Genomic DNA, 258051 nt, shown 5'->3' with positions numbered 1-258051 from the left:
TGGAGTTGGGAGGTTGTGAACTCCACCCACAGGTGACCTACATTTTGGCTGCTTAGTCAACCTCCTCGCGAGAACTGCTTACCACAAGATGCCACTAGCAAATTACTGAGCTAGCATCCAGCACTCCTAACCACACACAAAACAGTTCAGTTTAGGAGAGTCTAGCCAAAATAAGCACATCGTCACCCACATTGGACTGTCTGTCTGAAAGCAGAGTTAAATATTTTGCTGGAAGATGGTTTTTCTTGCTGGAAGGTAAAAGGTCCTCGTTTCCATGTTGATGTACTTCCAAACTCTGACAACACTTTTCATGCAGAAATCCCTGTTCTGTGTTACGCATTGAAAAGCTTGGCCTTAGGATTTGTTCTTTTCCTTACCCAGAACTGTGTGAAGTGAAGGCATCTTAGAAGGAACAGGACGTGTGGAAAACCAAGTTCAGCAGGTCTGAATTAAAGCAAAACAAAGCCCAGGGGACTCCCTAATCTGGACTTTGGTGTACCCTGCTTGCTTCTCATCTACATTGAACTTCACTCCTACCTGATGTCTATGTCTAGCGGTGGGGGGTTGACCTTGGCTACTTGCTCAATGCCCACCCAGCTGCTCTCTCACTCCCCCATCTCAGCAGAACAGGGGGGGAAAATATGACGAAAAAGACTTGTGGGTCAAGATAAGAACAGAAAGATCATACATTAATTACTATCATGGGCAAGACAAACTCAACTTGGAGAAGATTAATTTATTAATTTATTAATTTATTGCCAATTAAAAACAGACTAGGAAGGAGAAAAACGAAGACAAAAATAAAAGTAAGCCCTTCCCCCCCATTCCTCCTTCTTCTCAGGCTCAACTTCACTCATAACTCTTCAACTTCCTCCCCCTGAGCACTTCAGGGGGATGGGGAATGGGAGTTGTGGTCAGTTCACCTCTGAAGCTTCTTCTTCTCTCTCTCTGCCCCTGCTCCACGTGGGGTCCCTCCCACGGGATGCTGTCCTTCCCGAACTGAGCCTCTGGGGGCTGCCCACAGAGCAGCTCTTCAAAAACTGCTCCCACACGGCTCCGTACCACGGGGTCCATCCCCCAGGAGCAAACTGCTCCAGCACGGGTCCCCCACGGGCGGCAGCTCCCCCCAGACCCCCTGGTCCTGCGTGGGCTCCTCTCCACGGGCTGCATCTCCGGCCCGGGGCCTGCTCCTGCGGGGGCTCTCCATGGGCCGCAGCCTCCTCCAGGCCACATCCACCTGCTCCACCGGGGGCTCCTCCACGGGCTGCAGCGTGGAGATCTGCTCCGTGTGGGACCCATGGGCTGCAGGGGGACAGCCTGCTCCACCAGGGGCCTCTCCACAGGCTGCAGGGGAACTGCTGCTGCGTGCCTGGAGCACCTCCTGCCCTCCTTCTGCACTGACCTTGGGGTCTGCAGGGCTGGTTCTCACTCCTCTCCCCCTGATGCTGTTGTTCAGTGATTTTTTTACGCTTTCTTAAATATGCTCTCACAGAGGTGCCACCAATGTTGTTTACTGTCGTGCATTGGGGTCTGTTTTGGATCTAGCTGGACCTTTCTCTGCCTGACATGTGGGCAACTCCTCATTTCTTCTCACAGAGGCCACCACTGCAGCCCCCCTGCCACCAAAGCACTGCCACACAAACCCAAAATACTATCCCTGAGGAGGCAGCTGGTTTCAGAGTGAAGGTGGCCGGAGCAGTCCACTCACAGCTATTGCTCCAGCTGGCTGCAGAGGTGGGCTGATGTCAGGTATTGGGCTTCTAAATTCTTCACATCTCCACATGTGACATCTTACGCTCACTTTTGAATGAACTCATGTGCAGATTTGCAAATAATTTATATAAACATATGTCTCTGCTTACAGTAAATATATCGTTTCAGAGCCATGGTAGGCAACTTTCTGCCTGAAGTCATGTAGTTTGGACAAGCAGTGTGAATGGGTTTCAGTTGGGTATTCGGAGTGAAAGGTGGGTTAATGGGGGTGCAGGAGAAGGTGCAATGTCTGGACTTTCTCTGTATGTTTTCCATTTGCTGCCTAAGGGCTGGGTGAGGATAGCCAGGGCTTGTCAGTAATGTCTAGGGTGCTGGGTGTAAGTGGAGTGGGAGGGTGGAAGGCCTGGTGCCACCAGGTCTCGGGAGGATGTGCGGAGGGACAAGTATTTTGGGGGAGAAGAGGTAAGATGTCCTGGATGCTGGGAGATAGGGACTGTAGCTGGATCACTCTGGAGGACAGAGAGAGAGTCAACCTGAGCTTATTTTAGGAGAGACAGAGAGCTGAAGGAAACTTTTCTAAGAGGAGACTAGGGTTCCTCTGATGAGAGGAGCCCCAGTGATGAGAGGTGAGCGGATTTTCAGGTCCACATGGGCTCAGTTCTTCATAAAGTGTCAGCCTCCCTCTCTCTGACTGCTCAGGAGGCAGCAGGGGAGCAGATGGAGGCACGTGGCCTTCTTCTGTGTTCATATCTACCAGAGGTAAGGAAAACATCATGATGAGGTGAGGCAGGTCTGATCCTTCCACAAGACAAACGAAGGAAAAGAAAAAGTAAAGTCTTAAGGGGAAACAAACAAACACCAGAGTTCAAAAATACCACTAAGAATCACTGTTTTCATTGTCTGCCATTATAAGTACTTTTCCCTGCTTTGAAAGAGCCCCAGTTGTTTAATTGACCCCAATACAAAAGTGGAATTTCTATTCCTTGTAAAAAATTGACATGCTGATACTTTCTGACCTGAATGAGAACTAAAATGGAGCCATAGTAAGGAAACTTCAGGTATAATTTGTGTTGGTGACTGTTGATACAGTACAAGACCATGGATTAATGTTGAATAGCCACATTTTGAATAGCCAGGAGAACAGGTTTCTTGCATGCATCAGTTAATTAAAGGACAAGTTATAAAGGTAACTGAGCATGAATTACTTTAAGCCTAAGTTCCTGTAGTCTGAGTCACCCTCAGAAGGAAGAATTCAAAGAGTCCTTGTGCATTGCAGAACTTACAGTTAGTCAATGGCTGGAGTGCTGCCTGACATGAAATAAGGCAGCCGGGACTTGTCAAGGCATAAGGACACTTAAAAAGCCACCTCTCTTTACCCTGAGGTGGCCTCAGAGGCTCTGTCAGCTGAAATGCCACGAGACCTGTCGGCCAGTAAAAGCGTTACCTCTCAGATTATCAGATTGTAATATTATCAAAAATTTCTCATGAATCGATGACTTGCAGAAATACTCAGTAAATGACTTCATAGGAATGAATTCATGGAGGAAATATGCAAAATCTTCACAGGTCATTTTTTTCTTTTTCCCCTCAAGTGTCAGTTCTTACAGGTTTACTTTTTATGGAAGGCAATCAGAAATGAAACTGGTCTTGAGCAAGGAAAAAAGGAGGAGAGCAATAAATAACAATCAGAACCTAAAATATTTTGAGCATTTCAAAGTGATTTTATTCCTTTAAAACGTCTGCAAAGAGTAAAGGAAGAACTATGCAAAGTTCCCACTGCACTTTGGACATTTATTGGTATTTTAAAACTAATCAGACATTGTGAAGAGGAGAAGCTTGAAAATGTAATCTAAGAAAATAAAAACTACTGTACCAACAGTAATTAATTGAACCCCTCAGCTCTACTGTAAGAGTATACTGTACAGTATATGTAAAAGTATTAAAGAACTAGCATGTACCATTTAGTGAATTTGTGAATTGTTAATTTCTATAGGGAATTTGTGTATTTGTATGTGTGCATTTTTATGTGTATGTTTACATACAAATGTGTATATGCATGTGTTTGCAAATGGATGGAAAAGTTGTTTAAAAGGGATAAACACTGAGTGCAAATAAGACAGAAGGAAATTATTCTGAGAAAATTTCTGTTTATATATTGCTTCTTACAGCCAAACCAGTCCACACAGAACTAAAGAAAAGCAGTTGGTGGAGGAAAGCTCTTATCTTGAGTAAAAAATGTAAGACAAACATCACAGCCTTAGTCATACAGGTTAACAAAGCACATTGCTGTCCTGTTTCTGTAAAATTTCTCCTTCTCACATATTATCGCAGAGAAACCCAGGGCTACTGCAGGGGGTTTGGAGGTCTTGGGAACAGCAAGTGTCTGTGTCCTGGCTCATAATATCCATGGTATTTACGGTCTCCGTGCTATGGCTGGCTGTATGTGCTAGTGTGCATACATCAGTTACACACAGCCAGCCAACAGGACCCCCTTTCAGACCAGAGGTTTGAGTCCAAGTCCTGTGGGCCACACACCAAGATGGAGCAGTGAAATGTCTGAATCTGCCTTTTCATCTGGCTTCTAAGCTCAGTCTTGAGAAAGGCTGAATATATCTGCTTCGAGCTTTCCAGCAAATTGTATCTGGATCTTACAGCAAGTTCATAACCAGATCTGTAGCCATTCTACCTAATGCTGACCTTCCACTGTCAAGGGCTTTAAACACCCAATCTGCCAGACACAGCAGCCAACTTTATGTTTGCATTTTTAATAATAACTAGACTGTCCCACCAGGGCATGAGCTGCAGGAGGACAGGCTGAAGGTTTCCTGCCTCCTGTGGATCTGAGGTGGCTTCCTGTGGTGTGTGCGATACCACCACAGGAACTGACTTCCTGAAGCATCTTCTAAACATCGGCACTGTGTAGGATTTCTGTATGTAACGCAACCTGCCTGTGGTCCCTGAGCTTGTATGTTACTGCGGTTGCACACTCATCTGAATGTAGCCAATGCACAGAGATACCCCTAACCGGTTAGGTTGTTCCTAATGGCATTTTCTGCCTGTGTATGTGTGTGCTTCCATATGTGCTTTCTCATCTGTTTTGAGCCTAGTATGTCAGCCAGGTGGATGTGGTGTCAGGCATATGGTACAGTTTACCTTTGGCATCTGTTGGCAGAATGAATTTCCTAAGGGTATCACAGAGGGGGAGTTGCAGTGGATGTATATTTCCCTTGGACACCATGGCCCCTCCCCTCTAAGAGTCATTTTTCCATTAAATCTTTGGCATGAGGAAAAAATAAAGCCCAGTGGAGTTGCAGAAATTCATTGTTCACTCAAGGTTTACTTTAAAAAGCAGCAAAAAAGGTAAACAGAAGACATTTTAGGAGGGCTGAGGGTTGGGATTTTTTTTTTCTTTTTCTTCATAGCGCTCTTTGATCACTTTACGAATGAGATCAGTGTAAACTGAGGCATGAAATGCAACATCCCCTGCAGTGAGTGTGCCGTGCTAACCAGTGACAGTTTGTCATGTTTTAAGACCCGCTCCACCTTATGACTGAAAAACAGTCCAGCAGCTATATTAAAAATAGCTGTGGCTTCAGGCAAAACTCAAACGTCTTTTTCTCCCCAAACACCACCTCTCCCATCAGAGGGCAAGGAGCTTTTTCTCTCCAGACAGCCCCCATGGCTGTTTATAGGTTGGGCTGTCCTTGCCCAGGGCCCAAGGAGGAGGAATAGGAAGCTCCCTCATCCCACACACCCGCTGGTGGCCCCTGCTATCTGCCCATCTTCTGTCCCCAAGCCGCGCCGCAGCATTCCTCGCTTCCTCCCTGCCCACGCAGGCAGTGAGGGCGGCACAGCCGGCTCCCTGCTCCTTGGACGAGCTCTTGCTTGGAGCTCTGAGGGCTGTGGATGAGGGCTGGGGCTCAGCGCCGCTCCTTCGCTGGCCTACCGCCAGCTGGATGCACAGCACCAGCAAAACACCATGCTGAGGCTTTCCCTCACCACAGTCAAACACAACATAACAAGTCAGGCATGGTTTTTTTTTTGTTTGTTTTGTTTTGTTTTGTTTTTTAAAGTCTACGCAGTGAAGAAATGCAACAATTAATGAATAATTTCAGTGTGATTTGCCCCAGAGGTTACTTCATTGGTTATGCCCCACTTCTTAAGACTTTTCCGCTTTATGGAGATGAGGGATGTAAACCTGTCTGGGAGAAGTCTAGCGTACATGAGCTTCTCACTTCCTCCTGCATCAGAAGGTTTTGCTTTTTTCAGTTTCTTAATATTTTGCTTAAGTAAGGGGGGTATTAATAGAACTAGAGACTGCTTCGTTGTTAAGGGGTGACCCTTAAGTGAGACAAGGTTTCTCATTTCTCTCATTTCTCAACATTTTCTGCTGTTAAAACCAACAATTAAAAATGCTGAGATGAATCAGTGAGCAAATGAGAAAGCAATATAGAGGAAGGTGTTACTGGTCACATCATGAGGGTGAAGGAACTTACACTCTACCTTAAATACATCTGTGCAGCAGGAAACACCGAACCACAAAGTCATCTTTTTTCATCTCCCACTTTGTATGCTTTGTTGTTTATTCTAAGGGGATAATTATGGTCACGACCTGGGGTACGTTCTGAACTGGCCTGAGATCATCCTTACTTGCCTATTTCAACTGGTTGGTGTCACTGGGGAGCAAGCCCTGGCATCTCCTGACCTGTCAGGAAGGCTTCTGTGGAGCTGAAACTGGAAAAGCCAACCTCGAATTTTGGCTAGTGAGATCCAGGGAAATGCTGAGGTCTATTGCCAATGGGCCACTATACACGAGGAAAATCAAACTTCTGCTCTCTTTTTAGCTCAGGAGCTTAAATATATGGTTACTTGGAATTTTCCTGAGATCCCAGCTCAAGTGATGGACATCATGGACCTGTTCTGGAGATAGGTCAGGTTTATTCAGTGTAGGAAGCTGTTGGACCTGGCTCTATTAGTTGAAGGAGCTGAAAGAGGCACAGCAAGGAAACAGATGTTGCAGTGCAGAACTCTGCTCTACCCTTGGCTCACAGAAATCTTGCACAAGCTGCTAAAATCAGACTTTTCAGAAGTTGCTACTGCTGGTGTTTCTCCCTTGCAGGCTGCCTGCTTGAGATCTGGCTGCTTGATTTATGAAAATATTGTGGGCATTGCTAATTATGTTTCAGCTGTCAGCTGTGAAGTGAGAAATTCACAGCAATTCTCTTCTTCCCAGAGAGGCACTGTGAAAAAATAAATTAATTTGTTGGGTGCTTGGATAATAAGATGGCACTTCTGCAAGACAACCTGGGAAGAAATTAATAATTGTGCCTTCGGATCAAGGCTTCAGTAGTGTGTCGTGGGTAGGAGAAGGGGGATTGGAAAGTATAGGTAGACTAAATACTCATGGACTGTCCTCACCATCCCATTCCCAGTTAGGCAACAATTCCACTCAAACAGTAAGTTCCTGTGTGACTAACAACTAGACCATTGTGTAAATGTGCTCTCCCACTTTAATCATTATGGTCTGGGCTAATTTTTGTAAATATTTGGCTTTGCAGCCTTTAACGTTCTTTTTAACCATCTCTTTTTTAATGGTAGCTAGTGCTAAAACTTTCCAAATACACCAAAACGAAACAAACTTCCATTTTCATTAAGGAAATAGCAATGCTACCAGTACTGGTGTCATCAGCAAATAAAATCAAGAGGAAATAAAATGAAAAAGGTAGGAATGGACACTCTTTCTTGCTGGTTGGTATTACTCACTCTCTTCTGCAAAGGGAGCCTGTTTCATTTCATTTAGATATCCCCATCGCCTGCCCCCACTTCCAGGAGGTACACGTGGCCAGGGCAGAGCAGTGCCGGGGAGGAGGAAGTGAAATAGGGCAGTACAGCTTACAAGTGCTTTATGGTTGTAACTCATTAACGAGGGACTTGGTCTCCAGTGAGTGGAACAGCTTTAATGTTCATTTCGCCCTTGACATTTTTCTTACGCTGACACAAGCTTAGGGCAATGCCTACTGTGAATTTCATTGCGAGCCCATTTTTGATTTTTTTCCCCTTTCTGTGAAGCAAGATGTCTAGTAATCCAGTCAGTAGCAACAAATGGCTTAAAGATTCATCAGCTGTAAATCATTATCCAGTTGAGTTTTTGTCCAGTGAATGAGCAAAAGTAATTAATTTCTGTACAGCTGTGTACTCTCTCCACACTCGCTAATACTCACAAAGAACTTACCTAACCATCAGTGAGTAGAACCACGTCTGTTCAGAAGATGCTTTAGCAAAAATGATGCGTCTACTCAGTTTGGAAGAGCTTAAGCTGCCTAAGCCAAAAGCGGATCTGTTTGGCTTGTTGGTAATGCTTTATCTACATTATCTCAGGTGGATGGTGAGAACTGAAAAAATAAGCAAATGCTATGCAAATAACCACCTAACTCCTTTTTTTGTTAAATACTGAGGAAGGTACATAAAAGGGAGGAATAATAAAAAAAAAAAAGTCACAAAGAAATGCATTTTAAATCACCTGGGGGCTCTTGCATCTAGTTATTCGCTTCCTTTTTTTAGGAAGTAAACTGGATTACAAAACATCGGTATTTATGAAAGAAAAGGAACTGGAAACAAATATTTGCCCACAAACTGTGGCCTAAATGACACTTTAGGTTTCTAAAGAGGAAATGTGAGAAAGCAATCTTCAAGAAAGAAGCCGCATCTGGTAAATATTTTATGAAAAAAAATGAAACACTAGTAAGATAAAACAGCAATTAGAGATGTAATTCTAAGCATTTTTCTTCTTCTTCTAGTACAAACTATTATTATTTTTTTTTTGTAGTGGAAAAACATTAGGTTCATCTGTTTCTGACATGAAGAAAATGGAGGGCAGCGGGCTGTACAGCAGGATAAGCCAATAACAAGCCACTGTAAGGTGCACCTGAGGTTCCTGGGGAATTTCATGGGTAATTCTGGGCGTTCTCAGGTAACGCGACAGTTACCCACTAATAAATGCTGTGCTGTGATAGTCTGTTACAGTGAATGTGGTTTTGCCAGCAGCAGAGAACGACCCGTAAGGGTTTTCCTCCTCTTTCCAGGCAGATGCAACCGCTTATCTGCTTGGGACGTGTGAGTGGTTACCTGGCCAGACGGTGATTTAAGTAAGGCAGCCCGGCTGGTAGGACATCGCGGGGGCTTTACTGTCACCGTTGTGCAGAAGACACGCTGTCCAGCATTATCTTTGCATTAAATGGAAAGCACCTGGCTAAGACAGAGATACGGACGACTAACAACCACAAGTGACCCAAAGAACATGAAGGGGGAGTCATGTAACGAACCTGATCCTATCTGAAATGTCTTTCAAAGGCATATATGAGATTACCCTTGAAACAGATCACAGCTAATGGCTCCTGTTGAATCTATTGTGATCACTTGAACCTGCTACGTTGGGTCAAGGTGTTGAAGTGGCCTCCTGTAAGGCGAGCTTTACTGCATTCAGCCACAGTGTAGTTCTCCACAGGTCTATAATATCTTCAAATGCTATAATACCTTCAACTTTGAGCTGTTATTGAAGTCCACCTTAAAATGAGGTCTGGTACAAACTACTTTTCCCTTCCCAGCTATGGTAATACAATTTAGGATGACTACATAATATTGGGGCTTGGATTTCTGCTCTGCTGGCAGGAGTAATTCTAGAGGTTAGTAATGATCTTTAAAGCACGAGATGAATAATGAGCTGATTGCTATCAAGTTTGTCAGAAGGATCTGAGAAATACCTAGACATTAAAGAAAACAACAAACTATGCCCAACAGCAAAACTGTTTTGCTGTTGTTGTTTTGTTTTGTTCTTAATAACTGAATAACTGGAGGCAGAGCTTCTTAAACTGAAGGCTTTGTTTTTCCCGTGGTAAAGTCCTAGATTGCAAATCTGGGGATGTTGAGGATATGTGAGAGGTAATGAAGAAACAAGTAACTCGAAGGGTCCACCTGGGTCATTGGATCTAACCCCCTGAGTCACAGGCAGCCCCATCACGCGGTCATGCAGAAAGTTTTCTCCCCCACATGAGGAGCTGATACCCTTTGTTGAGTCTCTGCCTTACAGCTGGGCAATGGCACAAGCAGCACCATCAGGCCGTGCAACATTGCCATACACCAGGAGTCACACTCAGCCCAAAGTAGAGGCCTCTCCTCAACTTTCTGTTCTCCGAGTCTTATTGCCACGCTGGTCCCCTTGCACGATGAAGGTCTCTTCACCATTTGGGTGTCCTGCTTCCCAGCTGAGAACAAGGCCTGAGAGTGGGAGGGACATGCTGAGAGTAGGAGGTGAAGATGAGGAGCATTGGCTGGAGGGGAGAGCACTCAGTGGGGAGGTCTGAGGGGAAGGGAGAGGACAAGAGATGACAGTGGAACAACAAATGAGAAAATGAGGAAAAGCAGTAGATGATAAAGAGCAGGAGAAGTGATCTCACATGGCCTGGCTCTTCACATTGTGATTTAAGGGTTTATTTTGCTTGAAGCTAGAGTTTCTACTACCATGCCTGAAGAGTTACAGTCTCTCCTCTCTTCATGTGTCCTAGTTTAAAATCATGTTCTGTGTGTGCAAGTGAAAGGAGTCGCTATCAAGATTTCAGAGGTTGCCTAAGCAAAATCTTGCAGTATGGTATTCGTGCCCCCTTTTTCTCCTGGGAATACCCTAACAGGTGCATCCTGTGATCATGTTTGTCCATTTCCATTGTTGTTTCACAGATGTACCTCATTGTCATTCTGTGGCTGACCTCTACGTACACATAGGTACACTCCACTATTCCCAGCTTCCAAGGTGGCAGGTTGCAGTTCTCAGTTTTCAAGTTTTACAAGCTTTTGGCAGTCCCTAGCTATTGCATTTACTGTCACTGCTGGAGCGTGCAAAAGGAGGAAAAGTGGATCTTTTCCAATGGAAGGAATTTCAGTATTTTTCAGAAAACGTGTCTGAAGTGCCATTACAGTCTCTGCCATTGGACTAGACTAGACAGTGTGCCATTTTCAGTTTGATGTAGATAGCAAGACCTTAAGAAGGATGGCTGTGCTGATGCCATGAGAAGGACTCTGAGGCTTCTCACTCAGTCCATGCTACCTGGTTTAAACGCCCTGTTTTTTTGATAATCTTCTGCCTGCAGAGGCAGACTAAGGTATATCTTTAATCACACAGAGCATATGAAGAAAAAAAGTAATCAGAGTACATGCAGTAATAGATTCATGGAGTCGTAGAAAGGTTTGGGTTGAAAGGGACCTTAAAGATCATCTGGTCAACCCTTTAGCAGGTATAGACAACAGTAATAAATGTAATGTAAAGAGGTTGCGTGTTCTGCTGGACTGTGGTCACATCCAGGGTGAGGCAAAATCCGCTGGTGTGAGGCAAACAGAAGGGCAGGCTGATAACTCTGGGCTACTTTTCCCCTTTTATATCTTTCCTATCAGTATCACTGTCTCAGCCAGTAAACAAGACAACGCGTGAAGAGCCGTGAAAACAACCGTATAATTAACCACCTTTTAATGACTTCTATTGAATCCCCGATCATTAGTGCACTTTACACTAGTGCCACTCCTACAAACATGGGATGGGAACCTCGGAGCAGCTGGGGCATGCCCCAAGGTCTGTGCTAAGATAAGATCATGCCTGACTGCGTGGCCACCAGCCTGTGGCCAAGGGTAGTCATGGTTTTGTTGCCTTCCTGTGGTGACACATGCACTGGGAGCCGGCACACTGCTGGGGGACATCCACGAAGCAGCACTGTAATGGAGTTCATTGTCTGCCCTGCTTTCGTGGGAGATAAACAGGACTGGCATTAAAAAACTACACTATTTCCAAAATGCCCCACTGAGTGGCTTGCTGAACAGGAAAATTTGCAGTGCTTTCCACGGTGGTAGGTAGTGATGAATGCGCTGGTTATGGTGTTTTAGCCTGCTCTGCTGAAGAGCCTGGCATCCCAGGGGCTTTGGGTGGTGAGCACGGGGATGCTGGGGCAATGCTCAGGCAACACCAGGGCTGCCCAGGGGCTGTGGCTGGGCTGGGAGAGACAAGCAGATGTGGGAGGGAGCTGGGGGGAAGGGTGTTGGTGTCGTGGGAGTCTGTCGAGGGTGAGAAGCTTGGCTCTCAGGATGCAAAGCTGCAGGAAAAGCAGGATTCGGTAGGTTGCTGCTTGCAGAAACCTTTCTGATGTTCTCACAGAATTTGCTGGTCTTCAGTGGAGGCTGATTTTTTGAGAGGAAAATGTAGCAAAGATACTAAAAAAGCTTGGGGCTAGGAGCCAGTAATGTGTCTGTTCCTAGCCACAGCCAAGACTTTTTTTTTTTTTTTTTAGCCCTGAACACATCACTTCATTTTTCCATGCCTCAGTTACCTCAGTTATCAAATGGGAATAAGGATACCTTTTATCCCCAATTACCTTTGGTAGCTATAAATGAAATCTGCTTAATGAATGCCCAGTGAATGGTATCTGAAAAGCTTCTGATTACATCTTTTCCCAGGCTTGGCATCAGCTCCCTACTTTTGGAAAATCAATTTGCCTTTATGCACACGTATTTAAAAGAACGGCACCTAACTCGCTGTGATTGGGATAACGGCATTTCAGAGGGCAGCAATAAATAGAAGCAGCTCCTGACAGAGATAGATTAGTCCAGACCATAGGATCAAAGCCAAGCCTTGTTTTTATTCTGAGAAAGACCCACTCCCTGCTGAGACCTGGGTGATAACGCCCTCCCGCCGCCTGTGATGGCCAGGGCCCACCTGGGCCCAGCCTCCCCTCCGGCAGAGCTTTACCTGAGGGCTGCTTAGAGCTGATTCAGCCTCTCACAGCACCACACGCACCTCGTGTGTCTCTAGAGAAGCTCAGGAGATCAGCTCCCCCAGCCTCTCAGCTCTTCCTTTTCCCTTTCCTGGTTCAGAGCTTTCTCTGGAGCATTGTTCCTCGCAGAGGTTATGGTTATTTTGCAATTTCTAGGCCGTACTCGAGATACACCATGGTTTTGGCGAAGGCTCTGTCTGTCCTGTCCTTGTCTGTCCATGTCCATATTGAACACTGCTGGAGGTACGTCCATAAGCAGGTGACCTGTCTGACTGTGTATTCATTTTGCCACAGGTGACTACCAGATTTCAACTCCTTGTTTCTGGGTAACACCCTGCGCAGTGGCTTTGCTATCTTCCAGTGTGGCAGATAGGGAAACACCCTTTTATTTTTTCCTCTCCCTCAGCTTCCCTACCAGTCCTGCCTGGTTCCTCTTTCAGAATTAAAGCCCTGCATTTGGGGGAGCACACGGCGGGGCACTTCCATGTTCTGGAGATTCTCCTTTTCCTTCCAGCCCTTTGCAGCTCATTTGCAAAAGCTGAGGCAAAGTTCAAAATGGACTGACGTGGTCAGGGTCAGTGTGGAGAAATGCACTCCCAGATAAAACCCGCCTGTGTCTGGGAGGCCCCAGATCCAGCGAGAGACCTTTACCTCCCCGGCTAAGCCATGCCTCCAGGCTGGCTCCGTGCACCTGTAGGGAAGGAAAGGGCCAGGGCCAGGAAGGTCTGTAGCTGCGAGGGGCAAGGCCATGCCCATGGGCACCATGGCAAGGTGGCAGGGTGGCAGAAATCCCTTGCAAAGGCTGCCGAGGGGAGGTGCCTTCACTTCCCAGAAGGGTGACCCTCTCTGTTCACCTTTCAACATCCTCAGCCAGCACATGTGGCTGCTTGGGGCTGCAGGGTATGCTCTGCTGGGATCCCCTCATCTTTCAGGTTTGGCAGCATTTCGGAGGCGGTTCTGCTCGCCTTGCCCCAGTAAAGCTCTGCCTCCCTGCCTCTAGCCCTGAGCCCCCAAGGGCAGGGGCTCGTGCTGTGCCATAATTCAGCGCTTTCTGCCCACAGCTTTTGTTATTAGAGCTCTGAAAGAAAAAGCTATCAAACTCCTTGGATTTGGGAGAAAGACGTCCTCATGAATATGCTTGCTAAGATAAGGGAAAGTGAATACACATCCTTTGTCTCCCTCAAACCCCGTGCCAGCCTCCTTCCACGTACTGGCTTTTCTCGTGGCCACGCAGCAGGGATTTTGGTGGACTGAAACACGGAGAGCACATGGCCCTTGTCCCCATGTCCTGCCCTGGGTAACCTTAGGACGTGCAAACAGGGCTTGGATTTTGTGGTGGTGCTCACAGGATAATGACTGCAGTGCAGCGTTAAGCTTCTCAATGCTCAAGGAACACTAAGCCCACTATAACTTGCATGGTGAAATGCTGTTTATGCAGAGGATTAGCAGATCCTTCGTTTGATAAATGCGTTTGTTTTGATTGCTTATTTGCCCTGGGGAGGGTAGAGGAACAACCCACATGCTTCTGCTTTGAACTGAAGCAGCCTTTTCAGAGAAGACTTCATAGCATGTCTGGAGTTAAACTCTAAATCTCCTATTGCTGTTCAATCCATTTATCCACGACATTTTCCTACTAAGCTTATACTTTTTTTATTTTTTTTTCCTTGCCCATAATATGTTTGTTGGGTTTGGTTTTATTTTCTACTCTTTGGTTAACTACACTGAGAGTTACCCACCTGCATGTGCTGAGCATGTAATTTTTGTCAATCTTTGGTGACAGGAGAGGAAATAATAAATTCTAGGAGTCAGATGAGGATTTCAGCATCGTACATGACACCGAGTTTTGTTACTCTTGTTTTTGAATAAGGAGTCAGGCTACATCTGCCAAGGACACCTGGCTGTCTGAGGCTGGCAAAGTGGGTAGCTGCAGTCCCTGGCTCCCTGCAAGTGCTTGTTTTGCTTGTGTTTGGAGATAAACCTGCTTAATGTAAGCCTGATTTATCCAGGTTCTCAGTCCCCTTGAATCTTCTGTGTGGTACCACAGTTCCTGAGGATTTATCCCAAGTTATCCAGTGCCAAACAAAGCAGCTGCTCTGCAGCCTGCTGAGGTACCTTGCCTTCCTCCCGCTGGCAGAGGGTGCCACTCCTTGCCCTCTAACACATTTGCTGCTTTGCCACTGCACGATCCCGCTCAGCCTCGAGTGTCGGAGGAGCGACCAAGCAGAGATGTCAGCGCACTCATTCACGGTAAACAGGCAGGGGCAGCTGTTGGGAAAACCCTACAGAGCCGCGCATCCCTGTGCTGGTGAAGGACAGGGAGCCACGAGGAGACAGACAGGGCAGCTGTGGAGGCAGAGGTGGCAGACCCGGACAATGCCACAGCTGTTGCCTTCCTCCTACGTCCTTCTGAAGCGAAAACCAGCCAGTGGAGACACTTTGTGCACATGGGATAGCCACGAGGGATGCCAGAACTGCTGCCCGATGGCTGACATCTCCATGGATGGCAGCTCCCGGGTGTTGGAGCACATGGCTGAAGCAACACGCACCTGAGCTGCACGTGAGCAGTTTATTTTATACAGCCCGTTTAATTTTATTCAGTCAAGACCGTGGATTGATCCTGCACCAACAGCTTCTGGTTCTTTTTGTTTAAAAATGGGACATGAAATGGGAATTTATTGAGTGTGGCCACTACTGTTTATTTTAACCATGGTCTGGTAAATCTATAAATAATCGCTTTGTTGTTTTAAACACCAAGAGACATTTAAATGGCTGAAACTTCACGGTAGCTCACGCATGACATGCTTTTTATCTGAAAAAAGTGCTTTTGGTGGTGAGCACCTACACTAACAGCATCTGCTTTAAAGCTCATCAGAATATGATGGCAATTGTGCTTTAAATGTACAAGAGATACTGATGGCAGGACAGTCTGACTCTGTGCCCACTGTACGGAGTCTGGGTGTACGTGCTCCGGCTGACACAACGCGGGATCCCTTCCTGAATGTGCCGCTTGCTCCTGCTTTCCTCCCGTATGTCAGGAGCTGTGGTCTCGTAAACAGGATTAAACAGATGAAGAAACAGGTATATGTGTGTGTGTTTATGTTCATAATACATGCTGTAACCACTGCAGCAGTTTTCAAGTGTAACTTTTTGTCTTGCAATTTGGTAACTCCATCCCTCCCCACAGGCATGTATAGGCTTTGTTCTTGCCCTGGAGGAATAAGGGAAGGAGGCAACAAAAAAATGAGGTGAGTGAGTACCTAGCTCCTGCCTGTCCCTTCCTCCTGTGAGCCAACAGCTGCCACCACGCAGAAGTCTGTGGTCGCAGTTATCCCAGTCTGGGAGGTGGCCATTAGGACACTGAAGAGAGGCAAGATCCTTTTCTTGCAGCTTTCAGTACCGAAAGGGAAAGGTCCTGGCTGCTTCTGCAGAGGCAGCAGCTGGGCGCAGGCACTAACTGTGACAAGGTGCCGCCAGCTCTGTCCGCCACATCTCTGCCTCGTACTCATCTGGCTTCAGCCGCACAGAGCTCAGTGTGACAGTGTGAGATACCCCAGCAGCAGGGCTCCTATGGCAAGGGTGTGCTGAGCCCTGAGGAACACTTGCGCTGCCTCTGATGCGTGGAGGCTCTGTGGCCAGCACTGGCGGAGGTGTCAGTGCCTGCGACGCCTGCCCAGAATGACAGGAGATGCCATTTCCAGGCTGCTCATGTGTGTACAGCCACAGCAGTCGGTGCAGAGCCACACTGGAGCACCGTCTGCACGCCAGCACTTTGTCCTCCACCTCCGGATGAGGCTCTGTGATCGGGCCTGGCCTTGCTGTGAGGCAGGACTGACGTGAGACTGCTCCCTCGAGGTGTTCAGAGCCCCCAGGACCTCTGGCAACGTGCAGGCACCACGATCCTCTCTGAGAGTCATGGCAAGGGGATTTGTGAAGGGGATTTATAAGCTAGACTGCTTCACCTCCTGGGTGGGCAGGGGGCTTCAAAGCTCTGAGGTTGTGACAGCCAAATGAGGGGGAGAGGGGCATAAAGGGGTGTCACCTTCTCGCCTAGATAAGGACACAAATAACCGAGCTGGCCTGCAGGTGAGGGGCTGAGCTGGTCTTTGTTCCTGGAGCTGTGCGGGGCTCACCACCTTTGAGCTTCACAGGTTTTTATATTCACAGCTCAGATGACAACTGGGAAGACCAGATGCCTGCTTCTATCCCCCCATTTCCCTCCCCCCTTAGTAGATGAGGCCAACCAGTGCGGGAGGCTCTACTGTTTTCCATTTCAGCTTTTTTTTTTTTCTTTACTTTTTTTTTTTTTTTTTTCTCCCTGTAGTACATTCAAACGGAGAAGCAGGTTGACGTTTTCATTTGCAGGCTTCCCCCCCCTCCAGGCAAACAGAGAGAAATACAAGAGCTTGCTCTCCTTCCCAGCAGAGCGTGCAGGTTCCCAGCCTCGCTGGGGTTTGGGCTCTGCATGGGCTGGCAGCAAATCCCAGTAACCTGTCAGGAGAGGTCTGGTGCTACTGGAGGTGATGTTCACAAGCACCAGAACTTATCTCATGTATGTTGGGCTGCTCTAGAGACACTCTGTAACAGCCGTGCTAAGTCTCAATTTCAGTATTTGCACCATCTTCAGACCTGGGCATGAGTTACCGAGGCCCATGCTGCACTCAAGGTTAGTTTTTGGCTTCACTGATGCCAGACAATATGACAGCATATAACAGTTGCTGTAGCCATCAGTACAGGAATAAATCTGTGGCATGGTGACAGAGCACTTCCAACTGATCATTACATCCAGCTGTGCAAATTCCAGGCCTTGCTGTAGGCTTGTGTAAAAGACCACCTATATATAAGGTGTAGTCATTATATGGCCCAGGTATGTGGAGCAGGAGGTCATAAACCATCAAGAGCAAGTGCTAAACACATGGCACCCCTGTGTGGTGTTGGCTGTTGAATTTACTGGTCCTCAGCTTTGGGGTCCCAGTTTGCTCCGAATCACACATTTTTTAACTTGTTCTTGGGCGTTTTGGAAGAATCCATAACAGCAGGTTATCAACTGCCCTTGTATATAAACCTTCATAAGGTTTGATTCCCTAGGCCTTATCTGGTATAGAAACTTCTGCTTTAGATGTAATGTAGCTTATCAGTTTAATTGTATTAGGCAACAGTCCTGCCGTAATAAATACAGCTGATAACAGCAAAAAGGCACAAGTATATATATGCTGATTGCTGGGTTTGTTTTTAGAGTTGCAATAATCCAGCAGAATTTCCTTCTGGAGGTACAAACTGCATCCATAAATTGCCTGTCTGTCTGCCTAGCCTCTCGGGAGGAGGAAGGGAGGCTGCGGAGCCTCCCTGAGGAGCAGGAGCTGGGGCTTCTCCCTCCCTCCTGTAGGGCCCCATGGCGCTGCGGTTGGAAGAGGCTCCAAGCTGATTAGTCACACCACAACTTGGGCTTCTTCCATGCGAGCACTTAATTAGATTGAACTCTGCTAATTTAAGAGATAACAAGATAAGGGGAGCTCAGTTAAGTTTATGTGGCGGTTTTATCTTTTATCAGCAGTAGGCTTGTCTTTTTTTCCCTTACAAGCGTTTAGCTGGCGGTTCCTGACAAGGCATTATCAGCGCTCCCCTGAAATGAAAGGATGGAGCTCTCACCCTGCAGCATGGGCGAGTGAATTTAGCGCCTTGCAGCCCTTCCGAGGGTGACAATGGCCGTTGTTCAAAGCCGGGTGGGGGCTCGTTGCCATGTAAATTGTGCATACAGTGTCTAGCTAGGCTCGGTGCTGCACTCCCTACGGATACTTGTGGAGGGCTTGTAGCTACTGCCGTACAAAATACACTAATTGTAAAATTATGGTTAAGCCTGCGCTGTCTGAGATGGTGGTGACTGGTTTCAATGGAAGTGACTTTCCAGGAAAAACTATACACACATTCATTCATACATACACGTCTATGTATATACATATGCACATAGCCTCAAGACACGTGTGCCTAACCTGGAGAAGTTTCTCTGCACAAGTTTTTCAGTAATTACAGGTACTGTAGTTGTTTGACTTGAAAGGCTTTTTGCTTTCATAATTTCTAACCTCAACCACCCCCAAATAATGAATCAGACCTCAAAACTGTTACTTAAGCTCTTAAAGACATAAGGAACTTTTGGGGTTATTTGTTCTCATTTCTTTGAGCCTTTGGTGCTGTTTCAAAGTCTTTCAGGGAAGAGGAAGATAAAATGACTGAATGAAAGCTGAGATTTCCATCTAATCAGTTATTTCCAGGAGCTGGAAAATTAAGCTAACTGTAAAAACAAACAAACAAACCACACACACACACACACACAAAAAACACAACTGGGACCTCTTATCTGTTTTTCCAAGATGGTGTTGTGATGAATGATACAGCACTCAAGAAATCAAGGCAAACAGTAAGTGCTTGTGACTACTGGCTATGATCTCATCGAGTCTGCCTGGACCTGTAGCAGAGCTGTAGTAGGAAGAGCAGCATTGCCATAAGATCTGTTGGCATTTTAAAAGAGCTGACTTCAACCTGCTCCATGGTTTGAAGGCGGAAGCAAATAAGGACACACAACACAGGCGATGCTGTTCCTGTGTCTTGTTCAATAAAATAGGGAAGGAATCGGTATAGATGGCACAAAAGCTATTCTTACTTTGCTGATGTTGTTATATTTATTATATCTATAGCTACTATTATTAGTATTAGTATAAGTAGGATGCAGGAAAAACATGTCTGAAAAAATTCCACTCCCAGGAACGGCCATTTCAGGTCCAAGTACAGTGAGAAATGCAAACGATATGCAGATAAAATGCCCTTGTCATGCCCTGTCTTGTAACAATATTTTTGGGCTTCAGACATGGCATATAGCCTCCCTTCATCTTGGCACTAAATAAATGCTAAACAGAAACAGTCTTACCCCAGAAGTACCTATAACTTGGGTATAAAGCACCCATCCTGCACAGAGAGGACATCGTTATGAAAAGCTAACAGTATGGCTTTATTAGAAGCACGACACTCAGCTACATACTTGCATTTTATTCTGTTACAGTTTTGGAATAAGTTCAGGTTAACCTTTCCAGTCTCTCACCATGCTATGTTTCACACAAGTCTCCCAGCTCATTTAGAAATTAGTCCTATCTGTGGTCACCTAGGTACAAAATTAGTTACCTGGCAAATGTTGGCACCTCAGCTGTTACACATAACCTTCTTTTGCAGATCACTAATGTATATATAGCACCTCCAATCTCATTTCTTCATGCCGAAGCTCACTACTCATTTCTAATTTGCTCTGTCTGTCTGAGATTATGATGTGTGTAAATACATGTACAGCGTAACAATTCGTTCTTCTCACCTTTGTAGTTTCTTGAAGCTCTCATCCTCATAGGCTTTTTTGATGTGGCACACTGAGGCCTCGATTCGCAAGATGTCCACTTGTCACCAGCTGCTGTGCCTGATCTTTAGACATGCTTCCCCCTTCCCCTTAAAATAGAAGGACTGAACTCTGCTTTACATGTATTTAAAAGGCTTTCGTTTTTACCATACACAGATACAGTGATGTGGTTAGTCACTGACTATGCACATTTTGGGGGCTGCTTCAGCAAATGGCAGCAGCATGGGACAGCTTATGTGTATAACACTTTGTCACAATCACACTTCTCTAGCAATAACCAGATATCTGTAATTCTGTGCTCATTAATTTGTTGGTAACTGAAGCTGTACTGCCAGACAGCATCCTCTTTTTTTGGCAACAGAGCAGCTTAAAGGGGTCATGAGGTCCACATTTGGCATCAAGTTGTTTTAGTTTTGGAGAAAAATGCCAGTGTTATAAACTGGCAGTACTGGCAGAAAGTCATGCTCCTCTGTCATGTATTTGTGTGCTCCAAATGGCACCACCACAGACACAGCATCTGGGGAGCACTGAGGAACAGCCACAGCCTCTCCGAACATGCAGCGACATGCTGTGCCGACAGCAAGCCCTTGTCGTGTCCTGCAGGTCTCACTGAGCTGCGGACGAGTAGAAAGTGAGTCTGGTTTCAGGCAACAAAGAAATTAGTACTACTAGTAGTCTGTCCCGTATTTATGTGCCGTATCTCCATATAATTTTATGAAAGCTTCCAGCATGTTCCCCTGGTACATGAGAACAGGGGTCAATAGGTATTAAATATTAACAAAGGAGCTGAGTACTAGTGCTTGGCCTTATTACAGGTCTAAACTTGGATATTTAATAAACTTCATGGGACAGGGAAATCTCTTCTAATAGCATCAGGAATCTTTTAAGTGCAGCTTCCCCCTGCTCCATTTTGTGCAATCAGCTCTCACTATGGCCTCTGTTGATATTTTTCTCACCAGTTTTCTTGAATTTTTTCAATATTGTTTGTAGCACAGCTTTCAGTGCACTGCTCTCTTTAGGTCCTCCTTGGTGTCTCCTTATTTCTTCTCTTACCGTTTCTCAGTTCTTCGTGCCTTCTCCAGTTCTTCTCCTTCATTTTCCTGCAGGGCTAAGAAGACCTTGCCCATAGTCACTCAGGATATATTTATATTTCCTGGCCCATACACCAGGAGCAAGCTGATACAGAGCTTGCTCACTGCTGTGTAATCTACGTGGCCACACTGCTCACTATGGGATGTCTGTAGCTCAGTCCCCTACAGCCACGCTTGGTGAGGGCAACCCAGCCTCGGGCTGCCTACATATACAGGGACCCTCCTGATGTGCCACACTGGCCCTTTTATAAAATACTTCACAGCTTGTCTGCCAGGTGTTGGGCTCATGACAGTGTTGCAAAGGATCAGGTGAAGGGAAAATATGTTGTTATACTGGCACTGGGCACAGTGGCTGCTGCAGCAATAGAAAAATAAGTTGCTGGGCCCTGGAGTGTTTCGGCACTATCGGACTGGCAACGCGGTGAGGCCTGGTGTATGCACAGAGCTTTTGCAAAAAGATATTCTCATCAAGTGGTTTGGCCTGTGTTGTGCACCAAAGCCTAGGTAGTGCTGTTGTGGATTTTACAATATTAATGCAGCATGCCTGGAAAAAGCACGAATTGTCATTGCTTCCTCCCTAATGAAAAAGGCCTGACTTTGCTAGCATGGCAAAAAAACTAGGATAAGGAGCACCAGCTAACTGTGCCTTATTCCGAGCAAACCTGTTTACCTTCCCTTAACCTGCATGATGAAAGCTTTTGCTAAAGATTTTATTAAATTTCAATAGAAAATGACTGCTTAGCTATGGGATGACAGCAGAGACTGAAAAATGTATGCTTGCTACTAAATGGAAGGCTTGAAGTGAATATTGTGTGTGTGTGTGACCCACGTCAATAAATCCAGTCCATCCCAGAATATAGGCTATACAATAAGTAATTTTCTCTTCAGGTTTCCAAGTCCTCTTTGTAGCTTTGGGTTATTGCTTGACTGATCTCTTCAGTACTTCTCTCAAAACCGCCTGCTGCCGTAGCTGGGATCACACAGCTCCCCAGGTCACCTCCTTTTCTGAGGCCTCTGAGTGGCTCTGGGAGGAAACACAACGCAGAAACACGGGGCAAGAGGGAAGACGAGGCCCGGTGTGCTGGTTCCTGAGGCAGGAGCATGCCTGTGTGCCTGTGTTGGGGTTTGTATTGACGTCTGTCTGCACAGAGCCCAGCAGGACTGCAGGCAGGGCAGGCCGGCAGCAGGTCACCTGCAGTGCAAAGGCCGTGAGGGAAGGGCAACAGGAGAACCACTACAGTAGACAAGACCCCAGGAGGATTACTGCAGCATGAAACCTTTGTGGCTGATTTTAAGAGGGGAAGACCACAAGAGTGCTCTGGTTACATGCCAGGATGGAAGCAGGTCGTGTGCCTGCAGATCCTTACACATGGAGGCCACTGGCTCCGAGTGGGTAATGCAGGCATGTCACTCCTTAAAACCCAGCCTGGTGCAGTTCCACCTGGTCATCTATCTTGAAAAAGCTCAGGAAGTAGTTCTGAAAATGCCACATGCAGCTGCTGTGGGATAAACCGAAGTTAAAACTATCATTGTGCTGCTGTAAATGGACCCCATGTTCGTGAGATGAGCAACAGCCCGCAAACAGAAAGAAAATCCTTTCTTTGCTCCCAAGGCTGGAAAAGAAAGACTGAGGGCATGTTCACACATCCTAGTATTCAAAATAGAACCGTACACAAACTGTGGGGTGTGAGTAAGGGAAATGAGATCAGTAGCAGTTGTCAAGCGTGAGTCATCCCCTCGCAGTTTTTTGGACCACGGGAGGGAGCAGCCTGTTCCAAGCAATATGCTCGCTGGAGTAAAAATTTCAGTCACCACAACCTATTTGCATCAAGCAATATTATTGTGGCTACAGCCTCCAGGGAAAAACTGAGCTGAATCCATAATGGAACTTTTGATAGCAAATAGAAGTAAAGAGTGGAAGAAAAACTAATTCAATGAATACAGTTTATTTGAATATTTATAGAATAAATCTTGCCTTGGTATGCATTCAGAGTAACTGAAAGCAAAATGTTGCTCTCCCCTGTTTGAAATATGAGCTGAGTAATGTTTAATTTAAAGCAAAATTGCTTACTATTAGATACTGCAAGGTTGCACTGCAATATCCTACTTCTGGATGGCTGGCTTCTTTAGTGAAGTCCAGAGTGCAGAGCTAAGCACCCAAGCTTCCTTTGTGGTCTACCAGGAAAGAAGCAGAGGCATGCAGAAAGAAGAAACTGCAAACTGCTTGTTGTTGTTGTTGTTTCCATCAGCTGCAATTTATTGTGAACCCGTACCTTTGTTCTTCTTATACAGGGATAACTTTGCTTCTCTGAGTATTTCAAGCATTCTTTTGCCATATATACATTAGCGTTTTAGGTGAGGAATGTGCTTTTGAAACAAATTGTCCAGTTGTCCCCTACACTTGGTGTAGCAGACTTGGAGCCTAGATTTTTTCTCAGATTAATTAAGCTGCAAGTCAGAATCCAGTCAAGAACTCATCTTAAGCAACCCCCTGAAAGGCACAGAGTGTGGATGCCGGGTTTTCAGCACGAGCTGTCTCACTCTGCAGATCTGCTCCTATCAAGCTGCATTACTCATGACGTAGGCAGAGCTCTTTCCTCAGGTCACTGCTGGCTGCTTGGACTGAAATTTTTTCCCACCTCCCACTTACCTGGCCTACAGCTAGCTCTCACCTTCAGCTGCCTCTTCAGAAATCATCAAATGACTGCACACACATACACACACAAGTCTCTGTAAGGGGCTGGCTGCACAAAACAAAACAAAACAAAACAAAAAAGCCCCACAAAACAACCAACCAACTAAAAAACTCTGTAAAGTGTAAATCCTGTATTAGTAGGTAGCTGAGAATTAATGAATAACAAATCTCCTGATTATGGAAAAGACGGTGATAATCAGCACTTTATTGACTGGCAAGAAAAACATCTTAAAATGTTTAATAAGTGTCTGCCTCACTTCCCCGTAGCTGCATAATCACTAACACACTGAACTCTCAGCAATCTGTTAATGCAGGAATGCATGGAAGGACATATTTCTGGCAAATCCATGCTACCCTGCATCAGGCCTGTAGTAGATACTTGTATATGATTAGTAATATAATACCCTACATTGCTAAAAGTCTCTGATAATTCAGAAAACCAGAGTTATGAAGGCAATTTAGGTCTCAAAGTGCTTCTATCACCTAACTTGGTCAGTGGCTCCTTCTCTCCCAGGCCCAGCTGCCATCACCTGCACAGAGAAGTGCGCTCAGGGAGAGGGAGCAGGAATGCCTTTGTGCAGAGCTGTCCTGTGGGCGTGAGGCGTGCTCGCAGCAGATGGTGTCCCTGGTGTGGGTATGGGCGTGAAGGACCTGGTTTCCCAAACTCAGGCACCTCAGCCTTGGGTAGGTGCTGAGCTCCACCGTCAAGGCTGGGCTTTGCCACAGCATGCTCAGAGGTAGCACTTTATGTTTTTGTGGCAGGATGAAATGCAGAAGGAAATGGAAACAAGTCCTGAAATTAGGAAATTCTTGGCTGAGGTGGAGCTATGGAAGTTGAACAGGTTGCAATGAATACCATTTTAGGCACCTGAAGGTCCAAAATGGAATAAACCTCTCTGAACCCACAGCATGTTAAGAGCAATGGAGGAGGAAGTACAGAATAATTAGTATGCAGCACTACATACTTCTGCTTATTTCACAATAATTTTTCACTGCAAACTTTCTCCTGAGTCCTGTTGGATCTGGCCTTTACTACTTACCATCCATGCAAAGTGATTAAAAGTGTATCTTACTACTCAAACAGGGGCCAGTTCAAGCTGAAATTAAATAGCCTTCTCTAGATAGATAACATAGATGTCATTAAAAACAGTGGAAAATCTGTGTACGGTTTCTCCGTGTTAGATGGAAAGCCTCTAAGGCTGTGATAGCTAAAAATGGTATGAACTTACAAAATACATGGCCTGAAAAATCATCAGGAACTAAAACATGGCCTGACGGAATGGGTTGCAAGTGCTGGGGAAATCAGGTTGGCTGTTGAAGTATATTAGGGGCTGGAAGCCAGGAAAATTAAGAAAAAAGTAATGGAGAGAGTTGCCCTGAGACAGATCTCCTGAAGACAAAAAATTTGGGCAAGGAGAGCTGAGATGAAAAGCAGCCTCGGAAAGAGTGAGCAACACAACTGCAGACTGTTCAAGTCCAGGTTGTTTTGGGGACATAAACATGTATGCACTTCCCTGTAAACAAACATGACTGAACAGCCAAGGACCACCTTACTCATATGATTATTTTCTGCTCCTGCTAGGAATAAACCCGCAGTGCCATTGAATACAGCCTGTCCAAAACAGAACAGTCATACAACAGGAGTATGTTGGAAAGCTGGCTCCTGTTGCATCAGCCCTAAGCTGTGTCTGACCCTCACACACGGGAATCCAGGTGGAGCAGGGTCCTGGAGCAGACACATCTGGGAAGTCACCAGCCCACCTCCTGGCTTCTGCTTGCATATCCAGGTCTGGGTTTGTCTTCAGAGAGTAGGAAGCAGCCAAGCAGCAATGTCTGAGACAGCTCTACTACTGTTAGAGTCAACAAGTGAACACTCTGTCCATTGCTTCTCCCAAATTCTGCTACCTTGCAAGCCAAGTGTGTTTCTACTGAGTGTCTTTGATGTAAATGAAGATCTTAGCCTTAAAGGCTTAGAGCAAAGCCAAGAGGGTAATATTCTGTGACAATGATCCTCCCTGTAGCTCCTTGGAAATGACATATTTCCCTGGGCAGGCAGGATGCTGGAGGTGTCGTCCTTCCTTCTAAAAATTGCACTCTGCAAAATATAGGAGATGCACAGACTTTCCTGCTGCTCAGTTTGCCTGAGTTTGTTTGCTAGAGTGCATGACTTCTAACATATTTTCCAACAGCCTTTTACAACAGAAGGGTGGGAGCAGAAATCCAGCTCATTTAAGAGTAAGCTTGCTGAATTTGTGCAGGCTCTCACATGGTGTGGTTGCTACCATGGCAGATGGCTGTACTCAGCCTGTTTCTAGCACCCCCACGATCCTCCCGCTGCAGTACCTTTGAGGCTAAGTCCTCTGACAGTCTGCATGGTCTGGACCTTTAATATCTCTTGAAGGTCCTTGTTTTCAGGCGCACAGTGCACCTCTTGCTCCTCATGGCGCAGGCAGGAAGGCAGGCATGTACCCACAGAGTTAACCGCATTGCTCCACTGGCAGTGGCATACACTGGCACTAGGGTGCCTGCCCCAGGAGGGCTCCTTGCGTATCAGAGGGGAACCTCACACCATCATGGAAAAGCTGTAAGATGTGGTTTCCACTGAAGCCACCTCTGTACCCACTGAGTTTACTTCAGTCCAGAGCACTGATGAGCAGAACAGTGAGCAGCACACTCAGTTGTCTGTAGCTCATGCCTCCTCTAAGACTATCAAACACTATGCCTTTTCTTGCTTAAAAATTCCAGTACTGGTGTCTGAACTCCAAAGTATCAGTTACCTGGTAAATGGCTGCTAGACGGATTCAGGCTGTGTTAGTGCTTGGCGTTGACACCAAGCAGCTAGCTCACCTCGATGACTTGCATAGGCTTATTGCCATTCTGTTCTTCTGCATCTACCCGACATGACAAGGCTTGTGCCTGTTCAGCCATTCCCCTAGCTTCTCTTCCCATTCCCTGCCCAGCATGGGAGGCAGGCTTGCCCCTTTTCTTTGTGTCTTTGCCCAGCACAACCATGAACCAACATTCCCAAGTGCACTGTGCACAGGCAAAAGAAACCTCAGCAAAAGAGCCCTTTTACTTGCGTTCATTTGGTATGCCAAGTTACTGCTCTGAAGAACTATGAAGATCTTGGCACTCAGAAAACGTGAAAAAAAATATAAAATAAAATAAAGCTTTGTTTAAAAATGTTTAAAACCAGCCCAAAACCTGGTTTGGGTTATACATGGTAGATAGTCACCCAGGTCAGGTTGTTTCAGGGGTGACTGTACAAACCACATACTGGGTGACAGCCCTCTTGATGATCTCCAGCAAAATATGTGGATATTTTAGTTTCTGATTCAGCAAGCCGTTACTGATGCATTTTAGTCATAATATAACATGCTCTAAAGGAATATCATTGCCTATCCACTTTCCGTTTAACACTAAATATAACTCTTGTGATTTGGCCATGAGTGGGTTATCTTGGGAAAACACCAGCTGCTTCAAAGAAAATTAAAAAAAGTCATAACCGCTTGATATAATACCTTTAAGTGAGATAAATCAGGTTTAACCTGGGAGGTTTTGCCTGGGTCTAGCTCGTCCTTCTCTAGACCAGATGCTCATTTTCCCACAGATGTCTCAAGGCTGGTCTTTCTAGACTTTTCTCAACTGTATTCAGTCCTCTTATGGCCAGACCTCGGTGTAGTGATTTTATGCTTTGTGCTTTTCTCACCTAGCCAGTGTGAGCCCAGCAGGGAAGAGCAGTTGGTAACAAATGAATGTCTGCCAGGTGTGAGGTGGGACTCCAGTGGCAAAACACAGACCAAATCTGCTCGCCTCCTGGAGGGAGGACAAAGGACATGGGATCTTGGAGAATGAGGGAGGACACTCCTATGTCCACATGAGCATCCATGGAGGATGTTTCTCTTTCATGTAAACAAACTTTGAGGAAACAATTTGTTTTGAGAACATATGATGGAGATCCTGTTCCCTACAGGGTCCTCTGTGAAGACCCACCAACCCTTCAGATTGTTTCTGCAAGGAAAATGGTTGTGTTGTTCACTGCTCCATAAAGGTCTCAGTATGTGCAGCAATAAATCTTCTGTTTATAACATAAATTAAGTCTATTTTTAATACCTTGCCTAATGGTACACTTATGGCAAAATGAATGACTGTGGCAGAGGATATAAAATGCTGTATTAGTGACAGACTTGCCTGTCAGTTGAAGGTCTTTGGGTAATGAAGCTGTCACCTTTAGACTCTCATCCCTCAGGTGAATGGGCATTTGTATCAGACTTGCAGACAACGAGTGGTGACAAGCCTGGCTCTTGGTGGGCAGGCCTGGAGGGAGAGTCTCTTCACATCTCTGCCCTAGGAATGAGGGAGGAGGAGGAGAGGGGGAACTCAGCCCTTCCTGGCAGAAAGTGGCATGACCACAGCTGTGACACCATTCGCTTCAAAAACTGGTAGAAAGCAAAGCCATAGGGACCTCTGAGGCTGTGAATTGAACACCCTTACTTGGTTGGTGATCATTATGTCACAGTATCAAAGAGTTACGGACTTAACCCGAAGTCCAGAGAAGTCACAGATTGTGATCATTTGCACTGGAGGAAAAGCCCTTCTTGAGTAGTTGCTTGCAACTTGCATATTTCAATAAGTAAAGACAGAAAAAGGAACAATATACTGTGGGTAATGCTGATATTTCCATTAATAAGAGAGATACGTAAGCTTAAAATGCACTTTCTTTGCAAAAGAAAAATCTTGATTCTCAGTTTCGTAGGTAGCCAGTCTGAGTGACAACAATGGCATGAGAGATATGTTGAATATAAATGGAACGTAACAGGTAGCAACATTTGAAATTACTTCTAAAAGTGAGAACAGGAAGTGTAGAAGGTCAAGGAAGAAAGCTCCGTAGTCTCCTGATGATATATCACTGCCATGTAAAATGGGGTTTAGCCACAAAAAATGTCAAGCATGTAAAGCACCGGCAAGCCTTGTGCTGGACTGTCAGCTGAAACAAAGGTCTCATTTAGGCTGAAAGAACCTCTGCCAAAACAAATGTCAACAGTGTAAAGCTTTACCTACCTTTCTGGGCGTCTTTAATGGCCACACACTCCCAAACATAGGCCATGAGCCTGTGTATAACACAAGGGAAACTGCATTCACCCGGAAGAAAAATGAAGCAACAATTTGGCAAACCTAGTGCCACTCTGAAGGCACGAGGGAGAAGATGCCTTCTCCTCCTGTAACTTCAGAGGTATCCCATTGACTGAGTAACCCAGCTACAAGTCCAGCTACTGCACAACCAGCAGGGATGGTGAATGATCTTCACTGCTCAGGTCACCACTTTGGTATCAGAGGAGAGAGTCATCCTACAGGGTCGTCTAGACCAAGCTGGTGGAAACTGCCTCCTTCTCTTCTGAAGCTTTATGTAGCTCAGCTCCAGATATTTCAGCTTTATTCAAAGGTGAATAGGAGGAGCTGCATCAGGGGTAACTCAGCTCTGCTGCAGGCATCTGCACTTCCTGCCTCGCTGCCAACAGAAGGCCCCACGCCATGCTGAAGGCCCAAGCGCTGATCCTTGCCACCTTGTCACAGGACATTGTCACTGGTACAAAAGTCTCATTTCTTACACACCTATGACAGGTGTGGAAGTGTGTCATGGGAATTCTGGGCAGAAAGTCCCAAGAAAAGGGGTGTTTTGGGGGCTGGTCTGCCTGTCCCCAGGTATGTGCACAGAGCTCTGTGCTGCTGTGGTCACTTTTCCCTCTCCTCACCTGCAGCAGGACCTGAGGTCATCTCTAAGGTGTAACTCACACTGAAAATACTAACAAGAATGAAACACTTAAACTAAAACTGAGTGGAAGAAAATGCAGGTCATCTAGCACTATCTTTACCTGTTGTCGAAAAGCTGTTGAATCTGAGAATCCTTAATACCCAAGAAGCATGGAAAGCACAAGCACTGAATAATGAACTATTTTCAAAACATTTTGACACATATTCAATAAATGTCAGCTGTAAAATGAAGAGGCACTGTGCTATGTATTTGTAGCCAGGATGGAAGTGAAGTAAAATCTAATTATTATTACCTCAGAGAGGGGAGTTACATACTCTCTGTGACTTTACATGAGGACTGGAAAATGGAAAGATAACAGGAGTGCCCAGGAAACCCTCCAGATACAGTGCAGTTGAAACATGTTCTTTAGGCATAGCATTTCAACTGATATTTAATCTATTTTTTATTTACTTATTTATTTTTAAACTGTGAGCAATAAAATGTACAGCTGGGCTCAAAACCAAAGATCAAGAAGAACCTTGGAACAATAATATGATGATAAATACGGTAGAAATGGAAAACGAATCAGAATGGATTAACAGCAAGAATAATGTTTGGGACCTAGCGATTATCAAATTATATAAAGTCATTTGCTGTGAAGATATTGCCTTCCACAGTATTTCTAATTATCGAGTAAGTGGCAAGCTCTGTTGATTCAAGATACGTCTGTAATGTCAGGAGCTAAAAAAAAAAAAAGTATTTCCATGGTCTGGGAATGTAAATTCTGTTAATGCATTACTAGCAAATATCACTGTGGAATATGGGACAAAGCAGCAAGAACCTTGACAAATGCCAGGGTCAGGGTTACTACAACACTGCTGCATTGTACAATGATGCTGAAGAATATGTGGACCCCCCTGTTTAATTTATTTCCTGTTGTTGCCATATGTTTAGTCTTAGGCTTACTACACTCTTTAGCTGAATGCTTTTCACTTGTTCTCATTCAGGTAGAAATTTTAGAGTGGGATCTCTGCACTCCTATATTTGCTTAACATTAATGCATGCTAAAAAGATGAGCGTATTCTTGTAAGAAGTTGCAATTAAGCAATTATTTGTCAAAAGGAAAAAGGATTGGAGTGAATTCACAGCATTACTCTTACCAATGAAAAATATTACAAGTTACCTGGTTGTGTGACAGTATTCACTAGCAGCTCTCAGCGAAGTAAAGGATTAATTTTTTCTTCTTACTTGCTCATTTTGCTGTTCTGTGGTCTACTTTATGCATTGTGTGCATTCAGAAATATTACTGGTTCTTCAAGGAGTTGTGGGAATAGTGCAAAAATATTTTCAGCATTTTCCTTCAGTAATACAAATTACTGTGGATAGCAAGATACATGAGCAAAGTCCATATATCCGAGTCAAGCTTCCAGTGCAATGCTGACTGACTCACAGGCTTTGTTGAAAGAGAGAGAGAAAGAGAGAGAGAAAGAGAAGGAAGGAAGGAAGGAAGGAAGGAAGGAAGGAAGGAAGGAAGGAAGGAAGGAAGGAAAAAAAGAAAGAAAGAAAGAAAGAAAGAAAGAAAGAAAGAAAGAGAAAGAGAAACAAAGAAAGAAAGAAAGAAAAAGAAAGAAAGAAAGAAAGAAAGAAAGAGAAAGAAAGAAAGAAAGAGAAACAAAGAAACAAAGAAAGAAAGAAAAAGAAAGAAAGAAAGAAAGAAAAAAAAAGAAAGAAAGAGAGAAAGAGAGAAAGAAAGAAAGAAAGAAAGAAAGAGAAAAAAGAAAGAGAAAGAGAAAAAGAAAGAAAGAAAGAAAGAAAGAAAGAAAGAAAGAAAGAAAGAAAGAAAAAGAAAGAAAGAAAGAAAGAAAGAAAGAAAGACAGAGAAAGAAAGTTAGTTGCAGGCATTCTGTTAGATGCAGCAAGACTTGCCTGAAATCTGGGTCTGAGACGGTTATCACTATTATGGCTCTGTTAGGGATGGAGGGAAATAATATAACTGAAAAATGTAATGAGGCTAGGAACTTTGAAATTTTTGAGATTACATTGGCCAAAAATAGTACTTTTATTGGTGCAACTCATTTTGTTCGGAGAACTGGTAGCAGCTATGTTAACGAGATAACTCTTTGATTAATCCCTTGCTTACATGAAGGCGGATTTGCCTAGTCTAGACAAAGTAACAGTATTAGCTCAGCAAGCTTTTTTACATGGGAGGCCTTAAAAAGCATGAGGCATGGAAGATCTCCTTGGAGCTGGGCCTGTGAGGTGGAACTGCGCACAATTTACCTTGAATCTCTTCAAAACTAACCACAATAGCTGAAGTCACCTAGCACTGGGTTTCCTCTCCTTTAGTCCCAGCTCTGGCAAGCAAGACACAGTGGTGTCAGGTCAGCCTGGGATACTGCTGAAGAAGAATATTTCTAGCAAAAAATCAGCAGCTTGAAGCTGCTTAGCATTTGTCATTAATACTGGGTCATTGCACAGTCCCTGGTCCAGCTCCCGCTTTGCAGGCTTCAGGGAAAGGCTGAAGCTGAGGCTGGGGAATTGTACAGTGATGACAGGGATGAGCTGCAGGGTTCATGGTATAGGGACTTGCAAGCAAAGAAGCAGGCTGTAAAGCTTGGGTGTTCTCACCCTTTACAAAGCAGGTGCACTGGTGGTCACATAATGTGCCCTGACATAGGAGCTAGGCACCTAGAGGGATGTTACTGGGGTTTTATGTGGGCCCTCAAAGGCATAATTCGGACCCAAACAGAAAGTGTGTGACCCGTACTCTTGTTTTGATGCATATAGAAGGAAACACACTGGATGTACATTTCAGTTGCTGGTACCAGAAATCAGCAGCTGGAAAGGGCTGAAGGAGAAAGCAAATTGGTAAGACTTTCTAATAAAAATGTTATTGTACCCATCTGTTGCAGCACTTTAGGCACTTGAAAAGTCCAAGCCATTAAAAAATTGCACAAACAAACAGAAGATAAAACCCACACTGGGAAATAAAGTTAAATCATTGTGCCAAGCCAAAAGCCTCTGCAAATACAGACTTCTGAGAGGATTTATTCAGCTTCAGAAAACTGGAAGTGGTAGGGAGGTTCTCATGGAAAATACAGCTCAAATTCAACTGCAGCTCTCTTGTTGCTTGGAAGCCCTGGGGCCTAGCGAGTCAGCCTTTAAACTACATCCTACATCAAAAATGATCGTTTTAAAACCCAAGTACTCTGTGGCTTAGCAAGGTATGGACTGTAACTTACCTCTGCTTTAACCTCTGCCTCTGATTTCTGCAGGGAACCCACTGCTCTATATAGGATGACTTCTAAAGGATTCTCTTCCCACAAGTGCCAGCTTTGAAATGGAGCACAGGGAGATGGGAAGGGAAAAGCAGAGAGAAACACGATGGAAACGTGCTCGACTGTACTTGCAGAGCTAGAAGCTAAAAGAGCTGCCGGCAACAGAGCATTGTGAAGCTGCAGCTGTGTTGAGATATTGCCTGTGGCGTGAAACCACGTACAGCCAAGTTCCTGAGAAAGCTGGCCAGCAGGCACTGATTAAGACTACGTCTCTGTTAATGCCTGCAGTTGGCCATATAGCTGGAGCTCTTCAGAGCTTGGGCACTGCAGGGAACAGGTATAACATCTCAACTGTAGACCAGATCTACGCATGGGCAAAGGAAACGGATTGAAGTTAGTCCTAAAGGTACTGTGGACTTACACAAGGATAATGAAAATTATCTTGCCAGTATAGTTGAGTAGGGAAACTGGAAACAGCTACACTAATGAAATAACACTTTTGATAATTTAAGCTGCATCTTTACTAATTTTTCCCAGAGAAGCTAAGGGGTTTTGTTCACAAAGGTCTTACATTGTGGTTTTAGAAAAAAACGCCTGAGGAAAGGGCATTGTTAAGAAGAAAAATAGTTGGAGTTGAGATGCTGCTGATGGAAGAGAGAAAGAAATCAGGCAAGCAAGAGGAGCTAGAAAGGAGCAGATTTCTCATGCGCTCTTTTAGCAACCTCTTCCGAGACTTACAGACTCCCAATTGAGAAGGAGTTTGTACTCACTCTGAGACTTCTGCTCTTTGATCCTCCATCAGACTTCAGTGCAGCACTTCCCGAGCCTCTCAGGCGTGCTCTGTTGTGTCAACTTTGATAGAATAAATGGGCCACAGAGTCCAAGGTGGAAACATGATCTTGCTATGTTGGAAGTATTTATTAGGAATTTGGACTACAGGGGTGACAGCCTGCTTATTCCTAGGGTGAGGACCATCATTATAAATCCCTAACCTGTTATTAAAAATCCTGTAAACAAAGAAAAGGTAGTTAGTTAGAACAGGTAATCTGCATCATTTTTAGCAATGTCATTTTAACAAAACATCATATAATTTCTTTCAAGATGAAAAGAATATTAAAAGCCACTTTGGAAGGGCCTACAGGATGGTTAGTGATGGAAGGGAGCATTGTTTTGGGTTAATAAGGAGGAAAAGAGAAAAAGAAAACATCTAGGGCTTCACTGCTGTAGCTAGGGTGCAATTCTGTTTCCAGAAGAGAAAAAAAAACAGAACAGACCAAAAAGGAAAAGCACAGCTGTATGCTCAAGTGCCTTTGAATCCAAGTTCGTTACCAGATGCGCCATCATCTTTTTAGCACCTCTTTGCAGGGAGAGGCAGGAACCTAGCCCCAGGGAACGGTCTGGATGCCAGTTGCTTTTCCTTCTAGCCTTGCAAATCCTGCAATAAATATGATTACTTTTTACAAAATGTAGGTAGGGAAGTCACTGTCAGGTTGGAAGCATTGGCAGATTTAGGATGAAAGGAGGCACAAACAGGACGCTGGAAGGACACCTGCTGCCTTCCAGTGCGCACACTCCTCCTCATGGCACCTTCCCCTCCGATGCCTTCATGCATTTGGACTTGCTGCCATTCCCCATCCCCTCTCTTCACCGCCTTGCCCTGCACTGCAGCCGGGCAGTGCTGGGGGTCCCTGCGCTGCTGGGGCTGGGACGCGCCCCGTGCCGGGAGGAGGGTTTTATGGCCGGGTATGGAAATCTGACATTGTGCTGGTTTACATGGGAAGGGCGGGTTAATTAGCTCACTAAATACTTTCTTATCTCTGGCAGGCAAAATTAGGGAGTCACCTTTACTGGAAGTATTTCAAAGGAAAAGAATCTCAGTTCTGTTTTCTCCTTATTTTCCTTTCATGTGAAGGCCAGCGTTTTAAAGCACTGATTGTTTGGAGCTGTAAAGCAGCTTGTGTTACTTTTGGTCTATCTTGTGGTTGATCATACCAGTTCTGCCTCAGCATTTTGGAACAAAAATAATTTCCTTCTTTACTCCTCTGCTACTGCATATGCAATCAGGAGTGCATAATCATCATTTTGGTTCCTTTTGGCTATTTTACAAAACAAGAGGTCTTTACCCATGCAATGCAACCAATTCAGTTTGAACAATTACAACAAAACAAAACAAAACCTTAAATGAAACCCCCGCCATAATTTTAAGACTTTTATTCCAAGTAACCTTTTTTGGGAAAATGATGGTGACTGAAGCCAGAAATGATTGGGTGTCTTTTCCCAAAAAGGGCAGAGCAATGCTGAGACAGTAGTGTGCAGGACTGAGCTGAAACTGCTAAAAAGACTTTCCAAACAATGTCTGATTAAAAAACTCAGAATATCATCCCCTACAATGAGTTTTTATTGCTTTTGGACATCATTCAGCACTTAGGAATACACATCATGGACTCCATAGCATACATTTAAGTGGTCTGTATGTTTTCCTTCATTATTTCGCGAACGTGCTTCCTATTTTTATTATTTTAATTAAATCACTTCATTGGAAAAGTGTGAAATCATTTTCAAACAGAATTAGTAGAGTTTTAAGTTCAAGTACACTATGGCTGAACCCCCAAACCGGTAAGTTTTGCTCCTGAAGATCAGTCTATATATTTTGACATATAAAAGGAGATACCAGGTCTTTATCTGACAATGGATATATATATATATATATATTTTTAACTCTAGTGGCTGAGACTTCACATTTTCAGGCTTTCTCAAATATGAAGGAGAATTTTCTCTAAAATCTTACTGAAAAGCAAAAGTTTAAATTCCTCAAAACCAAATAATTCTTGGAAGCTGAGCTTTAAGGAAAACATTGGATGTTGGAACACGTTCTACAGAATTCAAAAAATGCAAAACAAATATCATTGGCTTGAATGAGTTACTTAGAGTAAAAACCATCTTTATCTACATCTGCTCTTTGAGAAAACAATATGGTCCTGGAAATATACCAGACTTCTCAGACAACGCTAATGTTCTTCTAATGCAGTTATTGATCTGGGAGTATTTCAAAGTCTGGGTGTTGTGAGGTGGCCTGCATCAGATTCTTTGAAGTTGCTCCCCTGCTGTGTTTTGGTTATAAATTGTGATTTATGACTGTGGTATTGCTAACCTCAGAATATTCATTATCCTCCGTTCTGTTATTTTGGTATCTTATACATAAGTTCATCACCAAATTAGACTGAAAAAAGTAGTCCCTTATATAAAAATAGACTTCTGAGGAGCTCTGTAGGGTTTTATTTGCTCGCTTGTTTGTTTGCTTCGGGGGCAGTCTTCAGCTGGAGCTGCCAAACCCTCTTCTGTTGTAATTAAACGGTACATTTGGAAAAAAAGGAAAATATGTAGCGGTTTGTTTATTCAGGAGGAAATGTTTGATTTAATTTAACAGATTATATTCTTGAAAAAGAACGGGAGCAAAAATAGACCCTGTGCCAAGTTCTGCCTTTCGCTGCATCTGGGAATCTCAAGTGCCTGCAGAGGCTCCGAAACTGGAAGGGGAATTACGGACCTTCATCGGGCGGCTGGAAAAGCTGCTGTGGGTCTGCCCACCCTGCAGCTGAAACTGGTAAGGGACTGGGTCTGTGGCAACGGAGACGGTGGCTGAAACAACTGGTCTGTTAAAATGCACAGTGGATTTTGCAGCCTGAACTAAGCATGGGAAGGTCGGGCATCCCTTTCTTCAGTGCTGGTTTGAATGCTGAAAGCCTAGCGTTGCTGTTGGAGATACCTGTCTGAACGATGGCCTGAAGTAACAGGCTACATGTTGTCTTGAAATGTAGCCTGTGAGCTCCTGGGATCTGGATTTGGTACAGTAAGGGCCCATTCTTGCTGGGGTCGGGATGCCTCTGCAGTGCAGACAAGATACCCGAGCTCGCCCTGCAGCCAGGAGCATGCTGGCAGCTGGCAGGGAGCGCGGCTCTGCTCTGCAAAACAAACAAGGACGAGCCTTGGAAAGGGCATAAGGTTCATGAAGAGTAATAAAATTTTAAAGACTTGCAGTTAGGGCGATTCTTTTTAAAGAGACAGACAAAACGTCCTGCAAGTGTTACAACATCCCGGCCCTAGCTACCTTAGCTCTCAACGCCAGGGCTCAGTGAAGCCAGGGAGGGGTGGGGATGGGGTGTGAGCTGACCATGCGGGTGAACCTCGTTCTCTCTTCCAAGAAACGCAAACCACAATTAAGGAATTTAAATTACGGGGAGTCATAGCTTCATATTTCAGGGATTAGGAAATTTCAGTCAGCCAGGAAATAAAAAAGGGGAAGGAAAATCAAAGAATTCCTAGCGTTTGTAATCTACTAAGCGTCACCATGATTCATCTTTTCCCATATTGGGTGGAATGACATAAGAGGACAGCTTTTAATTTTATTCAGGCTGGCATCCAACAAGAGGAAGCCGATAACAGTGGCCAGTACATCAGCAGGTAGCTTCAGAAACTCTCTGGATGCTGTCGGGGAGCAATGGCCACTGTTGAGGATGCTCACGTTCATGCTCTGCACTTCTAACATTTTAAACGCATCATCTTTTGAGCATCATCTCCATCTCTTCTTCAAGAAAAGCAAACGTGTCTACTGAGCAATAGCAGGTACCTTGATTTGTACCAAACAGTATATAATTTTTTTTTCCTTTTTCCTCCGATAACTCCTCTAATCATGCACAGAATGCTCCACAATTAATGCTGTCTTACGCTGAGAAGCATTTTCCATGCTGTTACCTGTTGTTAACAGAACAACTGTTCTGCTGTTGTTAACTGTTTTGTTCCATGCCTCTTCATTTTGGTGTTGTAAGAGGAGGTTGCTGGCTGTTTTTCTTTGCTGCATCAACCATGATCCTATCAACCTCTGCCATAAGTCCCCTGTACCATTCTTTTTTTTTTTTTTTTTTTTTTGTGAGGGACGTGAACTGTAAGACAGAAGGGTACCAAATCCTTGCAGGTGCATTTAACAAGACACGGAGTCACAAAGTGTCTTACTCATAAAAGCAAAAGCCAGAGGCTTATTCTGCACCAGAGTTTTCTCTCTTGAAGGAATGTCTTTGTGCAGGATAACACACAAATCCGAGCCCTGAAAGCCAGACCTTGACCTTCTGCCAGCCAAGCTGAACCAGCTCTGCAAGCAATGTAAAGCTGGGGCTGGTTCAGAGGGTTTGACCCACCACACACAATTTTGAATTGCAAGGAGGAGCAAAGCCTTGCTGTTACATTCCTGTGACTCCTTCAGTGGTGGTTTTGAACTTCGGAGAATTAAAATGTTACTTTCAAGGCTTTTACATAAAGAATCTATTTCAGGAAAGTATTTTTAATACTTGCAGCTGGTGTTTCTCTTCATTGACTCTTCTTTCTTTAGTATCAATTGTACCATGTTCCCTACCAAAGTGCAGCTGCCCTCTAGTTTCAGAGGGCTGTGTTCTGCAGCTGTATTTATTGTGTACAGGAATGTGAAGGTGTTAGGAGCTTCTGATGCTACCATGCAATGGCCCCAGTGCTCCACCTGCAGGCCTGGGGCTTATCTTTCCATGCACTTTGCACCGGGCCAAAGACGTTTGCATTTTAGAGGAGGAGGCAGGTTCAGTGTGCGTGTCCTCGCATTTGTGGGATTGAACACCTGGCAAAGGGGTTTTATTGCTGCTCTGTTTGGGAATAATTTTCCATCGGAGAAAGTGAAAACATTTATCTGGCACCCATACACCACGGTATTCTCTTTGAGTGCGAGTGTTTTCAGGTGTGCTGCCAGCCAAAGCCAGCGCCGGCCGCCCTGGAGAGGGACTTTGGCGTGAGGCAGCAGAGAGGAATCACACTTTATCGCAGACATAGCTGGGAAACTCAAGGACAGAAAGGAGGATGGGGCCAGCTGGGAAACGCTGAACAGATCAGCCCGAACGCCCACACCTCATTCTGCTCAAATGGCCTTGAAACATGTTTACAGACCAAAGAAGTGTGAGTTGTGCTGGCTGACGGCGCTGGGAGCTGGTGCAGGAAATCAGCGGAGGAAGTCAGGGTTAATTTGCCGTCCTCGCGAATCTTAGGAATTTATTTTGCTTTCTGTTGAAAACATGTTGTGCTAAAAAACAGTCTCGGGTTGCTCCAGGAGGGGTTTAGACAGGACATTGGGATGAATTTCTTCACAGACAGGGTGCTCGAGCATCGGAACAGGCGGCCCAGGGAGGTGGTGGAGGCTCCACGTGGGGATGGATGCGGCACTGAGGGACATGGGTTAGTGGTGGGACTCACCAGGTCACGTTGATGGATGGATTTTGTGACCTTGAAGGCCTTTCCCAACCTAGATGGTTCTTCAAAAAAGCTTTTGATAGCAGAGCCTTTCCTATGTTGCATTAAGTTCACTGTGGGCCTTGTTTTGGTAGCAAGCAAAGTACAAGCGAGGAGCACGTCGCACAGCACGGACACCACGAACCCCTCCGGCTCCGGAGCTCCTTGCAGGATGGGAACCTGATGGTGGCCACAGGGGAGGAGAGGTGGTGTTTCAGATTCAGAGAGGGCTCTAGCAAGGTACAGGTGAGAGGCAGCACGCCGCCTCAGAAATGCCTGCTCCTGGTGGCTGTCAATAAGCACACTTTCTTGTCTGTTTGTTACCTGGTTCAGAACATGGTGTCTAATGGGCAAGAAAGCCCTCAGAGCATCAACACTTAACATCTGCTGGCCTGCCTTCATGAGCAGCTCTCACCCAGAGGATCTCCTAGACCTCCCTGGCTTACCCTGCTAATCAGACCTCCAGTCGCATTGCCCCAGAACCGCCACAGCTGCAGCCGGGAAGAATGGCAAGGCAACGCAGCAGGCGGCTCGTACGCAGCCCGGCTTGCACCAGATGCTTGTGCCAGGGTACTTTGTGTATCAGTGTACCAAGGAGCCTGAGAGAAATATCTGAGCAAGGCTCCCAGCCTCCAGGGCCTTGCAAATCTGTGCAGTGGCCTTGGGAGATGGCTTTGCAGAGCGGGATGTGACATGAGTTTTATCATCATTACCGTGGAAACTAAGCAACCTGGAATGAGCCAGCTCTCGTTATCTTCAGACCTCTGCTGTTATGGCCACAAGATCCCTGCACAGTCCCAAGGAGATAAAGCTGCTCTCAGCAGCTCTGAGACCTCTCCCAAGCATCCATCATCGTGGTGTAAGTCACTTCTGTCCATTAACTGAAACCTCTCTGCTTCCACAGCTGCATGTGTCACCAGTGCGTGCACACTTAGTGCTGTCTGCTCTTTTAGGAGGTGATCTTCGGTGGTACAGAAGTTGCATTTTGTTTAAGAACAGCAATGTGTTCAACCAATTCGTTTGTGAACAATTTGGGCTTCCCATGCTGGATCCACAAAGCTTTTGCAGAACAGCCTTTGTATGAATAAGCCTACCTTGGCCTCGCACCCCAATGTTTAGTGCTCATAATTCATATACATGGCCAAATGACACTCACCAAGGGATATATGCATCCCATATCATGTGTCCCATGTGGTCAGTTTTTCACAAGGGACATGAAAACCTCTGAAAAGCCGCTGAGCCTTCATGTCCCCGCTGTGGCAAAGCCTCCTCCTGTACTTTTCCAGATACTGTGCAGAATGCAGCACATGAATGTGATGTGAAACAGGCTTTGCTCTGCTGCCTTCATCTTCCTGTTAACAGCTACCAGGTGTTCCTCATTTTCCCATAAACTTTCAGGCTCAGCTTCGGAGAGGACAGGTAAACAAGTTTTGCTCTGTGATACAGTAGGAGGTGGCACTGCTTGCTGCGGGTGAGGAGGGGGTGCTCAGGATAGGAGCACGAGGGCTGATACTGCTCACCTGCATCATCAGCAGAAGAGGTTAGGGGCTTTAGGCTCCCATGCAAGCAGGGGGATGTGTCAGAGGTTTGTGTGGCCCTGGGGCAATGTCGGTACCTCTGGCTGCCGCGTGCTGTTGGTTCTCACTTCCCCCACTGGAGAAAACACCTGACACATCTTGTGACACAAGCAGAGGCATTTACTGCCCTAGCAGCGTCACAGCATGCGGGCCTGCCTTGCCCATAGCTGCCTGCTGGGGGAATGAAAACGTCCCAGAGGAAGATGAAGGAAATAATTTCAAAAGCTAATAGGAATCTGAACAGCATACCTGCCCTTGGTATCTTCCTGCAGATGTCTTGGTGTCTGACCACTTCATGGTACTTTTGGGGGAGGCACACACGGCAGGAAGGATGGTGAGGGACAACTTCTCTCTCTGGCATTTTGGGCAAGCAAAGTTCCACATGAAAGCTGCAAGATTTCTGCCTCGATGCCCTGTTAGAAAAGGAGGAGGGAAGAGCAAGTGAGGCAGCTCTCATTGCAGGTTCCCCTCTACCTCAGCTAATGTTTGCACGGGAGCACAGAGACGTTAGCAGGGTTCGGAGAACCATTAACCACCAGCTTTTGTGGCCTCGAGGTCATGGAGCAGCAGCGCAAGGCTGCAGGCAGGCAGCAAGGCTGGCGGTGCTGGGGGGACCACGGCACCTTGCCCACAAAGGGCAGAGCACTGCCTGCAGCCAGGTGCCTGTAGAGCTGCAACCAGGATTGACTCTTCCTCTCTGATGCTGGAACAGCACAAAGATGTGAAATTTAGACTTCCTAAAAGCTGTTTCTTTCCCCTGCCCTTTTTCTTTTTATCTTTTTTTTTCTTTATCTCTCTTTTTTTTTTTTTTCATAGCTTTGCTGCAGTTCCAGCGGTCAAAAAAAACAGCCCTAGATATTTGACTGTGGTTACCATCTGCTAAATTTTAAACATCCTGGTCTAGTTGCCTTGTCTTCCTGTTTTCTTGGCCGGCCAAGGTGTGCCTTGCTCCCTCGTGAGCACCCATGCTGCTGGGAGGATTAAAGGCAGCTGTAAGAGTGGAATCCACCTGTGCCCCACCGCAGTGGGGCAACATCCTGCTGTTTCCAGCCCCAGCTTTGAGCTGTGTCTGGTGCGTGAGGTCCCCAGGCTGGGGACGGGTCACAGCACTGCAGCACAGGCACCACGCAGTGTCCTGTGCTCACAGCTTCATCCCCAGATGTCAGCCCAAGGACACCGGACCTCCCTCCCATCCCCACGCCTTCCCATTTTCTGGTAACGCAGCCCTGTGCTCTGACATCCAGCCGGAGCAAAAGGCTCAGCCTTCGTGTTTGCAAACTTAAATCAGGCACAATGGATTATTCTACTCGCACCTGGCACGGACAGGAAAAAAACACACCAACCTTTAAGGAAGACTCCTGTGTTAATATTACCACCTGCAAGTTTAGTTTTGTGCAATCCTCAGTGTTCAAGGCTTGCTCTCACCCACTTCTTTACGGTGGGAAGATGCTGCCCGCATGCAGAGCCCTCACGTCGTGTAATTAACAGTCTGACCGCTGGATGCTACTGTTGCTCCAAACATCTGCGAGCGCAGGCAGGGGGACGCCTGGCAGTGCCACCTTTGCATTTTTCGGCCCAGCTGAGTCGGTGACCTCTGGCTGGCCGGGCCGTCCCCTTGCTGCCTGCACCAGGTCCGGAGGGACGGCTGGAAGCTGTTGTTCGGACACGAGGCGATGCCCGCTTCCAGCAGCACGCAAGCAAATTATTAAGTTAACGGCACCGGACTGAGATTTTAGTAATGATGAAGTCATCGATTTCTAAACCATTAGGCTTGGGAATTCTAGCATATTGCTCAGGACAGTCAAACCGTTGTGTAGGTAGCACACTAGCAGTGCACAAAGCCCAGAAACTACAGTTTTCAGGTACCTTTGAGCATTTATGCTGCAGTCTACTCATTATACTGTAGCCTACTCACCCACCTCCCACAGAACGATTAGTTAGACTTAGGTGTAAGCACTCTTTTTATTATTATCATCACCACCACCATCGTCATCACCAGATGCAAAAATCGATCCTTTTTTCTTTCAAAAGCAATGATTATCACCACAGCCTGGCACTAGACAAACATTGTATCCCGTCACGCACCAGCAAAAAATCTCTGAGCTAACTGCATCTATCCTTTAAGAACGGACCAGAGCAATCCCAAACTTAGGTTGTTTTGTCTTATTTTTCTCTCACCAGCAGCCTCCCCTTATTCCTGTGAGAGCCATTCTAGGGGATGCCCCGTATCGTGCCTGCTTCCCTCTGTTTTAATTTTTACTTAATCCCTGTTATTCTCAGATTTTGTCTCCCTTTTGGAATACTTCCCAGACCTGTAACCACTGTTACTCTCTACTTATCTCCCCCCAGCCTCCTTTCTGTACGGATCCCGTACACTTTGTGCACACAGCTTTCACTGACGTACCCTGAAGCAAAATCTTCCTATCAGAGGAGCAGGGTTGGTATGATTGAGACACGCCCAGAGCAATTCATCACTTATTGATGGGCACCTCTGCGGAGTATTTCCTTTGTGCAAACTGGGTTACGGGCGCTCCCTTTTTCATCTTCCCCAAACAAGGCAGAGAGCCTTGTAGATGTGCAGGGTGATGTCCCCATGGGAACACAAAATCTCTGCTACAAAGCTGACAAATTCAGGAAATTTCTGCTCACCAGTTGTCCACAAAGATGGTTTTGCCAGTTTGAGCTTTTCCTTTGGATTCTTCACACACTGGAGGAAGCATCCAGGAACTGTTCCCCCAGCAAGGCAGCATTTTGTGATAACAACCTCCTATCTGTAGACCCAGTAACTTATTCACGCACTGCCTCACTATTCCACAGTTTCAGTAGCTCCAAGCAGAAATGTCAAAGAATGATTTTAGCAGTTTTCTGAGACCTCCAAGTGATTTCTGAGCCTGTTTGTCCTGTCTCAAGATCCACCTGGCTTGAAATCAGAAGCAAAGCTCCTGCCTGAGACGTGAGAAGTATGGAGGCTCACAGATACTGCTCTGTCAAACAGGGAGCTGCTCTCAGGGAATTCACATAACTGTTTCAGCTGCTTAATGTAAATGATTAATGCTTTAATTTGTCTCATTTGGCTTTAGACCTAGTTTTGGTCATAAATTTGACAATCGGGCTCTTTGTCAGCGAGAAGAAAGAGACACCTCCAAGGCGGAGTGCCAGCGGATCTATGGCAGAAACCTAACTCAGGAGGATTCATAACTCAGGATGGAGATGCCGGCTTCTGCCCATTTGTGCATGGAATAGCAAAGGAAAAGCTTCATCACCGTGCTACCGATACAGCACGGAACTATTCAAATAAAAAGAGAGAAAAGCTTTCTCTTTTTGACCTGATGTTTTTGCTTAAAAAGTGGCCATCCAAATCCTTTCTTTTGATTCTGAACTATTTTTTTAAATCTCACCCTAAGAAATTATCAGAGATATGATACTGAAAACGGTTTACTTATCAAAATTGCCCTCTCTACATTTTGTATACAGGACTTTCTGCCCTGTTGCTGAAAGACTGCTGTTGGGCTGATGGGACATTTTAACATAGAAAATGTGGGAGTGTTTTAAACTGGCATGTAAGGGTTTCTTCATAGTTGAACCTCCTATTGTAACTCTGCTTGCTTGCCAGGGCAGAGCAGTCTACACCTTTTGCTACGTGCTTGCCTGCTGTCATGATTTACGTGCAGGATTAAAGTGGGGGCGATAAATTAACCAAGTGTAGCTCCATACTGCATAACTCCCGGCGCTTTAAATGAAAAGCTGTGTGCTGTGGGCAGAGGAGTGCTTGGTGCAGAGCTTTGCCCTGCAGGCACATTTTTCACCGCCCCCTCTGTGGCCCCAGACGCTAGCGGTAGAAATGCCCATTTTACTCGTTTTTCTTTTAGGGGATCATCCTTTCCCCTTTATTTTATTATTATTATTATTATTTTTACATTATCGTTCTTGAGACTGTTACCAACTACACATGAAATCAAGCATTCAACCCAAGGCACAGAAACGCAATGCATGCTACAAGCTAGCGCAGCATAAAATATTCAAAGAATGAACACGCATGTATTTAGGTCAAGGAAAATGAGGGATCCCTGCAGTCGCTTCCTTTCTGTGCCCCGAACACACTGTTACTTGTTGGTATTTATGTGCCCGGGATGTCTCCTTCTTTCAGCTCCCCTCAGCTGAAGAGCTGGTGGCCTGGCATTGGGTCCCTGGAGTCTTTTCCATGCCATCTGCCTCCATCCCAGCTCAGTCCCCTTTCCACCAGCGGCATCTACAACAGCTTTGCCTATGATAGCTTTGCTTTCCCTTCTCCCTTTCTTCTCTCTTCAGCACCCTTATTTGCTGCCATGGGCTGGAATAGCAGCTGCTGTGGGAAAAGATGGAAACTCGGGACACAGATTTTGCTAATTATTTATCTTTTGTTAAACCTCGATCTTCCATTCTGGCATATGTAGGGCTGACGCAGTCTCTGTGAAGATTACACGATTGTGCAAAATTCCCTCCATGGACATTTTTGCCTGTTGTCCCTTCACATACTCTCCCTGTGAGATTTCATTCATAAGGGTCTTTTTGCCACACCCGAGTCTTGCTCAGCGACCAATATATGGGAGTCGAGATGAGAAAAGCTCAACTGCTCCTTTCCCACAGCAATTTGCCCAGTCATGGAATGAAAGCTGTTAGATCAATAAATAGATGTGGGCATTTTCTTTCTTTATTTTTTCTTTATTTTTTTTTAAGTCTGCCCCTGAAAATACAGGTCTAACTAAGTGAATGCCTGAAAGCTGAATGGCTGGGCACTCTCACTGACTATTTCGTGTAACTTTTCAGACATATATTTCTGAAATATGTTGGGGCTGTATTACTTCACAGCTAAAACTTTGTTGTTCCCTCCTACCTCCTGTAAAAATCCACTGTGGGACGGATACCCACCCAGACTCTCATGGCTGTGGGGTGCCTGGGGGATGGGAAGGAGCCGGCCGTGGGCGCCCCTTGTCAGGTCTCAGGAATGTGTGGAATGAGAGTGGGGAAAAACATCCCCGGTTCTCCTTATCTCCAGCATTAGCCACGTCCACCACTACGTGGTTCAGAGAGCTCATTCGACCCTTTCAGGTTCAATGCTCCGATAGTGGTCGCCGGAACCTCTCCCGTGGGCAGCCTGCCCCACACACCCCCATGGCCCTGCCCGCTGTCCCCTGCAGAAGCCCCCAAATCCCTCCAGGACACCACAACTGAGAGTCTGCTCTCTAGGGGGTCCAGGTCCCTGTAAGTGTCCCTCAGATAAGGGACAGCAGATCCCTTCTGGCTCAGGACGGAGCAGCTGGCCTCCACATCTGAGCGGGCTGCTCCCACTTCCCAAGCAGTCGCTGGAAGAAAGCAGGAGGTGGCCCCTCTGCAGCGAGGAGCCCTGCGAAACATCAGCCTTAACCTTGGGGTCAGGATTTTCCTGGCTGGTTCTGCACACTCCGTAATTTTTCTCCAGAACTAACAGGCTCCATCTCATTTACAGCACATAACCACTTCCCTCCGAGTTGCCAGTATTTCAATAATAAGATAAGCACTGGAAAATTAGCATGGTTAGTGCTCTAATTGGGCCATCTGTCCCCTCTCTGGCTCTCTGTGTGTTTGTTGCCTTTTTGATTGCTGTTTCTTATCTCCACCAGAATCCAGCCTTGAAAAACAGGTTTTGGGGCCAGAGAGCATCTTTCTCCCCACCACACATATTTATGCCAGCACATAGCATAAAATGAACAAAATGAAAGCAACTGCAACAGTCGGAGGCTTTCTACCATTTGTGTAGACAAAAGGGGAAGGAGATCCTGCTCCATGTGCATTTCCATCACAACGCAATCCAGGGCTGCTCAGGTTGCCCAGAGAAGCTGTGGATGCCCCATCCCTGGAGGTGCTCAAGGCCAGGCTGGATGGGGCTTTGGGCAACCTGGTCTGGTGGGAGGTGTCCCTGCCCATGGCAGGGTGTTGGAGCTGGGTGGTCTTAAAGGTCCCCTCCAACCCAAACCATTCTGTGATTCTGTGATTCTACAATCCAGCCCCAGCATCATTGTGCTCAGCCATTACTCAGCCCCTCCACACAGTCCAGGTAAGACGACAATGAGTTTAGTAATGGGAGTAATAGATGCATTAACATTTATTTTGTGATTTCCTTTATTATTTTTTTTCCCAAGCACAGACCAGCTTCTCTAAATGGATTTCTTCAGTCCATAAGAATAACCCCTTTTGCTTTTACATTCCCTGTAAGGAAGAATGAGCAGTATGTTAAAAAGTTCTTCCTGCTGACTTATTTAAACCTGTCTTCTCCTAATCTTTCTGTTTTAGTCTGGAAATTAAAATACATTTTCTTTCTCCTTTTATCACAAACTCACCCAGCAATTAGACTGCTGAAGATTTGGAAAAATTCTAAGTCGTACTAATGAGATACAGTTCTCTTTTGAGTACTATCTATCCAAGGAGATTAGAAGAAGGTGGCAAAAATAATGTTTCGTTTTGGAGATGGAAAAACGGAGCCAAGGCCAGCTCCCTGGTTAGGAAGCACTGCCGGGAAGCTCACACCATGCTGGCCCCCACCTGGCCCCCAGCAAAGCCCCCAGCCTGCCCTTTCACTCATGTGAGCCCATGGCAATACCTGACCCCCTCACTGCCCCGGGCCTGATCCTGAGCTGGGCTGGCTGCTCAGCATCCCGGCTCCCAGCCAGGGAGGTCTCTGCCCTCCACACAAAGCCTCAGCAAGATGGCATTGGCCTCGTGCAGCCACAGGATGAATCTGGTTCTCCCCAGCTCATTATTTCCAATGAGTAACAGCAGATTTGCCAATATTTATGCTGCACCCGCAGGAAAAGACAGCTTGTTTAAGCTGATGTCAACATAAACCGTGCTATTCGCTCTGGCTGAAAAGCTGTCCGTGTTTCCTAAACCATTCAGTTAAGGTAAAAACCCTCACACCTTTATAACCGTCTTCATATGCATTCATGCTCTGTATTAATATTCCCCATTACGGAGATCAGAGAGCAGGGAAATGACATTGGCACCTTCCTCCGGCACCGCTGACAGCCTTTGGCAGCTTCCCGACAGCACTGAGTGCGCTGTAAACAGCAGGGTCAGCAGGCTGAAGACAGGGTTATATTTTTATTAGAAGTATATTTCAGCTGTGGCACAATGTCACATCCTCGGGAGCTTCTAGTACACGTATACAAATGTTCTCTGCCTACACGACTGCCTTCGTGGGGGTCCTAAGGACGCGAGGCCAGCAGTGGGGTGAGAACGGGGACCCTGCATCTCAAACCCACCCCTCCGCTTCGTGGGGGACCTTGAGCTCGAGGAGGACTTACAAATTCCCAGTCTGTGTGAGAGCAGTGTTACCTTCCAGGTGGGAATAGCAAGTGCTAAACAAATATTTAGAGTTACTGGTTTCACCCCATTTCTCATGTGAAGAAATGCTCTCAGTTTGATCTGCTTTATTGAAGCCAGTTCTGCCTGAACTCAGTTGTGATATTACGTGGACATTACTTGGACATCGATGGCCGTGTGCACCTCGCAGAAAACAAAGAATGTTCTCTTTCCTATGAGAGAGCACATGGTACTGGAATCCTTGCCCAAGCTCTGCCTCACGTTGGCATACCCAGACTAGTTGAGGGGCTGAGGATGTGAAGCTGTGGAAGCAGGGGGCTCGTGCGGGGCTCCACATTTGTGCTGCCGTGTTCTGGCCTGACATGGGGCAAGAGGGGCAGCAGCAGAGACACAGAATCACAGAATGGCTTGGGTTGGAAGGGACCTTAAAGGTCACCTAGTTCCAACCCCATCGGATGCCACCCACTGGCACAGATGCCAAGGTCCCATCCAGCCTGGCCTTGAACACCTCCAGGGATGGGGAATCCATAACTAAGAACAAACTTTTTTTTTTTTCTTTTTTCTTTTCTTTTTTTTTTTTCTGTATGGGTTAGAGTCAGTTAAACTGTTCTGGTTGCAATGTGGACACGCTCTAGATGAGGACAGCACAGCGTCATTAAAACTTGCCAGGAAGCAGAGAGAGGTCTGAGGACATGACCAGATTGTTCCCTTGAGCTTCTGTATCTGAAAATGAAGTGAAAAGAATCAAAATTACATCAAACACCCTTTTAAAATCATTTGCATGATATTGGAGATTCTATCCTGTCTGCAACAGTGACAAGAAGGAGGCTATTTGGGGAGAGCATGTGAGGCTGGCCTCTGTGCTGTTCTCTTCTCCAGCACACGCAGTTATATTAAGGCTGCAGAAGGGTACATTCTTCCCAATTCCCTTTATTATTTATAGTTCTGAAGAAGAATATACAAGATAAGTGTTTTATAAGAAGCCTTGCAAGGAAGGAAGCCTGCTGGAGCTTTCTCCCCGTTTTCTCCCCACCAGAGCCACCTAAGCATGCCCTCCTCTGGCTGCTGGCCTCATGACTGTTGACTGCTCTGCTGTCCCCTCCTCCTGCTCTGCTCCGCATCTGGCTCCATGCAGCCTTCAGGGACACGGAGGGGGTGTATTGGGTTTATGTGGCAAGGTTTTGGTAGCGGGGGCCTGCAGGGGTGGCTTCAGTGAGTAGAGACCAGAAGCTGCCCCATGTTAGATAAGGGCCAGTCTATGCCAGATAAGGGCATCTCAAAAGCCAAGCGAATCATTCACGTGTAATCACACCTCATAAATGTGCACACCTCCTCTTGCATTCACTAGTGTAGGAGAGTGTAAATAGGTGGAGTATTTATTATTATCAGCCAGTGTAAGATGTTGTCTTTTTCTTTTTTTTTTTTTTTTTTTGAAGGGGGGGGTTGGGGGAGGGTTGGAGGAAGGGTGGGGTGGGGAGAGAAGTGTGCATGCTGTTTAAATATGAAATAAAAGACCACTTAAGGACAGAGGAAGCTTTACTAAAAGGTCTGTCTTCCCCTGGCCTTATTTATTATTTAGGTCTTCAGCTGGCATATTTAATACTGCCAGGCACACGGAGACTGCAGTATGAAAGAAACGTGCTGCACAACATCAAGCTTCCTCACAGGAGCAGGGAATGCATCTTCAAAAGTTAATTGCTCTTTCACAATTAAATAAACCTCTTTATTGCTGCTCTGTTCGGTAAGGAGAACAACTGTGCAGCATGCCTTCAATTTCTTCAAGACACATCTTATATGGGCAGCTTGATCCTCCTCCCTTTTTCTGTTTTGATAGCAGTGAAAGCTTCACACCAGTCAGTTGACTCTGACTTTATCTTGCATAGACACGAGGAGAATTATGTGTGTTATCTGTGATATTTTTTCTTAATGCTGAATTGGCTAGAGACACAGAGACACATACTGATTTATTTCATAAATGCTGGAGGATAAAGCATAGAAGAGCTGAAAAGAAAACATGGACTTTGTCCCAGGCTGTTTTAAGCCGACAGCAGCAGATAATATATTAAGTGGAGAGCACACTAGAGACACCAGTGTGTGCTGTTATAACAAGGGAAATAAAAACACAGATATCAGAGAGAACAGCTGCAAATATCAGCTCTTCACCATGGTAGGAAGGTAGAGGCCACCACCTGAGCAACAGAGCTGTTCAGATGCCTCTCTCCTCCAGAGCAAACCAAAATACGGTTCATAAAGCTGCTGCAAAGACCTCGATTAAATAGCCAACGATCCTATAACTAAACCTAACAACCAGAGCTGTCAGGGCTCTGCACAACAGATGAACATTGCCCCCTGGCAGTGGTCCCTTACCGAAGTGCAAAATGGGTGGCAGGAGGTGCAACGTGTGCTGCTGGGAGCCCAGGGCACGATGTAACCACCTGGCAGAGGTTTGGCCCAGGGTCTGGTTTCAGAGGCAAGCTGAGGAAGCGCGGCCTAGGTGAAGTGACAGTGGGGTGGATTGATAACTGGCTGCATGGCAGAGCTCAGGGGGTTGTGCTCAGGGGTTGAGTCTAGTTGGAGGCCTGTAGCTAGCGGTGTCCCCCAGGGGTCAGTGCTGGGTCCAGTCTTGTTTAATTTATTCGTCAGTGATGATGAAACAGCGCACCCTCAGCGAGCCTGCTGATGACACAAAGCTGGGAGGAGTGGCTGGTACCCCAGAGGGCTGTGCTGCCATTCGGAGGGGCCTCGACAGGCTGAGGGTTGGGCCCAGAGGAACCTCGTGAAGTTCAACAAAGGTAAGTGCAGGGTCCTGCGCCTAGGGAGGAATAACCCCAAGCACCAGTACAGGCTGGGGGGTAACCTGCTGGAGAGCAGCTCCGAAGAGAGACCTGGGAGTCCTGGAGGACAGCAGGCTGACCATAAGTCAGCAATGTGCCCTTGTGGCCGAGAAGGCCAACGGGATCCTGGGCTGCATTCGGAAGAGTGTTGCCAGCAGGTCAAGGGAGGTGATCCTCCCCCTCTTCTCAGCCCTGGGGAGGCCACACCTGGAGTGCTGTGTCCAGTTCTGGGCTCCCCAGTACAAGGGGGACACGGGGCTACTGGAGCGAGTCCAGAGGAGGGCTGCTTAGGTGATTAGGGGACTGGATTATCTGTCATACGAGGACAGGCTGAGAGAGCTGGGCCTGTTTAGCCTGGAAAAGAGAAGACTGAGGGGAGACCTCATCAATGTGTATACATATCTGAGGGGAGGGTGTCAAGAGGATGGAGCTGGTCTCTTCTCAGTTGTGCCCAGTGAAAGGACGAGAGGGAACGGGCACAAACTGAAGCACAGGAGGTTCTGGCTGAATATGAAGGGGCATTTCTCTACTGTGAGGGTGACAGATTACTGGGACAGGTTGCCCAGAGAGGTTGTGGAGTCTCCTCTGGAGATACTCAAAACCTGCCTGGATGCCATCCTGAGCAATGATCTTCATAGGTCCCTTCCAACCTCGGCCATTCTTTGATTCTGCGGTTTGCGGTGCTGGGTCCTGCCACTGGACACCTGACCCAGATCCCAGAGATGCTGTCTTTGAGGATGAGGGAAATGAGAATAACTGTGGGTTGGAGCGATCAAGTGGCGATGCTTGTGGCTGCATGAAGGAGAAACGGAAAGGCTGGGACTTGATGGATGTGCAAAAGAGAGGGCAAACAAGCGTGCACACGGGGCCAGATGCATGTGTGAACGGCTGCATTACAGAGGGAAACACAGTCTTTCGGCACTTCCAGTGAGCATCCTGCAGTGTGGGTACACCAACACACTGCAATGACTTTCATGCAAAATTGCATAAGAAAGTTACCTTGTGACAGTTAACTTCTGCAGCCATACAGGGAACAGGATCTTTAGTGACACCAAGTCTGACTATTAGTTGGATTCATACTTGAAACTTAAGATCGCTTATTTAGTGAAGTAATGGAAATGATAAATAGGCAACACAAAAATACTGTTCCAGGGGAGTAGGGGCATGTTTCAGGCTCTGAGGTTTCTCAGCTGTTCACCCAGTTTGCATTTATTTGTGGATCCAGAGAGCTGCTGCTGTGGTGAGGACTGATTTTGCAAGGCTCTCAAAGCATGCAGCAAGCTTCATTACATGCATGCAGCCTCAGCAAATGCATGAGCAAATAAGAACACCCTCATATTTGCATTTAGCACATGCACGGATGTGTAACTCGGGCACAAAGTACACAGTCTCTTGCAAACACAGCAACTGCAGAGATTTCTCTTTGGTGGGAGAAAAAAAGAAAAGATGAAAGCCATTCAGGCAGGGGATGCCAGGTGGCTCACTTTGCACAACCACACTTGCACCTCGTTTGCTTCTGAACGGGGAGATGGGTGACCCATTTTCTGAGGCTTTCTGGTGGAAGTTTAGGTTCACTGAGAAATCAGGTGATTTCCATGCTGGTTTTGAACACAGAGGTAAATGGTGGGAAAGGAAGGAAGGAAGGGAGGAGGTCTGATTGATCCGTTTTGTTCTTTCTGAAATCAGAAGTACAGCCTGTCTGCCTAGGGGGAAGTTTCAAGAGTAGAGTTTCAAAATGAGCTTTGTGAGATCAGGTAGGAGCTAGAAGGTATCATTAGGAGGTGTAGTGTGGTTGCCTTCACTGCAGTCTGAAGAAAAAACTAACATACAAATCATAGCTGTTGTGCATCTTGTGTTGGAAGCATATTTCTAAGTGAGACTGTGGTGGAAGCACCTCCTGACTGGGTGATGGTGGCAGGAAGTAGGCAGCGCTGCTGGTAAAACATTCATGAGATGAATGAATCTTTAATCGTGGTGTTTATGGTCTGATTTGTTGCTCGTCTTTTCACTTCATGTTGGCTGGCTCAGTGAAATGTCTTATCAGTGAGAACAGCCATATGCTTAGAATCTCAAGAAATGTCTCTCTTAAAAGACTAGAAGCTATGCTATTGGGGAATTGTAAGGGATGACTTTATTTGCCAAGTAAGGAAAAAATGTTTAGTGAATGAATGTAAAGGCTGAAATTCTATGGCTTACATTATGAAAGTGAGCGGGCTTTTGAAATAGTCTTTATCTTGTTATAAAAACAAACTTGCAGCAGTTCTAGTTAATTGGGTCATCTTTTTTTTTTCTTTTCTTTTTTTTTTTTTTTCCCCTTCCTCGTAAGCTTTTAATGGTATTCCAGTGTTAGGAACCAAATCTTTTGTTTCTGTTTTCTTGTCTGTTTCTAGCAAATTATAAAGAAGCCTCTGTGCTTTGGTTTGTCGGTAATGAAGTGGACCTGGTATTACCTAGTTATCTCACAGGAATACACTGGAAGTTAACTACAGTTTGAAAAGCAACCCCAGGTCCCCTGCTTCTTAATTACGGTGCAGTAACTGTACAGCACTGCAGCCTTAGAAATAGCTTAATAATGAGTTTAATAATGAGAAGATGTGACCTCCTTTTATCCCTAGTATCAGTGTTTTGAAGGTGAAAATGTTCCAGTTAGCCCTTGTTCTGGAATCGAATATTTATGACTAATTAGCAGCGGTTAGTTGACACAGATATAATTTAGCTAAAGCTTTGGCTACAGTATATTTACTGCACCAATAAAGATGCTTGTTGCAGATAGTAATGCGTGCGGTGAAGAAAAGAGTGTGCTTCCCTGATCAGTATAGTTGTTGTAACTGGAAACAGCTCGGAGGCTTGAGGATTCAGAATTGCTGGAGCTGTGGTTGAACCAACACTACCAGAGGAAGCTGCACTACCAAGTTAGAAATGCTTTCTTCTGTTTCCGTGAGGAATTCAAGAGTGGGGGCGGGAAGGTTATTCCTAGATAGGTGTGAGGTTTAGTAACTTTGGCAAAGGGGATTAAAAAGTGACGTTAACATCAAATGAATAGTTACAGATCATTCTTTGATGCGGTAAAGCTTATAGCATTCGTGGATCTGTGCGTACATCTATGCCGAGTCTTTTGCGTGCAAAATACTCCTTGTCAGGAGTTCTGGGGTCCTCACTAAGAGAAGCACACAGGTACCATCCCTTCACTGGGAAATCACGGAATAACCAGCGGGCAGACTCCGCACCCGCGGGGTGCTCCAGCGCTCCCTCTAGCGACTCTGCACCACAGGTACCACAAACTTCTGATTTTTTTTTTTTTTAATTTTTCTGATGAACTCCCCTAATGTCTATTTATCACACGCTTGCTGGCAGCTGTACAGAGTGGGTGTCACATCCTGCTACGGAGGAGAGGTATGAGTTCTCGGCTAACACCTTTTTGCATGCACCAAGCAGGTTTAGTTAGAAGAAACGAGTTTCATGCAGGGGGGTGCCATGAAGCCTGGTCCTCTGAAAGATTTAGTTCCCCTAAGTATTTCAGGTGTTGTTCCAGGACAGATAACTGTACTACACCTAAATGACCACGCTGCAGTGCTGCAAGTGCAATGTAAAGCTCCACTATGGTGGGTTTTCAGAGCTAATCGGAGATGCCTCCTGACTTGGAGGTCTTCAGCTAAGAGCCCCATGAAAATTGTATCAACGTCCAAATGATTAGGACTGCAAGGAAAGCTTCTTATCAAGCATCTAAGCAGTTCAGAGTTTAACTCTGAGTTGCAAAAGTGACCTTGGACTTGAAGACACTCAGGCACTTACAGGTAAAAGTCACCTGCAGATATTTTCAGCAATGTACAGCACTTCTGGTGAGACGGCAGCCTGTGGCATTACTGAATTCCACCAGGAGCCTGCTTATCTACCCCGGTATGTACATGTAGATATGATCCTTAAGTCGATCTGTAGACACTTAAAGGTGTGAAAGATTAATTTTTTACTAAAGGGTTTCAGCAGGACAAGTTGAAAGTATAGATTCTCTTACTTGCTAGCCAGCTGCTACCTGACCCTGAAAAGGCACTTGCATGTGAAGTGTCTATTTTTGATGGTAAAGCTAACTGGCAAGGTGGAATTCTGCTTTTGAGGATTTCTAACACTGCCTCAGGTGGGACATACTGCACAGGATTTCTGTCCCAATGTATGGCCCTCGTTGGTTGCCAGGACTTTGATGTAGTAAGTGCTTTCAGGGTATGTCTGATAAACCAGGCCAAAAAAAAAAAAAAAGCCTATTTACTTGCTTGTCTGTTTTTCCTACCCTTAATAACAGGGGATAACCACCTAGGATATGGCAAGTACACGTTCATTGAGTATCTAGTTTTGATTTGCCCATGATACTGATGGTTCAGTATGCACTTGTCTCCCCTTTTCAGTTAGGTTAACAAAATCCTGTGGTTTAGGTCATTTAAATCCTTGTAGACATTGCCTTACAAAGGAGCCAAGCTGACTGTGCTCTTCTGCTGCGTTTGGAAATAAAAACATTGGACGTGTTCCTTAAGACAGATTGCTTCCAGCGGATGACTCAAGGCTCTGAATGAACGGAGGGCTCTTCTGGTGCCAAGTGAAGTACATAGCCTTGGAAAGAAAAGGCATTCAGGACAGCTCTCTAGCACTTTCCATTGCTTAGGCTAGGTGTCCTGTGTGGTTTGAGGAGCTTTCGTGGGTCCCTCTAACTGGCACCGAACTCTCAGTCTGGCAACCGAAGGTGTCATGTGAACTCTGCAAGCTGCAGCAGATGACTTGCTGCGCTGCGTTGCCCAACTATGTCCACAGACATAGGTCTAAAATGCGTTAGCCCTCTCAGTAGCCGTGGCCAGCTCAGCACTGAGTTGCACAACCGTGTCTGTTTATGGCTGTACACGAGCATAACAGCCTCCCTGAACGAGTACAGCTCATCACTGGACTCAGCTCTTTGTACGCAGGAAGATGGGTTCTCTGGAGGTAATTGCATCTGTGACTACAGCGGAGGAGACAAAGTGCAGAGTGAGTCTGAAAAATAATTGCTTGTCTTAAGTCTGGATCCGTGAATGAACATGGAAGCATTAATTCTCTAAAACCTTGACCTTTACTTCTGGCTGCTTTGCCTGTTACTTGTGATAACATCTGATCTAGGGGGAATATTAAAGCTGGGATCTGACTCCACAGCAGGTGGTGCAGCCTGTTTGTTGCCCCAGTTCTGTGGCTGTGCAATGAAACCCAGCGTACAGCTGCCACAGGAGCTGCCTCTGGCACTCTACTTGCATTCCCATGCAAGCAACACTTGCATGGGACGGGCGCTATCCTACTCAGGACAAAGAATTTTGAAATCCCATATTTAAATGGATAGTTCCAGGCTGGCCTTATATATGTGTGTGTATTTGGTACTTTTATAACCACCTGGAGGAATGAGAAGTCACTGCACAAAGCACAGTAGCTCAGCGTGCTGCTGGTCCCACTGCCTTTCTGTCTTGTCCTTCTTCATAAAGACAATAAAGCCTTCAGGGCAGGCCCAGTCTTCTCTTCTGAGTTTGTGTTTATAACCTGTGATTGTAACTTTGCCTTTAGGCAAAATCATACTGATCTATTTAATAGGTGCTACTTACAGATGCTTGTTACAATGATTCAGTCTCCTCACTGTGTAAAAAGGAATATGTCATTGTCTTTGGAGATGGCCTGTGGCTTTTGAGCGTCTTTTTTGCAACTAAAACCCTTCTGGAAAAGACAGATGGGAATTCGATTTGGCCAATACCCTACAGGTAGCCCTATCTTCACTTTGAATGGCCTGCAGCTGCTAAGGAAACCAAATTGCAGGGTGAGCTGGAAAGCAGGGATTTCTGAACTTGTAGTTCCTCAAAATTGCTGTGGGACTGCACACATTAGAGCTGCACCTAAGCCGCAGAGGGTTTTCTTCATTGTGACAGCCGTGGGTGAGACACTGATGGAGTGCCAGTGACTCCTGCAAGCTGTACCAAGGGCACAGAGTCATCTCTCGGGTTAGTACTGCTGTCCTCACTACTAGCTTTTGCACTTTGGGATGTGTTGGCTAAATAATCCTGGCCGCTAAAGCAGCGGAGAAACGCTGACAGCTTCCCTGCTCTGCAGGTTGGCTCCTGGCAGATGCTTCAGCGCTGCCAGAGTAAAGCAGCTGTACTTAAAGGGATGCAAATTGTAGTGCTGTTGGTGGTCTTTCACTGTGACTACAGCTCAATAGGAAATAGCAGCTGATCAGTGGGGAAGCTCAGGGCTTCACATGGAGTACCATGGAAAAATATATTTTTTTTAGGGGGGAAAAATACGTTTTCAAGTATCTGGCTTTTTTTGAAACAGTCATAACTGAGATGTGCAGGATCACCTTGTTCTGGTGAGAATCATATATGTCTGAATTGCTGTGCTATGAGGTAAGAATACATCCCTGTGTTCTCATTTTATCTACTTGCTGTCCTTTATGGCACCACTGTAAATGCCTCGTGCTTCAGCTGTGCATAACCTAGAATTTAAGCTAGTGCTCCTTTACCCAGCAAAAGCTTGTGTCCTCAGCGGCCTCATAGGCTGAAAAATACCTGGATTTGATGCTGTTGTTTGTTATCTGAAGCAAGGACATCCCTGAATTGGCACCTCCTGACTCTCTATTGTGCTCTGCTTCACCATGTGACTGTGCATACTGCCTGTCAGTGACAATTTGGCTATTCAGAAAGAGCCATGCCATGCATGCCTTGCTGCTCATTCTCTGCACACATCGATCTTTTGAACAAACACATCCATCGATGTCAAGGCCAGGGATTTGAAAAGGGTGCAGCAAGAGATGTATTCGGTAGCTTAATATTCTTGATAGTCTCTTAAAGCAGTTGACTTGTGAGACTACATAATGAAAACTCGCTGTGCTTGATGTTATATTAGTAGGAAGAGCTCAGATTGTAGGTAGGACAGTTGGTGGTCTGTTTTCTCTTCAGCTGTTTAATTCTCTATAACGTAGCCACAAGGCACTTGCTTGCCTGTTTTTAAGTGCTAGCAAGTCTCACGGGGGAATCTCTGAAGCTAAAACAAAATTACAGCTTAATTTCAGTAACGTGGTGTTATCTGTGAGTGTGCCTATGCTTTGCTGGCAAATGTATTATAAATAGAAGGTGGAAGCACCGAGGACGGCAGCTTCCACAGCAGCACAAGGCGCTATGTTCAGTTACGATGCTCATGAAGCCTGTTCATGCTAATGGTGTTAGAGAGCAAGTTTTTCTTGCCCTGTTACCCTGTGTAAAGTTATGTCAAGGAACAGAAGTCCTGGTGTTGCATTACATGCATACCAGCCAAGGTGTGGAAGTACGTACAGACAGCGAGACACCACACTGGGGAGAAAAATCCTATATAAGGACTTGAATGAAGGGAAAAGGATTTGCGGCTGGAGGAACTTGGGCTGGGTTTGACAAGCCAGTAAATCCAGCCTTTAGGCTCCCAGTGCTGGATTAAAAATGCTAAGGGATGTGAAGAACTGACCCCGTATGTGTTCACTGTGAAGATCTGAGTCTCTCCGAAGCGTGGCTGAGGTCTCTGAAGCCTTATTTCAGCTGAAGCCTTCGCTAAGCGTGGCTGTGTGCCGGGGGCAGCGGCGGGGCCATAAAATGGCGCCCCCAGCCCCCATCCGGAGGCCCCGGGGCCGCGTCCCGCCGGCACCCCCGGGCTGCGAGCGGCGCCCGTGTCCCCGGAACCCCCGCGCTGCCCCTGCTTAACCTCTACAGCCCGCTCCCAGGCGCTGATCGCGGCTCTTTTCCCCTCAGGGCCTGCTCCCAGCGGCGGCTTGGGGCCGCCCTCACCTGCGCGGGGCCGGCCCTGACGCGTCCCGCCCCGCCTGGCAGCGCGGGCGGCGCCTCCGCGGCACCGGCAGCGGGGAGCGGCGGAGCCGGGCCGCCATGGAGCCCCGCAGGGAGCCAGGTAGGGCCGGGCAGGGCGCTGCCCCTCGCCCGGTTAAACCCCCGGGGGAGCGGGGCTGGTTATTTTTTATGGGGGGGCGGCCGCCGGCCGGGGAAACGCGGAACCGGAGGTGGGGAGGGAGGCGCCCGGCCGGCGGCTGCCACGTCCCGCTGGGGCCGGCACCCCCCCGGGGGCAGCGGGGGGAAAGGGACCGCGGTGCCCGGCTTGTGCCGGGCCCCAGCGGGGAGCTGCCTGCCCCCGAGGGGCTGCTGCCCCTGTGGGTCGCCGTTAGTGTGGGGAAGGTCCGTAAAACCTTCCTAATAGTTTGATTTTTAACAAGCAAAGCGAGCTCCCGAGGACATAGGTGGTGTGTCCCGGGGTGCCAGCCTGTGTGCGGGTCTGGACCCGAAAGCTTCCCCCGCAGAGGTACGCGCGGACTGGTAGGATGTACATACACCACGTTGTGCCCAGCCCCTTCCCACTGGGCCAGCACAGACACGGGTCAGTGCCCAGCTTCGTTAGAGCAAGGTGATTGTGCTGCCTGGGGTGTCCGTGCCCTTGGGACCGTGCCACTCATTTTTCATCCTGAGGAGCTGGACACGCTCGTGGCGAGCACAGCCACCCGCTGCGTGGCCGAGCCGCTTGTCCTGCCGGGTGAGGGACTCGGGCACCGGCCTTGATCGGTCCGAGCCTGTTCTGATGTTTTCAGGCCGCTGCTGTGTGCTTGTAAATGAGGAATGGCTGATTACTTGGCATAGAGAGAGAGGGGTGAGCTGGCTTTCCTGGAGCAGAAGGTAACGTGTAAGGGGCTGAAGCTTTCCTCAGGGAGGTTCTTCTAACTGTTCCCGAGTCCTGCACCGATCTTTAGTATGTGCTTAAACCCCACCTCAAAGCCGTGTTCTTGGGGACTGGCAAACAGAGCCATTCAGCCAGGAAGCAGTGTAAGTGTTGATCTGAATCTAATTCCAATTGCATGTATGTTAACACAGATTTCAGTGATTGTCCTGAAGCTTTCTCAGGTTTAGTTATTGCACTTACAGAGACTTGGACAGCTTCTAGGGGAAAAAGCTAAATATTGAGCTTTCCTCAAGAGCTCTAGTGACAGTGCTGGCTCTTCCTGGAGGCTTGTCCTGTTACTGAACTCATTTTTGCTTGAAATCCAGCTCTGAATAAGGAGGGTGCTGCACCCCAGACTGCGTAACAAAGCAGTGTATCTGGTGTGACGAAACTGATTGCCATGAAGCTTGCATAGTATAACACCCTCCTCTGCTACCTTCACTTTAGGGGGTGAGTATGCTATTTTGTCTTTCAGGCAAGGTGAAGACCTGCAGGTACAGGGAGAAAAACCTACAGAAGGCAACGCACTTGTGCCTGTTCAGTTTGTGGCTTGTAGCATGCTGCTGGCTAGCCCTCAGAGGCTTTTCTCTGGCAAACTGGAGTGCTTGTACTGGAAATCCCATCTGATGATGCAGCGTTACTCACCAATGACATGCATTTTGCTAAACCCCAGGCTGTCAAGTCCTGTCCCTGGGGCTGGTGTGAACATCCTGGGTTGCTTCTGTTAACCAGAAATGAGTTTAAAACTGCATGTGTTTCCCCTCCCACCCACCATCTGTATGTGTCAAGAAGCAGTCTCTGCTTAGCTTGTGCACTGAGCCCTTATGTTGGAGAAGAGTGGAAAGGAAGGTACTAGCCTATGACCAGCAGCAGCAGAATCACTGAGTGATTTTTTTTTTATTTTTTTGTCAGTTGGAGAGGCTTCATTTTCAGCGAAGGGATGTTTGGCATTCCTTTAAATGATGCTCAGTGCACACTCCTTTGCCAATCACTCTGGAAAGCTGGGGCTTTGAGTGCTTGGAGTCTCTTGCTCTGTGATTACAGGCACCAAAGCAGTGCTGCCAGTTCAGGCTGAAGGGATGTAGTATTCTGAGCTGAGGAGACCCTTCTTCTATTGCTTTGTGTCGAGGTGCCATGCATAAAAATCCTGTCTTTGTGTGGGCTAAGTTGCTGAATGGGCTACTAACTGAAGTTGCGTGGTCCTTTTTTAATAAAAAAAAAAAAAATAAAATGTACTTGGTTTTGCTTGCAAAAGAGTATCTCTGTGGCTTGCCCCTGATACCGTTAGTGCAGGTCCCATGCACCACTGGGAAACAGGGATGGAGCAGCCCCAGCAGTACAGAAGCAGCACATTGTGGTGCTCTGAATGAGGAGACTGCTTCTGAGCAGTCCAGTGACCGCACACAGCACAAACCATGATCTGGCGATACAGAAATTGTGATTTTTGTGATATAAGGTGGTTGTATGTTCAGCAGCTCTTCACTTGCATATACCAGTGCCTTTCAAAATGTCCTGTTCGTGGGGGACTTAGGAGTCCTGAAATACTGCATGGGATTTTTTAAGAGCGTGTAAGTCTTTCTTTTCCTAGAGCCTTGACTTGCATTTCTGGGGCTGATAAAGTGGACTTTAACGTTCCTTATATGTCAAGGGAACTCTTTGCTGGCAGTAGGACAAAGCTTACCTCATTGTCCAACCGAACAAAGGAGCACCTCTTTCTTCTGCTTTGTTTGCTTTCTTTATCACAAAGTACTTGCAGGGCTGGCGGTAAGATTTTTCTTAATGTGCTGTTGTAAAAAATCAAACGCTTTATAAGTAAATAAGACAGCTGTTGTCAGAACTGCAAAGGAGGAGCTAGCTCACAGAGCTGAGCATCTGTAGCAGTGCCCTCAGGATGAAGGAGGGAGAAATAGAAGACCTGTTAGATCAGTGGGTCCCTCGAACAGGAGCAGATCTGCCTGAAATCTCTGGGAGGGGGAAGTCTTGTTCTGACCTGCACTGAGGGTCCTGGGTGTTGTTACATGAATTACTTAACGATGTTTCTGTCCTTTCCTCCTCAGCGGGTGCCTGGATGAGGCGCTGAGCTGCTGGGGATCAGTGCACGGCGTCGGAGGGGCCCTTCAGCAGCTGACATGTGCAGCTGCCTGTGTTTTGGCACAGCGTGGGTGGCTGGAGCAGCATCAGCTGTTCTTGCTAGGCCAAAGATTTGGGAGTTGGAGGGTAACGGGAAGTTGTCATTTGTAATCACCCCCTTTTCAGGAGGAGGAGCAGGTGGGGTGGTGATGAGGCTGTTGCTTGTGGTGTGCACAGATCTTCTGTCCATCTTCCCTAAAGCACGCGCTGTGGCTTGCACATATCCTGTCAGGAAAACCCTCCACCCAGCTACAGCTCCGAGAAAAAAGCCTGTTCGTGGACCACTTGACGTGGGGAAGGCTCAGCTTAAGGGTCTGCTTCCTCTGATCATCCGTGAGGCTAAGCTGTAACTGCTTGCAGCTTTTAAAATCCCAGCAATGCGAAATTCCAGCAGGTCTTCTCTTCCAGTTTCCCACACCTCAAAGCCCTGCCAAACAGCCCGTGGGCTCCCCTTTCTCCTTCTAAAAACGCACATCTACGCAACGAGAGACCTCGGAGGCTCGGTCTGGCCCTGCCAGTTCAAAACAAACCGGGACTGTGGTGGTGTGAATTCGGTGAGTGCCTTGCTCTGCTTGATTTATGTGCCTTGTGGTAGAGTGGTACAGCTGACTTACGCTGTCAGATGCCCTGTAAGGGCCATAGGGGACAGAGGGGGAAAAAAGCCTTAGTCATGGTTGTCTTCCTTCCTTCCTCCTCTCTTTGCTGCCCTCACCGTGAGTGCAATCATCAGATGACCTTGCCTCAAGCCTCTGTCAGGTTCCTCTTTTGGCAAGAGCAGCGGCGCAGGGCTGAAGCGGACTCCTTCCTCCTGCCATCGCTCTGCTGCTTCACGAGCAGGTCTGGGGGCTGTCCGCCCTTCCTCTGCTTGCTCTTTTAACAGGAAGGGGCCCAGATGATTTTCATGGGGAAGGAGCTCCCCAGCCAGTACAAAGAAGCCTTGCGTGAAGTCAAGGGATGAGATTCACCACGTACCATCAGTGAGTTGTGTGCGGATTGCTGTTTCTAGAGAGCGCTGGACGCTGGTGCAGGTGAGGGAGGATGTCAGCTGTACAAAAGAAGTGATGTTTCCATGGCAGCAGAAACAGGGAGTCGTCTTGAGAGCCAAGGTCTTGATGACCAGCTCTCAAAAGGAGGGTGAAAAAAACCCACAACCACTCCATTCGCTTAGTAGGGGAAGAAACAACGGTGTTGGTTGTTGAACCCTGTGCACCAAATGTCTGATAGTTGTGGGGTTTTTTTGCTTCTTTAAGGAAACCTCACCTGCAGGTAGACTGGTGGCAACTCCACTGTGAGCTCTGCTGGAGTCCTGGTGACGTGGGCACTTTATATGGAGGCTCTCGCATCAGAAGAGGGGAGGTGTTTACCCTTGTCCTTTTAATATCCTGCAGTGAGTAAGCAGAAAAATGTCAAACAAAGGATGACTGAAAGGGAAAGCGAGCATTAAGTGAGATTAAGCACTAAATTGAAATGCTGTTGTTCAGCCAAAATTGTTCCTCTGTCAGCTTCAATTTAGGGCTGCAGAGGGACCACTTACGTTCCTGTTAAAGGTAGCGAGCGTCTTCAGAGTCCCTCGTATCTGGGTTTGTATTAGCATTAGCCAGAGAGGCTGGAGCCTTTGATCAAAAACCTGTCGTGGAGGCAGCACTTCCCAGCACAGGTCTTCTCCTCTGAAGGTCTGCAGGAGCAGACAGGCTGCCCGTAACTGTCTCATCTGGCTCTCTCCTGCAGGTGCAGTGTCACTCCTGCCGCTTTATTTCTCTTCTTCTTCCTTTCCCTGTGGCTAAGGGAGCTGAACGGACACGTAGCTGTGTGCCAGCCTTGGCAGCAAAGTGTGACGTGAGCTATCGCTGGTGTAGAACGTGGCTGCCCTGCTACGGAAACATCTGTGCCTGGCAGAGGTAGAGGTGGCCGTGTGAACTTCTCAGCTGTGGCTACAAGTGGTGGCCGTCAGCTGCCTGAGGCTGCGGCTGGTTGCCCTTCGGAGAGGGGAAATGCAGCGAAGAGCATGCTGGCTGGCACGTTGTGCTGTTGTCTGCCCCTTTCCTTGTTGTCTGCCCCTTTCCTTGTTGTCTGCCCCTTTCCGATGGGGAGCAAGCTCTCTCTCTCTCTGTCAGAAACCAGCACTGGTACGAATGCCGTCGCTGAGTGGTGCAGCTCTCCTGTTTCACCAGCTGATCTCTCCGTTGCAGAACCAGAGAGCAGGCAGCGAGTGTCCTCGGGTGCTGACAGGCAGCGGAGTGCCCCGACAGCGGGTGTGCTGCCTTGGTGAGCCTGAGGTGCTCCAGTAACTCCTGCCCAGCTGAGCTCCTCTGTGGGAAGGAAGGTGCTGAGCCGCAGCCGGCAGCGGGCTCTGAGCTGTCCCTCTGCTTCGAGCCGAGTGTGCTGTGCTTAAAACCTCCGTGGGCGCTTTGCATGTGCGTGTAGTGTGTGAGTGTCAAGAATCGTTACTGTAATCGGAGCTTTAGCTCAAGAACGATTATTAATTTAGATCGAATTATTGCAGGAAGATTACTTACACAGATGAAGTCTCGTTGATAGTAATACAGCTAACATTCTTCCATGCACGCAGTTTCTGCACCTTCTCCTGGTGTTATTCTCATCCTTCTAAGGCTGCTAACGTCACGGTGGTGGTGGCAGGGGTGTTGAGAGCAAGTTGGCAGTATTGTGACCCCTTTTTGGGGAGGAATGTGCTGTTGGTGGCTTCTTCATCTCTTTAGGATCTTTAGGATCCTCTTCATGTGTTTGCTGACATGCTTTTTACCCCTTTGCCTTTTCTTTCATTGGTCTGCAAGCTCCATGTTACACTCAAATTCACTATATTTAGCACCTTTATGTGTGTTAGTTCCAATTTCTGTGTTCTGTTACCTCTGAAATGCAGTTTGGTCCCGCTGTGGGTCTCTGCTGATTGACTTCCTCATAGCTGTGGGGTCTCGGCTCGGAGCAGTGGCAATACCCTACCGCAGGATCACAGAGGCTGGGGAGCAGCTTGCTGTGGGTGGTGGGAGAGGTTAGAAGAGGCAGAAAGCAGACGTCTTTTCCTGTTTTGCTTTCCCTTCCGTAGCAGCTAGAGGGAGTGGAGCTTTGTCAGAGCCTTCCAAGCTGAACGATGCACAAAGGGATGTGACCCGGGCTGGATTTGGTGTTTTGGTCAGATGCTTCCCCTGTGATTCTCTGGGATCAGAGCCCACGCTGGTCTCACTTCATGAGGAAAAACCTTGAAAACCTTGAGAGAGAAAATTTGTAGGTAACGCCTCTTAGCTGTAATTTAGCACAGCACAGCAGCGTGTTTCAGCTCCGCCTCAGAGGCGTTGTTCATGTCTGTTTTGCTTTAACTTTCTCTAAGGTACTTAAATTAAGCTAATAGCGGGAGTCCGAAGCCGAGCAAAATTTAAACCGACTCATCCAGCTCCTCAGCTGTTCTCAGCCCAAACACATCGTGGTGTTTGAACGGCTGGCGTAACCCGATGTAGTTGAGCACACCTCGAAAGCTTTGCCGTGTCGTCAGGAGCATCAGAAAGAGGCTGAAGGAGAAAGCAGCGACGACGATTCCCCTGCCCGCGGACTAACAGCTGTTGTTGACCAACCTGCTGGCTCTTCTGTGCGCTCTGATAGCTGTGTACAGCCGAGCTTTGTCTGAACACAGGCTTCAGTGGGCGGGAGCAGATCAGGACCTGCTGTCTCCGCAGCACCGCCCAGACCTGGGCGAGGTGGTCCCTGAGGATCATCCCCGAGCGGCTGAGTGCTGCCGGGCTGAGGAGCTTTGAGAGCCTGCTTCCCAGGGCTGGGGAAGGAGCCTTGTTGAAATATCGACTTCCCTGCTGCCGGATGTCACCCTCGTGGCAGAAGACAGACAGGCTGTTTTACTGCAGCGTGCTCTGCTTTGAGCCTTGAGCTTTTAAAGCACCTGTCCTGCTGCGCTGCATCTCCTCACGAGCCGATTGCAGTGTTGTGCTCTGCGACTTTGTTTTAGAGGGGATTTGATCTTGAGGAAGAGGATAGACCCTTGATCTGCTCTTTGAAAGTGTATTTTCTGCAAGGAAGCCGGGACTTCTGTCTCAGGCTCGATATCCCGAATGCAGTGCAGATGCTTTTGGTATTTCCTTCAGATCCTCCTGCGTCCCGCTCTGTGGTTCTGGCTTGGGGATGGTGACGTGAAGGGAATGGATTGGCAAACAGCAGCGCTGTGGCCAAGCTCCTTATTTTAGCTCACTTTCCTCCCCACCTCTCAGCACGGTGGTTTCTTGAATTCTAGCTTTCTCCCGAAGATCGCTTTGGACAACACTGGGAGCCTTGAGCAAGGTGGGGAGAGTTCAGGGCTAGGACTGAGGGGTCTCCCGGGAGCTCTGTTACAGCCTGGGGTGCTGCCCCTCCGATACAGCCAGCCCCAACACAGTGACCTGGACTGAGTTCCTGGCTCTTCTTCTTCCAGGACGACTTGAGCGCCTGCCTGGCGGGTACCTGTTTGTTCTTGTTCTTCAAGGGTTTGTCCTCTGGCTTATGACAGCCAACAGACCAGGCTGGTTCTTCAGGTGCCCCAAGCAGCTGTAGCACAGTTCCCCAGCTACAGTGTGTGCAGACTGACAGCTGGGAGCAAGCCCCTTGAGGGCTGGAGGGAAGGGATGTCATCCGGGGACCTGGGCAGGCCTGGGAGGTGGGCCTGTGTGAACCTCATGAGGTTCAGCAAGGCCAAGTGCAAGGTCCTGCGTCTGGGCTGGGACAATCCCAAACACGAATACAGGCTGGGTGGAGAACAGATTGAGAGCAGCCCTGAGGAGAAGGACATGGGGTTGGTGGTTGCTGGCTCATGTTGAGCTTCTCATCAATGCATGCTTGCAGCCCAGAAAGCCAACTGTGTCCTGGGCTGCATCAAAAGCAGCATGGCCAGCAGGGCGAGGGAGGGGATTGTCCTCCTCTGCTCTGCCTCTTGTGAGGCCCCACCTGGAGCCCTGCGTTCAGCTCTGGGGCTCAGAGCAAAGGAAGGACACAAGTATTAGAGTGAGTCCAGTCGAGGGCCATGAGGACGATCAGAGGGCTGGAGCACCTCTCCTGTGAAGACAGGCTGAGGGAGTTGGGGCTGTGCAGCCTGGAGAAGAGAAGGCTCTGGGGAGACCTTACAGCGGCCTTCCAGTGCCTAAAGGGGGCCTGCAGGAAAGCTGGGGAGGGACTCTGTGTCAGGGGTGCAGTGATAGGACAAGGGGGAGTGGCTTTTAACTAAAAGAGGGTAAGATTGGATATAAGGAAGAAATCCTTTACTCAAAGGGTGGTGAGGCTGCCCAGAAGCTGTGGATGCCCCATCCCTGGAGGTGCTCAGGGCCAGGCTGGATGGGGCTTTGGGCAACCTGGTCTGGTGGGAGGTGTCCCTGCCCATGGCAGGGGGTTGGAGCTGGGTGGTCTTAAAGGTCCCCTCCAACCCATGTGATTCTACAATATGCAAGTGCTTGAACTTGCCTCTCTTCAGTACCCGGACCCAGTTTTTACCTGTCAATGCAGAATGAAAAATTGTGAGTTGCATTATTAATAGTTAGCTAGATTCTGAGCACTTTCTGTGCCCATGGCAGAGCTACCAAACCTGGTGTAACAGTGATGTGCAGGGTATTATTAGCAAGACCACTCCTCAAGCATACAGGTTGGACGGTGTACCAGGCTAATCCATTAAGACGACAACTCATTACGTGGACTGGAGCATGACCGTATTTTGGGTGGGTCAGAATAGATGTGTTTTTTATGTTTACAGTTGTGAAATGGGGCATGTGATGGGTGAGCTTGTGCAATAGGAAGTGATGCTAAATGCAGACTTCACTGCAAACCCTAAGAGTAAAGCTTTTCACTGCTCCTTGATGTTGAGATCCAGCTCAAATACTGTGAGGCTCTCGTGTTTCAGTAAAATAAATGGTTTGACTTGCTCTACTTACTTCCCTTTAGAAATATACGTGAGGATACTGGAGATCAGCTTATCCAAGTATGTTGATGTTTAGGAAAACTTGCCTTTAAATGGCGTAGACTGGGACAGAATTATCATGTGTAAATACACGACTACTGCTTGGAAATCTTGGCTTGAGATCAATACTCTTCTCATCTAAAGGAATTTCCCATTTAGGTTGTGAAAAGGCAAATATAAATTGCCTGCAATGTCACCCAGAGACAGAAAGTGGTGTCTTGTCCAAAGGCAGATCTGATGGAAGGGGGGATGCTCGAGTTCTCCCAGGATCTAGAAATCCTTAAAAGCTTTTCCCCCCTTGGCATGAAATCATCTCTGGACAAGGTTTCGTGACCCTCTTCTTCACCACCTTCTGCTGTTGGAATGATTGGTGTTTTATGGCTGTCTGTTGATTCATGTGCCAGCAACATCTCCGTGGGCTAACCATTCCGTTTGATTTACTGTCCTAGTCTGACTTGGAGTAAGAGCAAATGTCTCTTAACAGGATTTACTCAGCTCAAGCAGCATTAAAAGTCATTCAAGGACATATCAATCAGATAAAGTCTCAGAATACTTATTAACATAATGGCAACCTCAGTGGTCGTATTACTTTACGGGCAGGCGCATTACCTGCGTTATATTTAACACAAACAAACCCCCCTGCACTGGCTGGTTTTTGTTAGCAAATCGCTCCTGGCTTGTTGCACGCACAGCTGCAGGATCGTCTCGTCTCTTTAATGAGATTAAGAGCAGTGCGGAAACACTCGAGCCCCGCATCTTGACCAGTCTGCAGCAGTGGCAGAACACGTCACAGCGTCTCTTTGCCAGTAGCAGCTGCTGCTGTGAAGCAGTTAGGAAGCACTGCAGGAATCCCTGCTGCCCAGCTGGGCATGCCATGTGGCGGTGGGGGCAGGTGGCAGCCAAAGCCCCGCTGGAGCGGGACGCTGCAAGCACTGCGTGTTTGTATGGGTGGCAGGTAAAATTCGGGACTTGTGAAGGGGGTTGGTCATGTCCCGGGTTTGCTGCTGCGGAGAGAAAGCACAACTTACTCTGTGCTCTCAAAGGAGAGGTGCCCAGGACCAGGGAACTGCTGCGTCGGTGGTGCTGCTGTGCAAAAGCATGGAGATGGTTCTGGTAGCCTCGTGGGGCGATGTTGGCATGCCTGTGTTAGCTCCTCTTTCCTTAAGTTTGTGTGGGCTCACCAGAACTCTGCACCGGGTAAGAAAGGTAGATGAATAATACGGGCTTGGCTTCCCTACAGGCTCTTCTGCATGGATAAGCTGCGGTAACTGGCTCCGTGTCCGTTGTCTGCCTCTAGGTACCTCGTGGAAGGGCTGGTTCCCTGGAGCGTTTGTGGCAAAAAGCATTGCTGGGCTGGAGACGGGATTTGACTGCTGGGTGACAGAGATGGCGAGACCTGGTGCATGTTCTTAAAGCCTGGAGGTTCCTGGAGTTGGTGTGTGATAGATATATGGGGTATATTGTACCACTGCACTTCTCCTGCTGGCTAGGTGGGGTTTTACAATTAAAAGAGTGCTTAACAGTATCACCTCAGATAAACTGACACCGAAATTGTCAATAGAATTTCTACACAGCTTGCTGATTGCTGTTATGTGTGTTGTAGACATTAAACTTCAAGCGTTATGCAGTAATAATAGCAACTAGATTTCACTTGTTTGACAGCACTAATCTAAATCTTAAGTTTGGTTAGGCAAGGCCTGAGAAGGGAAGAGACAATGGGGAAGTGTATCAGCTTGGTGTTTGCTATCGTATTGGCTGACTTGGCAAAACATTTATCTTTGTAGTGGGTAACTGAGTAAGGAGACGGTGCAGCAGGAGAGAAGCTTAACTGTGCAAGCAGTAACTTCTGTGTGGAAGTTCTGGCAAAAAATGTACGCTTTAACAACTTTGTGGTCTTCAAGAGCGTGGTGTGACTGAAAGGAGCCATAAGACTTGAGAAATTAGAAAGGTTTGTGCTTCTCAAGGGGAGCCACTTGAAAGTAACTGATGTCCTAGGAACCTGAGAGTAGCTTTAGTTTGTTGAGAGTGTGTACAATAAGGGCTAGATTTGGCTGTAAATCTTAAAATTCACTTCCACGTCTTAATACATATTTATTGGAGGTGTGCAGTGAGCTTAAGCCTGGGCTCTGGGAAGAAAGGCTAATAAAAGCCTGGGTTCTTGTTCACTTTTGTAGCTTCTAGAGGTTCTGGGTTACTCTGCAACATGGGTGTGTGGTGTCTCCTGTCTTGTTTCTTTGTCCTCACGGAAGGCTCTTTAGCCAAGCGTTAAGTCATGGTCTTGCAACAATGTCCTGTTTCAAGTACCTTCAGCTGAATTCCGGATATATTGTTAGGGTATGTTTTAACCCAGGTGGCTGCGTGAGCCTGGAGGAGGGCAGGGTGGGATTTGTTAGGGCTCATTAAATGCCTGCCCGTTGCAGGAGCCCACCTGCATGTTGCTGTGCTCTGACTGTTTCTGGGCAGCTCGGCCTGGGTTGTTAACGATGGCCATGTCCTCAGCACGGAAGGGACTTTGCAGCCCTCTGGAAGGGCGTGCTAACACCTCCTGCTGGATGGGCGTGTGTTGGAGGTTCTTGGTCCAGCTTTGGTCTGGACCAAGGCAATCTGCTAGGAGACCGTGATGGCAAGAGCTAGGGGAAGTTGCTGGAGGAATAAAGGACGCTGCAGCGAGGTAGGTGGAGAACAAACTGGAGTTGAGATGGGAACTCAGAAACTCAGCTTCAGTCTGGTTTTCTGAGGCTCTGTTTAATCAGTGGATAAAGGAGGAGAGGCTTCTGCTTCAAACAGCGCGAGGCAGCTTTAGCATAGTGGTACTGACAGGTAACTTGTCTTCCAGCTTTCCTGCGTTATAAGAGTACCCTCTTCCTGCCAAAGAGGTGGACGCTCACTTGCCTGCTGGGGAATGGGGCTCAGGGAGACGCGAATGGCTTTCTGACACGCTGGCCAGGAGCTACTTCTGTGTTAAAGGTCTGAAATCAGGTATCGTGCCCAACAAGCTGCCCGCTCGTTCATTTTTGTGAACAGAATGGAAGGCAGCTCTTTTTGTGTAAATGCAGGCTGCTTTTTCCAGAATCTGTCTCGGTTAGACTGCTCAGGTACCTGTTGTCTGCAGGCTCCTCACTGAAATCAGAAGTCTCTGCCGCTGTGAGGTACCTGGCTTGTCTGAAGGTGCTTCCAAGCAAATAGCTCCCTACCGCGGTACAGCACGCACCCGATGGCTGCCAGCAGGGATCTCCAAGCACTTCTGGCACGTTCCCGGAGGTCAGCAGAGAAAGTATTCCCCTGCCACCCTCGCGGTCAGGCCGTGCGAGGGAGCTGCACCTGGTTACAGCAGTGCCCCAGGGATGCTGTGGGAGCTGTGTGGGGTGCCACCAGGGAAGGTCTCCGTGCCTGGAGCTGTGGATGTGCAGTGTGAAACTGTTTGACACGAAGCTCAGAACTGAGGAGCTCACTTGTGACCGTGCTTGGCGGAGTGCTTGTGAGCCCTCTTTGTGGCCAGTTGTGCGCTGCTTGGTTGCAGAGGTGCTTCTGGTACTGCCGCCTGCTGCGCTTCTGTCCCTCATAGCACGTTTACGCCCTTTGCTGTGCCAAATCCAGGTGCAAACTCGGTAACTACATGGTGGGAGTTAGTCCGTACCTCGAGCGCTGACAGTGTTTGCTGGCATTACTGAACAGTCTGGCTAAGGCTACAGATGTCGCTTTTTTTGTGCCCTGCCTTTTAAGTTTCATAACGCATGACTCACCTAATCAGTAACTCAGTCTGCTTTGTTTCTATCACTTCCAGCACCGTTTTGTGGTAGGACCTGATGCCGTGAGGTTAGCACGGTGGGCTTCCCAGAGCTGCTTTCCAGAGACAGAAGTGCCCGTGTGCAGCTGGAAGAGGCAGGCCGAAGAGCACAGAAGAGCAGAGCTGCCTTCTGGGGGAAGCTGGGAGTCGTTCCAATCAAACGCACTCTAGTAAAGCTTTTAATTAGATTGCAAAGTTACATGCTCAAACTTTAAAACAGTGCTGTTGCACACCACAGCCTTCTTTCTCCCTAATCTCTTCCAGCTGCCATCTAGCTGCAGCTCAGCAATATTTTTCTCGCATTTTTCCCTGTTTGTCTCTGAACGGGGGATCAGAGTCTCCAGAGAATGGCAGCGGAGCTGGGATAAGCAGCTGAAATCAAATAACTAAACACAAATTCCTCTAAAACCTACCTGGCAGGGTTTTGACTTGGTTAATCTTGTTTGGAAATGTTCCTCTGTGTTTTCATTTTGGCCTGGCTTCTGCAAAGGTCGTGCAGTGCCTACCTGGTGACTCGCTCAGGGCGCTGGTTACAGCATCCTTTGGCCTGGGCTCTTGGTGTGGGCTGGAAACATTTTTCACCTGTTATTGCTGGAATGGACAAACATAATTGTTCTGGCCTCTGAGACACAGAACTTTGCGTTGAGGCAGGGATTTCTCCCTAACAAAAACCTTAAATGCTAGAGGAGATGGCTTCAAAAGGTAGTGGAGAAGCTGTGCGAATGCAAAGGCTCTTATCGGACGTAAACAGGCTGCGGATCTTACCATGGTATCATCTTGTCTAGCTGCACAATATGCTGGAGCGTGGATCCAATGGATCTAATCCTTCGCAACATGTCAGGAAATTAGTCTGTAATTGGATTGGGAGGAGGAAAGATGAGAACTGCTGCCTCAGCTGTCTGAAATGCTGCAGGCTGAGACTCTGGTCTTAAAAAAGGAGCAGTGCCGGTAACCTGGTAATCGTGATCTCAAAAGCATCCGTGTTACAGGACAAGACACCTTGGGAGGTTCTGATCTAGTCATTCTAACAGATTTGCTTTTTAATGTGGGTGAATGAAGACAGTTTAGCGTGAGAAAATGTTGCAGGAGCTATCTCGATACAGAGAACCCTCCTAGGCAGTGTTGTCACATGCGGATTTGGTCTAGAGGAAGTCCTGGGGGGAGGCTGAAGTATTGGAATGAGGATGGTGGCCGTGAGTTGGATGCTGCTAGAAGACGGCAGACACCTAAACCTCCACGTCCAGGTCTGCTGGCTGTTACTAACAGGAGTGTAGAAGCCTGAACTGTTTCTGTTCGATAACTGCTAGATCTCCACAGCTCCACTTGCCCCATGAGCAAATCTTGTGGGCTGAAAGAACTTCCCCTTTTTAAAGGAAGGGGGACAGAGCCCGGCATGGAAATTAGAGCATAAATGCACCAATTTAAGGCTTGCTGAGTGTCTGGCATTGTCCTATTGCTTCATGGCATCGCATCTTTGCTTCTTAGTGCAGTCTGAAGGCCTCGGATCAGGCGCTGAAACGCTTTACTTGTCCGTAAGGTGGCAAGGCTTTGAAGATCAAACTGATGCTACAGAGCCTACGCTGGCTTAAGATGCTGAAGTGGCTTTTTAGCTCTTGTGATGGCTGATGTCCTGTGAAACTCTGTTGGAGTGGAGACAGGAGCCTCACTGTTGCTGCCTGGTTGGGACGAACCTGTGCGAGCTGGGGGTGAGGGACGACCCAGCTGGAAGTCCTTGCCCTGTTTGCTGTTACTAGAAAGCCTCTTCTGCACTCTTACTCGCTTTTTCTCTGCTCCCCAAAAGCCAACTCCCTTTTCCATTCTTTGGTAGAGCTCTTTGTCCCTTCACCCCACCCTCTCCTGCTTGCTGAATGAAGTGCTGAAGTCATGGCAGGCTTGCCTGAAGGATGGGCTGTGGTTGGTGCACATTTGGCATCTGTGTGCTTGCACAGGAAATGCAGGATGCTGCAGGTGCCCGTGCACTGGCAGAGCTCATTTGGTTACGCGCAGATTTTGGGGACTGATTACTTACATGGCTTCATCCACAGTACTGTTGGGATCCTGATCTAGAGTAGCCTCTGTGCTCCTCCAAACCCAAGGCACTGGTGGTAGCCTTTGCATTTTGGATTTCACTCTGTGTGAAACACTACTGAGCGTGCAACTTAACTTCTTCAAAGCCTGGAGATGGCTTTCAGTCGTACTGTAGCTGGGTTTCCTTCCTTTAGAGAAAGGGGGATGTAACTCTTTCGGGTATAAACTGTTCTCCTGCGAGACCTCCCATGTGAAAAGCCGCATCTCTGAAAGGCTGCCCTAACGGCTTAGCTACCACCAAGGCAGAAGTGCTTTAACAGCACTGCTTTATTTAAATCGGTGCTGGCCAGCATCAGGCTGGGGAGGCAGCTATAGAGCGGGGTAGCAGATGGTACCTGAGGAAAGACCAGTGCCTGACAATGAGCAGGCAAATGTCTGGTTAACGGTGTTTGCTCAATCTTTATGGCTTTTTTAGCTGTGCAGAAGGTTCCCTCCCATACAACTCATGTGCACAATCTGTGCTACCTGGTAATGCTAAATAGTTACCTGGGAAAGCTTCGAACACTCAAGCCTTAACAGAGTAGATTATGGTGTGATTAATGGGGGGAAATGTGGTGGTAATGCCTTGCTGAGCCTTTCTGAGCCACTATGTGATATTCACTTGAACTCGTCAGTAATTGGTTCAAGCATCCTTGACAGAAGTAATCTACCTTCATGTCAGTCTTCTAAACACCAGCTCCTAACACGGTGTAGGTGCCTGAAGTGCCAACCTATTTGTCCTTGACGTGTCAGGATAACAAAGAAGCACAAGTTGTGGAACAGCAGAAGCATCCACAGCAAAATCTTCCGTTTAAATCTCACGTGTAGTGAGCAAAACCCCACTGCTACCTGTCTCTGGAGCAAGTAAGTGCTTAGACTTTAACATCTATTGAGGAGGGCAAGGTACATCTAATAGGGCATGGCTTTGCAGCCTCAAATTGTCTTGAGCCAGCTATATGTGCTCTGAATTCCTCTGGAGAGTGGGGAGGGAGGCAGGTTGTGCCGTGGCATGTTTTGTTTGTGGGATGGCCCTTAACAAAGAACAAAGCTGTTCCCATAGCTTAGGGGAATCCTGATTCCTGCTGTTGTCTAGCAGTGTTCGGACCGTGGAGGGCTAGAGGTGACCTGGCTGAGGTGACCGAGGAAGAGCCTCGTTTGGGGGGACATCTTCCTCCGTAACCAGCTAGGGGGAGAACGAGAGGGGGGAGAGGCTCCCATCAGCCTCCCGCTGTCACCCACAGGCGCCTTTGTGAACTGTTTAGGTGGCTTGGTGGGGAGGTGCTATAGCAACCTGTGGCCACTCTGAGCTAATTAACCTGAGCAAAGAGGCTGTGCATAAGCCCAGGTAGAAGAAGAATTCAGTCTTTGACCTGGAGGCTTAGGTCTGTAACCCGACAAACCTTCCCTGTAAGCTGAAGTTGTGTCCCGGCGGTGGGCAGTGCCCTGTACTCATCTCTCAGGCTGCAGTGAGGATGCGTGGTGCACGCGTGTGCCCGTGCTGCAGCAGGTGGCCGGGTTAGTAATCTCAGACCGGCAAGCCAGGTGCCGGTAGGGATGTGAGGCTGACTTTTGCATAGCAAAGATACAGGAAGAGTCCCAGATTGAGTTTCGCCCCCATGCCATCTATTGAAAAAACAGTACAGGGCGTTTCCTGTGAGCGACAGGAACATAAATGTTGACTCTCATACGTGCCCTCATCCAGGAAATGGTATTCCTGCTCGTTAGCAGGCATGAATGGATCATAAGATTTTTTTCCTCTAACAGCACGTTAGGACAGCTACGAGTAGCTCGCATCGATTAGCTTGCCGCGAGCGATTCTCTGGGGCTGTTAAGTTGCTGGCGGTAAACTCACCTTCGTGCTTTTCCATGTCAGGAGAGTGGCGTCCAGAGAAAACATTCAGCTTTCCAGTACGCCGCATCTAATAGCTTGTCCTCGTGTCTAATCCAGTTAGCGCAGCGGCTCCTGAGCTGTTGTACAGAGCGCAGGCTGCGTCTGCTGAGCTGCACGAGGAGAGGCTGCAGGGCACCACTGGCGGCGCTTCGCATCGGTGTGCTGGGTTAACAGATGCTGCCCGACTGCTGCGGCTCTGTTGTGCTTCTCTGCTCTTCCTGGGCGCTTTAACTAGAGCCCGCGACCAAAGCTTTGACCTTTTTTGGGTGAACTTTGCAATATTTCTGGCCGCTGCTGCAGTCACATGTCAGCAATGCAGAGGGACATTGTATTTTCTTCTTTTGAGTGGTTTCAGGAAATAGCAGAGCTGTATTTCGGGCTTCTGTGCTCTCATTGTTAGCAGCCTGCAGGTAGCCTGCACCAGAAACCAAAGTAGGTCTGCAGCCTAAAGGAGCTGCTCTTTAATTAGCCCAAAGGCCTGCTCCTGCAGTGGAAATGAGAAGCTAAAACTCGAGTGGTACACCTTCTTCTGGTACCCCTGGGGAATTCGTTGACGTGGCTGTGCTGCAAGGCTCCTTCACTTCTGTGGCTCTGAGCGGAGAGAGGCCTCACGTCTCTGATCAGCGTTGTTTTAAAACGTCGCTCCTGTGGTGGAGGAAAAGGTTAACTTCCATTTGGTTATTCTGCGTGCAGGCTGTGGCTCAGAGCCCAGGTGAAGGCGTGGAGATGGGAGAGCTCAGTTAAGGAAATCATTGCCTGGCTGTGGAAGTGATCTGTCTTGTTAGTAAATTGTTTGCTCTTCATTGAAAAGAGCTGATCCTGTGTGTGTGGGGGGGATCTGTGAAGTGCTGCAAAACTGTGCTGAGTGCCCCTCTTAGGTGAGAAGAAGGCCTGCTTCCCAGGGCTAAATACTAAATGCATAACGTGAGGTCAGATGGCTTGTGCAAGTTGATTTCTTCATAGTACACGTGTCAAAATATCAGTACATCTCATCAGGGCCGTGCGTTCCAGCGGTACCGGTTCCTGGCGTAAGGCTGGCTGCTCCGAGCGGCTCTCTGGCTGACGCACCACGGGCACGGGGCAGTGCACTTCAGCAATGCCTTTTTTAAAGAAAAGGGGGGAAAAAAGCTCCAAACACAGCTTCGTAGGTAGGTGTGAAGCCCTCGTGGGCAAATACCGTAGAGCACATCTTCACCTCCGTGAAGCTGGGTAGTGTCTCTAGCGTAGCCTTTGAGACGAGCGCTGCTCTGTCACCTCCTGAGCTCGCAGTGTGGGGCAGCAGAGCCTGGCTTCTGGCACCGGCCCCTCACAGCTGGAGTTACACAGTTACACAGGCAGAATTTTCCATTAATCAGAGGAAAAAGTCCTACACAGATGGTATATAGGATAGATTACGGCTAGTAATCCTTTTGTGTCCTAGAAGATTAAGGATATCCTGGTGTGGCTGCTGTCAGCTGACCTTTTTTTATTTAAATGATTGAAAATTCTTGATGCTGTTCTTGCAGTAAGGGCGAAGGTTTCTCCATTCCCAGCGCACGGCTCCTGGGCTTCTGTTTGTTAAAGGCACGGTCTGTTTAAGTCCAGCCCCAGTTATAAATTTACAGGAACTCAACTTTGTGCCATGTAAACAGCAGAAGCTGCGGCGTGGTTAAGAAATTACTTGCTGGACGGCTCTATCAAACACGGGAGAGGTGTCGGCTGAGTTTTGTGAGGAGGTTCGGTGAGTGCCAGGTGAGGAAACGAGGGCTGAAGAAAGTCTTGTGGCTGCCGAAAGCCAAGATGCCTCCTTCGGCAGCAGCAGAGGGCGGCTACGTGCTCTGAGCTTTCTGACATGGATCTGTCCGAGGATTACAAATCGCCCTTCGATTTCAACTCGGGAGTGGACAGGAACTACCTTTACCTCTCACCCGGCATAAACCTTTCTCCGCCTGGCTCGCCGACACTGACGAAGTCTGGTAACTTCCTGCTCTTTCTTTATTACAACTTCGTGTGGGAAGCTTAGTGGCTAGTGTCTGTAGAAAGGATCTACTCATTAAGAATCTGTGACTGGGCTGAAAGGCAAGCGTAAGTAAAGTTAAGTACTGCTGTTATCTGTGGTGGTCTGTGGGCTTTGGGATCTCATCTAGGTAATATCTTGTGTGCATCTACCACCTTTATCTTATTTCTTAACTCTGTAGAAAGGCAGTTCGTGGGGAAACAAAGCGAAAAATCAGGAACTTCTCCAAGATTGATGTAGCCAGACTAGTTTGACTATTAGATTTTAGTTTTTTTTTTGGAGGGGGGAAGTGTAGGAACTGCATACTTAGACTATCTGGAGCTCTGAAATTACACTACCTGTTGCTCCCTGAGTATTAAAAAAAAACTTCGCTGGTTGACAAAACCGTCCTGTAAAACCTCAACTCTCCTCACTTAGCATGCTCTGGAGGAAGCAGCTGTTACGTGCTGCGCTGTGGCAGCAGGTGCCTAGTGCTGAACCTGAGCAGCTCCCAGCTGGTGACCTGGTGTGCAGAGTGCCAGCAGCCATGCCTCCTGACACAGCCCTGCCTGCTTCTTACCTCCTTTGTTTCTTGCTGCTGGACACGATCGATTCTCTGGAGTAATGAAAGACACTGAAGGCTTAGCCCTCCTTCCAGCATGACAAAGCAAAACTAAGCTACAGGCGATGGCTTTGCTTTTTTTTTTGTGGGCTTGTTCTTGCACCCCTGGGGAGTGTCTGCGTGAACTGAACCAAACCTCTGCGTGACCTAGATGAGCTGCAGGGCGCTGAGGAGCAGTGGTCAGCTCTGGCTCTGCACCTTGCCCTTCTTTGAAAGGGGGAGCACCAGTCCTCAGTATCTAGTGGTGATGCATCACAGTAAGTGGCAACCTTTTTGCTGTTTTCTTTTTCGTTCACTTTGGTTATATGATTGGTGTTTGGGAGAAGCCAAAGAATTCTCTTCCCTGAGGCTGAAAAAATGGGACTGGCCTTTTTACTGAAAGGGAAAGCACTTCAAATTTGATCTTTCTTATATATTGTGAAATAAATCCCCTCTGTAGCCACATCATATTCAAGTCTTATAAACTTCAGATTATTCCGGCAGCTTGTTCTTCTGAGCTCTAACAAGTACCTTTAGCTTTTTCTTTCACTTTCCCAACTATATAGTGATCATCAGACACTGGGAATGAGTGTTTTGACACAGAAGGTCTGTCTAAAGATAAGGCTTTGTAAAGGCTAACCCTTCCCCAGCCAAAAGGTTGCTCATCTGAAGTGACCAGCGCTTCCTTAAGCGGCTCGTGTTTGTTGCTAATCTCTGACTTCAGGCCAGGAAGTGGTAGGTCAAGATGGGTAACAAACTTGGGTTGAAAACTGCAAAGCACAGACCAAAACGTGAGTGTAAACCGAATGCTTCTTCTACCCTGTAAGAGGAACGTGGGCTTAAGTCTTGTTTCTTTGACAGCTCGTGATCTGCAGAGACCTAACAAACGAAGTTCTTAATGTCTTTATTTGATTCCTTTAACTAGATCTAATAAACTGTTGGGATAACTTGTCAGTCTTAGAAAAGCAGACATCTAAAAACTGACCTTAAAATTAGGTAACTTTTCCCACTACAGGCTAATTACTTCCAGCTACTGGATTCTCTCTACAGAATTTTCCCTCTGCTTAAGAGATTTGAAATGCTCACACTAAACTTGGTTATAGCAGGATATCCAATGACTGAGTTTTAAGTGCTTTGCAGCTCTAAAGATGTAAGAAATGAGGCACTGTGAAGTAAGAGCAGAAGCCAAGCACTGCCTTGCACTAGTGCAGACGCCCCGTGTCCTGCAAGTACTGAGTGAGAGGGGGAATAATGCCAGGGCAGAGGTGAACAGTAATGGGGTGAGAGTGGAGGTGGCAGGTGTCTGCATGCTTCGAATGGAACTAAAGGAGGAGTAATATGTGGGAGTGGGACAGAAAGCAAGAAGGGGAAGGTGTGACGAGATGAACTAGGTGAGGTGTGAAGGCATCTGATTAGCAGTGACTTCCTATCTTCCTAAACCATCTGTAAATGGGGAGGTGAGGTGAGATCTTTCCCATGCTTCTTAGCATTGAACCTCAAGTTCGACTTTGTGCTGCAAGAAGCAGCAGAAACTGCCTTGAAGCACCAATTTTCCAAAGGTAAAGTATATTCCCCAGTATACTGGTTCACGCTGGAGGCAATCCAGCCTGTTTTCCTGCCTCTGAGTTCGCTTGATCTATTTTTGGTGAGATAATCCAGATGACCCTTCATAACCAGATTGAGCAGCCTCTCAGCAGGATGTGCTAATGCTCTGTAGGCAGTGTGCTCTTTGGTGCTTGACAAGCGTCTGAAATTTGGTTTTGAAATGGTGAGTTCTGTAGCCCTTAAAGGGGTTGCTAACCGAACTCTAAATCTGCCGTCAGAAAGAGAACAGTTTGCTGAGGGTGACAGTGCATCAAGGAAAAGTGCAATTTAAATTTCTTCCTTCTGTTGGGCATATATAATAGCATAAATAGCAGTCAAAGTTATGGCATTCTTAATGGCTTGATGTTACAAAAAGGAAATGTGTTGATGTACAAATAAATGGTCTGGTTGTGGGACGTGAGCTGTAATCCTATAGTGTTTTGGGCTGTAATGCTGTGTTTTGTTTGGGCATTAGACTTGAACCCTCTGTCCCCCCCCTTTAGATTTCTGCCAGAAAATAATTGGGAAACCTGTAAGCACTGTTATGTTTAAGACACACACAATTCTCTGGGGGAAATGTGGTACTGATTTCATAAATTCAGGGTTCAGTATGCTTCCTGATCGCTGTGCTCCCCAGCGGGCTCAACATTTACACGTGTCCTGTCCATGTAGCAGGGTGCTTCTAGAGGAGAATTGTTCTGGGCACAAATACAGGTGGAAAACATACTGTTATGGAGAGAATTTGTGGAAATCGAGCTTTGCTGTAGTTTAGTAACTTGATCAAGAAGAAGACGTCTCCTTTTATAGGCTTGACAGCTGCTAGGAGCATGTTTTACAGAATTACAGCCTTGCAGAATCTTTTTTTCCCCAGGCTTTTTCAGTGTATTGTGATGTAGCTGTTTGATACCAAGTCTCACAAGGAAATTACAGTGGTGGTCCCATTGCTCGTTAATGGGCTGTTGAATTCTCAAGCCAAATACTGTCACTGTAAGGCCCTCAAAAGCTGCTGAAACCAGGGTGGGATTGATCTGGTTAATTACTGGAGTGACTAGCAAGGGAACGTTAATGTGTCCTCAACTTGTCTGAATGAATGTATGCTTCCAACCCTATGAAAGGATAGAGAAGGCAATTGTTCTCCTGTTACCCCTTAAACGCTTCAGTGCCAGGCTGTTGTTAACAGAATAACTAGCTAATAGCTGCAAAAGATCCTTGCATAACTGTTCTTTTCCTGATTTATTGGTTTTGTCACTCTCCACTATCGTATTAAAAAAAAAAATCTCCTTGGTTTAATTTGTTAGACTCTTCATTTTACCCTGTTTTACTACTTATAAAGCTGTTTTACCTCTTGATTAGTGTTAGTTCTGGGATCCTGTAACCGTTCCAGCATTCAATCTCTCTGCAAATTGGTCTCTTTGCAAATTATTGTAGGATTCCCTCGTTTTGGTGAACTGTGTTTAAGTATTGGCTACAAAGATACAAAATGGGAAATCTTTTGCTGTTTGTTGCGTTACATGGTTTGCTCAGCCCAGAGCAGAGCAGGCTGAGGGGAGGCCTCATGGCGGCCTGCAGCTCCCTCACGAGGGGAGCGGAGGGGCAGGCGCTGAGCTCTGCTCTCTGGGGACAGCGACAGGACCCGAGGGAACGGCATGGAGCTGGGACAGGGGAGGGTCAGGCTGGCTGTTAGGGAAAGGTTCTGCACCCAGAGGGTGGTCGGGCACTGGGACAGGCTCCCCAGGGAAGTGGTCACGGCACCAGGAAGCCTTTGGGCATCCTGTTAGGCCATGTGGTTTAACTCCTCCGTTGCCCTGCGAAGTCCTTTGTTCGACTGGATGGTCCTTGTTGCCCACCTTCCAACACAAAATCATAGAATATCCTGAGAATCCTGCAAGCAGAGGACTAGTTAGGATTAGGAATAACTAAACTTTTAAAAACTGAGCACACCATAGGAGAACAGTGTTCTTTGTATCACTTCCTTTGCGTGAAGCTGTGAAAACAAAAGCTGAGGAGGACCATAGGGATGTTTCGGATTAATATAGAGGGGCTTGGCAGCGTTTTGGCTTCTGGATTTGGAAGGGGAAGTGGGGAAGAGCTGACTGACATCCTCATCAGTCCCTTCTCAGCACTCCACCAGTTTGTCTGCAGCGGAGGCCTTTTGGTCCTAAGCTCTTTCTCTGGGCTTCTGTCTTAACATCCAAGCACAAAAGAGCAACTTGTAGTTCCATGCTATCTGTGACTTCCTAGCCACGGTGGTCCCAGTTACAAGGGGCAGAAAGGTTGAGCACAGCATATTGGGAAGAGCGCCCACTTGCAGTGCACCCCTTTTCTCCGCTGCTGGACGTGTTTGTGGCTGTGGCAGTTCCCAGTTTGCTGAGAGGAGGCATTTTTCTCTGATCCAGAGAGCAGAGAGGGAGGGAGCGAGCCTTCTTTGCTGGTTCCAAGCACCTCTGACATCTCCAGAGTTTGTGCTGCATGAGCAATTCAGAGCAGCGATCATATGAAGTCCTGGGCAGAGGTTATGTATGAACCACTCTGTGGTTGAGATGTGCTCTGTGCCTTGGTTTTCATCAGAGTAGTGGGCCAGGTTGTTCTCAACAAGTTTCTAGTCTCTTCCCGTAGCAGAAGTTGAAATTATATTGAGTTTTATTGCAACTTGATAGAGTGAAACAGTCAGTAAGATGTCTTCTGGTCTCCTGTATGCCATAGTACTTGGAGTGTGACTCTGGTATCCTGTCGTAAGTCTTACAGCCCTTTCATGCCAGTGTATAAGTATATTAACATGCAGTTGTTGTCTGGCAAATGCACAATGATCTGACTTTTAATGGTTTGTTCACCTCTAGGGCTGCTGAGAACTGACTCCATACCTGAGGTTGGAGAGGATGCTGCTGCTACAGTTGGCATGGCAGAAACACTCTCAGAAGAAGAACAGGATGAGCTAAGAAGAGAGCTTGCTAAGGTAAATCTCTTAAATAGTTCTTAAGTTGTTTTTGAGAATTAAAATCCATGTCTTTGAACACACAACTAATGCTATGTGTACTCATTCTGAGTGAAGCTGGGTACAGCACTCTTCTGTATTGAGGGGTGTGAGAAGAAAGGGAACATGTCAGGAAGAAACTCCAGTTATAACTACAGGGAATTAGTTAAGCTAAAAGTGCTTAGTAAACAGAGCTTAAACCAGAATTTATAGATGTCTAACTTCGTTTACCCCTCTCTCACTTAAGGGTGGGAAAAAGAAAAGCTGTCAGAACACAGTTAGAAGCCAATACCAAGTGTTATCTCTATTGGTGTGGTGTGATTAAAGTTGTTTTCATGAAGGATGCTTTGTAGTAAATTCCATGTGTACACTGCTTTGCTAATAGCTAACTGTGTAACTATTCTTGTTTATACTTGACAGTAGCAGAAAAATTAAGAGCAATTAAAGTAGCACTTGTTGAAGGACAGTCAAATATTCAAGCGTGGTGTATATATTTCGTAAGTCATCAAAGTCTTTGAGTGGACTCTTCCTTTGTAGCTCCCTGTGACTTTAGGACCCTAAAGGGAATAAAAGAAACTAGCTTAAGCTTAAAACTTTGGCACACCGAGGTTAGCCGTGAAATAAACACACAGCTTTTCAGTCAGGCTTTGTTTTTAGTAGTCCTGAGTATTGTTCCGTGTTGAAATGGTCAATTGAAGGTGGTAGGGGAATCTGGTCCTGCTCAGCTGTCATGCTGATCTTCATACAGGTATCCAAACCCAAGGTGCATTAAGGATAAGGTGCATTGAAGTAGTCACTGCACCAAGCCTGTCAGAGTTCGAGAAGCGTTGTGGCTGTGCACTTAGTCACATGGTCTAAACTTTTGGGTAGACCTGTGTGGTGCCAGGAGTTGGACTCGATGATCCGTATGGGTCCCTTCCAGCTCGGGATATTCTATGATACTGGTACTCCCTCAAGGGAGCTTAAATGAGTAGGCAGCCTGACATCCTAAAGTAGGGTGGTCCAGTCCGGATGAAGAAGGTAGGGTTGGATTGTACATGTTTGTACATGTGCATGCCTTTGTACATGTTGCCTTAGTGCCTCTGTCACGCCTGTCAAGCAGTTTTACAATGCTTTTCTGTAGGCTGTATGCCTCTGACCGTGACCTGGTCCATGTTTTTGACTATCCACGTAATGGGTACACATACGTACGTGTGGGTACACATACGTACATAATGATGTATGTGTAATTGACTATCCGTGTAAATAAGAAAGTACACGGACATCATAGTTTCTTTTAGTTGTAGAACAGGTTACATTTTTTTAAACCACTCAGTCTGCCACTATTCCCACCCCTCCAACTCCTTTCCAGCATGCTCTGGGTAGGACGTTCCTGTAGCTGAATTCAGCTCACAGAAGAACCTTTATGGTCAAGAAAGGAGACGAAACTTGTGTGTGGAACAGACGCTCTGAGCTTCCTCATGTTGTTTGTAAGCTAGCATCTCTTCTGATGTGGAAAGAGCATGCAGGCTTGGTGGTTGTCCCAGGTTTGACTAATCTTCAAGCTCAACGTAGGCCAGTGGAGTCTAAAGGTAATAATTTCTAACGATACCATCTTTCAGAGCTACCCAGTTCCTTATTCCTGCTATACTAACAGAGCTAGCTGCAAGTAGGCTTCTTTTTGACTAACTGGTTATTGTTGTAGACTACATTGGCTTTCCCCTTTAGTAGTTAGAAACAACTGTGAGGCGATGCTTAAAAAAAACAAAAAACAAACAAACAAACAAAAGTTATCCCTTCCATTGCTGATGTCTAGTAGATGTTTTTCTCCTACGTATGGAGTTAAATGGCTCTGTAGAACACTTGTTAACTTAATTCTCTCATCTTTGCTGCAATAGGTGGAAGAAGAAATCCAGACACTCTCACAAGTGCTAGCTGCCAAAGAGAAGCACCTAGCAGAAATCAAGAGAAAGCTGGGAATTAACTCCTTACAGGAACTAAAGCAGAACATTACCAAAAGTTGGCAAGATGTTACATCAACCGCAGCGTATGTACCTCTTCGTGATGGTAGTCTGAGATGAAGACTATGACATTCTTATGTCTAAATCCACTATTTTTGTGAAATAAGATGTGTAGATAACACAAAGTTAGGTTGCGCTAAGATTTGTGTGAATAATTCATAGATTTCTCTCGTTAAGGCCACTACTAGTCATATCATCTCATGCAAAATAAGAATGAACCACAATATGGGAGATTCTAATATGTGTGAGTAACAGAACTGAGATACCATTACCAAGATATCAAGGTGTACCAAGTCAACAGAGTATCCTTTTCTAATGTGAAAAACTTTGTAAACTGAGCTCATGCAGGAGGAGTACAAAGTCACAGTTAATATTCTAGCCAAACAAAAACTTTTACTTTGAGGCATAGAGTGAACTTCATTTTCTGCAGTCAATGACTTTCCAGAATATGTGAGGATGTACCTCTAAATACAGAATCTTGTATTGTGAAGTTTATTGACAAAACCATTATGGATAAGACTTTAGACACTTGGTACCGGAAATAAGCTCTTTTTTTCAATATGTATTCATGCTGGTTTTTTTCTTTGAAAGTCCTGAAGTATCAGATTGCATCTGTTCTGGGGCTGGAGTAGTAAATATATGTTGGTGAATCTGATCTGAAATCTGAGGTGGCAAAGATGCTGTAGCCAGAAGGGATGGCAGTGATTCAAAATAGTCTCTTAAGTAGCTTGTCCACTCTTCCCAAAAGCTGAAGTATACTTCTGGGTTTGATACAGACTTAACATACATACACTAAAAGTTTCACTAAGTTTCTCATGTGTTCTGTTAAAATAACTATAGACTTAATTTTGTTTGAACACAGATACAAGAGAACATCAGAAACCCTGTCTCAGGCTGGTCAGAAGGCCTCTGCTGCTTTTTCAACTGTTGGTTCAGTCATAACCAAGAAGTTTGAAGATGTCAAGTAGGTTTCTTTAGCTTCTTAACAAGAAATTGCACTTCTTTATTTAAGCAGAAGATTACTAAAACAAATTTATTCTGTTAACATACTTAGCACTTCTAAAAGTTTATCTATCAAGAACCCTTGGCATGCCTTAGTCTTAGCAGTGCTGAGTGACTTGCTGCAAAATGTGCCTGTATGTCCTCCCTGAAGTGGAAGAGTTCTGTGGGGTGTGTTTTATATATGCAAGAGAAATGACACGTGCTATTACCTCCACTGCCACTCCAATTTTCCTGGTAGGATTGCAGATAGCAGCATCCCTGTCTGCCTCTGTGTGCCCAATGCAAGTAGCATCATCGCTTCTGTTCCCTGACTTTCTCAGCTTGTGGAATGCCACACTTAAAAGACAGTTAAAGATTGTTTTTGTATTTTGTGTGTGTGAATTCCTTTTACAATGTCTTACTACTTTGTAAGCTGTTCTACCTCATAGCAGTGCTTGATTTTATTACCTTTTAATAGACTATTTTAATTCCTAAATATTGGTATACAACAGCATATTTTGACTGTGTGAAATGACACGGCCTTTTCATACAAATTAGGTAAGTTTGATGGTAACTTTTAGCACTACATGTACTGTTAACTGCGTGCAAACTAAACTCTTCCTGAATGCAATCTAATCATATGCTTACAATTCTTTGATTATATAATTTTTACTACTGGAACATATAAAACTTATGTCCACTTGTAACTTGTTATGAATAGTGGATCAAACTTATTTTTCAATTATTGGGCAAGTAAAACATATTCTAACAGAATATTGCTGCATTGGAGAGCAATGTAATAAAATCAACCATTGATTTTTGAAGTGCTGCCATTAACCTCTTTCTTGCTTTTTGAAGTCTAGTGAGAAAAACTTTGAGGTGCAGCTTCAGTCACTTATTTTGCTTCAGATTTATCAGAACTTCCTTTCTCTCTTTAATGCTTACTCTGGCATTGTGCAGACTACAGGCATTTTCACATTCCTTTAGGTAAGGTGGGCGCAAGAACTGTTTCTAAAACTAAGCATGTAGTCAGACTGTCTCCATTAAAAGCTTTAAATGAGTTGTGTCTGTAAAAGGTAACTTTTTTTCTCCAGTGTTAGTTGTTGTAAAGCTGCAGTTCTTATAATGTCAGAAGACATTTCTTCAAGTTCATCTGGTAACTATCCCAGAACATGAAATCTTGATAACATGTAATAATTAGTCTCTCTTTCATGTAAGAAAGAAACCTGTTAAAATGAGTCCGGATTTCTCTCTTTTTAAAGAGGCAGAATATGGTTTTGAGGTCAATGGCATGCAGAGTTCCTCCTCTGTCTGTACAGTGTTTGTGCCTTGAGAGAGTAAAATTTTTCCCTTTCTGGTGTCTATTATAGTGGTTGTTTAGCATTGTGACACTAATGAAATTACTACAGGTGGAGTGTGAGGTAGCTTGTGCATTCACTGCTCATGGTTTTGCCAGTGAAACAGTCCTTATCTCTGCCTGATTACTTTAGCAGCTCTGGACTTGGGGCATTTTAATTACCTTTTCTGCAGTGCCTTTTATCTGCTTACTCTAAGCAAATATTCAGTGTAAAGTTTTCAGTAGATAACTTTCCTGTGTAGCAGCTTCTGTCTATTGCCTCATCCTCTCGTGCACCTCTGTCTGGCTTCATGTTTGTACTCTCCTATTATGTAATCATTTAGATGGGAATAGGATCTCTAGAGATGTAGGTATCCGGCTGCTAGAACGCTAGCTAGGAGCTCTAGTCCCTTCTGCTGTGCGTGCAGAGGAGGCAGGCAGTGAGCCCGGTTTGTTCAAGGGTAAGAATGTCTGCAGTCTCTCATCTTTGTCCATCAGCAGGACAGGGAGACTGGAAAATGCCTTTTGGATGCAGGCCTCAGCTGCTTGCTTAACAGGGTTCACTTTCCTTCCATCAGGCTGTGGTGTTCTCATGCAGGTATTGGACTAGCCTATTTGACAGAGATAAGCACAGACTCCTAGCTCTCTTCTGGCCTCAAGAATTTAATACCTCAACATCCAACCCAACAGGAGTGTCCTGATTGCTCAAGTTAGAGAGTATTCAACAGCGACCTGGCCACTATCAGAAATGAGGCCACTGGGAGGGAGAGTGACAGGGCCAGAGGAGTCACACTGTCGGTGTGCTTCTCTGGGGAAAGGAGGCAATGGAAATTCGAGGTAGGGATATAAATTCAGGAGCAGTTGGATTTTAAAAAAGGGGCGGGTGGGGGGGGTTCGAATTAGTGCTGTTCTAGATCTTAATTGCACTTAGGAGATTAAAAACACTTTTTATTTTTTGCTTTCACGAGGATCAAGTTCAACTGGGATTCAACCAGTGAATTCAGGTCCCGTGGTTATGTAACCCTTAAATTGGTGTCTACTTTTAAGATGGCACAAGTCTGAATTTCAGGAAGTTTTAGATGTCAAAGTCTCTTCCTGGAACTGAGAATTTATGGGTCTGATACTTGAACTAGTACTGAATATTGGGGTGCATTTTTCTTAAGTGGTTTCTTTATTGTGACTTTCTCTTGTGCTGTTTTAACTTAGGGGTTTTTTATCTGCAGTGACATGATTGGGTTATTTCCATGTATTCCATGCAGCAAACCTATGCAGGTGTTCATTGTTGCAAAGTGACTGGAGAGAGTTGTAGAAGGGAATAAGGCAGCTAGCTAATGGAGCTGTGAACTTGAAAAGTATTGAAATAGAGAAGGAGGACTGGTATTGCGAAGTCAGGCAGCTGTTGCTTTCTTTATCTGTTTCTTCTGCTTTTTGTTGTGCTGTAAGCAAATTCTGTCCCTTCTCAGGTTTTTCTTAATACCTTTATTCTCCTTTATATGAATGTCTTGATTAGCTAGCCATCCTCACGTAGGCAACATGAGTATTATGTGCCAAATAGCAGTAGTACCAAGCTGCAGCTCTCACCAAACTTCCTGAGCAATCATAACTCTGCACTTAGCTCCTCTTGCACTGTGTCCATACCATGGAGCAGAAACCCTCATCTTTCCTCCTTCTGAGGTTGTAGAATAACTTCTTTGCTTGCTTTGGAAATGTGATATGATCATGGACTTCAAAATGTCATTTGTCAGCATATCAACTGGAAACCTAACTATTAACAGAAGGCACTAGTGCTTATGAGCTCTTCAGCATATTTTCCAGACAGGGACTCTGGCATGGCTCTGTGTGCTCTCAAAATGTGAGGCAATGTAGTAATTTTACAAATTATTATTTTTACAGGACCAGAAGCCTTTTAATGTAATACAAACTATATGGAAGATTAGGAAGCAACTTACTCTGTCTTTTTTGCTTTCATACGTAAACTAGTCTTGACTTGTGAGTGTTGTGTAAAAAAAAAAAAAAAAAAAAAGAAAAAAAAAAAGAAAAAGGGCTTCTCATCTTCAAACTGCCCTGCTTCTGGGTCTAGCCGAGTGAGTGCTTTGTGGCATTCCGTCAATTGTGAAAAGAAAAATTGACTCATCTTTGTAAAGCTTCTCAAGACTTAATCTTGCTTCCTAGAAAGCACTACTTGAACAAGTGATTTGATGTTTAAGAGAAACTGCACTTACCCAGTGCTCCTGTGAACTAAATCATTTTGTGCCAAAACTATATATTATGGTGACACTTCACAAAACATTCTGAGTATGTGCAAGTGTATCATATGAGAAGTAAACTCAAGTATGCAAATAGTTCTTCTATTCAGTGATCTCTGAGTTCTTAGATAAAGTTCTCTAGGCACCTGTTAAAAGATCTGCAATAGCTTGTTGCTTCTCTGTTGCAAGCAGGTTTGCAGATTGCAAACAGGAAAAAAAAAAGGTAACTTTCACCCTCTTTAGCCTTAAACTTCCTCAGCTAGTGAGGCACTTCTTGCAGGCTAAGGGGAAGTGGCTCAGCGTGACTGCACGAAGAATTATGTAGTATCAGCCTAGTTCTGTGACGAAACTTGGCGCAGAGCAGTAAAACCAGAATTACTAGAAATCCACATCAGAGAAAGGAATATGAAGTCATCTTCTGTGTGCTCTGAAAAAACTTTGTGGAAACCAAACCATCAGCGAAGATGAAAAACAGCAGAAAGGGGTTTAGGATAAAGGAATGAAACATGGCCACGTGTTACTGACGTGTAGCAAGACAGCAGCTGGCCTCAAAGAATCTGATAGCCAGTACATTGTACCTACAAAACCTTGAGCTGTACATCAGCTTTAAGGGATTCCAACCTTAAGGCAACTTCTCTTACATGTGTGTTTTTCTTCCTATTGCTGTGTTCTGCCAATGAGCCTTTTGCTTCTGTGAATACGTATTCCGTTGTGCTGAGGTACGAATTTGAGCTTCGGAGGTGCATCAAATGTGAGGTTTTTTGTTATTCCTCCCCACACCAGCAATCACGTGGACGGGATTCTCTTGAAAGACATTGTCAAGCCCTATCAAAAATCAATATTCCAAACAATTACGAAAAATCATCATTTTTTCTAATTTACTGTGGTAGTTGACAAGAAACATTTAACACGAAGACTACTTTGTATCAAGAGTAAATAAGGATTTCCCAGAGTATGAAACTGATGGTATTGAAGTTATTTGGGAGCTCCTTAATCTACCTCCAGGAACCTTCTAGGAGTAGGTATGTGTTCTCACCAAACCATAACAGTATAGCAACACTGGTAGGTTACAGAAATCCTCCCTGAATTTCAGAAGTGTTGAAACTAGGACTCTTTCCCTGCCCCCGCCATAAACCTGAAGTTGGATATAGGTTGATGTAACCGCTCTCTCTAGATAAAACTTATATACTTATCAATATAAATTATACCAGATTGAAGTGGAAGCCCTCTGACCTTTGGACTAATTCTTTGAGTAGGAAGATCTGTTGGTTGATAACTCTCTGGATTGTTTGCTTTCTACTTGATATTGTCAAAACTGTAAATGCAGCATGTCTCATTTGAAAAAACTTACCAGCAGACAGACTTCAGCTAAAAATATGTACTTACTAATGAGCATGGCACTTTATTTTTAAAGAGGAAAAAAGTTGTTGCAGCTTTTGCTCTGTTGTACTTGTATGCGTGCATGGCTAAGCAATTAAAAAAAGCAAAACGAAGCAGTTCTTATTTAAGATTGTATAAAACTGGCTGTTTACCAAAGATGGTGTCTGGAAATCAGACACTTTCTAAGCCAATTTCTTCTGTCTATCATTTCAACTGATTTCTTGCTTTCTTTTTTCTTAATGCTGGCAACTTAGTATACGCTCCATACAACATTCAATTAGCATGCCTATTATGAGGTAACGTATGCATAATCCAGCTGTTGCGTATATTTATTGTCATGTGTGGAATTAAGTAAAATCAAACATAACTAACAGATTAAAAAAATAAAACGAAACAAACCAAAGAAAGTACACAACTTTATATTGGTGCAGGAAATCGATTATGTAGGATATCTTTATTTCTACTTAACAGTGATGGTTATCAGACATCTGGAATGGGACTAAGTGCACTTTCCTGATGTTTGGAGAACTATAACACTTTACCTTCCTGTTAGAAATGTAACTGACAAGTTTAAAAGACAATAGTTCACCATCTGATTTAGGATTGTCTTTGGAACTGAAGAGAAAATGTGGCTTCATAAAAAGTCTCTTGTTGACTTGTGCTTGCTTGCTTTTCTCTTGGCATTCTTTTTTTTGGCACTGTGTCCCTCCATCTCCTGAGGGAATCTGGTTTGATATATAGATGTCGCTCTTTTCCTAAATGAAAGAGTGCTGCTAAGTGTGGGTGACTGACCCAAATAACAAGGGGGGGGAGCTTAACCTGTTTACAAAGACTTTCATTTTTATGTAACTTATTTTTTAGTCTTGATTAGTCTTGGTCCATGGAAGGCAAGCATTTTCCATTCTGCATAAAGGCAGAACAGGTGTACAAGCTACTGCGTAGGTTTGCAAGTGTCAGTGACAGCTAATCGGAGCACAAAGGCACTCTTTTGACCCTAGTAGTAAAAATACAGTGGCCCTCGGCACTGAACATTGTGAGCTGTCCTGCTCTGCATGTGCAGAACGTACCGTTTGTAATCACAGCTGTCTCCAGCACTTAAACAAGGGGGAGTCTCTCAAACGTATATTAGCAGAAAATGTCACTGTGAACTATTTTGTTATTTAAACACAGCCTGTTAAATTAAAGTTGTTTTCCTCCAACAAGTAAAAAAAAAAAAAAAAATATCTGACAAGCTTTATTCAGCAGCAATGCAGTAGGCTATCCAAAAGGGATGACAAAGCTTTTCTGGACAAAGCTTTTCTGAACAAACCCTTTAAGCCAGAAACCTGTTTGAAATCACTGTGTGTGGAGGGGTGGGGGAGTGTGGGGGGAAATTGCTAGATTTCCCTTCCTTCTTGTAATGAAAGATCCTATAGCTGAGACTGGCAATGGCTAATTGATGTGAATAAGTTGCAGCTTGAGTGTTCTTGAATTTTTACAAATAGAGATCCAGATGTAAACTATTCTAAGCTGCAATTAAAAACAAGGAAGAAGCCCCAAATAAACAAAATGCATGTTGACATTGGAAAAAGCAACTGCTTGCTTGTTTTCTGATATTTATACACTAACTAGATACATTTTTAATTTTGTGGTTCCTTTTTGTCCCTAGAAATTCTCCTACTTTCAAATCTTTTGAGGAAAAAGTCGAGAACTTAAAGGTAAGCATTACTAAGAAGTCTTGGTGACTGTGGAGCTGTGTATGTGGAGAAGAGACTTCAGTGGGCTCTGGGTAACCTGTGTGTTTTTTGGTTACTTGTAAGTTGTTGAAGGTGCTTAGATGATGTCTTTAGAAATACTGTGTAAATGGTTTCTCTGCCTAATGATTTCAGAATAAAAACAGGAGGATGCTCATAACTAGATGGATCAACAGCTATCTAACCTGTACAAGTGGATAGTAATACACCTAGTATTATATCAAAAACAGTCTAGGCTTTTACTTCTGTGCCTTCCTAAGGACTAGTATCGTATGTAGGAGTGCAGATTGGGTTGTTTATTTTTAAACTATGTAAGGTCTTTGTAGTTTAGTTCTGCAGAAAATATTTGTAAAAATAAATTTACTCACAAAAGCCTTAATACCAGAAAGAGACATTAGTAAGCTCTTTCCTACTCCCCCCCTCCCCGCCCCCCCAAAAAAAAACAAAAAACAAAAAAACCCTAAAAACTACACCAGCTTCAGAAATAACTAATACGTGTAACTAGATCCAGACTCCAGTGTTCTCAGGGACACACTGGGCTGGATGAGAAGCACGCAAGCAATAGTATTAGAGAATCATTAGATCTCTGCAAACTAATTGTCACTAATGGCCATGCCATACCACAAAATATCTTCTGTAGAGAAGTGGAAAGGTGAACACACTGCCTGGAGAAAGTAGCATAGCTGCAAGGCTCCACTAAAGAACTCAAGATGTGCTCTTGAGACTGAAAACCGTTCAAAGCTCCTTATTGAACAACACAGCAGCTAGTTTTAACTCTGAATCTTTCAAAGCCTAACTGGCTTAAAAGGCAGCATACCTGTACAGTTTTTAACTGAGGGTGTCTGTGTCAACCTTTAGACTCCCTAGAATTAGGTCTGCTTCATTATTCGTGTCTTGAAGTCACAGGGAGCCTGGTGTGTCCGTGATATTTAAGGGTTTTCTAAGTAATATAAAGACTATCGTGGGGATAGCTCAGTCCTGGAAAAGCTGCTCTGCTGAGAAGAGTTGTTAAGCCTCTTTGTGCAGAGGTACTGGTTTTATGTAGATAACTTTATGTTGAGGCTCTCTTTATGTTCTAGTCTAAAGTTGGAGGAAACAAACCTGCCGGGGGAGACTTCGGAGAAGTTTTGAACTCTGCTGCTAATGCCAGTGCCACAGAAACAATTGCAGAACAGACAGAGGAGGAGACCCACTGAGATTCCTGCCTCTGTCCTGCTACCCACTGCCAGATGCTGCAAGCAAGAACTAAGCACACTTCTAACATTCTTTGCGCTCTTTCCACCAGATGTGCGTTTATTTAGCACGTAGCTATTCTACCAGATTAACTGATAGCAAGCTTGTTCGTGGGTTCAAATTATTTTTGAAACTAAAATACATTGTTTGGGGTTTTGTGTGGGAAGGGGAATTTTTATGCCTTTCAAACATTTAAAGGACTTATCTCTAATTTGAAGGCAACCTTTAAAGTATAGCAATGAAAACTCTTCTGAGAAGTTAATTATACTGTACATATACTGTGGATACATAATTCCTTTTGAATCTGTAACTACTGTTCAACTTGATCATTTTGAATCTACTTCTGCTACCAAACTTTACTCCCTTGCGATTATTTCACGTAATTGTTACCTGCATGGGAACCAGACTAGGACGATCATTCCCAGCTAAAGAAAGGACTTGTACTTTAACAGGCTTTAAGCAAGTTACTTGTAGCACAGTTACAGATGTGTAGCAATGTACTGTATTAAGAGCTTCTTTTTTGTACAAAAGATACTGGTAGTATAACACATGACATCTAAAACTTATTGATTTGTCTTTGGCTTATCTAACTAGAAGGACTCTGGAAGCAAGATGCCTATTAGTGCTGGTTTAGTTCAGTTACCGTAACGTGATCACAATCACATTTTGTTCTGAACTTTTGATCAGTTGTGAATTTGTCTTAATTCACAGTTGGAGGTGTCACACACTAACAGAGTATGGATGGTAAGAATGAAAGTGGTTCTTCTGTTAGGCAGTAAGAGAGCTGCTGTCAACTGCTAATGTTCATTCCCATGTAGACTGACTGGAAAAGATCTACTACATACTACATAGTTGTGTTTTTCTGTACATCTTAAGGGCCTGAACCCCTTAAGATGTATCACTACTCCCATTTCCTCTGCTGCGCAGAGTGTTACCTTGCAGCATAGCACTCTGGCAAGGTCTGTTCCTCTACCTGTTGCTTTATCTGATTGTTGTCTTCAAATTGCTTGTCTTTTCTATGTTTCTGGCACCTGGTGTGGGTAAGATTAGAGCTTTTGGCGTGTGTTTTATCACCATGGCTAGGACTGGAAACACGTTTGAAACAAGTCTGTGAAGTCTGAAACTTCCCCCTGCCACGGTGGGGTCTGGAAGAAAAAAAGTTCCTGATGACTTTATTAGCATGCCAGCTGTCATGTATATATGCTCAATTCCTTGTGAGAAGCTTAATAAAAAAATAATTAAAAAGTGTGAGGAATGTATTGTCCTGTTACTATAGAGGATTATACTTAAAAAAAAAAAATAAATAAATGTACTTCCACTTGGAAATGGTTCTTAAACTTCAGTTGTGGAGTGTTGACACATACTAGTGCACCAGCCCCTACCAGCCTGGCATTACTAGAGAAGACTACTCATGCTACATTGAGGACGTAAGAAATGGGGCTGTGGGTATATACCCTTGTCCTTTGGCAGCTGTGCCTCAACAAAAGGGGGAATGGGGTGATAGGGTAAGAACTGAGCTCTTCTACGGCATTGGTACCATCTAAGGAACGTGATCTGTATTGTATCGGTTCCTTCTCCGTCTATTTAATCGCCCGACTGCAGGAGACTTCATCTAGTCCACCGTGGGGCTTTCTGCTTGTGAAGGACCCCGGGCCCCCTCAGCCGGCCGTGGGGCGGGGCCGGGCGCCCCCCTGCGGCCGCTCCCCGCCCTAAGATGGCGGCCGCCCCGCCTCACCGCGCCCCGCGCGCATGCGCCCGCCGGGGAGGGCAGCGGCGGCGTCCCGCCCAGCACGCGGCCCAAGATGGCGGCGCCGGGCTGGTGGCAGTGGCGGGCGGCGCGGCGGTGGCTGCTGACGGCGGCCGGGCGGGGCGGCGGCGGCCTCAGGCAGGACGGCCCCCGGCAGTACCCCCCCGGGCAGGACCCTCCTCGGCAGGAGGCGGGGAAGCGGCCGGGAGGCACCGCGGCGACGGGAGGGCGGCAGGTGAGGGCGGGGAGGGACCTCCCCTGGGCGGCAGGGCGGGACCGGGGCGGTGTTGGCGTGGCCGGGGCAGTTGGCTGGGGGCGGGTAAAGCTCCAGGCGCCTCGGGCGGCGGTTTTGTGGTGTGGGCGCATTGTTGTGCCGGCTGTTGGTTTTGTGTTTTAAATCTTAAATGTCAGTTCTGCTCGTAGCTGTCCTGCCGAGGTCACAGCTGTCCCATCAGGAATGGTGCAGCCAGCAGGAGCAGGGAGGTGATCGTCCCCCTGTGCTCTGCTCTGGTGAGGCCGCACCTTGAGTGCTGGGTTCAGCTTTGGGCCCCTCACTACAAGAAGGACATCAGGGCCCTGGAGCATGTCCAGAGAAGGGCTACGAAGCTGGTGAAGGGCCTGGAACACAAGTCCTGTGAGGAGCAGCTGAGGAAACTGGGATTGTTTAGTCTGGGGAAGAGGAGGCTCAGGGGACACCTTACTGCTCTCTACAACTACCTGAAAGGAAGGTGTGGGGAGCTGGGGGTCGGCCTCTTCTTCCAGATAACTAGTGACAGGACTAGAGGGAATGGCCTCAAGTTGTGCCAGGGGAGGTTCAGGTTGGAAATGAGGAGACATTTCTTCTCAGAAAGAGCAGTCAGGCATTGGAATGGGTTGCCCAGGGAGGTGGTGGAGTCACCATCCCTGGGGGTGTTCAAGGAAAGGCTGGACGTGGTGCTTAGGGACATGGTTTAGTGGGTGACATTGGTAGTAGGGTGATGGTTGGACCAGATGATCTTGGAGGTCTTTTCCAACCTTAATGATTCTGTGATCTACCTGTCTGCATTTGCCTATCTCACCTCTCATCCCTTCACTTTCTGTAGTAAATAGCCTACAGGAAGTTCTCATGTTTTTTTAAAAATACTCCTACAAAAATGCGTCCTGTTTCTGTAGGAAACATGTGGGTTTAAAATAGGAGGTGCAGGTTTGTAGCAAAGTTATGTGCAGGCTTTTACTGGCAGGTAGAGGGAAGGTGGAAAGTGTGATGAAACGTCAGTGGGTGGGATCAAAGACCTGTGAGGCTGGTACTCTAGTGGCTTACAGCATAAATATTAAGGCAGGAATGAGAGAAATAAGTGGAAATGCTCACCTGTGAAAGCAGCAGAAGTAGTAGCACAGGGGTTAAACGCATAGTTATGAGTGAGGACAGCCACAGTTCCCTGGGTGCTGGTCCTCTGGGTGCTGTCACAGTGGTGACATGGGGACAATGATGTTCTAGGCAAGACCCAGCAACACAGAGGACTGACAGAGAGCAGACACCACGTCCCAACAACAGGAGGATGGCAATCAGCTGGCATCCTCTTACCTGTTGGGTGTTCTCGTACCCCACCACGAAGCAGAAGTGCTTTTGACAGGCATGGTGAGACCCACGGTGAGCAGCAGCTAAGTCACCCTCTGTGGCCATTGCCGTGAATTTTGTCACGTTGATTTTCCCACAGTACCAGTTGTGACAGTGGCCAGTTACAGGCACCTAGTCACAGGAAGAAGCAGTAGATGTGTATTAACATATCCCAGAATATCTCCTCCAGGCTGAAAAATCCCAATATCTTTGATTTTTCCTTACACAGAAGTGATTCCATACTGCTGTTCACCCTTGTTGCTCTTCATTTTGTAATTTTTCCAGTTCTGTGTGGCTGCGATTATGTTAGAGTGTGCCCAGTAGGATATGGGGCTAATGCTGTTTGTTAATATTGCAGGACTGACACAGTACGGGTAATGCAGAAATGCCAGTTACTGGATCCAGGACCTGATATCCCAAATTACTTCGTAATCTTTAACATTCTGCTTTCCATTGAATATCCCTACTAATGAGGCTGGCTGTGCTAGGATGAAGCTGTGAGCTGGCTCGGGTGGTGTCCAAGGGAGAAGTCCACAAAAGATTTGAAGAACGGATCCAGTTGACCTGGATGTAGAATATACTGAGCTTTGCTTAGATTTTTTTTTTCCTGTTAAAGTAACAAGTTAGGAACACAATCTTTTCTGCTTCTATATACTTATAAATTGTCATCAAGTTTTAAAGGTTGTGTAGGTATGCTGAACTAACTGAAATGTTATGTGGTATTCACAGCATCATTTCTAAGTGTAGTTATGTGTAGAAATATAAACACCTAATACAATATGGACTTCAGCCTAGGAATGCAAAATGAAGAGCTGGACCACGACTCCGGATTTTTCTATGCTCTGCTGAATTAGCCTGACCTGAACAAGAGGAAGGGCAGCGCCTTGCTGTGTGGTGTCACAGTGATGTTAAGCGCGTAACAATGAGATGAAGTGAGACTGCCACAAGTCTACTTCTGTGCTGTTCATGGCCCAGTTAGCAAAGCGCTCAGAGAGCCCGAGTGTGACTGGTGGTTGTTCACGGCTCTTCTCTTTTTAAGCGGATGCAGAAGAGGGAGCGTGCTTGATGAGAGTGAGCGAGCTGTGCAAGGTGGGATACTGGAACAAGAGGAGAACACAAGGGGTCTGACTTCCAGTGTTATCTGCTGTCTCTTTCCAGGTTTCTTGAGATCTCCATTTCACCAACTGTAACGTATTTTTGATTGCTAGGAAGCATGTTTTGGGGGAAATAAAATTTCCACAGGTATGAGCAACCCTGATGGTAATGCAGCATAAAGTTGTGTGATACTCCTGGGAGATACTCAAAGCATTTGAAGTCCTTTTAGGAAAATCCTTTCAAGGGGAGCAACATGCTCCTCCCTGACAAAAGTGTGCAGTGGCTTCGGCTGCAGTCCTTTTCCAGGGTGCCATGCATCCATGGGATCTGCTCTTGCAAGACACAGCAGCTGTAACAGCATAGAGATGTAATTTGGGTCCTCAGTGATTCTGTTTCAGTAGAGGAAAGAAAAAATACACAGAGATTCAATGGTATTCCTGCGCTGGTTTCATATATAGGGATTTTCTTCTCATTTTTGAAGCTGCACAGGTGCTGTGGTGTTTGGGGTGCTGCAGTGTTTGGGAGGCAAAGGTTTATTTTGTATGCATGGCAGAAGACTTGGCAAATGGACATTGTTGATTTGCATTTGTTTTAGGTAACTATAAAAGCATGATGATATTTTCCCTGGGTAGCTTCTTAACTTTTTTGGGCACAGCAGCAAATGCGTGATGCTGACCTTGCTTCATAGCTGCCTGCTGTTGTTCTCTGCTGTGCTGGTAACGTATCAGAGTAACGTGAAAGCAGTGAAATCTACAGAGCAGATGCTTAAATGTTGGTTTAAGTCGTTAAAAGTTAGCAGCACGGTAAGCAAAATATTCTGGGAACCCTGTGTGACGGTTAACCTTGCCTGCAGCGGGTGGCTTACCTCTCACTGCTTTCTCCTTCTGCATTCCCGTAACGTCATAGTGCCGAGCCTAGAATACCAAACCAAAAGACAAGCCTGGAGCTCTCCTCTACGTGGAGTCACGTAAGGAAATCGTTCAGAAGCAGGGGAGATGCTTTGGGTGTTACCTGCGCAGCAAGGTAGGGAGCCCGGCTTTTGGGAAGGACGGAGGGGCCGTGTGACAGGGAGCCCGGCTTTTGGGAAGGACGGAGGGGCCGTGTGACAGGGAGCCCGGCTTTTGGGAAGGACGGAGGGGCCGTGAGAGGACCAAGCCGCATGTTTGGGCCGGGGCGCGGCGCTGGGCCCCCTGCCCCTGCTTCTCCTGCGGCGGCCGGCAGGGGGGGGCGGCGTCGCGCACAGGCAGCAGCAGCGGGCTCCCAGGGGAGGCGCTTGGTCAGAGGAAACCTAACCTTTTATTTTTGTTTTTTTAAAGTTGGCCTCGGAGGGACAGGCTCCGTTCAGAAGCTGGCCTGCGTCTGAACTGAGCGGCGCTGAAAATGGCACCTTGCAGCGTTCGGGCTTTATTTCCGTATTTTCACCTTGGCGGAAGCGTACAGATTTCATACTGCTTCTCCTCAGCGTCACAGCTCTCACGCACAAAGTTTAGCATGTGCATCGTGCCGCCTTTTTCTGTTTAAATTCTTACACGTTATGCATCTGTACATACTAAAGAGAGCCGATTGTATCCTCATTGTGGATGTGTTTCAATTTAAAGTTCACTTATGTGATCATAATCCTCATTTTGCAACCTTAGAGGCAATAGTGTATAATAACGTGTATTCCTAAACACTTGGGATCGTTGAGAGAAAAGTATTTAGTTTAATCTCCAGACCACAGATTGAACTCCATAGCAATTTTTGAGCTCTGCAAAGGAAAAGCATCAGAAATCTACAAAACGGTGACTTTTCAATTGATTGGTATCAGTACGTAATCATAACTAATTTCTGAAATAGATTAGAAATTATTCCATCAAAAATGTTTGTATTTTTAATTTTTTTTTTGTCCAGTCAGATGCTCTTTTCCAAAAGGATTTGGGAATTTGAGGGCGTCTAAGTATTTAAATTTCTTGTTGCTGTTTTCAAAAATGAGGTATCAGTGGTCATAAAGAGAAGACAAGTGTTGTAACAGATGATATAAAGAGCTGTCTTAGCTATTTATATTTAAGGTGAGAGACTAAAAACTGAGACACAAAAGCGATACTTTTAAACGAATGTACTACCCTGTTACGAAACGCACATGGATATCCTTTACAAAGGACGCATACCTGCCTTACTTATGCAGTACCTTGTCAACCTCAGTTTGGAATAATGTCTAACAGGGACGTTTTGAAAAAAAAAAAAACAATTATTTATAGTGTAATTGTTGGTGGGAAATAGTTTTCTTAATCTATCTTTCCACCTGGGATATTGTCTAGAAGATGATTTTACTGAAGTTGCAGTTACTTGAGAACAAAAATACTTACTCTGTGCATTTTTCACTTCCGTACAATATTTCTTAGAGCCCCTAGAAACTCTCTGTGGGTGGAGTGCTCTTTCAGTCTTAACAAATAACTTAAAAACATTTTTGTTTTGATTGCAAATGCAATACCACTTTACAAAAAATACAGAGGTTACTCTTTCAGGCAGATGACCTTCTGGCCAGCATTCAAGTACTTGACACAGCTGACTAGCGGAGAGCACGAGTTGCCCCATGTGGAATTTGTAGGACCTGGAACGAGTTTTCTTTACCTGCAAGTTTCTCCTGACTTGCGCTGTCTGTGTGTGCATTTGAGAGGCTTGGGTTATGCCTGCTTCTGCTACACCATGAACGCTTCCTGAGGCTGAATGCAGGACAAGAACTACATCACAGAGTTCTCAGCATCCTCTCAGCTGTGTCTGCTCTAAATGCTGATTTGCTTTATAGTCCTTTGCAGAGCACAGGGGTGTGGTGCTTGCTGCCCTTTTGGAGGACCCTTTGTGCACGGCTGCGACGGGCTGCAGTGACTGAGGAGCACAGACTTGTGTGGCAAGGCCCTTAACGCCTTGCAGAGCTCTGTGCTCAGCATGAAGATGACCACAGCACTTAGGGAACGGGTTGCAGTTGTCTTCTGCAACTTCTTTAGGTAGCTCCGAGTCTGCGAGTGATGACTGCATTGCTGGAGGTCGGTGAGTGGTAGGTACCTGTGATATACCGTGGGTAACTGGCTGTCGGAGTGGAATCCCAACGTGCAGTCTGTCTGGGGACTACCAGTGGAGTGGTATCACAGTGTGGTGACCTCTCTAGAAAAGCAAGCGAGTCCAGCTCCTCGTTTAGCAGTTCTTGGTCAGCTGCCTGTGAGGTATCTGGAGGAAGGTGCTGCCTGGAACCGTAATATAAAGGTTGGGTAGAAACTGCAATCCTTCCTAGTTACCAGCAGGATTTTACACCCACTGCTGCTGTGGGAGATCCCAGTTGCTCTCTTACTGTGGCTGTTGAAACTACCTCCTGCCCTCGAGGAGCCTGGAAAACAGCAGGTAGCCTACTTGGAAGGGCAGGGCGGCGATGAATGGAGAAACAGTCAGCCTGAAGACAAGACCGTGCTGTTGTGCGGGGTTGCCACTGACCCGTGGCAACCTGAAATGCAAGGATGGAGACGTGTGATGGCTCCGAAGGATAGCTCCGAGTTGTGCTGCAGCAGCCTAGCTGCAGGTGCTGGGCTCAGGCACCACGGGCTTCTCTTAGCACCGCGCGCGCTGGTCTGGTACGACTTTCTTTGTGATGTGACCCATGGAGTGGGCTCACCCTGGTTTAGACGTTTCCCTTCCTCAGAGATGAGAATTTCTTTTCAGAAGTAAACGGAAGAGTGGGATGTTTTGGGTGCCCTCAGCACGTGGGTGGGTGGGAATCTTGCTGTTGAGAGCTGATCCCAGCTCGTTTAGGAGTGGGTGCAGGCACAAGGGAGGAGTATATGTGAGCTGGGGGAGAGCTGGGAGGAATGTGAAAAGCTGTGGACACGCAGGGTCAGGGCCTTGTAGGAATCGCCTCTGAGTTCTTAATGTTTTCTTCCCATCTCTTCCCATATATTACAAAATGTAGTAAAAATATTTAGGTAACAAACTCAAATCACTTACAGTTTCTTTTCCTATGACTGATAAAGATACTGCGATAAGACTTGTCTCTCCTTTTGCAGATCATCAGTGAACTTTCACCTGTGCTATGATCTTCACCTCTCTTCACCTATTCGTTCGTTCTCTAATGGCTTCATGTTTTAATCTTACATTGACACAACTGCAATGTACTATAACTTTTTGCTATAAAATAATCCTGGAAGAAAAATATAGATATACTTTGTTTAAATTGTATACAGATATTATTTACATTCAAGAAAAATAGGCAGGTTTATTGTGAACAAATTATATATTATTTTATGTTATCAGATACATTCTTTGCTCAACACTGTTAGTACGTGATCCTTCCAGCTAGTAAACAGGATATTTTCTAAGTTGCGTTTGAAACCCTTTATGGAAGTCTTGTTTTCCAGTTTCTGCACTGTGTACCTAATGAAAATGTGAAGATAACTGGAGAACCTTCTTTTTACAACAAAGTTGCTATGGAGTTGACAGCAGATTTATATGTACATTTATAAGATTTTGGAGGTAAACCTTGGAGGTTTTGGTAGCATCGTAGTGTGTTAGCAATGTGTCTTTGCTGCGTTCCGGTATTACAAATGGACAATTGATTTGCCTCACTAGAAGTTTCAAAAAAGGGACTAAAAGCAGCTGTAGACGCTTAATTTCCTTGTGAAATACAGCTGTGATGTCTTTCCCCTCCCCAGATGTACTCTATTGTTTTATGCTGTTCCTCCTCAACATGGTTGCTTAAAGTCACAGAAAAAAAGTGTAAATACAAATTTTGGTCCTGTGCATCTCTGTATATAATACCAAAGAAATCCAGATTCAAACAAAACAGACCTTACCTTTGGCACTTTTGGAAAGGGGCAGGTATAGCCATAATGGAGTCAGAAGGCTCCACTTTTTTTACTCGCTATGCTAGTGCATGCAGCATTTCTTACAAGACACACAAGGGTAGTTTGAATTACAACATTTGCATTTGTTTTATGAACAGTGTTACTACATTTGATTTAGCAGCATAGAGTAAGACATCAGTAATGAGTCATTTTACAAAAGAAGTAATTAGTGTGTTGCATGCGTTTAAAGAACTGGTCTCATACTACATCTAGATGATAAGTCTAAGAAATACCCATCTTCAAACAGATGAAAGCTTCAGAAAGCAATGTAAAGAGCTTAGTAGACAACAGAGAAGTTTTGATTTTTAAAGCCCAGTTCAGGAAAACCTGTTGCATGTTATGCACAGTGTACAAATCATATTCCTGTGATCTTGGTTTTTTTTTTGATGTCTGCATGATCCTACTTGAAAAGTGTAATTATGAGAGACAGAAGGATAGTTTTCACCGTGGTATTTTCCTGTTCAAGTGCTACATGTATTTGGTTAATTGTTATTTGCATCTCTTTTAAAAATGTGCTTAGTTCACAATATTACATTGTTCATTATTATGAGGACAATATATATACAAATATATTTTGACATACAAATGTAATGCATGCTTTCTGCACAGTTGAAAAGCTTTTAATTAGAAGTTATTCTTTATGCAAAAATAAAATTATATTCTTCAGTCAGCGTTGCAATGAGTACCAAAATGTGGAGCTTGATGGAAAGATAAGCAGAAGGTAAAGACTGAACATTAAACGCGAATGTCAACTGCTTTCAAATAGTGTGTGATGAATCTCTCATTATTTTAAAAATACAAGTGTAATCCTTTCCCAATCGCCAATCAAAATACAATTTTAAAACATTTTTTTCAAGTGCAATTTCAGCATGTGGGATTTGGCTTAAAATTGTGTGTGCAGTGAATTGTAAAGCAAAATCTTCCAGAGAGCTTTGCCAAGTATGACAGCAAATAACTTGTAACTTCCTATGACCATGTTTGGTCCCTTTCGGATAATGCTACAAAATGTGACTGTACTGTTCTTAGTATAACTGATGTTAGGTCCTTTTGGTATTCTTTTTTTTTTCTTTTGGGGATGAAAAAGGTTGGCAAATAGAAACTGTAACTTGTACTAAGTGAAGATATTCTTCAATGCAAATCAGTTATTTCCTCATAGCATGCATTTCAAATTAGCTTTGTAAATGTTTTTGTGTGTTCGCCTGTTTCTTAGTCACAACTCTTCCTAGGTGGGAGTCACTGAAGCAGCTACAGCTCTTGCAGATCTTCTTTGGAGTTACGTGCCAGGAGATCTTGTTGCTTGCATGAGTGATTGGAAAAATGGTACCTGCATTGTTGAAAGTGTAGTGGGTATTTGCATAACTGAAGATTAAACAAGTGTTTTTTAGGCTAGAAAGGATCACCGTGACCATCTAGGCTAACTCCGACATAGCACTGAAGTTTCAGCCAGACTCTTGGACTTTTTGGAAAAAAAAAAAAAAAAAGTATCAACCATAATGCTTGCATGTAAGAACGCAACCTCAGAGTTTGTTCCAGTATTTCTTGTAGTGTTTTGTGCCTTATGAAGGCAGCTTGGATATCCACGTAAAGTAGTCTTCCAAATGGCATTACCTAGAGGCTTTTTTTTCAGTATTATTATGGTTTACGTAGGACTAGATTGAAAAATAAAATAAGACATACTTTATTTTCCAGGGCTTATAGCTCAGCCAGTTTCAAATGGATTGGTGAGAGCAGTTCTGAGTTCTCCAGCTTACAGCTGAGGTGTAAAACATTGCCAGAATGTTTTGCCCAGGCCACTCAGAAATCTTAGCAAGCACGTGATGCTTTCTCAGAAGTTCCTTGGGGGGTTGAGGGTCTTCTCAGAGACTTCTGTTCATGCGCGCTCCCAGCGCACACAGGGGGCTCTGAGACTTCTCCTAGCACGTTGTGTGTGGCAAGATCACTGCCTGGTTTTACTGTCAAGTTAGTGGTGAATATGGAGACACCTCTGCTTCCATAGCTGTGCTACTTAAAGCCTGATCCTGTAGTATTAAAAAAAAAAAAAAGAAGTTAGTTTTAATGTAGAGTTCCTTCCGAAATAGTATTAGACTTGCACACTGAATTAGTTGCCAAAAATCGTAGTATCTTCAGCAAAATTTAAATGACTCTTTGCCAAAACAGTTAGTCACCGCTTCTCACCAAGGGATGCTTAAATGTCTAATTTCAGCTTTTTGCTTCCAGGCTTTTTGGCTGAAGAGGTTTGTTTGTTTTGCTTTCTGAAATTAAACCACATTTATTTTCTATACTGAGGAGAATGTATGGATATTCCCCTTTTGGTTGGAACAACTGCAGGAGGTTTGCTCTTTGGCGGTTCTTTAGGGATGCTTGTAGTTTTAAGTTTGTGATGGGAAATACCTCTGGACAATTAAAACACTAAATATGTGAGTTTTTGAAAGTTAATAAAGATTTAATAAAGATAAGAATGAAAACATAGCAGTCAATTTCCTTTATCCTGTTCTAGGCAAAAAAAAAAAAAAAAGCTGTTCTCCTTTGCTTTTTTTTTTTTTTGGTCATAAAATCTGAGATGTATTTCCTCTGAATTGTAAAGTTTTGGAGGAAAAGCCTTCAGCACTCACTGCTCTCTTCTTGAATACGAGTTTTGTAGTACCATATTTTATTGAAAAATGATTGTGTTTTCTTCTCCACTCTCCTGTTTTCTTCAAAAACTTGCCTTTAAAAAATGGATACAGACACTGTGCTTGTTTGTTCTAAAACTAATCGGGGTTTTGCAACCATTGAGGGTAAATTCAAGTCCGTACGCAGGTATGGACAGAGCTTGGTGGATATGGTGTCTGCAGGAATTTCTCGGCTTTTGTCTTAGCGCTTTTTGAACTACTGCTGTTCCCTTATCTGCAAGTCCCCCTGTCTCCAGAGCATATTTCCATGTTCAGAAGAACAAAGGAGACTTTTAAGCTGGAATGAAGAATGTTTGGCATCTAATCTGTTGTGATCCCAGATAGTGCTTTTTAGTTACGCTGATACGTCTTGAGCTTGGCTGTAGATTTTAAATGATGAATACTAGAATATATTAAAATCCTTACAGCTAAAACACTTCCCTTAAAGAACTCAGGTTGTCATAGCATAAGCTGATGTGCAAGTTTTGTGTTTTCGTAAATTGGACGTTGAAACAGTCTTTGCAAGAAAAGCAAATCATACGAAGCTTTTTATTAGTGTCTCTTTGCTTTCAAGCAAGGAAGTTTCCAGTTTTCTCCTTGATTGCTTTCAGAGCTGTCCTTTGTGACTTCGCAGTCATTAATCTTAGATTTTTCCCTGAATCACTGCTTTTATTTCTGCTTTGAATCATGGGTCCTTCTTTTATGCTTTGCATTGTTGGCCTTCAGTGGCTTTATTAAATAACACAAATCTTGCTTTTGTTTGTTTTCTACAGTAGTTGCTAATAAAGGGTTTTGAGAATCAAGAACTATATGCTAGCTGCTCGCTGTTATCTGTTTTCATGGAATAAAATGGAAAAATCTATTGTTTTGAGGAAACTGAAGAGATCTTCCACGTCTTTGTGGTTGCCCAGTTTGGGTTGTAAGTTGGATCTGTTGGCAAACAGCATGAACTTCAATTGTTTTGTTTGTTTGATTGTTTTAAATAGGAGAAAACCTCTGACCACTAATAGGAGAGGAAATCCAGTTATGTTATGATGGGAAAAAAATACAAAACACACAGTGGAATTTAAAAGAGCAAACTCTGGAATTTGTGCTATCTTCGGTAATGCTATCAGTGGGACTTTGCTGAGCTTTGAGTCCTACTTAACTGCTCATAAACTTTACTAGGTGAATTTTGCTGGCAGTTGCATTTAATTACTTGCATATTTGCTAAAACTTGTGACCTCGTTTGCTTTATGCAGGGCTGTGTGAAGAATAAGCATACTTTGTGTGTGTGTGTGTGTGTGTGTGTGTGTGTGTGTGTGTGTAGTTTCATGTTTTAATGGGTGACATTGGTAGTTGGGTGATGGTTGGACCAGATGATCTTGGAGGTCTTTCCCAACCCTTACGATTCTATGTCTGCTGTGTCCATGAAGTGTTTTGTTAATAATAGCTAATATTTTAATATTTGTCTTGTTGAATGTTGCAGAATTAAACATCAGGTTTCAAAACAGGCTGGAAACAGTAGTCAGACGTGTTGGTGGAGCATCAGGCTGATGGGTATGGTATGTGTTCTCCACGTGCGAGTACTGTATAGTAGCTGGCAATATGCGAAACGTCTTCTTTAATACTGCTTGAAACTAGTGCTGGAATTAAGAGGATAGCAACTAACTTGGTATATTTTTTTTCAAATGGCATACTGCAGATGGCAAAGATGAGTGTTACACTGGAGGATAATTCCTGACTTTGCATTGCTGTTCACGAAAAAGCCCGAGTGATGCTCTGGAGTCATATTTGTGATTTCTTCCAGTGCTGCAAAACATGAGCGAGTCGTGTATTGCATATGACAAGTATAAGTATTTTTAAGATTTTGCTCCTACTTTCTGATAATATATGTGCTGATAACAAGCCTGTGAACCCCTGCTATGCAGGGCTATAGGTCGTGCCATCTAAAAAAGGGAAAGTAGGCACCAACCTCCCTCGAGGGAGTGGGATGCATAATAATTCAGGGACTGTTGTATACTGAGGTGATTGCTGGTGGTGTTTTCTGCACCTCTAGAGGTATTTTGCCAAGTGCTGAGCTACTTCGGAGCAGGAGACAAAAAGGCTGGGGAGGGAGGAGGCCGGGAGGACCCTGCAGGCTGAGTGCGGATGCTGTCTTGGTGGAAGATAGCTCTGCGGTGGCATGAGCCTGAAAGTGCAAGACTGAGTTAGTGTTTAAGAAATCTACATTGGGCACTTACTTATTTTAAAGTAAAGAAACAGTAAGTATTAGTGGCAGCTATAACTTTTAAAATGTTTTTTTCTAAGCTTTTCTTTCTGCTAATGCAAGTAGCAGAGCTTTTGCTTTAAAAAGCTCTAAAATCATGGCTTACTGCTGGGCACAATGTCGTGAACATGCTCAGGGTTGGAGGTACGGAAGGTACTTGAACTATTTGGTTGAGAGGAGACAGAGCTGCACGTCTTTGTTTTGACATGAGTGAAAGGCATGAGGCCAAAAGCCTGGAGGATTATGTTCGGAGACCAGAATAAAAAGCATTGAACTTCTCAGTAATGAACCGTAAGCATTAGGCCCAAAGAGTTTAGTGTATAAAAAGAAGGCGACAGCCAGAGGAATGGGTAGTACAACTTCGAGCTGTGATTGCTTGTATGTTGAGATTTCAGTCGCTGTTACCATACGTCAGTCCTCGCAGTGTTCCTCTCGAGTCTTTACCCTCGTTTCTCAGAAAAGCTTCAGTGTGTAGGGGAAAAAGTGGTGAAAACAAAATGTGTTCTTTGATGGGTTTAGGAGAACTCTTGAGTTTTGCTTGCTAATGCTGCTTATGTATTTCTGGGTGGAAGGCCATTAACCGCTTGATGTAAGATTTGGCAGTACGTTGTCGGTTTGAGTTAGTCCTGTTGGCTTCGGGATGATATTTTTGTGCAAAATGAAGTTTTGACTTAGTGTCTAAGCCAGAAGTCTTGTATGACTGTAGGCTGCAATTACTGTTCATATTGTCTGAATACTTTAACAACTGCAGACTGATAATTTTTGAATGAATGTTTAGTTGTACCTTGTTTACAGGGCAGAGTTGATTTCAAAGGGATGTTGTTTTAGCAAAAAATAGAAATTGTTATTCATTTGATTTAAAAAATAGTAAAAGAACACTGGAGAGGAATTCAGTAAATTAACTGTGAATCGCTGTGATCTGTTGCCCCAGTAATCCCTTCAAAACTGTTAAACAATTCCTGGGATTTAGGCTTATGTCTAATTAACGCAGCACACTTGCAGTAGTTACTATGTATGGAAATGTAAAGTTTGCTGGGCTAGTAGATAGCAGCGGATTTGTTTAGGTTGCTGATTAAAATATGTGCCTTTTCAATATGTACCTGATCAGAGGGAAGCTTAATAAATTTTAATATTCTTTATAGCAGAATCTCAGTCTCCTCTGTTTCTTGAATGAAATAGTATGTGTTGGAAGAGATCTCGGGAGGCTGTCTGTCTGTTCAGGCCCCTAGCTCCAAGCAGCACAAACTTGGGGCAGATTACTCAGGACCTTTTCCAGTCAAGTTTGGGTATCTCCAAGCCGTTGTGCCTTTAGCTATTGTGGCATCACGCTAGCTTCCTGTTCCAAATTATTTTTTTCCATTTTGTTGTGTCTTGTGTAACTAATATTGGGCAGAAAAACCTTTCCGGCTATGGGTGACAGTGCTGAGGAGACAAACTTGATGGTTCTGGAGGGTTGCATTCTTCGCATGCTGCTGGATGCTAATCTGTCATTCACCCTCTAATTGAAGCCCTCTGATTACCAATCTCCCATCTCACTCCTTCATGTTTCATCCATATCTCTCACATTCCAACACACGTGCTACTTGTCTTTGCAAGCAAACATAAAACATATAGCTAGGGTTTTAAAGATGTCTTGCTCAGTGGGTGGGATAGGACCACCCTGCTCGTATAGTCATAGGCTTCCCTCCATTGGAGTTGCTTCTTTCATTTGGATCTTATTGGGGTTTAAATCTATGGCTTTTTCAACTTGCAGAATATTCTGTTATTTAAAGAGCTACATTTTCCTATTATTATTATTTCACTAAGTGCAGAGAGAGTGGAAGGCATCCAAATATTTGTGAATAACTTTTGACCCTAGAAAATTAGAAGGAAAATCCAACAGGCTAGGCATTTAAGAAAAAAAGAAGTCTTTGCACTTCAGGTATTTGAAAAGAATTTTCCCTTTGTGCTTCTGGACTTTTTTAATGGCCTCCAACTTCTGCTACTGGGTGAGTTATCAATGCATTGAATATATCACAGCTGTATGGCCAACACTCCTTGAGAATCAAAAAAGAGCACTTAAATATGTTGTCCTGTTACCTTACTGTCTTACTATTTTTTTTTTTTTTTTTTGCAGTGGGACTGTGAGGAATGCAGTGAAGGAGATTTGGAAATGGTAGAGGAAAGTACTCCTCCAAATGTCATTAAATCTCTTCAAACATTTTAGATAAATTACTCCTTTAGGAGAGCTCCTTTAGGTTATGCGAAGGAAAGGATGCTGTATTTTAGCTCACCCTGTTTCTAGGCTGTCCACAGTCGTGTTCTTGATGGCAGTAACCAGTGGAGTCTTTTGAAGATTCCTGTGTACTTGGATTAGATATTCATACTCTTGAGGAGTTTCTCTCCAGGAAGCTGAATGGAAAAAACCTGCAGACTTGTAGACCAGTGATATAATTCAAATCAAATCCTGGTGCCTTCTTGGAAAACTGTCCGCAATGAAGAATGGCCAAGGGATTCTTGGTACATTAACATTCGGGTCTCACTGACGTTAATCTATGTTCTAGTAAGAAATGTGCACATCTATCAGTGTATAAAGATAGTACTTGGGTGTTGTGTACAGAGATTACTTCCCAGGCAGGCTTTCAGGTGGAAGAACTCCGTGCCTAATTTTTTTCCTGCCAGGGAGATAAAGGAGAGGGATGTTATTATCTAGAATGGGCCATTTGTAGGTGATAAAAACAGGAAATCCATACAACGTTCATGTACCCGTCTTCACAACATAGAGGTAAAAATGTCACAAGCAACAGCTTTAGGGTAGCTTTAGCTACTGCATGTGTCATCGCATGAAAGCAGCAAGAATGAGGTGAATATGATTGATCAGTGGCACAAAGCAGGGTCAGTGCTCGGTCCAGTCCTGCTAAACTTCTCCATCAGTGACCTCCACGATGGACCAGAGGGCTTCTTCAGCAAGTGTGCAGGCGACACACAGCTGGGGGGAGCAGCGAGTACACCGGAGGTGGTGCTGCCATCCAGAGGGACCTGGACAGGCTGGAGGACTGGGCTGACAGGAACCTCATGAAGTTTCAACAAGGGGAAGCGCAAAGTCCTGCACTGGGGAGGAACCACCCCATTGAAAAAGACCTGATGGGGGCCAACCTTCTGGAAAGGGCACTTCTGTGGGCACTTTCACACTCTTGTGGATCCTGACACTCACGCGGTCCTTAGGTGATACAGTTTGGGAACTAGACCAACTGAAAACTATCCTTACAAGAAAGTGCACAGCTTTTGTTTGATACATTCCTTAGGTAGGCGTACTCCAGTTTAGGACAAGTTTTGGAGGTGTCATAAGAGGACAGGAATTTTGTCTGGGAGAGAGCGGAGAGGGCAGGGTGAAACATGGCAGTGCCAGCTTGGTTGGTTTAAACATTATGGAGCGGTATCCTAAATTAATAAGACTGAAGGGAATTTTTGGAGGACCCTAGAGAGATGTTCGTCAGGTGTTCAATCTCAGAGCCTGTAAAGTATTTGGAATGGAAGGATGATCTCCAAAACACCATGTTCTGAAAAGCCAGCATCTCTACCAGTTCATGATCCTGCATTTGTGTCTCTATCTTCAACATCATTTAGTCTGGAGAAGGGGAGGCTCAGGGGAGACCTTATTGCTCTCTACAGCTACCTGAAAGGAAGGTGTGGGGAGCTGGGGGTCGGCCTCTTCTCACAGATAACCAGTGATAGGACTAGGAGTGGCCTCAAGTTGTGCCAGGGGAGGTTCAGGTTGGAAATGAGGAGACATTTCTTCTCAGAAAGAGCAGTCAGGTGTTGGGATGGGTTGCCCAGTGCGGTGGTGGTGTCACCGTCCCTGGGGGTGTTCAAGGAAAGGTTGGACGTGGTGCTTAGGGACATGGTTTAGTGGGTGACATTGCTGGCAGGGGTATGGTTGGACCAGATGATCTTGGAGGTCTCTTCCAACCTTAATGATTCTATGATCCCTTTTAAATATTTCCTCTTGCTGCTTCCAGTGTTTTGCATTTGTTCTTGCAGCACTTAGAAATGCATCCTGTGCAATTAATTTTTGTGTATTTGAATTTAGAGTGCATTATGAATGGCTGTGCTTGAAACTTTATCTGATATTAGTTCTCCAGTATGAAATCCTACTGCTCTGTTTGTGGTTTACCATCACCAGCAGCTTTACTTTTGTGAAGTGTGCGTGCACGTGCATATGCATGTGTTAGAAGGCGTTTTATTCGGTCCTTGTCCTTGGGATGTGACATTTAAACTTCCCCAGTTCTGAAGCATCACATTGACCAGGTGTCAGATCTCCAGCTTTTAATTCCTGAGGTTATGTCATGTCAGAACAACCCATGTTGTTTGTGCATTCCAGCGAATCTGGAATTCAAAACTGTTCCTTGTTTTGACTTCCCGAAGAGTAAAAGTTTCCAAATGTGCAAACGGAAAATGATGGCATTAGTCCCTGCTGGTACAAAATCCAGATGGCTTTCCTGCATCTGCTTGCAGTAGTCAATGGGGATGTGTGTCCCCCCCCAGTTCTGTCATGTTTGGTAAATAGTTGGTTTGCAGATATGAGACATCTTTCTTCTGTGGTCTAGGAAGATGTGGTTTTGATACTTTCATTTAAACGATTTGAAATTATGTTATTTAAATCAGAAAGAAAAAAAAAATCCTGGTGCGATTTCCACGATCCTGGTGTGAGATCCACAATGCGATTGCTTCCCACGGCTCTGTTCATCAGTGTCATGGAAAACCAGGGAGAGACAGTCAATGCTAGCCTCTATTCTGAGGACATGGTAACTATAAAAGGAATCTATCATGTATTGTTTACACATTTTAGAGTTTGGTTGCTTTCTTAAAGATGAGCGGAGTGTAATTTAGTTCAATTTCGTGCTGTGAATCAAGCCCCAAGTTCCCGTGCACTGAGCAGAGCCTTGCAAGGTCACAAACTCTGGATATAAAATCCAGAGTGCCCGTTTATCCTTACCACACTCGCATGCTGTGCTGAACATCCTTAGTCACTGGATTATTGTAACGGAATAGTAATTCACCGTGAGAATCCTTAGCAATAGTATTTCTCTCTACTTCGAGACTTTCTGGTGAAGTGGAGTGAATTTTCAGATGAGCCTTTTACTTTGAAGCCAATGTATCTCTAAATTGTTAATTACTTGATTGTGTTGTTCTGTTTAGTTCTTGTGTTGGCATGAAAATAGTCTGAAATTTTGCATGAAGTAATTGTTCTCTCCAGCTAATTGCTGCTAAAGGTGCGGGAAAAATTAATAGGCTCTCATTTTGTGTATTTGTGCTCTCTTTTTTGTGAATTTGTTTATCCATCCATCAAATAATTCACTTTGTTTCACTTTTGGATTTCAGGTACGTATTACTTCCAAAACACGTGTCCCCTTTCAAAGGTGGTAATCTTAAAAAGTGGTCAAATTTAGTGTATCAGAGGAAGCATGTATGAGAATGAGTCTCACTTTGATGTAACTGGGTATGTTTGTCTATTGTATAATGGGAAGCATTTGGTAGTCTCTTAGATCACAAATCAGAGATGTCTCCGTGAAGAAGAGCAGGAGAAAATACGTTCTTACGTTTTCCTAAAGCTCTATGGAAAAGAACTGTCATTAGATTTATTTAGTTACTGAATTAAAATATCATTAGACATCATAGAGTAAATAGAAGTGGTAATTCAATTTTTTCTTAATATATTAGATTAATCCTGTGTGTGCTTTCTACTTTTGCTGCTTTGGCAAAATAGTTTTGTTCTTTAAAATGAAGATTTAACTATTATTCGTTTTTAAATATTTGCATGCATCAGTGCAAGGTACTAATTCTGCTTCATTTTTCACCAAGGATAACAAGATACGGGATATGTCCTTTGCAGGACTAATACTGGGAATATATTTTTAAGTCAACTTAGCAAACCAATGATAGAAGATGTTTTCATGAGACTCTGAAGATGCAAAATGTCACATTTTTGTGTGACCGAGTTAATGAAGCGTTTGTCTTCAGTGTGTAAAATGTTTTGGGTTGGAGAATAGAGCAAATGACTCCATAGAAGTATTACTAAAAATGTGCAAAAGACATTAACTCTTTATACTTGTAATAATCCTTTTTGTATGTTACAAGTTTAATGTATTTCCTCCTCCAAATGGTATATTTTGTGAAATGAGTACTTTTATTTATCTGTAGGTTCCTTCAGAGAAATCGGAATCCTTTGCATCCATGCTGAGACGTTCACCTTTGATTCAGATGGGACCTGCCAAAGATAAAATTGCCATTGGTCAAATATTCCACATTGTAGAAGACGACCTTTACATAGATTTTGGTGGCAAGTTTCACTGTGTGTGCAAAAGACCAGAAGTAGATGGAAAGTAAGTAATAAAGTTATGGTAAGCAATTAAAATAGGGGAATGAAGAACTGAAGTGCCTAAGTAATTTGACTTGATTTTCTGGACTGAACTTTCATAGTTTGTGTGAATTATGTGGTTTAAACTAGGGAAGTTAATACTTTCATTCTGCACAATATTTTATCACAGACAGATCTGTCTAGCTCAGAAATCATTCTTTTGTATGCAAATTCCTTTGTAAACTTGCTTTATTGATATCTACATTATTCATGAAGACCAAAGGAAATTACTTTTCTTTGAGATGTGGGTTGTTCACAGAACACCGGTTATGGTTCTGAAGTAATTTGCTGGCATTTTCTGTTTTGTGTTAATTTGAATATACAAGTTAACAGATTTTTTCTTCTACTGAAATGCATGTTGGCAGCAAATTGATAATGGACTGAATGGTTTTGTGATAGAATGATGTTACGTGTGTGTATGATTTCACTTTTGTCCATGTTTCGTTCAACAAAGCTAACATGTTCTTCAGTTTGTTTTGTGAAAGTAACTAGATCGTTATAATTTCAGTTAAAGAAACTTAGTTATGATATTGCTTCAATTACAGATAAGGAAATCTGAGTTTAAGAAGTTGTTACTGTAAGAGAAGCATCAGCTTTTCATAGTAAAGGTAGTAAACCTAATCCATCTACTTCTGTAAAATGAACTTAGTATTTATTTCATGGGAGAAACCTCTGCTCTTTATGAGAGAGCATAGCACGTGTGAATGGAAAGCAGACTGATCGAGTCTTGTTTTCTTCAGTTCTGAGTTGCTTTGCAGCAGCTGCAGGTGAGAAGGAGCTTTCCTTTTTTGTTTTGTATTTCCCTAGAGGGAGAGCCCTGTCTCTTGTCTCATTTCCACTTGTGCAGTAGGTTTCACCTTCTGATCGGTGGGGCTTTTGTCACTAGGAACAGGGAAATTGTTATTATCTGAGTTGGTAAAACAAGCATTATTTATTGAAATACTTGGAAGCTTTGTGAACATGGAACTTTAGTGCTGTATAGACAGTAAGCCTTCTTGCGCAGGAGCTATCTATTCTAAATACACGAACGTGAGGTGACATACTGGGGAGTTTGCACGTTATTTGGCTCCTGGTTGTCTGAAGGAGGTTTCAGCCACTGCCTCTTCCTGATCAGACAGTCCATGGCAGATACCCACCGTGGCTCTGTCTGTCTTGGTCTTCTCTCTGATTCTGACCCGTAACTCTCAGCTCCCTCTGCCTGTAGGATAGCACGGTTGCATGCATTCCTGCTGCTCCTTGCTTAGGGTGCAGCTCCCATTATCTTGTCCCAGGTTTGCTTGCCTGCTTTGTCCCAGGTTTGGGGAGCAGGCAACTTCTCGTATTGTCTTTAAGTCCCTAACTCAATTCATTTACCTGGTGAGTGCTCAGCCCACCTCTCGCTGCTTCCTTCTGTGTATCTCGCTTTGCCCTGGTGCTCTGTAATAGTGGGGTGACGAGATGAAGTGTGGGAAAGAAAGGTATTTCAGTGAAATGTGTCTTCCTGAAAAACTTCACAGGTAGACAGGTGTTTGGTCTGGCCATGGTTGTCTTTTAACTCCTTTCCTCTCTTTTTGCTCCTAATGCTGTGTTTCTGTTCTGTCAGTGCAGGCTGTAGTGGTGTTGTAGGAAGTGAGACCCAAGGAAATGTGTAGGAGCGGGCGCTTCAGAGTTCTCTGTTGAACACTGGGAGCATAAACCTGGTGCTGAGAGCACCTAGGCCAATAATACTTTTTGGCTCTGTGTACTAAGGATAAAAACAAGTAGATCCACATAAGGCTTGGTCATGCCTGTCCCCTGCCTTTGAGTGGCAGTAGAGAGAGGGACATAAAGAGTCTGGGCATTTTTAATGAAATACAGTTTGGAGCTAAAGTCGGTAGGTACTTCACCTGATGGCATAGGCAATGTCCACAACACCAAGTATGTGGTGGCAGTGGGAGAAGTAGCGTTGGTACCGATAGACCCATAGACCCCCAGCATTCATTGAGATGTAGGAGATTGATTCAACTCCTGTTTCTCATCAGTTCAGTCTTAGAACCTGAGTTTGTTGATGATCTCTTAAATGTTTAAATGCCATACAGACTTAATCCTCTAAATAAAAATATTTGTATCAGAAAATAAATAATTGAAATAAATCTCACCCTTTTTCCAATTCATTATGTTTCTGTAATTGGAATTCCTAAAATTTATCTGGATTTTTCAAAGAACACAGTTGTGGGCAATCTTTTGTTCTGTTGTTTGTTGTTAGCTTGTCATAAGATGCTGAGTCATGTAACATATTTGTTCCAGTCCATTTCTGGGGGGATTTATAATGTGAAACTTGCGGAATACTTGTGGAATCAAAAATAAACCCAGCAAACTTCTATCTTAGCTGCATATATCATCGATAGTACTGAGGTGCTGCTGAGTTTGGATCTCATGACTTATTAAAATGTAGTGGGAAGAATATGCAAGCAAATGTCTTTGCTTGTACAATTGCTTTGATCTGTGTACTTAGTAAAGACAGTAGTTCATTGATTTACTGAGTAAAGTTTGCCTTACCAAAACAAATACAGTCTTTTCATATACTGGCCTCTTAGTAAGTGTAAAGGCTTAGTGTCTTTTGCTGTTAATGCACCTTAAAATGAGATGTTATTCCCTTTGGAAGGGTATAGCTGTTTTAGATCATCAGAAAAAGGGGCAAAACAGTGCTGTAGTACCTTCTTCCAAAACTTGAAAGGAACTCAATAGAATTTGCAGTGTGTATTTAGGTCTGTGCTTACTTTGGTGACTGCCATAAGACTTTGATACTGTTATTTCTGTTAATTCCCTTGCTGACAGAAGTGACATTATCTCTGTGTCTTACTGGCATGTTATCAGTAGGACTGTTTACTGTTTTGTTCACAAAATGTTTATTGTTTGTGCCAAGGAGAAAGAAGTGCACATTAATCTACAGAAAACAGATGATTTCTTGAAGGCCATCAGTTCAGGACAGAAGAATCAGATTTAATCTTCAAATGTGGAAATACATAATACAAGTTTTATGAAGTCTGCCTTGTGAGCATGGCTATTCTAGTACCTGTATTCTAATGCTGATCTCTGCTTTTACTGTCTTGTCTCTTCAGGCATTCAGTAACTTATCCAAAATGTTAGTTTAGAATCTCTACGGGGGGAAACCCTTTCTATTGCCATTTCTGTAACGAGGCATCTTCATGAGGACATGTGCTGTTGGTATTTTCTTAGTTGTTACACTCTTTTTGAGTTCTCACCAGAAGTCGACTATTTGCTTTGATACTATAATATAGTTTGCTTTACCTCATGTCATGTCCTTTGACCTTTGAAAGTGCTAGAAGTTACTTGAAAAATCAAAATCCTACTTGAGGTTCTTCTCCGAAAATCTGGTTCTCTTAACCTGCTAAGTCCTGATCCTGACAGCTGTGATTTCTTGGGACGTGCAAGTGAAAGACCCTGCAGGTCTACTGCCCCATGGCAATCAGGATTTCATCCTCAAGACTGTCTTGGCTGAAGGAGTAACTACAGAAACAGACGTCCTTAGCTTGGCAAATTTGAAACAACTTCCTGAATATATTTTTGTGTCAGCTCTTCTAAAGTAATTTTTCAACCTTAAAAAAAAAAAAGTAAACTAGTAAGTAAAAGAAATCTTAAAACAGCAGTGATATGGAATTTAAACTGAATGAACATTTGAATTACTTTTTTGCTGCTTGTTTTCTTTCTTCCCACCGTCTTTGCAAAAGCTGTTTCATAGGTTTGCAAAAAGCATATTTTATTAGTATTGATTGTTTTGAGATTGTAAGCATAATTCAGCTTAGAAACCAAAGGTATTGTTGGAGAAACGTCACAGGGCTCAGGCAGGGAGGTATTTGGTTATAAATATCAACAGCGGATTGCTGTCTGGGGTTTACTTCATGTGACAAAAGTATTTATTACCGTTATGATTTCAAGGTCTTACTTAATATGTGTTGTACTTCTTTAATATAGACTGTGATTAATAAATATATTTCTTGTTATGCTTTGATTTAAATTCTGTATTAATTTTGAGTTTTATGACAACAGTATGTGGAACTCTGTAAAGCATGCAGAGACTGTACGAATGGCAGAAAGGGTCTGTAGGAAAGCCAGGGTAAACTGGCTAACTACTGGGTAACTTTTCAGCTATAGGAAGAATATTATGTTTTTTCCCCATTCTTTCTTTTAACATGCAGAGGAAACGAAGTGTCATTCTTAGATCTCCAAATGAGCAACACTTTAATCCATGGTGAAAAGTTGCTGTTATAACCTGCTTCTGCCATTATCAGATGGAATTCTTAAGAACCAGAAAATGTGGGAAGGGGTTGTGCTGACACTGCCTGATACATGGTCTGCACCTGTACTGTTAATGACCAATTCCCATTCAAAGCACAATGGCTTTCAGCAATTTTCTGAAATGTAGGATTGTAGGACCAGCTTCCAGAGAGGATTAAGCTGCACCTTTCCATGCCAGTGTAATGAAGCTTTATTTTCAAAGCCTGCTTTAACCCTCCAGCAACTGCAGTATTATCAGGCTATAGGATCAGAAAGACACTTCCTTTAGGTTTGGGTGTGCAGCTGGTGCAGGGATTTCCAGTATATCCTGTGGCAATTTTACTTGACACCTTTTATACTGTGCATATTTGCCAAACTTAAATAGTAGAGAAGGGAAGAAAATCATTTGACGCCGGCTGCGATTTAGATCATGACAGCTTAATGAGCATCCTAAAACATTACCTAATGTTGTTTCGGTAAACTGTATCAAAATGTTCATGCTGTTTGAATGGTTGCCAGAGTGAATTTTATTTGGGAAACATTTTAAATTCTTCCCTTTTTGTTCTATTTTTAAAATATTTTACAGATAAGGGCAGAGTGGAATCCAATTAAAAATACTGTATCTTTTTAGTCTGGGTAATGAGAGTAAGTCTGGGTGTTTTATAGCAAATTCGTTTACTAAGGCTGTTTTAAGTTAGGCAAAACTTTAAAAGATCTGCTAAAAATTACAAAAAAAAAAAAAAAAAAAGAAAACGAGTTCTCCACAAAAAGGTGCACAGAAGAATCTGCAGGGAGAAGAATTTCAATAAGACAACATTTGGTTTAGTTCCAGTTTGTGTGTTCAGCTAAGTTACTGTGCATTAAGCTAGGGGTGAGTCTGGAGTTATCTACTCCACTGCCATTCCATGTGAATATGCTTCTTGAGCAATTACTGCCCCTTTCAGCCAGAACCAGCGACCTGACATAAAGCAAAGTACAGAGCAATCTGCCTTGCTCTCAGTGTGCGGCAGGTACTCGCATAAGGAAAGGTGCCACTGTATAGTAAATTCACCCTGTGCTTGCTGAGCCTTTGTTTCCCTGACTGTTGTGTATGTAGTGGTGCAAGATTACTGTGGCAAGGTTCAGAGAGGCAGTGGTAAAGACATAATCTTTCCAACTCTTTTCTTTAAAATTAAATAAAGACCAGAAAACTGGCAGGAGTTAGCATTTTCATAGCTGAGTTCTGCTAACGTTTGTAGATACTCCCGTTGACATAATTTCATTAATCTATTTAATGCCTTGTGGCTTTTCTTTCATTAGGGGCTTTTTTAAAATTAAAATAGTTGCTTTCCTTCTGATCAGTGCTAGCTGCTTGAGTCATTGGTTCCCTTATAAAAAGTCAGTGTGCATTTAGGCCAAAAAGTGAAGAGATTTTTATGAAAGTAAAGATTTGTTTCAGATGTCTGGAGTGCTGCTTTAAACATTGTAAATAAAGCATGGTGATGCTGTCTGTCCTTTTTAAGTGCACCTTTCTTTTGCTGTAAGTGTTCATTTTAACCCTTACAGTACTATGCATATAAAGAGGTACAAGATGCTTTACAGCTTTTATAGTAGCTGATGCTGTCAAGTAGATCTTGTCTTTGGGGCTAGTTAAGCAGGAGGAGCGTAGGGGCAGCTGGGCAGGATCCTCTCCTGCAGTGAGTGACAGGCCAGCAAATACACGTATCGCTGCCCCTGTGCCCAAGGGACGAGCACCGAGATCACTGAAATTCATCAGTTATCTCTTTGTAGTGCTGGTCATAACGCAGGCAAACCAAGCAACGTCTGCCACTGAAAAACCAGACTCCAACAGAACATATCCAGAAGCATCCTGTAGAAACTTGGCATAACTAACAGCAGGAGGAGGGACACTTGCCTTTTGCCAGAGATGAGGAGCCTTCCCCCCCCGTCATCATGGCCTTTGGGGTAGAAAGCATCTTTCCAGTGACATTAACCAGCTCGCTTGAGTGCATCCCACCTGGTCACGTGCACTTGTCTGAATTGAATTGGTTTAAATGATCTCTAACTTTATTCTCCTCCATTGCAAATGCTGCTTCGCTCCTTCACACTCTGCACATGGGTCAAGAAGCTTGAGAGTAGGCCTCTGGGTGAAAACCTGGGCAAAAAAGAGGTGTTGAATACCTGAGCCTTTTCCATGCACCTTGTCTCAAGGTTCCCTGTCTCAATGAGCATGGATGATCATGTATCCTCTTCTGCTTCAAAACAGTGATGTTAGACTTCCCTCTTTTCTGTCTGGAAGGTAAGAATGCTATGGGGAGAGGAAAGGAGAGGGTTTGTACTGCAGCCCTTCGTAAGGGGAGAAGAAAGAGGATGAGATAGGTTTCAACGTGAGAGAAGGGGTGAACTTGTTGGAGATCATTAAGTGCACAATCACAGAGGTGCTCTATGAATATGTGGATAGGGGAGAGAGAAGCTAAAAATGTCCTGGCCTTTGGGAAAAATAAATGGAGAAGAGGAAAGGTAAGGGTTGGGAGTCTCCAGTGAAATCCTTGCATAGATAGCTATGAAGGTGATGCACAGAGGTGTGCTCCAGAGGAAAAGGAGGTTAGAGAGCCAGGTCAGCATCATTTAAAGAGACCCAGAAAATTCATGACCTTCTGGCAGCCTGGCAAATCATACAGCTTTCACGTCAAAGTTTTAATGTTGATGGTACTACTACTGCTTTTTTTTTTTTAAAGCGTAGTAACGTGATGTATAAAGGAAGCAAGTCTTGCTGCAGCAATGCTGATTTTAGTTTTACACGTTTGTTTTCACAGTAGTCTATTTCCTTTTTACTATCTGTTGCCAGCTAAATATCACCTATGTGTGGTGTGTAATTCTCGAGGGGAAAGAGGGAAATTGCTAACGAGCAGTATGAGGGCTACAATAAGAGTGATGCTTTTGCAAGTACAATTTTCAAATTCCTGCAGATGCAGAAAATACGGGTCATTTGAAAGGGACTGAAAACCCATAGAAACATAGTACTGTTTTTTCAGTATTAATATATATTGAAGGTACTGAAAAAATGCACACCTTACTGAATCAATGTGCAAAACTCCTTTTTATTTCCATGGTGTAACTTTGGCATAGAAAAGGCTGTAGGACTGCTGAGGAAGATTTTAAACTCCCACTTGTGTTAAGTGAGGAAAATGACAACAGCAACTACACTAGCAGCATTTTCTCATTCTATTTGTGCATTTGATTTATTGCTGATAGTTCATTGGTGTTGGTATCTTCCTCCTTTGCTGCCTCCCTCCTTCAGTTGTAGTTTTCATTCTCAACAAATCGGTCTTTTCCTCACAAGCCTTTCTAGTAGTAAGCACACTGTAAGAAAATTATAATAAGATGAAGTAAATGCGCAGCCATTTTCTTATATGAACTAAATTATCTTCTGTCCTTCCTTAATCTTTTGATGCCATTTCCTTGTTCATGTGGTCTGGTAATGCTATTTGTATTGGTATGTTGAGCCCCTTCCAGTCTTGTTTTCTGTATTCTTTTTTCCAATGCTGATTTTTAATGCATATTATAAATATACAGTGTGGTTGCATTTATCATTAGTTACAGTTTTATATCATTATATTCAGTATTATATGTTAGTAAGCCTTTTTAGTTCATACATTATTGCTCACCTCTTTACCAGTGAGTTTTCCAAATGAACTATTAGAATTTGCGGTTTTATTGTGTGCTTTTAAGCAGTTACCATGTTTTAGGGGTGACTGTATTGTAGCAGTACATGTATTCCTTCCAATAATGCTTTTGGAAAAATTAATAAATCATTTTTGCTCTTTTATATATAATTAAAGCAGACATTGCGTGATTTACTAACATATGTATTAACATCATCTTCTGTAATCAGCAAGAACTCACCATTCAGACAAATTGCTCTATTCTTTTGTCGTCAGCTCTGATTTTTTGAAAATATTTCTTGCCTATTAAAAACAATGTCAACAAAACCAATAAACCTATAGTGGCATAAGTAAACAGCCATGGAGAATTTGGTAAGATTGGAGAACTATGATTTCTTTTGCAACTATAACTTCAAATGGTGTAAGTCCATAAGCCCATCAGTGCCATGTTGCTCGTAAATTTGTAATACCAAGTAGGTCCCTGAAGTCAAAGAAGTCTTTGTACTTGCCTGCTCCACCCTCACCTTCTTCAGCCTCAGAGTTGTGCTGCCCATCAAGTAAGCACTTATTTATTGCAGGGACAAATTCCTCTGCACTTTGAAGGATCTTAGACCATCTTATTTTTGACTTGTTGAATAATTGTGACCTGGTCAAACTTGCTGAAGTATAAAATGAAGTTCACACACGCTTTCCTGAATCTTTTCCAAGTTGTATCTTTTATGGAAAACATCATCAGACAGCCAGACTCCACGCTGTGAAAACCAGTCTCTAGCTGTGATTAAAAGTACCAGAATGTCATGTTGAAATTCTCTTAGGACCAAGGTGGTTGGCACCAGTCATCAGCAAACTTGGCTTTTGGCACTCCAGTCAGCCTTCGGTCACAAACTTTGCCCAAATTCCAGGGAGAAATGGTAAGCAGGACTGCTCTTGTCCTGTTCCCACATACCACTACTGCAACTTGAAAAGGAAGCCTTATTGTTTATGTTTTAAGACAGCTAATCTCAAGGAGGTGGCACGAACTCCCTTTCCTACAAAGCTTCCATATAGTGCAATTCGCTGTTGCTCCTAGCCCAAACAATGCATGCGGTGCCACTGTGTCTGCTGGTGAACAATTTCAGCTTTCTTTTCAAAAGCATGCTCACAGAGTAGCCATGTGATTGCAAACTCAGGCTGTGTACTTCAGCAAATAACCTCTAACTTATTTATAGCAGTGTGCATTGCTGAAATTACAGCATTTTTATCCCCTATGGACATAGCTTATTATTTGCTTGGTTGCTTTACAATTGTGCCTGTTTTTGCCACCCACTGTAGATCGTTCTTCAGTGGTTATTCTCAACCACAAATTGAGGTGTTGGCTTTTTGTGGTTCTGTAATACACAAAGACACTGCTTCCAGAGTTCCTGGAGCCCAAAGTGTGTAACCATTTTTTGGACTGTAAATTTTTCATCACAGATAGATACTCTGGGGTTTGGTTAATGTAATAATAGCATGGGACAGGTGTTGGTTATCAAAAGTACAATTCATCAGCATAGACCTAGGATTACTGCCACAGCAGTGCATGCTATCCTGCAGATCCCTTTTTTGTCTTCGTTTTTCATTTCTGTCATCAGTTTGGAGTAGCAGAGGGTTATGAGATTTGATGGCCTTTGGAGGAAACAAACAAACAAAAAAAACCAAAGCAACCCTCAAAAAAAACTAGCAGCATTTACTGGTGAAAACTTTGTGCCAGCCCTGTCTTCTCAGGGCATCATGATAAATGGAGATGGAATATGCTGTATAAAATGTCTTGGGAGAACAAAGCAGTCTATAGGTGGCCTGGGGCTCTTTTGGCAGTGTCAAGGACTGTAAATACTAGTTAAGCCACACATTTTCTCATATGTGGACGTGCACACACACACGATAGAAAACAAAGCTTGGGAAACTTACTACTGCATTGGAAGGCTTGAGTGCTGTCTGTAGGAGATGAGGTAGGTTAACTCTCTCTTTTGCCCTAATTCAGATATTGGATGTGAAGAACTATAGAAACTAGAATTATACACTCATCATTAAGGTTGTTTCTAGTATTTTGTTTTAAAACCCGTGGGAATAGGTGACTTAAATCTTTGTATGCAATCTATTTGGAAATTATTTTTCCACGCTACGATAAAGCCTTGCTGTTGGCACGTGGGGAGGAGCTGCCTTACTGAAATACTTGTAGTACAGTAAATTACCCCAACAGCCAGATAAGGCTCTAGGAATGTCAGCCATCCCAGATGCAGAAGATTGCGATTCCTGGTGCAAGCCCTGGCCCCCCCCATCGCGTCTGACTGAGGGTCTCAGGCTGACAGCTGGCGAGGTAGCAGTGTGCTGGTACGTAGGTGTTGTGTACTCCTTAGGGGTGCAGGGAGCTGGGCTTTGCTCCACCACACAGCAGAGCAAGGTCCAGATGTTCCTGGCTTAATTTCTGCTCACATTGACGCATTCCTGTAGCACAGGCAAGGGAAAACTAGCCCAGGTTGCTGAAGCAGTGTAACTGGTCAGGTGTAGCTGTGGCCTCGACCCTCTCCTTAGCATAACAAATTCAGCTGCAGTGCTGCCCTGCTGCAGCCTTTGATTTCAATTCGGGAGCTAGCTTCGCCTCAACTAGCTCATGGTCTCTGTGCTGCAGTCCAGTGAGAGGTGCAGACTTGCCCAAAGACAGAAGCTGTTTAGTTGCTAGGTTGAGAAATTGAATTAATTACTGTTAGGACCAAATGTGAATTGCAGAGCTTCATATAATATGGATCCCACTCTGCAAAATTAATGCTATCATATAACTCTAAACCAAGGAGTGGTAATTATTCATCCCTTTGGAGTAGAGAGTCTGAGAAGGGGATTAGCACAGCTAGAGGAACGTTCTGCAGCTGATATACGAACCTCTTGGTGTTCAGAAAGCATTAGTTAAGCCTTCCACAGATCATGATATTAAAGTTGGGCTTCTTGTTTTTTGTTTGTTTGTTTGGTTGTTTTTTTTTGGCTTCTTTAGTCTTTGGGTTCATATCACTTTTTTTTAAAAAAAAAAAACACTATAGGAATTTCTACTTAAACCAACATTTTTAAAAAGGCAATAGAGCATCTTTTACCTCTCCTGTGAAGACAGGCTGAGGGAGTTGGGGTTGTGCAGCCTGGAGAAGAGAAGGCTCTGGGGAGACCTTACAGCGGCCTTCCAGTACCTAAAGGGGGCCTGCAGGAAAGCTGGGGAGGGACTCTGTGTCAGGGGGTGTCGTGATAGGACAAGGGGGAATGGCTTTAAACTAAAAGAGGGGGGACTTAGACTAGATATAGGGAAGAAATTCTTCATTCAGGAGGTGGTGAGGCACTGGCACAGGCTGCCCAGAAGCTGTGGATGCCCCATCCCTGGAGGTGCTCAAGGCCAGGCTGGATGGGGCTTTGGGCAACCTGGTCTGGTGGGAGGTGTCCCTGCCCGTGGCAGAGGGTTGGAACTGGGTGGTCTTAAAGGTCCCCTCCAACCCAAACCATTCTGTGATCTTGTGTAACAATGCAACTGCAAGAACCAAGGCTTTAAGACTTGGTCATGCTGCCATCCAGAGGGACCTGGACAGGCTGGAGAAATGGGCTGACAGGAACCTCATGAAGTTCAACAAGGGAAAGTGCAAAGTCCTGCACCTGGGGAGGCACCACCCCATTGAAAAAGACCTGATGGGGGCCAACCTTCTGGAAAGCAGCGTGGCAGAAAAGGACATGGGGTTCCTGGTGGACACCAGAGTTGAAGAAGAGCCGGCAGAGTGCCCTTGAGGCCAAGAAGACTGATGGCATCCCACGCTGTGTTAGGAGGAGTGTTGCCAGCAGGTCGAGTGAGGTGATCCCCTCAGCACTGGTGAGGCCACATGAACTCCTGGCTCCAGCTCTGGGCTCCTCAGTAGCTTAGAGACCCGGGCATTCTGGACAGAGCCCTGTGAAGGGCCACGAAGATGCTGAAGGGACGGGAGCCCCTCTCTGGTGAGGGAAGGCTGAGAGAGCTGGGACTGTTCAATGTGGAGACGAGAAGGCCGAGGGGGATCTTATCAATGGTATCGATACCTGAAGGGAGGCTGCAGAGAGGCTGGCGCCGGGATCTTGTCAGTGGTGCCTGAGGATAAGACAAGAGGCGATGGGCAGAAACGGGATCACAGGAGGATCTGTCTGAGCACTAGGAAGCCCTTCTGTGCTGTGAGGATGACGGAGCGCTGGCACAGGTTGCCCAGGAGGCTGTGGAGTGTCCTCCTTGGAGATGTTAGGAAGGTGCCTGGACGTGGTCCTGGGCAAGCAGCGGTAGGTGTCCCTGCTTGAGTGGGGGTAGGACCAGCCAATATTCAGAGGTGTCTTCCAATCTAAGCTGTTCTGCAGCTCTAAGATAATAACTTCATAGAAAATCTGTCTGCAAGACCGAAAGCAGGCAGGCCATAGGTGCTTTAGTCATGCGTTTGTATTTGCTGTCAACTGCACTGAGGGGGATGTTGCATCAAAGCGAGCAGTGGGTGTTGACTGCCATTAGGAATAAGCTGAAAAGTCTGATAAAATTAACTTTGTCAGCTACTCCTACGCATGGAATCCCTGAAAAATGCTTTTCATCCCCTGACACATCATGTAACTCCTTTACAGCCTATTTAGTTGCCATTATCCAACCTGGACACAAAAGCAGGTAAATTCCTAATAGGATAGGTAAATCTTTTAAGGTTGAGTGTTTCGAAGCTGTGTATGGGATTCAACTTCTTTGCTAATATTGGATAGGTCTGGAAGTCCGATTAGAAAGAAAAAAAAAACACATTATTTAGAGGCAAAAATAATGTATCTGTGTGGGACTAGAATAGGAATAGAAATCGACTATAATTTTTTTATCAAATGTTTTGGTGGAAGAAGCAGAGGTAATAGAAGTACTAAAGCAACACTCAACTTGTATGCAATTGCCCTTACTGGGTAAAGAGCTTCTGACAGAGCATTGCTACTATTGTTTTTGCCTACCTGATTTTCCTAAATATTCAAGATGAAATTTCAAGTCTTAGGCAGGTATTGCTGCTGTGCTGGAAGATATGCAGTATAAGACTCATTTATTAAAGAGGAGAAAAAGTATTACTATTCTGCGAGTACTCCGTAGCTGTTAAAACTTGCCTTCATAAATTTTGGAGTCTGTGTGTGGTCACTGCTGCCGTGGTTCTGTCGGCAGTCTGGGAACGGCAGCAGCCAAGCAGAGATGCGAGTTTCTGTTGCTTTGCGGACTTGCTGAACATGTCTGTGATTTGTGGACACTGAAGTATGATAGTCGTGCAACTTTTTTTCCTAACAAAAATGAAGCTTTTTCCTTTTGTCAAAATGGAATTTATGGAATTTTTCCATTTTCCTTACTTAGCATTTCACAACTGTTCATTTTTATCGAAAGAACTGAATATCCAGCCACCCAGCATGGGTAAGAAATAGTAACTAGCCCCCCCACAAACATATACCAAGTCCTCCATGTCCTGAAGGAATTGTTCTGAAAAATCCTGGAGATGTTGTTTAAATGAACCTGCGTTGAGACTTGGCAGCCTCTGATAACATGGAGAAGTGCACATAATTTGGTCACAGTGCATGATCATCTACCTGCCTAACCAAGAAATTGAGATGTGTCTCTAAAGGTAGAGAAAGAACCATTGGATAAAATTAAAAATGCATCTCACTTATTAAGGTTTGTTAGGTCTTGTTAGTAGTGTAAGGTCTAAGGTTAGTAGTTGTAAGGTCTTGTTAGTAGTGTATATGGAAAAGAGCTTAAGCAATTTTTCTTTTATTAATTATAAGAAGGAATGAAGGAGGAATGAAGGATTGCTTGTTTGTTCTTTATGAAACCTCATGTTCTAGTCTTTATTGTCATAGTAATTAGTGGGCTCTTCCAAAGATAATGAGATCTTATTAACCAGTTTCACAGTTGGTATAAATCTATGTAGAGGATGCCTTTATTGAAATGCACAGTGTACGTATCTGACACTTCTGAAGTCTTCTAGGACTAATGGAGTATCAGTTTTAAAAATTAAAATACTTAAACCATAATCCTCTACAACATTAAATCCCAATCAGACTACATAGGTCTTTTCCATACATTGTAAGGAAATATGTGTAGCTATATGAATTTAATAGCGTATGAATTTAATTTATTTGTAATTTGTACTCATTAACTTAAAATATTTATGTAGAGATCTTAATCTGAAGAGTAATTATAAGTTGATTGCTGATCTGACCTCCACCTACAGAGTTCATGGCCTTTTTTCCTATGACTTTATACATTTGAAATTACCTAAAAGCATTCAAACCTTTCAGATAGGATAGTGCCTGCTCCCTCTCACTCCTCTTCAGGCGCCCAGCACCAGTCTGGTCTATTTAGTGACTAACTACTAGAGTTTTCTCCCCCTGAAGCCTTTCAAGACTGTTCTTGGCAGCTGTCTTGAAAGGGTTCCTGTAGAGGAGAATGAAATGCTCTCTGCTTCCTCCAGACAGAGCTCTGTAAACAAATGGTGAGCCTCTGCTTGGCAGGGCATTGCCTGGCCGCGGCTGCCAGCGTTGTGGGGGACACAAAGCCGCAGTGATGCATGGCAGAAAACACAATATCCCTTTTGGGGTCTTTCCGTCGCTTGAGTTACACATTGCTGTAAGGCAAAGGTTCTTGAAATATTCCTCTGCTTCTGCACGATGTATTAACAGTATGCTAAGCTTTGGCCTGGTGTGCATGCCAATTTTCACTGATGCGTTTAGCTAAGTCTGTGGATTATAGAAAGCCGGTGGGAAGGACTAGGCTAGGCTAGGTCTAACTTGCTCAGCAGTGATTTCAGCTAAAGGCAAAAAAAGGAGTTTTGCAGCAAATTAGAATCACTCTGTTGAAAAAAAAATGATGGAGCAGTTTATTTCTCCATTTTTTTCTTCTCATCATAGGGCAATCTTAGATTTGAAGGTCTGTCTTTGCTGAGAATCTCCAGTTCATTACAAAAATTGTGCTGTATGTTCCTGCCTTGTTTACCAGCCCTTAGATCTGTGAGCATGTCTGTGCTAGGGTATGCAGTAACGCTAATAGTAGTTGAAAGGTGAGGATTTTCCTCCTTTGAAGTGAACTAAAAATTGCCCATTCAGGGTTGTGATTGATCAGGTTCTTGGTAGGCTCGCAGGCATACTTTGGCACTTGCACAAACGTTTGCCTACTTTATATACTCAGTGCCAGTATACTCAAATGCAGTCACATGTCTTACATTTAGTGTTCAAAGCAGGCGTGTCTACTTTAAATAAAGCCATATGTAAATATAAAACGTAAAAATTCTTGTGCTATTTTAAAATAAAATGTTTGAAAATATGGTGATTGTCTTCACATATCTTTCAGGTTACTCGTTCACAACTCATATGCCAAGAGCAAAAGTCATGGATTCAGACTTAAAAAAATCTTGAGCTCACACATAATGAAACTTTCAGTTTGTAGGATTTAATTATTTTCTGGTATTAAAGACACCATTTTTTTAATATTTTGGGTCTTTCTTCTGTAACCGTTTATTTGTTTCTTACTGGGTAATAATGAGAGTCCAGTATTTTGAGCTTAAAAAATAAAATTGAAAAAGCAGTAGAAAAAGTACTTGTGCTATCTTCTTGGCTATTAATGCTAAAATGAACCAAGTTCTTGGTATTCCATTCATGGAAGTCCAGGGATTTGTTTAATTTAAAATGCTTTTTTTTTAATTTTAAAACCAATTCACAGTCTTAAAACATGCTGAACAATACTTTCACTCTGACTATATCATGAATGACTTTATCTATACCATGGTCAGCATGAGTTAGAGCCTTTGCTCATATCCTTATTAAATCTGAAGCTTGGTGCTAATCATTCCAAAGTGGAAATACTTTTTGCAAGCAATGACTTCAGTCCTGCATATTTGGTTCTGTACTTGTATATATGAAGCAGATGAATCTAACAGCATTGCCTGCAGTACTGTGCTCAGCTCTGGGGCCTGCAGCATAAAAAAGACACGGACCTCTTAGCGGGGGTCCAGAGGAGGGCCACGAGGTTGATCAGAGGGCTGGAGCACCTCTCCTGTGAAGACAGGCTGAGGGAGTTGGGGCTGTGCAGCCTGGAGAAGAGAAGGCTCTGGGGAGACCTTACAGCGGCCTTCCAGTGCCTAAAAAGGGCCTACAGGAAAGCTGGGGAGGGACTCTGTGTCAGGGGTGCAGTGATAGGATAAGGGGGAGTGGATTTGAACTAAAACGGGTAGATTTAGATTAAAGGAAGAAATTGTATGCTGTCAGGGTGGTGGGGCACTGGCCCAGGTTGCCCAGAGAAGCTGTGGATGCCCCATCCCTGGGGGTGCTCAAGGCCAGGCTGGATGGGGCTTTGGGCAACCTGGTCTGGCGGGAGGTGTCCCTGCCCATGGCAGGCAGTTGTAAGTAGGTGGTCTTAAAGGTCGCCTCCAACCCAAACCATTCTGTGATTCCATGACTTTGTGCCACAGGGCTGTTCTTAAACATGCTTATAAGGTCAGTGGTACTGGGTGGCCATGCAGCTGTGGTGCTGGGCACAGCTCGCTTGCAGCCTCCCGCTCCCGTTGGGCCAGGAGCAGTGGCAGGGCAGGCAATTCCATGGTCACAGCTGGCATCGGCGTGCCGCCCCAGGGAGACACGCTCTGGGCTCCCCAGCACTGAACATTGATATCACCTAGAAGCAGACGGTGGATTGGCAAGGCTGACAGGGCACCACAGCAGACACTTACCCACGTAGGCTGGCAGAAGCCCAGTCTCCGTTGCTGGTGTGTTCCTGCAGCCTTCCACATCTCTCCATGCAGTTTCACGTCAGGAGTCTGCAAAATACTTCAGTAGTCCCCTTTTCCAGAGCGCCTGTGCTGAACAGCCCTGCAAACACCAACCACGGTAACGAATTGATTTATTTTTACCAAGATGTTCACAATGGCTGTGGCCTTTAAAGGCCAGGTTGCCAGGATTTCCGGATAACAAGCCTTTTTTATCACTAGCCAACATTTCAAAACCCAGCAGTAAGGCATACAAAGGTAATAATACATCGCTGGCCATATTTTAGGGCAACTGCTTTCTTTTAATGCGCTTTGGAGCGGATGCGTAGTAGTATTTGCATGTAAATTGGTCTGACACATCCTCTTCTCCCCTCTGCCCCCCTTCTGCTGGGAGGGAAGAGCTCCGTACATAACGCACGAAAGAAATTACGGGAAAAGGGTATTCCTCAGTGGCACGTCCAAGCTGCAAGCAGAGGCAGTGCCCTGGCTGCAGGGCAGTCGATAAGTCCCCACTTTGAGCACTCTCCTGCAGGAATGGCTGATTTGCTGCTTCTGTTTGCATTCGCATCCTACTGCAGGTCCTTAGCAGCCGATTGCTCAGAAACGCTGTTGCAGTGTGGAATGTAATGCGCTGGGGAGGGCAGGTGCTGCAAAGCAGTGTTACGGCAAATGTCTTTTATAGTCCCGCGTCGTTGTGGGAGGGCTGTAATTACTCAAAGTGTGAAACTCGCTCCTGCAAAGGCATGTCTGCTGGTCCTGAGTAGCGGGCTGGTTATTCATTCACATGGCAGGCAAGAAGCAATGGTGAAAAAGCCAAAACCAAAAATCATTCAAATGTATCCAGAAATGAGTTGGCGTTAGCATCTTAGGCAGAACAAGGGAAGAACAAGTCCATCTACCAGCAAAAGACAGTTAAATTATGCTTGAATCTGCAAAATTATGTTACTCTGTGGCTGTTCAGTACTCATTGCTGTAGAAAGGAATAAGCCTCCCCTAGGGACTTTTCTAGGATGTACCCAGGCGATATACATTCTCTTCATGTGCATCAAGACCAATTTTTCCAAATATGCTGAAATTTTTATTTTTGCATTCTCCAGTAGATTTATAACTTTATAAAAAATACTAGAGTCTTAGAAGGTTAGCTGTCTCCTAAACCATTCACCCATTTCTTTACTTAAATAAAATACTCAGAGTATTTCCTCTTCAGCATCCACTGTTTTTCTCTACTGTGAGGAAAGACCAGAGAATATTTATCTAAAGGATGCAGTCTGTGTAAAAAAGGGTTCTCCTCAGCTCTGTTATCTGTAGAGGCCATAAATGAGACTGAAGATTAATCCTATAGAAATCTGTAAATGCTCTACACTTTTTAAAATACTTTGTGACTAAAAAAAAAAAATATGTTTCACTCCAGATATGAAATGTCAAGAAGACCTTGAGATGAGAATTCCCAGCAGAGAATGAAAGCTTCCTGGTTAATTTTTTGTTTGTTTGTTTGTTTGTTTCTCCCGTTCCCCCTGCCTAGTGAGTAAAACTTGAGCAAAGTTTTAACTCAGGTGCTCAACTTTGGATGCCCTGTGCATCCTGCAAAACCTCAGCTGTAATTCTGACTCTTTAGGTAATTCAAAAGGAGTTACGAGACTATACTTTCCAAAGAGGCAAAGATGAGTCCTTGTCTTCAGATGCATCATCGGACTTACGGAAATAGGTGTTAACCACTGTGGGATTCTTGCACCTTTGAAAGGTATATAACAAAAGGAAAGTTGAAAACGAGATGTAGAAATAACTATGTTCTCAATGGTTTGGAACATTAAGGCAGTAGTATCAATGAATCATGGAGAAACCTTGCACAATATATGTAGTACAGTTTCGTGCCTCAGCAGACGAGGCATTGTAGACAAATTTATTCCAGTTTTAGTCAGAGAGAAGAGAGTGTAGACTTCTCACATACACAGTGAAGACTGATTGCCTGGTTGAGGCTCAGAAGGTAGCTGGTTACCTGTTGGCATGCAGTATGCTCATTTAACATCATGGCCGCTTTTCTCAGAGAACAACCTCAATGTGGGTTTTAGGTTCTCCCAAGAGGAGAAATCCGTAGTGACTTCATTGGTCTAATTCATTTTCTTGGAGCAGTGGTAGCTTACAGAATTAAAAACAGAGAAATAAGTGTAAAGAATTTCAGTTGAAATGAGTAGTGATTGTTTTCTTTTTTCTTTTTTCTTTGAGGTGGTAATACTTGAAATACTTACTGTTAAATGGGAGACAAGATGTCTCTGATCAACCCTTGGCAGATTTTCCTTTATCTTTCATGATAGCAGCATGCGTCAAATGAAAAGCTGATAATAACGTATTATACCTTTTAGAAAAATTCTGCTTGATTTTTTCAAGATGGTTGTTTATATAGTGGATTAGTTAATGATGAAATTTTAATACATCTCTGCTTCTATTTTAGTTTAGCGCAAGTTAGGCTATGTGAGACTTGATTCACAATGCAACATTGCTGTCTATCAGTATCTCTTTTTTTTTTTTTCATTGGAATGGAAATGAATAATGCTCTTTTTGAAACTGGTATACCTTCTGGTAAAGTCAGCCCTAAATATGATGCATATATATGCAATTTATGTATGACACACATCTAGCCAGAATCTAAATGGACATAATTTGTGTACCTTCCTTAGAAGGAGAATAAAGTGTGAACCAAAGCAGGAAAATAAGGAAAATAAAGGTTTCTAACATAAATTATTTGGCTTGTTTCAACAAAGGGCCCTGGGATATCGTAACCTACGTGTAAAAACAATAGTAAACTTGGCACACGTTGCATCTGCAAGTTCAAAAGAACTTTATGGAAACTGAAATAACCATTCTAAAAATACATTTGAGGGCATACCTTTCGAGTTCTAATAGTACAGTGTGGGACAGTCCTTTTTTGATAAATAGCTTCTGTGGGTTACAGTGATAAAAGTACAGTAGTGAAGTGTAAGAATGGAAAATACCGATAGGCTAATCTGTCACCACTGTTCTTCTTAGGATTTGTCTTTGTACAGCCTGTAGAAAATGATTCATGGTTCTGTGAACTTGCAATACAGCTGAATGTTAACTGTTTTTCTTATATACATTTTTTTCAGGTTCAAAAGTGTGATTATCCCAGCAGAAAACTAAAATAGCACAAAACATTTGAAATTTTACATACTGTCTTACATTTAACATACTGTCTGAAGCAGAGAACTTTACTTCAAAGCAAGAATTCTGTACAACTGAGATCAGATGAGTAGGGGCTTTGGAGTATGGTTCGTTTTCTCCTAATGTGGGAGCTAATGCATAGTAAGAGCAGAGAAGTGGGGTTGGTTTACAAATTACCTCATTTAGATGGTGTAAAATCCAGTTTCATTCCCCCACAGTAATTAAAGCCAGCCTTATGGATGTCTTGCGATATTCCATGACATGCGTGTAGCCGGTCAGTTAACTAACTTTTTTATGTTTTTGTAGCTTTAAAAACTTCCAAACAGTTGGCTTGTCAGTATAAGTTTTGTTGCAAGCAGACATATCTCTCATTCAGGTTACACAATTTTTTTCCCCATTTATTAGAGTGAGGTGAACTTATTCCATCACTCAGTCACATTGTGACTTGCATTGCTTTTCATTAGGAAAGATTTCCGTATGTAGGCAGGATGCAGCGATTAAACAGACTTTTGGAACATGAAAATATAGATTACAATCGGTACCAGTCAGCCTCAACATGAGCTTCCTTTTACCCGCTCTGACTATTGTCACAGCTTCCCCCCATTCAGCTTGGTGGCTGTTGTCCTTTGCGTGAGACCAATAGATAGTATTGATAGATCAGCAAACGTTGTTCATATTTCGTCTCTTGTATAATACAGAAATGCAGTTCTGGTTCCTCAGTTCCCTACTGAAAAAATTGCTGCTGTACAGCCTTCAAGAATGCAACAAAATACTACTCAGAAAAGTAAAGAATTTCCAACAAACTATTCCTCCTTTATTTTGTTAAAGAAATTACTACTTCTTGAAAATTTGATACCCTTCTTTTTTTCTTTGAAGGAGCATAAACACAGCACTACACATCAAATCCATGCAGGATGAACTCTTAGACATACTCAATTTAAGAAATACTGATAAAAATAATAGTGCCAACTATCTGATTAATTCATCTTAATTTATAGATTTGTTGATGTAAAAATGTGGAGGGCTTGGATCCCTCACAATACTGGCGATGTGAAATTTCCTCAGCTATTTCTAGGAGGATGCTTACGCTTTGGTTTCTCCTAGAGAAGAGGTAGGTGCAGTAGAGGGTTAACACTCTGACATGCTGAAGTGTCTTAATTAAAGCTTGGCAAAGAGCCACGGGCAGCAGAAAATATGCTGTGCCTGAGACAGCAGCAGTCGCTGGTGGTTGGAGCCTCTGGCAAGGTCTCATGCATTCAGCAGCGGTCTGTGCTTGTGCCTACCTGTTGTGGGAAAGCAAGATGCTGTCCAGACCTGAAACAAAGCGGCCGAGCATTTTCCCATCCAGCTTTGCCATTATATCCTTAAAAAGAAAGGATGCGGGGAGTGGGGGAGATACCTGTCAATGAAAGTAGCTTTCTCAGCGACTTGCTGCACATAGCAGCCTGCAGTTAAAGGAGGGGCTAGTTAAAACTAAAGAGCAAATTCATTGCAAACTGTTGAGAATGAGCAGAATATTTGCCTTAAAATGGGTAAATGGGCCAATTTGAAGTTTGAGGCTGAGAAGATTTTAAAACGTTGATAATCTGTAGCGATGCTTTTCCAATTCGGAATTACCACATTTTAAAAAATAATATTGATGATTTATTTGTAGGAATTATTAATTTATACTGTTTTCCCAAGATTGCGGCTTACTTATAGTCCAACAATAATATTTGGAGGGAAAAATATAGTATAAACCGGCCCAGTTAAGCATGTATTGTCACAGCATGTACAAGTGAATCATACAGGTTAAATGAACACCAAACTTGTAATTTAAAACCAAACAATAAAACTATATGTAGTTTCAGGACTTGGTTGCTGGATCTTACAATGAGAAATAAAGAGAGAGAGGCTCGTGATAAAATTGACCCGATAACACTGTGTGTATATAGACATATATTCAGAGAGACAGCGGGGGAAGTACTACTCCTCAAGCTGGTTATGGTTCTAAAGTGTGTAGAAAAGCATGTATTTCACCAATTTTTTTTATATATGTAGAACAGAAATTGTAAGGCTGCTTCTTGGGGTCTGTGTGAATGTCAACGTGCCTCATACCTGTATTTGAAATGAGGAAAAATGTACTGTAAGTCTGAGTGAGTTTGAAGAGGTGCAAACAGTAGTTAGGCTCTTCCATCTCTCCCTGAATTTCATTGGAAATTCAATGCCAAAATAAATTCTGGGAAGGCCTGGAGGTCATTTCCTTCTGAGGTGTGATTGCATTTACACAACCTTAGTAGGAAAAATAGTCCTTACTAGTCTTAATATTTAATAATAAGTAACAAGAACGCATCAAAAACATGCTTATATGTATCTCTAGAAGTCTAGGTAGACCCTAGTCACTTTGGTGGGACTCTGTAGCACTCAGTAAATCATGTTGGAGTTGCTGCTGCAGGTTGCAGCAGAGCTGAAGCCCATCTAATTAGTTAGGTGCTGAATAGTAATTTAATCCCGGCAGGTTTTGTGTGTAACAGAAACCTGGTGCTCCAGCATCTCACGGGAGTGTTTCTCAGGTTTGTGGCTCTGCAATTCCCTGGTGAGTGGCTGCAGAGTGCCGGTGCTGGTGTTGGCCCTGGCATGTCTCACAGGTGCCCTTACAAACCAGTTCTGCACTGTTGGAGTAGATCATGGTTGTATGAAGAGAAGTCTAGAAGTGAGGTGTGATTACAGTCTGCTGGGTGAACCGGTAAAAACTTGTTGGAATAAGATGATGGTGACCCTAGAAAGATTATTTCCTGTTTTATGCTACCTCCTCACAAGTGTGCCTTTTTGCTTGGGATCATGCATCGTTTCAGAGGAACCCGTTGGAAGCTTCCAGCAGAGAAAGTCCACCCCCTAGAGAAGAAAAAGGGCCTGTTTCCACAGCACTCCTTCACCGTGTGGGCTGCTGCAGAATCCAGGGACCTTCTCTGTGGAGGGGAACACCACCAGCTTAGGTCTTCCTGCTGGAAGAAGGTGATCTCGTTCAGTTTATCGTGGGCACAGATAGTGAAGAATTTTGGGTCTTGTGAAAAAACAGAAAGGCAGTGAAGACTCATCCACTCAGTGCTCCTGACTGGAGTACAAGGAATGACCCACCTGTGTTATGTCTTTGAGACATAAGCACAACTCTTTGGTGTTTCAGTAGGAACATACACCCATGGATAGTGGAAGCCTCTCTTCCCTGCCCATGGAGGCGAAAACATGTGTTATTTCATCCTAAGAAAGTGCACAGGAAAACGGATGGTGTCCTTCAGCATGAAAATGTTTTCTTCTGACTAGACTGGTCCTGAGTGCATGCAGCTCCAGCCAAGTTAATTATACTCTGCCCTGCGAGCGTTTACATTTTCTGCATTTGTTTTGTAGGAGAAATATTTGGATAGTCAACGATCCGCTCTGCTTTTCCAAATGTTTGTGCTATTATTTTAGATCTAAATAGAGGAGCAAAGTCAACACTCAAATGTATTATTGTAGTTTGCATGCGTGCCTGTTTATTCTAAGGAATGTAACAGGTCTGTGTAAATCTGTATTTATTTACACACTTGTAAAAATAGCAGTTTGACCCAGTTATCTGAGAGCAGTTGGTTTATGAAAGGACTGTTGAGGATCAATTAAGTTATACCATTGGAATATATTTATTAGAATGCTTAGTTAATATTTACAATGAAAAGTTCCACATCTAAATTACTTGAAATTAGCTATATAGCACATGCATATCACTGATATTTTCAGTGGTTAATGTCATTCTTTTTAATAAAACTCCTTTGTTTGTGATCCTCGTAAGCCAGGAAGAAAGGTTCATATTTGAGCCTTAGCTTGTAAAATATGGTAACGAATGAGGTTGAATTTAAAAATGTCTTGAAGAGAAAAGTGTTTGGAAAAATATTTGCTTGTGAGATGTACATGTCTGGGAACTAGATTTACCCATTTTATTATATGCATTGTAGGGAAACCATTTGCATGAGTATTATTAGAATTACAATTATTGTATCTGAAAATTATATGCATGCATTTGTACATTTATATGTAAATTTATTCAATTCAGATATTATTTCTTGGATTATGTATTTTATTTCCAGTTCAACTAAACAGGGGATGGTGGCAACAGAATTGCTGCCAAGAACAAGTCAGTTAGACTATTACATTGTAGTGGTCATTGGGCATTTTCATGTTTCTTGTTTTGTAGAATTGTAGTTATGTGGGTTTGTAAAAGTTAACGGTGAGTGAGGAACCCATCTTTCTGCCATCTCCACGTACCTTTGACACGTTAAAACGAGGCACAAGAATTTGCAAGAATGAAGTAGGAATCAAGATCCTGCAGGTAGTGCGGGCATTTAGCATCAGCAAGCATCTGTGGGGAAAGAGCTGGTGTACTTTCTGCAGTATGCTTTATGCTTTTGTATTTTATGACCGAAGATCAAATGTGGTGGTTCCTCTGTGTGTTGTGTTGCATTATATGCAGCTCAAAGACTAAATGAATAAATATGTCTAGTGGTGTAAATGAGCATGGTACCATTCTAGACCAACCTCAAGTACTTCAAACACATATGGACACTATCTTTGTATTATGATTTAAATTTTTAGCACCGTTTTAGCTTCAATGAGGCTTCACAGCATATAAAGCTGGGCAGATTTGGGCCTCACACATAGCTGTGCTTTGTGTAGTAGCTGTACATTGTAATTCGGTGACTTCAGTTAATGTTAAGGGGAAGTGAGTTCAGAGGTAGAAAATTCAACACTTGATCTTCGGCATTGTTGTGTAATTGCACGGTATTTTATACAGCACTTGGACTGCAGGCCCTTGTCCAGAAAGAAAATGGATTCTTTCCTGTCCAGGGCATTTTCTGTTTAAAATCTGATAGTTGGAGCAAGGAAAGCAAAATTAAAAAGGCTGGAGTTAGAAAAGCTACATTTAATCTAATTTATTTTTAAATAAAATAGAAACTCATTCAGCCAATCATCAGTGTCAGTAAACTTCTAGAGGTATAATGTCACTGACTGTGTGATAGCTGTAATTTATTTTTCTTTAAGTAAATTAAATCATTTCCTTTATCACATTATATCTTGCAAAAGCATGGAAAAAGATGAGTAGCAGTCATGGATTTGTTAACTTTTTTAAAGTGAATTTAATTTTATTTAAAAAAATAGGGGAATGTTTGACAGCTTTTTTGGACAGAAGAGAAACCATGCATGTCGTAATCTTGACATCAGTGTTTTTGTCAACCTAGGAAGGCAGAAGCTATACGATAAGTGCCAAATTGGTTGTAGAACCATACTGTATCATTAACAGCGCATAGTTCATTGTCTAAATGAAAAGATATGTAGAGTTTGCTTCCCTAGGAGGTTGTCTTGGATTAATGGTAGCTGCCAGCATTTCCCTAATGGAATACAGGGAGTGCTCATTCAATGTGTAGGTGATGCCAAGCTGAGAGTTCAGTTCCACTTCCTTTAAACAACAGTTTAAAGGTTTGGCCTTAGGTTTCAAAATGAAATAGATGAGTTGGAGAAAGGGTCTGGAAAAGAAAAAAAGGTAATCAGAAGGTACCATTGCGATCTGTTGGACATATGGAGAAATCATCTGTACAAATGGGGGTCAAATAGTAGGCAGTGGTAGTTCTGCAGAGTAGAACTTGGAGGTTTTATTTTGTCACACAGGGATGTGTGCCAGAAGGCAGTGCTGTGGATGGAGCTGGCCCCCCAGATGGATGCAGGATGGATGGCGTGACATCTCAAGCTCCCTGCTGTTCTGCATTACCACATCTACTTTTAACCTGAAAACTGAAAAATGTAAATTTTTTTTGGATCAATGTTGATTTTTTTTCCACCCTTCACACAATGGTGATTTATGGAGCTCCCTTTTTTCTGTCACCCCTGTCCTCCTTCAGTCTCCCTAGAAACCAGGGAGCCTGTGCTTTTGTTCAGAGGATTTCGTAGGCCTGGTGATGAGACAAACCATGCTGCCTTGGGCGTCATAAAACATGCTGGATCGGGAGTGCTTTCACAGCCTGCCTTCCTTTCGTTGTCTTAGAGTACCTCTGATATCCTGTGGTCCTTACAGATCAGTCACTGGTCAAAAGAAACTTTTGTGGCCTTACAGGCCGTTCAGCAAGCACGGCTGTAATGCATTGAGGTACTGACACTAAGTATGACCGCCTCTCATGTCAGGTGAAAGTCAGTCACAATACTGTGGTGTGTTCTCTGTGAATAAAGTATGTTATTGAGAGGATAACATCGAGATAAAAGGATTAGCTCTGGAAAAACTGTCCTTCAGTTATTCAGTGACAGAAAATGCACATTGTTATCATGGGATCTGTTGGTTTTTAATAAATTATGTTAAAACAAGGGCTGGCCCAGTTGCATGCATTTTAATACATATAAATAAGTGAAAGCAATGGCAGTTTGTTGAGTATACAATTTTCAGTCACTGCTAAGGTTTTTATTACCTCATGTGAAAGAAGCTGTGCGAGCAAAAAAGAGCTTCATAAAAATTAAAGTAAGATAACATTCCTGGAAAGAAGAAACAAGAACTCTTTTCTGAATTACCTTCATTTTAGATCCATACTTATTTTTGTGCATTAGCTTTTTTAAACCAATGATTTTTTTTTAATTTTTCGTATTTGTTTGTACAACAGAGAGTGTCCAGGGCATCTGTGTTTTCCTTTACAGTAAGTTTGGCTTTCAGGTAAGCAATGAGATACGTGGTCTTCATGTATTGCAGTTTAAATGTAAGGGATAACTTTTAAAAACTTTGCTTCCCTCAAATCACAACATTTTTACTCATATCTGTAGGTATTTGAAAATAATTGAGTTTTTTAAGTTGTTTTTGAATGGCTGCAAGACACAGAACTGAGGCTAAAGCGAGGGATTTCGGCCTGAGGACTCCAGTTCCTGTTGAATCCCACTCCCTCCAGCCTCTGTGGAGGCTGAGCTGGGATCCCCAGAGGCTCTCCCTGTGGTTACCCGAGGCTTCTGGTGACAGAAACCAGAATGTAAAAACAGCTATTTTGGGTAAGACAGGAATACCTCCTGTAGCGCCCAGTTGCCAGCAGTGGGCAGTGGTTTAAGGACGAGGCAGTGATGTAGCAATGCTTTCCCAAATTGTCTTTCAGGGTCCAGCAGCTTGTGACTGCAGGGGCTCCCTGAGCTCGAGGCGGTACTCTCATGTTCAGTAGCCCTCTGCTGATTTCCATGCCCCAGAAAAACACTCCTTGAACTTCTGCCAACTTTTCTAGCCTCCAGAGTAACTTATGACAGAGTATCACAGCCTGTGTGATAAAGGGGGTTACTTTTTCTTAGCTTGTCATGCCCGTTTTATTTAATGCCCACTTATTCCTGTGCCAGAAGAAGTAGCGAATAGTTTTATCCACTTGGTGTTTTCCATGACCTGAGACTCAAATGTATTCCTGTTCACACCTTTATTTTTCAGGCTGAACACTCCTAGATATTTTTCCACTGTTCTCAGAGCACCTTCAAATTTAACTGTATCCTTTCATAAGAGAGGATGAGTTTTAAGGTCATAACTTTGTGTGGTAGCATAAAATATTTTTGGTTTAGTTCTCTCTTATGTAAAGCTAAATGCTCATTTCACTTTTTGACTGCAGCAGAGTCTGATCTGAGGTTTTACTTAGAATCGTTTCTCATAACCATACCATCTTGTTCCTAATCAGTAGCAATTAGTTTAGTGTCAGTGCACTATGCATGTAAAGTTTGGATGTTTTCTCCCCAGTGTGCATCACTTCACACGTACCTGTATTGAATTTCATTTCACAGAACCACAGGTTGGCAGGGACCTCTGGAGGCCACCTGGTCCCACCCCTGCTCAAGCAGGGCCATCCAGAGCAGCCTGCCCAGGACCACGTCCAGGTGGCTGTTGAAGATCTCCAAGGAGGAGACCACTTCTCTGGGCAACCTGTGCCAGTGCTCTGTCATCCTCATAGTACAGAAGTGCTTCTGGTGTTCAGAGGGAGCCTCCCGTGTTCCAGTTTGTGCCCATTGCCTCTTGTCCTGACAGTTAAAGAGGCTGTAATAGCTTGCAGTGTACCAAGGAGATGCATTTTGTTCCAGTGTCCCACTGAAGTGTGTATCACAGGATACACGCTTTGTGTCAGGGAGAGAAAGGGAGAGAAAGATGCAAGTCTTTACAGTTCACACTGAATGTCCCCACAGATGTCTTTAATGCCAAAGGTATGAAATATTACCTGCAGCCAACTTGACTTGCATTTTTCTTCCAGAACTTAGCCTTCAAGCCCACAATTCCCAACAACAGGCAACAGCACGAGTCTTTAAAATTGGGAAGTGGATAGGACCTGCCACTTTTAATTCTCCTTTAACCTTTCCTGAGCTGCTGTTCTTTAAATTGCTGCTACAGCTACTTAATTCCCCTCCCCAGAGTTATCAGTTGATGATGATGATGATTATTTTATTATGTAATATTTCTTCTTGCCTGAATGGCATGACATGGTCAGGTGACAGCCATGTCTCAGTGCTACAGCAGCCCTGGTGATGTGGTGGCCATATCACAGCAGGCAGCCACCAGCTCCTGGCACCACCTTGGTGATGTGGTGGCCGTGTCACAGTGGGCGGACATTGTGGGCACCACATTGGTGGCGGCCCATGTCACAACAGGGTGGGCGGCATGGCTGGCCCAGGAGGGGTGTCTCCCGGCCACAGGGACACATGAAACAGATGGAGCCGGAGAGGGGTCGTGACCAGACCAGGACCTCCATCTCTCAACCAGAGTGGTGCAGCTTTCTACAAGGACATTGATGGGATGTACATGTCCCATTCGTGCTATTCTGTGAGCTGCTTACACAGCTTTTTGCAGCTAGCTTTACTTTTGACTAACGTAAATAGTATTGTGAGGAAACGTTATAACCTCTTTATGAATTTTGGGGGGAGACTGTATACAAATAGCAGTATTAGTATTGGCAGTGCTAGGTTAATGGTTGGACCTGATGGTCTTATAGTTTTTTTCCAACCTAAATGATTCTATGATAAGATTCCTGTGGGATTTCAATGACGATTTCCCTTTATTGAGAAAATTAACCATGTTTTTCTTCATTTCCTGTCTTCCACCTTATATTGGTCTAGGTGATGATTATCCTTCTGACACCATGACAACTTAATGTAGTGTTCTTTGGAGGGGTGGCTTCCTTTATGATTCCCTGGTCAGGGACCTTCTGAAAACTTCTGGATATTCAAGAAAACTGTATCGGAGTGGTAGAGGCTTGCAGTTTTGCTCCTTTTAGCCTTGCAGCAAACCATCCGATCCCAGTTACATCATTGCTGTTAGGTTTCCCACTGAGAAGCGAGGCAGGAGGGTTAAGGGCTGCCTCTTATTCCCCGTAGAAACTGGAGGGGCTGTGGGTGCTCCATCCAGAGAAGGTCATGTCTCTCTCCTAATGTACCCAGTGCTCTGGGCAGGGGGAAAGGAAACCATGATTTCAGGTAAATCCAGCGAGTGGGAAATGAGATGTGTGAAGACTTAAAAGGGTGTCGGTAATCATTATTAGTGTTCTTTAAAAGCAACCTTTTTCTTGGCAACTGTGTCATTCTTGTGCAGAGTCTGAGCAATGCTGTGTGGTACAGGGCTGGTTGAGGAAGTTGAAGAAACTGTTTCTTTGGACTGGTCCCATTGGAAATTTAATCATACTGCACATTATAGATCACTGACAAGTGAAATGACCTCATTTTACTGCTCTTACAGGCGCGGGACATTTACTTGCACAGGTGAAAAATATATATGCAACTTTAGATTTGGGGGTTGCTTTTAAAAAGAATTTAGGCTCCCTGTGCTGGTTATTAGAAACTGCTTAGATACCCACTCTTTGGGGGGCGGGGGGGGGGGTACTGTGTAGGAGATTAATTTGAAGTCAAAGCTTGGGTCAAGTAGAAGGACTGCAGGGTATGACACAATGTAAGCTATGAGATCAGTAATGTGATATCAATTATATAAATCAGTGGTGATCAAAAGAATGATGTAATAAATAAAAATAAATAGCATTGTTAACAGATTTCCAGTCTAAAGTAAATTTACTCAGAAGAAATGAGTATGATTAAAGCAGCAAATTCTTTGCTGTCGTAAAGCCTAGGTCATCACCTGCATATTTTCTGTCTGATTAGTTTTGGGATTATTTCTGGTTCTGTTATGTCTGCTTTCATTTCATTACAGACACAACTTCATCAAATATTAATAGTAAGGAGTGTGGGATAAAACCTTTGCATCTGTTTCCTTGCTCTTCCTTGCTGCTTTATCAGCACTGTGAGTATTGTTGAAATCCTGGTCAACTGCTGCTGTGATGCCAGCAGATGGAGAACAAGAACACTACTCTGTTTCTGTGTGAATATGAAATAAGAAGTTGCTATTGTTTGACGAGGAAAGGAGATAAAAATATAATTAGCCAGTCAATAAAAGTGAGGTTTCAGAAAATTAAACTTTGTAAAGAAAAACCCGCAGATACTTTCCCCCAGCCTCCCCGCAGAAAAGTCAGTTATTTTCCCCCTTGAAATAGCAAATGTACTCATAATTTTCTGACTGGTCAAACTGACAATTAATGCAGGTGACGTGCAATCTAGCAGTGTGGCTAGCATCTACCTGAATAGTTTATTTTAGCTTTTTGCATCCTGCAGCTGACAGAACAATTTCTGTTAAGAAACAGCTAAGAATGCTTTTGTTTTAAGGGGGCTTGAAATAGGCACCTGTCAGCTATAAATTGACAAATGATGATATTTATGTGAACAGTGGTATGGCCTCTTTGTGAAGGCAAACACCTGGGCCAGCTGGCAGTATAGCAGATATATCATTTTATCAATCAATCATTTCCTTAACAGAGTATCTCGGATTCCGGTATTCTCTCTTTCTTGATTTGAAGGTACAAATTTTAATTTCACTGAAGTTTATTTTGTAGCTGACTTTAATCACAAGAAAGTATTAATTATATATAATGAATTATATGTAGTGAACTAGGTGGCAAGTACTGGCAAAAGTATAAAATCTTTCTCCAATGTTCATATCAGTAAATCAGGTAACTTCTAGGTTTAAGAAAAAAAAATACAGTCAAAATTTTGATACATAAGAAAGGCAGCTTGTAATTTAGTTAATAGCAGGGCTGTTAAAAATCCCTAGTTGGAAACAAATAGTCTGCATACCTACTCAGGATTCTCATTTATGGCAAGAACACTTCTTTATTTAACAGAGGTCATCTGTGCTCACTGCTGCTCCCAAGCCCAGAACTTTTTACACCGAGTTATAAGTATTTTATGGACCTTTGATAGCAACGAGCCCCATGTTGTATCATCAGCTATTGGGGCTCAGCCACTCACAGTACACAAATCTATTCCAGTAAGGTTTTAGTCATTTTGAATATTGGTTAAGTAAGATGGCGTAATGATCCCAACTGCGCTCTGAGTATTAAAAGCAAAGTTTTGCCCACATCCTTCTGTAGATCAGGGACAGTGGGATTTTTTTCCTGGGTAGGTCCCATCTCCTGCACCCATCGCTGCACACTCATGCACATTCCAGCAATGCAGTAAGAGGCATGACTAACATCTGTCACATGCAATCCATCCTTTGTTTCTGTTTCCTTTTCCCAGGAGTAATATTTCATATGGAATTTTGTTTTTGCAGATTTTAATTCATATCTCATTTGTGCAGTGTGCTTCACAGAGGGAGCCCCAGCTGAAGTAATGCAGTTTGTGTTTGAAACAAAAGGGTGTGCCTCAAGTGATTCTTGCTTGAGGAGGCACTCTTGTCATTTGTATGGAGTGGCCTCAGGAGACAGTCTGTGCCTCAGAGAGTTAAATTTTCATTTGGAAGTAAATAACTCCATGTGTTTCCTCTGCAAAAATACCTTTAAATATTAGAAATTTGCCCACTAGATGATCTTTTGTATATCCAAGTCCCGTATTTTGAAACACGTCTAAGTCCAAGAGTCAAAGATTTTGGAGTGCAGTGCTTTATAAGTCAGTGTGGTGTTCGAATGACGGTTTTCATGTCATGGTTACTTGTTTTGCTGAGGAACTTGTGGATGTTGTTTCCCCCAAGTAACTTGATGGCCAGAGAAGTGATGATGATGCTGTCTAAGAGCCTGATTGCTACCTCTCTCCTGTTACCCTGAAAGATGGGAAATTGAGTCTTTGGCTGGTTTGAAATTGGGAGTCCCAGAAATTAGGAGGAAAAGGCTGTTTATGGCAGAGAGAGGAGAAGGTGGAATTCAAAGTATTATCCTCAATTCCCACATTTTAGAGGATGTCTAACCTTTTTGTTGTCTAAGCAGTAGTACCTTTGAGAAACAGTAAGAAGTCTGTGTGTCTGAAAATTACTTCAGAAAAAGTCAGCAATCTACTTGTCTAATTTAATAAAGATGTATTTATGTATCAGTCATGATGTGACTTTTTTTTCCAATATCCGGTTATGGCTATCAATATACATTCTTTTATATTTTATGTGAGACCTTAGTGCAGGTGTGACTTCTGTAACTGTGGCGGAGACGTTTTTCTTCATTGACATAAATATCGACTTCTCCAACCGGGAAATGTCCCACTGGTACAAAATCAGGGAAACACATGGGTCAAATTGGCAAAGTTGGACTGAAATCCCTTTGGGATTGTTCAGTATTTCCTTATGTGTGCAAGGATTGAACTGAGGGAAACTTGACAAGTTGTTTAATTGGTGGTAGAAGATGGGATCATGATAGCAAAGCCAATTTTTGGATACTTGTGGTGAGGATAGGTCTTTGCAGTGCATGGTGCTAGGTCCTGCAGTGAACTGTAAGCAAGACTGATAAGGCTGTTTAGTATGCTGAGCAATTCTGTAAATTGTGTTCTAGTAACTCAAACCAAAAAACACACACTGTTTTCCAGCCTCCTGGTTTCAGAAGTAGCTCTCTGGGAGCAGTGATCACATTTGAATCCCTTTTTATTCCTCTCTTAGAAAATCAGGCTGCTCTGAGGAGCTCGCTGGGGATCAGGGAGTCAGCTTGGTGACCAGAGTATGATAGTGATAGATCACAGCCATTGCTGGTCTGTAAGCAGACATTGCTGTCCTCCAGTAAATTTAGGAATTTGACCCTTCGTGGACAGGCCATGCCTACTCGAGTGGGCTGAGGTTGGTTGGTCTGAAGGAATGCCGAATTCAAAGGCATTCCTGCTGTGTTGGGTCACTTTTGCTGTAAGTTACTATTATATTTAAGTATGCCTTGCATCTCAGTTAGAGTAAAAAATATATATTTTTGCTTTCTCTCTCCATTCCACTTTGTACTTGAAAAAACAATCACACTCTCCAATTAAAGATGGATTGGATACTCTGCCACATAGTTATGTTTTAGTGACTACTGTAGCACAATTAAATAAGCTTTTTTCCTGTTTTCTTTCATTATTCATGTACTTTTCCAATTCATTTTCTTTATTTTCACGGGGGAAAAAAAAAAAGCTTAATGCTTTCTTCTGTTAATTAAATAAAAGGATAAACGCTGTCAAATACCTACAAGTAATTGGATTTGGAAATACCTTTAAATACCTTCTGTGCTTCACGGGCCACATGCGAGGTGGATGCAAGTGTTCTGCCTGTGTTTTTAGATTAGAGACCCTTGGCTTTCACCTAGATCTGGGGTTCAGCAGCTTTTGAGCTTGTGAAGAGCTGAGCTTGGCAGCTCCTGCTCGACAGGAGTGAGGATGTGCACATGTGAGCGTCGTGCTACGTGTACGCCGAATGACAGTTAAAAAAAAAAAAGGCAAAAAAAGGCCCCCAAAAAACCCGTCTGCAGCCTGCTGAGCACACGCAGCTGCTGCTCGCTGTCTTGTGCTGTGAGAGCACCTTTCTGACAGGTTCTCAGGCTCGGCGCAGAGGTCAGGGCAGGATTAGGATGGGAACCCGCGCTGCCTATCCTGACAGCTGCAGTGTTTAGTCACCGCGCTCTGACTTCAGCTCTGTGGCTTCTGAAGAATGTTTAATTAGTTCGCCCGCTATCAAAAATTATCTCAGGCAGAGACACAGACATATGTTGGAATTGGAGAAGATGCATTAGGGGGGCTGCTGAAGGGTGGCATCCAAAATATGAATAATTTCTTACATAGGCTGATACGCTTTGATTATGATCTCGTGATTGTGTATTTCAGTACTATTTTTTTTTATAATTCAGCTAATTTGAGATTAAACTCTGCAGCAAACTTGTGCCATTTTAATGGATGTAGATTTAATTTTGATGATTTGAATTGTACTCCAAGCACTGTATCTGGTATTATCATATTCTGCATGGTTTTGGCATGTGGAAGGGTAATTTAAATTTTTCATAGGTAGTAATCCCAAACTAAAGAGATGCTTTTGTTTCATATAATCATTTCTGAGACAGCCTCCAAAATCAAAATTTCTTCTTTAATGAAAAAGTATGCTTAAGTGAACAAATAGGCTGTTGTTCTCTGCCACCGAATAGGAGCTGATAGGAACTTGAGGAGCCTGGGGAAGACACAAGTACCGTTGTGTGAGGAAGGCTAGCCTGCCTGCCCGGTCTCGCTGCTAGCATAAGCCAAGTCTGGCGAGTTCATTATAGATAAAAGCATTAGCTCCCTCCTCTCCTCCGCTGGGACCGGCAGCGGCTCACTGTAAATTGTGACTCCGCTGCACCCTGAAATATTTCCTGAAAACCCAATTACTTTCTGAATGGTTTTTAAAACCGCATCAAATGTATAGACATCCCCTCCTTTGTTTGCGAGCTTTCTGGAAGAAAACAAACTGCATTTGAAGCATAAAAACCTTTTCACTCGCTCAAAGGCCGAGCTGTGAGGCCTGTGGTGGGAGCAGGGCAGGACGGGCAAGGTGGGAGATGTGGTAACGCTCGTCCCATTGCACGGCCATGCAGGAGACCTTACCTGCGGCCACCAGTTCCTCACCACCAAACCCCCAGAGACTGGTGCTCCTTGCCAAAGGCATTTCCTCACCGGGAGGTTAGAAAAGAAGGCTCAGGAGAGCTGGCTGGCCTACCGTGAGGCCTGCTGGGTGCCTAGGCCCCACCAGCCCACCCAGAAGTACATGATGCTGGATGCACGGTTATAGGAACCCTAAAGTGGTGCCCAGGGTGCCCAGCTACCCTGGCTGCAAACAAATTTTTATTTTCTGTATTCTTGTCTCTCTGACCTTTTTTTTCTACCTGTCTTATTTTGGCTGTTTTTCTTACTAATGTTTTTTTTTCTACCATTTGGATCACAACCTCCTCATGGTTTGGATAATTCGTACAACGAACCTCACTCTCTATATAATTTGTTTAAAAAAGTTCCGAATTATTAAGATCTGTATTTTTAACATTTGTCCTGAGTAACACGATGCCTGGTTTTCATCTTCACCTGCCCTTCCATCCTTCTGTTTTAACCTTGATTACTCTTTTATTAAAAATAAATTTATAGGCTTCTCAGAGCAGGAGGTGTAATGTCTTGACTGGTTTTTGCATCACCGTTATACAATGCCTCTTCTTACTCAAGATCTTAGGTTCACATGGCGAGTTGATAACATTATTGGGGAAACAGTCTATTATACATGCATATCCTAGTTTGTATGAGTAACCATCAGTAAGATGTATTTCTATCATACTCTATATGTATTTCAAGTTGTGATATCAAATTGCTAATTTCTGTAGCCAACTTGGGAATCCTCATGAGCAATGTTGTAGATATTAATGAAACATGTTTCTCACCATCCTACTGCTTTAATAAACTATTTCTCCTGTTTTATGAAAGAAAAAAAATAAAGCGTGGAAACTGTAAGGTACCCATGATTAGAGTCTCTCTTGGCAGAAGCTGGAAGAAACTGAATTTATTATTTTTGTGTTTTAACCAGGAGGCAGTATTCTTCCTGGCTAAAATTTGGTGATTCACATTATAATTAAAAAGAACTCTTCTTGATAAATGGCATAAGTGTTGCTATGGCTTCCCAGGGCCTGTTTTTGGCAGTCGCATGGAAGAGGGAATTGGAGCTAGTGCAGCATCCCCCTCTCTGCTTCTTTGGCTTTGCAGAGCTGTGCTGCAATGGACAGTGTAGGCAGGATTCTTCTCCTCTGCTTGATCATGAGAAGAAGACCTTAACACTGATGTTTTCATTAGTATTTAAATTTGTGTTTGGCTTGCTTGAGATTTGTAAGAACAAATTCTGATAAGTTCATATAATATTTTGATATTGAGTGTATAACGTACTGCGTAAAAGTGGGTAATTACCTTGTCATGCCTCAGTCACAAGCTAGAGTCATACGTTCACTGGTGTTTCGCATAAGCAACAAGCATTGCTGAATGCCAAGGTAACAATTCTGTATATGGTCCAGAAAAAAAACGATGTTAGTGATGTTTTGGATAAAGATGTAGAGAATTGAATTGTTTTTAAAACTGTAGATTTTGCTTGATTCACAGTATTTATTGTCCATTGTCTGATTGCATTAGTTCAGTTTTTCTGTTTAAGATTTGCTCATAGGAAGAGTCCTGTTGAAACTTTAATTGCTTTCATTTTGGAAAAGTAAAAGCTAAATAACAGTACTGAACTCCTCTGAGTAGAAACGCACAGTCCCCAGGAAAACAAAATGGAGAAAGTCAAAACTGTTCTCCCAGCATGTGTACAGATTGGAGTCACTGCTTGTAGAATATAATGGAATATACATACATGAAGTGGTACAGCAATTATTCTATGAATAAAGGAGCAGCAGCTTAACACTGTTATCTTCTCCACAGTGTGCACATTTCTTGTATATACTGTTGTCAGTTTGGTCCTTCTCTGAAGCGCATATGGGAGCATTTCTTCTGTGAGGTTTTACCACGTAGGACTGCATATTCTGCTGGTAGTCGTTGTTTCAGAGATGAGCAGCAGATTTTTGTTTGTATTTCTTCCTGTGTGTCCTCCAGTTCCATATCAGCCACTCCTGTCCATTACCTGTCTGGTGGGAATCTGGGAATCATAGGGAGACTCTTCACCACTTTCTGTAGGAAAGCAGAGAGTACTTGGCAGCCTGACAGACTAGCTTTTATTTTTTTTTTTTTTTTGTCTAAACCTAACTAAACTGAAGAAAGCCCTTAATTACACTTTCAGTCTCCAGATCCTTCAATGGTGATTTTGGGCAAATGATGGACGTTATCCTTTCCGTAGCACTGGTGCATGTTGGCAGTCATGATAGGAGCCTGGTGTTCAGCTCAGAGAAGACGTCACTGATGTTCTCTTTTGGCTTGTGTAGCTTGCCATACCTTTTCTACTCTACATTTTTTGGTGCTTTTTTGTGACATATTTTGAATTTTTTTCTTCATTTCCTCTGCTATTTCAGTATACATTGGTTTTAAACACAACCGATGTAACCCACAAAGAAGGAAATAAATGCCTTTAGTATTTGGGGAAGAAATTACAAGAATTTCTTAGTAGAGTCTTAGAGAGGAGGCAAGAAAGTTATTGACTAATAGAGCAATGGAAGATAACATTATAGGTAGGGAATTAATTTTACCCTTATGTATAGGGTATTGATAAAAACACACTGTGGCAAACACTGATGTACTCCCATTTGTTAGCAGTGTTGTGTGAATGACAGCAAATTGAGTAGGCTGCACCAATTATCAGCTGGAATTTTGTGTATAATTGGGCCCATAATGAGAAGTGTGAGTGTTTCGTTTACTGCGTGCTTCAGTTCTGAAACAGGAGAACACTGCCAGCAGCACAGTGAAGAGCTGTCCTGATACCTTCAGCCAATTTGATACCGGTGTTAAAATGTATTTGGTATTACAACAGTGCACTGCAGGCTGGCATACCTAATGGCACCAGTTGTGTATACGTACATTTTGTGCAATGTATAAAATTATATCAGTTGGGGGATGAGGGGCAGAGAGGGCAAAAGATGGGAGTGCAGTATATTGAAACAAGAAAAGCCCACGTGAGCTTCTTTGGGTATGCCATGTGCAGGTTCTCCCTGGGCTCTGTTCCTTGAGAGATTTTGGTGGGGAGTGCTTCTCAGTGGAATTAACCACACAGTATTTGTACAGTGGCTACACGTGAACATGGTTATCTGCTTGCTAGCATCTCGTATGCTCGTATGATAGCGTTTATGTTATTAGTGCCAGTTTATCTGCAGTAATATTATTCCTGAGTGGGATGTAGGCAAGGGAATGTTTCGTATGAAATACGGCATTGCTCAGCAATAGCACATCTCCAACTGCTGTGGTGTCAACACTGGAGAGAAACCCATCACCTCGTATGGGACTTGACCTGAAGAGACTGCTGTCAACAGATAACAAGAGGAGCCAAAGCAGCTTACGTGATGCATCACCAAGCTGCCACGAGTTGTTTGTAGCAGCAGCCTACAGAGCGGGCGTGCTCGTAATCACCTTATAGTAAAATGGAGGAAGAATGTTTAAAAGATAACCAAGGTTGGGACACAAAGTGTCTGCCAAGTAGCTTTAATCACTTTCTTATTATACCACTTTCAATATTTGATCTTTAAACTTTACCAAAAACCTAGAGAAATTGTAAAACAAATGTAAGAAATTGATAAAAATGTCGAATTTCATTCTCTTTATATTTTCCTTCTGCTTGCCTTTAGTAATGTTTTTGAATAAAAACATAGGACTTCTTTATTAAACTTTTTGATCAATTTACTTTTTCGTAATAGTGCTATATGGGATAATCCAAGAGGATATAAAATATTTCTGACGGTTTGAAGGTAGACAGTTTCCATTGTGAATCAGATATTTCTTTCTTATGAGGATTTCAGAAAAGTACAGTTTCTAGTAAATCAGTATACAAGTACTGTCTGTTTACTAGTCTGTCACAGTAGGCGTTAAATTGCATTTGTACCATTACATTGCCAGTAATTGTATACGACTGGTTGAGAATAGAAATGGCAGTTTCCAAGTGGCCGAGGTTGTTCATTCTTTTCCCACACATTTGTTCAGGAGTTAAGCCAGAATGATAGGAAGGTGGGACATCTCAGCTTGAGGTAGATGAAATCTGGGATATTCTGGAGAACAGAAGACACCATGTGGGTACTGAAGAACACCCTGCGGTCCTGGTGCGGAGGTGCCTGCCTGCATGGAGACCTACCAGTCCTGCCAGTGCTGTGCTGGTTCCCACAGAGCCGCAGGAGATGTCCTGTGCCTGAATCCCAGCCTCACATACCCAGGAGCAACCCCTTGGTCTCACTCTGGAAATAACACCCAACATTACGAGGTGGCACGTCAAGAGTCTGTGCTGTACAAAGCTCCTTACCCCATCTTTCTGCCCCAAGATTTGCCTCCAGTTCTGATGCTTGTCCTGTGGTTTGTCCCTTCCTTGTGCCTTGTATACTGAATGAAGTCAATCTCTTTTTCATTTCCACATATCTCTTCACGCTTTTTCCCCAGAAGGAGTCTTGTCAGTTCTGCTAACCCTGTAGTTGCCCTTTCGACAAGGAGGAGGATATGAAAGTCTCTGGCGCTAGGAATTTCATGCAATTTCTCTACTAGTTTAAGAGAATTTAGCTTGTTCAGTGTTTGTCATCAGCTGCAGAGTATCACTGGAGATGCCTTTTTTCCAAATGCAGCATGATGAACTGCCTACAGTATTTATGTTATGCAGTGAAGTATAGAGTAGTCCATATGTCCTCTGAGTCAGAACAGGGAAACCAAGGCGCGTTTCTCTGGTACGTATGTGTTGTGTGTACATGCACTCCTTTCTCATGAACAAATGTGTACTTGAAAAACAACCAAAAGGGAAAGATCCTTGTAACTGTTTACAAAATCTGTCTAGCACTCACAAGTAGAAGAATGCTTAGGTTGCCTATCCATGGTTTATTTTCATCTTACATTTATTTAAGTCTTTAATACTGTTTAGTGCATAGAATGAATGTTATTTATGTAACGAACAGCTATGCCATAACAAGTATCCTGCTTATTGCTCATTATGCTTTCCTGTGCTTTGAATAGTTTGCAAGGATAGATTTCCCTATTTCTTCCTGGCATCAGGATGATATCACTATCCTGATATGCTTCACAGTCACAAATGAATTCATTTTTTCAGGATCCCGTGTGCAGAGTCGTATTTATCCCTGATTCACAAATGGGCAGGTAGGGATCAGACATTAAGGATGCAAGTATCTATTATAAATTCTGGGAATTATGATTACACAGCTTCAGCCATTCCATCTTCCATTTCTCCCCTCGCTTTGATACCTAGCACTCTTTCTGCAGCTGTATGAGCCGAGCAGCTGCCTTTGCAATCAGTGCCAGTATTAGATACTGGCCTCTGCCTCCAGCACTTTTCCTTCAGCTGCATAGGCAGGCAGGCAGCTGCTTTTATGTATGAATATGTAGAGTTGGCATTGGTTATTAAGGCAGCTGCTCGACTGTCCCTACAGCTGGAGGAAGGGTGTTTCCTACCAGCAGCAGCTAATAAGGGCAGGGAGACTTCAAAACAAGGAGGGTATGGCCTGCTTTTTCATCTCTAAGCTATATTGCTTAGGGCTGCGAAACTGTTTGATTTCATTAGGAAGTATAAACAATTAATGGAAGTAATTGAGTACATTGAAGTTCCCTACCATTTTTTCTTCTGTATTAAACAGGTTTGCGCTGGTGACAAAGTCACTGAGTGACTTGTTTTTTTTTTTTCTTTCTAGGCAGAAATGTTTTTATTGCTTCGTTTTAGCCAATTGAATTGAAGTTGTGTAGTAAATCCAAAATCTTGTGACACCTTCTTTTAATTTTACAATTAGTGTTAGGGTTTATTCACAAAAAAATATATGTTTCTTGCCATTCTCACATGTAGAGGTGAAATGGAAAGTAGTTCCTTGCCACCCTTGCTTGTAACACTTGGCTGTTTGTTAAATGCACAACTGCAGGGTGTAAAGGCCCAAATGGGTTTGAACCTGGAGCTTTCACTTCTGCTCTTACTTACAGAAAAAGAATGAAAGCTTGCACTGCAGTATGTGCAGCCTGTGACAGGTGAAAGCTCCATTCTGGCCATTCTGTGTTTGATCTGGTCATCAACAGCAGACTGTTTGTGGAAGGCCTTGTCCGTATGAAACTTCCTCCTGTCAAATTCTCAAGTAACTTAAGGCTTAGAAGAAAAGAAGAAGAGGGATTAGTGAAAAGCCTGGAAGTGCTGTGTGTGACCAAAGCCGTGCCATCGCTGGTAAATGACAAAGCCCACCACTAAGCTACCTCAGGCTTTGTGGCCAGCGCCGATTGAAGTAGCAAAACTCAGCAAAGAAACACCAACGTTGTTCTTGAAAGAGGACAGCAGCAGAGAGAAAGCGAGCAAGAAGATATTTAATGTTCTGTTGTGAGTGGGCAAATCGGACTTCAGTGGCACGGCAGCGTGCACTTCTTGAGTCTGTTGCAAACTTCAACATAGGACTAGTGGAATAAAGGTGTTCAAAGGGTAAATAGGAAAGCCTGAGAGGATCTTGGTGTTGATGGAAGTGTATTCCTCCTTGTGCCCAGGAGGCCTACGCACCATAAGCTGCTCTAGGAGCATAAACAAACACCTCTTGGAGAAACGTGGCATGCTTTCCTTTGATGTTGCTGAGAGGTTTTGGAGTACGTGTAAGAAGTAGTCTTCCTCTTTTTCACGCCCTCGCACGGTATAGTTGAAAATAGTTCCCCTTCTTTCCAATGATATTTGTAATATGCAGAGTGAAAGTGTTCTTTCATTTCTTTGGCTACAGTGAAGATTTCTCCTTTCAAAAGTCTTCAGGCCAAAAATTAAGTTTGTCCGGTGTTGTTTTCTAGGTGGCAATACAAAGAGACATTATTTGGCATTATGATTGAGCATAATTTTTACTTTGATGTACAAATGAGGCTCTTTTGATGTGGGGCAGTTGTTCCCATAGCAAAGCAGTTCTTCAGTGCAGTTCAATATTAGCAAGCAATTGCTAAATGAATACATCTGTTTTATACTACATAGGCAAAACCGATGGTGATGCTACCTAAGTGAGCCTGCCTCATACACTTTATTTTGTATCTGCTGTTTCTGGTTGTTCAAAATTGTCAGATGTTGAATGCTTGGAATTGGATTATCCATTGTCATTTTTCCTTGAGTCTGCTATTTATTTTACATTCTGTATTATAGAAATGTTTCAAACTTTTACAGAAATACGTTGCTTTGTGTGTTTTTTATGAAGTTGTTATCCTGTCCTGCTTCAGGACAAAACCTTGCAATTTGACAAGGGTTGCCTTTATCAGCGAGGTGTCCGGTGCTACTTGCTTGATAAGCTGCGTAGACTGGGCTAAGATGGTGTTTGGACATGCACAGAGATTTGAGAGGTGCTTCTGGTGAGGATCTTTGAATGCATCAGGTTTTCTGAGCCACGGTCATCCTCAGAGAACGCTCGGTATTTTCAGTACCCTTTAGCCCCCGCTGACTGTTCTCCCAGACCTGAGCTGTGACAGCAGAAACTCATTTCCTTCAGCCCAGGGAAGAAGGGTGGATAGTAAGTCAGGAAGAAATGCGGATTTCTAGACTTGTATTTCCTCTGGATAAGAATGAATAAGAACGATTTGCATTTTACAGTCCTTTTATTAACGTGCCAGTCATCGGTTCTGTGCTGAGGGAATCAAATACCATTTTTGTGTTGGATAACAGAGTTTGCACAGGGTGATTTCTGCTGCAGCCAGGAGTAACAGCTAGAGATATTGCTGATTTTCTCAGGGGAAGAAGGGAATTAGAAAACTGGGCTGGGATTTAGAAAAGTTAGCCTCTATTTTCTGCTCTATTGCTATGCTTCCTATAGCAGTGGAACCACTGATGTTGAATCAAACTTTAATGTATATTGAAGGGATGGAAGTGGCAATATTGGAGAACTGTAGATTTCATCTTCAGCTTTTGAAAGTTTGTCTTTCCCTCTTTAACCTTCTTACAGCTTTCCTTCCTGTAAAAAATACCAGAATTAACAAAATATTAAAGGAACTGTTAATATCTAAATATCTAAGGTATTTGTATTTATTTTTTTTTTAATATTTCAGTATGAAAATATTTCATGCATGTATTTGAAACATTTCCAGTATATGAAATGATTGTCATATCTGTTGATCTTTCCTGGAGGAAGAAGAAAAAAAGTTGGCTTGGTTTAGACGATTAGCTTAGATGCCTATCTTAGATATTAGGTAAACAAATTCAACTGTTAGGGTGGTGAAACTCTGAGAGGGCTTACCTAGGGGCTGTTTAAAACACCCTTTCCTTCACAGAAGTTTCTTAAAAACAGGTTAGGTAAATATTTGTCAGGGGTGACCTCCTTTAGTGCAAAAGGTAGGACTGGAGGTCTCCTCCAAGCTTTGGTTCTTCTGATTTGGGTCAAACATTTAAAAAGTGGCTGGTGAGTAAAGAAGGCTTGATTCTGAGACACTTTAAGGAAAGTAGGAAATCCAGCTTTCCAATGCAAGAGGTGCCAGTAATCACTTCAAAATTCCTGAAATAAATAGTTCTGCATACAGCAAATAAAATGCTTTTTTTCCAAGAATTTATGTTCCCTTGTAACTGACCCGAGATGGGTCAGAAATATTCAGTAAGTCAATCTCAAAATAGTCTGCTCAACTTCTTTTGTACATGACCGTGAAATAATTAGGAGCAAGATGGAAAGCATTTGGGTGAAATACTGATAAAGCAAGCACCCAGAAACCTGTTCTACTCCCTCAGTTTCATTTTGTGCGTTTTCTTAGCTCTCATTCCTTTGCATTTGCCAGATAATTGTTGGAAGAAGCTGAGGCAGTCAATCACCTTATCTCCAAAACAATTTAGTAGCGGGCTTTGCTAAACTGTAACTTGAGTAAATACACATTTTCTGGCTCACCATTCTCTTGCACTATTTAACAACAAATAACCCCGTGATATGTCTTCTCAGCTTCTCTCCCCTAATTTCCTGCTTCTCTCATACATACTCTGAGGAAAAGTGTTCGTTCACTGAAGAGTGAATATGCTACTTACAGCTTTGCGTTTTTTTTCTCCTTTTCTGTTTAAGCTAGAAAATGTTAGAAAAAAAGTAAAAACACGAACGTGTGAACATCCGGTATTACCACGGTACAGCAGTATCTGGTGCAAGCCTACCCGCACATTACCATTTAATTTTATTCTGTTGTTGCTCTCCTGGTTGTTGGCTTGCATGTGCACACATGCACAAAACAGATCACTCCTGAAAGGGAACCTCTGTAGGAAAGTATTTTATTATCGCTGAATGTATCAATTAGTCATTTCATTAAAAATATTTAGATATTAAAGTCAGATAACGCATTGAAATTGCAGAAGAGTTGTTGACTTAGAGGCAACTTTTTTCTGTTGCTTATTGTGACAGACTCCAGCCGCTTGAGTTGGAGCAGCTTCACACCCCTGTGTCGGAGGATGGCATTTTTAAGACTATTGCACTGCTACACGGAGAAATCTGATTATTTTAATGCTGTTGGGGATGCGGTTTAGTTACTTGTGTTTGAATTACTACTACTCACCTGCACGTTACTGCACAACCTGCACAATTACTGCACAGAACAGCTTGGTGTAAAACATTTCTTTTGCAACATCCCAGGCACAAGCTGATGAAAAGAAAATAAGAATTTGACTATTAAATTATTTAATGAATGTAAATTAATTTTTACACTTTTCCAGTAAAATATTAGTGTTATACACCATTTTTAGTTGAGTGTTACTTTAGCAGCTGTTTTATTTGAATATAAAAGGAAATGTAGGTTGTAGTCAGAGTGTTTATACCACAGTATGAAATGATGCAAATGTTACGAATTGTTCTTTTTGCATCAAGAAGCTGGTTGGTTCTCAGAAGGTTTGGAGGAGCGGGCCTTTGACTTGCCAGCTGTGACGATATATCCAGTGAGTGCTGCCCTGGTCTCTTCTCCTGCAAAGCAAATCAGGTTTCCGAAGTAAGGACAAAACACCAGTGTTATGCCTTAAAAATCTGGAAGAAAAACACCGAAATAATTATTTGGAGCATAATCCGTTCTCTATATCGTTATTACATGACAAGAGCATGGGGAACCAAGTGTTCACATAGCAAAGGGCAGCCCGTGAGCTTTTCAGAGCCCCTTGGCCGTCCCACTTGCAGCATGAGGTCACAGTTGCTGCCGCCCCAGCTGTGCAGAGGTGAGCCTGGCTGCTCACCAGCACACGGTCACAAATCCCACCGCTGCTTCTCTTCTCCGCAGAAACTGCTCTCGGGGCACCGCAAGCCCAGTGCACACACAAATCTAGGTCCCCTGCCAAGGACTTCCAAATCCTATCTAACAGTAATTGCAGTGCTAGCTGAACTGTAAAGCTTCAGAGGTTTCTTTCTGATTTTTACTGCAGTTGATGAAGCAAGGCCATCGTTCTTTGCGTTTATTTGCTGTGTTAGTGAGTGGTAAGTGTGGTATGTTGCTAAAATCCTGTAAGTTAAATAAATAGCTTGACTTCTCATGTATCAAAATGATTCCTGAGCAAAAGTGATATTTTAAGGTTTAGTTAAGTATTACTAACTATTTTGTCACATTGTATTACTGGGATGATTGGTCTTGGTAATTTATTTAAAGAATATGATAACTATTCTGCCTGTTGATGAAAGGCTAAACAAATTGATGACATATTGTAAAAGGAACGTTAAATCAAGTATTTAAACATTTCCATTGAAGAAGACTTTTTAATTACAGTATGGAAAAAGTACTGGGTTTTCATCCGAACTAACTTTCTTTGCATGTTAGTCGTACACATCCATCAGTACTGCGGTTAAATAACTTCCCCTCCAGCAGCACGCTTTCTTCTGTGTTTCTTGTAATCGTTCACGTAACTTCATAAGCACATGGAGTTCAGCTGAAGGTGTTGATGCCGGTGTATGTTGGTGATGTGGGTGTACGGTGGCGGTGGAGCAGAGCTGAACACAGGTCTCAGTGGAAGGAAGCAGGTTGTTTGTGGGTCCTGGTCTCAGCTTCAGCATCTGCAGGTGACAAACTGCTGAGCAGGTACTGAAGATCAGTCCTCTAACAACATCAGCCTGTTCCTGCTTCGTGGTGCTGAATCGTGCTCTGGTCTGTGTGGGTGTTTTATCACCCAGGTAATCGGAGTTTATTCCCAGGTAAAAGCGAAACTTAATTTGACCTCTTTGATTGTGGCTGCTTGACTGAATGCCTATTTTTCTCTTTTTTTCATCATTCCTTGTTGTTATAACACCATCAGCTTGTTAAGCATTTTACTGTGGGCATGATCTTTTAACATGCATACATAAATTCTTTTTTTCGGAGTTAATAAAATATTGTAATGGGATTAACATGTTAATAGAAAAAATCGCTTAGGGGTGGTTTTTTCTTTTTCTCAGTGTGAGAAAATTTCTAGAACGATTCTTTCCACCCCAAGAGTATTACAGATTGCTGGTACTGTCAATACTTCCCTTAAATCTTTTGTTGAGCACAATAAGCCTCCCTGTCTTTTTTTATGGAGAGAGTGGTAGAATTTCACCCCCCATTTAAAATGTAGATAATGCATTGTTTGGAGAAGGTTGTTTGAAAAAGTGGTTTAGGTTGGAATGAATTGTCACCTAGGCACTCTGTGTGTGTTTGCTTGTGTCGGGAACTCGATACTGTGGGAAAGCTGCAAGGTACCTTCTAAGATGATGGAAAGGAAATACTGTACTACAATTAGCTTTCCTCACAAATGAGAGTAGCATTTTGTTATCGTGATTAATTGTGTTTTACCGTACTCCGGGAGAATGTAAGCAATAGTAGGAGCTGAAATTCTTGAACGAGAGGGAGAAAGGAAAGATTAAGAAGTAAAAGGTGCAGAAGCAATCTTGAGACCTCTCCCGCTTTTGCTAATGAATATAAGCACAAGCTCTGAATTCAGAGATAGATGGAAGTGATAAGTAGCTCCCTTTTCAATGACTGAGCTTATTTGAACATTGATTGAGACAAAACAATTCTTTGTTTTGTTAATATTACTGAATCTTGAGTAAAAAGTTGGCATTTAAAGCAAAGGCTACCTTACTGCAAGACTAGTTTCTAACATTTCAGGAATCCTTTTTATTCTGGGCTTATAAATTGTGAATTCTCCATTGGTTTTGATTTACTTTGAAGAAAATCCTCTGATACGATAGACCTGCAAAGCCCGTTGTCCTTTGCCTTATTTTCCAGCTGATTCCTCTTGATCTCATTCCATAGTGGACAGAGAGATGGGTCTAAAACATCTTTATGGCATTGTGTTCTGCTCTGCGCAGAAGCAGGTAGGATCCATGTTGGCATTATCCTCAGCTGCTTGCACTGCCACCTCCCTTGTGCACGCTGCCTTTAGAGCTCTGTCAGGGAGCTGATACAGAAGAAAAGTGACTTTTTTTTTCTTTTTTTGTGTTGATAAGTTTTCAAACAGATCCAGTTCCCTGACCTGGTTGGCAGCCAGAGGGCGTGTGCTGTCACAAGGATGGCATCAGGAGCAGGTGGGGTGAAGGGAGAAGGGTCGGATTTAGCAGCTTGGATTTATGCTGGGTTAGTGCGCCCAGACTTCAAGATCCCTGCTATTTACAGGGCAGGACAAAAGTAAGGATTCCAAATGAATGCAGCTTCCTCCTTCAGTGCGGTTGCAGTGATGCACCGCTACAGAGCCACGGCGTGCAATGCCTCCACGGCAGCTCTCTGAAGAGCAGCTCCTAGGAGTGTGAGGGTGATAAGTTAAGCAGGTTTTCAGGGTAGCTTGGGAAAAGAAAGAATGAAAGATTAGAAGTGGAAAACAAGGGGGTGCATGACCAAGAGAAGTGTGTGGAAGCGTGATGGGTGAATGTGCTTAAGACTCAAATGCTTAAGACTGAAAATATTTTCAAAAATGTTCTGTTTTGCTGTGTGCCACCGCTCTGAGTCTGCAGTATTTCACTGGCAGGATGTATCTGGCTTACTATTCCCGAAAAACTTCAAAACCTATTGAAATACAAAACTCATTCTTATTAGTCATAAACTAAAGGTGAGCATACTAAACTACACATTCCATTTCAGTTTGCTGCAGAACGTTTTCCTGGTTTTGTAGAAAAAATATATAGTGTATTTGTAGGTTAAATCTTTGGAGTCTTGAAATATCTTTTTGATGTTTTTAAGGACATAAGAGTAAATGTTTGGTAGAAAATCTTACAGAGAGAAGAAAAACAGTGGAGGGGGCTTTTAAGTCTGTTCCCATGATTTCACAGATAATCTTTCAGAGCTGCAGTGAAAATAAATTTCTGATGGATCGAGTGCAGACCCTTGCAGAGCCACTGCACACAAAGGATGTGTGGACTTTCTGAAGCAGGAAGCAGTTTGGCAGTAGGGCTTAAAGGTCAGGACCTAGAGGGACTACAAAGGCACTGCAGTGATGAATTAAGGAGTTTGTGATATTTTTTGTATTATCAAGGACTGGTTGTAAAATGTACACCAGTGATAGGTGACAGAGAGAAAAGAGGCGGCATCTAACAGCGTTCCTTCTTCACTCCATTAGGGCAGGAAATAAGCTGGGGTGAGCGGTCTTCTAGGAGCTGCTAGGAGCAGTAGCTGGGAGCAAATGTTCACACTGAATGCTCGTGTCCCATGACACCAACCGTAGAAACTTTTGGTGACTGTTTTTCTAAAAACAAATACTGATAAGGAAAAGAAGGGGACAGTGAAGGAAGTTAGATGGTGTCAGTTTAACTGCCTAAAGTTTAGGGGAAAATATGAAAAGTAGTGGAAAAATGGTACATTCATAAAAGAGTTATTAAGCTGAAAAAAATACAGCAAATGAGAGATACCACCTCCTTATTTTGTTCTATCTGCTCTTAATTTAAAAAGAAAAAGGTTTTAGCACCAATTCAGCAATCACTCGTGCACGCATATAGCACAACTGCATGTGTAGTCCCACAGAAATCATAGAATTGTAGAATTGTTCGGGTTGGAAAAGATCTCCTAAGGTAATCTAGACCAACCTTTAACACAGTACTGACAAATCCACCACTAAACCATGCTACTAAGTTCTTCTTCTACATGCCTCTTGAAGACCTCCAGGGGTGGTGACTCAACCACTTCCTTGGGCAGCCTGTTCCAATGCTGCACAACCCTTTCAGTAAAGGAATTTCTCCTAATGTCCAACCTAAACCTCCCCTGGTGCAACTTGAAGCCATTTTCCCTCGTCTTACCACTTTGTGCTTGGGAGAATAGCCCGATCCCCACCTCGCTACAACCTCCTTTAAGGTAATTGTAAAGTACAATAAGGCCTCCCCTGAGCCTTCTTTTCTCCAAGCTAAACAAGCCCAGCTCCCTCAGCCGCTCCTCGTAAGACTTGTTCTCCAGACCCCTCACCAGCTTCGTTGCCCTTCTCTGGACTCGCTCGAGCACCTCCATGTCCTTCTTGTGGCGAGGGGCCCAAAACTGAACACAGCACTTGAGGTGCAGCCTCACCAGAGCTGCAGACAGAGGGACAATCACTTCCCTAGTCCTGCTGATCACTCTATTTCTGATCCAAGCCAGGATGTTGTTGGCCTTCTTGGCCACCTGAACACACTGCTGGCTGATATTCAACCAGCTATCAATACCCCCAGATCCCTTTCTGCCAGGCAGCTTTCCAGCCACTCTTCCCCCAGCCTGTAGCATTGCCTGGGGTTGTTGTCCCCCAAGTGCAGGATCCAGCACTTGGCCTTGTTAAACTTCATACAGTTGGCTTCGGCCCATCAGTCCGGCCTATCCAGATCCCTCTGCAGAGCCCTCTTGCCCTTGAGCAGATCAACACTTGTGCCTAACTTGGTGTCATCTGCAAACTTACTGAGGGTGCGCTCGATCCCCTTGTCCAGATCGTTGATAAAGAGATTAAAGAGAACTGGTCCCAATACTGAGCCCTGGGGGACACCACTAGTGACCGGCCTCCAGCTGGATTTAACTCCATTCACTCCATTAACTCCATTCTTTGGGCCCAGCTACCCAGCCAGTTTTTAACCCAACACAGCATATGCTCGTCCAAGCCTTGAGCAGCCAGCTTCTTCAGGAGAATGTTGTGAGAGGTGGTGTCAAAAGCCTTACTGAATCCTAGGTAGACCACATCCACAACTTCCTAGACTTCAGTAAGGCTTTGCACGTCAGTAATCAGTAAGCTTATGCATGTCAGTGATGTGGACCAAAACTTCTGGGGACTCTGGGCACTGGTTTGCAAATATTTCAGGATTTGGTGTTTCTGCAGGTTTGCTCAAAACCCAGCACTGTCACACTGTCAAAATGGGTTGAGCGTTTTGTAATACCAATGAGAAAAGTGGGAAAATCCTCTAAAACATGTTATGTATGTCTTTCTTACATCAGACTGACTTGAACTACCTTTACCTTGTTTTCATAACCATTTAAATGAATTAGTTTCACTCAGAAGTGTAAAATGGGATTTAAAATCCATTGTTCGTATATGCATAGAGATTATACTAAGTTATTTTTATTTTTCCCTGGTAATATATATTCATGCATAGAAGAGGTGAAACGTTTTTTTTTTTTCAGTACTAAGCTGAAGTAAGTGCTCTAACTTTATTCACGTATTTACTTGTGTTTTATCTAAATGAGTCCTAGTTTTGACTTCATTCTTTGCAGTCATCTATTTGCCAAGGTGATTGGGGTGGAGATACACAATTTATTCCAATTTATAGGATCTCACAGCTGTTGGTGGATGCACTAGAAGGGACACCCGAGTGGTTCCACACTGTCATCAGGACATGGTGGCTCTTGCTCACCTGGGCCCCATCACCCCTGGGCTGGTTTCATGAGGTGCTGTTGTAGCCTTTCACGTCCTGAGTTACAGCAGGACCTACAACTAAGTGTGACACTGAACTAGAGCTGACTCTTCCCATTCATATAGCTGTAGAATAAGACCTTCTGGAAATTGGAGTCCAGTGTGGAAATGTGTAATCATCAAATCATTGAATCATGGAATCACAGGATGGTTTGGGTTGGAAGAGACCTTAAAGACCATCCAGTTCCAACCCCCTGCCATGGGCAGGGACACCTCCCACTAGATCAGGTTGCTCAAAGCTCCATCCAGCCTGACCTTGAGCACCTCCAGGGATGGGGCATCCGTGATTAATCTAGGTTTGGCAGGGTCCAGGCTAAATGAGAGCTAAAAAACCTTTCTTGTCCTTAGCTGGCACTTGCCGTGCCCCTCAGAGCTCCTAATATTGAGAGTCAACTACTTGGCACCTCAAAGAAGTGGTTTAGATCTTCATGGTTTATTAGTCAGGATCTGCACAATAAAGGTGCTGGGATGGCTTCCACAGCCTGGGAGCCCCGCTAGATCTCAGTCTGTCCTCAGTTCTGACCTCAGTTCAGCACTCCCTGTATTGATTCTCCTAAAGCGGAGGTGCTGAGCTGGTGTCCAAACCCAGAGCAAAATGCCATGGATGCCTCTCCCAGCTCATGGAACTGGGCTCTCTGCTTGCCCACAGACAGGAGTTGTAGGAGCTCCTGTAACTCAGTTTCATCTCTGGAGAGAGTGCACAGAGGGAGCCCTGCACACCATAAGCAGCAAAAATATTTTTTTCTGTGACGTGCACAGGGATGTCAAAATGTGCCTGTTCTGCTTGAACACATTCCCAGCCAGGTGAGCATTTCGGAGGCAGATTGGAAAGCTGAGCACCATCAGATTTACATCTCCTGTGTCCATTTTCACCATATGGAGGGTGGTGTAATTTCAGAGCCTTGGTTAAAGAGTTACAGATATTTAGGGAAACAGGTAAGTCACTGCTAATTGATTCCCTGGGCCACTTGCTCCCAGTTTAGGAGGCAATGTGGGCATTAAAGTTGAGGCATGAAAGAGGCAGAGTTACTGATACACGTCAGACTCAGCGATTGCACCACACAGGTTGAACAGGCAGGAGGAAGAGGAGGAGTTATAGCATTAGTAACCATAGCTCCAGAAAAACGTCTGGTTTCTTCTGATTTTAGCTTGTAACCTGGAGCTTGAATATGTCTAAATGTCACTGTTTCAGAAGTCCTCAGCACCAGTAGGAGGACAACTTCTAAAGTGAAGAAGGAAACAGTGTATTTCAGTCCATCAGCCAAGATTTGTTGGATTATTTAAATAGGTGGTGAAACATCTATTTATTGAAACAAAATATGCTCACCTGTAAGCAATGGTCTTTGCCCTGCGTGGAGGGTCATTCTATAATCACTTGCTTATGCTGGGCTTTCCATGGCTTTATAACTCCAATTTCATTGCAGTGCAGGTTCCTGGCTCACATTCTCTCGTGCTGCTCTCCAAATGATCGCCCCCCCATTCAGAAAGGCAGTGCTATATGTACTTTCTGCTGTCTTTGATTTTTTCATCTTTCTAAATTTCACGATTATGTGAATGCATCCGTATAGTAGGAGGCATTTTACTATCTGTACTTCAGCATGTAATGAATGAGATCTGTATTACAGCCATAATAATTTGTGCTAAGTGGAAAAGCGGACCCAGAATCCTCAGATTATTTGGTGAAAATTAGATATATATGCTTAGGAGTTAACAAAATCCTTTATGGGGAAAATAAGTCTAGGCTAAGACCAGCAATGTGGGAAAAACTTAACCCTTTTCCCTGGGCTTGGAGAAGTAGTTGATAGCTGCTGTGGTTGTTTGACTCCCTTGTTCAGATTAAAAAATAAATTAAAGGAAAGAGGAAGGGAATGAAAGAGCATTTCCTTACCAGGCAGTCACACAAGCTATTGTCTGCGGGCTCCCCACCCCCAGCTCTTTCACACGGGCACACACACATACGCACACACACACACGCACACAAAAAGCCAGTTTTGTGTAGTTCTGAGCACACAGATGTTCCTCTTGGCATCCCTACAGTATGGATAGGTTTTTTTGCAGACACAGAATGTGAGGCTTCTTTGTTGGAGACAAAGTGTTGCCTGTGGTGGGAACTGCTGCAGTGATGGGAAAGTATCGTAATGTATTGTTGGATTACTCTGTGTGTGTGTGTTTTTTTTTTTTTTTTTCCAGTAGAGACAGTACATTAAAGTAGCTTTGTGGGCAGTGAATTGTTTGAGCCAAGCCTGGCTAATAACACTCTCTCCTTGGCAAGCAGTCTCACAAGGTATGGTTGGCATGGTTTGGATGGTCACAAGGTTTGTCCCAGGCATGTACAGCAATTCTGGTGCATTAACTGGTAGCCTTAGCAGCCTAATTTGATGATCCAACAAAAGTGGTCTGACTCTACAGGTAGAGCTGTAGTACTTTTGGCTCTTAATTTCAATTATATGAAGAGCTAAAATTATACATGCCTTCTCTTTATGTCATTTTTAGGACTTCTACTCTGGATCTTCTATGTAATGCTTCTAAGAAAATGGCTTAAAATATGAAACTAATAGCATTAAGTGTTTGCTTGAGCTTTCATACTGAAAAGGAAATAGCCTTTTCAAATTATTGCTTTTACTACAGCGCGTCAGAGAACCCCATGCTCTGTTGGGAGCAGTTGATGCCATTGCCAACCTAAAGCTCTTCTGTTGTTGGTGATACTGAGCAAGAGAAGCATAGACCTGTCAGATCGGGTATAGATTACGTTCCTTCTGTCCACATCACGTCATTTTTTATCTCCATTCCTGGAATACACCCAGATTTGGTCGTGACTTTAACCGTTCTCGTTGACAGCACTAAACCTACCCAATAAGTACATTTTGGTTTGAAAGGCCTGCTCACGCAGATCCAGCTGAAAGATCACATGAATGAGGTAGATGGAGAAAATGATGTATGGCACCATTTCAAAATGGCTCAAGAAGTGGGATTATAGATGAAAAACTCCTTGAGGAAGCTGCTTCTAGGGAGAGTTTGGAGGCATGACAATGAAGGATCAGGTTATCTGACTCTGTATGATAACCATTAATAATTTTGCTTCTCAGTGTGTTCCTCTAATGACAGAATCTCTATTCCTTTTTGTCCGGGTATTTTAAACTTTCTCTAGTTTCCTCATTTTAGAGAAAGATGAAATGATTTAATTTGCTGTGGAGCTTTCATCATTCCACAGCTATTAAAAAAAAGAAAAAAAAAAGCCTGATTTTTTACTTGTTTTCTCAGTTTGAAATCATGTTTGTATATTGCATTTAATGAGAATTTATTGGTGTTTCTCTGTTGACCAGTAAGTGACAGAAGACTCGTGAGTGGTTATTAGAGAATGCCTAAGCCAAGCAAGTAGATTGGGAAGAGAGTTCTCCTTATATGATGTCATGGCTGTTGTTCCTGGTTCATTTCAAGGTGGTCTCCACATACTGGATGAAGCTCTACTGCCCTGACTACACCCACTTTTTACTATTCTTAAAGAAGATTTTTAATGCATCACAGCATTAGGATGATCTTTGTTATTTCTAATATCTTAATCATGTCGGGTAATGCCTTGTTTCCTGCTGTTTCTTACAGCTTTTTCCTCCTTCTAGTATTTCTGAAAGCTGCCCATAGCAGTCTGTGCTCACTCCTGACATCACCATACACAGCCAGTCAGTGGCTTGCTGCCTCACCCTCAGCTCCTTGCCTAGACCCACAGGGTCCTTCCCAGATATTCTTTGTATGTTTTGCCATTCACACGTGTGAAACACTTTTTTTTTTCTTTAATCTGAAACGTACCTTTTACAAAACTGTCCATCTCCAGGTAATATCTCTAATATTAGTTACTTTTAGCAGAAAGTGGATCAAATACAGGGTTTGCACAAAGACAGCTGCATGGCATTCTGCAGAGAAGCCAGCCTTGTGAGTAATTTTGCCCCATGCTTCGCACTCTTCCTTGCGAGTTCTTGAAAATCGAACTGACAGTGTCAAACCATTTGTATTTTTAAGGTGCAGCTCCCCAGCAAGATCTTCATGTTGTCTCTGAATAGGCTTTTATGAACTTTGAAAGCCATTTGAATGAATAATGCAAGTGTTAGCATGCAAAGAAATGTTCCTGACGGAATCTGAAAATGTCCCTTTTGGAGGAGCACCATGACCTCTTTTTCATCAAAAAGTCTGTTCTGTGTTAGTCTGTATTGTTTGTTCATAACATAAGCAGCTGAGATTGTTCTTCACACATTCAGATTAAAGGGACACCAACAAGTAATGGAAACTTTTAAAAGTGTTGTCTGACATACCTTTAAATGTGGATACTGTTCTCTGGTATTTAAATGCAGGTACATATTCAAGATTTACACACTCAGTGATGCTTCAAGATGATCTGTGTGCCCTGAAGATAGTAAGGCTTATAATCTGTTGTTAGAGTGGTGCTTTTTCCCTGCAAGATCCCGTTTCACCTGCTTTTAACTTTGTCAGACTTTGACCATGATGTTGGTACTGTCAGATATTCATCGCTAAAATCTTTGATTCCTTCTTCTCTGAGTGTCTTGCAGTTGCCTGGGCGATCTGCATGCGCTGCAGTTTACAGACCAGCTTTTGTGTCGGACTTGACCCTTGACAGAGGGCAGTTGTTACGGGTAGGGGCGTTATGCAGGTACCAACAGCCAAAAGGAGAGCTGGGGAATGGCATGGGACTGGGGAGGTTGAGGGGAGAGACTGGTACTTTTCAGCAGTCCTTTGGCAAGGAGCAGTCCTCAGCGTGTGGCCGTAGTTGACAGATAAATGGGAACCATATGGTAACTCCATCCAGTTCTTCTACAGCAATTGTTACCAACCCACGATTCTCCAAAATCCTCACCTAAATTCTCCAAAGCTCTATTCCTCAAACTGCACCTCCTCCAGACCCCACTCTTTCCTCCCAGTGTATTATTTTCCCTTCCTAGAGACCCCAAAGCCATTTGTATCTGACCATCCCCTTTCTTTAGCTCCATTCTCATCTCTTGCTTGGATTCATGTGCAGCTGGAAATTCAGCTATCTCCGTCAGCTGTTCAGCAGCTCCATTTTCTGTCTGTCTGGATATGCCAGCACTCGTTGCCATTGTAGCCTCCCCACCCATCTCCTGCATCCAGCCTCTCCCAAGAAAAGAATAAATCTAGATTATAGCTATGATGGGGTTTAAAGACAAAGAAAGGACATGGAAGTACTTACTATCAGCCCAGATGGGAGCATCAGAGCAGACTTAAAAGATGTGCCTGCAAAAACCTGCTGACAGTACGTGAATCATCCTGTCTTGCTGATGCTATTCCTGCGTGACAGCTTCTCCAAGCTGTACAAGGCTTGAGGGTTGAGCACCAAGGTTCATCAGGCTTCTAAATGCATTGTCATTGTTCCCATGCAGTAATGACATACTCAGACAGTAAGGGGGAGAAATGGTTGGATTTGAATTTTCATAAAAGCTATGTCTGGATTATCAAAACCTACTATTTTTAATCCCCTGCGAGAGACCTGTCAGGACTGCTGGTGCAAGGGGACTGGCATTGGCTGAGTGAGAAATTTGAGAAATTGCAGGGAAAAAAAAAAGAGGATTGAATTTAGTTGGTAGTGGTGAAAGAAAAGGCTGTGATTGGGTAAGAAACCAAGAGGAGACTGAGATTTGCTGGATACATGGGCTGGGACTAGGAACAAGTACGTGATGGACAGAAGAGTATCTGCTAGCACAGGCTTTGCGTGAGGATCTCTTTTTTTTTATTCTTTCATCTTCTGAGCAGTTTGCCAGGCTTCTGGTGCTATAAGCATGAAGCATTTTTGAAATGTTTTGTAGTATAACTGGGTAATTTTATTAGAAGTTGGAGTATATCATAATCTTTATTTTTTAGCATTTTCTAAGTTATGAAGCAGTATTTTTATCAGAGTAGTTCATTACCTAGTTTAAACAGGAGAAAAAAAATATAACAATCTGGGCTAAAGACTTGGATTTCTTTTGTTCAGCTCCTTTGGAGTGACATTTGCTCTCAAGTTAAAGGATAAGTTTTACGGTGTAGACTGACAAAGTAACTGGCATAAATTACTGGTTATGATGCCATGTCCATATCTGATAGACATTCTGAGAAATGACAGGAGCCACGTTTTGCAAGTTTCATTTGTCAAAGCTTACCTCACAGTGCCATACAGAAAAGGTTATAGCATTCATCTTTGGCATGATATGAAGTGTATTTGAAAATATAGATTAGTATTTGGATTCTTTCTCTAAAAAGGGAATCATCCTGTCCCAAAAGTTTTAGTTAATACAAACTATTTTTTTTCAGTCTGTAACAAAAAAATACAGAGGAAAATAAATTGTTAGTTCTTGTAAGCATTGTGTGCTTTGGTTCTTGTCTGAACTGAAGGCATGCACCTTACTTTTTGGAAGTTTGTCACTGCTAAGAAAGTCTACTTAGAGTCAAAATGTCCATACTGAGTGAATATTTGGCATTTTTTACTGGTTTCGCTATCTTAAAAACATTGATGATTGATATCATTGCAATAGCAGAGAGTGACAATGTCTTCACTGTGGTTTGCTCAGGGGTTTTCCATGATAATCATAAAATAATTTTTGTCAGGCTTTGCGTTTACCTTCTTTTAGCTACACGTGCTTGGAAATTTTCTCATTCATTCACCCATGTCTGTGCCATTTTCATTTGGTTACCAGGTGCCTCAACAGCCAGCAGTGGAAACCCGGGGAAGGGCGACAAGGTCCCTGAACTTTGAGTCCCCCAGAGTGAAGATATCAGGGCTTCACCAATGCGCCATGGTTTTGGGCAGCCCCATAAGCATAAATGGAGATAAATGGTGGTAACACCACCTTGATAACACCAATGATAAGGTGGTACCCCCAAATTCTGCTATTTTTACCAGTCTGCTAGTTATCTACACGAATCGTTAGCAATTTCAAGACCATGCAGTGACTGTAGTGTGTGTGCATGTTTCTGCAATCTCTAGTTGACCAGGCATACTTGCCAAGTGCTCCAGAATGTTTTTCACATCCCAGGATCTAGCTAATATCCCCAAACGCTTTTTCTGGTGTTCATTTCAAATTTTTGCCTGGCAGTGACCAGAACAAAACAGGGTTTGGCTGTGAACTTCCTCAGGTGCATAAAGCACCTGTTGGTTTTAATAGTGCTGGCTTCAGGCTCTACTTATGTACTGTTGTTCAAAACCACAAGGTGACAATGACTTGTTTGAGCTGATGCTTTCATACAGGTTTACAGCATTGTAGTAAATGTTTCCAAGAACATGAGATCCTTTTATCTAGCAGAGTGTATATGTGTATATATACATCAGAGTATAGCTTTTTCCCTTGTAAAAGGATGTTTTTGACACATATATCCTGACACGTGAAGCAAAAATATTCTGAAAAATTACTAATCAGGTGTCACAAAAAGTAAATGTTCAGAAAAAATGAGGGCATACTTTCTTGCTTAGTTCGTGGAAAGACGAAAACAAAGAGTGGTACCTGAAGTGGCAATGGGCTGATGAATCACAGGAAGAAAGATTGTATTTTCTGATGGAATATCAGCAGCAACCTTGGAATATTTTTGTGAAATGTTTATTTAAAGGAAACAGGGATGCTTTGAAAATCCTATTTTGAGAGTCCATCCTTCTTTTGAATGACTGGCTGTTGTGATAATGAATCACACGTGAATAGAATTTAAGCCTAAAGAGACCTTCAGGTTATCTCTCTGGACTTCACTGCATCATGAGAAGTTACATTTCAGCAGGTTGTCCTGAACTGAAGTAAAGCATTTGTTTTGGCATCTACTTGGCTGAAGCCATTCGGGGCTGAATAGCTTCCTTGTTTTGTGTGGTTTTTGCTCGTTTTTGTTTTTGTTTTCCCCATGTGTTTAGTCAATATTATTGATAAAATAGCGATTATAGTTTGCATTTGTTTGACCTCAGTTTCCCGCAGTTATATGTTTTTTCCTAGATAGATTTAAGCATGTTTTAATACCAGTATTTTCTTTCAGTAAACGTATAGACAGCTCAATCTTTAATCTTTTTAATAACTTAACAGATCAAGATCTTTAAGTGGTTATTTAGTTTTATACACATTCTTTGTCCCATCTTCAGTAGCCCTTAAAGAAAAGTAGGCAGCAAGATACTATACAATGGTATTGTACCATCCCATGCTCTGCGCAGGGCAGAGCTCATACTACCTCTCAGCCACTTTCTGCAACCTTGGGCATACATATGAAGCTATTTAGGCCTTTTTGTCCCAACATTGCCTAGGAGCTCTTACTGTGTGTGTGTTACAACTGCTGTATGAAGTTGCTTTGAGAAGGATCGTGGTTCCCCCGTAACTAGTTGTGGAGCGTGCTCCTTGCTGGAAAAAGCCACTGTACCAAGCTGTAAATTGCTCTGTAAAACTGTGCTGCCTTTGCCTTGCAACCAGTTTGTTAATTTTTTTTTCGTTCATATTTCTAAACAAGAATTTTGTTTTGCAGTGAGGAGGGTGGTTGCCTCTTTTTTCAGGTGACAAGTGATAGGATGCAAGAAAAAGGCCTCAAGTTGCACCAGGGAGGTTTAAATTGGATATAAGGAAAAAATTCTTCTCAGAAAGGGTGGTTTTTGCATGGGAACAGGCTGCCCAGGGGAGTGGTGGAGTCCCCATCCCTGGAGGAATTTAAGAGATGTGGCATTGAGAGACATGGTCATGGTTTAGTGGTGGGCTTGGTAGTGTTAGGTGGTAGTTGGACTTGATGAACTTGAAGGTCACAGCAACAAAACTTCTTAACTAATAGATCTGAAAACACATTTGAAGTTATGATAATACGAAAATGAAAGATTTTAAAGCTTTTTATAGCATTCTCTGGGAGAGCTGTGGTTCAACTCTGTCTTGGAGTGCTTTATATTAATATATTTTGCATAGAAGATAACCCAGAGATTCCTTTAATTTCAGTTCAGAAAAGCTATCATTACAGTGTGTTGGGAGGTGTTAAAAAAAAAGATGCAAAAATGTAAAAAAAGTCAAATTAAATTCTCTAATTCGTGCCCTCAGGATAGGAATGCAAAACCAGGTTTTATAGCTGCCTTCCTGTTCCCTTCAGAGGGGCAGGCTTATGAGGGGTGGGATGGATGGTATGGAGGAACAAATGGTGGGTGAGAATGGTTGTAGCATAACCTGGATTTATCTTTGAATTTCACCACTTACTGTTCCAAAAAAAAAGCAATGGAAATTGAAAAACAGTAACGAAATAGAAGGAATATAAGCTAACATACTCCTTTTTTCTTTCAAAACTGCAGCCGTATATTTTTATGATCTGAAATAGAGGATATGTGTGAGTGAATTTTTAAAACAAGTGAGAAATACTAGGCAAGACCTGGTGAGGCTCAAAAATTTCTGTAATTTTATTCTTTTCGAAGCACTGTTCCCAAAAATGAAAGGTTTATTGCTTTGAAATTTAAAATAATAACTTGTGTATTTTTAATAGAAAAAGGACTGCTTGCTAATTTGTGATCACATGCAGCTTTAAACATTGGATAGTTTGACAAAACGCTTTAATGTTTGCCTGTAATTTGGAGTTTGAATAAAATTCTTCATGCCATTTAATAATGAGGATGCTTCCTTGACATGTGAAATTGCACACCTGCAAAGCTAGTGTCCCATTTTCATGGTAGCAAATGGTATAATTAGGATCAAAAAACATTTTTAGTTATAGCCTCCTTATTTTTACATGCTCATTGATTTCTAAGTTAACTCCTTTGGTAGACCTTTTGCTGTGGCCTGAAATGACTTATAATTTAAAAAATGAACATTTTCCCCCCAGCCTTCTTTAAAGTTAGCAAGAGCTGAAATATGTCATTCCGTATTCTCCCTTTCCAATCTCATTATGTAAGAATGCATCGTCTTATTTCTTGCTGTTGTTGTTTATACATATGTTGTGAAGGGACATATTAAAATGGCTTACTTTGTAAAAAATACAAGTTGAAAATCTTGACTGAAGAGTTTTGTGGGTTTGGTGATGTTTCCTTTAATTTATTAAGATTTTACAAGAGGTAAAGCTTCAGTGCAGAAGTGAAAGGATTAGGGTAAAGACCAGGTGGCAATAAAAGGGATGTAGTCAGTCAGAAGAAAGCTTCCATGTTGCTTAGGTTTGGAAGTGTACACTGTATTTATTGTATGTTCAGGAAAAAAAAAAAAAAGCAAAGATAAAAGGCCCTACTTTTAATGGAATTTTAATGGAACTTTAATTTTGTTATTTGCTTTTAAAGTTTTTTTAAGCAGTGTTCACAAGGCTGCCTTGTATGTTTTCTCTGTGCTCCTACGTACTGTAACACGTTGGTGATGTATGGTTGTATAGACGTGTGGTTCAAAGAAGAAAATAGATTTTCGTTTTGTATCTTCTCAAATTCTTCTCCACGACAGTCCAAATGATACAAAAAACACTGAAACAATTATCTGGGTTGCCTCCAACTTAACTGTAAGTCATCTTGTGGAAATGGACACTTGAGTAGAGGCGTGCCTTTGTCCCCAGCATTTTGCCCACTCCAGGACAGATGGAGAGAAGCCTGCGAGTACTTGTTCATATGTCAGAAAGCTTTTTGGAGCCCTCCTTGGCTTAAATTCAGTCAGAGATTTCTGGCAGGTGCTCCAATGGGTGCCCACATCACAACTGACCCTGTATGGGGTCGTGGCTTGGCGGCAGCAGTGGTGGGTTCCCACCTTCGAGGCTGGGTCCCTCCAGCCACAACTGGCGTTCCCAAAGAGTTAGAAATGATAGCTCTTGTTAGGAAATGATGAATTAGTGAAAAGAATAAATTGGCTGCAAGGTCCCAGTGTCTGTTTATATTTTCAAGGATGTCTGTGCAATAAAATTGGGCTACTGCTCCTAGGTGGTTAGGATGTTGATAAAGCATAATTGATAGCAAGGGGATTCAGAGACCACCTGTGCTCTGGGATATTGCCAGTCAGGAGGAAGGAGAGAAGGAAAATGCTTTCTCACGAGGATGTGTGTTATGTGTAGAAATGTTGTAGAATATCGAGTTTGAATGAAATATCTATCCCAGATGCTTTACCTCCATGAATTCAATTCTGTTACTCCCTTCTGCTGACTGTTTTATAAGTAAGTTCTGTAGAAGTGGAGAAAGATTTGACTCTACATGTAAAATATTTTAAAAGTAGTGAGCTAAAAGTTTTTTTGAATATTCCTACGCCTTGTCAAATATATATGCAACCAAACTATCTTTGTTTGCTTCAGTGAATTTAGTGCTCTTACCTGTCAGTAGGAAGTGGTAGAAAAAATACATGTGCGCCCTTGACAAACACCGTGCTCGGGGGTTGGGCGAAGGTTAATGGTTCCTGCCGATGGTCATGAGATAGGATGATGTTGAATACCAGCATTGTTACTTAAAAATAAAGCAAGTCCTCTTGTAAAATGGAGTAGATACTTTCTTTCCTTTCCCACTAGTGTTCTGTGTCTCCTAAGACACTCTGAAAATAATAAAATTCCTGCTTTGTTTCTGGGTCCTGCTTAAAGCTCTGCTTTAAACATAGGATAATTTTGTCTGTTTTAAGGATAAATACCTTTGTGGACAGAATGTGATTACTATGCGTAGAGCAACCTATCATTTCATATTGCTCTAAATGTGGTGGATAGACCACCACTGCAAGTTGTATTCCTGTTTCTACTTTTCCTACATCTTCCACTTCTCGTTTATTCTAAAGTGTTTTAGCTCTAGGGAACATCTGTCACAAAACCAAATGTTTATATTCACACAAATTGGCAGTTGTGTCAGCTCCTTAAAGTGATGTTCTTCAGGATCTCTGTAAGCAGATGTGCTGTGACTGGAAAACTTTCTTTAGTAATTGAGTTATGCATGATTAAAGTTATCTGGAATCATTTTGAGTTCCTGAAGCAACATTTAAGATTGTGGTGCTTCTTACAAAAATACCATTCCTTTGATTTTGCATTACGAATATATGCTAGTGTCTGGAAACTTCAGCAAAGTCCCCTGCAAACTACAAGAGAAAGTCTTCGTAATGCTCAAATGGGGGAGTCATGCTTGAGATTACTAATTTATTATTAAATCTAATTTATTTATTAATTGTCAGAAGAACAGTTTTTGCAGATTTCTCTCATTGGCTTTCTTCATTCTGACTAGCATTTTTAGAGGTTTGATAAGAAAAAAATAGTTTCATCTATTCACATGGAAAACACCCCTCTAGTCAAGCAACCAGACCCCAAAAGGAACTGTTGCATGATGAAAGTAATATTTTGTACTTCAGTTGCAAATAACTCAATATCTTCTCCACTCTATACTGTCAAATATAGACAGGATGTCTAATTCCATTTAAACCTCATTGAGTTCAATATTGCGTAGAAGAGTGTTGGACTCTGAAGAGAGATTTCACAAGAGCATTCTGCTTTACATTGTTGGAGAGCTGTTTTTCCTGTAGAAAGTGGGGGGGAAGGAAAAGAGAGAGAGAGATTACTTGTCTTTAATGTTTATCAGAAGCCCGCTAGTTCTAGTATTAAGTTTTATTAGGTTGAAAATAGGTCCTTCATCTTTTGAAGACACCAGAGAATGTTGTAGGTTACAGCACTAAATTCAGTGTTACTCAAGCATTATAGCAGTGTCTTTATTTTTCAGTGAATTTTTCTCTTCTACAGCTCTCCTCTGTATACAGTTTCCTTCATTTCTGGTCTATTTTCTTACATTGTTTTCAATACTTTCTTGTCACCTGCTTTACCATTTATCCCCTCTCTTATATCTTCCTAAGCCTCCTTTTTCTCTCATTACAAGCTGTCTGCTCCCTCTCTTTTCTGTTTCCATAGCCCATTTCTCCCTCTCAGATTTTTTTCTCTGCCTCTTCTTTTGACTTCTCTCAAAAAAAATGTATATATATATATATATTTAAGTGGTCTTCTCTCATGCCCCATCCACTCCTCACACTCGTAGGTAAAGGCAGAAGAGTCTGGTAATCTATGTCAAAGATAGTCAACGATATGTCAAAGATCATGCTAAGGCAACCCAGCTAGCCAGCAGCTGTCAAAGAAAGTAAAGTTTGGATTCACACTAGAGAATTTTCTGTATATTTCTCCCATTTGCCCAAATGGCTAAAAGTCACTAGCCAGTAGGTATCATTTAAGGTTCTTCAGCTATTGGCTGCTGGAAGCAGTGAGTAGCTTTCCTCTTCGTTCACCTTATGTCTAAACATCCTGACTTCTTTGGGGAACTTTCTCTTTTAAATAGTACTAACAAATCCCAACAGATGCCTTCCATATTTAACGTCTTGCACAGTGTCTTTTAATTTTGTTTTGTCTTTGGATTATTATTCTTAAAAGTCACGTGTTAGCTTTCATGAATTATTATTGTCAGTTGTGTAACCGTGCTCTTTTGAAATGCAAATACAGAAAAGGAGCAGAACCGATTGCTTCCAACTATTCGGCTAGCAACCCCCCATAAGCTGTTCTCTGGTTTTAGTACCTGTGATGTACTCTTCACTGCAACATTTTTCTTTATATTTCGGGCAGATAAATGTTTTCAATTTTATGGTTTTAAGAAAGTGTTTGGTATTTCCACTGTGTTGATTCATGAAGACCATCACAGGATTAATCGGGACTCAGAAACTCTCGCTCACTGAAGTATCCCCTGTAGCTACTTGCTTAGATGTATCAAATGATCTTCCTTTGCTGTTTATAACATAACTGAGTATTTTACACAGGATTAAGCAAAATAATATAAGATAGAATAGTCAGAAAATGAAAAAAAAACACCACCACCAAAAACATAGCCAATCTAGCATCTTGGTCCCTTGGTTTGTTCGGCCCAGAGCAGAGCAGGCTGAGGGGAGGCCTCGTGGCGGCCTGCAGCTCCCTCATGAGGGGAGCGGAGGGGCAGGCGCTGAGCTCTGCTCTCTGGGGACAGCGACAGGACCCGAGGGAACGGCATGGAGCTGGGACAGGGGAGGGTCAGGCTGGGTGTTAGGGAAAGGTTCTTCACCAAGAGGGTGGTCGGGCACTGGGACAGGCTCCCCAGGGCAGTGGTCATGGCACTGGGCCTGCGAGAGTTCAAGAAGCATGTGGACAACACTCCCAGACATGTGGTCTGATTTTTGGGTTGTCCTGTGTGGAGGAAGGAGTTGGACTCAATGGTCGTAGAACAATAAAACCCAAACCTTTAGGAAGAATGTTTCATTACAATAGTGTTGTACAGCAATTCTGGGGTTTCTTTTTAGTAATATGTGGGAAAAAACTTGCAGATACTACCTCACTTTGGAGGAGGTCGTAAGACAAGAAAAGTTATCTTGCCTGAGGCTCAGAGTTAGGAATAGAAACCAGTCAGCTGGCATTGTACTTCTTTGATAATAGCAATGTCACCAGTGATCTAATAATGACTTGCCCTTCTCTTTAATGACGTGTTGCCTAGCAGATAATTGTGTGCATGATACCAGATGATACAGTAAAACATCCTTATGGAAGACACAAACAGTTTCCTATATAATAACTACTCTTCTTTGGGATCTGGTGTTATCTGCTCTTCCTTGGATAGGATTACATCAACAAAGACTGGCTCTGCAGTATTACAGAGTATGTCCGAGCAGATCCTTGCGCAGGGTTATTAACATATCAATTTAGTTTCTCAACTAACTGAGTGTGTAAAGCTTTTTTGTCTAGTATTTGTCTTTCCTTTTGGTGGAAACTGTTTCAATGGCAAGTAAGGTTTGAAGAATACCATATGCATGACAGTAAATGGTTTTAAAAAGATGTAAAACAAAGCACTAAAGTTTTGGGGAAACTCAGAATTTAGTATGTTTTTGTATCCAAAGTTCAGTCTTAGTGCTGATGTGTTATGTTTCAGTCGTAAGTTCCATTACAACACGTTGTTTTTTTATGGGGCTGCTACTTCAGTCTGCAGACAGGAGAGCAGCCATAGAAGACGCAAGACTGTTGCTTAACAAAACTTACCTTTTTCCCCTTCTACCCTTTTCTTCACAGCAAATATCAGAAAGGAACTCGAGTACGCCTGAAGCTGCTGGATCTTGAACTCACATCTAGGTTCTTGGGTGCAACAACTGATACAACTTTGCTGGAAGCTGATGCTGTGCTTTTAGGGCTTCTGGAAAGCAAGCAAACAAAGCAAAAGGAGTAAATTTCATGTAAATAAATACATTTTGTGCTCTAGGACAAATTAAACAAATGAAATGTTCCCTCAGGAAGTAAATGAAAAGTTTTTTTTCTGGTTGGTTATATAAATAGTGAGATCAATAAAAGACAATAAGCACATCATATTTGCTTCTTCCCTTTTTTTTTTTTCTAATTCACTCATCTTTCTAGCTATTTGCCTTTGTAATTAAATGTGGAAGGTTAACTAAGCTTCTTCAGGTAATGTTAGTTGAATGTTTCCAAATTCTGGCTTAAAGAATTCCAGAGTTAGTCTCCCCATCCCCAAGGCATGTTGATCTAAGGCAGTTTACTTCCATGGAGGAAGTCCAAAGCTTTTTGTTGCAGTGCTCCTTCCAGTACAATCCTTCATGCAGAAAGGCAATAAGGGGTTCTGATTTCCAAGTTAGAGTGCAGACTGTTTAATGCAGATATTGGTCTAGAATCTCTGTTCTAATACATCATGCTTTTATCTCCATCTGCATTAAGTAATAGAGATTATTCATTCCTTTAATTTGAGCTCTTATTTCCAATGCATGTTAGTAAATTTTCTCTGGTTATTAATTTAATTAAAATAAAAAAAAGCCTACAACCTGTTTCAATGTAGTAGGGCAAGTGTAGGCCTTAGACTTCTGTAATTATAATTAAGGTAAATATACCGAGTATTTGAATGTACAAGCAAAGAACCATACTATGGGGTATTTGATATCAGAGAGCATTTTTGATTTCTGGTGTATCCAAGTCTGAATTCTGCACAGTCATTTGAGATCTATACATAGTGTTTCGTAGATGTGTTCAGGGAAGGTGAAATTTGCTATTTATCCCACTGAGTGACAACAGAAAACCTGTTTAACCTGAATATATTTTGCCAAAAGGTAGGAATAAAATCTGAATTATTAATTATTAATTATTATTACACTTCGTTTGACTGCAGTGTAAGTCCAGTGGTAATGCCTTTCTAGCTATATCTAACAATTTAGTAAAATGCACACTGGCTTTATCATGTATTACTCAAATCCACAGACACTTCATCTTTCTGCTGGAGCTTGCCACATGAACAGATGGAGGCACTAAAGGGTGGTATAGCTCCTTCTGTGTCTCAGGGCAGGGTATACTGGTATTTTGGTCACGTGAGGGAAGAGGAGAGAACAGGTCCCTAAACAAGGTGCCAGAGAGCCAGCTCCAGACTGCCACAACTCACGCACCCCTTTCCTTGTCTGGATCTGAAGCATACTTAGATGAGACGGCATCAGAAAGAAGGAACTGTGAGCCATTTTGTTAAATTGTAGCTGGCCTGTGGGTCAGATTTGCCTCCCAATCTCTACAGGTCTTCATGTGGTCAACAAACTTCAGGATGCAAAAGCTTTAGTCTGTTTGGAGATCTTTTCCAAAATCTTTGTCATTTCTCTTTCTATAAAGGTTGTCTTTTTCATGTGAAAGCATACAGAAGGAAAAGGAAGAGGAAAAGCCAAGCTTTTTTTACACAGGACCACAGCCCCTGTCACCCAGCAGTTTTGAATTTTCCTTATTGCCCTACCCAAAGGAAAAACTTGACAAAAGAAAACCACAGAACTCCTTCTTTTGCCTGTTTGTAATACCAAGAAATAGTTGTAGTGCAGGCATCTGCTGCTACAGTCTCCCAAACACATCTCATGCATGATCTGTCAAGAAGAATGTTTTAATATAAGGTATTTATTTGCCCAAAATAGTAGGAGGAATCACATGGAAAATGTGTAATCATTCTGAAGGGAATGGACATGTTTTCACAGGTTGTTTTTATAGTTTTGCAAACTGAAGTCGTATTTCTGAATAAGTAGGGATCCAAGCAACAGAGGAAGTAGGCAACGTGAGCTGATTTTGTGGCTTTATTGCTCGTTCATCTCAGTGATCTTACTTAGAGGAGTTTGAACATGAATTTCATTAATTGGGTTTTTACCTCCAGGTAAAGAGTTATAGTGCTACTGAAGTAGGGAAAGAGGGCCTTTTAGAGGAGACAGAAAGGATTTGAAATATCAAAGGGAAATCCTGTAGAGTGACCCACCTTATATGCTTGATCGACCTTAAACAAGAACAATTTAGGAGGGAATAAATGTGTTCATTTGGGGGGTGGGATGGGGGGCCATGCTATGATGTTAAGACTTATTTCCCAATAGTGTATCAAATACTGAATTCATCAAATCTTCTCCAGATAATCCTTAGAAAAGTGGCTTTTAAACACTGTAGTGGGGTAGCCTATCCCATTACACATTGCCTCAGTTCTGTGAAACTCCCAAATGAAAAATTACAATGACAGAGCAGGGAATCATGAAATACGTGTGTTGTCACACAATGTTTCTATTGTTCTGTGTTTGTAATACCTATGTATGCCAAGAATGTGTGTAGACTACACGTCCTTAATACAGCATAAGGAACCAGCAGTGTTGGTCATTACAGAACAACCATGAAGGCATTGTCGCATGGTCCTGTGTCTTGTAGAAGCTATAAGACTATTCTCACTGTTCACTCAAATCTTTTATCAAAGTAGAAATGGATAAAGCAAACAGGTATTTCTAGTGCCATCCCCACAAAAGAATGACATCAAATGTAGCCCCCTTTCTGCTAGCTGCCACCTATCTCCAAGGGTTCCCTCTTTCTACATGGTCTTTTTGCTTCTCCTCTTTGCTTTTTCTGTTTCTAGATGCACACGAGTGTGCGTACAACCTATTCTTCTTCATCAATGCTCAGTCAAGTCTCCTCATCTGCATAGTTCAGATTCCTGAGTGGCCTTGCATGTACCTTTCCATGGGCACTTGGGTGAATCTGAGTTTTTGTTCGGAAGTCATTATCATATCGTGTATGAGGATTGTCATTTCTACTAACTAAAAGGAAGGGTAGCAGCCACAACACCAGCTTCTGTGGCATCATGCCTGGCTTACAGCACCACTTGGAATACACATCTCGTGTATACTAAGCATATTACCAATATTAATCAAATTAATGCTGCTGATTCAAGGTACTGAGGCTTTAAAGTCATGTAGCTGTAGGTATAAATACATAATTTTGCTGAAAATTCTTAAGACTGGTAGAAGCCGTGTTCATGTGACTGCCAAAATCAGGAATTTTTCTACAGATTGCATTGTATTTTCTTCTAAAGTTGTGATTTTGACTTACTGTGAAGGACTGATCAGACGATCAAAGATAACTACTAAAATTCTTTTTTTGGATTATGTAGCTGGGAAGACATTTAGTGTTAGCAGATCTCAGTCTTTTCTCCTTGATCTGTTTTTCAGAGCTTCTTTCCTATAAGAGTCTTGATTTTTGGAAGTTTTTAAGGTTTGGGTTTTTTTCCTCTGAAAATTCTTGGGTCACAAGAATTGACCCTGCTTCATTAAAGAGATGAAATTAAAATGACCCTGCTTCATTAAAGAGATTCAGTTCTCCGTTCTATCAGGTACTGCTTTGCATCATGCCTGCATCTCCAAAATGACAAATTTGGATAACCATGGCAAATTGCAACAGTAGTAATTCATCCTTGGTGTAGTGTAAAATTGACACTCAGGGATGAGATGCGCAATGCTCAGAGAAGAGCATGAAATACATCCTCAGCAGGGAAGGGCTGGCTGCCTCCTCAGCCTCCGCATCTCTGCCCAGGCCGCGGCGTGCTCTGTGATTTAGCAGCAAGCAGCTGTGGGCAGGTACAAGTGCTCGCTTGTACACAACTCCAAATGTTTCCACACATTTGGCTAACTAGACACTTTCTAGACCTGTAACTGAAGTGCCCGTGAACTTCACCCTAGTCCATATCCACTTCTTGCTCCCCCCACATATGATACCTGAATGTAATACTTTCCATTTTCGTGGGTGTACGTATAAGCAAAGTTAGCTTCCATACAAACTGAATTAGAGCCAGTTTGGGTTTTAGATGAAGCACTACTTTGGCTTCTGTGTTATTTGGGTTTTGTTATGAAGGCCTTTTTTTTTTTTTTTTTTTTTTTTCTCCAAAAGTTCTATTTTTATTTTAGGAGCTGGACATCAAAACATTTTATATATACTTGGAAAACAAAATAGTTTTATTACAATGTAGATTTGAAAGAAAAATGAAAATAGTTATACGTTCTTTTGGTGACTGATGTGGTGTGACAGGACCTGGTAAATCCCCCGGGCTTGTCTGTCCTTTCATATTCCAGGCCTTCAGGTGATGAGATGAGAAAAAAGGGAGATGCCGAAGAGATCAGGCCTGCCTGTCGAGAACAAATTAGCGTCTTGCCACCAAAGCTTTGGCACTGAACTCATATCTAAAGAAAAGAAGACTAATATTTTACTTTTGTTTAGGGCTTTCTGGAAAGTTTGGGTTCCTCCTCTTTTCCCAATACTGTCACATTTATAAATGAGGCAATTTAGTGTTTAAGTTTTTCTCTGACATCATTATTCCCTTATGCTGTGAAAGCTTTTCAAGTCTTCTGTTCTGCCTAGAGAGCATTTCTGCTAGGTGCAAGCATGCACTCTACATGTGGTTTTTAGTAAATTATGTATTCTGGGGAAGTGTTTATCACATATGAAGGGTCTAGACTGCTCAAATGAGGCTATTACGTTGTCATCTGGCCGTGACCCAAAACAAATATTTTCCCTCCTGTGACTGCATTAGGCTAACAGCAGTAGGTTCTTAAATACTCCTAAGTGTTCTTGTTTCCTCCTGGGCTGTGTCCTGTTCAATCAGAAGGGAGCTGAAGCACTTCTGCGCCGGGCTCTGAGGGGGAAAAGGGCCATTTGTTAGCGTGTCAGCCTGTCTGTCTGCCACGCGCTGCGCCAGACGCGCCGCCGAGAGCCACGCTGCCAGGGGATGGAGGGATCCAAGGTGTACGCAGCCCTTCAGGTCGATGCTGTCATGGCTTGGCGGCTCTGGGTAAACTGCTGGAGCTGGCACTAGATTTAAATTACATCTTTTCTATCTTGCTGGTGGAATACAGTGATAAGGTGTTAATATAGGCCTGATGCCAAGTGAGAAACATAAAAGTTTGGCTTACCAAGCAAATTTCTTGTGACTTATTTTAAGAGTAAGAAAGAAATCAATTTTGCATTACACAGTTTAGCTGCATAACATTGAAAGCCTCATTTGGTCCTAACTAGGCATATTTGTGCTCAGTGTCATCTTTGGAAATGTTACAGGAAAATGCTGTGGTTTTTTTTTTTTTTTTTTTTTTTTTTTTCTCTCCCATCTTTAATGAGAAATACTGGAGCTATGGAAACAATCTGCTTGGTTAGATAGCAGTTCCCCTTTAACTGCCTCTTTGTCACACAATAGCAGCTCGGGCAGTTTGCATCTTTGCTTTTCTTCTCAGCCTCGGACCTGGTTTGCATTTAAGATGTGACACACACGGGAACTTGTGTGTTATTTCATGGTCTCAGTGCAGTAGGACAGAGAACAGAATTAAGGGCTTAATACTTCTATCACCAGGCAGAGGAGTTGTCATCTTCTCTTGAAAAATGACTGAACTGAATACAAATAAAACACAATACTAATCAAAGCTGAAGGCCAAAATCCAATGTGCCAATTAACAAAACATACAACCAGAGACATCAGAAAATAGAGTTCTGGATACGCCCTGACCTGCCTCCTGGATGAGTATATGGGCATCATGTTGAACGTCTGTGAATGATCATGGCAACTGGAAGAACTCCCTGAGGACTGGAGGAAAGCAAATGTCACTCCTGTCTTCAAAAAGGCCCAGCGGAGGAACTGATGGACCTGCACATGCTGTGGGCTAACTGGCTGGAAAGCAACTTTGCAGAAAAGGCCCTAGGGGTCCTGGTGGACACCAAGTTGAACACAGGTCAGCAATGTGCTCTTGACTCTAAGAAGGCTACTGGTGTCCTGGCTGCATCAGCAAAGCATTGCCAGCAGGCTGAGGGAGGAGATCCTTCCCCTCTGCTCAGCACTGGTGAGGCCACACCTGGAGTGCTGGGTCCAGCTCTGAGCTCCCCAGTACAGGAGACATGTGGACATACTGGGGAGAGGCCATCGAAGGGCCTTGAAGATGATGAAGAGATGGATCATCTCTCCTATGAGGAAAGGCTGAGAGAGCTGGGGCTGTTCGGCCAGGAGAAGAGAAGGCTGGGGGGGATCTCATTGATGTCTTTAAATACCTGAAAGGAGGGGCCAAAAAGGACAGAGCCAGGCTCTGTTCCGTGGTGCCCAGTGCCAGGACAGGAGGCAATGGACACAAACAGGAATACAGGAGGCTCCCTCTGAACACCACAAAGCACTTTACTGTGAGGATGACAGAGCACTGGCACAGGTTGCCCAGAGAGGTTGTGGAATCTCCTTGGAGATCTTCAAAAGCCACCTGGATGTGGTCCTGGGCAACCTGCTCCAGATGTCCATGCTTGAGCAGGGAGGTTAGACCAGCTGACCTCCACAGGTCCCGTCCAACCACCACCATCCTATGATATGTTGGCATTTTATTTCTGATGCCACTCCATCTGAACACTGCTGCTTTTCATTTCTCCAAGTTTTCCAACACTTGGAACTTCTTCTAAACACCCTGACATGGAGATGTTCTGCTCCTGAACGAGGCAGGTACAGTCTTCCCTTTAGGGTCCAGTCACTAAATGGCTGCAGGGAATCAAGGTATTCCAGAGATGGTGAAAGTAGAAATCAGTACCTTCTGCATACCCTTGAGGCTGGGTGGTTGTTTGTTCATCACGGCCCTCATTTGTCCTGCAGTGGAAGTGCAACTGGATACTGTGTGTGGCTACTGGTATCTTCCACTTCCTACTGATACCTTCCATTTCCACTACAGCTATTGTTCCTCTTGGTTTATTCCTATTGCATATGTTGGCAAGCTGGGAATAGGTTCAGCCAAACTTAGATATCCTTAATTCGGACTCCCACGTGATGTGGGAGTGCATTAACTTGGCGCTTGTCATCAGCCACACCAAGTTAAAAAGCAAGCGCTCTCCGCTTCTTGCAGCTGGCACGGCTGTCCTCCAAGACTGTTGTGTTAGTGGTGGAGGCCCAAGGACTCATATGTTCAGATGCCCTCCCCAGATGGTCACTGCTAACTCCTGCCTTCACCACCTCCCTCCCTGCATCTCCCCATCCACCAAAGCCCATGCATGAGCTCCCATGGCTCGGTGCAAGTTAGTGTGGATCCAGCTGTTAAATTGCTTTAAGTGACACAGAAAAAGACATTTAAACAGGCCTGGTGTGGTTTGCTGAGAGAAAGGCACTGGCGTGTGATTTCACTCTGTGCTGTGTGGAGGGTTAGACATCGCTGTCTGTGACTGAGGGGCTTACTGGTGACTTGGACTCATGTTCATCTCCCAAAGCCCCACCACTGCCTTCATCCTGGCATTTGGGAGAAAGCCAGGAAGGACGTGCCACCCCGAGGCCTGCCGCGAGGGCATGGCAAGATCTGGGCAAGCAGCCGGGAGGCAAACGCGGGAGCTGTGAAAGAGCAGCGCCGGCTTGAAAACCTCCCTCCTTGCCCTTTGCACCTCAGGCCGTGGCCCCTCTGTGCGCTGCACCCCCGGGGAGCCGGCGTTTCATTCACCGGCCGAACGGCTCTGAAAAAGGTCCCTGTTCCCAATTAGCCCCACCGGTCACCCGTCAAACCGGCGGGTTAAACCGAGCTCGAGCAGCAGGCACGGGAGGCCGGGGAGGCCGGGGAGGCCGAGTGCGCACACTGGGGAGCCCGGGGAGCCCCTCTCTTTCAAGGGCGCTGGCCTCTTTCAAGCGAGCGGCGGCGCGCTGGGTTCTTGTGTGAAAAACAGCCGCCACAATGCTGGAGTCGTAACCTCCTCACCCCTGACGGCATGGGAAAGTGCACTCCTCAGTTGTTGGTTATAGAAAGGCTGCTGTAGTCATGAGAAATGTTCATAAAAATGCGGTTCAGGGCCTGCCCTGCTACTCTGCGCTTGTCATCTTGCCTATCAAGCTGCCTAATTGGAAAATTGGGCTGGCCTTAATTTAGAGCCCTGAAAGTTCATGCCAATAATTTCCCAGAGACTTTTTTTTTTTTTAAGTATTGTTATAAATGGTTTCAGCACATTGGAAATCTTTATTTAAAAAAAAAAAAAAAAAAAGCTCAGATCTTCCATGTCAGATAGATCCTTTGATTTCTGTGTGTGAAGTTGCATCGTCGTGTACCGTGTCCACGATCACTCACACACCCGTGTGAGCCCCCACTGTTTTCCTTGCGCTGTTCCTCATTTGACTGCACGTTATCACTTACAGCACGTTGTAATCCCTCTCAGAGCCTGATGCCCTGCCTGCTTTCTCCCCTGCTGAGTCTGGGCCGCTCTGGAAGCAGCAGCAGGGAGAAGCTGCAATGCGGGTGTAAGCACTCCCACACCTGCGCCTTATGTTGGGGTAACGCTGATCCCGAGTCCTGTCAGGAGGCCCAAGATGGCTCCCATGGGAAAGGCCAGCAGGATCTGCCCAGTGGGTTGGATCCTCCTGAGCAGGGTTCAGCCTTGCAGTTAACCACTTCCATCTTGCTGCAGTCTGCATCTTTGAGGTCTCCTTTTCAAACTCTATTCAGATCACGTGGTGAAGTGCTGTGGATCTTCAATCTGTGCCTGGACACTGTCGTTCTGAGACCTCCGATGGGTTGAAGGCCACACACCAAGACTCTCAGACAGCCTTGTTCATCCTCAGCTCTTGGGACAAGGAAGAGGAGTTTAAGCTGATTCCTATTTCGCCTGTGTTGACAGGCACTGTGTGCTACGAGTGGCTGGGTGAGGACACAAAGAGATGGCATGGCAGGGTGTTCGCATTGCTCCTGAAGTGTGCTCCAGCCATGGGCTGTGCTGGGAGCTGACAAACCCTCTCGCCGTGCCTCTCCGCAGCAGTAGGAGTGGCCAACACTCACAGCAGGGACTTATGCATGACTTGATAAAAAACCTGTCAGCCCTCCGGATTTGTGTCTGCTGCTGAACGCTGCACACACAAAGCATGTGAGCAGGGGAGGGTTATGTCTAAGATGATTCTTGAGGTTAATGTCTGATACCTTAAGACAGATGCAGCATGCTAAGGCCGTGGCACAACCTCCCTGGGCTCTGCTGAGCCATCTGAAGAGGCTGCTGCTCTTGTAAAACTTCTCTGCTACTTCCCCACCCCAGAAACTCACTCCTGGGGGAGCTTCCAACCAGCCTTGGCCCAGAGGGACCTTGCAGTTTGTACTGTTTAAGGCTGGTTGTTCTGGATACTGGTTTTGGCAGAGGTGCTTACGGGGTGGAGGGAGCTCCTGGCATGACTTTGGGGCTGTTGCCCTTTCATCTGCAGAAGAACAGCACTGCTGAGTGCTGGGGCTGATGATGCCCATGTGTGAGGCTACCAGGCACAGCCAGAGGCAGGTTGCAACCCCAAGGTCAGGATTTGGCAGGTTCAGACCTTCTTTTCTTTTGGTGAAGCAAGGTATATGTGTGAGTGGGACCCTAAGTCTTCATCTTCCCCTAAAATCGTCGCCATACAGGGGTTGGGGCTGAGATCTAACACTGGCATAGAAAGAAGGGTTCTCCTAATTAATGGATACCACCAATTACAAGAATGATTTTTCTTGAGCAATCCTATCCATCCAAGCTGTGACAGCCCAGAAAGCCTTGGCTGAGGCTCTGGCAAGGCCATGAAATTTATTTTTCTGTGAGTTACACTAATGTCGATACAGCTTTGCACATTTCTGTGAGTGACCAACAAATCAGAAGGGAAGCAAAGACTGGATTTCTAGAGGTGAAACTCAAAACCTTAGGGTAAAGGAAAATATAGATAATAAAGTGGAAACATAAGAAATAAACCTCCTGCTCATCTTGGTTTTATCCTCCCTCCCTGCAGGTGTGCAGTGTTGATCTGAGCGTGGTCCCTGGTGCAACCCAGGTGTATAGCATACAAATGTGCACGGATATAGTACCAATGGGCGTGGTTACTGGGTGCAGAAAATAGGATGTAAAAGACATATTTCTTCAATTTGCACAGAAAGAGAAAAGTGTGCAGCTGGCTGTGCCAGAGTAGTGCCTCTGGCAGCACCTCGCCATGGCTCCTTTCAACGCTGTGGTAAGATACAGAACTTGGCCACATCCCTCTTGTAAGAGGGCCAGTTGCAAAGTCCCTGACCTTAGTTTGGGTGCCTGGCTCACTGGCAGCAGTGGGGCACCAGGCTGGAAGAAGGTACGACCAAGGACCACGCTGCTCTGCTGGGGGAAACCCCGTGAGCTCTGCAGAGCAGCAGCTGGGGAGGACCTTTCCCAGTTGTTAGCCCCAGCTGCTGCTACCTGCTATTCTTTGAAAAGCACAGATGTACGTACAAACCGCTGCATTCACCCTCCTTGAAGCAGGACTTCATTGCTGGTCCCAGCAAGGATATGCCCCCTCTATCGCTTGTCCTCGGGGCAGCCCCGCGCTGCTCTAGCTGATGAAAGGCAGTTATCCTCCCTGCCTTCCGCAGCTTACAATGGAAATTAGTTCAACAGGATGAAAGGTTGATGGTGGGAAAGCATGTCAGAAAACACAATGCAGAGAACACAACTCTTGGGAGAGAGCAGTTTGTTTTGTTATTTGAAAGGGCTCAGGATTTAGCCAAGGGGGCATCGTTGTAATTTACTTTAAGGGATGCTGACAATTGCATTTGTCAGGTTAGATTACGGTCATACTGTCATAAAGGATCACTCTGTTGTTTTACTGCTAGTGTATATATGCATAAGTACTTTGGGCCTCAATGAGGATAAAAATATGGCTCTGATGTGTGAAAGCCCATACCGCTGTCTAAATTTCCACGCTGTTACATGGCCCTTTGGTCATGATGGGACTATTCAGTGCATGCATTTGAGCACTTGAATGGATTTTAAGTCTTTGCAGATCCGAAATAGCATGACCTGCTGGCAATCACACTCTCTTAATTGCTTGTCCTAAATACAGGCAGACTGAATGGGATATACCCAGACCTTTTCAAACAGGTGTGAGCTCAGTGCTGAAGAGATTGGACCAACAGCAGGCACCTTGATCTGCCCGTAAGCTCAGAGACAGGTGCTTCTTTAGCAAAGTGACCTACTGCCCTTAAACTTAAGTTTTGCTGTTCATTATCATGACTTCTGTACCAGTTTGCTCGATTGTGCTTACACAGAGTATTACCACTTGCCATTCCCCTTTTATTTCACTTCATTTTTAATGTCATACTCTTCACATCTGAGGATTGAGCTATGTTTGTCACTATTTTATATGCCTGTCACTATTTATACTTCTTGATGAAATGTTTCCTTTCTATTAACCCCCCTGCATATTTGGAAAAGCCAAGCACTCCCAAGAAAGCTGCTGATACTGCAGTCCAACATGTTTGCTGGGAGGGGGGAGGGAGGCATGGTTAGCAAGGGAAAGGGGGCTTATGGGGTCCTGAGCCACATGGGACAACCCTGAACCATTTCATGCTCCTGACATGAAATATATTTGCCCTTAGGCTGCGTACCAATGAATGCATGTAGGCTTCAGTGTAAGGCAAGTCTCATTTGAATGTAAATGAACAGGTTTTGCTGCAGTTGTCCACACTGAGGTGCTAGTGAAGAAACAGCTTGGTCACTCTGAGACCAGAAAAAAATGCTGGGTTTTGTGCTTGTGTCAGATCCCTCACTCTCCCTTCTCTTCCTGGGAAAATAGGAATGAAGAACTGGAGATGTGCAAGCAGACCACAGCCCATGCAATTTTTTCCCCTTCACTTTCCAAATTGCCCTCTCCCTTCTGCCCCACGTTTGCTATTCTTTGTGCTGCGCTCCTGAAACATGGTAGTTTAGGCTGGGAGAGCTCACAGTCCCCTCCCTACTCCCTTCTCTCCAGCCCGAAAGGTTATTCTGAAAGACTTGGTTTTTTGCGTGTGGGTAGGTACATTAAAATGCATCTCTCACAGGCAGATGAGACGTTTGCAGTGCACATCGGGTTTACCCAGACAGGTCTGTGATTGCTCACCTTTGGAGAGCCTGTAGTGTCCTTTGCATTGTCAAATGTTCTTCAGGACTGGTTTTTGTGCCTGCTGGAGCTGCTGGGTTGGTAAGCATAAGTATTGCTGCTTTATTGCCTCTGTGGCAAGGGGCAGCATGATGCAGCTCCTGTCAAGGAGCTGTGAGCTGGTTTGTGCACCGCTGGTGCCCATCAGAGCCACCTTTCCCCAAGCCCCCAAGTGATGTCTTCTGCACATTGCAAGACTAGAGGTACACAAAACTGCCCTAAATGCTTATTCCCATCCATCTGCTCTCTGGAGAACACCACAAAACTGAGTGGAGGTCCTTTTGGAGCACAGCATTTGGCTCTTTAAAATTCAGATTTAGCTGACAACCGCTGAGTTCATGATGCGACACCGCATCTTTAGAATAGGAATACTTTGATTTTCGGTCCGTGTGTAAATTTGCCTGCTGAGAAGCACCTGGCCATGACCGCATGTGCAGGTAAGAGTAGCCACGTGCATCAGGAACTCGGTTTTGCTCACCAGCATCCAGCTTTCCCCTCCCATCAGGTACGCAGCCTCTTGAAATTTTAACTAAACGAGACGCTAGTGGGCTCTGAGGGCTCTCCCAGTGTTTTTTGCTCAATGAGCAGCACACGCTAGCTGCGAGCACGCTGGGCACCCTCCCCTCTCACGGAGGTACAGCTGTGACCGGCCACCCCTGGCACTGGTGCGGGTGCCGGGGCGGGTGGGCGCTCCTCGCATTAGACATGTGGCGAGCGTTTAACCGCAGCGTCCCCCGTGCGCGCCTGAGCAGCTGACAGCCTGAATAATTTACTGCATGCAAATGGCGGGACCGGCCGTCTCTGCTAGCGCCGGGGTCCGATTGCCACAGCCCATTAATTGTAATTGCTGGTTTGTGCTGACAGGAGCGGGGCCGTCACCCTCCGAGTGATTAGGCAGCTACCGGAGGCTGCCCCTCTCCCCTCCTCCCCGCATGGGGGCTACTGTGTGTGGTTTTGTTTTTGTTTTTGTTTTTTTAATTGAACTGCAAGGCCAAACGGAGAGACTCCCATATGCTGTTTCCTCCAGAAAACCCAGCAGAGGCCCCAGCACCAGGTGAGCACCATTACTTCAGGGCGTAATTGGGGCATGAGGGGTTTGTGCCAGCAGGACCTGAAGGTCAACACCACGTGTTTGCAGAGGAAGAGGTTCCCCAGTGCAGGTCACGTTGCTGGGGATTGGGGTCACCAGAGCTGGCTGTCCTCCAGGGCCTCCCTGTGTCTCTGTGGTGCAACATCTCTCTTTGGTCCAGTTTTAAACAGCTGCAGCAAAGTAACATCCTCTCATCTCGTAGATTTATTTGCCAAGACGCTTGGCAAGACAGTCCAGTTCTTCCATTTTCTTTATCATTTTCAACTTATCATCATAGAATCATAGAACCACAGGATGGTTTGGGTTGGAAGGGACCTTAAAGATCATCCAGTTCCAACTCCCCTGCCACGGGCAGGGACACCTCCCACCAGACCACGTTGCCCAAAGCCCCATCCAGTCTGGCTTTGAACACTTCCCTACATAACACATCACCCCTACCCTTAGCTAGGTCATCCTGCACAATTGCTCAGGTACCCCCTGTAAACCCTTCAGATTTTTCTGCCTAACAAATCTGGTCTTTGGAAGAAGGAGGAGGAAGAGAAGGAGGAGAAGAGCTGGGCACAGAAGGGAGGTCTGCGGAGTGGGGCTGCTCGTTTTGTCTTGCAGTGACAAATGATGGTTATCATTAAAGTCATCTTCTTAAGTGGTATCTGCTGCAGACTGCAAGCCAAAATGAGCAACTGTGCTTGGAATGGCTGAGCGATGTGGAGAGCAAGAAAAAAAAAAAAAAAAAAAAAACACCTCTGGAAATGGTGTAATGAGCCTGTTTGGCATCTCTAAGTATGTGAACTATTTCAGGTATGTTTGCTAAACTTCTCCGTTACTTGCCAGCACATGATACAGCTATCCTGGGTGTGCATGCATGCTGCTTGTAAGGGGACATGGATCCTGGTGCAATGGTACGTTTTCTTTAATTCTGTAATGTCAAGATACATGAGGATGTATATCAGAGGAAAATGAGATGTGCTGGCTGTTTTCTGATCCTGTTCATACAAACTGTATTTAGACTCGATCAGCTCTTGGACATCTGAGAAGTGAGAATCATTTTCCTTGTTTCCTCTCTCTATTTACTCTCTAGCACAAATCACAAGTAGCACAATCCTTATCCATCTCCCCTGTCAATCCACATGCTTGGAATACGCAGTTGAATCTAGGTGCAAATTTTGGAAAACTCAATGCTGAGGGGGAGACACATCATCTGGTGCCTTCCAATATGCTTGATTTGTCTATCTTGAAATGTGAAAGATATTTGTACGGTAAGGAAATCCTTATCAAAGGCAAATGTGAACTCTGCACAAACATATGCAGCTCTCCTGCCCACTCACTTCTCCCAGCAGTATGAGCAGGGTGAGGTGCAGCACCTTTGTGTTCTGCTGGTGCTGAGAAAAGGAGACGGACAAGGGCAGGTGTGACAGAGGTCTGCAGCATCTCTGTGTGGTAAGGCTTGGTTGGTCTTCCAGTGCAAGGAGCAGGGGCATTCAGTGCTGCCAGCAAGGGGCATGTTCAGAGCAAATGGAAGAAAAAAGCCTCTCTGGACAGTGTGCAGTTAGCTCCATGCTGTGGGACATGGAGGAGGCCGAAAGTGTCTGTGGGTAGAAGGGGACAGCAATGCAAAAGGAATGAAAGCTGTCAAGGGTTACTAAATGCACAGAAGCCACTGCTGGCGGAGGAAAATCTGAGCTGCAAATGATTGGAAGCCGGACAAGGCCGGTCTGACCCAGTACAGCTGTTCTCGCCTCAGCCATCCCCCCCAAACAGGGGGTCTGCTCTCAGATGAGGTGTCTGGGCCACATCCGATGTATGTGCTGCGTCAACCAGCTGCGGGTTGCTAAAACTGAGCTTAATCCGTGACATCCATCTAACCCCACCGTCCCTCTGGATCCGCTTCAAGGGTGCTGTGTGCTCCAGGGTGCTGATCGAGCCCACCTGTGTTTAACCTAGGGGCAGTGGTTTGCCTAAAAGTTCACTTTGCTTGTGCTGGCTTGTGAAGGAGAATCCACATCTTCCTAAAAAAAAAAAAAGAAGTCAGAAGTCACAATCTACTGAATTTGTTTGTCCTGTTTGCCTGAACTTCCCACCTTTCTGAGGCCTGGCGTACACCCCTCCCGAGCAATTTTCCCTCAGATTTGCTCTGAGGTCTCCCGGTATTTCCTTGGTTGAAGTGATTATTTTGCCCTCGTGTTGGGTAGGAGGCTGTCCCTAAAGCCCTGCTGCTCGGGAGGGCTGTGGGATTTCTGTAGGCCACAGGATCTGTGTGGAAAGACTGGCCAAGACTCCTCAGAAAGTTCCTTCAGAATTGCACTAGAACATGTATGAAAACCTGAGGAACAAACAAAACAAAGAAACAAAACAACAACAACAACAAACACAACACCCCAAAACCAAGCAGCTTTCTGAATTCGGGTACAAAACATCATGCTTTTTCACTGCTTTGATCTAACACGGCCTACTTGAAAACAACGGAGGTGGTGTAGATCTCTAGAAACCCCATTTGAAACGCTAGAGCAGTTCACTTCTCTCCAGCCTGTTCCCGTTTTGCCTCCTGCTTGCTTCTGCGCAGGGCTGGGGCCTGCCGTTCTGGCTGAGGCGCGGGAAGGTCCTCAGCAGCTCCGCGGGTGCTCAGCACGAAGGAGCAAATTCTCTGAGGGAGTTTAAATGGGATGTTTTGCTCTCTCCCTTAGCTGGCCTTGCAGTACAGCCTCTGAAGCGTGTCTCGGCGAAGGCCTGGTGCTGATCTCTGCCCTGTGCCCACCAGCCCTGTATGGTGCCTGTTCCTACCTTTCAGCACCTCGCTCCCAGCCTTCCCCTTCGTGCCTGGCTTTTATAAGGAACTGCACAACATAACAGCCTGGGGGCTGGGCAGGAAGGAGTGACACTTCCATTGGCCATTTTACATAATCTTTAACAATAGCAGGGTTTTAGTGACTTGGTACAGCCTGTACTCAACGTAAAACTGAGCCTGTTATCTAAAAGTGCTTCGATGGCAAGATAAGCTAATGCTGGTTGAGGAACATTACTGAATAATACAATGATGATATATATATATATATTCACTTCCACTCTTTTTTCCTTGTTTAAAATGTTCCCTTGAGCATTACCTGATAGACTTGAGTCTTGCATCAGGTCATTGTTTGGGTTGGACACGCTGAGTTTCCTTGTTTTAGCTGATGAAATGGTCACATTTTTTCCTTCTTTTTAAGCAACCCAAGATATAAGCTAACTAAGGCACACATGCGTTCCAATCTGATAGAGAGAGGCTTTTACATCCTAAGAAGTAAACCTTTGCTCTAAATTACAGGGTTGTGTATTACCTAGGGATATTAATACTGAAGTAAGACAAAACTTTATACAATGAAACCTCCCCCCCCTTTTTTTTTTCCCCTGAATTTCTTCCTGAGCTAGCAACCATACCAAGATGTATGTTGATGGACGTCTAAAGAAAATTTGCATTGTGTAAATAGCAAATAAGAATGACAGTAGGACCGTCCACTACCAGAACCACCTTCTGGGGCTTGTGGTGGAGGAACTTGGAAGAAACTCACCTGCAGTTGCCCCCGAGGTGCCTGCATGTGCTGAGTGTTGGGAGAGCAGGGAGTGGGGCTATCAGCTTCCTTGTACTTGAAGGTGAGGGGAACTCAGTCAGGCTCCAGCATCTGTCCTTTCCATGTGCGCCTCAGTTCTCAAGTCTGCTGGTTGTCCCGTGGGCCTCAACCCTGCAGAAGGAAGACGTTCTCCAGCACTGAGCTCCTGGCCTGCCATCGGTGGAGGAATCCTGCCCTGGTCTCACAAAGCTGTCTCTTCCCAGAGAGACCCTGCATGGGTCAGGGATGCTTGTCCTCTTGTGAAACCATCACACCATGCATCCATCTACTCTGTGTCAGCTCAATCAGGCCCATGCAACGTTGGGGGCACCAGGGTGATTTCAGTGGTGGACCTGGGTGGCGATTTTATTTCCGTGGGACAGAATCCTGCCTAAATCCTAAGTGCTACACAGGTTAGATGGGGAAGCATCTGGTCCCAGCAGATCTCCTACCCTGTGAGGTGATGAAGTACAGATACAGGAGCGATGACAGTTCTGCAAGAAAAGCATGACAATGGGTAAAAATTCAGCATTGTTATGTAGTGGCAGAAAAGGTGAGTGTCATACTGGGACACATAAAAGAAGAATAGCTGGGTAGGATCTATGATAACTTTCCTCCCTGCTCACACTAGTGTGGCCTCAGCTGGAGCACCATTTCCAGTTTTAGGTTCAGTGCTTCAAAAAAAGGAGGTGGACCAGGCCAGAATGCAGGAGAAAACAGTTCTCAGGGGCCTGGAACACATTTCTGAGGAACCATTGACAAATCAGGGTTGTTTGGACTAATGAGAATAGGAAGGGCTTCAAATACCCACATGTCAGCTGCTGGGAACAGCATTCTCCATGTCTGTGGAAGACAGAAAAAACAGTAATGGCTTGAATTCAGTAAGGAAGCATTGCAACAGACTTCATAAAATAATTTGTATCAGTAAGGAAACTGAAGGAGTAGGATAAATTGCCTGAGGGAATTTGTGAAGCTTCCATTACTGGAAATCAAACATCTACCCCACAGCTCTCCTGCCCTGAGAAGGGGAACATGTGAGATGACTTCTTGAACTCTTGTCTGCTCTGGGACCTCTTCAATGGAGGGCGTTAAACGTGTGCTCAAATCAGGCTGAAGTCATTGGCTTTGTCTTGGCTGGGATACAAGTGTTATAAAAAGTGTTAAAGTTGATCCATATTCAGGAAAGCATTAAAACATACGAATCATTTCAGACATTTATAACCTGGTGGGTTTTGTCCTGCATAGGAAGGAAAGGGCTGGTAACAGAAAGTCTTAATTAACACATTTCAAAACTCCAGTGTGGCTGCAGTAATGCAGCTTTCAACATCTCCTCGCCGGCCAAGCTGAAACCAACACTGCCAAAAACTTTCCAACACATCTCTAAATCCCAGCCGAGGACCAGCGCAGAGGGTTTTAAGCATATATTTAAAATGAAGCACTTGTTTAGTGTAAATGCTGCCTGTGAAGAGGGGATTTTTGTGTCCAGGGTGGGAGGACATGCTATGATGGTCGGTGTTCCCTGGGACACCTCAGAGCAAGTGACGGGATTTCTGGTCTCAGTGGAGCACAGGGGGCCTGGCAAAGCATCACCCCTTATGCTGATGAAGGTTTTGTCCATCAGCCATCCTTCTGGGGACCACCAGGACATGCAGGCTTCAGGTGGGCTTGGCCACCAGCTCTGCAGGGAGCTGGAGCATGTGTGGCTGCAGCTCTGGGGGCAGCTCCTCCCGCCACCAGCACCCAGCCCCAGCAAGTCGTGCACCCCAGGGGCACCTCCGCTTCGTCTGCTTCTCTTAATTGCTCTGAGCAAGCAGCACTGTGCTCTTAATTCACCTCCAAGTTTTAATTTCTCAAAATTATTAAACATGCCACTGCGGAGGATAACATTTCATAGTGAAAGCAATGCACAGACATTGTTATTCAGGCACAGCCTAGTGAATGATGAAATCAATATTTTCCTTTGAAAGTTTTTTTGTGCAAAAGTCCTTCTCTAGATTCCTGAATAGTTGGATTAAAATCTTTGCAGCACAAAGTTTGTGGAGGAAACCACGTATTTTTGTATTTTGAAACACAGTATTTAGAGGACGGGGACTTTGTGAAACCTTTGACCAGCTTCTTTTAAAAAGGAGATATAGTAGATGTACATGGAAAATGCTTTCCTCCACCTGTGGAATGAACAGGAGAAATTGCTTCATACAGATTGTGCTGGTACTTTTCATTTCCCTGTCAAAATATGATTTGTATGAAACAGTTGTTATATTTGTGTCCTAGCTGATTTACTACTTTTCATATTTGCTTTCCATACTGGAGACTGTCATCCCTCTTGCTTCATTTAAAACCAAAAGAATTTTTTCTTACTGCAGCTTGTGTGCCAGATCTCTGTGTGTGCCACCAGTATCTTTCCCGACCTCCTGGACTCTGTAGGATGTATTCATTTCCTCTGAGCAGTTGCAAAACTTACTGTTTTTACTGGGGTTTTAATGCAACATGAAATCCGCATGTCCAAGCAGAACAAATGTGCTTCTGTTTAAGTACCTGGTGGGTTTGCTTCTTTAAGCATCCAGTTGCAACATGCACCCTGTTTTCAGCCTAGTGATTGCACATCAGCCTCAGAAGACTTTTAGATAAGCATTTTGGCAGCAGCTGAACCTATTTTGCAGTAGATCAGCGCCAGCCAACTTCACCACCGTGTGCGGGGTTTCCTGTGTGCGTGAGGCTTCACACTCTGCCGTCTGATCCCAGGATCAGGACCCAAATGAGCTGGTCCTTTTGTCTCTGCAAAATCACCGGTAAAATCCCAGCTCTGTTGTAAGGAGTGGCAAAACCTGCATTAAAATCTCTAGAACCAATATTTTTCCCTGCACATTTTCTATGATGCATGCAGTGAGGGAAAGCGTAGGAAATACTGCAAATACTGAAGTGACCCTCTGTAAAGAATGACTTTGGGGATGAGTCAAAACTTAATTCATTTTTAATTCCAGGGCTGGCGGGCAGTTGCTATTCTGTTATCAACCTCTCTTCACCCCTCAATATTTTGATTCCAAAAAAAAGAGACTAAAAACAATAACTGCTTGGTTAGCAGCAGTTTCTTTATAAACAATATGAATAGATGAGTACTGCACTGCACTACACTGCGGGTTTAAAAAGGGTATTTAGAAGGCTCCTTAAGTTAAATGAAGTATAAGATCTTTATTGGTTTGTGGGCTGTAAGCGCCTGTGGCAATTCTCCCTGCTCTGAACCAAGACAAACAGAAAAAAAGTACCCTTTGATAAATAACCTTTCCATATTAAATACACATCAATCTGACATAAACAATTAGCTGTCAGGTGCTTGGCTTTGCTCGCAAAGGCCAATTTTCAGATTAGCGCTAATTGCAGGGCGGGCTGACACATCAGCTCAGAGCCCCGGTAGCTAACGGCGCTGGTAGGAGCGGGCTTCAATGGTGGGAGCAGGGGAGGGCTGCGGCTGCCTGTCTCCAGATTGCTGGCAGTTTGACTGTAGGCTAAAGTAATGGAGCTGGCAGGGTGGAATCAATTACTGGCCAATGAAGATTTTCCCACAGGTCGAGGCTTGGGAAAAAAAGGACGTTCCTGCTGCCGAGACAGCTGGCATGGACTGTCCACTGGGAAAGGAGCCTGCAGAATGAGAAAAAGAGGGACAGCTCTCTGTGATAAACTGGTGACAGACTATAAATTATGAAAAGGGGATTTGGCAGAGGATTTAGAGCTTGCTACCTCTGCTTTTCCCTCCCCCAAGATTTTAATGCCAGCCATGTTCACTGAGTCATTCAATTATCTTAGTTAGAAAATAAGAAGTGTTAAGGAAAAGGACTCAGAATATATTTTGCTTAGCAGGGTATGTGCACATGTGATCTGAGCTTTTAAAATCTTTAAAGCAGCACTTTCTCCTCCAAATGAACCTTTGGACCGATCCACTTGATGCAGAGCTCGTTAATGATGCTGTGTCTGCTACAGGCTTACGAGACGGGTGCATTTCTGCGGTGTCATTTCAAAGGTCACAAAACATTTTGCCCTTCTGATCAATTCAGAATTTCTATTTCTACTCCTTTTCTGTAGCAGCTTGCTTCAGTCCAGAAGAAAACAGTAGCAGTGCATGAATGCAGCACCTACCTCTGCATTTCACTGCATCTGGGCAACAAAGTCAGCTATGTGCTTGCTCTGAAAACACTGTCCTTCACTGGCATCACCCAAGTATTTGTGGCTGGGAACAACCAGTTCTTTCGATACTGAAAATAAGATATTTGTGTTCTCAGAAATAAAATATAGAAGTTTAAACATGCACTGAAGTGAAAGCTGTACATAAAATATGATGGCAATACCAAGCTAAAGCTGTAGTCCCTATTCTTTCTGCTCCTTTTGCATGTGTTTCCACACTAGCATGAGGACTAAATTCTTTCTATCTCATTTTTTTTTGTACTTGGAAGAGTTTAGTGTTTATAAAAGTCAGGAAGCAATGTGTAAGCACTTGTCCTTTTTTTTTTTTTTTTTTTTCTGCACAACGTTCCTTCCCATTATTGTGATCAGAAAGCTAAAAATCTTCAGATCTTGTTTTTGTAGCCTCATTGCAACTGAACAATATCTGTAGTGGGGCTCTTGTGCAGCTGACAAGTTTGTCTCGGTTTTACATCGGTGTAACTGAAATGATGATTGTTGTCTACACCAGCAAGCCTGATATTTGGCCTGGGTGTCTGTGCATGTGTCTGCAGAATCACAGAATGGTTTAGGTTGGAAGGGACCTTTGGGGGTCACCTGATCTACACTGATGAATATGTTTCAACCTTTATGCACCCCAAAATACAATAAAATGTAGGCAACCAACAACTACCAAGCAATAGTTTATACATTTTTATTTTGCAATTCTGGCTGTCACAAGGCGGTTCATCCAAGATGGTTCCATGGGGTCCATGCTGGTGGCCCCAGCCATCCAGAACCAGGAACGGTGCTGAGCCATGGGCACAGTAGTTACCACGAGCTTCTTTCTGTTCATCTTCTGTTTTCTAAGCCTTTGTGACTTGCTTGATTCATAGTTTTGAGCTTTCTTTCATGACCCTGTGGGAGAGAAATTTTCTTTATAATGAAAGCTGAGATTCTCACGTAATAATTTCCATTCAGGAGCTGGGGCTTTAGGAAAAACACCTATTATCATCAGATATCGAGAAAATTTCAGGAGAGCTAGCAACATTAAGTTTAGGTTAGGTTTGAAAGGCTTTGCGGGAGGTTTGTAGAAAACACAGCACTGCGGTTTGCAGAAAACACAGCACTGCGGTTTGCATCAAGTTTAACTAGGTCTTTCTGAAATTTCTTTCCAATTGCGTGTGTTAACAGATGGATAAAAAGGAGCTTGATTGGTACTTGATTTCTTCAGACCTTGCAGAATCTGGAGGAAGATTGCTCTAGGTTGTGCCCAGGAATTAGGAGAAAGAAGAGACACATCCATCAGCCCTCTGGGCTCAGCCAGAGTCCCTTTATCCTTCACAGCTCTTGGTGTAGCTGATCCTCCTCTCACCTAACTCCTTTTCTCTTTTTCCATCTACAGACACCAAAACTACTCCCATTCTCACTCCTTAACATGACGGGAGACTTGTGCTCTCAGTGGCTTGGATGGTTGTTTTACTATTTTTCGTCACCCTTCTTGGCTTCAATTTTGGCATTTGCACCAGCCCTGCTCTTCCCACCAGAGCACCCTGGATCCCATGGCAGCTAACCCTCAGGCAACCCTACACCACTGCCACCAATACCACCATGGACTACAATAGCCCCGCAGCAGCTAACACTCACCCACAGCCTTTTATCCTGAGCCTGCAGAACTATGGGGATTTCTTTCACTGCAGGATTGTTTCCTGGCCTTTGCATCATGACCAGAAACCTTCAAGGGATGGGAAAAGGCTGGTGTGCCAGATGAGGACAGATGTGGGGAACAAGCTATGATCTGATAGGACATGTTTATCACCTTTCTGCTTTGAACAAAGCACTGCACTTTGGGCTGCTACTTGACTGCCCATGATACTCTCCTGAGGCTCTGAAATGCTCTCATACCGCATCCTTTTCCCAGCCTCAAGCACTGCTCCAGCTCTGGCTGATGATCTCTTCCCTAATTCACAGTGGGTGTGTAGGGGTGGAGAGTGAGGTATTGCTGCTCAGGCAGGTAAGACAAGTGACTTTAGTGTCAGATAGGGTGGTTGCAGGAGGACAAGTCCTTGTGGTGCTGCCCTACCTTCCCTCCTGGCTCTCCCTTTCCCTCCCTGGCCCCCTCACAGCTGTACCCACATGCGGACCGAGGCCAATACAAACGCGTTAGTGTGAAGTACACATCGTTCTTGGACAAAGGTCATGCAGTATCTACTGTTGTTTTCTCTGTGAAGGATGATATGTATCCTTGACTCTTCTTGGAAGGAAACTTGGATCTGGTCATTGGGATTAAATAAGAGGCACAATGGTGCTCCTGTTTAGGAAACCAGCATGCTGGTTTCGTTGCAGGGTTGCTCTTGAGATAAAAAACAAGGACTACGGTTTGTAGAGGTATCAGCTGAGACTGGTTCAAACTGTTAAATTTCCAGAGTGGGGCTGATCCAGCTGCACTGAGATCTATTGTGAAATTTTCTTTAACAGAGGAAAAAAATCAAAGAAGTTATACGGATAGATTCTGCTTTGAGCCCAGCCCTGTCTGAGCCTTATTTGTGGCAAGATGAGACAAGTTGGGTGATTTTCTGGCAACAGGCATGCCCCTCCACAGGACTGTAGTAAGGGCCCAAGGCGCAAGGAAGGGCATTTGTGGCCAAAGGTTGTGGCTTGCACAGGCATTTCCACACGTCTTCAAGAAAAAGGCACCTGGAAGAGGAAGCAGGGAGCTTGACTGACCCCTGAGGGAGTCAAAGTGGAAGCTGCCAGCACTGCTCTGGATCCACTGCATGTCTGCGTCATGCTGGGCTCTAGTAACACCTGATGGTGTCCTAGCCTCACTACTGCTTTTTGTCTTAGATTTCTGGAAAATCTGGTCTCCAAGTTATATTAGACATTTTGGGGCTTTAAAAAAAAATAATTTAGAGACTTGCCTCACCCTTCCAACAGGTCTGGGGGCTGAGCAGTTTCTTTGCCAAGAGAGGCAGATTTGGCAGTGCTCCTTGTATCCAGCTACAGAAAGCCCCAGTCTGAACAGCACTGTGCTCGGACTTCTCCTGGTTGGTGCCATGAGGGGTGAGGAGCCCCGGTGCTCCTCAGGTTAGCCTGATGGAAGTGGTGGCTGTGGGACAGGCATGGCCACCTACCACACGGGGTGCTGGCAATCAAATAACAACGTGTCTGGGCCATGCCATGTCTATAAATTCAGGAGTTGTCCTCATAGGGCATGCAGATTGAAGGGGTTTGAATGTGTTGCATGGATGCTGGCCTGGCAGTGAATTGGTCTGACTGAATGGAGCTAAAATGGAGCTTCACAGGGTGCCCTCCTGGCTGCGCTGAGCCGTGCAGGCCCGACAGCCGTGTGAGAACTGGGGCCTTACATCAGATGATGCCATGGCCACAGAGAAATGGGCTGAGGTAAAAGGAGAGCACTTCAGATTTGGCTTGTGTCTTGGCTATGATTTTTCATTATAATTGCTGAAGGCTGTCTTCTGTTGGCTGCATCTTGAGGCCATTGCTTGTTAAGGGAATCTCTATGTCTTCTTCTGCTTGGTCTTGGCTGTTTCATGACTCATGTTACAACAGAGTCACCTTCCTCATGTGACAAGTAACATTTGGAATAGGAAAAAGGCTCATTAGTGTATGTGAATATGTGGTAGACGTGGGACCACGATGTCTAGAACAAATCAAGCCATATGCTGGTGGCTACAATGGGAGAAATTGTCTGAAGGGCAGGACAGCCTCTTCTGAGCATTTCTGTGTTGGAAATATGTCATTAGTCATATTCAAAGTGCACTGGAAGGTAAATGGGTGGGACAAAGCTGATTTTAGTATAAAACGTGCAAAGCGGGGCTATTGTACTGACTGTATCATTAATTTTTGTATGCATTTCAATAAAATCCTCAGGGATAGCCTTGCTTCCACATCAGGCCTGGATTGTAGCAAACTGTCAGGAGTTTTACTGACTCTTATTCAGCCTTGGCAGAGGCCAAGCAGGCCAAAGTGGAGTTGCAAAGCTCTCCAAAGCATCCAAAGTGCTGTCTCCAAAATCTCTGTCTGAAAATTCCCCCCTTCTCCCCAGAACAGCACAGAGCAACCCTGATAGCATAAGGAAAGCAGTCAGAGCAGGTTTTCTGTGGGAGCTTCTCCATTTCTCAGGCATGGCTCCTAGTGATAAGAAGGAAACACGTGAAATGATCCAGAAACCCTGTAACAAGAGCTGTGGCAGATACCAGTGCTCCTGGAGGCTTTTCTCATGTCTTTCCCCCAGCCCTCTCAGGGGATGGATAAGGAAGTGTTTTTGGTTGGTGGAAAGTCAGCTAAGAGGGCTACAAAACCTCCCATTGCTTCTGCTCTCTTCCATGCCCCCAAACCCCTCAGACTGCAATTGTCCACAAACACCCGTGACAGCCGTAGCAGCACTTGTACAGCTCTGGGAAGGCCTGTGGGGTGTCCTAGCAGACACGGAGGGGACAGGGCAACAATACCGTGGCCCAGAGGATATCTCCACCCAGAGACGTAAGCTGATTCTGATCTGGAAATGTTGAGGAAACAATTGAAAGTTTTCAGGCTTAGGTAAAAGGACTGAAAAAGGCTCTGAAAATATGGAACGGTCTGAATTAAGTGTGAGTATCCTGAACAGATCCTGTTTAAATGCTGGTACAAAAGACTTCCCTGAAAGGAGCCACCCTCTCCATCCCTAGGGATGTATTCTAGACAAAAACACAACATAATGAAATAAAACCACCCAAACACCCCAAAACCTGTTGCTAGCACCAGTTAATCTCCACCTCCTCGGATGGGCTCTTGTGTCCTTGCTCACATCTGAAAGCTGTGTCACTTTGGTGTGATGCAAGCAAGGGCTACATGCCAATGTTAAAACTCCGGTGGTGGCAATGGCTGTGGTGTCCCCACTGCTGCAACAGCCATCTGGGACAGTGCTGCTACTGCTGGGACAGGGTCTGTGGCAGTGGAAGAGGCTGCGAGTCTCCCTAGCTCGTGCACGTTCTCAGAGTGATTCTAAGAAACCTGACTTCTGACAGAGGCTTTCCATGCCCTGAGCCAAAACGCGAGGCGTTTAGAAGGACTTACTCAAACCAGCTATGACTCATATGAAAATAAAGCATTTCTGGATATGAAAAGACCATTTATCCCCTCTGCACACAAAGCCACTTTTTTTTTTTCCCTTCACATTGTAAGCTCTTTGGGAACGGGGACTTGTTATCTCTCTCAGTTCAGGTCTTTATGGCCATGTGGTATCTGATTTTCTCCCAAAAGAAAATAATGAAAAAGCATCTTTCTCCCTCTTTTTTTCTCCACAGCAATTCCAGCTAGAAGAAGATTAAAATTATCATAGGATTTTCTACTTCGTGTTTTCTTATGTAAATGCATAAAATATCTTGACTGGGAGGGCTGAAAAGTTGTCTATGAAACACCGGTAGCTGACAGATTAAAGCTTCATACCCTAGCTTGTCTTCTATTAACCTGCTCATCTGCCCAGTCTAAATACCATTTCAAAATATTAATAAAATAGAGAATAAATCTATTTTATCTCTCTCTCTCTCTCTCTTTTTTTTTTCTTTTTTTTTTTTTTTTTTATAATTCCACTATGGGTCTCATTTGGATGAAATCAAAACCCGAATGCTTAGGAAAGCCCCGTCTCTTGTCACATGCCTCTTTAGCCAAATGTTTCCAGCATTTATTCCTTGGCAGCTCCAGCATGTGCAGCACTGAGCCCCAAACCTCAGCCTGCCCTACAGGGATGCCAACCTATGTCTTGCTCATCAGCCAGCACTTTCAAGGCACTGGGAGCCTGTGCTGGGGCAGCGTGTCCTTCCCTGAGTGCCCGGTGCCACGTTACGTTGCTGCTGAAAAGCACTCTCTGTCGGACTGCGCTCAAGGTTTATTTTTGCTCCTCCAAATATCTTTTTAACTCCCTTGTGCTTATTTGTACAGCTTTCCCAGTGCCCTCTTTTCCCAGCTTGTTTATAGCTGGGAGGCCTTCTGCTTATTGCTCATCCTAATCTCTTACATCTTTACTTAGCAACACTGAACCTACTGCCCTCATCCCTGTCTCCATTTTACTACAATTAATTTCTTTTTCTTTATGTATCCTCTCTGTCTTTGTGTATTTAGCTTTTCTGACTGTTCACAATGTGTTTTCAGTTTCCAGGAGGATCACAAACATGTTCCCACTGTTAACTCTTACTTTTCAGGAGGATCCTTTTTCCCAAGACTGGCTCCAAAGCTGTCTCTGGCTATGCCTCCTGGGCTGCCCAGTCAGCCTTAGGTCTCATAGAATCAGAAAATCACAGCATATCCTGAGTTGGAAGGGACCCACAAGGATCACCGAGTCCAACTCCTGGCTCCACACAGGACCACCCAAAAATCAAACCATATGTCTGAGGCGCACATCCTCCTGTTTCCTCCTCAATAAGGCAGCATTTTTTTTATTTTTTATTTTTTGGTCTGTGAAGATACCACAATGAAGTTTGTCTCTAGGAATCAAGTCTCCATGCTTAGTCCTCCCATGACCTAAGGGCTTCAAAAGCTGTGGCATTGGTTTTCATGCTGAAGCCTTCCTTCTCGCTTCCTCCCTCTTCCCCTCCAGCCAAGGCAGTTTCAGCTAAAGCTCCCAGAGGCTGCACGACCGTGCCTCTGCCCTACCACGCTGCAGCCCACATGCTATGAAGCTGGGGTAGGGCTAGGAAATGGGTGCCTGAAATAAAATTCCAGGGGCAACCACGCTAGGACAGACCAAGAGGCCATACATCCCAGTCCTGTTGATAATAGGAGATGCACAGGGCAAGAAGATAAACAGAGAAGGAAAAGATAGAAACCCTTATTGTATCAACACTTATTTTATCACATCTGATTCCAAAAATCAGCAGCTCAGGAAAAACCCAAACCTTTTGTTGAAGAGTTCAGGAACTGCCCAAATCCTTTCTGAACAGTTTTTTTTTTTTTTTTTTCTAGACGTCCTTTTGAGACACTGTTGCATGTTCTCAATCTTCCTTTCCATGGACCTAAAGGCTGACAGTCTTACACTGTTGGTGTAAAAACCATCTCCTAAACTCCTCTCTTCAGCATCTTTGCAGGCCTATATAGCATCCATCCTTACATTACTTGACCACAACATTTCCCTAATCTCTACGCTTCTTTGGTTTAGCTGAAGTATTTGCTTCTAGTTTCAATCTCAGCACAAAGTTATTGCTACCACATTTGTTTAGTTTCATACAAGAGGCAAACACAAGCTCTCTAGCTCCTTATATTTAAAATACCTCAGTAAATTTCCCACTTCATCCATTCATGTCACCTGCACAGATACAGGCATTTTAATGAAGACAATAACGCTAGCTCAGCGTTTATTTTATATATTCAGGTAACGTGCAGTAAATCATGTTGCTAGTCTTCATTCTCCATTACAACACATTTTCTTCTCTGCCAACCGCTAATTGGGGAGCACTTGCCCTATCATTATTTTTTTTTTCATTCCTTACAAATATCTAAGGTGCCAACCAGGTTGCTTTTCTGTAGTAGCAGGTAATTTATTTGTCTCCATGGAGATAAACGGTTGGAACTTTTATTCATGCTGTTTCATCATTAAGAATACTAATTATCTCAGAAATCCTTAGAATCTTGCCTGACTCCTCAATCTGCCCAAGATCCTTATGAATTCTATTAAACATACAAAAAAAAAAATAGATTTTTAAAAAACAAAGATAGTTCTCTGATTAGGGTTACTTACTGATAATATCAGTTTATCAGTAATATCAGTTTTAATAAATAATAAATAATAAAATTATTTAGTATGTATTTTAGTATGTATAAATTAATTAGTATGCATTTATATTGTGCCTTTCCTTATAAACTGCTTTTGAGACGTAAATGGCCATAATAAGTCACGAGAGGATGCCATGTGTCACTGAACTGTATAGCCCCCCAGACATAAAAACATTGCAATTTTCAACATTTTATCTTCACAGGTTTCCTCTTGAATGAACAGAGAAGGAAAATGAGCACATAAAATTAACCTCCTGTCTGACAATCCCCACCTTCATCCAGGCTTAGCCTCTGTGAATAGTCATCACCGTGCCCCAAAGAAGCTGCAGTGACCAAAATGTCAGCAAAAAGGTAACCACCCCGGATCTAGTCCAAATAGCAGGGATAAAAGAACTACTTCTGCAGGCATGACAATGTCATGTCACAAGTTTAGTGTAGGAGCAGCAGAGAGCAGCAGGAGGATGCCCGGCGTGCTACCAGAGCACCTGTGGGGCACATTCACCCGGTACAGCCAGTGAATGGGAAGTGCCCTGCTAGACTGAAGAGGTAGCTGCAGGTCCCTGATCCGCTTGGACGAGTTCTGGCATCATTTTAGTTAGATTAGCAAATATGTTAGTCCTTCCAGAAATGAGGCTGAAGTAGCTGTAAACTTTGATCTTCACTCAACCCAGAGAAACTCCGGCAACGCCAGTTACCGGTTAGTTTTCAGCTGTTCCTTTGGAAGCCAGTATCTCGCCAGTTTTCAAAGAAGGTGATGTGAGCTCCAGATCTACCCTTTTCTACAATTCCAGCATTGTCTTCATGGGTATATTTCTGTGTGGTCATATTTCTTTATATAAATAAGAGTCAGCACTGGGTTGAATGGCTTAAGTGTCTCCCTGAAGGTAGTAGAGTTAGCAGGAAAGCATTCCTTGCCTTGGGCTCCCATAGGTGATCACCTATCACGGAAGAACTGGGGATTTGGGTTGAATAAAGGCACCCCAAGCAGGAAAGGTGCATTGCAATAGGTTTTTATGGATGACTCGCTAACTACCTTGAATCATTCCTCCAAGTTAAAAAAGCAGTGAGTTGTGATTTCTTCAGCTCAGTAATGTCACATCCCTCCAGCTCCCGTTTGCCTTCTCCACTGGCCAGACGAATGGTCTTTGCACGGTGAGTCCCACACTCTTCTCACAGTCAAGGCCACACCATGATACTATCTTTGCTTATCTGGACAATGCAGAATTACTTGAATCCCACAGCTCATATGGTGTCAGTGCAAAGAGGAAAAAACATCTACAAAAAGAAGGAAAGAAAAAAGGATGATTCCATAAATCCCACCACATTATTCAGTAGGTTAAGTCCTGACCATACTCTGAGATGGAGCTGTATCTCACCTTATCAAGGGAAAACTTGTATACTCTGTTTTGCAGCCTTGGTTATTTTCCATTCAGTCAACTCCTGATTTATGCCCCTCCTGCCAGCAGAGCTTTCTGACATCCTGCTATCCTTGACTCAAGCCTGGCTTGGCACCCCCTGAAACCAGGGAGAGTCTCCAATGACTTCCAGGGACATTGGTTGCATCCTGGATTCCTCACCCTCACCACAGATGCTTTCAGAGAAATGCTACAGAGCACCGTGATTCTATTTTTTTCCCCTAGTATTAACCTTTTTTGTTGTTGCTGTTTTTTCCCCTGTGGCTGAAGGAAGCCCCAGTTCAAAGTTGCTTAAGGACAACATTAGAGGGAACATGCTGTATTTTTGTTTTTCTCTTCTTTGGAAAAACATATTCTCATGGGCTTTTGGATGGCCTTCCTTTTCACTCCCATCCCTGACTGGGGCTGGTGGGCACAGGCAGCTCGGCCCTGTTGGGATCTGCTCCGCGGTCCCACGAGTAGCCAGTGAAGTGGCTGGTACCACAGCCTCTCCTTATGTGCACAGACCCTTTGAAGTCACTTCAAAGGGGTTGTTTGCAAAGGGGCTGCAGGTACAACACAGTTAAATATGGCGAGTACCGTCTCCACTGTTTAATGATTCAAACATTATTTCTTATGAGCAAACAGAGGCATTTTTTTATATTGTTGACACTGATCCTCTAGCTTAGCAAAGGGCACTCGTGCAACATTTTCTGACTCAATTTATCATCTGCCCTAGGCATTCGTTGCACTTTTCTCATCATTAGGGAAGAAATAAAAGCCGTTCACTAATCCCCAAACCACTTTGTTCCTCTATGGCCCTTCAAAGAGCAGGGCCCCTAAATGGTGATTAAGGACTCTGGAGACCTTTCTCAAGAGAGATTCCTTTCCTTCCCCATATCATGCAGAAGGAATCAAATTCTCAAGCTGGGTAATGTTTTTTTAATTAATACCACGGGACTTAAAATAAAATAAAATAAGATAATTATATGGGGCTTTTAACCTTTTTTATAGGCTTTTTATGTTGCCTTTAAATAAAAACAACTCTCTCTGCTTAGCCTGTGGATTTAGGGTGGTGGTGTTAATGTGCAGGCTAGGGCAGAGATGACTGGAGTGGGGGGTTAGGTTAAGCTCTAGTGGGCTCCTGCTGAAGAAGCAAGATCTCCTTGTGTCCTCCTGCACTTCACCCTGCGATGCTGTCTGCACACAGCCAAAGGGACCTCCATGCCCCCAGCAACACGGGGACAGGAATGGGATGAGCTCTGGCTCGGCAGCAGCTGCCAAACGTGGGGCTTCGTGGTGGGGTATGCTGCCCTCCGGGGAGCAGCTGCCCTCTTCTCCCGTGCCTGAGTGTTTGCTGATGGACACAAACGCGCAGCACTGGCAGCTGTGGCAAACACTTGGTTTCCTGCCCCCTCGGTACAAAACGAAATCTCCTATCTCTGTGCAGAACACAGGGAAAAATACTGGCACCTGTGGTCATTTGCACAGGTGTGAGTCAGGTGCTAGGCAGACGACGTTCAGCAGAGGTGTTCCCAAAATTTGGAAAATCTAGAAGCCTCTATTTCTATTTTATGGTGCTTCTTTTTTTATGTATGTGCGTGTTCCTCTCTGGAGTTCTTTCCAGTAGCCCAGGCCCTGTTAGCACTGATTTAAGACATGACCCGTAGTTATATTTTTTCTCTGTCCCTCCCAGGCTGGATGGTCACATTTCTTATTCTTCCTTGAGCACAGCAAAGTTTTTTTTAAACCTCTGATGCTGCTGTTGGAGGCTTCGGGACACAGGTGCATGTGTGGGAGTGTGGAGGCACAGCCACAAGCTGACCAGCCTTTGTTTCACTGCTGGAGGACTTTCCTCTTTTACCTCTGTCCCCAACCATCTGCAACCAGAGAAAACTCGGGGGTTCAGAAAAAGCCCTGCGTGACAGGAATAAAACGTGTTTCACCTCTTACAGCTGGCTTCAAAGGCTCAGTGCGCTAGAAAAATGTAATGAGTCAGTAATACCCATGAAAGAAAATAAATGGCATGGTCCTTTCTTCTCACGACAGTGTTTCTAGGTCTGGTTTGTTTTGAGACTCCATTTTAGGAGAACAGCAGGAAAAGCACTCTTTAAAAAGCTCCCTCTTGGTACTAGTGACACCGTGACCTTTGTTTAAAAAAGTCATTAAGCCACTTCACAGGTAAGTAAGGCAAAGCCACTGGAAGTGCAAGCAGGCCGCAGGGCCGTGCCGCTGCTTCCATTTGGGCAGCGCTGGGGCTGGGGGATCTCGCAGTGGGCTCAGCCCTGCAGTGCTGGATGGAGGCTCCCAAAACGCAGCCCCTGGATCTGACACGAAGCGTGGGGCTCCAGGCATGGCGTATCCCTCCAGGAACAGCCCCGGGTCCTCCAGAAATTGGTGCCGCCGGTGAGGAGGGCAGATCTGCAGCAGTGAGTGAGCTGGAAAGCTTCGTCCTCTCTGCAGGGGACATCATGGCGCTTTGCCAAGCTTCTGGGAGCGGGGCTGGTCTGTGCCTTTTGCTCAAACCACCGGCCAAGCTACCGGGCTATATTCTCCTCTCAGTTGCAGCCCCATGGTGTAAGTCAGGAGTAACGTGGTGCAAGTCCTCGGAGGCTCGGCGGCGCTAACCGAGCAGAATTTGTCACCTTGATTTTTCTCACCCCCCCGGCGGATTTGTCTGTCAGTGGGAAGGGGCAGAAACTTATAATTAACGGAGAAGCAGGAAGCGAAAAGCGGAGTTCAAAGCCGTCTGCCAAAAGAAAACGATCCCGACCGAGTCTCCCATGATTGTGTCTGGGATGACAATGACAGCCCGGCACTTCCAAGGACGGCTCATTGTTGTGCCGAGCTCCCCGTCCTCAGCCTCTGCTATTGTCCGGCCGCCTGGCCTCACTCGTTGCGCTGCAAGTTGCCAGCCCCAAATTAGGACTCCTCAGGGGCTAAAGGTCAGCCGGCAGCTTGGCGATATTTGGGAGGATGTGAGTTATAATGAGATCAGAGAAAAGTGCTCAGACGGCAGGCAGCACGGCCCCCACCGAACAGGTCGGCTTGGCAGTAGGGAGCAGAACAAAATGGAGGGGGTCTATCCATCCCTCTGGGTAAAGTCCTATACAAGCGCCAGTCTCGTTTCATCCTATTTTTAGTTTAACCTATTTAAAATGGGGTTAAAAGGGGTCATAAATCTTTACGGGAGCCGAGCATCCACGGAAAACCCAGGTCTGATCTCTTTTACATCTGTTCCAGGTTCTCAGCCTTATCTGCTTCAGCTGCCTTTACCCTTTGTGGCTGCACACAAACGCCATTCAACAGAGGTCCTTTGGCAGGGGCTGAGTGGCAGGTATAGGGTAACTGCGCTGCTCCGGAGAAGGGGCGGCGGGATTTCTGGCTGCAGACAGCCCCCAAAGCCCGGCTGATTGACACGGTAAACCTATACAGAGGGGTTGTTTGAGGGGAGCCTGCCAGATTGACAGTGTAAATGTGTAACACACACACAGCCTGTGAGAGAGGAGCCTGCCGGCGGGTGGGAGAGCGCTGGCGGAGCGTTGGTCACACGGAGATTGAATTACAGCTGAATTAGATCAGAGCTGTGGGAAACGGCACCTCCTAAACACACACGCAGCCTCCCCGGGGGCCGGGCGGCGGGCAGCAGCGCGCCAGGCCGGGGGAGCATCCCGCAAGGCCTCCGAGCCCCAGAGCCTGGTGGCTGCAGCGAGCGGCTGGAAAGAAGGGCAAAAACAAAGGGGAAAATTAAAAAAAAAAAAAAAAAATGACTGGGATGGGAAAGGCTGGCATGGCAGGATTTTCGCCCCGCAGCTGCAGGGGTCGGACTCCAAAGGGGATTTTGCTGGCTTTAACCGATGCCTTTTAAGATTTGTGGTTTTACGGCGTTTCGCTAGCGCTGTGGGGAGGAATCTTAATACCCCAATGGCCCCCTCAGATACCAATCGCCCTCCTAATCCTCTTGATTTGCCATATACTCTGATGGCATTTCACAAACCTGCAGTATTAATGCCTCTGAGTCGAGGGTCGGGGCGGGGTAGGGGGGGTTGCTTGAAAACAGGCCCATTTTAAGCTCTATTAGAAAGGGCAAAAAGTCAGCTGGCTTGGAAACACTCTCCCCAGCAGGCGTGGGGAAGCACTTCTTCCAGCAGGCAGTAGGAGGAAGGCGCTGGGTGCCCCGCCAGCCCCGCCGTGCCCTCCTTGCCCTCGCCCTCCTCTCCTCCGCCTGCCTCTCTTCTTCCTGAGGGCTGGCTGAGCAGGGGCCAGAAAACGACCATGAAGGCTCCCAACTAGTATATATATATTTTTTTTTTAATTATCGTTATGCAACTCGCTTTTCAGGACAGTTATTTTTCTTTAATTTGATTTTCCAGTGTCTCCTGCTTTGCATAATCCCCTCTCCAGTGAACTCTGCTAACAAACATTGGCCAGGCCGCCTGTAATTTCTCAACCTCCAGGCTAATTCTCATAAATAAAGTGCAAGCCAGAGAGAGACACAATGCCTGACAGTGGAGCCGGGGCTCCACAGACTCTGCAGACGCAGAGGGCAGCTTGCTCCCAGCCACAGGGCAGGATCAGACCGACGCTTTGCAGCTCTTGCAGTCTCAGCGCCTTACTGTGGAGCTGATGTGTGCAGTTTGCAGTGAGTGGCCGTGCAATGCCTAAACCAGAGGCATTTTCCCCCTGCTCTTCCCAGCGATGTGCAGCCTGGACTGCAGCCATACCCTCTCCACTGCCAGGATGCTCCTGGTACAGGCAGACCGCTGGCACCTTCGAGATCAGTCACGCTGAGCTGCAGATTGGGTTTGGCCACTCAATCATCCAAGCTGTCTGGTTGCTCACCAGCAGGGCTTTAATCCCGTCTCCAACACGCAGAAAGGATGGAGCCACCCTCTTTTGAAGGGGACGGAAGCTCAGCTGTATGGATTTAATCTGTGTTGTGGCACTTGGCCTCGTGAGCCCTGACCTGTTTATTTACTAGCACAGACATAGTCCAGGGACAAGTAAGTCCAGAGCTGGATGCTTTGCAGGAGGGGGTTGTTACTCCTCATTCACATTCGCAGGCAACCTGCCTCATGACAGCCCCTCTGACATTGCTCTGGGTCACAGGAAATTAAATCTCAAGACAGAGCCTGGCAGACTCTGCAAGGAAAGTGTCCCCTGCAGTGCATCCTTTGCTCAGTCCCCTTGCTCGTAGGCCAGCCAAGGTCAGGGAAAGGTACACAGGGAGAGACAGGACTTTCTGTCTCCTTCTCTGAGGGGAGCCTTGACCCCCAGCTGCTGCAAGCCTCATCCACACGGGGTGTCTTTCTCTTCATCCGGAGCTCCTTATAGTGTTGTTTGCTACACCATCTGGGGATGGGGATACTTTTAATTTCATGGCTGTTTATAGTTTGTTTACTTTCAAAAAGAGTGTGAGAATTGTTCCAGAAGTTGTTACTAAACAGAAATCCCTGAATTTATGGTTTGGCTTTGCTAGTCATGCCCTATTATGCTCATAAAATGAGAACTGATAAGGTGCATAGGGCAGCATCACCCAGTTCTCTGCCTGCAAGCTCCAGCAGCTGCCAAAGGCAGAGCTGTGCTCTCATGGATCAAACTGCTGCCTGATCTTGTCATTTTGCAGGGCCTGGTCTTGCTGGAGCAGATCAATGCCACTTCCTGGTGAAGCTGTTGCAGCCTTATGGGAGAACAGCAAGGTCTTGACACCCAGGTCTTCGGCCAGGCCTCCTCCAGCTGGCGTTAGCACCAAAAGATATTTCTTCTTACTTATGGACAGCCAGCCCTTGGTGAAATCTCTCAGGTCAGCTGAGGACTCCTAGGAGCTATTACTCCTTCAGGTTAGCCTGCACCTTCCAGGACTCCCTGGAACTAATAGTCCTTCAGGCTGATCCCATTCATAGGACTAAAAAACCTTGTTCAGTGCTACATTACTCAAAATCTGCTCCACCACCAGAGAGGATATGGGAAAAAGAGTGTTTACTTAGAAAAGTGTTTATGTAGAAAAAGGGATGTGCCGTAATGGAGCAAAGCAATATGATGATAAAACTTAGTAAGATAAAAACAAACAGTAAGAGTCCTCCTTAGTGGTTCCAGCAGCTCAGGTTGTGGTGGTAGGGGTGGTAGTGAGCACCTTCAGTGGGGATGGTCAGCCCTGAGCAGCGAAGACATGGACCAGGCAAAGCTGGAGAAGCGATGTAGGGGTACGCTGAACTGCTGATGTCTGGATGAAGTGAAATCTGGCCCATCCACACTGCCCAGGGGTACCACAGGACCGTGGACCTCCACCAGAGGTGTGCCTGCCTCTCCTCTCATGTCTTGGCTATCTGAAGGTCTGATAGAAGGTTTATAGAGCCAGGGGAACTGCTGAAGACCTGCTTACTTCTATAAGACCTATAGACTTCTTCTATAAGGCCTAAATATTGTCTGAGTGCAAGAAGGAGAGGAGGTGCCTTCTCCAGCTTACTGGCTGGCGTGGGGTTTGTCAAAACTCGCTTGCGGGGTAACTCACTGTCTGTGCCCCTTGCTGCTGTCACTCAGAGGTAACCTGTGCTCGGGCAATCCCACCGCTGTGAGGGGGCTGCAGGGTGAAGCCGGGTTGCTTCCACCTCCTCACAGATGTAGCTGAGCAGTTTGCTGTTGGGAAAAGGCAGAGGATAATTCTTTTGAAGAATCTGGTGGTTGTAAGCAACTTGTTATGGCAGAGAGTTTCTTGCACAAACAACAAAGGCCATGAAAAAATAGGGACTTCTTTACTGTGTAAGTTTTACAGTCAGAAAACTTTTCGTGCCTCTATGAGCCTTCTTCATGGCTGCTACGAGAAGTAACCATCAGGCAAGGTGGGAGGTTGGAGCTGCAGATGCATTTAAGCCTCAGACATTTTGACAGGTTTTGGCCTTTGGGAGAGAACGTGCCAGCACTGTGTGGCAGGGCAGGAGTCAGCACGGGGCCCGTGCACGTCTCTGTGGAGGATGGCCGAGGCGTGCAGCACAAATAACTCACCTTCTTCAATTTTCCAGTGTTGTCAGTGCTGAACCGGTGTAAATCCACAGAGACTGGCTGTCAGGACCTTTCTGTGGAGGGTTTTGCACCAGCAAGCAAAACTTCCTCAAAGCAGAACTCTTCCCAGAACAAGATTTTGGAGAGAGAAGTGCTTCAATTTATTCAAAGCTTGAAATTAAGATGCTGTGATGCAACAGAATTTAGTTTTGATAATTTAGTTAATTTACTCTAGAACATAATTTAAATAAAATTGCTGTTAAATAAATTGCTGTGAATCTTTCCTATGTTATCAACTTGCCTACATTTCTGAGAATTTGGTTTGGAGTCTGAATGCTCAGAATGGGGTCCTCCAAAAGGACTTCCCTCCCTATAACTTCAGAGAAGACCCACCAAATAAGAATAGCACAGAATAGGATGATGTGGTCCTTTGGGCAACTTGAATTTTTCACAGATTGTTGGGATTTTGGCTACACATTTACCTGGAACAGGTAACTTTTCTCCTTGTTTGCTGTGTGGTTGCAATATTATTTTTCTTTTCATTCTGATACATTAAGGATTGGATATGTTTTGTGTTGGGGGCTTCTCTGGTTTTCATGACAGATGCAGCAGTTCAGCTAGGGAACAGCCCTGTCCTACGGCTTCCCTGCAGGACTCTCCCATCTCACATAACCATTGACCCCTTTTGCAGCTGAAAGCAAACCTCCTTGTGAAACGCACTGATTCAGTCACCTCAGCACACCCCTTTCTTTTCTTTTATTATTATTTTTTTGGACCTGAATTCCTGCAGGCGCTTGATGCAAATCACTTCAGCCCTGGTTCACAATGGAGCAGGAAAGCCTTCCACTGGAAAAGCACTTGGTTTTGAAAGTGCTCACGGCACTGGGGAAGCTCATGGGTTGCAGCCAACCAGGGCAAGATCATGCTTCCAGGAAAGTATGACTAACCTAATTTCCACATTTACTTAGCACACAGGATGCCCCGGTACATGCAGCACTTCAGAGGTCATAGGGATGGGGTGCCGGGGGTAGAGTTCAGTGAATTTATGGCTGAGCGGCTCAAATCAGACATGGAATTCCGCCCTTTGATGTCAACCGTGTTATCAGGCCGGCCGGGTGTGTGAGATTAGCTGCAGAGCAGGACGCCATTTCCTCGGTGGGCAAGAAGGTGCTGCAGAAGTGGCCTGGTGTGTGTGGAGCACAGGGGCAGAGGCTGGCTCTGGTGGGCTCTGCCCATCACAGCCTGTGGAGGAAAGGTGGGTAGGAGGCCACCAGTGAGGCAGTTTATGAAGGTGGGCATCCGCAAACGCATGCTCCGTGAGCTGTTTAACCTGCCTGGGTCTTCGGAAGCTGTCTATGGACGAGCTGCAAGCGTGGGCCAGCCAGCATCTCTGCGGTAGACAAGCAACAGTAGCTCTGGCCTGTGCTCCTCAACACTGGTTCCTCCAGGGGTTGTTCAGGAAGTTGTCTGGAGACACAGGAAGGAGATAAGTGCTCTTCTCCTGTCTGCACATGCCACCCAAACAAGAGGTCTTGTGAAGAGGTGTGGACACAGGAACTTGAAGGACCTGAAAGAGCAGTTAAGTACCGCTGCTGTCACCTCCACAAAGCTCCTCTGAGCATCCTCACACAGCCGCCATTTCCTCTTTTATTGTCCCTCCCCTCCTAACAACCCAGCTGGAAAGGCCTTCCTTCAAAGACAGAGCTCTTTTCACAAGAGCTAGTAATGAAACATCTCAGTATGCTCAGATAAACCAAAACTTGTTTCCTTTAAAATACACCGTGTGCACAGAGCTGGGCGATGTCAGTCTGGGGACTGCTTCCTCCTGGTTGCACCTACCTGACATCTCCATAGCATCTACACCTGCAAGGAATGTGGGCACCTCCGCCATGTACTAAAACCTTCTGATGCACCCCCTGGCACCCATGGGACCTCTCCTTCAGGGACTGCAGTTTGTAACGTGGGAGCTGCCACATCACTCTCATGTACACTCTCCTGCGGGGTTAATTAAAAAATTAAAGATTTATGGGAGCATGGAAAGCAGTGTAAGAAAAGTTTTCCAAACTTCAGAATTTTGATTTAGTTCAAAGAAAAGACTACAGGGATTTGTGCCTGAAAGCGTTCACGTACACCTAAAAGAAACAAACAGTGTCCTTGTTATTTACGATGTCTGAAACACCCTGGAAACAGAAGAATGTCCCACTGAAAATACCAAATAAAGAAGAAATCTTGTGTAACGGGTGAAGCAAAGGAAGTGCAATCTAGTGATTAAGGCAGGAACGGGATTGCCAGGAGGTCCTTCTGGCAGAAGGGCTATTCCTGGCATTACCGCAGACTTCCTGTGTGACTGGGCACGAGCTGAAGGGCCTGACAATGTAAGCATGTCCCAGCACACACCGGGAGCCATGCCCTGGGACTATGGCCAGGGGGTTTGTGGGGTCAGGGCTTTGCTCTGTGCAGCTCATAAACTGCTGTTGAAATCCAAGCCCAGGAGTATGAGGCCATCGCACGGCCTGGGCTGGGGCAGGACCTGGGGAAGAGCCTGCAGGGAAAGGTCTTCCCATTTTGGAGGGGAGATGGGCATCACCTTGGCTGTGGTTGCACCACCTCCAGGAGGTTTGGCTGGTCCTGCTGGGTGGGAGCCTGTGGCACGGTTCCTGCAGCTGGAACAAAGCAGGGCTTTGAATTACGAGTTTCTTAGCCCAAATCTGTGCTGCTCAAGGGCAGCCCAGCAGCATGCAGCCTTCTCCTCTGCACACTCAGTCCCTCCTTGTGCGGTCATGGTGGAGACTACTGGACTTAGGAGACCTCATAAAGCTGCCTGTACTTAAGCATGCCTTTTTAAGGGAAAAAAAAGAAAAAGGATTGAAACGCAGAAGGTCATTTGTGGTCTAATCAAAAGGGCTATGCCTTCTCTTCTCATTACACTTTTGATGAGTTTCTCCTCTGTGGGCAGGACAAGTGAGGTGGGAGAGAGAGGGAGATGGATTTGGAGGCACTGGCTTCCCCATTTATACATGCCACACATTAAAGGTGACCCCGACGGGGTGTCCTTGTTCCCCCTCCACCAGCCAGCTCCCAGGGCTCGCATAACAAACACAGCCCTGGCTGCACAACTGATCTGTCGCGGGGATTATCTGCTCGTTTGAAGTGAAATTTAGCTGGTCTTAATCAGAAATCTAGCCGCATCAGGTTCACATTAGCTTGCGTGGAGGTAGTAGTTTCACACAACGACATGGTAGCAATTAAGCTAGTTGCTACTGGTTCTTACCCTAGGGTACAACTTTGTTTTGTTCCTTGCAGATTAGTGGGACTGCGCTAGTTTCCACATAGTTTTCTTTCCTGTAGACCCTGGCTATTCCACGTCGAACCCTCTGGGACTGGTTATTAGACCACACAAACTGTAATTATTTCCCAAAGAGGCGGTCAGCGTTCCAGATCTTGAGCATGGCCAGTTATAAAAAAATGTTATGAATCTGAGAGAGGGAAGGGATTTCACTGAAGCCAAAGGAGCCTTAAAACTACACAAACACTGAGAATGAAATGTTTTCAAACGGCAGGAACTGAAGACTCATATTCATTTCAAAAAGTGTAATTATGCCTTTCTTGGCACTGGAGGTGAGAGTGAGGGAAAGTCCCTTCTGGGTCCCCCTTCATTTCCTCCCTCGGCTCCTTGGCATGGGCGAAGCCACAAACCTCATCTCCACTTCATGTAAAACCCTCCCGGGAGACCCAATTACAGCCCAGTTACCCCTCATGTGAGTCCATTTTTTTTTCCACTGGGAAAACCCTTGCTTACTTTAAGACTCAAGCCGAAGCCCTGATGTGTGGGAAAGGTTTGGATGTGTCCCACCCTTGGAAACAGCACTAAAATGAAAGGTAAAAGTTGACTTTGAAAAAAGGTGAGATATGTACATTACAGCTGATCGAGGAGAACACACACACAACCAATTATCAGAAAGTAGGCAGAAATGGAGCCTCCTACCTCTAGAAGAAGTATTTTTTTACATAGGACAAGCTGTTCTCATGTGGATTTTTGGCATGGGGCAATTTCTCATTTTGAGGTCCACAACCCATCTTTTCTTGAACAAACCTATGTATTGTAGATACTGCAATGAAAAGACGGCTGTCCGTTACTTCCTAGAGTTCCCTCCTACGATGTTGTGAGGCAGTCATGCAGTGGAGGATCTTATTGCAAACCCATTATGGTTCTCTTGGCATTTGTATCAGACAGGAGTGAGTTATTTTCATGTGAATTGAGGGACAAAATTAACATCTATTACCTCAAAAATGTGATGGGGGATACACTAGTGAAATTTCTTGGCCAAAATTTCTTCCACCTTCCAAACCAAAGCATAAAAGCACAGGAAGGAGTAACAATAATAAAATAGAAAATTGCTGCCTGGCCAAAGGCTATAGATGACCACATTGCCCCGATGTTATCTTGCTAATGTAAAGTAACTAAATCCCATTACATCATTTTATAAGAAAGTGACATTTATTTATCCCCAATATATAGAGTCACCTACTGGGAGAGAGAATAAAAAGCTAACATTGCTGCTGGATAATTTGGGCAACCCCTCTGTGGTGTTTGAGTGAAAGCTGTTTTAGCGGCCGTCCTTGCACACACACACGACTGGAGCCAGCAAGATCCAGCCCTGCCACAGTTCAATATTTAGTGCTCCCACGAGCTTAGCAAAGCGAGGAGTGGGCAGATGCAGGGAGGGCCGGTGTTAGTTCTCTCAGCTCTGACTGCCTGCGTTTCGGAGGGGCCGCAATATACAAATACAAGTAGCACATGAAGCGAGGAGGCCTGAATTTCTAGGAAGCTCAGCTTGGCTCTTCCCAGCAATTGCTGCAACAGCTGTTAAGTGCGTAGAGCTTTTAAAAGGCAAACGTTAATGCAAAGATGATGGCAAATCCAGCTGTAAACCACCAGCTGAGGATTCTCTTGAGACAGCGAACGGCCTGCTGTGAGGCCTGACTTCTGTCACGTCTGTGTCCCCCGCTGCCGCTCGTGCTTTCTGGTGTGGCCAGCTGGTGAGGGCAGCACGCCGCTCTCCTTGCCTGGCACATGTCCTCCACAGTTTCTCTGGCACCATGTGGATGAAAGGTCTGGGTGGAGGCTGGGTTTCCAGATCAGAGACCTGATTCTGGCTCCATTAACACTTGTGTTGTCTAGAGGGGGCGAGCTACACCTGGCTGGGAATCAGCTGGTGGGTTTGCTGTCTGGGAAGGCACAGTTTACCTAGCCTGCACCAAGCTTGTCCTGCTGCCAACAGCAGTGGTGTGGCATGGACAAGGCCTCTGGGAAACCAGCCACGGTCTTTGGTAGACTTGTCCAGATGGCAGCTGGTTCTTCACAGCTGCGGTTACCTGAACAGTCTGGATCAGATGTGGTGAGCACCTCCTGCACGCTGCTCCACCCAGTCTGCATCCTGGGGAGCATGCCATTGCCTCTCCTAGCTCCATGGGATCCTGCAGGCTATTTGTCTGTCTCTGCAGTTAATAGGACTATCTCTGACATTAGTGGGGTAACGGTTTTATTTTCTTACAGTATTTTAACTAGGCAAGTATTGCAGATTGCCCCAAGGAAGATGGTATGTGTGTGCGCCAAGAGATTTTGTGGATAACGTAATAGTTATGGATTTTAATGCCCTCCTCCAAGGTTTCACCAACAGTGAAAAGCAACACAGAGCATTTTCCACGTTAGTGCCTGTAAATCCAAACAGACTCCCTGTCTTTCTCTTGACTTAAGTTTAGATGCTGTGCCTCTTTACAGGAACACAAGTGACAAAGGCTCCAGTAAGCACAGTTTCAATGGCTTTCTAAACATATCCCATAACCAAGCAGGCATGCTGTATTTTGTCAGGTTTGCAGAGTATTAAGACAAAATCAATGGACAGTTCAAAGGGGGCTGGGAACAGAAATTTTCACTCCATACATTATACCATCCCTGATGGCAGCTACCCCTTACATTCTTGCTGTTTACTTTCCAAGAGGTCAACAACCAGTGTCTGCAGGGAGAGTTTGCCTTGGAGTAATAATAATCCAGCTATGTTGTTCCTTTCAGCAGCTCCCATCTTTTACTGGTCCAAAGTAATAACCTTCTTTCCATATTTTAGTTTGTTGTTGTTGTTTCACTGAATTGGAAGTACTCTCTTAAATTATACACATATATATAAATGTGTATTTCTCATTAGTCAATATCCCCCCTCTCCAATATTTATGAAAAAGTATAGTAATGAAGATATTGACTTCCAGTTCTGAGCTACAAGACTGATATTCCTCCAAAGTAAATACTGGCCTTGGCTGTGCCACAGTCAATATTTACCTCAAGCAAAATAGATCTTGATGACAACCTAAACCTGAAGTCAATATTGGCTTGCTGTAATCCAGCTGGTATAAAGTAATCGGTTTCCTTTATATTACCTGAATGCATGCAAATATTTCCAAGCTAAAGGTGGGCTCCACATTCTTACCACTGTAGATGCAGTATTAGAACCATCCCCCTTATTTTTAGTCATCACAAAACTGAGAGCTCTCCAAAGTCACAAATGCCACCATGTACACTATGAAAGCTCTCCTATCTTGGAAACAATCTGCGAGTGACTGATTAACTATCTAATCTGTGTACCTACTCTGAGGCCCATTTCTCCAGTGTCTAAAAGCCTTCCAAACCCTTAAGAGAGGCAAAGTTTGCAAAGAAAGGGAATATCCTTTACTTGGCCAGGTGAAATAGCTGTGAAAGTGGATAAACTGGGCACACAAGCCCTAGATCTGAAGATACTGACTCTTCCTAAGAAACCTGAGTCTCTCGTTAGTTTAGACCATCAGGTCTACAGCAATATTGTTGTTGCTACTACCTCTAAGGAGATAAATAATTTCTCCTTCCCAATCCATGGGGAAACATTTTAGTACTCAAAAGGCTCTTTTTAAATGTGTCTCCTTTGGTACATCAGTCACTCCGCACCCAATAAGCCTGGTGGCCAACACGTAGCACCTTTGACAAATGGCAGACTCAAACTAATGACGATCCTGTGGGTTTTCTGAAAAAATCACGAATGGGTAGAGGAAGAGGGGCTTGGATTAGCCTTCCATTGGCCATGCCAGAGGACAGTCAGCATGGCCGAGCCTTCGTGCCCACTGCAGCGTAGTCTGCCTCCTGCCTGTGTGCCAGCCCATAGGCACAGGCAGCAGCATGGAGTGAACTGGTGGGTGCAGATGTTGGGCCACTCTCAGGACGTAGAGCACCACTCCACAGAAAACAAGGCTTGATTATTCATTTTGCTGTTTGTGGAGAAGCATCAGTTTGTAAGTGGTGTGTAACTAAGTATGCTGCACCAGCACACACAGAAGGAAAGTTGAAATGAGACCATTCCCTTAATTTGTCGTTCCAGAAGGGGAGGGCATCTTCCACTGAGCATTTTGCATTACTGTGACCAACGCACCCCAAAGCCTCTGTTTCAGCTGGAGATATGTCATTCCATTGCAGTGGCTCCAGTAGGCAACTGTGGCCAAAAAGTCTGAGTTTAACTCCCTCAGGCAGCTAAACCAGTCTCATATAGGATTTGCATATCAGGACAGAAATCATGAGCCTCTCTCCATATTCAGTGAGAAAACAGGGAAAAAAACACACACACACACAAAAAACAACAAACAGAAAGCTTTGAAGTGACTCACTGACAGACTACTTTTTATTTTTTGTCTTTTCTGGAGCTTTTTCATCTCTCTATATAAATAATGAGTTGAAAGAATTAAAAAATCATTAACTAGATTAAATCCTGGTGAAGTTTTGTGATTGTTACAAAGTCGGTAGTGCACAGAGTTGGTTTGCTAGGTTATTTTTCCTTTGGTTCAGGTTACTTGTGCAAAGATGTTGGTGGTCCTAACAAATCCTTAAAAGATATCTGAACACAGCACTCACCACTCCCTGCAGTGCAATTTTGCCTGATTAACAATCTCTCTGGGAGGTCAGTGGCTGGAACAGTTTGTGAATTGTATTATAAGAGAAATAAATAAGAATAAATGATAATGTTTAATGCTGGTGGAAGACCACAGGTGCAAAATACTGCAGACTGTATAGGGGTTATTTAGTGGAAACACTGACATTAAACATCCACATGAGAATGCTGTTCTTGTTTCTCTAGGGTGCCTTCCTAACTGAACAACTCTTTCCTGAGTAAAACAGGCTGTAATGCAGGTAGCACTTGGTGGGACCTTGCCTCATTAAAGCCTCTCCATGTTTGCAGCAGGTGACCCTGACCCCAAGGCAGACCATGCTTCGTGACCCACTGGTGCACCAGAAGCGCTTGGAGGTTTTCAGAGGGCCGGGTCACCAGCTACTTGGCCACATCTCTCCCAAAATTCTAGCCCCTTATCTCATCGAAAGCTACATTTCAAGTATTTTCCCAATTTACCTGCCAAAGCAATTGGAGCTACTGCAAGGATGTGAAGTGTTTGTGAATGCCAAAGGTGGTTAGCACAGAGTCACAGAGGTTGGAAGAGACTTCTGGAGGTCACTCAGTCCAACCCCCTGCTCAGGGAGGGCCACCTGGAGCAGGTAATGAACAGGAAGCAAGGCGTGCATGGTGGTCTGAGACCTGTGGGATGCCAGCTCCGTAGCCTTGCACGGTGACTCTTTAAACCTGCTCTTTCCACTGCAGGAAAATTACTCAGCCTTGTTCTGGACCAGCTAGCCAGCCTATATCTTCTGTAACTCAACATATTTTCTGGAGCTGAGGAGGGAATCATGAGATGGGTAACCCAGAAAGGGGGGCCAGTCTCTAAGAAACAGCTAGGTTGGGAAAGGACATAAATGACAGCCTCTAAGTAATGTGACACTGAAAGAGATGCCCTTTAAAGCTGAGCTGACTCACAGGGAACAGTTTCACTGTTTCCAAAACCTAGGGCTCGTTTTCCCCACAGAAAGGACAGGAAAACCCCAAACCAAACAGACTTAATATACTTCAATTCTTCCTTACCCAAGCAAAAACAAAACAAAAGTGTAGAAATATTGAAGTTTCCCATAGCACGGAAATTTTGATTTTCACCTAGCTGCAGTCCCACGATGGCAAGGCAGCCTGACGGGCGCTACTTTGGGCTTTTCCCTGGGCACTGGGAGAGCCGTGTAGGAAAGTGCAGAGCATACTCACACTGAGCCTGATGATGGCTATTGCCATAGAAGAAGAGAAGAGCCCCAGCTATGACTTTCTCAAGATGGGGCCACGGACTGCGAGCATCCCTGTCCCTACCTGGTGGTTGAAACTGGAGAGCATGGAGGGCTTCTGGGGATGGGTGGGACAAGGGGGTTAAAGCCAGAGGGGCCTTGCTTGAAGAAGGGTGGGTTCTGGGGAAGGCCAGTGGCGGCAGCTCCAAGCCAGAGGGGCTCCAGCCCAGTGCCCAGGTGCCCACGTGGGCTGCATGCAGCATGTGTGATCTGGGGAGGGTCAACATTTGAAAAGCACCACGGCAATGGTAGGGGGATTTAACTGGAGATCTACATTAAGAAACAAAACAAAGCAAAAAACAACACCAAGTACTGAGTCTAAAACTTGATACCTGTACAGGTACTTGGTTTTGCCATGTGATTTGGACTTGCTGCCCGACGCTTGCTTTAATAAGCAAATGCCATGACTCAGGTAATTCTTCCTCTCCCTCTCTCTCTTTGCCTCATTTTGTTTTGCAAGCCATGGCACGAGCTAGCTTCAGCCTTGCCATAAAAATCTGACTCACTTCCTAAGGGCAGTCTAAAATAACCCGAGGATTTTTTTTAAATGCTGCTTTTTACCTCCTTAGACACAACAGAAATACATCAGGGATTTCTGAAAATGCAACACAATACAATACAATACAATCAGGTTTGTTAAGCGCAGATGAGAGGTCCTTTTCAGCCCAATTTTCTTTGACCCTCTCAGTTGCTCCTTTTAAGAAGAGAAAATCTGTGCCTCTCTCTCCGGTGGCTAGCAGTCGACAATCAGCACTTCTTCTCTCTTCCCTGAGTGGGCAAAACCGGGGGGAGGGAGAGGGCTGAAAGTAAAGCGGAGAATTGTTCAGATTGCCCGGATCCCTCCAGGAAGTGATCTTTCTGCTTTTACTCCAGACACACGCCTCCCAGCTAGCCAGCAGCTCCAACTAATTAGCACACGTGATGGGAATAGGAAACAAAGTCACAAACAATAGTAGCGTGGGAACGCAGTGTAAATGGCAATTACACAGCCCCCCCCCCCCCCCCCCCCCCCCCCCCGGCTGCCCCTCGCTTTGGCCTTCCCCGAGTAAATAAATAAACGAATAAATAAATAAATGAGCGCATAAATAAGAAAGCGCCGCCGACAATGCAGCAGATAAGCGTGGGAGGCAGCGCAGACCACGCTGGGCGAGAGGTGAGGCTCGGCGCTGGCTGGCCCGGCCGCAGCCAGCTATTATTTTCATTCCATACTTCAAGTATATCGAGGCTGCTTCTCTCCCTTTTGTTCAGCGTTGGGGCACAACAGAAAAATGTGTTTGGGGAATTTCAGCACTTGCCAGGTCATGGGGGAGGTCACGGCGCTTTTGTTGGGAGAGAGGCAGAAGAAGAAAGAGGGCAATCAAATATCCTCCTTGAGACAGCTTACAAGCACATGTCTCATGCTGTCAGGGGGCTTGGCTCCAGCGTGACACTTCCAGCTTCTTGTCTTCGTGCCAAGCTGAATATGCTTGGTATACGTTATATATGTGAGAAGTGGTCACCACTTCCCCTGCAGACCACAGCTTTAAGACGTATTATAACGGAGCTATTGTGTGGGATTAAACACATTTGCTGTGGTTTAAGCATTAAGAGAGTGTGACTGTTTGCACTTGCTTCAGAGCACCCTTATTAACGCGGCTGTGGAGGTGTTCATGCAGAGGTCATCATCGTGGCGTCGCGGTGCTGGGGCTGTTATGCACCGAGAGCCATGTGCTGGCGATTTTGTTTTGTAACAAGTAAACACAAGGGAGTTTTATCGCAGCTACATCAGCATGAATCAAAAGAAAGGCCTGGGTATGCATGGGAAATTACTGTCAGAGCTATTCAGCAATGCTGCTTTGATAGCTCCTGTTCCAGCACAACTGAGTTTTTCTGGAATAAATCTTTCAGATGAGTGCTACTGTGGAATAAAAACTATTTCTCCCGGAATAATTTTTCTTCCTTAAGAGCAGACGAAATGAAGGTCACTCTGAGAACAGTGGATCTGCACAGGGCATTCATTCTGCACAGATACGCTGGTCAGCTCTGCAGCATCCCCAGGTCCTGAATTCTCTGAAGCCCGTAGGAATGCTGCAGTTTCAAAGCACTGTGAGCAAGACTGAAAGAAGGCATCTCGCAGGAAAATACCCTCAGTGCCTATGCAGGCCATTGCTATTTTGTTACTTCAGAATAGCACTTTCAAAATGTGCTTGAATCTCAGAATTAACTGTTTTATCATCCCTCAGTTTGGATTAAAAAAAAAAAAAAAGGAAAAAAAAGGTGCTGATACACATTTAGATCATTTAAGAAACAAAAGTTTTCTTAGCAGAAAGTAGGTTCAGTGTCTAACCTTGTTCTGGCAGAACCAAGGTGGCACTTTTCTTCTGTTGCTTATTTTTATCCTGGTATTCCATAATGCAATGGAAGAGACAACTGATGATGGGATTTGATTTTGATCTCCTCCCCAGAGGAGAGGGTTTAGTGGTCTAGGCAGCAACATTCAAATATGCAGCCTATATGGAATAAGGTTTCACATCCAAACTAGTCAGGCTTAGTCTTTAAGTTATCTAAAGTAGACAAATGAGGTTGCTTTGCCAGGATCTCCCAGATAAAACCTCAGCCAAAATCCTGACTGCTCTGTGGCAATTAAAACACCCTGGCATTTTCTCACTCTGTTCACACATGCCAAACATCCCCCCACAGCTCATTACGCTGAGGTCCGGGGGTGCCCTACATGGTGGCTGCTTCCCCACGTTGAACTTGTGCTCAGGTGGCTGGTGGCTGCAGGACAGCAGGGAAATGCTGCAGCAGAAAGGTGTGAGGTGAATGCAAGGTATCCCCTGAGAGAAAATAAAGATGCTTTTCCAGGAGCCAGTGCTCGCTACGTCAGATAGGTAATGTGCAGCACTCATTTAACTTGTCCGTGCAGTGGTCATCAAAGCTTCTATATAGCTGGTACCTTCAAAAGCAATAAATTGTTGCTTTGATTTGCTTTATTCCAAACTGTATTTACTGACAGCTACGGGGCATGCTCAACTTTCATTTTTCTTTTTCCATGATGAAATTTAGTTTGAGAAAAATTGTTAGGAAAAATGGTTGTTTCTATTTGCCAAAAAGTCACGTTTCCCTTTTTAAAGAGCATACTTTCACATAACACTTTGCACAGTGGAACAGAAGGTCTGGGAGTTGTTTTCCATCCTATGCTTCTTAGCAAGAAAAAATAGCACACACTTTTTTCTCAAAGCTGCATCTTACTGACAAAGAAAACTCAAAGCAAGACTTAGACTCTCTCTTTGGAGCAGGGCCTCCCTCTCCAACCATCAGTGTACCACATAAAGCATGTTTTGGTCATGACTCTTACAACATTGAAGTTGCAAAACTGCACAGGAAAACCTGGCTAGTCAGATTGTTCCTTGGTGGACTGCTAGGATTTTGACAGCAGGAAATAAGAACAAGTTTCTATATTATTATTTCTTGGTCCAATTACAGGAAAAGTACTGCAGGAGCAGAAGAAAACTGTTTTGGCAAACTACAGAAGACTTGGTTGAAAAAGGTCAGCAAAAAGAAAAAACATGGTTTTACTGTGTGATATCTGGTGGAAGCCATACTGTGAGACTTTGAGGAATGAAGCCAGGGATAAATAAACTGCCCAGCTATGATGAATTTCCCCCCTGGTGGGAAAGTGTCTGTAGCTGCCACATATCTGTGGCCATTGACCCCCTTACAATTTGGTAATGCTGATAGAAGCTGTCCTGCCAACAGCACATGATTGAATTCCTTGTGCTATTTTACATCCAAGGTACACTCTTATACACATGGACACTATGGCATTTTCCTGTAATTAAGAAGGTGGCTGCAAATCAAATCAGCATTTTCTCCTCCTCACCAATGTACTCTGCCCACTTCAGCATCTTCTGCAACCTGGTGTTCCTCCTGCAGAAGCTTGGCTTCCTGCAGGGCACAGGGCAGGCTGTACTTTGGGAGTGGGAGAAGGGAGGTCTAGTGGAAGCAGCTGCTGCCTGTAAGCACCTTGACTCAGAGGAAGGCTTGCATGGAAAGAGAAAAGGGGTTGGACTGATTGGAAAGGAAACTGGGCGGTAAAATAGCCAATCTGCCTGCCCCCACCTCAGTCAGAGGGCTGACTGAGTAAAAGGTAGCTCTGCCTGGGTGGCTTCAGTGTGTGCTCGCAGATCGGCTTTGTGTACAGTTACATCCCAGGTCTGGTTCTGGAGATGAGCTGGAACCTCCTCAGGTGAAAGCAAAGACTACCTGCACTGTTCAGGGCTGTCCAGAAGACTAATGGAGCTCTGCTGCTGCCAAGATACTGACAGTGTGACAAGTGACAGACTTGCTCACTCATCACTATACACAGCTCCCCAAAAGTGGGAGCTGAGACCAGTGCTGCAGCACAAGTGGTGCAGCCGAGGCATTCAGCTTACAGTAGGGACTTTGGTGTGGAAGTTATCCCCGTCCTTGGCCAGCCTGAAGGCAGAAATGCATTCCCAGAGCCCAGCAGCTGCATGCTGCGTGGGGCCAGCATGGTGAGAGCTCCGCAGCCAAGTCTCTGTGTGAGTGCCCGGGCCTCAGAGATGTGCAGGTGTGAACATCGGCAGCCAGCTCCCGAGAAAACACCCTCGCACTTGGAGTGCTGTTCATAGACCACGCAAAAAGCCTGAAAAACTCTTCTGCTGTTTCCAACAACTCCGCAGGCGCTTCCATGTGACCCGTGACACAGCCCTGAGCCGTGTCAGTGGCACTGACAAGCCACACAAGTTCAGCAAGAAGCCAGTAAGGAAAATCACAGGAGCTGGAGCAGCAACTTCTTGCCTGCAGGGCTGACGCCGCAGCTCAGTACGTGCTGGGGGGCATGGGGGGCGGCAATGTGAGTGCCAGAGCCACTGGTTGAATTGGGCACCGTAACCATAGAAACGGCGAGTTTCCGGGCGGGGATGACGGGTTGATGGGATTACTCTTCAAAGCACTTGCTGCCTTGGGAGAGCAGGCCGGGAGGGAGGAGACCGGAGTTAATTTAGTGCATGCAGCAGAGCAGGGGGCTGCGGTGGCGGGTCCCCACCGGAGGGAAGCCTGCAGCAGCGACAAGGAACTCCTGTTCAGTGTGACTTGGGCCAGTCCTGAAATCAACCTAGGAGGCACACAGCGATGAAGAATGGGGGGGTGCACACAAAAAAATAAGGCCACCCCCTTCTGAGGGATGGTTATGTCCAACAGGTGCTGTGCACCGCACTGGTGAGGCCACACCTCCAGTATCTTGGTCAGGTTGGGGCCCTCACTACAAGGATGTGGAGGTGCTGAAGGGTGTGCAGAGAAGGGCAACAAAGCTGGTGAAGGCACTAGAAAACAAGACTTATGAGGAGTGACTGAGGGAATCGGGGTTGTTCAGTCTGGAGAAGAGGAGGCTGAGGGCAGACTTCATCACTGCCTACAACTAGCCGAAGGGAGGCTGCAGTGCTTGGCCCTAGTGGGGAAGCGTGAGGGGAGCCAAGGGCCTCAGAGCATGTGAGAGGAAGGTCGAGGGGTGCAGCTGTGGGGCACAATGTACAGGGAAGTGGCAGACCGACTGCGGCATGACACAGTATGGCATGGTATGGCACAGCCTGGCACGGCACGGCATGGCATGACATGCTGGGGAGCACTGCGAGGGAAGACTGCTGCCTTCTGAGCCCATCGCCCCAGTGCTGCAGAGGCATCGGTGAGGTACGAGATGAGTCTCTTTCAGACGTGCCCTTCTCGTGCACACTCTCCTTTTAATTCCCTCAGCCTTGGGCATGCAAAAGGCTGCTCTCCTGTCTGCCCTCCTGACTGCTCCAGGCAGAGGTGTGAGAGGTGCATGACGGTGCTGTCTCTACACGTTAGCAATTTCTGGCTAATAAAACTGCCCTTTGGGCCACGGTTAACAATTAGACCAACTCTGAGCACTGGGCCCTGCCCAGTATCACAGAGGCACAAGGTAATTGAAAGCTGTTCATGCTGCTGTTCCTCCTCGTGCTGGACAGAAAGATCGAAACAAACAGACGGGCAAACATTTCTTACCTTCCCCCGGCAGCTGACAGCCAACTGCAGTTATTGCCTCCGAGCCCGAGCCATGCTCTCCCTGACGGCTTCTGCAGGTTGCCTGGGGAAGGCAGCGCCTGCAAAAAGCTCCCAGAGCATTCCTGGGGGGCCTGGCCCCAGTGCTTCGGGGAGCTATAGGTGGGCTGAGCTGCAGGAGGCGACTGCTCGGACCTGGAGGTCAGACCCCATGCATAAGCGACGTGTGCTTGCTGCCAGATAATTTCGGCTACCACATTTTTTCCCTGTGTCAGGAAGGGGTTACACGCACCTGGATGGGAGATGTCAGGTTCACTGTCTGCAAGCCAAAGAGGCAGAAATGTCACGGCCAGGGACCTGCTTCTGGTCCTGCGAAAGCGAGCGAGAGGTGCAGACAGCTGTTTTCCAGCAAAAACACACAGGCTGGAAAGGTGGATGCACTGCAAGTGCTGACACAAGCTTAATTACACAGCACCGCAGAACAGACAGACTTATGAAAAATGCAGTGTGGGAACAGAATATTTCTACCACCTCCTGTTAGCTGCTTACAGGCAGCTGCAGCACTGCTCTGAGCTTCTTAGCTGCAGCTCTTACTGCCTGTAGCCCAGTCCTTGCTCCCTTCTCCCTTCCCAGAAGAGGTGCTTGGTAAAAATACGAGCAGCTGCCTGAAATGTGCAGCAAGCGTGTGCTGACTTCGAACTCAACAGCTGGGAGGCTGAAGGATGCTGTCCCAGGGGCTTGCGGCTCTTTGCTGTGACACCAGGCACCTCCTGCCCTTCGGCCGTGACACTCGAGGGGATCAGCTTTGATAAGGGGCCCTGCTGGAAAGGCTTTGTGTGCGTGAAAACCGAACTGTGATGAAACTGCCTCAAACAGCATGGCCCCATTTCACCTGTGCTTGTTAGTAATATTATTACTTATTATTTTTTATTATTTAGTACTATTTGTATTTATTATTTATTATTTTTATTATTTAGTACTATCTTTTATTATTTTTATTATTTTTCCCTTTCTGCCTGCCCCTCAGCTTGACACAAGAGGAGGCAGCGGCTGTGTGCGGGGAACACATCCAGGCCCGGTGGGCCTTCATCTACGGACTCCATGCACGCCCCGCCACCACGACACCACCACGCGACGCCCCGCCACCACGACACGACACCACACCACGACACCACCGACACCACGCCACAGCTTTCCCACGGCCGCGCGCCGCGTGGGCGGCGCCGCGGCGGCTGGGGCGGGCGGCTATTGGCCGAGCGCGGCGCGGCGGCGGCCAATGGGTGAGGCGGGGGCCGCGCGTGGCGGCGGGCGGCGGCTGCAGCTGCTGCTGGTGCTGCTCCTACTGCTCCTGCTGCTCCTGCTGCTCCTACTGCTGGCCGCGTCCCGCCCGCGGCGGCTCGAGGGGCGCGGCGCGGGGCCGCCATGGGGGAGACGGGCGCGGGGCGCGCGCCGGGCCCCCTGCTGCCGCGCGCCCTCGTGCCGCGCGCCGCCCGCCGCCTGCCCAGCGGCCGCCCTCGCCCCGCCGCCGCCATGAAGCGGGCGCACCCCGAGTCCAGCTCGTCGGACAGCGAGGAGCTGGACGAGGCCGTCGAGGTGGAGAAGGAGAGCGCGGATGAGAACGGGTGAGGAGGGGGAGGGAAGGAGGGGGGCTGTGGGGTCGGGGGGTGTCCCTTGTCCTGTGCTGCCCTCTCTCCCCCCCTGCCCTCTGCCCCCGCCGCTCAGCCCCGCCGCTCCCCGCAGGACGCTGGGCTCGCCGCCGGGCTCCGTGTCGCCGTCCGCCACCTCGCAGATCCTGGCCAGGAAGAGGCGCCGAGGGGTGAGTGAGGGATGGAGGGAGCGAGGGAGGAGTGCCTGCCCGGCGGGACGGGCTGCTCCCTTCCCGCAGCCCCTCACCCCGCGCCGCTCTCCCCCGCAGATCATCGAGAAGCGCCGCCGCGACCGCATCAACAACAGCCTGTCGGAGCTGAGGAGGCTGGTGCCCAGCGCCTTCGAGAAGCAGGTCGGTGGTTCCCGGCCCGGCCCCGGGCTGCCCTCCCCGAGCCGCTCCGGGAAGGGCTCGGGCGTCCCCGGCCCTGCCTGGAAAGTTTCCCGCTCCCCCTTCCCTCCTAGGGATCGGCCAAGCTGGAGAAGGCAGAGATCCTGCAGATGACCGTCGACCACCTGAAAATGCTGCACACGGCGGGAGGGAAAGGTACAGTGTCTGTGCTGACAGCCGGCCACGGGAGGAGCGTGGCCCCGAGCGTGCAGGAGCTCCTGGGGAAAGTGGATGGGAAGTCTGTTGGGTTTTGCCAGGACTTTACGGTTTTCTTCTTCTTGGGAAGATTTACAGCCCAAATGTTTTACAGCACTAGATTCGGCTTGTTCCAGGGGAGAACAGTTGCAAGTCTAGCAATGTCAGCCCTGTGAGGCGAACTGTTGGCAACTCAGAAAACACATATTTCTTGCTGTTGTCAAATGTTTGTTTCTTTAGCATTCTGAAATTTCAGAGCAGAAGCTAGAAAAAATACAGCTTTCAACGAGTAGTGCAGAGAATGAGCAAAAATGGTGAAATGTGCTTTGCAGCGAATAAACGAGTTGCCTGCAAAAGTACCCTCTCTAAGTCGGGACTTGTGTTTCTAACGAATTTTACTGTGCTGTGGTTTTGCTTGCACTGGGAGACGTGAAGAGAACAAAAGTACTTTCCTCCCAGCGGCAGCATGCAATTTCAGTTTAAAAATGGTAGTCTATGACCGGTCTTGGGACTTGCAGCATCACAGCACAGATATGAAAGAAAAGGTTGTTAGCCCCCCCCTAAAAACAAAAGCAACAACAAAAAGAAATAGAAAGGAGTTTGGCAGCTAATCTATGGTTGGGAATACTAACCACATCCAAGTGAAATATGCTTTATAGGGCAGGGTGGAGTTGGGAGGCAACGTGTAGACAGGGACTAGAAAACAGCATCTTAAAACTCCATTCTTTCCTCATAGGTTATTTTGATGCTCATGCTTTGGCTATGGACTACCGGAGTTTAGGGTTTCGAGAGTGCCTGGCTGAAGTAGCTCGATACCTTAGTATTATAGAGGGTCTGGATGCCTCTGACCCTCTGCGGGTTAGACTCGTGTCTCATCTCAATAACTACGCCTCTCAGCGGGAAGCAGCGAGCAGCGCACACACTGGCATTGGACACATTCCTTGGGGCAGTGCCTTTGGACATCACCCTCATATATCTCACCCATTGCTGCTGCCTCAAAACGGGCATGGTAACACCAGTACTACGGCGTCTTCCACAGAACCGCATCACCAGAGCAGAATTGCCGCCCCACACGCTGAAACTTCCTCACTCAGAGTGCCCCCAAATGGCAGCGTCGGACCAGTGCTCCCCGTGGTCACATCCACGACCAAACTGTCTCCTCCTCTTCTCTCCTCCATGGCATCTCTGTCTGCGTTCCCCTTTTCCTTTGGCTCGTTCCATCTGCTGTCTCCCAACATGCTGAGCCCGTCTGCACCAACGCAGTCAGCGAACCTCGGCAAACCGTACAGACCGTGGGGGACTGAGATCGGAGCCTTCTAAGGACTAACCCTTTAGTAAGGGTGGGGAAGCCTGCAAACCTAGCTGAGCTGGGTTGTGCCACGCTTAAAATTGAAGTTTTTAATAACTGGGACAAAGGTACAGCTTCAACTTAACTAAGTTTGTCTAAAAACCGTCTCTTTGGATTTTTTTTTGTTTGTTTTCTACATTTTTGTATTAGCTTTTTTTTTTTTAAATAGTTGCTGAAGTTGTCCGAAAATAAAATTACAATAGTGGATGTTAACACTTGTGTTAGATCTGTTCTGAGCATTTAAATCACTTTTGTAAACAGCTTGTTTCCAATGTTCCATTTTTCCTGAGTACATCAGACCGCCTTTTTATGAAGAGATATCACCTGTTATTGTTAGCAACAGCTTAGTTTAGTTATTAATTTTACCAAGACCACTCTTCTCAGCCTTAAAAAGCTGTGTTTTTGTTAGTATTTTGACATTGAGATGTTCTGTAACGAATTACTCTTTTTGTAAACTATATTGGAGTCTTATATTTCTGAACAAAGCGTTGACAAATCAGATGGACCAGCTTGACCAGCTTTATCTAAGAGCCCGATTTCTATTTGTTCTGCAGTGATTTGGTATATTCGGTGGTCCTATTCTAGTCCCTAGTGGACATTTATTTGCATCACAGAATCACTACATTAGTTCTTCCACCCAAAAAAGCAGCATGTGCTTTAGAGCAAACTCTGAAATGTGGAGGGTGCAAAAGTGAAATTACAAACTACACTGGTGGTGGGTTTCGTTGCGGGAGATGTGAAGGGGGAAAAAAAATTGTCACCCACGGTAGTCTTCCAGCCAGAGCAGGTCACATGCATATTCATTTTAACGGGCCAGATTCTGCTCTGAGTTACAGTGGAGCGATTGTTCTGTTACCCTGTGTTCTTGGGTAACTGAAATCAGGCTCTTTCCCTCTGTGAGCTCCAAATTTGCACCTGAAAAAAGTTATGCTGGTATTTAAATAGCCAATGGGATGGTACAGTGGGAACCTGTTCAGTGCCCAACCTTATTGCTTAACAAATGTATCCTAACTGGTGGTTTTTTTTTTTTTTTGGTTGTATTTTACTTTTAGGTGCAGTTCAGTGCCACTCCTCATTTTGTAAGGGCGCTGCTGCATTTTTGTGTGTGTGAGTGTGTGTGTGCGTGTGTATTTTGTTTGTTTTCCTGAGAATCTTAATCTGAACAGGTTTATCTAGTGAGTTCCACTGGACTGAGTTTGACTGCTCTTGTATTTGTGTTGTGGCTAAATAAAGGAAAAAGAACAAAGTATTTTAAATGACATGTTTGTCTGATACATATATATCAGTGGACAATTCTGTGCCTCTGCTATCACGGGCAATGTTGAAGAGTTGCTGTTGAGTGTCTCTGTGGGTATATGTGTTTACTTTTTCCTCGCTCGTGTATTACGGTGTATAACCTACACTAGCCGAGTGTAGCATAAAGAGCCACTGTGCCTCAGAGTAACAGCCCAGGGGGTGAAAGTTAAGGATGCGTTTTGTGTGTTACTTCTACCTGCATGGCAGTGTGCAGGCAGAGGGTGAGGAGACCTGGGTTATTGCTAAAGAGGAGGTTGAAGCTGCACAGCAACTAAATATTCTTACTGCTTCATCTTAATATTAAAAAGCGATCATCTTTACCAACGTGGAGGCCTTTCTGGTCAAACTCATGAAATCTTTAATTGTCCTGTAGCTCTGTAACACAGGTCCGTACTTGGCAGCCTAGTTGTGTTCAGATGTACCCACAATCTCTGACAGGTCCTGTATTTGTCACTGAGCAGTGTTACCAGCATGGTGTGCTGCTTTTTTGAAGCAACAACCTGACAGCCCTAAACACAGATGGAAGGTTTCCTCCTTGAAAGAGGCGTGAGCGGATGGATCCATCCTACCTGCAAATCTCTACCTGGAGAACATCAACAACTCCTGGAAGTACCTCGCTTCTTTCCTGTGCATTTGAATTTGTAGTACACTTGTGTTGGTACATGCTGTATCCTCCTCTGGATTTAGCTCTGCCAGAAAATAGCAGAAAGAGCTCGGCCCTGTGGGAGAAGAGTGCTTTGTTTAAAGAGGGGCTCTCGGGCCAATTAGGGAGTGGCATTGACGAGAGGCTGAGAGAGGGCTAGGCTTTCTCAGAAGGATTGCCATGAGGCTGGAAAGAGTGGGAGGTTATTCGGGTGTGTAACCTTGTTCTACCTTCCGTCCCAGGCTGCCTGGGACCACTGCTAGATACGAAATGCAGAACACTGTGGCAGCTAGAAATACATAGGTATTATTGAGGAGAGATTATAGCAAATAGTATTTCGTGTATAAACACGAAACAAGAGGCTGTAAAATTCTGAATCTAGTTTCCTCTTTGCGGTGTGTATTGTCTCCTGTTTAATTATGCTCTGCCCTGTCCCTAATAGGCTTTTATATTAAATTAACAACTCCAACGTAGAAGATTGCTATAGTGCATGCAACTATACTTTAGATCTTCTAATAAATGGCAACGCTTCTCAGCTTTTTAATGGTTATTTCACTGACATTCAGATGACTTTGCCTGCCTCTAAATAGCTGGCTCTTTTATTTAGGAAGACCCCTATAACTATGTCTGTCCCACTGTCCTAATCTTGAGCAAAGTTCAGAAGCAGATCACAATAAATGTTTAGCTGCTGGTGTTTATCCATATGCAGTCTTCTCTTTCCATTCCCAATGGCAAAAGTATTAAAGACAAGTACCAATCTTACTCAACTTGTGCAGTAAAACTATGTTAACTTTTAGAGACTGAAAAAACAAGTCCAGGGCTATACGGCGACTTGTGCTGCTAACTCAGTATTTCATGGTTGGCAATCACTTAACGATATCCGTTTTGTCAGCAGGGAAAAAGCAATGGCGTTGCTTGTTCTCCTTTCTTCAGGAGACAGTGGTAGCTGGAAATTTTCTGTTTAAATGACAAATGCTGTTGTTTCTCAAAAACTGCAGTTCTGAGACATTCTGCTATTTTTATTTCCTGTAGAATGCTAGGTTTCTGCAGACAGGCTGAGAAAGGCAAGATAAGCTTGCTCCCATAGGCAGCAGATAGATTCTGAGCCCAAAATATTTACTTGTTTACCCTAGTGCAAAAAAAAAAGCAATTCAGGAGCAAAAGCTTAACCAGAGAGGTAGTGGAGAAGAAAGGAAATGCAGATGTGACTTGATCCCTTGACCCCCAACTACCTTAAATCTCTTTGGATGAACCCTGTCTGTCCGGAAATCCTCAGGCTAGCATTTTGTGTGGGATGTGAGACGACATGGTATTTTATATAAGCAAATATTGTCTTCCTTTCTTGAGGAAGCTGGATTCAAGTGCAGGATAAATTTAAGACGCTGGAAATACTGCATAAAACCAGATACAAACCTTTGGAAATCCACTCCGATTTGGCGTAAAAGAATAGCTCATCAAAGTGATATTTTTTGCTTTTGGAAAGAAGCTGTCACTAGTTCTTAGGCCTGTTTCTGTTCAGCGCTCCTGCCTTACACTCGCAGCGTGACACAGTTTATTAGGATCATGATAAAATACATGAATCCTGACTATTGCCCTCTTCACTCACACATCAGCATGTGAGTCCCCAGGTGACAGGAGCCTTTCCAGACTATTACTTAGTGGTGGGAAGCCCACGTTTTTCCGAGAAACAAACAAGCCCAAGCGAGCACAGATAAACTGAAACCCTTCTTCCTGTTTCATATTGTGTGCCTATTCACAAGCATTTCTTGCCAGAAACTCCCAGTTTGGATCACAATATACTCCACACTGAGCTGAAGCCTGCAGTGAATAATGTGCAGGTCATTGGCTTTGTGCTGGAAGGCAACAAAAACGATTTACAAAGCCCTTTTCTGAGGCCTTACATGAAAGGTTGTAGAGACGGGCTGTGGTGCTTGCCAGGTGACTCAGCACACGAGGTGTGAGCGTGCCCATGTATTAACCGGTCTACCTGGCCCCGTAGAGCAGCGCATGCTTTGCCAGTAACCGAATGCCTCTCCTTCCACTTGCCCAGCTTATAAATAAAAATGAGAACAGGCCCTTTCTTCTGGAGCCAGAAGATGCAGGCACTGACTCATGCTTGCAATATAGTAGCTTGACTGCAGTAATAAATGTTGAAATGCCGGTGCCAAGCAAGATACAGAAATTTGAAGGTGTCTTTTGGGAGTCTGAAGAATTCATCTGGAGAAAGCCTTTATTAAGGAAGTACTTGGGTATTTCATGTTGTGCTCTCTTATTCCACCTCATCCCATGTAATTTTTTCTTCAGCAAATTCTACTAATTAATCATACAACATGAAGCAGTTGACCAAACTGCCTTGTTTTGACCCATGTTGTCTGCAGCCTGCCCAAGCCTTCCCAGAACCCCAGAGTTCATAGACAGAGGTTCTCTTCCAGCTGTGTCTTGTTCTTCAATATATCGTGTAACACAGCTGTATGATGCACAGGGGCTTCTCTAAGTGCTCAAAACATCTGAGCACTAGGGGCATTCTGCCCTGCTTATAGAGCCCTTAACCACGTTCCATTGCTTGGACCTTTTCAGAGGCTTTTATCAGGCTTCTTTCTTCAGGAGAAGCCTCCTGGAAAAGAAGAGGAGATAGCTGGAGCCAGTTCTGCATATCTGCCATGCTTCTGCTTGTCAGGGCAGCCTCAGCACAGGGAAGCCTGCAGACCACTCTCTTCTCTCTGCATTGGGAAGTCTTCCTGGAGTTTTCCAGGCAGCTTGTATGGTAAGCTGTAATATCCAATAATAACCAAGGTAAGCTGTAATATCCAGGAACAGACAGTAGTAATGGGTTAAATGCTGGTGGTGCGTGCATTTCTCTGTCTTGCCCTGCTTTCACAGAAGCAAGGCTGTTGGAGCAGAAAAGTTGGTGGAACAACTCTGTGAAGAGAATGGCAAAGAGCAGGAAGGAAGGCTAATGTGGATCAGAGGAAAGCTAAGGTTGTGAGCAGATGAATGAAGAGTTGCATTGTTTGCATTGGCTGTTGCAAAGATACAGAAATAACTGTCGTCAGATGACAAAATAAGCTGTATGCAAGTACGTAAATGATTTGTAAAGGGGAAGGCAATAATCTTCGTAAATCTCAGTTTTGCTCAGTCAGCCAGAATCGGATGAGCAACACGCAAAAATTGAGGCACATAATTTAAAAACGGTAAGGTGATGGAACAAATATGTGTGGATATCTTCGTCTACTCTGATGGGTCATCTCCCCAGCTAGGGAGGAATCAGGGCTTGGGTGATCTACTGCAAGAATGCATTGCAGCATGATTTGCTGGTTGTGTTTGTACAGTCTGGTCAAATGAGTGTCAGGGGGTGAAGGAATTAAAGTGTGGCCTGTGAATGAGAGGGGGCTTGTGGCCCAACATGATGGAGAATTTGATATATTGGGATAACTGATGTAAGCTCCGAATGACTGGCAACCATTTCCATAAATTTCTCAGTCGTAGCTGCTTAGCTCCCAATTTTTGGTACATTGTTTTTGGGCGTGTGTTAGTCATTGACATAGGTGTGAGGTCTCTTTCACCATGAAGTGAATAGGGCAGGTGCATGTTCTGGTAGAGAAAAGCTAGACCTAGTGAAAGTGAGTGTGGAGCCACTTCTCTCTACTTCTAGCAGAGAGCACCAAGAATTCCTGACTTGCTTTGCGTTATATGTAGGCTATTTATAGTGCAGATAATAACTTTGTAATACTGGTTCCTATTATCACCAAGCCTGTCTTCTTTATCAGAGAGGCCATTTCAGAGACTGAATTTCAATATCAAAAGATGAAATGAAAATAATTGTCATCTATTGTTGTTCAGTGATGGTTATGTAAAATCTTGTGGGATTTTATGGTGATTTGAAAAAGTAGCAAAGGGAACTGAAGTGGGTGCTGTAGGAACTCTTTCACATGCTACACAGCAGGCAGATCTATTTTTTACTTCATAAGGGAAACATCAATTTGATTGAACAATGTTCCCTGTATAATGTCGATGCCTAACTGTCTGTAGATTGCCCCTTTGAATTTCTCTGGGATTCATTGCGTCTTCTGTTAAGAGGAAATTATCAACAACAAGAGGAAATCCTGTACTAGTACTGAATAGTCCTTATTTTAAAGGTACTTCCCTTCTTGTGGGAATTGTATATAATCAGAACAACACTCCATAAAACAGACGAATTATTTTAGAAGGAGACGGGTCAGCCTTTTATTTAAAAGGTCTGACGTTATCGTACAGAAGAAAATCAATTGTTAGAGTGGATGACATTCTTCCATGAGTTGCTTGTGCTTCACAAAGGTGGGGCAAAGTTTAAGGCATTGGTAACAGGAAGTTTGGGCTCCTTAGAGACTTGTTTTTTGGAGCATACAATGACAAAAGTACTCTTTTTCTTCCCAAAAGCAGCACGCGGAATAAGAAAGATTAAACTTTACCCTCTTAAGAATTTGCATTGGTGGGGGATGTGAAGGGTGTGCATACCTGCTGGACAAAAACAAATACCCTTCACGTTTGGTGGGCAAGGGGGTAAGATGCATCAGTCAGCGGTGTTGTAAAGAGCATGCAGAAGAGCAGCTCTTTGGAAAACAGACCCTTCCCTTACATTTTGGTTCCAAGGTACTGCAGTTATGACTACACAGTGTGTTTTTTTTTCACCACATCAACCCATGCGAGTTGAGCAAGAGGCAGCTGCAGCCCCAACCTGAAGCCAGAGGCTGGACTGCTGTGTCCCAAGACTTGGGGCACCAAATCAAACAAGCGCACCGACAGGCGTGATTGCAGATCTGAGGCCAAGTTGCTGTCACTCCCTCGCCTGTTGCAAAAGAGAGGTTTGAAACCCCACATACTCCCCTTGGCCCAGCCAGCCGCAAGCCAGACATGCACTGAAAGAAGTTCAAGCAAAATCTGTTACAGAGCTATAAAAGTCTGCGGGTTGTTGTTGGTTTAGGCAACATTTGTCCAATTTTTATCTCCTCTCTGGGAAGGAAGAAGGCTCCCTGCTTTTCCATGGTGCTGACAGAGGTCTGTGGGACTCCCTGCGCAGCCCCTCAGGAATGCCCTCATCTTGCCTGTTAACAAACCGAGGCCTCATTTTCCGCCCCAGCAGCACAGCAACATCCCAGGCTGAAAGCACAGCTTCAGTGACAGAGCTGGCCGAGAGCCACAGGGGCCCAATACTGGGAATTCCCATGGTCTGCCCCCAGGGACAAAGCTGAAGGAGTGACGCATCAGGTTTCCGGTTAGAAAAATCCCTGCTTTTCTTTTTTTCTGTTTTACACAGCATTAATATCCTCATAATGTGCTAGCCAGACAGTCTGACTTTATGCATTTTTTAAGCAAAAAGGGAGCTGTAATGAAATTGTTCATTAGCTTTCATTTTGGCTGTATGCTTTCAAGTCAAAAAAAAAAAAAGAAAAAAAGAAAAAGAATCCCCTCTTATTGCCAGTTCCTATGCTAGGAAGTGCAGCCTTCCCTCCATATTATTTTCATTGCCTTGCATGAAGTAGAAACCCAGTCTGTATCAAACAGTTGCTGAGAAAGCTGTGATTCAGGCCTTATATAATGAAATACTTTTATACCAAAGTCTGTTGGGACACAGCCTATTCAGCTCAGCTATCTGCATTGCATTAACTTTTATATCCCCAAACTCCCATCAGAAAGGAGATTTTTATGAGATTGCATTTGACACACCCCAAACAAGGTTCCTTTAATAACTATGTCTGAAGCTTCTGACTGCAAAAGGCTAAAGAAGACTTTGCCAGGGGCTAGTGCCACCTCGTATTTAATTTTCTGGTGACAGTATCTGCTCCTCACTCATTTGCAGCAGACAAACTGTTGCAACAATGCTGTTAATCCTAGGGAAATGTGAGAGATAATGAAGACAAATTTGTATATGCAACCCATACTCATCATCTAGTCCCACTTTGTTGAACGACTGCAGAAGTTGCAGAATGAATTGTATTTGAGGGGAGTAGGTAGGGCACAGCAGAAAATTTCAGACACTTTTTTATATTTAAATCTGACTAAAAAGGGGATTTTTCTTATTAATCCTCCTTCTCCCTATCACCAAGGCTTTTCAGTTTCAGCAGCATTTTATTTGCTTCTCCAGAGTTAGGTGATCTTTGCAATGTCCCATGGAGGTGTAGTTCTGGGTAGGGACCTGGGACTCAGAAAGGTGAAAACAAAACAGCTAGTTGAAGTGGCTGGCTGAGGTGCATGGACCTGTTGTCTTTTTTTTTTTTTTTTCTTTTTCCTCTTTCAGCACTTAAGCAAGATTTCCTGGACTCAAAGCACAATGGCTCTTGACTTTCTGGAAGCCATGGATGATGAGTACTACTTCACATCAGACTGAGTTAGTTCCATGTCAGAGTTCTAGGCAATGAAGAACACCAGCAACCTTTAGAAAGCCTTCTCCTAGTATCCCAAAGCACTTACGCAAATGGAAGGAATAAAAGAATCCAGTTCTCCCAGCACGCTTCAATCCCCTTAACAGAGTGGGCTGTATTTCTGTATTTCACACTCCAAAGTCTCCAAACACCTTCATCTATTTCAGCAACAACTAGAACCCTTCACTACTCCCTGATGAAAGAAAATCCAGCCTGTAGTTGGAATGAAACAGGGTTCTTAGGCAAAATTAATACTCCCTTAGATGCATTTTTGTGTATTTGAGTTCACAACTCAACATTGTGTTTTTAACATACTCATCTGTGTATTATGTGCTAGGTCTTAAAAAAATTATTTGAAGGCACAGCTTCCCGTAAGAGGCCTCAGATCATGCATACGATACATTAGTAGGGCTGAAGGTCTTGGATTTTCTACTTAGACCCCTTCAGCTGGAAGGGATAATTGGTGACATATGAGGGTTATCTTCATGTGGACCAGACCTAGAGCAAAGTGGGTCTGGAGGGAAGGAAAATATCTGTCTAAGGAACTCTGTGTGGGGGTGATGGTGCAGGATGCACAGCTGAAGGCTCTGTTAGGATGGCACAGATTGCCAGTGTGCGACTGCATCATGGTAGGAACATGAGGTGCAAGGTGGGATCCCAATGGGAAATCTTGCAGTGAGAAAATGTCAAGGAGGTGGAGTCCACAGTTATAGTGCAGCTTTGGGAAGGAGTTGAAGACATGAAAGGAAACTGGTTGGGACTGTGGAAAGAGGATAAGGTTGAGGAAAAGTTCATGCTTGAAGGGAGAGGAGGCTCCCCTCAATACTTCTCATTTGCTAGAAATGGTGGTTAGCAACCCTATGTGATTCCTCAGAAACTTGGACATGAGAAGTGGGGGCCATGTGAGGTAGGATCACTATAGCTCGGACTGGACCCTTATTAAGACTGCGGTTGCCTCTATTTACAAAATGAACATAATTATCCAGATGAGAAGCTGGCAGTAAAACAGCTCTCCTTTTGCACAAGGTGGCCTGGAGCCTGACCTGCTGCAGACACGTCTGTGCTCTTACAATATTCTCTGGATATAAGCAGTACTGTTTTAGAATTTACTCTTCCTGACTAATTGCTTGTTTCACTTCTGCTGCCTCTCTAGTTCTACTGCCAGATACCAGCAATAATCAGAAATATGTAGCACTAGATAAACAGCTAGATGCTTTGGCAAAGCATTTGTGCCTACACATGGCTCAGTTGCCTCAAATGGCCAATCTGTATCTTGCAGTGACGGCAAGAACCTATTCAAGAAGTGAACAAAGAGTCCTTATAACCTTGGGCAAATGGCCCCTCATGATAGTGTCAGGACAAAAGATGTAATTTATACAGGAGACCTGTTTAGGGATCCTCAGTAAAGAGAGAAAGACTGAATCTCTTTTGGGTAGGAAGGAAAACTCTTTTCTGGAGGACATACAAAACTATGTCAATTATGTCTTTCCTTAGGGAGCATACAGAAAACACAGTACAGATTACTGTCTCTGGAACAGTTTTGGTTTATGCTCTGGCTTTCACAAGACTGGAGGAGGAAGCCTGTGAGGCAGCAGAGCAATTGCTGTGTTTATTTGGGTGGCCCATGGGAGCAAAGCAGCGCCATTTGGGGGCGGGGGTGTTGGCTCTACAATAGCAGTGGAGCTGTTTGGGTAACACTTGCATACAATTTTATGAGAGAGAGAAAAAATAGGCTTCTATAGAAATAACTTTTACAACTCTGTTGATTTAACAGAGAAGGAGAGTGCAATGAGAGTGCTTTTGTTCCAAAAAAGGACTTTATAGCATGTATTGTCTCCTGAAGTCTCAGTGGCTTTCTGCAGGTTGAGGCACAGGGGGCTGGCTCTGTTTGGTTTTCCTTCCTGTCCCTCTCTAAGGCCAGCAACTGTGGCTGGGCTCAGTTCTAACACATAGGGCACCAGGCAAAGAGGATTTCCTTAAAAACCCAAAACAAACCAAAAAAAACCTGTGCAGAGTCTTGGCACAACACATAATAATTGGAAGTTTCGTCCTGCTGTTTTCGTGGAGGCGAGATTCTTGTAGCAGTCCAAGAATGCCTTTTCTTCCTAAGACCTGTGAGATCAAGTGTTACATGGTCAAAACTGCAAAACAATTATTATATAACTGAGCAGGGAAATTTCCCTTCCAGAAAGTAATCTAGTGTTGGAAAGCATCTTTCTGTCCCAGAGCTGTACTGGCAACTCTGTGGAGCAAGAATGCTATGCTCCTGCAAATGCTTTTTTCCAAATGAGAGGCTATGTTTCTGCTGGTGAAATAGTCACCATTATCAGGTTTGAATTAATTAAGAATGGGAATATTTTTCTGCAAAGGCCAGTCTGAAAAGTAAATCACGCTGGACGCACTGAATTAGCAGAGCCCTGCTGGCTTACGAGCAAGCATACATAAAAAGTAACAGCAGTTGTGGGTATCACTGCAAATCCTCCCTCCTGGCCCCTGAACTTTCTCTTATAATCTCAGAGATAACACAGCCTGTGCGTGACACACAGGGGATGACACTGTGTGAACTTAAAGTTTAAAGACACACTTACCTCTAAGGTGTCCAGAGGAGCAGGGAAGGATCATTATGACTTTTTTTTTTTTTTTTCCCCTAGCAGATGCTTCATTCTGGATGAATCATTGAAGAAGTGAGGCATGATTTGAACCATGTACACTACTGGTGTGGAGAAAGAGTCATGCCACTTTGAATTTTAAGAAGCAGTGATGCCTTGACTAGAGAGGAAACCTGATGGCAAAGCACAGAAGTGCTGGCTGGAGAATTTGCATCAGTGCTGGCTTTCCTATCACCAAACTGACAGAAAGTAAGGCATCGTCCTGGGAGGGAATGTTTGCCATCTACTTCCCTCTGTTGACTGAGTTACTGAAGTACACTGAACTTGAGTAAACCGAAGGCAAATCTCACAGACAACAAAGTGGGATTCCAAGGCAGAAAATCAGCCAGATTCTTGGTGTTTGTAAACTGGTGGAGTCTTGCTAAAAATATTGTAATGGCTGCAGACCGGCCCACTGTGCTCGTAGTTTAAGCAGCCAACTTTGTGTAAGACCATGCTCCCAAAAAGAAAAGGCACGTATTACATGTACACACTTCTGCAGGTGCTTCTCCTTCATCTTTTTTATGTCTAGATAATAACACTCCAATCTAAACTTTTCTTTGCATCAAACTGTCAATCATAACCTGCACTTGGCAACGAATTAAAAAGGAAAATGAAGTAGAACTACATTTTTCTTGTTCCAATCCTGTTTTTTAAAACAACAGCCTGATATTAATCACCACAGCTACCGAGTGTGGGCAGTGCTTCAGGAGAGCTTTCCGTGAGTATTGCTTTCTGTCCCTGAAATGTTGGTAAACTCACACCGACTATGAGACTCTGTTTCCAGTCCTTCATGGAGTACTACGGAAATGTGATGTGCCTTATAGAGAGACCCCTTTATTGAGCCCCAGCAGCTCATTTGCGCTGGCGTCCAACTGCATAATATCTATCATCCTATCACGCTCTGCCTTGACCACAGAGTATACATTTCCCTCTTTTGGGCAGGCAGAAATGGCAGCAGTGACTCATGTTTGACACTTATGTCATTCGATATGAAAACCCTTTCCACTGGAGACTTGCAAGGCCCTGTCTTGCAGTTTCTTTTGTTTTCTCACTACTTCTCTGGCATCCTCCTACGTGACATTATGTTTCAGAATGCTAAGAGGGATGCTCAGCTGGCACAATTTCCACACAATTGATTTTCTGCTGACAGAAGAGTGTTACTCAAAGGGGCTTCAGCTCTCCCTAAAGCACCCCTCAAATTTCAACAGATTTATGTTTTCATGGTTGCCTGAGACACTGCAAAACAGCATGTCTGTGCTCAGAACTGGACTTCATCCATGCCAAAGGCACCTTCATGGCTTTGACAGGATCCTTCTTCTGGGTGCATGGATGGTTTTGCCCCATCACCTGCTGGACACTGTTTCACAGCTCAGCCTGCACTGAGATGTGACTGCTGGGGAGAGAGCTTAGAAATGCCGTGGTTCTCTTTAAGAGAAGGTTTGCAAGTCTCTTAAGGCTTTTTGGCAACAAGAGGTGATCATCTGTCCATCCACAAACTATATTGGCTGGCCACCACATGGTAGTGGTCAAAAATAGCCATGGGATCTCCCGAACTTGCCAAGGAATGTTGCAGCACTTTCTTGGTGGCCTTTGATCAGAGGCACAGGCTCACGATTTGCTTGGCTCTGTTCGGGAGATACATGCTTTAGGGCTCTGGCTTTAGCTGTCATCACCAGGCATCATTTATTGTTATCCTTACTTCAGGCCTGTGCCAGTACATACAACTACCAGTGGATTTACTGTTCAAAGGTCAGTCGTTTTTTAGCACTGGCACGAATCGAGTTCTCTCTTTTAGCTCCTACCCTCCCTCGGTTATTCTGCCAGAATCCTAAGTAATCCTAAGCGATGTGGGATCACTGCTGAGCTCTGCTGCTCCCAGCACTTTCTTCTGGTTCCATCAAATGCTCTGAGTGCTGGGCCACTGGGGGCACGCTTGAAAATATACATCAAAAAACAAATCGGCATCAAGGTTCTTCAGGTGAATCATTTGCAAATCTCTCCAACAGGGCTGATAAGGAAACTCTGCTAAACATGGATTTTTTATTTATTTATTTATTTTTTTTGTGTGGACAGATTAAAATAGTGATAAGTAATCTTTTCTGTCATCTCCACAGATTCCTAAATACAACCCATACATCATCTCCTTGACTTTAGGTTTAGCACAGTTCCAGCTTAGCAGCAATATACTTCCTATTTTAGGGCATGTTATGAGGTAGCATCTAGATAAAAAGATGTTATCTGCAATGCCATAGCATGTGCCCTATTTTATTTACTCCAGAGACTCTAAATGTTTCCTTTTCACAGTGACTCAGCTTTCCAACTGTGAGATCCTGAATGATATATTTGGAGCTTGATTCATCATTTACTAAGATTAAGGGACAAATTCCGGTTGATATTAGTGAATATTAAGGTCAGATCCTTTACTAGCCATGCAAAGATCAAATGAACGACCACACCTCTTAAATATTATTTTGTCCTTTTCTGCGTTTCCATTTAATTTTAAATTGTGTTTGTTTCTTTGTTTTAAGTTACTGTCAAAATACAAAGGTTTAAAACTATAACTAAAATTATTTTCCTCCGAGGACATATTTATTTGTGGGTGTTAAAACACTACTAGTTTTTCTTGGAATAATAAAAACTGAGATACTGTTTCAACACCAAAAATTAATTCAGTATTCTCTTAGGGATGAAAACATGAATGATCAAAACCAAGTAATGCTAACGTAATACAAAACATTTGCATCAGTTTTTAACAATGTCCAATTAAAATATTCCTTACATGTTCATAATGCCACAGTCATTTCACTGTAATCCATACATTCGTCATTGAAGCATCCATGAAAAGTGTCCAGGTTTAAACAAAATAATTGCTATGTAATCAGATTGTGATTAATGGGAAAGAAAAGGAAAGAATCTTATCCTTAAGTAATTTTGCAGATCCACATCTGTTTTTTGAGAGGCAAAGTTAATTCTTCAAAAAGTAAAACACATCTCCAGTTTGACAACAAGTGCTGCATTCTGTGCAATTCCTTGTTTGTGACTTAAACAGGTTTTCACAGGGTAAGCACTGTACTGTTTCAAGAGGTGCACATGAATTTATGAGGTCCAAACACTCAAAACGATGTGCTACCTTGTTATTTATGTTACTTTATCCCCTCATACAAATCCCAAAGAACGACCTATATTTGCCACACAATGTTTTTGTCAGGGCTTGTAAAAGTATTATCTTATTTTATGGTGTAATGGACAAAATAGCTAATATGGGGTGAAACAGACATTTTAGAAACTGTCTTTGCATATCTTTCTCTACCATTGCCACAGGAGACCTCTTATTCCAGAAGACATTAAACAGTTTGTAGTAAGAGGGAGTCCTTTCTAAGACATTCATTAGCCCTTGAGAAGTTCATAGATTCTCATTCTCTTTTGACTGCTGTACAAAATGAAGCACAGTGCCACACATGAGCTTACTCAGAGGGTGAGTATGTGGGCAAGTCAGAGAGTTGGCTGGAGGACTTGGGTCATGAGAGAGGCCTACCTAACTAAGGTAGAAAGTATGTGAGTCACCCAAAGTGTGGGTGAAAAGACAAAATTAGTGAAGCTTTATTTTCTGCTATAAGTTGCCTAGAATCTAATACTCTTTCTAGGAACAGCGTCTGTGCTTCCACTGATTTTCCAAGGAAAGTTTAAAACGTTATTGGTGACCTGTGTGATGGCGGCTACCTGAATGCAGGACATCTTCACCCAAACTGCTATCCATCTGGCCTGCAGCAGTGGCCATTCTGTGCCTTGCAGGTGGCCTTTGGTTCACGAGCAGGTTGTTTCTGTGCAGGACTAGAGGCTGTTTCTCCTCTTCTGCATGAAGAATGCTCCTGATGGGTCCCTTGTCAGAGGGTGTTTTTTCTGTGTCTTTTTTGATAATTATGTTAAAATAATTTTATGACTCTGAAAGTAGTTGCTAATGCTTCAAGGATTGTTTTTTTTCAGTGACTTATTGTACCCAAAGTCTGTGAAGTTATGTAGTTAATGCTTTGTCAAGTAGCAGGCCGATTGCAACACTTGCTATTAAACATGCCACATTTGTAATTTCATAGTAAGGTCATTTCTTATATTTAGATGTAATAAAATAACTGTAGTTACTGACATGGTTACCTTTATTGACAGGTAGCAGCTACCTCATGCAATGCAATGAATAACATGAATATTCATAGTATCATCCACATACACATTTGCTTTCGTATTCCCAAAGACTATTGCTTCTTTGGTGTGATTTATCTCCATCTCCAGATATTTTCTCAGAATCAGCCATCAAGATGGTAAGATTCATGACTCTTACCTGATTCTGTGAAAGTTATGGAGTGGTTCCAACTCTTCTCTAGGCATTTTGATACCTCGCATTCATAGTCTTTCTCTGAGACAAGCAGCTAAATAAAACTACAACTGCTCTAGCTACTTGTAACTGTATTTTCAGCCAGTCCTTGTCTAGCCAAGTGTAATGGAGATTATTTCATATTTCATTTCTGCTTGCTTTCTTTTTTCTTTCATTTGAAGAACATTACTGTCGTCATAGTAATGCAAAGATGTGAGAGCATTTTTTACGCCTTTTTCCTAACAAGATAACATGCACTGTGCAAAAGATTTTCTGTGCTTTCAGTCAACTACAGCTTCTAATAAAAGGCTAGTGGAAAGAAAATAAGTAATTGTTAATAGCAGCATAATGAATAAATCTGAGCAGAATAAGGAGAAAGATCATGTTTTCCCACGTTACACAAAGATTAAGTTTATGTGTATCACTATTCCGGGATTCAGTATCAGAGTATTTGTGTTTGATTTCCACTGCAAGGAGGCAAAACTCAATACTACATTCAGCATAAATCCATATACTGCTTGGAAACACAGTGTGTTTCTTTTTTAATGATTTGTTTTATTTACACTCCAGATCTGTACATCATTCAGTTACTGCTAACTGGGTATGCTGGGCACAGGACTTTAGAGCTACAGAATGCATACAGAGCTTTACTACCAAGCTGAAATACCCAGTCTTATACCTGGTCTTGCTTTTGTCCCACCTTTACGCCAATTGGAAAATGGTCTGAAATGTGGTGGGAAAAAGGGAGAGATACAGGCTATGCCTATGCGCTTTATTCCCTTGGAAGCAATTATCTTTGCTTTAGAAACTCCTTGCCTTGTTCTCTTTGCCTGGAGAATCAGGAGAAGGCTACAGGTAAAATAGTATCTGATTGCATGTTTGTCACCATGTGTTAAAGGACAAGAGGAAAACAGGAATCCCTTTACAGTGTAGGGAATTATTTTCCTCTGAAAGAAGAAAAATCTAATTTCTCTGTGAAAGGAGTAAAATGGGAAAAAGACAAAATGTTCTGTATATTTTATGGGTACAAATAAAAAGAGATGATTTTTTCCAGTATTAAAACTTAGGGGGAAAAAAAAATCCATTTTTCCTTGTAATCTGGGACAGTGCTCTGGGCTTTCGGTAGCAATCAGTAGCATGTCTGGGTGGCCTGTGCCAGCCAGGAGGACTCCCATGGGGCAGGTCTTCACCCTAAGCCAGACACTTGGAAAACAGACAGTGCACGTGGGTATCTGTTTTCAGTGAGCAAGGAGAAGAGCCACTCCACTTCTGAAACCCCAGGTGGAGAGAGGCCTGCTCCTCGGGGGCAGGATTACTCTGGGCTGGTGTTTGCCAAGAACAGGAGCTGGCTTGTGCAGGCCAGCAAGGCACATCTGCGTGGCTGTTGTGGAGTACTGTGGAGCACATCTGTTAAAACAAACCTACACCCAAGAGTGCTTATGCTGGGAGGAAATAGGATGATTTGGTAGCATACAGGCAGCCAAGCTGTACTTTTGAGGAACGACTCTGCGTTCGTACTGGTGTTTGAGCAGGGGGTGGGTGAGCGGGGTTCAGAGAGCTGGGGGTGCTGCTGGTCTGAAGGAAGAATTTTGTCCAGGAAACTCCCCTTCTGTGACAACAATTTCAAAGTTTTCTGTCTGCTTCTGTCTCTGTCTCTCTCTTTTTCTCTCTCTTGAAAAAACTGATGAGATTCTCAAAGATGTGTCAGGTAGCAGGCACCACTACCAGGTGAAATCAAACCCCTGGGGCCCACACAACCATGAATGCGAGTTCATGGGTTGTTATGGGCACCATGAGTTTGCACAGGCCTCAAAAAGTGATTAGTCATATTAACAAAAGAAAATATCCATCAGGGATGTTAAATGTACTACATAATTCTTGCTCAGGCAGCTTCAGAGGTGCATATTGTTGGAAGCTGGAGAAGAACTGCCATGAGCCTGTCTTGTTCTTATACTTGCCTGTGAGCATCTGTCACCACCCACAGCCATGACCAGTCATGACCTTCTTGACCGGAAGGACACCCCCTCTTCTGCTCTGGGGAAAAAGAACAACAACAACAAATACAACAGAGCTTGGTGCAAGACGAAGTGCCAGCCCTGCCTAGGCTCCATCGGTGCAGCCGTGGTGTCCCTGCCTGCCCTCCACAGTGGCTGAGCAGAGCCAGCTGTGAGCTGGAGCCCATGAATTGCACTACAGCAGCCGAGTGCTTGCACTGGCATGTCCTGGGACTCCCAGCATGGCACTGCTTGGCTGGGGAGTTCCTGTTTGCAAGCTGAGCTCAGCCAGCTCTGAGCCCAGGCCAGGGAGCTTGGGGCTGTTTGGATGCATCCTCACACATGTGCTGCAAGAGCCAGCAGCTGCCTTGGGCAATGCAAAGGACTTTCCTTAGCCAAGACTGCTTGCTACATCTGTGAGCATTAAACATGCCTCGGCACGGAGGCCAAATGGAGCAAACAGCCCATGTCTCTTAGTGAACTCTCGCAGGGACCAAACAACACGGCTGTGTGCAGGTGGGAGCATGGGGCCTTGCCTGTGACCCAACAGGCAGAGTAGCACCTTGCACTGGCCAAAAAGGTGCCCAGCAGCACTGTACTGCTTTGCATATTCCAGAGCTCAGAGTAAAGACGTCCAACTTACCAACTCCTTGTTAAAATGACCAGGTAGGGAAGAATGATTTTATGTGGCTCTTTTATATTTAACTCTTTTCTCTTACTCATCCACAGATAATGTAGTTTTGAAAGAAAAAAAAAAAAAAAAGTCTGTGGTCTTGATGTGGAGAGACCGACCACAATGGATAACGATAAAAATAATGGGAAATAATAAGGGAGAATCACTCTAATTTTCATATTGAAATGTCCAGCTTGGTTTGCTGATGAGATGTATCAAAGCTGTGGAGGTACCCTCCTCAGAGAACAGAGATGCCTGCCTGCCTTCTGAAGTTACCATGAGCTCATAGCAGAAGCAGCACCCCCAGTTTTGTTCTTACACCCCCCAGCTTGGGTGCTGCAGCCACTTTTTCCACTGTCTCCAGGTGGCAGCCACAGCCTCCTCCTTCCCTGCAGCGCCCAGGGGATGTCTTCTCCTTCCCCTCCAGCTCTGCTGCAGGCTGTGGTCAGGTGCAGGGACCCCAGCTGTCAGACCAACCTGCGCTGAGTCAGGCTCCCTCCAGCATCGGTAGGGTGCCCTGGGAGCACAACACAAGGAAAACTGAGCTGGCCCCTCACGGGGACGTCTAAAGTCTAACAGAAACTGTTAATTCAGGCACAGGCTGTGTTTCGTGAGCAAGTAGCTCTGCTGCTCCTAAACCTGTCCCTGGAGGCAGAAGACATGCATTTATCTGGCACTGCTCCCAAAATAAGACCTATGGCAGGGATAATCTGCAGTCTGAGTAACATGTTCATGGTTGATTGAAAGCTGTTTATATGGCATTGTACTCCACCAGTTTTTCATCATTTGCAAAGGGGGAAGTGTAAAACAATGCAGTTGTTGAGTCTGGTTGCTTCTTCATCATCCTTTCCTAAGCTGCTCTAAATTCAGCTTTAAAGGAGTTATGTTATATATAAAACACTTTATATACAACATCTTCTATATTATTTATATTATCCCATTCTATTCCAACATACACACTCAAATCCAGATTTTAGGGCAAATAATAGAGCATCAATCTTCATGATGCCCTAAATCACAATAATGCACAGCCAGTTTTTCAAAATAAAACTCACTGCCCACAGCTGCATGTTAAATAATCAGAGTTTGCCCTCTTCTGGTCACAGGTAGTTGTACATTGATTGTACAGTGATTATTACGAACTTGTGAACCTATGGAAATCATCGTCTAAAAGACTCTTTGATAAATTGCATATTTGAAGAGTTAATGTTTCAAAAACATATTTTATTATGGAATAGTTGTATTCCACAGTTTGTTTATCAATCTGTTGCACATATAATAGATAAGAGAAATTTAAGTTGTAGATCAGCTGTTTCCTTACATCATTATCACCTTATGTCATAATTTCCTGGGATGTATCTTGGATAAAGTCTTTCATGTCCTCCTTCTTCAGGAGCTGCTCAAGAGCTTCCTTTTCTGGGGCCCATTTGATCAAAGCCAACCTGTTACAGTAGGAAGACATTTTCCAGCATCCATTTACTGGTACCCAAAAGAAAGGGAAGCTGACATCCCACTGTAGGCTTGATGGAAGTGGATGTTTCCCTAAGTAAATTATAAAATATATGCATGACTACAGTCTTTGTGGACATTTGAATAGAAAAAAGAACCTCCCTTAATTTTCCCAGAGGAAGATTTAAAGCTCAGATGCTATCAGCATAACACTGAAGTTATGAAAGCTCAAAGCACAGGCGTTTTCTTGTACATCAGAGAAATGTACAAGATCCATGGGGAGTCTATAGCCGACTCTTGTTTCTGCAGCTCACAGAGCTTTGCATTATATTTGCATGCTTACTGCAGGCTGGGTTTCAGGGTCCACCGTCTTGTGCCCTGGTTGCCGGTATTTAGAGAGGGAAAAAAAGAGTTCAGTGTTTTTGAAGGGTAACAGATCTAAGGGTGACCATCCTCTTTCTTCTCTCTGAGCTGTTTCATGGGTCATTTAGCCTCTGATCTGATGGTGGTTTTTGATGTTAGCTTTTCTTGCTGTTCCCTATATTTCTGAAGTTGCTTTTATCACCTCCCCAGTGTCAATTTAGTGGGCTGCTGAATATTGCCTGTTGCTTTCCAGACATATTTGAAGCTGCAGAAATGTAGATACTCTCACAGTCACAAGTTTCTGATGATGGTATTGTAATTCACACAAAAAAAAGTCAACCCTTTTTTTTTAATTTTACAGCAACCCGTGGCCATGTCACTCACGTTACACTGGAATTAAATCTGAAAATATCTGGGCTCAGTCTCCAGATTTCAGAGCCACCATTTACCTTACATAAAGACCTAGTGTGAGCTGTGCAGCAGATGTAATGGGTATCCTTCAGAGGAAAGCCTTGCAACCTCTTGTATTTAGAGATTATCTCCGTTCTTAAAACCGACCACTGCATGGCACTGTTGCACTACTATCGCTGCGGCACCACCTGCGGCACCACCACTGATGCATAGGGAATTTTCTCTATAATTCTCCCATTGCCCAGCGAGAGCCCTTCAGCGGTGTGAAATGCTGGCTCCATCCACCGCTGAGACGTGCTCAGCACATGGCACGTGCTGCAAGGTGCAGGGAGGTCCTGCTGCTTCCCATGCAATCTTCTTCTCCCTCCACCAAAAAAACTGATGAGAGGATTTCGTTTGACATGATGGTATCTGAAAACAGTTGGATAAGGTAGGTGTCCATGCTGCCCTAAGCATAGGTTTTAAGCCATATCCCTCTTCTTCTGGGAGAAGAGAGAGAAACACTTTTCTGTATGGCTTAAGGTGTCAGGAATAAAGCTCTTTCCTACACCGATCACACCCTTCTGAAAGGCTTGCTAAAAAGTGGTCAGCTCTGTGTATGTGTGCACCCTACATCCAAACCTCCTGACTTGGGAAATATTTGAGTTTGTATGAGCATAAATTTTGTGGCTTCAGTAGACCACATGAACTTGTGACAGGTTTGCAACATTCCTGTCTGAGTACTCATTCAGCCTTGATGTGGCTGATGGATTAACAAAAAACAGAGCCCTAACCCCATTTTGGAGGCAGTGTGGGGACATGCAGATGTCACAGGTCAAAACTGCCTTTCTCACTGGGCTGCCAGCTCTGCCCAGCAGCTGAGCCATCCCAAACCTCAGAGGGAGGAGGGAGCATCTGCTCTGCGCAGTGCCAGCGCTCCAGGCTCCCTCCTGTCCACAGGGAGGCTTCAGGCAGCCTGCAGAAAATGCTGCCCACTGCAGCACCAGCTGCTCTAAGCTCACGGCATGCAGCTGGGCTTCTACAGTTAATCGAAGAAGCAGACTAAATTTTTTATTTATTATTATTATTATTATTATTATTTTTAAAATCCTGATCATGCTACTTGCCACTGAATTAAAAAAAAATAATCTGAGGTATTTCAAGTAGCCAAATGGTAATGCAGGGTATTAGCCAAAGGCTTTTAGAATATATTTATACTTTAATAAAATGAATTCTACACCCACAAACTATTAAAATATCCAAGTAAACCCAACAGGAGCAAAACATCAGCTCTGACACTGACCTACCGAGGCCACACGGCCTTCTTCTTCATTCATTTCTCTGGTGCAGACTTGGTAGCCATGGAGAGGCATCTACCAGGCAATGCCCAGGTCTGGTTCTGGGGAGGGCACGTGCCATGGAGCCTTCCAGCAGACACGCTGGATGTGGACACCCTTGTTTGTGGAGGCTGAGAGGGCCCAGCACCAGAGGTTTGTCCTTGGCCTCTTGCCTTAGCAAGTGCAGCCAGCAGGACAAACAAAAAAAGGGCCTAAAACAACCAGGTCTTGTTAAGTCAATGGACAGGGAGAACTCTGTAAGTGATTTGTCATTTGGAAATGAAACCCAAATCCAGGAGACCTCAACCCAAAATCTGGGACCTCAAATAGAGATATAATCTTGACTGAATGACTCTTTTCATGGGGCTTAAAGCAAAATGCAAACTTTGAAGACTTGGCAGCACTGAGGCTCGTGTCATCTGGTTTCAAAGTTTGCTCTATGAGTTCCCTGCCAGGTTTAATTCTAGTAATTTTGCCAGAAAGACAAGGAGTTTAGGCAATGAAACCAACTTGCCATAAAAAATTTGGATTGTGCCTCTCATGCCATGTTACAGAGCTCATTGTGCACAGAGCTGACCTTGCAGCCCTGTGCCTGGATGAGCTTCTGCAGCTTGTTGACTGCAAGCCAGGACTTCCAGGGACATAACTTGGCTCCAGATTAAAACAGGCTGCATGGGTCAGAAACCGACTGTTGCAGATCTGGAACTTTTGGCCCATCTCTCTGAAAGAGCAAACAATGCCACTTTTATCACTTTAAATCAGAAAACTAATCCTAGGTGTAATTCTCGATCACCTTTTGAACTGCTGTAAATGAGATCAGAACCATTTTTATATCTCAGCTCTTCAGCTTTCCTAGAAATTTGAAGTTTTTCCTATAAATGAACTTTTACCCTGAAAATCAGTGTGTTAACATCCAGAATCTTGACGCAGTTATTGATGTATATGCCCAAGGATACATTATTAAATTTTCTTTCCTGATTGTTTTTTTTTTTTTTTCCCAATATTGAGTTAGGAT

General features: G+C 44.5%; 2 protein-coding genes across 6 annotated transcripts; both read left to right on the top strand.

The window, feature by feature from the left end:
* Window positions 1-55554: 55554 nt before the first annotated feature.
* Window positions 55555-179817, top strand: TPD52 (tumor protein D52). Of its 5 annotated transcripts, none has more exons than XR_007707809.1 (7): window positions 55555-55789; window positions 82335-82450; window positions 84346-84494; window positions 85331-85432; window positions 85962-86007; window positions 92060-92108; window positions 93224-93305. XR_007707809.1 is itself a non-coding variant. In XM_050708691.1 (7 exons), the coding sequence occupies exons 1-7, from the start codon at window positions 55570-55572 to the stop codon at window positions 179678-179680; spliced, it is 972 nt and encodes a 323-aa protein (XP_050564648.1). In that variant the 5' UTR covers window positions 55555-55569; the 3' UTR covers window positions 179681-179817. The 5 variants fall into 5 exon arrangements, 4 of the variants coding, with proteins under 4 accessions (XP_050564648.1, XP_050564647.1, XP_035402063.1 ...); XM_050708691.1 differs by lacking the exons at window positions 85962-86007; window positions 93224-93305 and adding exons at window positions 113764-113945; window positions 179527-179817; XM_050708690.1 differs by lacking the exon at window positions 85962-86007 and having other exon boundaries at window positions 93224-94628.
* A 53536-nt stretch (window positions 179818-233353) lies between these two features.
* HEY1 (hes related family bHLH transcription factor with YRPW motif 1) lies at window positions 233354-236725 on the top strand. The gene is made up of 5 exons (XM_035546459.2): window positions 233354-233520; window positions 233639-233714; window positions 233814-233897; window positions 234008-234089; window positions 234865-236725. The coding sequence occupies exons 1-5, from the start codon at window positions 233429-233431 to the stop codon at window positions 235446-235448; spliced, it is 918 nt and encodes a 305-aa protein (XP_035402352.1). The 5' UTR covers window positions 233354-233428; the 3' UTR covers window positions 235449-236725.
* The last annotated feature ends 21326 nt before the right edge of the window (window positions 236726-258051 follow it).

This window comes from Cygnus atratus, chromosome 2, assembly GCF_013377495.2.
Source record: "Cygnus atratus isolate AKBS03 ecotype Queensland, Australia chromosome 2, CAtr_DNAZoo_HiC_assembly, whole genome shotgun sequence".
Taxonomy (NCBI): Eukaryota; Metazoa; Chordata; class Aves; order Anseriformes; family Anatidae; genus Cygnus; species Cygnus atratus.
The sequence above is the reverse complement of the archived record's forward strand: the minus strand, read 5'-3'. Positions and strand labels throughout refer to the sequence as shown.

Excerpts from the sequence above, each read along its gene's own strand:
- TPD52 (XM_050708691.1), top strand. The coding sequence starts at position 55,570 with ATGTCCACAGACATAGGTCTAAAATGCGTTAGCCCTCTCAGTAGCCGT. Across the intron at positions 84,495-85,330 it reads GATGTTACATCAACCGCAGC|ATACAAGAGAACATCAGAAA; the intron begins GTATGTACCTCT and ends GTTTGAACACAG. Across the intron at positions 113,946-179,526 it reads AGACCAGAAGTAGATGGAAA|CAAATATCAGAAAGGAACTC; the intron begins GTAAGTAATAAA and ends TTTTCTTCACAG.
- HEY1 (XM_035546459.2), top strand. The coding sequence starts at position 233,429 with ATGAAGCGGGCGCACCCCGAGTCCAGCTCGTCGGACAGCGAGGAGCTG. Across the intron at positions 233,521-233,638 it reads GAGAGCGCGGATGAGAACGG|GACGCTGGGCTCGCCGCCGG; the intron begins GTGAGGAGGGGG and ends CGCTCCCCGCAG. Across the intron at positions 234,090-234,864 it reads GCACACGGCGGGAGGGAAAG|GTTATTTTGATGCTCATGCT; the intron begins GTACAGTGTCTG and ends CTTTCCTCATAG.